Source organism: Telopea speciosissima, chromosome 3, assembly GCF_018873765.1.
Source record: "Telopea speciosissima isolate NSW1024214 ecotype Mountain lineage chromosome 3, Tspe_v1, whole genome shotgun sequence".
Classification (NCBI taxonomy): domain Eukaryota; kingdom Viridiplantae; phylum Streptophyta; class Magnoliopsida; order Proteales; family Proteaceae; genus Telopea; species Telopea speciosissima.
Genome location: NC_057918.1, coordinates 58,849,078 through 59,112,493, shown reverse-complemented (window position 1 = coordinate 59,112,493; position 263,416 = coordinate 58,849,078). Strand labels below are relative to the sequence as shown.

General features: G+C 39.7%; 5 protein-coding genes across 10 annotated transcripts; 4 read left to right on the top strand and 1 right to left on the bottom strand.

The window, feature by feature from the left end:
- Window positions 1-34,910: 34,910 nt before the first annotated feature.
- On the top strand, window positions 34,911-178,878 carry LOC122654339 (pentatricopeptide repeat-containing protein At4g04790, mitochondrial-like). Its single transcript, XM_043848396.1, has 16 exons — window positions 34,911-35,316; window positions 35,418-35,465; window positions 35,633-36,268; window positions 69,738-69,917; window positions 71,294-71,358; window positions 91,510-91,617; window positions 91,812-91,925; window positions 93,024-93,119; window positions 93,226-93,324; window positions 112,067-112,186; window positions 134,398-134,502; window positions 142,082-142,246; window positions 142,376-142,503; window positions 142,591-142,660; window positions 177,968-178,185; window positions 178,658-178,878. Exons 1-16 carry the CDS (start codon window positions 35,079-35,081, stop codon window positions 178,809-178,811), a joined length of 2,544 nt encoding a protein of 847 aa, XP_043704331.1. The 5' UTR covers window positions 34,911-35,078; the 3' UTR covers window positions 178,812-178,878.
- A 9,975-nt stretch (window positions 178,879-188,853) lies between these two features.
- LOC122654340 (zinc finger CCCH domain-containing protein 13) lies at window positions 188,854-222,434 on the top strand. 2 transcript variants are annotated; one of them, XM_043848397.1, is made up of 12 exons: window positions 188,854-188,874; window positions 189,041-189,316; window positions 192,607-192,744; window positions 192,969-193,002; window positions 202,321-202,462; window positions 202,575-202,631; window positions 220,273-220,370; window positions 220,512-220,583; window positions 220,775-220,989; window positions 221,333-221,547; window positions 221,767-221,967; window positions 222,078-222,434. In XM_043848397.1, exons 2-12 carry the CDS (start codon window positions 189,190-189,192, stop codon window positions 222,165-222,167), a joined length of 1,389 nt encoding a protein of 462 aa, XP_043704332.1. In that variant the 5' UTR covers window positions 188,854-188,874; window positions 189,041-189,189; the 3' UTR covers window positions 222,168-222,434. The 2 variants fall into 2 exon arrangements, with proteins under 2 accessions (XP_043704332.1, XP_043704333.1); XM_043848398.1 differs by lacking the exon at window positions 188,854-188,874 and adding an exon at window positions 192,055-192,492 and having other exon boundaries at window positions 189,174-189,316.
- Window positions 222,435-236,476: 14,042 nt separating this feature from the next.
- LOC122654828 lies at window positions 236,477-237,222 on the bottom strand. Its single transcript, XM_043849093.1, has one exon. It carries the CDS (start codon window positions 237,197-237,199, stop codon window positions 236,534-236,536), a length of 666 nt encoding a protein of 221 aa, XP_043705028.1. The 5' UTR covers window positions 237,200-237,222; the 3' UTR covers window positions 236,477-236,533.
- Window positions 237,223-241,166: 3,944 nt separating this feature from the next.
- Window positions 241,167-253,956, top strand: LOC122654827 (autophagy-related protein 18f-like). 5 transcript variants are annotated; one of them, XM_043849089.1, is made up of 9 exons: window positions 241,167-241,344; window positions 241,431-241,653; window positions 249,425-249,895; window positions 249,996-250,409; window positions 250,802-251,038; window positions 251,125-251,955; window positions 252,066-252,220; window positions 252,755-253,114; window positions 253,694-253,956. In XM_043849089.1, the coding sequence occupies exons 2-8, from the start codon at window positions 241,447-241,449 to the stop codon at window positions 253,002-253,004; spliced, it is 2,565 nt and encodes an 854-aa protein (XP_043705024.1). In that variant the 5' UTR covers window positions 241,167-241,344; window positions 241,431-241,446; the 3' UTR covers window positions 253,005-253,114; window positions 253,694-253,956. The 5 variants fall into 5 exon arrangements, with proteins under 5 accessions (XP_043705024.1, XP_043705027.1, XP_043705022.1 ...); XM_043849092.1 differs by lacking the exon at window positions 252,755-253,114 and having other exon boundaries at window positions 252,054-252,220; window positions 253,694-253,736; window positions 253,810-253,956; XM_043849087.1 differs by having other exon boundaries at window positions 252,054-252,220.
- A 2,855-nt stretch (window positions 253,957-256,811) lies between these two features.
- Window positions 256,812-257,562, top strand: LOC122655351 (uncharacterized mitochondrial protein AtMg00860-like). The gene is made up of 2 exons (XM_043849553.1): window positions 256,812-256,937; window positions 257,035-257,562. Exons 1-2 carry the CDS (start codon window positions 256,812-256,814, stop codon window positions 257,560-257,562), a joined length of 654 nt encoding a protein of 217 aa, XP_043705488.1.
- The last annotated feature ends 5,854 nt before the right edge of the window (window positions 257,563-263,416 follow it).

The following is a 263,416-nucleotide window of genomic DNA, read 5'->3' as shown; positions in this document are numbered from 1 at the left end:
TTATTAAATTTCATTTTACTTTGCAATCACTTTGATTTAAAAAATAAAATAAATTTTATATCTAAATAAATATATGGGCGAGAGATCTCTACTTAGTCCCATGGTCTCTATACCTGCATCTGGGCCAATGGGTGAGCATGTCTTGGTATCCACCCAGGGGGGTAAGGGCATCATTTCATGGTGCCATGTGAGATGGCATAGGGGGCGCAACCATGTAGGGATCTTTTTCCCAAAATATATTTACCAAAAAGTTTTATGTAGACTCTACAAGCACGATTACAAAACTTTTCTTTCTAATAAAGAGTGATGCACTTCCCTTTGTTTGCAACCAAATATAACCTAAGGCATGTTTAAAGAAATTACACCTAGGTGTTCCACATTTCATATATTTTTCAGGTATTTCTTTTGATATTTTTAACTTTTCCCATAAATATTATGTTTGGTGAAACTTTTTTGGTTTTTTGCTATTTCTCTGGTCGATCTGCGGTAGCACCTACCTGTGGAGGGGGGAAAAGAAATAGAGAAGTGAGAAAGAGAGAGAGAAGTAGAGTGAGGGTCTTGCGGGTCAGGTGATCATTGGGGGCGCAATAGGTAGTGGTTGTGGTGGGAGAGAGAAAGAAGAGGGAGTTAATTCTTTGGTTATTTACTGTAACTGGCTAGATCTACAAAAGCTGTTACGGAATTGAGATAGACTGGGAGTTCGAGGATCCAACCTGCGCCCCATCCAGGACTCGCTCTACGGCAGAATCCCAACCATCCATAGGCACAACACTTAAGGCAAGGGTCATGATTGGCAAAAGGCAGAGAGTGCTGTTTGGTTGAATTCAAAGCTCTCTAGTGCTAAACGAAGACAAAGATCGAAGTCTTTTATTGGAGAGAGAGAGAGAGAGAGAGAGAGAGAGGAGGAGGAGGGGAAGGGGAAATGCGGGGGGGAGCAGGATGTAATCCATACCCGAAAATGAGGATTAATTTAGACTTTTAACTATTGTTGCAGATTCTGAGCTAGTGGCCAACTGAGGATCTTGATTTTTTATGCGCAATCAGTTGATTTCAATGTGAGTTAATGATCTTATAAGATAGTTGATGCTTTTATAAGTTGGTCGATGTGATAAATGCATGATTGTAATTAGGAATTATTCAATGTATTAGCAATATAGCTAAACTTATTTAAATATTTATTCCGTGCGGGCCTAGTAAACGACTTAACAGTGTACTTATTGCTTGTGACTATATATGAGTATGAGGTCTAAGGTTCAAGTCTCTTTATATGTATAGAAGAAGATTTTATATTTAAGGACTTTATTTTGATTCCTAATCTTTCATGGGCCCCACTTTATAACTAACTATGGAGTTTTCCCTTTGAATATGAGTTACTATAAATTGCATGGAGAAGAATCAGATTTCTAGAAATAAGAATAGAAAAATTCTTAATCTAAATTTTTATGTCCTGCTTTATGTAAAGTTGCTGATTTTATTGACAACGATGATATGCGTTGGAAGAGACATCTACTTGATCTCTATTTTTTTCGGCTGATGTGGAAAAGATTTTGAAGATTAATCTTCGTCTTTTTCCTAGAGATGATAAGTTGGTGTAGGTAGCAGCAAGGAATGGTATTTATTCGCTGAAGAGTGCTTATCATCTTTTAACTAATTTTAAAGAAAATGAGGAGAGGCAACAAGCATCTACTTCTTCATTATCAACCAGAATCAGAATTCCAGATGTTGTTTGGAAGAGTGTTTGGTCTTGTAAAACACTTCCTAAAATCCAACGTTTCTTATGGAGATGTTGTGTTGATGGACTTGCTACAGGAGATGCAATAAGGCATAGGTCTTACAACTTTGATCCACTATGCAATCATTGTGGAGGTGAGGAAACCATTTTCCATATTCTTGTTGGGTGTAGTTTTGCGAAGGCGGTTTGGTTTGCTAGTGGATTGGGATATAATTCCTCTTCAACAAGAGATCATCATATATCTGGTCTTTTGTTGAATTGGAGTTCCTTTTCTTCTCTTGGCAAGGAGCGAAGGAACCAACTCACCTCTCTTTGCTCCTTTTTACCATGGTATATATGGATTGCTCGATGTGATTATATTTCTAGGCGGAAAGATTGGCATCTTGAGGATGTAATTCATGTGGCTACTACTGTTCATGGCGAATTCCTAAATGGTAATATGTTGACAACTTCCACTTCAAATTCTGTTTTGGACTGTAATGCAGTCTCACACGATTCAAAATGGACTCCATCACCACAACGCTATATCAAAGTGAATGGTGATGCTAGTTTTTGTCAAGGAGCAACCAACATTGGTCTTGGATTTATATTTCGGAATTCTACAGGGCCTTCTCTTCATGTTGTTTCTATGCCATGTTGTTTCACATCGGTGCTTGTTGGTGAAGCCATGTCTATTCATTCGGAATTTTTAGAAGGTATTTTTGAAGGATATGAGCATTTGTTGGTGGAGGCGGATCATAGAGATTTGGTATCTTATCTCCAACGTGGGTTATGTTACCCACTACTAGAAGTAAAACTTGTAGCGGATGATATTCTCCATTTGTCGTCCTATTTTTCTTGTTCGTTTACATATGTTCCAAGGGAGGTTAATAGTGTAGCTGACTCCCTGGCGAGGAAGGCACTGTTGGTAATGTGCACAACAGTCTAGCCAAATTCTGATCCATGGATCCAAGAGTTACACTCAACTTCATCCATGTGTAATTCACGTTGATCTTTATAAAGTTTCTCAATATTTCTACCAAAAAAAACAAGAATAGAAAAATTATTAATACAATCAATTGACATCTCCAGGTCGGTATGTTTAGTTTTGAATTAATATTTTATGTAAAGAGATATCAATTTTTTAGCAAGATATATTAATTTATAATTTGTTATTTCACGAGAAGTAAGTTTTCCAAATCATAAATCTGAGGTCAGAATTAGGTTGAAATAAAGTTTGCGACAAATCTGGTTTTAGAATTATTATTGTGTAAGGATAGAATGCTAGAACTCGAATACAAGAATGAGTGAATAATAGACTACGACAGCTAACCCTGTAAACACTACAAACTGACAGTGAAGTCTAGAATAAAGTTTGAGAGGGATATTGGAGATAAATCACAGTTGTAATTTAGCTTGGCTGTATAGATAAGATTAGATCACCATAGCTATAGATAAGCTTACCTTGATTAGCATTCCTTGATTCTTTCTTGTAGATAAGATTGCCTTGTTGGCTTTCCTTATTTTCTTCTACCTTGATTTGTATATCTCAAACTAATAAAATGAACATCCTTCTCCAAATACTTGATTGTCTTCTTAACATGATATCAACCTAAATCGATTCTTCAACATCTTCTGCATTATTTTTTTCAAATCTTCATCTCCTCCATGGCCAATTCTACTGCCATTGCTAGTGTTGCTACTGCCGCCAATCTAGATGGCTCTTCACCTTATTTTTTACACCACTTAGATAACTCTGGTGCTATACTTGTTACTCAGCCCCTGCGCGGTGAAAATTACCCCACTTGGAGTCGTGCAATGCGCATGGCATTTCAGGCGAAATACAAACTTGGATTCATTGACAGTTTCATTCCCAAACCCGATGTTGATTCTCCTCAACTCCTTCAATGGACTCGAAGCAACAACATGGTCATCTCATGGCTCATCAATGCCCTTGCTAGTAACATTGCTCATAGTGTCTTATATGCTTCCATGGCTCGTGATATTTGGGTCAACCTCCATGATCTTTTCTCTCAAAAGGATGCCCCACGGATTTTGGAGATCCGTCATGAAATCTCCAACCATTGTCAAGGCACTTCTTCTTTGGCATCTTATTACACCATTATCAAAGGCTTTTGGGACGAGCTTGCTTTCTATATCTCCTACCCAAACTGCACCTGTGGCGCTCTTCAACATCATTCCGATCTCCTTCAACGGGATCGATTACTCGAATTTTTGATGGGTCTCATCGACTCATACACTTTCATGCAAAGCCAGCTCCTCTGAATGGATCCTTTACCGACCATTAACCGTGCTTATTCTCTTCTTCAAGAGGAACGTCTACGGTCTGTTCTTGCCACACCGAATTCATCATTGACTCAATTTGCCCTTGCCGCAATTGGTGGTCACTCTGGCTCCAAATCTGGTAAACCAATACCATATTATTGTTGTAACTTCTGTGGACTTTATGGCCATTTGGAATCTCATTGCTTCAAGAAGCATAGCTACCCTCCAAAGAACTCTTCCAAGGTTCTTGCTCCCTCCTCATTGGTGCGCACTGGCCACTCTCTTGCAACATTTGTTATGGCTCCGCCCACTCCTCCATCTTTTACCACAAAACAATACAACCAAATTCTTTCTCTGCTCCAATTGGGTAATGTCACACCATTGGCAAACGCCGTAAGTATTGGCCGCACCTTTCCCATATGGATTACTGATTCCGGCGCCACTCATCACATGGCATCAGATCCTTCTTTCTTTATTACCGGCTCTCTTAAATCCCATTCATCTCCTATCATGCTACCTACTGGCCATCAAACCAATATCACACACATTGGCTCATGCATTCCTATTCCCACTTTACCTTTATCTGATGTTCTTTTTGTTGCTTCTTTTGATTTCAATCTTTTTTCTGTTCGATAGATTATTCAATCTCTTCGTTGTTCTATAATTTTTTTACCCCTCTCACTGTGTTTTTTAGGACCTACAAACGAAGGAGATGATTGAATTGGGTAAGGCAAATGGTGATCTCTACATCCTGGACGTATCACCTCCACCTATTGCAGCATCGACGGTCCATCCCTCCCCTGACCTTTGGCACTCCCACCTGGGTCACTCCTCTATGAATATTTTGAATCAATTTAATAAATTGGACCCTAGTATTTCTATTTCAAACAAACATATTTGTTCCATTTGTCCATTAGCTAAGCATACCTGTCTCCCTTTTTCCTCAAGTGTGATATCCACGACTACATGTTTTGATTTAATACATTGTGACATTTGGGGACCATACTTTACACTCGCTCTCTGTGGCGCTCGTTATTTCCTCACTATAATAAATGACTTTTCTCGATGCACTTGGATTTATCTGTTAAATCATAAATCTGATGCCTAGACACATCTACGCAATTTTTTCCCTATTGTTAAAATCTAGTTTGGTTTTCAAATCAATCAAATACACACCGATAATCATCGTGAATTTTTTAACCATGCTTCCAAGGATTTTTTTTAGCACCCGTGGGATTGTTCACCAATATAACTTCGTTGACACCCCACAACAAATGGGATGGTCAAACGCAAACACCGCCACCTCCTCAATGTGGCACGAGCCCTCTCCTTTCAAGCCCGACTACCACAAGAATTTTTGGGTGAGTGCATCCTTACTGCACCCCATCTCATCAATTGCCTTCCCTCCCATATGTTACACGGTCAGTCCCCTCTTCACATTCTCACCAACAAACTTGTGTTGGGAATACACTTCCCTCCTTCCATGATTGTTTTGATGATAACAAACGTATTGGCACAAATCACTGTATATTAATATATCAACAGGTTTGATGATGGAATAAAGAAGATCAAGTCAAGAATGAAAATACATAAAGCACAAGGAAGGTCAAGACTTTCAAGACTTGGACTCTCTAGCAAAGAAGATCTTAAAGAAGAGATCATTTGAAGATTGAAGAACATCACTTGAAGAAATCAAGTTAAAATTTCTTTAGACATGAAGATGTTCGAGTGCACATACATAGAAACACACTCGCATATTTGTAATTGTATTTGCATATATATTAATGAAATCGGATTTGCATCATGTATAGACTATAGGAAGTGACTTAAAGACCCTAGAAGTCCCTAGCAGAAGTTGGGAAAAGATTGGACCAAAGATCGTAGGAAACAGGCTGTCAAAATGCTCTAAAAATCCAAATGGCTGGACAATCGATCAATCGACTGCAGAGCACAAATCAACCACTTGGTCACAGTGAGCAACCGGTTTCAACCGATTCCTTAACCGCTAGCCCAACATCAATCGGTTGGACAACCGGTCGACCGACGATTGACCCGACAGTACAAATACTGCTCCAACAGCTCTTTGATGGCTATATTTCTCCAACGACTATATTATCTGGTCGACCGGATCATTCTTTGGGTCAAACGGATGGACCATAAATAGATCCATTAGAGCACATTTTGCACATGTTGTTAGAGCCTTTAATGAGCCTATAAATAGAGAACATGTCAGACCTTTTCAATCATCCATTACATTCCAAAATACCACTTTTGTGAAAGATGAAAAGTTATTTCAAAGCTCTACTACATTGAAGTCTAGTGATCTCCCACAAGTCCATTCAAGAGTGACTTCAATTCTCTGACCTTCACAAGCATTCTTTCTCAAGAGATATTATAAAGAAGGTCAAGTTCATCTACATTTATATACATATCATTCATTACTTGCAAGGAGTACATGTCACACTCATTGTCTAGGTAAATCTTATATTTTCTCATTATATTTATTATATATGCTTTTGATTTGAGAAAACATCGGTGTATTAATCTAGATTGTACTTAAATTAGTACAATGACTCTCTCATCCTTAAGAGATTAGTAGGATTCTCTTATCTTGGTAAAAAGAGTTAGGATTCTCTTATCTTGTGAAAAAGATTTAGGATCCTCCTATCTTGTGAAAAAGATTGTAAATGTGTTCTTCTTCCCATATATTGTATTGAAAAGAAGATATTAGTGAAATTCTCTCAAGATTGAGAAGAATGGATGTAGATTAGGTTAGCCGAACCGCTATAAATCTCGTGTCTTCTTATTGGAGCATTTTATTTCTATGTTGCTTTACTTTAAAGATCAAATTGAAAGATAAATAAAAAAAAGGGTATATTTCACTAGTGATAACCTATTCACCCCCCCTCTAGGTTATCTTACCGTTAGTATCAGAGCGGGAGCTCAAGACTTGAGACTATAGATTTATGGGATCACACTATCCTAATGCACTTGAGGGACTAAATGTCTCTAAACCCCCCTTGTTCAATGGAGATAATTATCCGTATTGAAAATTAGATTCAAGAACTTCACATGTGCCCACAACCTTGATGTGTGGCATATAATTAAATATGGACCATATTCTTTCACCAAAGTTGATGATGGTGAAACTATACCTAAGAACACATTTGAACTCACTCCTATTGAAAAGGAGAAAATCCAACACAACTACAAGGCTATCACTTTTCTTCAAATGCCTTAAGTGATCTTGAATTTAATAAAGTTTTTATGTGTGAAACTGCTAAAAAGATTTGGGATACACTTGTATTTCTATAAAAGAACCTCATAAATGAAGGAATCCAAAATCGATAAGCTTGTCCATGAATATGAGTTATTTGAGATGTTAGAAAATGAAAATATTGCCAATGTTTTTAAGATTTCTACGTACATCATAAACAAGTTGAAGGGCTTAGGAAAAACATATATCAAGTCCAAAAATATGCAAAAAACTCTAAGTTAACTTCAACCGAAATGGACGAGCTACTTGGATCTCTTCTCACACATAAAGTCAGGTTAAATGAAGATGATAAATGGATAGAGACTAAAAAGCCAAAGAAGAAAACAATTGCTCTCAAAACTACAAGCATATCTGATGAGGAGAGCGATGAAGAAGAGTATCTCACATTCTCGAAAAAAAGGAGATGTCTCTAATTACCAAGAAGTTTCAAAAAATCCTCAAAAAGAAAAGAGGGAAATACTTCAACAAGGGACAAGCATCAAGGGACAATAAAGGTAAAAATTTTTCTAAAAATAAATGTTATTCTTCTAAGAAAGATATTATATGCTATGAATGCAGAAAATCGACCACTTCCAGACTGAGTGCCCAAAAAGTCAAGACAAAAAGAAAGCATATGCTGCTAAAATTACATGGGACTCAAGTGAAGAAGAAGAAGAGGAATCCGATGAAGAAACCACAAATTTAGCTCTGATGACACTTGAAGATGATATGGAGGTAAGTTTAGTCTATCTCAGTTCTAATTTTAGAAATAGTGACCCACTTGATGATATAGACACTCATGATATAGGTGAAAAGGATTTAAGGCTCTCTATGTGGCAAGTTGTAAACTAGAGGCTTCAAATTCCATACTAGAAAAGGAAGTCATAGTTTACATAATAAAGTAGATGATTTACATGCCTATATTGCCAAACTTGAAGAGGAAAAAGAAAAATTGAGGTCAACTTTGATTACCTTCATTAAAGGACAAAAGTCCTTAGATGCTCTTCTTGGTACACCACAAAAGACACCACAAGACAAAGAAGGACTTGGCTATAATGGAAGAATCCCATACCATGTCAAAAGAAAATAAAATGTGGTGTACATAGAAGAGGAGAGAGCAAAACAAGGTCAAACGTCAACTTTTCATGCACCTCCCTCAAGAAACAAAGGAAGAAATAATCAAAGGTATAGAACTGAAAATCATCATGCTTTCCAATACACTTCCCAAAGGAAAAATAGACCTCAAAGGGAGTATGCACCTCAAAGGCCACAAACGCAATTCTATCAACCTGAAGCTCCATACATGATGGAAATAAAGACTAGACCTCTACAGGCTAATAGGTCATATATGAATTATTCAAGACAATATGACTCTTATAGACCTTATGCACCTCAAAGACCCCAAAGAGGTAGAAAACCCCAAAACTCTTTTGATCATCAAAGATCACAAAGAGAAGAGAGGGCACCATTGTCATTTAATAAATGTGATCCTAGGTATCAACGACTTAAGAATTATGTTCCAAATAAGAACCATAACTATAAGAAGGTTTGGATACCTAAAGGAACTTTTGATCCTAACAATGACGGACCCATGAGATTATGAGCACCACTGTATGTTTGAAACTCTATTTTGTAGGTATGCATAAACAGCAAAGGTCAAGTTGAATGATATATTGATAGTGGTTGCTCAAAGCACATGATAGCTAATGCAAAACTTTTCACAAAACTGAGAAAATATGATGGAGGATGGGTAACATTTGGAGACAACGGTAAAGGAAAGATAGTTGGCATCGAAAATATCGATGTCGGAGGTACCACTATCTCAAATGTTTGTCTTGTTAACAAACTTTCCTGCAATCTACTAAGTGTTAGTCAACTTTGTAGTGTTGGCTACAATGTAAACTTCAATGTATCTCATTGCTTAGTTGTAGATGCAAATGATAAAGTAGTGTTGAAAGGATCTAGAAGAAACAATATATACACTTGTGTTATTGATGAAGCTAGCTCTAGCAACATATGCGTGGTCTCACATGATGAATCAAATATATGGCATAGAAAACTTGGTCATATAAACATCAAATTGATTGAATCTATTGCATCTAAAGAATTAGTTTAAAATTTACCAAAACTGAAATTTGATAAGAACTATTTTTTTAATGCATGTCAAAAGGGCAAACAAACAAGAGTATCTCATAAATCCAAAAATATTATTTCTACAAATAGACCCCTTGAATTGCTTCATTTAGATCTTTTTGATCCTATATCTACTCCTAGTCTAAGTAGTAAGGTATATACTTTTGTTATTGTTGATGATTTTTCTAGATATACTTGGACTTTGTTTCTTATACATAAAAATGATGCATTTAATGAATTTATAACCCTAAGTAAGAAAATTCAAAATCAAAAGGGTTACTTAGTAACTACCATAAGAAGTGATCATGGTGATGCGTTTGATAACTCAAATCAATTTAGAAAATTTTGTGATGATGAAGGCATCATTCACAATTTCTCAACTCCTCGAACTCCTCAATCTAATGGGGTTGTAGAGAAGAAAAATAGATCCCTTCAAGAGACTGCCCGAACCATGTTTAGTGAATATTCATTACCAAAATACTTCTGGGCTGAAGCTATAAACACAGCTTGCTATGTTTTGAACCGTGTCTTGATCAGAAAAATTCTATCAAAAACACCCTATGAATTATACTTTGAAAAGAAACCAAAAGTTGATTATTTTCAGATTTTTGGGTGTAAGTGCTCTATTTTAAATACTAAAGATTCCAAAGAAAAGTTTGATGAGAAATCTGATGAAGGTATCTTTCTTGGATACTCAAGCAATAGTCATGCTTATAGAGTATTCAATAAAAGGACCTCAGTTGTGGAAGAATCTATGAATATCAGATTTGATGTATCTCCTCCCAAGGAAAAATATAATCCATTGGTTAATGATGATGAGGATGTCATATCCGAAATCATGAAAAGGATGTCATATCCAAAATCATGAAAAGGGTTGAGACCACCTCCTTAGAAGAGAACGATAATTCCATTCTAGAATCATATAAGGAAAACTCAATAGAACTGCCTAAGGAAATCAGACCTATAAGACACCACCCATTAGAACAAGTCATTGGAGACCTTGAGACAGGTGTTCAAACAAGATCCAAAATTCAAAATACCTGTAATTACGTTGCATTCTTATCATTAATAGAACCTAAGTATACCAAAGAAGCATTATCTATTAATGATTGGATTTTAGACATGCAAGAAGAATTGCATCAATTCGAAAGAAATGATGTATGGGAACTTTTGCCAAAACTCAAGAATAAATCTATCATTGGTACTAAGTGAGTTTTTTTAAATAAGTTTGATGAAAATGGGACTGTCATTAGAAAAAAAGGCAAGACTAGTTGCCCAAGGCTATAATCAGCAAGAGGAGATTGACTTTGACGAGACGTACGCCCCTGTTGCTCGATTAGAAGCCATAAGGATGCTTCTAGCCTTTGCTTGTCATAAAAATTTCAAGCTTTATCAAATGGTTGTCAAAAGTGTTTTTGAAATGGTTTTATTACTGAAGAAGTTTTTGTTTCTCAACCTCCTGGCCGGTTTTGAAAATTCTTCTTTTCCATCTTATGTTTTCAAATTCAAGAAAGTCTTGTATGGACTCAAGCAAGCTCCTAGAGCTTGGTATGATAGATTAAAGACATTTTTAATTGAAAATACTTATACCATTGGCAAGGTAAACACTACATTATTTGTGAGCATAAAGACTCAAATTTAATTATAGTTCAAATATATGTAGATGATATCATTTTTTGTGCTACAAATGAATCATCATGTATTGAATTCAGTAATTATATGAAACATGAATTTGAGATGAGTTTAATGGGTAAATTAAATTTCTTCTTCGGATTTCAAATTAAATAAACTGCAAATGGAATCTTTATATCTCAATCTAAGTACATTAAGGAACTATTGAAGAAATTTGATATAAATTCTCTAAAATTATTTAGCACACCAATGAACACTTCAATTACCTTATCAAAAGATGAAAATGGAACTCCTTTTGATCTCACTCGCTATCGAGGTATGATTGGTAGTCTATTGTATTTGACTGCAAGTAGACCTGATATCATGTTTAGTGTCTGTGCCTGTGCTAGATTTCAAGCTAGTCCTATGCAATCACATTCTAGTGCAGTTAAATGAATTTTTAAATATTTAAAAGGCACTATTAATGTAAGACTTTGGTACCCTATGCACAATGATTTTGATTTACTTAGCTTTTCTGATGATGATTTTGCTAGTTGCCCATTGATCGCAAGAGCACAAGTGGAACTTGCCACTTCCTTGGTTCTTGTCTTGTTTCATGGTTTAGTAAGAAACATAATTATGTTGCACTCTCTACTACCGAAGTTGAATACATTGCAGCAGGTAGGTGTTGTGCACAAATCCTCTGGATGTGCCAAACTCTTAGGGATTATGGTGTATCATTTGAAACTTCAAAAATCCTTTGTGATAGTACAAGTGCTATCAACCTCAACAAAAAAATCCTATTCTTCACTCAAGAGCCAAACATATTGTTATTCGTCATCATTTTCTTCGTGACACTGCTCAGAAGGGGGAAATTATCCTTGAACATATCGATACTGCTAGGCAAGACGCAGACATTTTCACGAAACCCTTGCCCGAAGAAAGATTCTGCTCACTTCGCCGGGAAATGGGCATTTGTAATCCTTTTGAATAAACTTCCTATTTCAAACATTCTTTCAAAAAGCCCAAAATCAATTTTTAGGTCAAAATCTTAGTTTTTACTCTTTCGATCGACCACTTCGATCGTGTCGGTCGACTGGTATGTGGAAATTTCATTTTTAAGTGAGTTCGAGGGCTCATTTCCTCATTCCTTTCTTTATAAAACCCGTGCTCTCCTCTCCCAAAACCCTTGTGCGAGTAAACTAGGGCAAATCCTTGCCAAAACTCCTTGATTCCTTGCCTCTCTTAGATCAAATCTCATCTCCTCTCAAATCCCTCATTTCCTTCCTCCAAATGGCTCCCAAAGAAGGTGCTTCCAACAAGAAGAGGAAGACTCTTGCCAACAAGGGCAAAACCTCCTTTAACCATGCTCTCTTTTCATCCATGGAGGCTTCAATCTTGTGGCCTAAGTACTTGGAGAGGAAAGTCATTCAAGAACGCCATGTGAGAACTTCGAAACTCTAAAGCGGTAATATTTGTTACACCCGTACCCAAAACTCTGGGCTAATTTGAACTTTCATAGTGGGTGTTGCCCCAATGATTGTTGACACTAGTGATTCATAAGATGTTTCAGTCACGAGGACAATTGAAAGTAATGGCAACTCCTCATGTACGTGCCGTGGTGTGAGGAAAGCCGTAGGAAATACCCGAAACCCTTTCGGGTGAGTGGTGGCAAGTAACTTCACCTAACCATGCACATTCAGTAATGGCATGAGGTGCATATAAATCTTAGTGTTTGTTCTTATGAGTATGTACAAATGTATTGGGGAACAAAAAATCCCAGGACAATTGGGTTGAAATGAGTACTTGATTATCATACCTTGGATACTTGAGGGCCCTCTTCGGGTGTGCGACGTGTTGTGGGGCCTGAGATATCCAGGCTACTTGTGAGGAAGTGGATTCGATATGAGATCGTATCAAGGCGGCCCAGTTGGGACAGAAGAGCTATGCCAATGTTAGATGGGAGAACCTAGAGTTTGTACTTGGTGAACATGTTTTCCTAGGGCATCACCCACCAAACGAGTGATGCGTTCCCACAATTCTTCATCCCATTCGATTAGCCAATTTTAAGGATGAAATTCTTATAAGGTGTGGGGAATGTTATACCCATGACCTAATTGTACTTATGATACTTGTGTGTGTGTGGTAGTGTAGCTTGCACAGCCCTTCGGAGTCCCGAAGGAAGACTTTGACTCAGTAAGTTTTAGACTTAGACCTTATAACTAAATCTTACATTATTGGTTCTTGACCATTGTCTTAGTTTCTATGTACTTTAATTATACTCTTTCATGCCCTCCTTTCATGTACTAACAACCCCTATTAAAACTCGTACCTAAATATCCTTGAAGTCGGTGAGATCATCGAAATCAATCCAATTCTGATTTATTGTCAATGCACTACGGCCATCTTTGAACCCAATTTCAAGGGCCTTCCTTAATGATTTAGTCAAACGTTTCTTCATGAAAAATGTAACCCTTTAAATCTAGTTTACAACGCATTTTGAATCGCATCATTATATATTGATCGAGTTACGACCAAAATAGTGGGCGGAGGTTTCTGTATTTTGCTCCTGCAAATCATGCCTGGGTATCCTGCGGACGATAGGTATCAACCGCAGCCTATCATCCGCAGCCTATGGACGATAGCCTGCGGACGATGTGCATCAACCGCAGCCTATCAACCGGACAAACCAAAAAGTGCCCAGAAATGTGATTTTGACTCTTGAAACCCTTATGCCCGAGCTTGGGACTTAACCCCAGGTTACTTTGGACCACTTATGACTTAAATGACCTAACCAAACCAAGACCACTAACCTAAGACCTATTTGGACTCTATGAGGTTTTAAACACCAATTAAACTTTAAACTAAGCCTCAACCAAACAAGCCCTTAGATCCTTAGCTAAACAATATCAAAACCCTATCTCTTCCTCATTTCTCTCATTCCCAAACCCTACAGAATAGAGAAAACGTAGAAAGAAAGAAAAGGAAGGAGAAAGGAAGAAGGAGAGAGAAGGGAGGATCCCATCCTCCATTTGAGCTACACTTGAGCTCACAACACTCCCCCAGTTGGCTGCCCTCTATCCTTAGACTTGGAGGTCATGGGAAAGAAGAGTTGCAGCCCCATTACAGCCTTGAAGCTTGCCTCCTTTGCTGTCCTAAGCTAACTCTATTGTAAGTAAGCTAAACTATGCTAGTTCTAGGTTATTTTCATTTAGGTTTGATTGGAATCCTATCCAATCCTTAGCCAAACCTTAGGGCTTCTTGCCCTACTGTACCTAGACCTCTTATTGGATGCTAGGAGCTTCACTTATGGACCTTAGATCATCCATTCCCAATCCCATGGCTTAGTTGCCACGAAACCCCTTGTATAACCTCCAATTTGAGGATTCTTGATGTTGGAATCTATTCAATCCTTACACAAATCATAGGGCTTCTTATTTTAATGTACTTAAACCTTCTATTTAGTATTATTGATGTAAATTAGTGGCCCCAATTAATGGATTCCCAACCCCATGGCCAAACCACCATGAAACCCCATTGTAGAACCCCCAAATTGAGTGATTCTTGATGTTTAGGACCCAACCCTCTTAGAGAATCTTAATTGAATCAAATACTTGTGATTATTAATATCTTAGAAGGTTAATTATAGTCCCCAATCAATAGTCAAGATTGGACTCAATCCAAGCAGTAAAAGTGTGAAGCCCGCAAAAAAAAAAAAAAAAAAAAATTGAACTTTTGGAACCTGTGTAATTTCAGGTTCTGGTTCTCGCCCTTGGTTATGGAGGATTCCAAGGAATCTTTCCATCTTGTTCTTCTGGAGTAAGAGGACCCCAATGGAACCCCGCACTTAAGCTACCTGTGTCGGATCTACTGACTGAACAGCATGTAAAACTCCTTCATCAATTAAACCCATTGTAAGTAAAATTTATTTGTATTTTATAGTGTATCGTACTGACCGATTAGAGTTATAGGGGTATTTTGGTCAATTTGCCTCTGTGGGACCTACATCTCCAGTGAAAAATCCAATTCCTAACATTTACCCGTGTTCGGATTGTCCCTGATGTCGTATGATATCATTATATAATTAAAATAATGAAATAGGTACGAAATTCTAATTAAAATATGTTTTAAGAATCTATTTTAGAATCTGATTTTTAACTTAGCTAAACAAACAGCCCATTAACTTAAGCACTATATATAAAGAACTTATTTCCAAATTCTCTATTCACATATCTAAACTAAAGGGAAATCGATTCAGCCTTGGTACCTTAGAGAAGAAGAAAGGAAAGTGGGAGAAAGAGAAGGAGAAGAAGAAAAAGAAGAATCACTTTGGAGCCTTTCATCTTGGTATTGGCATGGGAGCTTGAAGATATCCATTAGAGACCTTGGAAACTTAGAAGCAAACTGCCATCTACTAATTCTTACTGTAGAATTTGAATAAGTTAATCAAATACTGTTGTATCCATCCTCTTCTTCCTTAATTTCTTCCTTAATTTCAGTCCTAACTGATTCAGCCATTAAAGCTTTAAAAACTAAGCTTTATTAACTAAAATTCTACCTGTACCCTACTGTTTTGGTGATTGTTTAGATTCAGCTGTACCTGATTTACTGTAAATCACATCTTTGAACACAATTTCAAGTTCTATTATCCAATTGATTGAACTCTTTGAGTTTAATTATCTTTCCCCAAATTAATTGTGATTGTATTTTAAATTAACTTGAAATTTATATTGACCCACCTTAGTTTAAGTCCAAAACCTAAAATTAAACCTTTGCATGTCAATATCCAGCCCTATTTCTCCAATTTTCCATCTTAATCTTCTCAATTTCAGTCCCAATTCTGCCCTAATTTGGTTCCTGCCATTAAAGCATAAGAACCAAGCTTTAATTACTTAAGTCCAGCTTATGTAATTTCTGTATTGAACCAATTAATAGTTCAGTTGTGACTAAAACCTAATTCCCCATTTTAGGAACTCAAATCTAGGTTTAATTGTTCAAGTTATAGAACCCTAGTTTGCCAATTTGGGTTTATTTGTTAAAATCCCCAATTTTATGTTAGGTTTTAAAATTAATTTATGAATTCAGTTCAACCCACCTTAATTATGGTCTAAAATAAAAAATTAGGATCTGCCCATTTAAAGTAAAACCCCCAATTCTGAAACTTGAACCGGATGCAAAATCAGGGTTTGAACCGGTTGTCCGGTTCAGGTGCCCTGTGAATCCAGTTCAGCCAAAATGGACCAAAATACCCTTGACCCCTTGGATTGACCCTTGGCTGTATTCTGACCCCAAAACTTGGTGTTTCTTTGCTGTTTTAGGACTGTTTCAACCTGTTCTTCACTGATCTTGTCTGTGTTGCTGGGATCTTTGGTGGGTAATTGTTAATATCTGATTTACAGATTCAGGTAAGGGAATTCTGACTTTAATTTTGGAGTGTTTATCATTTTAATTTGTTATTGTTCTGATTGCCATGTCATGCATCATTAAAATTATCCTGTTCATATAGTTTATTAGCTTTTATTTACTGCATTAGAATTTACATGTGAATTAGGTTGCATTGGCATCTTGCATTTGCACTGATATTTACTTGTTACTGATGATTATTATTGGAAAAGTACTGTTCTATTTAAATTCAGCTATTCATACATGTGCTATCATGCATAGATTGCACTGGGCTAGGCTGTTATATCATAACCCAGTACTATGCCTCTTACCAACAGGAGGTAAGGTGTTGGATAACCCATGGTACAGCCAAAGGGTATGCTGGGGTACCATTCACTGTCTCATGTTAGCATGTGTACTCCGCTGTGGAAATAAATAGTAGGGTTGGTCATTGAGGGTTTGTTGGGTTAGCTGCCTGGTGATATGCTTTCCTGGCCGGTCCTCACCGTGGTAGAATGGTTTCGCTCCGGTGACCAACGTCTGGAGCTGTCTAGTGTCATGCTTTTCGATTGGTCATTAGGGGTCTGTTGGGCTAGCTGCCTTGTGTCATGCTTTCCTGGCGGGTTCTCTTCGAGGTTAGCATCTACCATAGTAGTACTTATACCACATGAGACTTAGTATCCATGTTAGGAGCATGCTAGATTAGCACATTCATCATAAATTATTGTGTTATGTTTTGCATGCATTTTCTTACTGGGCTCAGTTGAGAGCTCACCCTTGTAGATATCCTTATTTTTCAGGTGATTTAGTTACTTTAATGATGGATTTGCGGCACTGGAGTTCGAAGTGCACGATGCTTCGTGCACATGTGATGATTGCACATTCTTCTGATCTTGGCCTGACAGTCCAGGCTAGCTCCCCACTCTTTTATGTCTATAAATATTTCTATACTAATATAATATAGTTCTTATATAGTTTTACCATGTAGTACCTTTGAGAACTATATAGTAGTATCATAAGCTTTATCCTTTATATAAATGAAATATCACATAGACTTCTCTTGCTACTGATGTTACCTTTATTATTTAATTATTTCCGCTGCCTGTGATTACTGTATTTGTGAGCAATTATTATAAATAGGGTACTGTACTTGTGATCCTTGGGGATTGGTTGGATGTCACAAACATCCCGCCACACTTGGCCCTTATTAACTGGGCCGGGGTGTGACAAAAAGTCTCTACGAGCCTGCGGTCAATAGCCTGTGGATGATAGGTATCATCCGTTACTATCAAAATAGGACCGAAACTGATGAGTCTGCAGACAATAGCCTACGAACGATGTGCATCAACCGCAGCCTATCATCCGCAGAGACCAGAACAGTGTTGTATTGGGAAATTTAGCTTTGGGACTTGGTTCCAGACCCTATCTCACCTATTGTGCACCTATGGAATGATTTTTTAGGATAATCTACATCTACAGCGAAGCCGTACGTGTGCACGGGACCCAAGGATACACATGCGACTATTTGTGAGTGTATTAGATACTTTGACTTAATTTATGAAATATTTTTGTGATAACCTGCATTGAATACCCTTCATGCATGTATGTGATAAATGATATGATGATCTATGCTAATTTCAATGCATGTTACTAATGATGGATCATGGTAAGAATGGTTTAAGATTATCATGTTGACTGCTAGATGCTTAGGGATTTTCAATTATGCTTGAACTGTTATCGTAAATGCGAATAATGGATTTGTGTTGAGACATGAATATGAGATATGGTTTTGTGATGATTATGCGATGAGATGTGGATGTGAATAATGATTATGTGTTGGATATGGGATGTTTATGTGATAAGTTGTACGGGTATGTGACCGGGCAGACCGTTGTTCGGTATCACATCCGTTATACTCTCGCATGTGCATGTGTAAGCTAGAGGGGGCGAGAAGATAGCCGGGTCGACCGTAATTTCGGTGCTATGGACTCGATCTCTGGCTTATACATGAGTGTGTACCCTTCCATTAGATGCATGGTTAGGATTACATATTCCCTTGTGCTACACCCCTTACCAACAGGGGGAAAGGTGTTAGGTAACCGATGGACTGGGGCGCCATTATCAACAGACCACCATTTTTGGTTGAGAGCTTGGGTTATCTTAGGGGCTTATGGACAACCCGGTGAGGGGGTCTGGTCTTACAGGTTTCCAACCGCAATTCGGGTGTATCATCAGATTATTACCGTATTTGACTCATGGGGATACAACCTAAGGGATGTTGCAGTAGCACTTTACCTCATGGACTTAGGCATTTTGAATGTTAGGTGGATGCATACTAAAACAGAATTCATTATGCATAACCGTAAACTGAATCTGATGTGTGAATTGTCCTGGTGGTATGGGACACTATGGGATTCGTTTATTAGGTTTGGGTTGCATTCGGTAGATTGTACATTCATGATTGTTTACGTATGCTTGTATGATCTAATTGCTCACTTGGCTTAGTTGGAAGCTCATCCCTCGAGGGACCTCTCTTTTTAGATATGATTGCAGGTATGATGGAGCCAGTCGATGATGATTCGGCGTATTTGTGCATTGAAGGCTACGACGCTTGGGATGTTCCTGGCGAGGAGTATGGACCAAAGTGCACTTGTGAGCCTTGTGCTCGTGGTGTGGCTTAGTGTAGGCTTAAGGCCCATTCGGATTTTGGACTACCATTGAGGAATAATGTAATTAAGTACTGTTTAAACTTTTGAATTTTATTTAATTGTGTATATATAAAAAGCTAGTTATTGTGTTACAAACTTTAAAATGTTGGGATAAGATGCCACTTACTATATGATATCACATGTTTAGCTTTCGTACTCTGATTTAATTTGTTGTGGGATCAGTGAAAATGGTACTGCAAAGTGTAGATCATTGGGGTTAGTGTGGAATATCGGGGGTATTCCAGTCACACGTCACTAGGTGTAGGGAACAGGGTGTGACAATATCTTTGAGTATTACTCCTTTCTAGGTTGGGATACCACTTTTTATCACAATAATCTTTGCTATCCTAATCTTGTCAAGTACTTTTATTGCAATCTTCAAGTTGTTCAAGAGGATAATGATATTAGAATCAATCTTTTTTATTAAGGGAACCTCCATCTCTTTTACCATGGATGATCTTGAAGACATCCTAAATATTAGGGCTTATGGTGAAAAGAAATTCCTTAAGACCAAGCAAAATTTTGATGAATTTATGAATGAGGCTGAGGTGTATAGAAAAATCATGCTAGAATACAATGGAAACTCTCACAACCTCATGGCTGTCCAACTTCATGACACTTTTAGGATTATGTGTCTAATCAACTCCTACAACACTCTTCCCAAAGACGGTCATAGGGATGTTGTCAAGCCTTTCGAGGCCTTTCTTGCCTGGAGTCTTGTTATCGAAAACCAAATTAGTCTTCCCTATCTCATGATGCGGGTTATGGAGATTGCCTCTCGAAGGACTACCAAGGATAGCTTACCTTATGGCTGGTCTCTTTACTACCATCTTTCATGTGAAATTCCTGAGGATAAGCCTTATGATATTGATGCCACCACTATCAAGAAGATGAATCTTTCTGTGGTTCCTCCCTTTGTTGATTCCTCTCAAGCTCGAAGAAAGAGGGCTACCCAAAACAATGCTTTTAACACTAAAGATAAGGACTATGATGAAAGCGAAGATGAGGATGAGGACTACAGTCCTGAAATAGGTGAAGGATCTTCTAGTACATCTGCTGACAGGAGAATTATGATGGACTATATAGAGAAGACAACTGGGTGGCTCGATGAGATGGACAAGAAGCATAACTCCATTATTTATGATCTCTCTCGCATCACCAGCTACTTCAACATGCCTCTTAGCCCTGCTCCTTAGTTTTATTATTACTCTGATAAATTTGAACAAATTTTCATTGGGTTGTAATAACTTAATACTTTGAATTGCTTGAACTTCTTTACATTTTTAGCCGTGGCACTCTGTAGTACTTTACTTTTAATATTCTTGATTTTATGGTTGTTCTGATTTTACATTTATATGCTCTTATATGCTACTCTTCTTTGTTATTTATGGCATATTTCGAGCGGGGCACTCATTGGCTAACAGTAGCCTTTCGCTATTTTGCATTAGTTTCTTTGATGCAGGGGGAGCTTCTCTCTAATCCTTTTTTTTGTTGACAAAAGGGGGAGAAGATTTGAAAATTAAATTATGATTTGTGTTGAATATGCAAATTGAATAAGGAGTCTAATAATGATTATATATAACGCTTAACTATGAGTTTCTTGTCTTGTTTATTATATATTGCATTATATCTGTTATAGCAAAATCATAATATGTTTGTCATCATCAAAAAGGGGGAGATTGTTGGGAATATGTTTCTCTCCCTCCATGATTGTTTTGATGATAACAAACATGTTGGCACAAGCCACTGTATATTAATATGTCAACAAGTTTGATGATGGAATAAAGAAGATCAAGTCAATAATGAAAAGACATAAAACACAAGGAAGATCAAGACTTTGAAGACTTGGACTCTCTAGCAAAGAAAATCTTAAAGAAGAGATCATTTGAAGATTGAAGAACATTACTTGAAGAAATCAAGTTAAAGTTTCTTTGGACATGAAGATGTTCGAGTGCAAATACATAGACATACACTCACATATTTGTAATTGCATTTGCATATATATTAATGAAATAGCATTTGCAACATGTAAAGACTCGAGGAAATGACTTAAAGACCCTAGAAGTCCCTAGCAAAAGTTGGAAAAAGATTGGACCAAAGACCATAGGAAACAGACAGTCAAAATGCTCTAAAAACCCAAACGGTCGGACAACCGGTCGACCAGCTGCAGAGCCCAAATCGACCACTTGGTCACAATGAGCAACCAATTTCAACTGGTTCCTTAACTGGTTGCCCAACACCAACCGGTCGAACGGTGATCTATTGGCAGGACAAATACTGTTCCAACGGATTTTTAACGGCTATATTTCTCTAACGACTATATTATCTGGTCAACCGGATGGACCAAAAATAGATCCGTTAGAACACATTTTGCACATGTTTTTAGAGCCTTTAATGCACCTATAAATAGAGAACATGTCAGACCTTTTCAATCATCCATTACAGTCCAAAATACTACTTTTGTGAAAGGTGAAAAGTTATTTCAAAGCTCTACTACATTAAGTCTAGTGATCTCCCATAAGTCCATTCAAGAATGACTTCAATTCTCTGACCTTCACAAGCATTCTTTATCAAGAGATATTATAAAGAAGATTAAGTTCATCTGCATTCATATACATATCATTCATCACTTGCAAGAAGTACATGTCACACTCTTTGCTTAGGTAAACCTTATATTTTCTCATTATATATATTTATTGTTTATGCTTTTAATTTGAGAAAGCATTAGTGTATTAATCTAGACTATACTTACATTAGTACAAGGACTCTCTCATCCTTAAGAGATTAGTAGGAGTCTCTTATCTTGGTAAAAAGAATTAGAATTCTCTAATCCTAGTAAAAAGAGTTAGGATTCTCTTATCCTGTGAAAAAAATTTAGGATCCTCTTATCTTGTGAAAAAGATTGTAAAGGTGTTCTTCCCAACTATTGTATTGAAATGAAGATACTAGTGAAATTCTCTCAAGATTGAGAGGAGTGGATGTAGGCTAGGTTAGCTGAACCACTATAAATCTTGTGTCTTCTTATTTGAGAATTTTATTTCTATCTTGCTTTACTTTAAAGATCAAATTGGAAGATAAATAAAAAGGGGTATATTTCACTAGTGGTAACCTATTTACCCCCTCTAGGTTATCTCTTGTTTCGTATAAGCAGTTATGCAATTTTAGTTATCTTGTTATCGTCACAATCACCATGGCATTAAACATAAGTTTGATCCCCGTGCTTCCCCTGGGGTTTTTGATAGTTACCTGAATACTCAAAAGGGTTACAAAGTATTTGATCTTGAGTCACAGAACATTTACATTAGTCGTGAAGTCACATTTATAGAGGACTCTTTCCCTTTCTTAACCCACAACACTTCCATCGCCCCTAACCCTATTCTACCTCTTCCGATCCAAAATACCACCACCTCTCACTTCTAATTCACATATGTCCCCCCAACACCTGCTGCCATACCAACCCCACCACCCAACTGGCACACCAACCCCACTACCTACTACCCAACCACCATCACCGCCTGCCTCACCATCAGCACTACCTACATCCCCAATCTCTCCTCCCATGATGCCTCCCTAGCCCCATCGTGAATGACTTCCCCCAATACCTATCCAAGACTACTAGTGTTATGCATCCCAATCCCTTTCCTCTCCTTCCGATGTAGGTACTCTTTCCCCAATTAGTTCTTCTATATATTATCATAAACTCTCACCCTCTCAGTTTCAGTTTGCAGGTCTCTCTCTGCCATCAAAGAACCCACCAGCTTTGCGAAAGCATCTTTATCCCCAAATTGGGAGGCTATATAGGCATGCTGAAATTCAGGCTCTTAACCTTAATACTTGGATTCTCATGCCATTACCACCTAACACAAAACCCATTGGATGCAAATGGGTGTGCAAAATCAAGCAAAAAGCTGATGAAACAATCGAGCGAGACAAAACCTGTTTGGTCTCCAAGGGTTACACACAAACTAAGGGCATCGATTACCATGAAACATTTGACCCCATTTCCAAGCTTGTCATTGTTCGCGCCATACTTGGCGTTGCTGCTATTAAAAATTGGTCTCTCCATCAGCTCAACGTTCAAAATTCTTTTCTACATGGCGATCTTAATAAAGAAGTATATATGACCCCCCTTGATATCAAGGAAAGGGGGAGAATGTCATGTGTCATCTCAATAAATCTCTCTATGGTCTCAAACAAACATTACAGAACTGGTTTGCTAAATTCTTTAAAGTTCTTGTTCAACTTAGTTTCACCCAATCCAAGGCCGTTTATTCTCTATTTTTCAAAGGGCATCAAGCTTCCGCTATCTTTGTATTGGTGTATGTCGACAACATACTGATTGCATGTTACACCCGCACCCAAAATATACCCTAATGCCCCAGGGCAAATTGGACCTTACCAAAGGGTAATGCCATGGTGGCTAAGGTCGACATCTATGGCCTTGAACATAAATTACCATTATAAATGTCCCCTCAAAGTCCTGGAAGTACGGGTCAAAACCCCATAATTTTCCTCGAAGTTGGGGCCTTGACAGCAGCAACGGAGTCACGAACGGACTCACTTGAACTAATACCGCTCGTGGATCCGCCCATGCTGTTACTTACCCTTTTGATTTATTTTCCTGTGAGACCCACTTCCTTGTGTCCCGGACACCATAATTAGATCCCCAGACCAAATGGACCCCCACCCTTATCATTAATTGGTTAATTGGGCCATGAAAGTGAGCCCACAAGACTTAACTTAAATAAATAATGGGTTTTATACCCTAACTTAACTCAAACATGACCTAAATAACTAAGTAGACCTAATGGTTTATGACTTGGGCCAAACAAGACCTAAGGCCGAAATTAAAACCCATTTAAACCAAGTGACCACTAAGTATTTTAGGGACACCTAAACAAACAAGACCTAAGGTCCCATTTAACCCTTAAAAGATAAAACAAGCCTCCTATTCCCTTATCTATCCCCCTCCCAAGCAAATCGTGGAGGAGAAGAGACAAGGAAGAAGAAGAAGTAGAAGTAGGAGAGGAATGAGAGGGGAAGGGAAGAAGGTGGAAGCCATGCCAAGATTGCTGGCTGCCCCCACATCTCCTTCTCTTGTTATCCAGACAAGGCTTGAAGAGAAGAAGAAGAAGAAGACATGGAAAGGAAGGGAGGAAGGAAAAGGAGGTGGATCTTCAAGGCTGGCTAAGGCTGGAATTGGAGCTCCTCTCTCCAAGGTATGACCTAAACCCTTGGTACATCTCTCTTTCCATTTCTATTTTTATAGATTCCTTGAGCTTGAGCTAACCTAGGGTTCCATTTGGGACTTAAGGTGAAGCTCGGCCCTTAGTTGGAGCTCAAATGGTGCTGACCAAACCCTATTAAAGACCTATTACTGCATTGCAGCCATTGTTGCTGGACCCTTGGTTTTAAACCATGAAACCCTACCTTTGGACCTAATAAGACCAAATCCTTATGAGATCTTGGATCCATGAGTTGAGCCTAGGTTTCAGTAACCCTAGGGAGACCTAAGACACCCTCTTCATGACCCTGAGTGTAAGATGTACTCCAGGCTTCAAGTTGGAAGGAAAGCCCTTTGAAATCTCAAAAAAGATTTCGGACGGATTCACCAATTGTGGTACCGTTCGTCAGTCCGTCCAATATAATCCTAGTGACTGGACCTGAACGGATGAAGGAACGGATTCATTCTGTTGCCTCTGCCCCTGGGTCTGTTCCCTCTTGGGTATGTCTTAGGGATCGAACGGATGTAAGGGAGGATTAAGATGGCGCATCCGTCCGTGGATCCACTTGCTCTCGGGTGTGTCTCAAAAATTGAACGGATGCACGAATGGATCCAAGTAAGAAGTTTCGTCCGTGGATCCGCTCCTTGTGTTTTTACCTTTTGGCCTGAACGGAGTCAGGGACGGACTCACCTTGTTGTTTTCTTCCTTGAGTCCGCTTATGCCGTCTTGGTTAAAACCTAGTTTTAACCTTGAGGGCATAACATGGGACCCCTCTATACACCTTTTAATGATTACTTTCGTATTTTTAGGCTACCCAACACCCGAGTTCGGTGAGTGGGTTTTGGGTGACTTTGTTGGGTTTGAATATACATATTAAGAAACCATTATCATGCTATTATATAAATATAAGCATTGTGTACATTGCATTATTTACCTCAAATGTGAACTGTTACGAATGTGATATTATTCTCACCCTTGTATCGGGTGACGGTGCCAGGTCTGCCGATATCGGAACCTCAATTTATTAATTATGAAAACTGTTATATGTCATCCTGATCTGTATGTGCTGTGCCGTGCCGTGCTGGTACCCGGGTACTAGATGGAATGGGACATTGATGCACCCGGAATACCTCTAGGGACGATAGGACTTGCATGTAGTATATCTGTGGCTAGGATGCCTGCTCCCTTATGCTACGACCCTTGTCAACAGGGGTTTATGTGTTGGATAGTCTGAGCACTTGTTGCTTGTGGAGGTGGGAGAGGCCAGGTCAGGGGTAGTGATGGCTATCGGGGTCTGCCACTGGGTGACCTGAAGGTTTCTACCAGCGTAGGCTCCAGTGTGATAATTGAGGTTTCACTGGGGCGATAAGTTAAGTGACCCTCAGTGTCTCCCGAGTTATCACAGTAGCATATACTTGACTCATAGAATTTATGTGTTAGGTGGAAAATGAATATAGCATTAGCATGCATCATATCGCCTGAAATTGTTTGTGTGTATGTATGTGCATTCCTCTTTGCTCCTTCACTAGTTGGTGTAGCTAACCCCGTTGTGCAACCCCTTTTTAGTTAATATATAGGTAATCTCTTGATGAGCACCATTGGATGCGAATCAAGTGGAGCCAATGGCTGTGGCTTGGATGTCGATGTACACCCAAGAATGGTGCCCTAGTGGTGTCATTTATTGTTTAATTTCTGTATTCATCCGCAATCATGTATAAACTTTATGTTTAATTATAAGGAGAGAAATGAATGGTTACCAATATTGAAACTGTACTATGTGCTATCATTAGAGAACTTATACTCTATAATTCACATGATTTAATTTAATTTCGCTTCCGCTAACTCTGTAATTGGAACGATTTATTCCATTTGGTACGTTCCTTGTTGTTATCACGATTGATGATAGGGTGGACTATGGCTCAAGACACTGTATCTGTGATCCTGGTAGGTATTGGAATGACACGTGTTGTCCCAGTCACCTCCTTTATTATAAAATATCTTTCATCGGGATGGGGGCGTGACATTGCATGTCCCAATACCACAACCATTTCGGAGTTGAAAGCCACATTACACCAACAATTTCGAATCAAGGACCTTGGCCCCATAATGTATTTCCTAGGTCTAGAAGTGGCTCACTCTAAAAAGGTAATTTTGTGGAATCAACGATAATACACCCTGGACATTCTTTTTTATGTCAGCTTCACTATAGCTCGCTTGACTGCATTTCCTATGGAACAACATCTTAAATTGACAACGATAAATGGTGAATTACTTATCGATACAGCACCCTATCATCAATTGATTGGCCATCTGATTTACCTAACAATCATAAGACCCGACATTATGCACACGGTTACCTTACTGAGCCAATTCATGCACCAGCCTTATCAACCACATTTGGATGATGCTAATCGTCTCCTACAATACTTACATGGTTCCACCGGGCAAGGCATCTTATTATCCACCTCTAGCTCATTATCTCTTCGGGTTTATTGTGATTCGGATTGGGCCAGTTGTCCAATGATTCGACGTTCAACTATAGGGTACTGCAATTTCCATGGTTCTACTCCAATCTCCTAGAAATATAAGAAACAACAGATGACTTCTCGCTCCTCGAGTGAGGCTGAATATCTCACAATGGCCATGACCACCTGCGAACTCCTCTAGTTGATTGATTTGTTTTGTGATTTGGGTGTTCCAACCACTCAACCCATTCCTCTCTTTTGTGGCAACCAGACAACACTTCATATTACTGCCAATCCAGTCTTTCATAAGCGTACTAAACACATTGAGATTGATTGTCACGTTGTTTGGGAGAATATTCAGAATGAGTTTCTTCGTACACAATATATCCCTAATAATGCGCAGCTGGCGGATATCTTCACCAAATCGCTTGGCACCAAATTATTTCTTACACACAAGACCAAGTTGGGTGTTCTTGACATTCACAGCCCAACTTGAGGGGGAGTATTAGAGATAAATCACGGTTGTGATTTAGTTTGGTTGTATAGATAAGATTAGATCACTGTAGTTGTATAGGTTACCTTGATTAGCATTCCTTGATTCTTTCCTGTGATTAGCATTCCTTAATTCTTTCTTGTAGATAAGATTACCTTGTTGGCTTTCCTTATTTTCTACTCCTTTGATTTGTATATCTTAAACTAATAGAATGAACATTCTTCTCCAAATACTTTATTGTCTTCTTAATAAGGGAATAAGTTTTTAATTGATGAAGGGTCATGATAGGAATGGTACTGAGGTTGGCTATATTTAATTGATTTTGTCTCTTTTTAGGTACCGTTGCTTCTTGACTGTGTTTGGGACATAGGATTGAGTTTGATTAGGGACTTTTGAACATTGATAGATGGTGAGTGAGACTAAAAAAACCCTATGTATTATTTTATATAAATATCTTCATTGATTTACTGTTTTATTAAAACGAATGCTTTTGAAATATGTTTTGTTTTACTATGAAAATAATGCATAAATGTTTTATAGCATAACAAGACCCAATTGTTTTCATGGATTTTTGAATTGGATGAACTATTGCCATTGGACTGCGACTCTTCCAATAGGGGGTTAAGTACTAAGGTGGAATGTTGAGCACAAGAGTGAGGCATGAGCGTGACGTTTAAGGGCTTTGTCTGGTTCTAAGAGCCAAGAGTTTGATGCTCACATTTCCATTTCAGTTGGGTAAGAGGACCAGGGGTGAGGCAAGAGCATACGTTTAATGAGCATGGTTTCCCCTCCATAGGATCCCGTTACCGGTTTTGTTAGCCAAGAGCCTAAGTTCTCTTCCTAGTGATTATGTTTTATGATATGTTATGTTGATCTTTGGCAGTAGCACATTACGGACCTCACCTGAACTGAAAAATGGACCTATGTTTTTGTTAGTGCTGGCAGTGTTGTCATTGTTGGCAACAAGGTTTGGCAGCAGTGGTCATTAGCATATGGTTATGGATACAATATTCTGTTGGTCAGTAAGGTGTATCTCCATCGTAGCCGCAGGGGTTCAGGGGGCGGCAGCCCCGAGGTGAATTTTTGGGCTTGCATTTTCTTACTTTCGGTCCAGAGGACATTTATTGAAAAGTATATATATTCACTTAGAATGACCGAAAACGCACTTTTGGAGTCATAGAGAGGAAGGAAATCGAGGAGAAGTCGCATTCTATCATTCTGGCGTGGTTCAAGAGTAGAGGCGGGAAGGAAATCATCTGAAAACCTCGATTTGGTGTTGGCGATGGATTCGACTGCTTGATTCGTTCTATTGAAGATCTCATAGCATTCGCTTGGAGTTGGAGGTTTGCCTTTGAGGAGGTAAACGTGATCACAAACCATTGCTTCTCTGTTCTAGGTTTAATTCTTGTTTCTGAATGTATTGGGTAGAACCTAGAGTGTGATCTGTGTTGGGTTGGGTTTGTGATTGAATCTGTTTATTGGGTTGATTGATTGTAAGGCTGAGGCCATTATTGTACTGGGATTGAGGTCCTTGCCCTCACTGAGGTGAGAGGTTGAAGCAGGGTAAGAGGTATCCTGGCCGTAGGGGCGGCTTATTATATTTGAGTTGAGTATTAGGCATATACGAAACCCAGAGGGGTATTGCTCCGTGGACGTAGCCTTCACATACTGTGAGGTAAACCACGTATATCTTGTCTCGTTGCCTACTGTTTGTTGTTGGAGACTAATCCCTGTTTTGCAGAGTGGGTTTACAATCTTGGTAGAACTGGCCACATTCTGGTGGTGCGAGGTGGGACTGTAAGCAACCGTGTTGTTTACAGAAAATGTCAAAAAAAAGGAAGCTGATTCACCCCCCTCTCAATTTGATCCGGTGTTTACAGTTTTGAACCCCTGAAATTTATAGCATGATTTGACTGATTTGAAATATCCTATTTATGAAGCTGTATAGCGAGTATGATTTGAAATATTCACTTGATTTTGAAATGCTTATGTTTTAATCTATATTATGGTTCATGTTTCCCCTTTACTCACTAAGCTTTCCCAATCTTACCCTTTAACTAATCTTCCAAATGATTTTGAGTAATAATCTTGTCTGAGTGAGGAGTGCATTGTGGTTGTTAAAGGGAATAATTCTCAAATTGAGGTTGCTTGATCTTTTCACTTTAATTTCTTATAGTTGGAACAATTGTAGATCACTTATGATTTTGATGCAGATACATTGTTTTATTTAAGGATTAGAACAGTTGAGATGTAATTGAGATTACTTTCACTTTTAGTTGTGGTGCCACCAGCACAATTGAATTTAGACAATTGAGTTGGATAATGATTAATGTTATGCGAGTCTTCTGTTGTGTATATTAGTGATTGTGATGAGGATTAATTGAAATTAAAAGATTATGGTTCAATTTTTTGTTCACTATCTAAACCATTTTTGATCTTGTGGTTTGGTGTGATGACCCTTGTCTCGAGGCTGGAATTGGGGGCTTTACACAAAAGGTGGGGGAGGGAGAGATACAAAGGATGGCAGCCAACAATGGCGGGGACAAACAGAGAGGCCCAACGGTACTTAGCTCCTTGGACACAAAAGCAATAGTTAAATTTGACTCTATCTAGGTGAAAGACCATATAAATTCCATAGGAGGAGAAGGTTATGCTGGTGGGAAGAGTTTCAAAGGTGATGGTATGTGGAAAGTTCGAAATATGAAAGAAAGTTCTCCAAATATAATATATCAAACATGAAGTATCTAAGATAGTTTATTAAAGGTTAAGTAGTCCTGGTGGAATTTACCCTTTTTTGATTGACCAATATATTATTGGAAAAAAGAATGATGCTTGGGTGCATGGTTGTTGCGCCTAGACACAAGAGCGCATGAAATTATAGTCCAGCCCCTTCTAAATTTTTTTTTAAAAATCCCATCCGTGTTAATGCCCTTGCATTGGTGCAGGGGTTACACGATCAAGCAATGATCTCTAACCCTATATTATTATAGATAATGTAAATCCCCTATCACTGCTTTTAATCAGAGTGACATTATTGCCATTTTGGCTGCAATCAACGAGGGTTATGATCATATCATTGTTGAGTCTGATTTAGCAAAGGTGATCAAAGCAATTCAGAGTACACATTCTACGGTCCCAGCTAAGATTTCTTAGCTAGTTTGAGATTTCAAATCACCTACCTCTTATCTAGTAAAAATATTCCTTCAATTTCTGGCGACAAGATAATGTGGACTTAAGGTTAAGGGTATAAATCAATTTGGAATCGGGTATTCGGTTCAATTCCATTCAAGAGAAAGTTTGTGTGATCTGGAATTGAACCAAGAACCAAATCAGTTCTAAAAATCCATACTTGAGCCAAACATGCTCGGTTTGGTTCGATTTTGATTCTTACATGGTTCGATTTGGTTCATGTACTTGGTTCATATGTTATAATATAATAGTTGTATCAGCTTTTTTTATGACTTGGTATGTGACGACCCAGTCCCTCTATTGTCATGCTATTGTCCTCTCTGGCCCAATTGGTCTTAAGGCTTTAAAACGCGTCATGCCATGTAGAGGAGGCTACTCTTTATCAATAGCTCAGGATCTCCCTCCCTAGTCGATGTGGGACTAAGTTTGCACCCCCTTACCAATCTCCCAAACCCCTTGGTACTCAGCCGTGTCTTGGTGGGGATACCTCAACGATCTCCCAGGCGGGTTGGTACTAGGCCGTATTCTTGGGGCGTTACAATCTCCCCCCTTACGGACACTGTGGCCCCACCACCGATGTCGGGAGTTTTCTCTGATACCACTGTAACAACTTAGTCCCTCTATTGACCTGATATTGTCATCTCTGGCCCAATGGGCCTCAAGGCTTTAAAACGCGTCATGCCATGTAGAGGAGGATACTCTTTATCAATAGCTCAAGATCTCCCTCCCTAGCTGATGTGAGACTAAGTTTACACCCCTTCACCGATCTCCCAAACCCCTTGGTACTCAGCCATGTCTTGGTGGGGATACCTCAACAATCTCTCAGGTGGGCCGGTATGAGGCTGTATTCTTGGGGCGTTAGATGGTATGTCTCTTCCAAGGCGATGTATAACATTTTATCTCGATCTTGATGATTGTGCCCAATTGTTGTGATGATGTTCCTTAATTGTTGGACGATTGAAGCAAGTTCGTCCCTTTCTTGGGTCAGATCGAGTGATGTATCACTCCCAAATAGGCTGCTAGTTAGGCTATCAAGCTGATCACCGTGTTGTTCATCAACTGCTATATCAACAAAGTGGTTACCAAGGTTCTTTGCTTCTTGCAAATCTTCGGGTATGGATCCAATCAGGATCTTGTTCTCATGATCAAAGTGATCACTGTTGGAGTCGTGAGAGTCTTCATCCTCATTGATCCCTATGTTTATCATGATCACACCATCGAAGAGTGCCTCCGCTAGAGTGATGACAGTTAGGGCTTGGACCAACTCTTCAGTCCATTCTATGACAGGGGGATCTTGTTGACCCTAGATCGGTGTGATCAAGGCTTGTAAATTAATGGGCTGATCCTCCTCTTCTAGGTTGTTGATGGACTTAGAGTTCCCATCGTGTGGTGGAAGGGGATTGGTCTGTACATTTGGTTGGTTTGATTGGACTGCAAACTTTCCCTCATCAAGTAAATCCTGGATTGTATGTTTCAATTGGTAACACTCGTCAATAATGCTCATTTTGTTGATGGTACTCACAATAAAGGTTGGGCTTGTTCCATTTTGGTAATGGGTTTGGCAAGTTAGTCGGCTGAATCTTGGTCAATAGTCCCTTTTAGATCAATTTTGTAAGGACTAAGCTTAATGACATGTCTACATCTGTGAATTGCCTCTTTTGTCGGTTCGCCCCTGCCCTTGGGGCGTTGTTTTCATTCAGAATTGGGGTCTCTATGGTCGGTGCCAACACGTTTACCTCAGTGTTCTTACTTGGAAAGGTCTTTTTCCCAGCCTTAGTTCGCGGTTGGTTTAATGTAAGGCCTTGTTTGGAATTTCCCTGAATCAAATCTGGAGTGTTCAAGGCATCTTCAACTTGTTGGTCCACTTTAAACAAGGCCTTGAAAGTGGTCAAGGGTTGGGCAAACAAATGAGTCTTGTAAGCTATTTGAAGGTTCTTGATGATCATTTTGACTTGTTCTTTTTCTGTGGGCCGATCCTACGTACATCGATGCAGCTTTTGACCTAAACCTCATCAGGTATTGAGTGAACCCTTTGTTAGCCTCTTGCTTAGTGGTTTCCAGATCTCGGCGGGTCAACTCCATCTCAGTGTTGTATGAATATTGGTTCTTAAAGGACTTCACCATATCGTCCCAAGTACGGGTTTGAGAGGAATCTAAGGGCATAAGCCATCTCAAATGCCTGACTCATTTGCTGCTCGGAAAAGTTTATGATTCTCATATGGCCTACATATACCCTATGGTGGGCTCGTGGGTCACCGGTTCCATACTTTTCGGATTTCCACTTGAAACCCTCAGAGTCGATCATCTGCTCCTCTACCCCTTTGATGTTCTTCATAGCATATTCCAGTTTCTCAACCTTTTGCTTCAAAAGTTGGGTCTCAATTAAATCAACAGACGGCTGTGGTCCATAAAATTCTGACTCACTAGCCCTCGACCATAATGAGTGACAAACACCTAAGGGTATCAATTTTGGACCAGAATCAAAAGCCACACTGGAACCGGCTCGCTAGGAACAGAAATTGACCCACCCAATAGCTTATTGGTCCAGCTCCAAATCTACCAGCTATTGGTCCGGTTCAGCTCCAAATCTACCAGCTATTGGTCCGGTTCTGGATCTACCAATTAGGAACCGGTGGAATCGGAACAAATTCACATCTTAACCCTCTATAATATATAATTCTTAAGACTCAAGGTCATGAGAGCTTAGGTCAAACCATTTATTTTTTTCGTCTATCAATTTGGCTGGTACCACTTGTCTCATATATTATTTTACCATAGATTTGGTTGTAAATTTAAAGGTAAAAAAAGCAAAGCATATCTCGTGATTGAAATTATAATATTATTAAGGGTTATTTCCAAATGCCCCCTGAAAATGGCCAAGCTGACAGTTGCCCCCTTGAACTTTCACTAATTCCACGTGCACCCTTGCTTTCCAAACTAAGTACCACTATAGTCCCTCCCGTTAGACAGATCCGTTATGTTATAACGGATCCCAGTTTTTTAACATTGATGGACCATTCTGCCCCTTGATAGGGTAGAATGACAAAAATACCCTTATTTGAAAAAAAAAAAGAAAAACCCTTGCAAATCATCTTCCTCAAAATCGATTTGGGGAAGATGAGTTGCAGGTATCTTTCAACCCATTTGCAATCATCCCTACAAACCATGTAATGTCCCCACCTTCACATGATGAGAGGATCATAAGGGAGCAGAGGAAGTTCATTGAATTGCATCAATGGAGTACACATGATGCTCAAAGGGATCGCCAGAGCCGAAGCTTCGGATTTGGAAGCCGGCCAAGCACTCCAAGACTAGCGCAAGCCTTTGATTGCTTCTAATTCGGCGAAATGCATATTGAGCAACCGATCAGCTCAGGAGACCACAAATCTACAACAGAAACCTCATAAGATCATCATGGGCGTCAGAAAGAGGGGAGGGAAGGAAGAAACCCTGACCCTAACAAGAGGGAACCTAGCGAAGTTGTAAAGGAGAGGAATTGACTAGTTGAGAAGAAAAGAATAGGAAGGAAATAGAAGAAAATAGGAATCGTGGGAATAATAGCTGTGAATTAGAGGAGAGAAGCCCATGAAGAAGGTCATGGGGTTCACAATTTTCTGGAACTCCAATCATCTCAATGTGGTTTGGACTTCGGATTTGGGGTTCACATCCTTTCAATCTCTTCCCAACGTGACCTCTTCCTGTGTATGTGAAGGTGGGGACATTACATGGTTTCAAGGGATGATTGCAAATGGGTTGAAAGATACCTGCAACTCATCTTCCCCAAATCGATTTGAGGAAGATGAGTTGCAGGGTTTTTTTTTTTCTTCAAATAAGGGCATTTTTGTCATTCTACCCTATCAAGGGGCAGAATGGTCCATCAATGTTAAAAAATTGGGATCCGTTATAACCTAACGGATCTGTCTAATGGGAGGGACTATAGTGGTACTTAGTTTGGAAAGCAGGGGTGCACGTGAAATTAGTAAAAGTTCAAGGGGGCAACTGTAAGTTTGGCCATTTTCAGGGGGCATTTGGAAATAACCCTATTATTAAATATATGTAGCATCTGTTAGGGAATTTCTTTTTAAAATGTTAGACTGCTTGGAATCGTTTAGGAACTGGAACCGATCCACCCATTAGTTAATGGTCCTGGATCTCAAGTTTAGAATCGATTAACTTATTGGTCTGGTTCTGATCCTGACCCCTTAAGACTGGAACCTTTAAAGAACCGGATCGATAGCCCAAAACCGAACCAATTGACACCCCCTACTAAAACCCCTACCAGATCTTGTCAGAAGTCTGTGGGGGTGGAGACTGGAGACGGGAAATGAGAACTCGAGCCATGGTGAGGTATAGGGGGCAGTTTATAATCTACTAACGTAGCCTCCCTTGGCAGTTCGGAAAACAGTCTGTCTCTCTCTTCACTTTCTTTCATTTTCCGTTGAACTGCCAAATGAAGCCTCATGCTGCAGCATTGGTCGTCCTGACAAACGCAACAGCGGGTGACTATTTGTTCGGCTCCCGCTAACACAAAGAACCGTTTAACACTGTACGCCCACTGTCTAGAAAGGTAGAAATCGTCGGCGGCCAACGGCCAACAGCCAAGTCCGCCTGCAAATCAAATGTGCGCTTCTAAAGTGAAAACGTTAAGCTCGCTTTTCGGTTCCTCCATTAGAAAGACATCAAAGAAGTCCCGCTTGAGCTCAGGAGCACGCGATACAAACCTTAAACAATTCGTTTGCTCTTTGGACTCCTCAGCTGATAGTTCAGGAATAGTGGGCTCGAAGAAACCCGCTTTGAGAACTTCGAGGAAATTGGCGCTGGAAACTCTGTCAGCGGAGTCGCAGTCGGTTAATTCCGGTGACAATTTGTTATTATTTTCGTCGATTTCTTTCTTGTTTGTTAGTTGAGAAGTATTTAGGTGATAAAATGTCTTTTTATTTTTCTCTATTTTCTTGTAGAGGATTCCAAGAAGCAACTATCCATGGATATATCTTCTTTGTTATGTGGTACGTTTTTCTAATGAAATTCATAGCTTTGTCGATTTTCTTCACTTCATTTGGTTATATTGTCAAACATCTCATGAACATTTCTATTATTATTGTTGGTCGAAAGTCTTGACTCCCTGCATAATTACCCCCGTTGTGTTTATAAATGTATACTTTTTCATTCTTAGGAAGTACGGTTCCACAGTCACCCAACTCATCGGCTCTGTCTGCGCCTGATGACAGAGAATCCATGGAGAAAGTGTTAGACATACCATGGATTTCAAATATATCTCATGCCAGAGTGTCAATTCACCATAAGGAAATTTCACGTCAGAGGAAACAAAAATGGATTTTCAAGAACAGCCAGAGTAATCGTTTTGAGCGGTTAGTAAAAATGTCTGCACAAAAACTGGGCACGGAAGCCACACTCGAGTTTTTTGGCAAACTGGGACGAGAAACTGGTGTCAAAGAATACAAAGCATTGATGGAACATTGTATTCAGAAGGCCAGGGACAGTGAAGATGAAGAAGTTTCATTGCATGAGATTCATAAGGCTTTTCAACTCTTTCAAACAATGAGAGAACATGGTTTTCAAATAGAAGAATATATTTATGGTCCATTTCTTATGTATTTGATCGACATGGGAATGGTGGAAGAATTCCAATTTTTTAGTAGAATTATCCAAGATGAGAACCCTGGCTCAATTTCAAGACTGGGTTACTATGAAATGTCGCTTTGGATTAGGGTTGACGATGAGAGTAAAGTTCAGGAGCTATGCAATTCTATTGAACTTGATAATGAGGGAGACAGATATAGCTTAGCAGGTATGAGCTTGGTACCACAAAGGCACTTCTTCTTTACTTTATAGTGCAGGGATTGTATAGTTTCCCTTCATTTGTGTTCATTAGACTCAAAAAGTGTTACATTTACAGCTGAATGCAGTCCCAATGTTGGCCTATGTAGATTGGAAGAATAGGTTGGTATATATTGTACTTACGAGAGAAAATGAATGATTAATGTTGTGAATTCATATAGAAAATGAATGATTGATTGTTGTGAATTCTTATACCTACAGGTATTTCCCCATTTTGTGAAAATTACTCCTAATATCATTATGCTTGAATTTTGTCATTTTCATCTATTATGTGTTTGTATGCTGCACTGTTATCCGAATGACAACTTTTTTCTTGTGTTACATTTATTGTTTGAAACTTAGCGCATACAATTTTGATCCCAAAACTTTGATATTTAGTGCTTGTGCTTGCATTTGAAAACGTGAGTCCTGAACTTACGTATTACAACCTTCTTATGGGGCCCTTCTATTTTATGGTTTTATGCACGTGTTCTTTTTCACTTTATAACAGTAGCTCGGCCAATACTGCTGTAGCATGTTTATTCATACACTAAAGTTTGTGACTTGGAAAAGGGTGCTCAGGGGCATGGTTGTTTGAGCCTGCCATTCTGTAAATTCCTACTGTTTTTATCTACTAAAGGTTTCTGACTTATAATGGCCATTTTTTCTGTCAGGAACTGCCCCAGATAGGATAGTGAGGCAAACAAATTATCCAAACACTACTAGTTCTGAAAGATAAATGATCACCTATAAGAATGGTGCTGTGTTTGTGTAGGAACAGCTTTTGTCCTTGTTAAGGTTAATGATGACTCTTAAATCTCTTCATTATGTTCCTTACACGGAGTGTTGGATTCCTTTTTTGAGTCACTACGTTCCTCGGGAGCCCTTGAAAATGGATATTAAGGCTTCCATGTGATCCATAAATTCTATCCTCTTGGTACTGGTCCCGTGGTTCTTGTTGACAATTGCATCCTTTCTATAGGGTAAAGGAGTTGGAATTTCCTTCCTGTTTATATTCTTTCTTTTTGGAACCTTTTTCTTTGTTTTGTAGTAAAAATAATAACACTTACATAACTGGCCTGATGTTTCCATATTAACCAAACTTAGAGATTTTGGTTTCGATCTTGTCAAAATGTTTTGATTTTCAATCGAAATTTGCCCGAAACTTTGCATGTTTCAGCTGGCCACTTCATTTGTTTATTTCGGTGGTCAAGTGGCCTTTTTTCGACTCGAAATTCAGGGGAACCCTAATTAAGCATCTCTAAACATATTAAAACCAAGTGAACATCCCAAGGGGATAGCTTAGTTGGTAAAGACCAACACCTAACAATTAAGAGGTCATGAGTTCAACTCTCCTTGGGGCCTACCTATCCCCCCCCCAAAAAAAAATAAAAAATAAAAAATATATATATATATATATATATTAGAACCTTAAGATTGTAAAAAAACACACCCAAAATGGTAGTTTGGTTTTGTACTGTAGGTTGGTAGTTTCGTCATATGCTGCTGTATACTTTCTCAAATATAGCTTAATCTACACATAATTTAGTATTAGAACAAACAAAATTCATTGAAAACAACTAAAATCTGCATTAGGAATGAAGAAAAAAAATATTTAATAATACACAATGTGAAAGTGTTACAACTTACAAGTAAAGAAAAAGTTTATAAGTATTACAAGTAGTCAAGTACAAGCGTACAACCAATGTTAAAATATTCCTACAAAACCGTTGCTCCAACTCTATATCACTAGCACATAGAGTTCCGGGAAGGCCCAAAACCTTTTGGGGAAAATGGGTATACTTATAATTTTGAACCTTGCCCAAATCTTAATTAAATGCAGCAAATTATCGCTGTAGATGCGTTGTAGTAGTTCCCATCACTTTGTTCCACTAAGAAATGTAGGTGATTTGACAAAAAATTATCAAATATGGGGTTTGTGGGGTTTTCCTCTGTAATAGGCAAAGCCCTCCAAATGGATTGGAATTTCGACCTGTTTCAATCTGAACAGTGCTTTTATATGCACTGTTTTGAAATGATACCGAAACCGTGTCTAAACCGAAATTTTGGTTGGAATTCTGCGTACCTAGTGAGTTGACCTGCGTTTCATCTCTACCATTGTCAAAACCAAAATTTTTTCTTGAAGTCTCTGTTGTTTTGACCGAAATTTCTAAAAATAATATCAACTGCTTCTGGATAATTATATGTCTGCTGTCTGCACTTTTGTTTGCACCTTTCTTCATTAGATGATCTCAACCATTAATTATCACTAAAATCCATATTTGTATTCATTAACTTTCCAAAAAGATGTGGTGAATTCATTTTTTGCATAAGCAACATGTTTGTATGTTCCCGATCTTTACAATTCAAAAGTTAGAGCCATCTGAAACAAATACCAAAATAATTCCGATTAATTGTCAGAGAATTGCAGCAGGATTTCCAAAAAAAAATTATTAGGACTGTCTAATTCTTGTAAACTGTTGAGTTATGTAACCCGTAAGGGTATTTTGGGGGGTTTTTCTCCATAGCCAACTCATTCATTAGAGTCGGTTATGTGGGGGCTTTATTGTAATTCTGTCCTCTTCGATTTTATTATAAATTAAAGGGCTTGGTAATCACATTGATTATCCAAGCATTCAGCATTAGTACTGCTGTTAACATGGTATCAGAGCTACTAAATCTGATCTAGGTTTTCAGCTTCTCCTTCTTCTTTCTATTGCAACCCCCTCCTCTCACCTTTCTTTTTCCTTTGTCCTTGTAAACCTTAACAGGGCAGCACTAATGAGGTGATTCTTATGAATCTAGTTGCTGCCCTATATCTCACCTTGACGAGATAAAACCAACAAAACCTGTAAGAATCGATATGAGTGCTTTTCCCTTTTTGTGATTTTGATTCTTCCTTTTGGATATGGAGTCTACATCAGATATTGAAGATCAAGTACTGCACTTGTGGAAGCATCCACATTGCTTGCAAGATTAAATAACACTTTATTAATTTCAGGGGTTTTTTTTCTTTCAAAACCCTGACTTTATTGATTTCAGCTTTTCCCTTTTCTGATCAAGCTGGTTTTTTGAGGAGGTCTTCACCCTTAAAGAGGATTTCGATCCTATCTGTGGCCCTTTTTGCCAAGGCTTTATGGGTGATCTACATATTCTCCAGTTTTTCAAGTTTTCTCCTAAAATCCTGAAGGATCGATCTCACCCATCCCTTATCTGAAGCAGCTGTATTTTGGAGGAGTTTCTCACCTCACCAACAGGAGAATTCGGTCCCTGTTTGAGCTATTTCTGATGGCTGATTTTGGAGATAATGAATTTCTCCATATTTGAATTGATTCTCATTCTCCTCTGTCAACATGTCTGATGTTACTACTAAAAGTTCAGGTTATGATGGATCAGGTTGCAATGACTACTACCCTTTTGCTGCTACATCTATCAAGCTTGATGGGACCAATTATCTGATATGGTCTAGATCTACTTACTTGACCGTTGCTGGTCGTGGGTTTACAGGACACATTACTGGGATTTCTGTGAAGCCATCTGAACCAATAAGGCAGAAGTCAACCTCGAACCAGGGAAACCAGCAGGAGGTCGATTGCAGGGGGATCGATACAATGAAAGGACAGCAGCAGGGTTCAAGACTGAGGTCTAGTGGACTCCTTAGGGGCCTGAAGCAGTCCTCCAAGTATCACTCTGATTGGGAGGAAGAGTGCTGAGATCAAGACCTTCGAATCAGCAGCAGTGAATAAGGAACTGATGCAGCCGCAAGTGTGGAAAGTGGTCTTCTTTGCCTCTGGACAGCAACAGCAGATTCAGTTGTTGTTTAGGATGCTCTCTAGGTCTGCGCAGATGTAGTAGCAGGTAGCTACACTTGATTGCAGTCACACAACAGCAGGAACATTGCTTGTAATCCAAGTCCCAGCCTTTTAAGAAACTTCTAAATAAAAGCTAAGCAACTAAAATAGAAACTCTAATTGAAATAGAAACTTCGAAATAAAAGCTAAGCAACTAATATAGAAACTCTAATTTAGAAAAAAATAGTTAACAAAATAGAAACTAAATTAGTAGCAACTTCTAATAGAATATTCCACCAGCATCTAATCTTCACACCAACAGTCCATATCAATCCCAAATCACTGTTGACGTGAACAGTTTTTTTTTTTTTTGGTTGGGGAATTCTGTCCGTCTTCTTCATGCTTTGATCTACTTCAGCTCTCCTCATCTTGAAACAAAACTCGTCCTCGAGTTTGCTAGAGTTGTCGAATCTGACTTGCATGATAAATCTTCAATCGGAAGTGGAATGCAACAACCGTCGATTGTGTCTATTGCCTCTCCTTAGCTCTGATACCAAATAATGCAGAAGTCGACCTCGAACTAGGGAAACCAACGGGAGATCGATTGCAACAGGATTGTTACAATGAAAGGAACAGCAGCAGGGTTCAAGACTAAGGTCTAGTGGGCTCCTTAGGGGTCTGAAGTAGTCCGCCAAGTATCACTCTGATTGGGAGGAAGAGTGCTGAGATCAAGACCTTCGAATCAGCAGCAGTGAATAAGAAACTGATGCAGCCGCAAGTGTGGAAAGTGGTCTTCTTTGCCTCTGGACAGCAACAGCAGATTCAGTTGTTGTTTAGGATGCTCTCTAGATCTTCACAGATGTAGCTGGTAGCATCACTTGATTGGAGTCGCACAACAGCAGGAACAGTAGGGACTGGAATACCAGTCCCAAAAAACCCACAAAATTCAAATAAAGAGCAGAACCAGAATTAGAAACTTAGGGTTTATAGTCAAACCAGCCAGGTGATGGTCACCACACTTGGATCGAGTGTAGAGAACAGTAGGGGGAAGCTTGTCTCCAAAGATGGTTCAATTTTGATGGTCTGATGTAGAAATATCAAAGGCTTACCAAAATAGAAAGTTTGAAGAAACCTTCCAAAACAATGCTGTTCTGGGCTACCAGCAGTAACCGAGTGTAAGGCTTGGTATTTGTGGCTTGGTCTGCAAATTTGTGTCAATACTGATGGGTAAAATTGGAGATGGAAGGATGAGAATGAAAATAGCAAGTAAGTGGAATATGGAAGTTTCAGACTGTGGAATGGAGTGTAGAAAACAGTAACTAGACGTTGGTCCAACATCTGCAAAATTTCTTCCAGTGTCACAGACCATGTTTTGTCTTGCATCAACTGTGGCAAGCTTCCCCCTACTGTTGCAGACCAGGTTTCATTCACCAAGCTTGATACTCGGTTACTGCTGGAAGTCCAGAATTGCTTTGTTTTGGGAGGTTTCTCTAAACCTTCTATTTTGGTGATTCTTTGATATCTCTACATCAGGCCATCAGACCTGAACCAATTTTGGAGGCAAGCTTCCCCCTACTGTTCTCTACACTCGATACAAGTGTGGTGACCATCACTTGGCTGGTTTAATCATAAACCCTAAGTTTCTAATCCTGATTATGTTCCTTATTTGAAATTTTGTGGGTTTTTTGGGACCAGTTTTTCGGGTTTTGTCCTAAACTCTTTTTTATTGCTGCGTTTTTTTTCTTCTTTCTATTACATATGAATGGAGAACATAAAGGATAAGAAGAAAGGAGAAGAAGATAAAGAAGAGAAGATAGAAGAGAAGAAAGGGGGTAGGGGAATGGCTATCTCAGCCTGGGTCTCTCACCCACAGTTATCCCAGTTGTTTAACAGGGGTTTTACTCCCATAATCGAGTGGAAGAGTGCCTCAAAATTTCATTCATTAATTCTTTCTGTCTTCTTCATGCTTCGATCTACAACAGCTCTCCCCATCTTGAAACAAAACTCGTCCTCGAGTTTGCTAGAGTTGTCTAATCTGACTTGCATGATTTATCTTCAATTGGAAGTAGAATGCAACAATCGTCGATCGTGTCTACCGCCTCTCCTTAACCTGTCTCTGATACCAAATAATGCAAAAGTCGACCTCTAACTAGGGAAACCAGCGGGAGATCGATTGCAGCCAAGATTAACACGATCATGAACAAAACTCTTTTTTTTTTTAATTGCTGCTTTTTTTCTATTACATATGAATGGAGAACATAAACGATAAGAAGAAAGGAGAAGATAAAGAAGGAAAATAGAAGAGAAGAAATGGGGTAGGGGAATGGCTATCTTAGCCTGGGTCTCTCACCCACAGCTATCCCAACTGTTGAACAGGGGTTTTACTCCCATAATCGAGTGCAAGAATGCCTCAAAATTTCATTCATTAATTCTGTCTGTCTTCTTCATGCTTCGATCTACATCAACCAGGTACACCTTAAGATAAATGGGTTGCCAACAATACTCTCATTATGTCCTTTTTGATTAATTCTATGAAACCCAATATTGCTTAACGGTATTTGTTGTTGAATACTGCTACTCAGATATGGACTACTGCAAAGGATACCTATGATCAGGTTGGGAATGATGCTCAGGTGTATGAACTCCGTAAGAAAGTTCATAACACCACTCAAAAAGAATTATCTATCTCTCAATATTATGCTGAGCTCCGGAGTTTGTGGAAAGAGTTTGATCACTATGTTGACTACCAACCCACCAATGCCACTGATGTTGCTGCCTAGCGGAAACATGTCGACAAAATCCGAGTTTATGACTTTTTGGCTGGTTTGAATATTGAATACGGTCAGATTCGTGTTCAAGTCCTTAGCAGATCACCATTCCCTACACTGGAGCAGTCTTATGCCTTGGTTCATACTGAAGAAAGCCGATGGACTGCCATGCTTCATCCTCCCACTATTAATTGATCTGCATTACAGACTGGTTCAGGTTCTACTCCTATATCTGATGGGTCTTCTCGCATCGGTGATAGCTTTAAGGAGGTTATTAAGTATGAGCACTGTCATAAATTGTATCACACCAAAGCTACTTGCTGGAAACTTCATGGTAAACTTGTTGATTTTGAGGCCAAATGTGGTTGGGGAAAGTCCAAGCCCAAGGCTAGTCACACTGAGACTACTGCAACTCCTACAGACATTGGCCTTACTTTGGATGAACTTCAAGCTTTTCGTTGAATGTTAAAGGCCTCTTCCGTTGTACCTGCCACGCCATCTGCACCTGTTGCCCCTTCTGGTTCTCAATGTGCTTCAGGTATTCCAGTCGGTAGTCAATGTGCATCGGCAATCTCCAGTCCTTGGATTATAGACTCTGGTGCTACTGACCACATTACTGGTTCTTCCCGAATCTTTCATCAGTATTCTCCCTCTTTTCGGAAAGACATTGTTTGAGTAGCTAATGATTTCCTTTCTTCTGTCTCTGGGAAAGGTTATATTCGTTGCTCTCCTAGTCTTACATTATCCTTTGTCTCGCATGTTCCCTCTTTCTCCACTCATCTTCTTTCTATTAGTACTCTTACTAAGGATTTGAATAGCAAAATAACTTTCTTTCCCTCTCACTGTGTCATATAGGATCTGGTGACAGGGACGACGATTGGGGGTGGTAAGGTGCATGGTGGTCTTTGCTTGTTTGACATGGGTTTGACTTCTCCCACACTAGTTTCTTCTCTATCTCATCAGTTATACTTAACTTCTTTTGACCTCTATTAATGGCACTATCGGCTAGGTCCAAGGTTTGAAAACTTGGGTCTCGGAGGCATCTCGGCCCCTCCAAAAACCGAGACGAGTCGAGATCTTGATGCATATTTTTTTTCCGACTCGAAACCCCATCTCGGTAAATTTTAGACCTATTTTGGGTTAGAAAGTTGGTATTCAGCCTATTTTCGGCCATTTAAACATAATGGCATTATCAGATTTTGCAAAAACAAAGTCCAAATAGGACTTTTACATCGGACCCTAAGTTGGTAGGCGACGACGTACTAAAATACCCTACTCTACACATTAATGACATAATTTAGTAATAGAAAGCTAGCAAAACATTCAATTAATAGTAAAACAACTTAATAAGCATTAGAAATGTTAATGTGATACATCAAATTGTTTAAGTTTAACAATGTTACAACAATCATCACATAAAATGAGATTGAATCACGTATTCATTCCCCACTTGTTCCACATAGTCTTCCCATGACATATTGTTGCTGTACTGCCTGCACTGTTGCATATAGTGCTCCACAACATTCATATAATAGTTGTTATCCACATATACCAAGGCCCCTATCCTAGGGTATAGCTGTTGCCATGTGGCGTGAGACGGTTGCCATGAAGTGTGAGATCCACTGCTTCTGCTACTGTCATATTGAGGCATGTATGGGACTGGGAATATGGGCCCAATACCAGACCCAGTGCTTTGATTGTCAAACTCATGTGTTGATTGACCAAACTGACCATAGGTACTATATTCAGAACCGATGCTCTCTTGGCCATAATCATAGTGATGATGAGGCTGAGATGAATGCCCTGATTGATGCTCACTACCAGTATCCATACTCATGCTTTCGAAACTTGCTAGCATAATGTTCATACTCGTGTCATCATGCTGAGGTTGGTTGTGTTTGCGACCTGTCCTCTTGTACGTTTTAGTGTGGCTACCATGGTCTTCATCTTGTGTGGCATGTGTAAACTGAGACTCACCTGTGTTACGCACAGGGTCCGCCTACGTTCCCACATCATGCTGGTACTGCTCGCGCATCCCGTCATGACGATCATCATAATAACCACCACTCTGCATGCCACCTCCACCATCACCACCAGCAAGGTCATCACCACCAGCAGGGTCATCACCATCACCATCATCATCATCATCATCATCATCATCATCATCATCATCAGGAGCAGTTCCTGTTGCAGCCTCAAAAGATCTCGGTGACTCTGAATGTGCACGCCCCTCTTGCGACATATAGCTCTCAACATCTGTACCGGCTACAGATGCAATGGTGGAGTCGGGCCTACCTCCAAGCTCATCCATATCTGGTGTACCACGATCCCTCACCCACTGGAATAGGGGATCCTCATCATCATCAGAGTCTTCCTGGAATATGTTGGCTAGTTCGTTGGGATCTTTGTCATTGGTGTCAAATTCTTCACATATGTGCATCATCCTTAGTCTCATATTGTAATGCACATACACCAGCTGCTCCAGTCGTTGACTATCCAATCTGTTCCGCCTCTTTGAGTGTATCAATGCGAATGTACTCCAGATGCGCTCGCACCCAGAGGATGAACAAGTTTGTCAGAGCACTTTCATTGCTATCTTCCTCAGGTTGGGTGAACTTGTACCATAAAGCACCCACCAGTCGGCTGCATTATAAATATAGACTATTAAAAATATGTACATTCTAAATGGATAAAATTATAATTCATAAATGTAAAGCCATGCCACCTACTAGGGTTTGACTTTTGTCTACCCTCCATTGCAGATTTTCGGCTGAAACTTGCTGAGGCCTCTTTGAAGAATTTGATCTATTTTCATTTTAAATTTCAAACATTGTTAGAGGCATTAGTATTTGCTATTTAGTAATTACATTGCTTTACTTACTACCAAAGTACCAAAGTCCCATACTCTCACCTCGTCATTGCAGTCAGCTTGTGTCTTGGCATTTGGCTCCAACTTCTCAATAACAGTTTGAACTGCCACTAACAAATCTGTGTCTAGCCCAAGATTATGCGAGTACTGGTACTTTGGATTCAAATAGTATGCTAATAATGGGGAAACCACAAATCTAACTTGTTAGTGACTTAATGCTTTTAAGTTTTGAATATGTAAATGTAAAAACTCATATAAAGTGTAAAGTATGTTGAAGTGTTGAACTCATCAGCTTTATGCAATGGATGGCTCAAGTACTTCTCCCACCGCTCATCAATGATGTTAATGTATGACCTAGCACTTCGGGGTATTGCAGTTCTGACCATTTCCTTCATCTTCTCCAGGGCAACATATATGTGGGGCAAGGTAGGCTTCTTCTCCATATCAACCATCCTTAGTACTACCACCACTGGCTCTAATATGGCAGCAACTTTATGCAAGTCCTTTCAAAATTGGTCACTTGCAATGGTCTGTTATGCTGCCCTCCTTTCTTCTAAATTAGAACCATGCCAACCAAACCACTATTTACTTGCAAACATAGATCTCAGACCTATTACCTTCGTCTGAAAGCTCTTCAATGCAATGTAATTGGTGGCAAATCGAGTGACACCAGGCCTCATTAAACCCCCCTTGCATTTTTCCCTCATCATGGCTAAAGCATAACCATGGTTATATACAAAGTTGGTCACTTGCCTTGCCCTATTGACCACACCTGCCACCAAAGCTCTTTTCCCCATGTCCTTCAGCATTAAATCAATGGAATGTGCTCCTATATCTTCCTCCACCACTTGCTTCAATAGCTTATACAAGTATGATCAAGGATTTAAGTATCGGTATCGGATATCGTATTGGTCAGGCGATTTTAAGAGACGTATCGTATCATATCGTATCCGAGATACGTATCGATCGGTGCAGAAACGCATGAAAATGATTAAAGTACACATGAAAATACACTTTTGAACACAAAAAACAATATAAACAAGCAATTTGTGTCATATATCATGCATATATGCTAAGAATTGTGAATAATCAATAACCAGACAAGTGCGGCACTTTGAAATTGTTATAAAAGATTAAAAGATGAAATTCCTTACATGTAGAGTCACTCTATTGCCATGAAGAATGTCGGGGTGGATCAAAGTCCTGTCTGTAAGGGTCTTCAACAATAGGAGCGACTAGGATGACGTTGTGTACTGTTTGAACATAAGCACAATACTGAGCTCAGTCAAAATACTGATGGTAGTGACTCTCCCACTCATAGTAGAATCGTGTGTACTGCTCTAGAGTGGCTAATGTCACGAAAGCACTAGGTTGTGCTTGTGCTTGATTCTCTCCGTATCCATAACTTCTATACCCTACAGAAGCCCTATGTCCATAGCCTGAAGAAGAACCTGATGCATAATGCCCATGGCCTGATGAAGCACCAGCATAATTAGAACTAATGCTAAGTGACTCCATGCCACTCATAAGCACATCACTATCATATGGATTGTGGGAGTGCTTGGCAGACTTGCCCTTATGTGGCTTTCGCGAGTAAGTCTTATGACCAGCAGGCTCAGGACCATGATCCATATCTTGGGTAGTATGTGTGTATCCTGCCTCGCATGTGAACTGAACCCCAGCACGATGTTGTGAAGCCTCATGGCCACCACAACTACCTCCAGCACCACGGCCACCACCACCACCACCACTACCATCATCATCATCGTCATCATCATCATCATCATCATCATCATTAGCAGCAGTAGTAGTAGCAACAGAACCACCACCACCACCATCACCATCACCATCACCATCACCATCATCATCACCATCGTCGTCTTCATCCTCATCATCAACATGTTGTTGAGTTCCTCCATACGGATGACCTGACTTCGTCCTCTTGACTAAACCTTCTTCAGAGCTACTTTCATTTTCTTCAACATTAGGACAAGGATCTTGTGATGGTGGCTGTGTTGCATCCTCATCCATCTGTTGAATGATGCTCTCTATCACTGGATCAGGTTTGGTTGTCTGGCGATCCTCACTTAATTGATCCATCACCAATACCTTATCGGTATCCTCTATCCATGCTCTAACTGGATCTTCATCGTCAAGTAGGTGGTTGATGTCGATTGGGTTGACATCTACATCATCTCCTTTTCTTTCCAGCTCTAAATATTTAAGCTTCACTTCATTGTAGTGGACATACACTAGCTTCTCCAACTTTGAATAACGAGACGATTCCGGGATGCGGTGTGTATCAACCCGAATGTACTCAGATTACGTTCGCGCCTACTAGAGGATGCCGTCGGGATAACACTCAATTGCAATTCGGGTTAAGTGTGGAGCACTAGTACCCCATAATTGAGCCACCAATCACCGCACAATAATAAATGAAATATTAAAAGACAAAACCTTAAAAGAAATTTTAAATGATATAATAAATTAGGTAAACCTAACTTACCTGGGCGTTGTGTGCTCCTAGCATGGAAAGCCATTCTATCAGCAAAACCACGAGTGGCCTCCCGAAAATACTTAGCCTAGAGAGGTATTAAAAAAATTAAAATATTAGTTCCACTTCCACCAATCACTCTATTCTTGGTTTCAATCATTTATACAACTAATTTAGCTCTAACCTCATCCATGGCAAGTGTGACCTTCGCTACATCTGGCTCCATTCTGTTCACAACATTCCTTAGGGCACGCAATAGATCCGGTTTACACCCTATATCATTGGAGTATTGGATATCCGGATTCAAATAATATGCTGCACATGGTTTGTAATGGATGGTTAGAAACCTAGAAATTCTAATAATAAATAAATAAATAGTAACTTACTAACTACTAAGTGTTTAAAATGAAACCAAAGTCATATACTTATAAGATTACCTGCCCAATGAACATCTTGAACCAACATATTTTCCCATCGATCGGATATAATCTTTAAATACTTCTTATTTGATGTTGGGTTATTCTCATGTATTTTTCTCTTCACACATCCCATGGCCTCTACCATCTTACCCATGGTCTGCTCTTTATCCCCATCAACCTCTCGAAGCAGACAAAAGAGTGGCATCATAACATTATAATGTCGGCTCATCACAGCCCAAAACTTTGAGGAGGTGACAAGATCTTGAACAAATCTCCCAATTTCAGACCTTGCATAATTGCTAGTCAACCACTCAGTAGAGGTGAACATCTGTAGCAGCCCATGCTTTCGGGAAATGAGGCTATCAATTGCAATGTAATTTGTTGCAAATCTTGTTGTTGTAGGCCTCACTAAATCCCCTTGTGTGTAACTCCTCATCAATGCCAAAACCCAACTATGGTTGTAAATAAAGTTGGTGATTTTCCTTGCATTACTAACCAACTTTTGGACCTTGGGCAATTCTCCTATGTCCTTAAACATCAAATCTATGCAATGAGCTGCACATGGTGTCCAAAATAGATGTTGCCTCTTTAACATAAGCAACTGACCAGCCTTCTTGAAATTTACTGCATTGTCAGTTACTACTTGGACAACATTTTCTTCTCCTATGTCCTCCACAATTTCATCCATTAACTTGTACAAGTAATTGGCGTCTTTGATTTCACTAGATGCATTGACCGACTTGTGGAAGATCGTCCTTCCATCACAGTAGATAAGAAAATTGATGATGGATAATCTTGTTGGTCCACTCCATCCATTACACATGATGGTCACTCCATATAGTGGCCACTTCTCCTTGAACCTCTCCACATACTCATGCACCTTTTGGACAATATCATCCAAGTAAGGCCTAGCAATCTCATGAGGTGTGGGTGGCTTAACATTTTTCCCACACCGCTGAATCTCCTTTACCATGGCCTTGAAGTGGGGATCTTTGGCCTTATGTGGTGGAATCATAGAACTGTGGAACCATCTGGAGATTACTCTGCCTATCCTTTTGCTAAGTGTTTTGGGTTGAAAGCTTTCTTCAATCCTCTGTTGGCCAGCAACCCTTGGTCTATAGACATTAGGATCCATGTCTCTGATATCTGGGCTCTTCTTTCTCTTACCCTTACCACTCTTTGTAAACCGGTCAAACATCCCCTTCGCACTGGTTGCTCTACTCAGGCCAACAGGCTGCTTACCCTTACTTAGAGATGGACGACAAGAGGAGCCAACACCAATATTTACAGGGCCCTGGCTGGGTCGAGCTGATTGACTTCTAATCAATTGCTCAGCTCCATTGTTGCTCTTTTGCTTCATATCTTGATTGTTTCATCGCCAATGCCAACTCTGGGTCCTCCTCTGCTTCCATATCCGATCCTTCATAATCTTCAAAATCTTCCATCAAATTTTCCACCAATGCATCATCATCATCATGTGTTTGCTTGGATTTTTTTTTGGAATCTCTAAGGTGTTTTTGCATTGCCCTGCTTAACTCTACAGGGCACTTTGTACACTTGGAAACATTTCCATATCCTCCTGCCATGTGCTCTTTTTGCCGAGTTACCCCACCTCCAAGATGTTGGGTGTCACAGAAGTTGCACTATGTATGCAATCTATTATTGTTTATCTTGGTACAATAAGACCACCCAATGTCTTGTTGTCGTGGCATCGTCCTAAATACCAAACAAAAGTAGATAACTATATAAGATATATAACTATCAAGGCAGCATTCTTGGGTTTCCCCCTTTGTCCATTGGGCAAAACCGATTTGCAGCTCTGCGAGATGACATCCATACGGACTCTGGCCCTTACACCGTGCAGAACCTTAACTCTGCAGTCCCTCGAAGTCGCTCTCGCATGTCGCTAGCTGGAGATATTGTCTGCTACATCGATCCTCAGTGAACCTCCTCCGGCCGCCTCGTTGTCGGCTTTGCAGCCCCTGCACCCTGATCCTGGTTAGCTACCCTGTGAATTGCCTGCGGAGGATCTCGCCTCACCTCTGGTTTGCTCCCCTCCTCTCCTGCTTTCCTCTCCTCTTCCCGATGCTTCCCTTCCCAATGCTATTCCCCTTTCTCCCACTTTGATAGACTCAGATCCCCTTTTTTCCATTTCTCCTCCAACCATTACTGTTTTACCCATTTTGCTCTCCACTAAAAAAGGCAAATCCAAAAAGAAAGAAAAGAAAGAGAAAGAAGAAACGTAAAAAGTCGTCCCTCTCTGGGGCCCACCCTTCCCTCTCGCCCAACTCTTCACCTATTCTGCGGGTCGGGTAATCTGTTTACCCGACCCGGATCCTGTTGCAAACTCTTTCTCTCCTCCTTCGTCCCAACCCGAGCACATTCTTGGCTCTAACTCCTGCATCTCCCCCGCTCCTTTGATCCCAGCTAATCCTTTACCCCCTGCTCCTTCGATCTTTGCAAAATCAAAACCCCCTGCATCCTCTTATAATCAAAGGCATCGCAGCTCCTCTGCTTCTCGCAGCGCTAGTGTTTTATCCTGTTTTTCTGGGACTGAGTTGCAATCCTCAAATTCTCCTCAATGATCTTGGCATTTTGTGGAATACTCAGGGTCTCAATTTCCCTTCTAAACACGCTGCTGTTCGCTCCCACATTAGACATCTCCATGCTACTTTTTGCTACTTACTTGAGACTCATGTCAAAGAACCAAATGCTGCTCGAATCTCAAATTCCATAGTCCCTGGTTGGTCCTTCCTTTCCAACTACTCCCACCATCCTGATGGTCGTATTTGGATCATCTGGGATCCCTATAAAATCAAAATATCTCTGATCTCCTCTTCAGCCCAATTCCTCCATCTAAGCTTCTCTGATAGCTTAAACCAATTCTCCTTTTTCTTCACTGTTACCTATGCCTTCAACTGCCCTGTGCTGAGACAAGATCTTTGGACAGACCTCTGTAACCTTGTGGGTTCCATAGATTCTCTCCCTTGGGGTATTGGTGGTGACTTTAATGTCATCAGATATGGCTTTGAAAAATAGGGAGGTGACCACTTGGATCTTGAATCAATGGCTGCTTTCAATGATTGTATCGATGACTTGAGCTTGGATGATCTCAGATGGACAGGTCCCCCCTTCTCCTGGAGCAATAAAAGGGCTGGTCCTGCAAGAATAGCCTGCAAATTGGATCGGATTTTAGTAAATGAATCTTGGCTGACTTCCTTTCCTTCCTCCTCTGCAAATTTTGACCCCCCTGGTATATCTGATCACAGCCCCATAGCTTTATCCATCCAGCCTTATAACTCCTTTGGCCCAAAACCTTTTAAATACTTTGATATGTGGTCCAAACACCCCTCTTTCCTGTCCACAGTCAAGGATGCTTGGGACAAGCCTGTGCAAGCTTTCTCCTCCCCTCTTTTAGCCTTGGCTAGGAAGCTCAGGAATGTAAAAAATACTCTCAAATCCTGGAACCTCAGCACCTTTGGAAATGTCTCCCAAAATGTCAAGGACTGCCAGGATAAGCTTGCAAATATTCAGAATCAAATTCAGATGGACAACTTCAATGATCAATTGGCTACCGATGAGAAAGCTACTGCCCTTGAAGTATCTCTGCTCCTCAATCAAGAAGAAAGCTTCCTGAAGCAAAAATCCAGGATTAAGTGGCTTGAACTTGGGGATTCCAATTCAGCTTATTTTCATCATTCTCTGAAATCAAGAACCAATCATAACTCCATAATTCAGCTAGCTGCTCCTGATGGATCTCCAGTTACCACTGTGAATGGTATCAAAGATATGGCTGTGAATTACTTCAAGAATCTCTTCTCGGGTCCTTTGGATGAGACTGAACATGTCCCTGATAATGTGCTCAATAAGTTCATCCCAAATGAACTCATTCAGTCTTTTAATGCCATTCTAAATGAGGAGGAAATTATTGCTGCAATTCATTCCACCAAGCTGAATCGAGCTCCCGGGCTAGATGGATTCAGCATGGGGTTTTTCTTATCTGCTTGGGATATCATCAAGGATGATCTTATCAAAGCAATCACTAGTTTTTTCCTCAACCCCAGCCAGATCAACGAGGTGAATCACACTTTTCTTTGCCTCATTCCTAAGAAGGAAGGAGCCTCAGTGATGACTGATTTCAGGCCCATAGCCCTCTGCAACCTGATCTACAAATTTATAGCTAAGATCCTTGCTTCTAGGCTCAAGAGAGTGGTGGATCTACTAGTTAGTGAGAACCAGTCAGCCTTCATCCCGGGTAGAAGTATTTGTGATAACATCCTTCTTTGCAATGAGATTGTCAGAGGATTTGACAGGAAAAACCATTCCCCGGCTGCTCTTATGAAGATTGATATTCACAAAGCCTTTGACTCTCTGAGATGGGATTTTATAGCAAATGTCATGATCAAAATGAGATTTCCAGCAGTCTTCATTCATTGGATCCACTGCTGCATCTCCACTCCAAAGTTCTCAGTTCTTATTAATGGCAGCCCAGCAGGCTATTTTGGCTCCACTGTAGGGATTCGACAAGGCTGTCCTCTTTCTCCCTACCTCTTCACCTTAGCCCTAGAATTCCTATCCAGGGAAATTCAGCTTTGCACTGACCAGAATCTCATCTCTCCCATTCCCAAATGCAAAACCCTCAAACTCTCACATTTGGCTTTTGCTAATGATCTCATGATCTTCTCCAAGGCCTCCATCACCTCTTTTGAGTCCATCATGAACTGTTTGCAGTACTTTAAAGCTTTATCAGGGCTCCGCATCAACCCCCATAAGTTCCTTATCTTCGTAGCTGGTGTCCCGGATGATTTCAAGGCTGCTTTGAAGGATATTTGTGGCTTCAGTATTGGTCATCTCCGCTCAGACTCTATTTGGTCGGGCCAAATACATTCAGATGCTTCTTGGATCTAGCGCAAGATTCTTGAGAATGGAGTTCTGACTCTTGGATCTATATGTTCTCACATTGGTAATGGGAATACCACCTTGCTCTGGCTGGACCACTGGCATCCTATGGGCATTCTGCTTCACCAGGTTACCCCTAGAATGATTTATGACTCGGGGCTTCCTAGAAATGCTTTGGTGGCTGATATTTTAAATGAAGATGGATGGGACCCCCCTGACTCCACTTCCCCTACTCTTACTTCTATTTGGGCTCTCCTTCCTACAATCTCCAGAAGACCTTTCAACAGGGAAGACTGTCTCTTGGATGCCAAGCACTTCGGGAAAGTTCAGCACTAAATCAGCTTGGGACCTTGTCAAATCTAGCCTTCCGCTTGTCCCTTGGAGGAAACTTGTCTGGTACAAGCACCACATTCCAAGACACAGCTTCACGGTCTGGAGAGTCTTATCCAATTGCCTCCCAACGCAAGCTTTCCTCAGACACCGGCACATTATGGTCTCCCCCAACTGTGGCCTTTGTTGGAATGGGACTGAAGATACAAATCACCTCTTCTTTGGCTGCCCCTTCACTCGCTCTATCTGGAAGGGCATCCTTTCCAAATGCTGGCCGTCAAACAGGAGGATTCTTCCTTTTGATCGTGAGTGGATTTGGGTTGATATGACTTTTGGTGGCTCTACTATCTGTGATATGATTGGGAGATCGGCTTTCTCGGCGGCTATCAACCACATTTGGATGGAGAGAAATCTTAGGAAATGGACCTCCAAATCGAGATCTACCAACCAGATTTGGGATTCCATCTCTTTTGAAATCAAAACTAAAATTAGTTTAGCTGCTCCCTCTACTTGTATTGACACCCCAAGGAACAGATTCATTGTTGTATCCTGGGGTCTTTCTTCTATCACTGTTACGCCAGCGGGCTCCACTGTTTGAGCCTTTTTTGCTGGTCCTTGTCTCTTGTTTCTTCCCTTCTTTTTGAGGGCTGCTTTTAGTAATGAATTTTTTATTCACCCAAAAAAAAAAAAAAACTATAAGATATATATTAAACAATATTCAAATCCACACATCAATAATTTATTATTTATACAAGTATAGACAGACATTATGATGCATGTCATGCATTACATCATTTTCATGTATTTACTACCTAGCAAAGTTGCCCTAAACAATATTTAAACATTTTTATATTTTCTACAACTAGTTACACACTATTTAATTTTTTAAATAATGAAAAAAAAATGACATAATGTACTACATATGAATCTAAGTCTTTGATTCTATTTCAGCCAATTATACATTTTATCAAACTATAATGAAAGAGTATAGATGGAAAAATCAGATTTTTTACATTTTTTTAAGTATTTTATAAACTCAAAAAATACCCAAAAAAAAAAAAAAAAAAAAGAATTTTAGGGTAAATGTATAATCTTGTTGGGATGTCATAGATCTATACATAATGTACTACATATACTATATACATTAGCATTCGTTTTAAATTTGAGAAGAAAATAAAAAAAAATCATTTTAAAGAAGGAATTTTTCGGTTTTGGGTAAAAAATGCCAAAGAAATATGGATTTGAAGTCAAATCTTTGTAAATGTATACAAAGAATGCAATTTCTATGTTAGTTTAACATATTCCCTTTGATTCACACCAAAAAACATACAAACAATCAAAGATTTAAGCAAAAGAATCAAGTTTTTTCCAAAAAACTACCTTTTCCTTCAAGAACAGCTTTTGATTTCAAATGTGGGTTGTTAGATGCACCAAATGATGTGATTTCACTAGCTTTAGGGTCGTTTTTTGGCAAAGGATTGAAAGCCCTCAACAAATCTTACCCAAAAACCAAGTTTAAATGTGTTTTTTGAAGGGTTTCTCAAAGCTGGAAAGAGGTTGCCTGCTCAAAGTTCGACTTTCTGGTTTTCAGAAATGAAATGGACATGTGGGTTTTAAGTAACGATACGTATCGAGTCGTCTCGATATGTATCGTTATGTATCGGTCGATACATATCGATACATATCGAGAGGACTCGATACGTCTCGATACGTATCGTTTTTTAAATAGAATAAAATAACATTTTTAAAAACTCTCGGCTGTATCGATACGTATCGATACGATCGATATCGATCGTATCGTATCGTATCAGTACGTCTCGGTCGATACGTCTCGATACAGTCGAGACATTTGCATTTAAAAAAAAAAAGATACGTCTCGGCCTGTATCGTATCGACCACGACCGATACCAAGACGTAATGGCCGAGACGATACGATACGGTCCGAGACTTAAATCCTTGAGTATGATGCATCCTTTACATGCTTCAATGCATCGACAGACTTCAAGAATACTGTCTTCCCATTACAACTCACCATGAAATTGATAATGGACTGTCTAGTAGGTCCAGTCCAACCATCAGCCATAAGGGTAACCCCATATGTGTCCCACCTCAGCTTCAGACCCTCAATGTACCCTTTTAGCTCCTCTACCTCTTGAGGCAAATATACATTATATAACTCATGTGGTGAAGGCCCCTTCAATCCTGGACCAGCCCTCCCTGCAGCGTCAAGGAATGCATTATAGTATGTTCCTTGTGCTACGTTAGCTGGAATGTCATTGTATAACATGAACTTGCTTAAGGCTTTCCATGCTTCCTCTTATTTACCACCAAACACTTGTAGGATGGTTGGCTAGTAGGCATCTTGTTGCCTAAAGGTAGATGGATCCTGCTAAAAAATGGGATCTGGGGAATGTGCTCGTGGTCGGGCTGGGGGCCGTGGGATTTCTCGTGTCAGTGCTTCTCCTCCTCTCAAATTCTTGCATTGGTGCAGCTGAGCCAGATCCACCAGCTTCTCTTGCTTGCTCATATCTTCTCACATTCTCATAATGCAAACTTTGTTTACTCTCTACCAAAGTCTGCTGGTAAATTCTCTATTCAGCCTTTGATTCGTACTCACCAGGTGTAGGCCTATATTCAGTATCATCTCCTCCACGGATCTCTACACTGGGCCTCTCTAGAACAACCCCATCAAAAGCTATTTGTTGTCTTTCCCTCTCAGCTTTCTTTGTTCGTACTCCTCTCAAGTTTTGTGCCATAGCCAGTTTCACTTAGCTCGGAACATTTCGGCATGAGACAACGTCCTTACCTGTACCAGACAAATGTTGCTTTAACCTAGTTGGTCCTCCAGAATTTAGAATTTTTCCACAATAGTTACACTTCGACTTCTTTTTATCCTTGGACATCGGGACTCCATGTAGTCATGCTATATCCCCCATTGTGTAAGAAATGTCTTATTTTTTACACTGTTACATAAAAAAACATGTATTAGTAACTATTACAGACTTAAAGTAATGTATTAAAGACTTAAAGTATTGTATTCATAAATATTAAACATAATGTCAAGCTACTAGAACAATCAAATAGCTATCTCTTATTTATTCCCTAACCTTAGTATTTATTTCTTAATTAAAAATAATATTTAGAATTTTTATTAAAAATAATATTTAGAATTTTTATTAAAAATAATTATACCTTAAAGTATAAAATATTATAACATAATGATGTATTTGACACCATTTGAAGTTGGACATTATGTACATATGTTGTGCATAATTTTCCAACAAAACAGGTATTTTTCATTAATTTTATATATATTTTAAACATTTTAATAATATTTTTATTAATTCTGGAAAATAAAATATTTTTTTTAATGGGTGAAAAAATAAAATGACTCCATGAGGTTGTAGAGCATCCAAAGTTGCGCAACATATATGAAAATCACATCTAAACAATAAATATTCATCCTATTTTTTTCAATTTCTTTTTTCAAAAAATTCATTTTTTTTTGCAGAAAATATAATAAAAAAATTCGGACTCCATCAAGTGATAGATCGACCTAAGTTGTGTAACATAACTTAAAATGACATGAATCTACTACGGTTTCAACAATTTTTTTTGAAAAAAATAAATTTGGGGAAAAATAGCTTACCTTTAAAAAATCCTTCAAATACTTGGTGAATCTTGCAAAAGTGGAGTTGAATCTTCAGTTTGCCAGCTGAATCACCCTTGAAAGCTTGCAATCCATCAAATAAATCAAGTGAAAGAGAGGTTTTGGGAGAAGAAGAGTAGAATAGAGCTATTTTGAGGTTTCTGGACAGAACTCGCCGAGATATGTGAGTTCTGTCGAGTTAGGTGGATAAAAGAGAGGTTAGGTGGGTTAAAAAAATGGGTTGAAACCGAAACCATATCCGAGATCCGATATCTCGCCGAGATCTCGGCTAGATATTGGACTTTTTTCTCTCGACTTTTGTCTCGTCTCGGGATTTTGGAATACTGAGAAACTCGGCGAGATCTCGCGAGTTTTCGAACTATGGCTAGGACATCCTCCCCATCGGACTTTAGCTTTCTTTATTTCCTCAGTTAGTAAAAAATTGTAATAAGGATGAGTTTTCTATGAGGCTTGTGTTTTGCCAAACGGATTCGTTCCACTTATTCCCCTTTGAATAAAAGAAGTGTTTCTCCTTTTGCTTTAGTTTATACTGATGTGTGGGGTCTTGCTCGTCAAGCGTCCATTTCTGGTCATAGATGGTTACTTTTATTGGTTTCCATACTTGCACTACATGGGTATATATGATGCATCATAAGAGTGAGGTTTTTTGGTTGTTTTCAACTCTTTCATCGTATGGTTCAAATCCAGTTCAATGCCACTTTGAAAATTCTACGCAGTGACAATGGCAGAGAATACATGGAGGGTTAGTTCCAAACATATATGGCTGACAATGGGATACCTTATCAGACCAGCTGTGTGGATACTCCTACCGATAATGGTGTTGCAGAAAGAAAAAATCGCCACCTCCTGGAAATTGCTTGGTCACTTATGTTTGCATGGCATGTTCCTTCTCAATACTAGAGTGACACTGTTCTTACCACTGTCTACTGGATGAACCACATGCCTACTCGTGTCCTTGATGATCGTGCCCCAGCAGATATTCTCCACGGGTCCTCCTTTGTTGTTCCCTCGAAGATATTTGGTTGCGTTTGCTATGCTCGTAATCATTACCCTCATGGCAAGCTTGACCCTTGTAGTGTTCGGTGTATCTTTTGGATTACTCTGCTACTCAGAAAGGATTCAAGTGCTATCATCCTCCTACCCAGCGTACCTTGGTCACTATGGACGTTGTCTTCCATAAAACCTTGCTTATTATCCCTCGCTACCTCTTCAGGGGGAGATTGATTCTATGGGTGTTGAAGATGTGTCTGTCATACTACCTGTTCCTATGACACTACCTATACATGATCTTCCTTCTGAAGGTGTTCCAGTGGAGCTTGCCCCAGATCCTAGTCCGGTTCCTGTTCAGGGGGTGCAATCTGTCAGAAGGCCTATGAGTCAGATCATTGTTGATAAAATTTAGAGAAAATTACTTGGATACCCGCCAGACTATGGCCATTTTGCTTATTATCACCAACATTTCAAACAATTACTTGACACCCCCTGAAACCTGACGGTGTTAGTTTGCTGTTAGTGTTTAATTGGAAATGTCCATTTTACCCTTATGAGTTATTTATGTGACAAAACTCATGGCAAAGTCTGCAAACTGAAGCGGGCATTACATGGGCTGAAACAGTCTCCTCGGGCTTAGTTTGGCAGTTTTCATAAAGCCATGATTTCTGTAGGGTACAAATAGAGTAATGCTGACCACACCCAGTTCATCAAACCAAGGAACTAAAACTCGTCTCGAGTACAGGTTTCGACCTGGCCAAATAGCGAGTTGGGGTTTTTTTTTTAACTCGATGGCTGGTTTCGGTGGGTTTTAGACCTAGTTTGGGCCATTTAAACACAATTACACTATCAGATTTTGAAAAATCAAAGTCCAAATAGGAGTTTCAGGTAGTGGGAAATCAGGATAGACACTTATGCTAGAAACCAGGACAGACACTTATTTATGCCTAATATCATTTAAGTAAATGAACATTTACTTAAGATATTATTCATAAATAAGCAAATATCCCTTATTTGAATCCAATAAAAATAGTTAAAAAATAAAATTCTAAAAGGATAAAAAGTCAACCCCCCATAGTTGTCAAGGTGGCAAGGCGACCTAAGGCGGTGGAGAGGTGCCTAAGCACTTAGACAAGGCGACCTGAAGTGTTTTTTTTTTTTATTTCCCCCCTTTTCTAAAATTATTTAGTGTGCTACAATATATACCTTATATCATCAAAAACCAACATTAAGCCTCCTCAAGTCATAAAAAATCAACATTAAGTCACCTCAAGTCATAAAAAATCAACATTAAGCCACATCATGTCATAAAAAATAACATTAAGTCACATCAAGTCATAAAAAATCAATTAAGCCACAACAAGTCATAAAAAACCAGCACAAAACTAGAAGATAGCTGAATTGAAGAAGCAAGCTATTAGAAGTTTGAAACAATCAAAACATACATTTGGTTTATACTAGTCCTCACATTTGGTTTATACTGTTCTTAGAAAATATGATCTTATCTATAAGTAATTAAATTGCTCTTGATTTAGAGAGATGTTTTTGTTCTCTAAGAAGTTTGACTAGTCAAATGATTTTAGTTTTACATGAGACTTTTTTTATTAGTTAGAGCACAAAACCAGCTTTCCAACAAATCCAAAATTGCTTAAATCTGATTTATATTGAAGAAATTATGTTTCGGTCAAACCTTATTTGATCTGTGCAAATGCTGTCAAAATCGGTCTGAATGACAATATTTTTTTATATATAAAAACAAATAAATATTTTACCACACTTTTGGTTTTTAGCAATGTTTTACCATATTAAGATTTATAGAATTTTTAGATTTGAGATAAAATCCAGCATTTGAAAGTTTAAAATTTCACTTATCACTGAAAATCCAGTTTTTGTTCTTGAACTGGGGGGTTGACTTTTTTTGGAATTTTATTTTTTAACTATTTTTATTGGATTCAAATAGAGGGTATTTTCTTATTTATGAATAATATCTTAAGTAAATGAAATTACCATATAAATCTTAATATGGTAAAACATTGCTAAAAACCAAAAGTGCGGTAAAATATTAATTTGTTTTGATGTCCAAAAAAATATTTTCATTCAGAGCGATTTTGATAGCATTCGCGCACACCAAATTAAGTTTGATTGGTGCATAACTCATTCAATATAAATCAGATTTAAGCAATCTTGGATTTGTTGGAAAGCTTTCAAAACAAAGCTTTCCAACAAATCCAATTAGGCATAGATAAGTTTCTGTCCTAGTTTCTGGCATAAATAAGTATTTGTATACCAAGGTTTGCATAAATAGGTGTCTGTATACCAAGATTTCCCATCGAGATGACCAAAACCACGAGATCTCGCCGAGATGGGGTAATAAATGGTATCGCCTAAGATCTTGTCTCGAGCTCACGAAAAAGCGAGATTTTCGTTGAGATCTCGCGAGTTTTAGTTCCATGCATCAAACGTGTGGAGATAAGGTTACTGTTCTCATAGTCTATGTTGACGACATAGTGGTGACCGACAATGATGGAGATGAGATCTCCTGATTGAAAGTTCTCTTGGGACGAGAATTTGAAATAAAAGATCTAGGAAAGCTAAGGTACTTTTTCGGGATTGAAGTTGCTCGTTCTTCCAAAGGCATCTTTCTTTCTCAGAGGAAGTATGTCCTGGATCTCCTCTCTGAGACTGGTTTATTGGGTTATCATCCTTGTGATACTCCTTTGGAAGCTACTACTCGTCTAAAGGAAAAAATGGTGAACCTGTTGATAAGGGCCGTTATCAGAGATTGAGTTGAGTTTTATGTTGTAGATGTAAGTGATAGAAAGAGAGGAAGTTGAAGGAGAAAGAGGGAAGAAGGAGAAGAACAAGAAGACAAGAGAGAAGGAGGGAGAAGAGTTCGATTGTAATGCTTGTGTGTGAGATGATTCTCTCCACACCTATATTATTCAACTAACAACCCTAAACATATTACATCTAACCCCTCTGGGGAGGTAAAAGGTAAAAAGGTAAAAAAAAGAGAAATTACAATATAAGGGAACTAGATAAAGTCCAGTTCCTAAAGTACCCCTAGAACATAAATTGTAGTAAATCTAACACTCCCCCTCAAGCTGGAGAATAAATGTCATGCATTCTCACCTTGCATAGGAGAGTACCAAACTGAAGAGAGGCAAGTGCCTTGGTTAAAATGTCTGCCAGTTGATCACCAATCTTCACAAAAGGAGTGCAAATATAGCCAGAGTCTATCTTCTCCTTGATGAAGTGTCAGTCCACTTCAATGTGTTTTGTCCTGTCATGTTGCACTGGATTGTGAACAATACTGATAGTTGCCTTGTTATCACAGTAGAGCCTCATAGAATCTTCAGTGCCAAACCCCAATCTTGAATCAATCGTTTCAACCAAATGAGTTCACACACTCCATGAGCCATAACTCTAAATTCTGCCTTTGCACTAGATTTGGTCGCAACAAGTTTTTTTTTGCTCCTCCATGTGATTAAATTTCCTCCCACAAATGTACAATAACCAGAGGTAGAACTCCTATCTGTGATGGATCCAACCTAGTCAGCATCAGTGAAACCTTCCACTCTCAAGTGATTGTACCTGGCATATAACAGTCCTTTCCCAGGAGAAGACTTCAAATATCTGAGGATGCGATACATAGCATCCAAGTGACTACTCTTGGGGGCATGCATAAATTGGCTTACCACTCCCACTGCATAAGAGATATCTGGATGAGTCATAGAGAGGTAGATAAGCTTCCCTACTAGTCTCTGGTACTTTCCCGCATCAACAAGAGAAGGACCACAATCTTCTCCTATTTTGTGATTCTGCTCAATTGAAGAATTTACTGGTTTGCATCCTAACATCCCTGTCTCTGTCAACAAGTCAAGAACAAACTTCCGTTGACATATGTTGATTCCTCTCTTGGTCTTTGATACTTCAATTCCTAAGAAGTACCTCAAGGGACCCAGATCTTTGATTTCAAACTGTTGAGCCAAGTAGTTTTTCAGTTTATCTGTCTCAGTTGTATCATCTCCAGTGACCACAATATCATCAACATAGACAATGAGGGCTGTGATAGTACCATTGCCCCGCTTGGTAAAGAGGGTGTGGTCAACTTGGCTCTGGGAATATCCATTCTTCAGAATAGCCTGCCGGAAGCGCTCAAACCATGCCTTTGGTGATTGTTTGAGGCCATATAGTGCCTTCTTGAGGAGGCACATTGTCCTTTCAGCTGAAGGCAATTTGAAGCCTGGTGGGGTTTGCATGTACACTTCCTCTTTCAAGTCTCCATGAAGAAAGACATTCTTCACATCCAGCTGATATAATGGCCAATCCTTATTGGCAACCAATGATAAAATAACTCTTATAGAGTTGTGCTTAGCCACAAGAGTGTATGTCTCCTGATAGTCAATTCCATAGACTTGACTGTACCCCTTGGCCACCAACCTTTCTTTGTATCTCTCAACAATATCATCAGATTTATACTTGATTGTGTAGACCCATCTGCACCCAACTGGGACACGTCCCCTGGGAAGATCCACCAATTGCCAAGTACCATTCTTCTCAAGTGCCATCATCTCCTTAGACATAGCTTGTCTCCACTTTGGGTTAGACATAGCATCAATAACATTCTTAGGAATAGAAGCAGTAGAGAGAGCAGTAATAAAGGCAAGACCTGTTGGAGAAAGAGCATCATAGGGGACAAACTGGGCTATAGGATTAGTACAAGCTCTTTTCCCTTTTCTAACAGCAATAGGAAGGTCAAAATCAGATGGAGTAGAAGGGATGTCACCTGATGGAGAATGAATCTCAGGATGCAGATCTGGATCCAGAGAGGACTCTTGGTAGGTCTTCTTTCCTTCATTATGCAAGTCTTCACCTCTCTTGTATTTAATGTGGTAATCCTTCTCCTTACCAGAACCACTGTCAACAACCAAATCTGTATTCACATCCATATCCACAGCCCTGTGCTTTCCAATGTCAAGCATAAAGGGAGAGATAGGTAGAGGATAATGAAGGAAATCAGTAGCCTATTCACTTCCACAATTCTCCCCCTGAAGAGGATGCTGAGATGGTGCAAAGAAAGGGATAGACTCAAGGAAAGTGACATCTTTGGAGGTGAGACACTTGCGAGAAGATGGGTGATAGCACTTGTAACCTTTGGTAGTAGAAGAGTACCCAAGAAAGAGACACTTGAGAGCTTTGGGATAAAGTTTAGTACGATGTGATTTGTTAACATGCACATAGCAAACACAGCCAAAGACTTTAGGAGGAAGAGAGAAAGCAGAAACCTGTGGAGATATGATTTCTAAGGGAGATTTGAAATCAAGAAGTTTGGTAGGCATGCGATTAATGAGAAAGGAAGCAGTAAGAAGAGCTGCAGACCAGAAGGTCTTGGGAACATGCATGCCAAACAAGAGACTACGGGTAACTTCCAATAAATAGCGAATTTTCCTCTCAGCAACCCCATTTTGTTGGGGTGTGTCAACACACGCAAACTGATGGATAATGCCATTGTTAGTAAAGAAGGCTTGGAGGCCACCAAACATGTATTCTCCTCCTTTATCAGACCAAACAATTTTGATACGAGTATTAAACTGAGTAAGAATCATCTAACAAAAATTCTGAAATGCATCACAAACATCATTTTTATGTTTCATGAGAACAGTCCAAGTAGCACGAGAAAAATCATCACCAAATGGCACAAAGTAACGATAGCCAAATAGAGAGGTAGTAGGAGAAGGTCCCCAAACATCAGTATGCACAATATGGAAAGGAGCAGCAGTTCTATTACCATGATATGGATAAGAAGAACGACAATGTTTGGCAAACATACGTGGTTCACATTGAAAAACATGAGAAGAAGCAATAGAAGAAAATATGTGAGGCAACTGTTTTCTCATTACAACAAAAGATGGATGGCCAAGACGACGATGTCATAACTTAACAGACTCCACAGAACTACTATAATTACGTCCACACATATAAGACTGAGCTGTGGGCAAAAAAGGATAAAAAAGGTAAAGGCTTTGTTCCTCATGTCCACTACCAATGATCCTCTTTGTTACCAAATCCTCAAAAAGACAGTGAGAAGGAAAAAATGTGACACAACAGTTCAGAGATTTAGTCAAGTAACTCACAGATAAAAGATTAAGTGTAAGGTTAGGGATATGAAGAACGGAAGTAAGGGAAATAGATGATGTAACAGGGATACTACCCTTACCAGATATGGAGGAAAGGGAGCCGTTAGCTACCCTAATCTTATCCTTACTAGAGCAAATGGTATAGGAATCATAATAATGGGATGTACCAGTCATGTGGTCAGTGGCACCAGAGTCAATGACCCAAGATTGGGCTGCAGTAGAAGCTGAGGTGGAGACCTGCAAGGCTGAGGATGAAGAAGAGCTGGCCACTGTAGGTGCAGGAAATGTGCTCAGCTATGACATGACCCTGTGAAACACTGCATCTGCCAAAGTGGAGTCATCCTGTATAGCATCTATCTCAGTCATCACAGAGTGTGCTCTAGCTCCCCCTCTACGGCCACCACGACCTCGTGTGCTAAGAGGACGACCATGGAGAGACCAACACCTATCCTTGGTGTGCCCAGTCCTCCTATAATGATCACATTTAAACCTGTCTCTACCAACTCCACTGGCACCAACTGTCTCCACTGCTCTATCTACTTCATGGTTAGGCCCTTGGCCTTTACCACCTCCACGGGTGTCTCGGAAATAACTTGAATTGAGAGTTGACCTCTCAAGAGATGATGCTGGTGTTGGTTCGGTAGCAACACGCCGAGTCACCTCACTTTGTGAGTGACTACGGACCTCACTAAGAGATGGAAAAGGGGAATGGCCTAAAATCTGGAGCCTAATTGGCTCATAGTCAGGGTTCAGACCACTAAGTAAAGTGAAGACACGCTCCTTTTCAAGAGTCCGATACACCTTTGCTTCATCCTCTGGGTTGGTCAATTGAAGATCCCTGTAGTTGTCATACTCCTCCAAAAGACTAAGAAAAGCATTGTAGTACTCAGAAATAGTCTTGTCACCCTGCCTCATTGAGTTAATTTTTTGGTGAAGCTGATAGACCTTGGCAGAGTCACTCACTCTATCAAAGGTCTGGGAGACACTATCCCAGATTGCCTTGGCAGTTTCTTTTCTTATAAACCTTCTCCCAATCTCTGGCCTTATGGCGAAGATTAACCATGTCATAACTGTAGAATTTTCGGTCTCCCAGTTTTCATAGGTAGGTGAACCAAGCTCTAGGGCTTTAATAGCACCTGTAATGTGCCCAAGTTTCCCTTTGCTCCTAAGGGAAAGCTTCACAGAGTGTGACCAGTCCAAGTAATTAGTGCCATCAAGCTTCACAAAGGAAATTTGTAGATGGGTGCTCTCATAAACCAACTGAGGAGCTGCTAGAGTGGGCTGTGAATCAGCCGAACCAAGCCCGGAGACATCAGAATCACCCACAATGTAAGGAAAATGGCACTTGACCATACACTTAAGTATCCAAATAAGATGGGAAGTGCACACTCAACCCAAATATGCGGTCCCACACAAAGAGAATATCCAGCTGGGAAGAAAAAACAGCATAGACTAAGGTAAAATCCACCTTAGCTCTTTCCAAGAAACAATACCAACTCAAGCAAACTCAAAACATACTGCCAAGACTGTCCATAGTATGGTTTTAGTCAAGAGAGCCATATATTGCAGACCAAATGTAAGAGAAAAAGGGAAACAGGAATCGGCTTTACCCTGTTAGGTTTCACAAAACTGAGCTAAACTCAAGGGACTTCTTCAAGCAGCTAAAAAGGAACAGCAGGGGCATAACCAGCACCCTTGGGCGATTCTAATGGTCCATCCATAAGACCAAAAACATGCCGAAGGAGAGAGAACTTGGACCTGCAACTGTTGACTGGCAGAAAAGCTAGGAGCAGCTTCAAGTCTTCAAAACAGCTTCATATCTTCAAGAGAACTGCAATAGAGCTCAAAGGCTGGCTTCAAACATCTAAATAGGTTATAAGGAACCTATTCCATACTCCTACAACACCTAAATAGTTGTTTCACATAGTGATGCAGCACCAAGTAGGAAGAAGAAGAAGAATAAGAAGTCCTGACATTAGGGCTTAGTTAGGGAGCCATAGCTTAGGTTTACATTCTAGTATTTCCATTCCATAATTAGTTTATTTTCTGTTAGTTAAATTGAACCGGTTTAAATTGATTGCATCCAATTGGTTCAATTGGGTCAATTTAAGTTATTTAGCTAAGTGTCTTTAAATTTAAGTTATAAGGGGTAGATAGGTCATTTTACTGCTTTGAGTTATTAGGTTTAATTTTGATTCCTTCCCTTCCATGATTTATCAAGGGAGAGGTTATTTTGTACTAGGATTTGGCCATTGGCCCTCTATTATAAAATTAGAAAACGTGGGAGGCTCACTCACAGTTTTGAATTAAAAAAAAAACCGAGCTTTGCTTGTTGGCTGCCATTGTTGCTGCTCCTTGCTCCTTTGTGAGTGTGCATCCTTGTGGATCTCAAGGTGGAAAGGGATTGGTGGAATCCAATTGACTCCTTACGCCGTGACGGCTGGGAGGATCTTCTTCAGCTGGAAAGTGGTTCTATCACATATCTGCTGCCTCCATTGAAGACCTGCTCAATCTAGTAAGTTAATTATCAATTACAGTCATTCCCTTCTTCTCCTAGCCCTCTACAGCCCATCCCTTCATTCCTTTTATTTTATTCTACTTGAATTCCCTTAAACCCTAACTCATCTAGAACCTGTGCAGCCTTCATCCTTCATTAGTTTTCATCCAAAATTTAACCACAGATCCCTTACTGCCCTCCCTCCACTCGGCCTAACCTGCAGCCTCAACTGTCCATCAAAAACCCTAATCCCCTCACTCACATAAAACCCAAAAAAACCTAAAAATTCAGAAATCATCCTTCCAGCCATCCATTCCCCTTCAAGCTTCAGTGGCGCTTTCCCCTCACTGTTTGGGAAACTCGACCCCAAGTCCAGCCCCAAAATACCACTCTAAACCCTAATTTCAACCTAGATTCTAAAACCCAAAACCCGAAACCCTAACCCTAACCCTAGAATTTCAGAATTTTTAATTTTTTGTTTAAATCTATTTAAAACCTATACCATTAGTTTCCTTTAGACCTGCCCATCATTATCCTATTTCACATTCACTCATTCCCCTTACCTAACCCTAATTTTGAGTCAAATCAGCCTACTTTGCCCCAATCGGCTGGTCAATTTCAGAACCCTTGTACACCTGGCCTCTAGTAGGACTGCCTCCTATTTAGAGCTACATTACATAGATGTCTCTTCTTTGGAATCTTGAGGCATAATGGATTCCAAAGAGAGAGAAAAAAACAGAGCACGAAAAGGGAAATACGACTCTCAAACCTGTATGCTCTGATACCAAGTTGAGTTTTATGTTGTAGATGTAAGTGATAGAAAGAGAGGAAGTTGAAGGAGAAAGTGGGAAGGAGGAGAAGAACAAGAAGACAAGAGAGAAGGAGGGAGAAGAGTTCGGTTGTAATGCTTGTGTGTGAGATGATTCTCTCCACACCTGTATTACTCAACTAACAACCCTAAACATATTACATCCAACCCCTCTAGGGAGGTAAAAGGTAAAAAGGTAAAAAAGGAGAAATTACAATATCAGGAAACTAGATAAAGTCTAGTTCCTAAAGTATCCCTAGAACATAAGTTCTAGTAACTCTAACAGATTGGTGGGAAAGTTGATCTACCTCTCCCATACTAGACTAGATATTGCATTTGCATCGAGTCTGGTCAGTCAGTTCATCATGATCCCTACTCCACTCATATGGTTGTTCTTCGCATTCTTCATTACTTGGGTCAGCTCCAGGAAAAGGGGTTCTTTTGTCTCCACATGATCAACTTCGTATTGAGGCCTACACTGATGCTGACTCGGGTGGTTCTCCTGATCGGAAGTCTACTTCAGGTTATTGTACGTTTGTAGGAGGTAACCTTGTCACGTGGCATAGCAAGAAGCAAAATGTTGGGACAAGGTCTAGTGCTGAAGCAGAATTCCGCGCTATGGCACAAGGAATCTATGAGTTACTATGGCTTCAAAGCTTACTTCAAGACCTTGGTGTTCCTGTTTGTCTCCCTATGATGTTGTATTGCTATAACAAAGCAGCAATTAGCATTGCCCATAATCTTGTGCAGCATGACCCTACCAAGCACGTGGAGATTGACATACATTTCATCAAGGAAAAGTTAGAAAATGGACAGATTTGTATGCCTTATGAAATCAGGCGATCAGTTGGCTGATGTCTTCACTAAAGGACTGAGTGGAAAATTGTTTCATCCTAATTTTTCCAAGTTGGGCATGTGTGATATACTGGTATCTATGCACCAACTTGAGGGGGAGTGTTGAGTTATGTTACCCGCAAGGGTATTTTGGGATTTTCCCCCCCATAGCCGACTCATTCATTAGAGTCGGTTTTGTGGGGGCTTATTGTAATTTTGCCCTCTTCGATTTTATTATAAATTAAAGGGCTTGGTAATCACATTGATTATCCAAGCATTCAGCCTTAGTACTGTTGTTAACATAAACCATTTTACCACATTTTAGAAAACATTTCCCACTTAATTTAATACACTTTGGGATAATTTACTTAGTCCAAAATGAGAAATTACATTTGATCAACTCTCATTAATATTGAGGCTTCACAATGGATGTTAACTAAATGATAGATTAATTAATGTTGTTATTTCATAGCAATATTCCTTGATAATATTAATAACAATGTCTTCCAATGGTATCTTATGTGGTCAAGTCACCTTGGTGCCCATGTTCCTCCACTACCACATCAAGGTGCTTCTCAGTGCACAGAAATCAAATTTAATCTTTTGTGATGATACTTGCATAAGTTATATATGAATGCAAGTTTATCTATCGCCCAGGGCAACATAGATCTTCAAAATAGATCCCATTAAACCATTCCTCTTTTTTTTTTTTTTTTTTTTTTTTTTTTTTTGATAAGCAACAATAAGTAAATTTATTAATTTGAACAAAGAAATACATGGACCAAAAAGGAAGAACCAGAAATTTTATTAATTAATCATTCCTCTATGTACTATTTGATTCTTATGCAATATCTTCTATTTTGGTGTAAGCTGTCACAGCTTTCTCTTCAGCTATAATGAGAATTCTCACAAGATTTTGCTCATGTGACAGAAAACTATTTGTTGGCACTGTGCGAAAATGACAGATTGAAGGAGGTTTTGCAATTATCAGAAATTCTGGACATAACAAAAATTTCATCATTGCACTACATTGCTAGTTTCTTCAAGTCCCTAGGGAGGCTATTACTAGAGAACCTTGCTGAAAAGTTCATTTTGGCATTCAAAACCTGTGGTATGTTCATTTATTTATTCTTATTATGCCAGGGTCTATGTTATATTTTAAAATGCATTGAAGGCCTGTTTTGGGATGAACAAAAACCGTAGCTGTCAACTTTTTATTTTGATTGGTTGGAGGGAAACAACCTTACCCACATGATGAAACATGTAACTTACCCATTACATAGTGATGTGGACTCATATATCCTAATTAAGCTGCCATCTGACAGACAGGGCCATCAAGGAAGTCTGGGGTCTTGTTTCCTCAGTGGTCATCAAGGAGCCCTAGCAGTTGCTTTTCTTCTGCACTTCGGCTATGTTTTTTTTTCTTACATGGGGCTTCTTGCTTTAAAATTTATAGATACATTTCTTTTATCTCCCCCCACCCCAAGAAAAAAAGATAAAAATAGGGAGAATTGAATCTATAGAAATAATTCATCAACTTTTTCCTGTTTAACAATATACATTCTGAGGGCCGTCCCTTGGTGTGACGGTAAAATGCTTGAGCTGCCAGCATGAAGAGGCAAGTCTTGAGAGTTGCCACTTTGTGCAAAAATGCCAAAGGTTGGGACCATCTCCCATCCATCCCTCCTGGGACCTTGTGAAAGAGGGGCTTGCATGGTGGTACGGCCTCTTTATGGCATATGTACTGAGTTGTAAGCATAGTTGTCACGGCGTCACGGCGATCCAAGTCGGTGGAAGGGTGTCACGTCGATATATCGACATGTCGCCCGCCATGGCGTTGCCATGGCGAGCATGTCGACCATGTTTAATTTTTTATTTTCTGTATTTTTAATGTCATTTAGTATGCTATAATATATGTCCTATAACATCAAAAATCAACATGAAAGTGTACTACACTACTACTAATATACTATGCCACTATGGTTTAATTCATGAAAGTGTAACTAATATCCATTAGTGTATATGAAAGTATGAAAAATTGAAAATATAGATTAACCTGTCAAATACTCCATTTTGTATAGAAATATCCACTATGGTTTAATTCATGAAAGTATGAAAAATTGAAAATATAGGCTAACCTGTTTATTGAAGCTTGATAGGAATAGTCTTTCTTCAGTGTGTGTGATTTGGAGCAAAGCATCTAAGCTATTAAATGGTTTAAAAAAAAAAATATTTAAATCTAACTTTTATATGTACAAATATCGACCGATATGCCAACATATTGTGGTATGGCATTGCCATGGAAGCCATATCGAACGATATATTTACATCCACCATGGCGTAGCTCGATATGCCACCTCTCCCAGCGCCAGGACGCCATGGCGGCGCCATGGCGACGCCATGACAACTATGGTTGTAAGAGTGTTTTTGAAACATGTGATTCATACGAACACTGAGTAATTGATGTTGTTATTTTGGTAGACGCAGAACCTGGAGCGAAAAATATGTCAGACTTCATCTATTACTATGCTACTAGCATGCCAAATTTAGCGGTGAGGAACTTCTTATGAACATGGCTGGTAATGTCCTTAAGGCCATGGTTATGGGTGTTAAATCATTTCTGTTGGATGAAAAACTCAAGTTATTTGCTTGACTATAGTAATCTATAGTTGCATTAATTGTGATTTACTGTATATTGAGTCTTTGGAAGTTCAATACTGATGCATTATAGATCATCCCATAGCTGTTATCCTTCACCTCTGAGATGTGAGAGCTTGATTCAGGGTCCTGGTGGGATATGCAAAGATCCTGGCAACAAGACATATTGTGAATTATCTTGGGGCTTGAGCATGCTTCTTGTCTTTGGAGGGTGTACCCCATCAGGCCAAATAGTCCTGGCTCTCTCCTAACTAACCTTCCAAAGGAGATGTGCCCCCCCATCTCCCAATTAACTCGTTTGAGGGTTCCCGTCCAGCAAAAGGTACTTGGATCTTCAATAATTGTCTTTGTTTCTAGTGGTCCAAGAGTTACCAAGACTTGACATATCCGTGCAGTACTGGGAGTTCTATGTCTGAACCCAGATCTGCAACTTCTTTAAGAATTTACTCTTCAAAATGCCCTTGATATCAGACTTAAAAGATCTTCTTGCCTCTGGATCTAAATTCAGATATTTTCCTTTATTTGGTGTATTGTGTTTGCCATACTGAAATTTCGATGACTTATCTCGGCTTCAACCTTGGTTGAAATGAAATTACCCTGAACTCAGAATGTTTACAAGGTTTTTGACCGTAATTTCGGTCGAAATACCCCTCATTCGGCTCAAATAGTTACACCAAATAAAGATAAAGAAGGGGTTTTCGCTTTCAAATTTTGTTCTAGAAACTCCCAAGAACTACTCCTTAATGACTGAAATGTTTTGGCCATTTTGCCAAAACAACACAATGAGGTATATAAAATAGCCCATGTAACACACTTCGACTGCGCCTCTGTTTTGAGTGTTTCTTCATGCATGGTATGATGTGGCCAGCATTTTTCATCGAGTCCGAGTCTCGGTTCCACTGGTCCCAGAGGCAGATAGTGATTATGAGATTCCATGTAATAGTATGTGGCATTGATTTGTATTGTTGTAAAGTTATAATATATTGTACATTTGTGCTTATTGTCTATGATTACACTTTCTGGCAATTTATTGTGGATTTGTAATGTAAAATAATCTGACAGTTTGTTAATTGTGTAACGTTTTCCAATTTTATGTTTTTTGATTCCAATTGCATATTTCATTTGTTTTTATTGAATATTGTATGTTATAGGACTCAATTATGTGTAAAACAGGCTATATAAGGGAAAAGATACAATAGGCGACGTACACTAGCAACCTAGGGTCTAAAGCCAAACTATCATGTTGGTTATTTTTTGTCCTTTCAATATAATGATCTGAACTTTTGGAAACATGCTTAAATAGGCAATACAAGAAGTTTCAAGGCAAAATTCCATCATTTGGCCACCAAAATGGCCATTTCGAGTTGACATTCGAAATGGACCAAATTTAGAGCCCATTTTGCATATTTCGATGATACATTCGGTTTCTACTAGAGTTGAAATCCTGGTTCAAAACCGTAATTGGGGGAACCTTGAGTCATGACCTAGTGACCCACCTGAACCGAAAGCCAACTTGATTAATTGAGCAATTGAGCTACTTGTTGACATGATTGTCCTCCTAGGAATTGGTTGAATGATTCGACATGGCTGGGTTGAACAGTTATTAAAACATATCCACCTACTAGTATCGTAGTTGTATTGTCACATCAGCAACGCTGAAATGCTAATGAAAGTTTTGAACTATTCAAACAATTTACTAGTGTCAAAACTATAGGAATGATGAATTTGGCTTTTGGCAATTGGGTTTTCTCTACAACATGAGATCATGTTATTAATATCCACATAACAGCCCCCTCTTCCAACAATTTTCTCATTGTTCTATGTTTAACCCCAACCAAGGAAGACCTTTTCCCTATGAGACCATTTGGAGAAATATTATTTCTGCTTAAGATTACAATTTTTGTTGAAGGTATCTTGTATTCCCAAGAAAAGATTAATGCCGGATATGCATAACACAAACAAACAAACAAACAAACAACAACTCAGCCTTATCCCAACTAAATGAGGTCGGCTACATGGATCCTTGCCCTTCAATCAGTTCTATTCGAGGTCATACTTGATAGTTGATACAATGCCTAAGCTATGCATGTCTTTCCTCACCAATTTTCGTAGGGTCATTTTAGGTCTGCCTCCGGCTCTTGCAGTTCCTTCAATCTGAATCAAATCACTCCTCCGTGTTGGAGCATCCAAAGGCTTCCATTGATCTTGGGCATGCCACCTCAAACGACTTTCTTGTAACTTATCATGTATACGAGCTACTCCTAAATCAGCTCTAATATGATCATTCCTTACTTTTTTTTTTCCTAGTTTTGCCACTCATCCATCTCAACATCCTCATCGCAAGAATTTTAGAGAAGAAGAGAAGAGAGTTGGAAGAATAGAATGACTTGTCAAGATGACAAAGGCCACCACTTTATTTATAATATGAGATCATTACAAACATGGAATGATGACTCAATCCTTATCAAGCAGAATTAACATAATTAATATGTGCAAAATGAACCTAGACACTATAATGTATCTAGTTACAGAGAACCAAACCTATAACCGAACCGAACCTGGTTATGAACCGGACCAATATTCAACACCATCTCCGCTACACCGAGTTTATCTATATGATGCTTCTTAACTGCCCAACATTCCACATCATACATCGTAGCTGGTCGTATGACTGTCATATTCGAGGTCATACTTTATACATGGCCTAAGCTATGCATGTCTTTCCTCATCACTTCTCCTAGGGTCATTTTAGCCTCCGACTCTTTTATTTTTTTCAATCTGATTCAAACCACTCCTCTGTATTGGAGCATCCATAGGCTTCCATTGAACTTGGCCATGCCACCTCAAAAAACTTTCTTGTAACTTATCATGTATTGGAGCTACTCCTAAATCAGCTCTGATATGATCATTCCTTACTTTATCCTTCATAGTTTTGCCACTCATCTACCTCAACATCATCATCCACTACACTATGTTTATCTATATGATGCTTCTTAACTGCCAAATTCCACACCATATATCATAGCCGGTTGCATGACTATCCTATAAAATTTTCCTTTTAAGTTTTAAAGGAATACGTCAATTACACAACACTCCGGACACACCTCTCTACTTCATCCATCCTATTTTAATTCTCTGTGAAACATTATACTCTACGTCACCTTTATTTATGATTGAGCCCAAATACCTATGTTAGTAAAAGAAGATAAAGAGAATGGAGAGAAAGAAGAGAGAAGAAGAAGAAGAAGAAGAAGAGGAAGAAGTGAGTATGGGAGGAGGCGAGGAGCTGAACTCTCAATCGTAAGAGAGTTCAGAAAAGTATATCATATATATGAGAGCATTTACAGAGGTAGAAAGGGAAACAATAAAACAAAAAAGGGAGAAGAGAGGAAACCCTTTTTGGTATTAGCGCCAGATTGCTTGACGCTAATCCCAAGAAGGGTATTACCCTTTTTACCCTCCTAAATATCCTTTTAACACTCCCCCTTAAGCTGGAGCATATATATCAATCATGCCCAGCTTGTTACAAATATAGTCAACCCTCCCACTTCCTAGAGACTTAGTAAAAATGTCAGCAAGTTGTTCTCCAGTCTTGACATACTTTGTAGAGATTACGCCTTGTTGTAGTTTTTCTCTCACAAAGTGACAGTCCACCTCAATATGTTTAGTTCTCTCATGAAATACGGGGTTTGAGGCAATATGTATTGCTGCCTGGTTGTCACACCACAATTGCATTGGTGTAGAATTCTCAAACCCAAGTTCAGTTAACAACATCTTCAACCAAACCAGTTCACAAGTAGCATGTGCCATGGTTCGATATTCTGACTCTGTACTTGATCTAGCCACAACACTTTGTTTCTTACTATTCCATGAGACAAGGTTACCTCCAACAAATATACAGTAACCTGTAGTTGATCTCCGATAAATCGGTGATCCGGCCCAATCTGCATTAGAAAATCCCTCAACTCGTGTATGTCCCTGATCAGTATACACTAACCCACGTCCTGAAGCCTTCTTGAGATACCTTAAAATCCGAATGACAGCATCCCAATGAGGAGTCCTAGGAGATGACATGAATTGACTTAACAACACTGACCGGAAATGAGAAATCAGGTCGAGTGAATGTCAAGTAATTCAGTTTTCCAACCAACCTTTTGTATCTTTTTGGGTCATCAAGAGCATCTCCCTCATCTGCAACAAGTTTGACATTGGGATCCATTGGATTATCAAGAGGTTAGCACCCTAGCATCCCAGTCTCCATAAGCAAATCAAAGGTATACTTCCGCTGTGAGAGAGATATTCCTTTCATGGATTGAGCCACCTCAACTCCTAGAAAATAATTCAACTTTCCCAAATCTTTAGTTTGAAACCTCTGTTCTAGATGAGTTTTCAAACTATCAATTCCTGTAGAATCATCACCAGTAATCACGATGTCATCGACATATACAATCAGAAAAATCCTGCCGGTACTGGTTTGACGATAGAAAAGAGAGTAATCACTATTGCATCGTGACAAATTATCACACACCGGCCCGGTTAATAAGGGCCTAGTGTGACTGGATGCCATCCGACATCCAACCAATCCCAAGGATCGCAAGTGCAGTACCCTATTCACAACAATCGTCACAATACAGTAATTTAAACACAACGGAAGAGTTTAAATAATAAGAATAAGATCAATAATAAAGAGAACTAAGTAATAATTCATTTATATATATATATATCTGAAACTTGAGTTACATTTGTACAAATCCCACCAATAACCTAAGACAAAAGTGTAAGATCTATAACATACTAAACTATATAAAAGTGATGTATCAACACAAAAGAGTGGGGGAGATGGCCTAGACTGTCAGACCACAATCAAGAGAAAGCACAGTCGTCACATGAGCACGAGACATCGTGCTCCATGTACAGCGGAGCCTCGACTCCAGCAGGAGTAGGAGGATCTAGAATGGAGGTAGCTCCCAAAGAAACACCAGCAATTGTAGTAGAGTCATCTGAAAAATAAGGATATCCACAGGGGTGAGCTCCACTGAGCCCAGCAAGGGAAACACACAAGCAAATGCATATAGTCCATGATGAATGACTTAAATCTAAGTATGCTTCTAACATCAGTATTAAGTCTCATGAGGATATAAGTGCTACTGTAGTAGGTATGATATCTTCGGTCCCGGAAACACATAACCTGACGTTGGTCACCCGAGCGATACCACTCTACCACCGTGAGGACCCGCCAGCTCAGGTATTACGCATCTGACGCCAACGAACCCCCAAATGTTAACCCTACTGATTTACCCACTCCGGTATTACACATCAGACCTAGAACAGTGAATGGCATCTCGGTATTACTCATCGGACCTACTACGAGTTACCCAACACCTCAACCCCTGTTGGTATGGGTCGTAGCACTGGGTTCATGCCAATCCTAACCCAATGCATATTAACATGATGGCATATGAGTCAATTATAAGATAATTTAGCATATATGTCCAGCAACATCAATAATCATAATAATTCAAAGATCAAGTAATATATGCAAAATGCAATCATGAAAATGCAACCTAAAATCATGCACCATCTAATGCAAAGAAGATAAAGCTATAAAAGTACATGATCCCTATGTTCATATGATGCATGACATGGAAACAGTAACAAGTAGAAATTAAATACACAAACACTCCGAAATTAAGGTCAAATTCCCTTACCTAAGGTGGGATGAGTATCTAAACCAAAATAGGTTCCAACTCCCAACAACAAACACACCAACAGGTCTTACAGTCTTATATAAACAATTAATAACATATATATTAAACATAGAAGATGTCCAAGGTTAAACCCCTAATAAACCAGACTAAGATAGGAGTTGCAAGGCTGAACCGGATTCAGAAATGCTCAGGAACCGGTCGACTGTAGGAGTGTCTGCAACGCCATCCGGTAGTCTAAACAAAATTGGTGGTTTTAGCTGATCTTCAAGGATCTTGACATGCATGGCCATAAAACAAAAAATTGGCTAAGGGGAAAGGAAGAATACATTAATTGGGTTCTACCAAGCTAATTGCATGTCCAATTTTGGGATTATACCATCAATTACCTAATCCCCTAGGTTTGGGCTAAATTGATTTACAAACTCAAGAAGAATTCAGCAAGAAATCAGAGAAGAAAATTGAGAAATCATAGTTGGGGTTGGGTTATCTACCTGAATTTAGGGTGAAGATGATGGTATCAGCCTCAATTCCAAGCTCCAAGTGAAATCCCTCAAGTTCCAATAGACCAATATCCTAGCCTTCCTTCTCTTCTCTCTTCTTTCTCCCAAGCTGACAAGTTGAATCGTTTCTTAGCCTTAGGTAGGAAATGAAATGAAATGAGAGCTAAGTCCCATATATATAGTAAGGTCCTACTGAGGAGTGTTTGGTTTGGGTTAGGTAGAATTAGTTTTAGGAAAGTGATTTTCTAATCTGATTTAAATAGAAACAACTATCTACTTATGTATGTTTAAGTCATGAGGATGATGTCATATGACACGAACGGGAATCCGACTGAGGTGATCTACCGAAAATTGGATTCCACACCGGGATGTGGGTCCCACAAGAGGAAATTACCATCCTGCCCCCACTGAACTATTTAAGTAAAACATTATATATATAATTATAAGAATGGGTTCTCACCTACAATCCGGGCTAAGAGATTGAGAGTTTTTGCATGTGTGCGTCCAAGCATGTTTGACACATGTAGCTCAGATGCAAGGACCCGGCAGGGCCTTCGGATTCCAAGATGGCTAACTGTGTTGGCTCCTCAGAATCTTCCATAGGTGAGTCGAGGAGTTTATCCGAATCCTCCACCGATGCAGCCCACAGCTTTGAGGCAAACATGGACACTGAACCAGAACCTGAAATCACACAAGTTCCAAAGTTCAAATTTATAGTGGATTTCACACAAATCAAACTCAAGTACTACTTCTGTAAAGCGGCCAAACCAGGCCCTCGGAGACTGTTTCAGATCATATAATGATTTCTTCAATCTGCAAACCAACCCAGACTCCCCTTGAGCAACAAACCCAGGAGGTTGCTCCATATAAACCTCCTCCTATAGATCACCATGGAGGAAAGCATTTTTGACATCCAATTGATGTAAAGGCCACCGATGAGAGGCAGCAAGAGAGATCAAGGCACAAATAGAGGACAACTTGGCAACCGGGGAAAAAGTGTCCAAGTTATCAACAGCATGTACCTGTGCATAGCCTTTGGCCACCAAGCGAGCTTTCAGGCGAGCAAGAGAGCCATCGGCATTGACCTTAACAACATAGATCCATCGACAACCAATGGCAGACTTTCCAGGGGGCAATAGAACAAGATCCGAAGTATGGTTAAGCTTGTAATTCTTCTTCCATAGCTGTCCTCCAGCTAGGAATAGATAATGCCTCGACAACTGTCTTATGAACAAGATGAGATTCAATTGTGGAAAGACAGGTTTGAAAGGAAGAAGATAAACCAGAATAAGAAATATGAGAGGAGAGAGGGTGTTGAACACACCAACGTTTACCTTTCCGATGAGTAATGGGTTGATCCAAGTCAGAAAACAAAGGGGCGCGGATAGGATCAGGCTGATCAGCAGATGGAGGATCAATGGGGGCAGCAACATCTTCTTGTGGACAACCCCACGATGGCAGTAAGTACTAATAACCGGAGGCTGCAAAGGAGGTTGAGGCACAGGCGGCTACACAGGGGGCTGAACAACAATAGTCTGCAAAGTAGGCTGAACAACTTAAAGAGGAATATCCTCATCCAAGGAAGGATCCACAACAGGCTTATCCACATAGGACTGAGACTCAAAGAAAGAAACATCAGCATTAATAAAATACTTACGAAGAACAGGAGAATAACATCGATACCCCTTCTGAACACGAGAATAACCCAGAAAAATGCAGTTAAGAGCTTTGGGATCTAACTTAGATAACCCCGGAGTATGATCGCGAATGAAGCAAACACACCCAAAAACACGTGTGACAATGGAAATACAGATTCCGAAGGGAAAAGTAAAGCATGAGGAATGCCATCACCTAAAATAGAAGAAGGCATACGGTTGATAAGATGACAAGCAGTTAACATTGGTCCAGCCCAGAAAGACTTGTCCATTTTCATTTAAAAAAGAAGGAATCGAGTTTCTTCCATCAAGTGATGGTTCTTCCTCTTTGCCACACCATTTTGTTGGGGTGTGTCAGGACAGGAAGGCTGATGAAGGATCCCACGAATGGTCTTAAACTCAGAAAAAGGGTTAGGAAAATATTCCCTTGCATTATCACTATGCAAAATTTTAACATAACAACCAAATTAATTCTTAATTTCAGCAATGAAAGAGGAAAAGACGGAAAGTAATTCAGATCGACATTTCATCGATAGAACCAAGTAACACGAGAGTAGTCATCAACAAAAGTAATAAAATACTTAAAGCCCAGTTTGGACGTTAAACGATAAGGACCCCACACATCAGAATGGACTAAAGAAAAGGGATCTGTGGCTCGTTTATGGACACGAGGGGGATAACTCATGCAGTGTGCCATGCTGGGCAGCGACGTGCGGGGCAGTGGACCATGCTGGGCAGCCTTGTGCGAGGCAGTGTGCCATGCTGGGCAGCCTTGTGCGAGGCAGTGCGCCATGCTGGGCAGCCTTGTGCGAGGCAGTGCGCCATGCTGGGCAGCCTTGTGCGGGGCAGTGTGCCATGTTGGGTAGCCTTGTGCGGGGCAGTGGACAATGCTGGGCAATGATGTGCGGGGCAGTGGGCCATGGTAGGCAGCCTTGTGCGAGGCAGTGTGCCATGGTGGGCAGCCTTGTGCAAGGCAGTGTGCCATCTTAGGCAGCCTTGTGCCAGGCGATGGGCCATGCGAGCAACGATGTGCGAGCGTCGCAGCCATCTTTGTCTGGCGATGTGCAGGCAGCGCAGCCCATCTTGGCAGCGATGTGCAAGCGATCGGCTCTTGGCAACGATGTGCGGGCGGTGCAGCCATCTTTGGGCAACGATGTGCGAGGCGATCGCGATCGAGCAAGAACCTTGTGCTTGGCGTGCTCGTGGTTGCAGTTCATCGATGCTGGGCAGCAGCCTTGTGCGCGGCGTGCCTGCGTTGTGCTGTGTGTGCCTGGTGCACAGGGTAGTAGGGCTAGCTAGGGCACCACAGCAGCTTGGGCATTTAATTTTTGGCACCACACTTGGGGCCACACGTGCTTGGTCTACAACTCTGTGGCACCCCAGGTTGATCAGATCAGAACCTGGGCACGTAACGGCACACACTAAGGCAGTACAGCATAGGCACACAATAAGGCAGGCACTTGGGGGCACGTAGGGTCACGTCGTTTTGTGTGCGTGCATGTCTAGTGCAGTAGCACAGCCTCAGGTGGGTACGGGATAGGGTTGTAAAAAGGTTGGGTTGGGGAAGGTGGAGCTTCCCAAACTGACATGACTCACAATTTAAAACTGACAAGGAACGAAAACTAGGAAAAAGCTTCTGCAAACTTTATAAGGACGGATGACCAAGGCGACAGTGGATTTGATGAAGGGAGGCGGTGCTCGAACAGGCAACCGAAGGTGTATCCTCAAGAAGATATGACCCCCTAGAGACCCTGCCTCTGCCAATCGTCTTCTTCGTTTGCAAATCCTGAAAGACAAAAGAATCAGGGAAAATGGAACAGTTGTAGGCATTGGTGAGTTGACTGACAGGTAACAAATTAAAAGGAAATTTGGGCAAATATAATACAAAAGATAATGACAAGGAAGAAGTGGGCTGAACAGTACCACTGCTTCTGACTGTAGCAAAGGAACCGTCAGCAAGAGTAACACTTGAATGAGAGGTTTGTAAAGAGGAACAGATACTTGAGGTTCTAGACATATGGTCTGAGGCGCCTGAATTGATAATCCAGGGCCTACAGGTGGAGAGACACGCAGTGACATTACCTGTCTGGACAAAAGTAGCAGTGGAAGAAATATCCAGAGAGGCCTTTCCCTGGCTGTATCGAGCATACTCCTCCGTCATGGTCAAAGTCACACGACGGTCCTCCATAGGCACAAATGGGGCTGCTGGTTCAACACTAGCAGTGTTGGCAATCTTGGATTGTGGGGGCTTGCCATGTAATTTCCAACAAAAACGCTGAATATGGCCAGGTTTGCCATAATGATGGCAAGTGCTCACAGGACCAGTTTTCTCAGACTTATCAGAGGTGTCATGAGTACTAATAGGTATTGCAGCTGGGAGACTTTTAGGCTTTTAGCAGGCTAACGACCCCCACTGCGACCACTACTCACCGGGGTAGTGCTCTCACCAGAAGAGGTTCGAGTTGTGTCACGAGACACACGGAGAACTTGAGAGAATGTATCTGCAAGAGATGGAACAGTATCACCTCCAAGAATCTGAGATCGAACAGATTCGAACTCGGGGCCCAAGCTGCCCAAGAAACCCATAACCGCCAACTGCTCACATTGTTGTTGCATTTGTGTCACATCAGATGTAATGGGTAGCAAGGTTCAGTTCTTCACACATCCGTTTGAAGTTTGCAAAGTGTTGGGTCAGAGGATGACCCTTCCGATCAACCTGATAAAACTCTTGGGATAGCTCATAAATCCCGGAGAGGTTGTTGTGACCAGAATACAAAACAGATAGGTAATCCAATAGGTCTTTGACTGTATCAATGTGAGTCACAAGGTCCACATTATTGCTGTCCATAGAGTTCAACATCTGGCCCAAGGTACGGGCATCAGTAACCTCCCAAGTAGTAGCATCCATGCTATCAGGTTTCTTCCCAGTCAAGTGATGCTTCTCACCTCTACCTATGAGAACCAGGGACACAATGTTGTGCCACTGCTGAAAATTCTGACTGCCTTCCAACTTCTTAGAGGTCAGAAAATTTAGTGATGAGGATACCACCTCAGTCACAATCTTAGTATCCTTCGATGTCTCACCCAAGAGTGCCACCAAAGGGGAACGGCCTTCAAACAATAACAGCCTTCAAACAAACCAACAGAAGGCTAAACAGTCCACAAACAGTCCAATAGGCCACAAACAATCCACAATATTCACCAAAGAACCACTCGAAAGGGGTATAGGATATCAATCAAACAGTGTTCAGCCCAGAAAATTACTCCAGCAGCATATCAGTCCAATAAAAGGCATTCCAACAGCATAATAGCAGCATAACAGCCCAATAGCAATCCGATAAAAGCATTCCAGCAGTATAACAGTAGCATAACAGCCCAAAAATACCCCCAAAAATCGATTCATAGATCGATATCAACCGTAAGATCGATCCAGCAGCATAATAACCCCAAAAAAATCGATTCTCAGCAATCAAAAGTACCAAAAAACAAACCAGAAGTTCAACCCAAGTAACCAGAAACTGATAAACAAGACATCGAACCTGAGGGTAAGCCTGAATCAATGCCTCTAACTCATCGGACAGTCTGCAAGCACCTTCAAGATTCCAGAAATGAGGTAAAATACCCCTACGGCAGAGAAGAACCCTAAAGAGGCTTCAAAAGCTGAGGAAGTCTATCACACCTTCTTCGTTTGGTGGAAAATATAAGAAAGGTACTGAGATAAAGGAGTAGAAGCGTGTCCTTCTCGATCAGATGTGCTCTGATACCATGTTAGTAAAAGAAGATAAAGAGAATGGAGAGAAAGATGAGAGAAAGAAGAAGAAGAAGAGAGTATGGGAGGAGCTGAACTCGTAATTGTAAGAGAGTTCAGAAAAGTATATCATATATATGAGAGCATTTACAGGGGTAGAAAGGGAAACAATAAAACAAAAAAAGGAGAAGAGAGGGAACCCTTCTTGGTATTAGCGCTAGATTGCCTGACGCTAATCCTGAGAAAGGTATTACCCTTTCTACCCTCCTAAATATCCTTCTAACAACCTAAAATAATCACTTTGCGGAATCTCTCTCTCATCAGTTTTTGCCACCTCAGTATCCGTCCTAGTGTAGTTAAATTTACACACCATATACTCCATCTTCGTTCTACTTATCTTAAAACCTTTTGATTCCAAGGTTGATCTCCAGAAATTCTAACTTGGGGTTAATCCCTGCTTTTGTCTCATTTACCAAAACAATATCATATTATCATCAACCAAAATCATACACCAAGGAACCTCATCTTCAATGTCTCTGGCTAAATCATCCATGATAATCGCAAACAAAAAGTGCTTAAAGCTGATCCTTGATGTAACCCAATGTAATTGAAAATTCACTACCTTGACCCCCTACAGTTCTTACACTAGTCATCACACCATCATAATATCTTTAATTATGTCACATATTTACTTGAAACACTTCTCTTCTCTAGTAATTGCCAGATTAACTCTCTAGGGACTCTATCATAAGCTTTTTCTAGGTCAATAAAGACCATATAGAGATCCTTCTTGAAATCTTTAAATCTTTCCATGAGTCTTTTAAGTAAGTAAATAGCTTCTATCCTGGAACTTCCTGGAATATAACCATATTGGTTCTCCGTAATAGAAGTTTATTGTCTCAGGTGGGTTTCAATAACCTTCTACCATAATTTCATAGGATAAGTGTATGGCTCATTAGTTTTATGCCTCTACAATTATTACAAATCTAAATATCTCCTTTATTTTTGTAAATGAGAACCATAATGCTTCTCCTCCATTCATGTGGCATTTTCCTTGTGCTCATAATCTGATTACATAGCTGGTTAGCTAAGATAAACTACAAATGCCTAAGCTCTTCTACACTTCTATTGGGACCTCATTTGGACCTGATGCCTTGTCTACTTTCATCCTCCTTGAAGTTTCTTCTACTTCAAACACCCTCATTTTTCATATATACCTACGCCATGTGGTGTCATGATCGGTAATGCAGCCTTTTGGGACACTATTACTTGAAATTTTTTCATTTAGTAGGCTGTAAAATAATCTTTGTCTTCATTCCTTATTAGTACATTTGCATATTCACTTTTAATACATGTAACATGGTCGAAATCTCTATTCTTCCTTTCTCTCATTTTAGCTATCTTATTGATAGCTTTCCCCCCTTCCTTTATGCTCAGATGGTTAAAAAAATCTTCATATTTTTTTCGTCCTTTTTTGCATCACCTTCTTAGCTTCATTTCTGGTAAATTTATACCTTTTTAGATCCTCTACATCCTTGGTTATTTGCCATGTCTTAAAACTAGTTTTCTTAGTCTTAATGGCTGCTTGAACCTCATCATCTCACATAAATCTCCCTAGAAGAATGACGTTTTCCTTTTGATTCTCCTAGTACATCTTTGACAACCTTCTTAATACAAGTAGTCGTCTCGTTCTACATCGTATTAGTGTCTCGTCCAAAATCACACTTTCCTTGTTTGTCCACTTTATTTGTAAATGATTTCAATGTATCTCCTTTTAAGCTCCTCCACCTTATCCTAGGGCAAATAAGCTCACCTTTCTTACGATTCTACGTAGTGAGTCATATATCCATGACCATAATCTATATTGTGTGGTTAGGCTTTCCCCTGGTCTAACCTTACAGAGTTATAATCCTTACATAACAATCTATCATACCTTCTTGTTAGGAAGAAATCTATTTGGCTACTATGATACCCACTTTTGAAGGTAACTGAATGCTCCTCTCTCTTTTCAAAGTATTTACAATTGATAAATCACAAGTGTAACGCCCCCAATTCCACCCTAGCGGTTTGGGGACATTGACGGTCCACAAGATCGTTTATGTCAAGGAGATATGAACCGGAGTAGAACCAAAACATAAACACATGTCTAAAATGTATAGATTAAGACTTCAACTAAAGTAAGGTAGTTAAACTAAGCTATTATAATTTCCAAATTAAACTTAAAATTCTGAAATAAATGTTACAATCTCCAAAATTAAATTATACACAAACAAATTATAAGTTTTTCTAAAATTGAAAGAAAGTGTAAAGTTTCTAATATTAGTTGTCCTCTTCTAATCCAAACGCTTCGTCCTCTTGGACCTCCTCCTCTAGTACATCCTCACATCTAGGTTCGCAGTTCATCTGAAAGGTGGTGAGGGTAAGCTTCAGGAAAAACTTAGCAAGTAAATCCACAACATCTATACAGGTGTGAAAACATGCATAAGTAATACAAAATGTAAAGACATACAATAATATGTATATATAGATCTAAAACAAAACAAAGCAAAATGAGCATAACCATATTTGCTTATCACCACTACCATAATGAAAAGTAGATATGGCAACAATCAACAAAAGATGTGTCAAAAGAACGTAAAATAATAAACACATCACTCTCTGATAGACTAGTGTGAACTAGTTACCATACATTGGTCAAGGTCCTCATGATAGCGGCGTATGAACTCTAGTTATGATCAATTACAACACCACTGTCCCCTCTCAACATCAAGAAACTAATGGAGAAACTAGTGACCAAACTTACCCCGGACCGAGTCAAAGCCCCTGAAGGTTTTACCAGCAATGCCCTCTTGGAGAGTTTATGATCATCTCCCTCTTTCTAGTAGTCCATGTAGCTCCAATAAAGGTAAACTTGTAGCTAAAAAACTCGCCAACTTATCCTTACCCCAACATATTCATCAATGTCGGTAAGGTAAACAACAAAATAACAATCAAGGGTTTGCTTATAATTTAAAGCTATACATCCAAGTTCGGAACTTAGGGGTCATGACTCCCCAATTCCACCCTAACACATGCTATTGAAAAGAATGAAAATAAAGTGTGAAAACAGTAACTTTCATCAACATATCAATGCATAAAGTAAAGAACAATAATAGGGAAGATTGGGCAAAATCTTCGCAATCACTTATCCAATCAATAACATCAATGAAAATTAAAGGGTAAACCCTAAACAAAATCAGATTTTTATGCATCATCCAAAAAACATCATGCATTAGGTTATAATCATGAAGAATCATTCATAGACCTTCATCATACTATCAACAAATAAGCATTGGATTTATATACATGACATTATTAAAATTTCTGCACACACATGTGAATTAAATCATAAGGAAATCACCATTCCTTGCAAGCAATCATGTGTGAACAATTTAATTGAGTAAAAAGCATTAATGAAATATGTTTTTGGCATGGTAAATCTCAATCTAAAATTAAATTCCAGATTTAAAATAATGTTTCAAAACAAATTTTATATGAAGGGAACATATCAAATATAATGGTTAAAGATCTATTCACCTTGTGTGAAGCGACTAGGGTTTCTATAGGTGACCTCAAATCAATGCTTCAATGGTGTTGATCTACCTCTTCCTAGTTGAGAATCACTTTAATGGAGTCCTATGAGTAAGGTAGTGATGAAATCAATCTCAAGGTATTGCTTAAACTCGGATTTGGGAAACACAGATTTTTAACAGAAAGACCTACCTCCAGTAAATTAGCGATATCTCTTTGCTTAGATCTCCGATTGGGCTGATTCAAGTTGGGTTACGAAGATAAGAGATGAGGCTACGTTTTATCGTGAAATAAGATTCTCTCAATTCGGCTCCGAAAAGGGTCGAAATTGGCTTTCAAGTGACTGGTTCTACACAGTCCGAATCTCCTTCTTCTTCTTCTCTTCCTATCTATAGTCCATGAATTTTTCTCTCTCCCTCTCTCTCTCTCTCACACACATTTTTGATAAAGGGAATGGGGTTTGGGATTTGGTTATGAGAATTTTTTCCTAACAAGAGAGAAGGAGGTGGGAAGAATTCGATTTAGTCTCTAAGTAGATCTCTTTACTTTCCCTCCAATGAAAATATTTTAAAAGGAATCTTGACTTAAGGTTTTAAAAAGATTTAGATTTAGTAGTTTAATTTTAGTTAAATTTCTTCTTATTTTATTATTATTATTTTGTTCTTTTTTTTTGGGTGAATAGAAAAATTCATTACTAAAGAGAGAAAAATACAACAGCTCCCTTAGGGAGCAAAGAGGAACAAAAGAGAGGAGCCGAATCCTCAAGAGGAGGAGGATCGGAGGGAGGTTGAGGAGAGACCCCAGGAGACAATAATAAGCCTGATCCTTGGGGTGTCATTATAATAAGAGGCGGGGGCTGAAGAAAGCCGAGCATTTATCTCGAAGGAGATGGCGTCCCAAATCTGCTGATGAGTTCGCAATTTGGAGGTCCTTTTCCTTAGATTACGCTCCATCTAGATGTGATTGATCGTAGCACAAAAAACTAACTTTCCAACAGAGTCACAAATAGAGGAACCCGCAAAAGTCATGTCAATCCAGAGCCACTCTCTACTAAAGGGAAGAATTCTTCGAGATGAAGGCCAGCATTTAGCTAGAGCTCCCTTCCAGATAGCCGAAGAGAAAGGACACGCGAAGAAAAGATGCTCTGTGTCTTCAGCATTGTTCCAACAAAGGCAGCATGAAGGAGGGAACCTCCCTTGCTATCCTACGTTCTCTCCTCTCTATTTTCCTTCTTTCACTCCAACTCCTTCTCTTTCTTTCCTTTTTTTTTTTTCCTAATATTATTATATGAGATATATATATATATATATATATATTTAAACATCCAAGAGTTCCCATATCTCCACGGTTTCCTAGTTAGCTAGTTGTGATGTGGGGCCCACCATAAGGTAAATTCGTAAAAATAAAACTTCTTAAATTCATCCAAACTGTAAATAGGGGAAATTGAACCTAAGACCTAATAACTTGTTGAATTAAGGGTCCAACCAGTAGACTAGATTATTAGATATTTATTACTTCCTAAATAAAATCATATATTCTTTTAACAACCCTAATTCTACACTTAGGCAAGGAATAATTCAAATTAAGGGTGTTACAGTAGGGCACAGTACTTACCATGCATGTATGTGTACACCTCCAGCTAGTCCAAGCTCCTACATAACAGCTTGCCCTAATCCTGCAATAGATAAAAAGACCAAATTACCCCTAGTCCAAAATCAGGGTATTACAATAAGCCACAACAAAATCTAAAACTGAGATCCCCTTCTCAATTCTCTAGCCAAAACCATATCCTCCGTGTATACCTTCATAGCCTCTATGAACTCCCCCAACATGTCCATTCAGATCACCTCCTATAATAATCTTTTTCTCCTTGAGTAAAACCTTGCACTAATCCATCCATATGTTCCCAAAATTGTAACTTACCACTTCCATCCAATCCTACTTGGGATATAATCCTCTTTCTCCTACACAAGCACTCCAAATCTTTTAACATCTACCACGTAATTCTTTAAATCTTTATCCACTACCATGCCTACTCCACTTCTATAACTTTTATCCCCCGTATACTAAAGTTTAAAGTTGTCTAAGTCCTTAGCTTTTTTATTCTTCCATCTACTCTCTTGAATACATACTATAGTAATCCTTCTTCTCCTCATAACATCTATCAATTCTAGACTTTTACCCGTTAAAGATTCAATGTTCCAATATGCTAATATGATCTTACGCTTTTAGACTAGCTTCTTTACCTGCCCTCGTGCACGGTGCGAGAACCCTTGCCTACTTGTCACTGTATCCAGGCGCCGACGTGGCACGTTGCATACAAGGGGGCACCCTAGCTAACCTTGCTCATTTTTTACTACACCTGGTTCATAGTGTGGCGTGCCTCTTATTACGCGGCAAATGCGTGAGTTGCGAGATATGCACTATATATATATATATATATATATATATATATATATATATATATAGAGAGAGAGAGAGAGAGAGAGAGAGAGAGAGAGAGAGAGAGAGAGACACCTTTTTGGAGCAAAATGTGAAGTTATTTTGAGTCTCTTGCTAATAAAGGCAAGTCATTATCGATAGCATCACCATCGAGTGTTATTGTAGACTAGTAGAGCATTTACGGTCTTACAGATACAGAGTGGATGGCATGACCAATGGTTGTTGGGGTTGATTAATTTGTTAATCACCACTTGCTCAAATGTCATGAACGGTAGGTATAAGGTAAAGTCTGTATGTCGATGGCTATTGTAACACAGGTTCTTTTGGGCATTAGGGGAGATCCATTCTCTTATCCAATTATCCTAGACCACTGGGAGCTAGGAGTCCCATTAGATTCAAGCCTTCATCTCTTAGAGTCTTCAGTAGTTGGATCCAGGGTTCAAAAACTCGTCTTGAGGAGGTGTCTCAACCAGGCCGAGATTCTTGAGATCTTGCTGAGATCTCAGCGAGGCAGTGCATTTTTTTGGGTTTTGGTTTGATGTTTCGGTGGGAAAATGGCCATAGTTGGCTCTAAAACTTTAAGGAAAGCTTGTTTTAGGCTTAATAAACATATTTAAATCTTCAAATTGTAAAAAAAAAGCACCCATTTTGTGCTTTGGATTTGCACCCTTGGTTGGCAGTAAAAGGCGAATCCATATGTAATATTTGCCTATACACATAGTTTGAGTGCTATAAGACATAATGGGCAAATAAAACAAGTAAATTATGCAATAATGGATGAAGACACATAATATTGAATAATCATTTAAGAAATAATTAAGAACTTAGAGTAAAAACTACAAAGTACAGTGATGAGTGAACAATGGATATTAAATAGATACCAAGTACACTGAACAATACAATTTGGGTCTTGTAAGAGAACTCGTCTCGACCAGGTCGAGATTCTCGAGTTTTCCGAGATCTCGGCGAGTTTTAGAACTATGGTTGGATCCTTGGGATCTCAGAACTTGGACTCAACTGTTTTTGGATAGACCAAAGGATTTAAGTATCGGTATTGGGTATCGTATCAAAGGGGTGAATTTAAGAGATGTATCGTATCGTATCGTATTGGAGAGATGCAAGATACACTAAATATACACAAGGAAATGGTCAAGAAATGCGTGGATGCGCGTATGATAGTTGATACATATAAAATACAGTTTTGAAGCATAAAACACCTTATTACGCAATATGTAAAATATATATCGGCTTGATGCAAAGATTTGAGTCTTTTTACCTAATCTAATGACATTAAAAAAAAGGCTTGAGGGAAAAAAAAAAGAGATCTACAATTTTACCTCTTTTTTGCTCAAATCTGTTTTGATCCATGATTTGAGCACTGTAAATTCCCAAAACTTGTTAAAATGGTGAAGATTTAGGTCTTTTTCATTTTTATATATTAGATGATATCCCCCATCTTAGATCGAAGAGAAAAATAAGTTTCTGTGTTCGGTTGCTCTCGGTTTCATATGTCACTCACAGTTTCTGTTTTGCAGGTTTAAAGGAGGCGTATTGAGTGTATTTTAGGTGTATTGATCCATATCAAACTGTATCGGCCACATATCAGATCTTATAGGTCATGTATCAGATTGTATCGATCTGTATCGGTCGATAAAAATTGTTTCTAAAAAATAAGTATCTGATAATATCGGTATGTATCATATTGATACCCACTGATAACGATACACATCAATACTTAAAACCCTGGATGGACCAGCTCACCTTTTGTGGGCCCTTCCAGACTAGTCTATGCTACTCACGTTGTTAAGAATTGGGCTTCTAGGATGAACTCCTTGTTCAACCGCAGGCTAAGGTTTGCCAAATGACATTGCTGGTCCCCTAAAGTGGCATTGACAGGGTTTTTTTTTTTTTCCATGGAGTTTTGATTAAAAAAAAAATAACCACTGTAAGTCTTTTGCATTTTTTTCCTCGTTTTGGATGTTGGGGGTTACACCTAGCCGCTCTCTCTCTCTCTCTCTCTCTCTCTTGTACTGGGAGTTTTTGGTCTTTACATAATCTATTTTACCCAGATGCAGCAATGACTGGCATTGACATTACTTGGAGTGAGCTTGTTATAAAAATTGAAAAATCTATACTGATACAGCATCCACGTTGAAGTATTCACTTAAGGTAGTTTGTAGGTTTTGGATTTACCCTTAAGAAACTAGTTTACAAACTAGTATAAGCTACTGTAGTACTGTCTCTGTTTGCCTGCTTCTTTAATATGTTCTTTGAAATATTGGTGTATCATTCAAGCTACAAATGTGAATATATTTTGTTTCGTCTCTCCTAGTGCAAGAATTTTCACTACCGGGGATATATTTATATCATCTATTACATGCTGCATCCTTTTGAACTTACATGATGATTTTGGCTATTGAAGGTTGAGGATGTCATTTTAAAATTCAAAGTCTTGCATGAGAAGTTTGAAGTGGCTCCTTCATCCACATCATATGAAAAGCTTATTGTGTACTGTTGTGATTCACTCAAGGTATGGTTGACCTGAGCATATAAAAGTTCGCTTAACTAATGTTGGTGAAACTTTTTCCACTTCTGTTCCGCCTATTTGATGGAAGTGTAAACTTTTTTTTCTGTAATGATGATATGATGTAGACAATCTCTCTCTCTCCTGAGTTGCTGGAAGACTAGTTTTTTTGTGATTGTAGTCCTATTTTACCATTGCAGGTGCATGCAGCTCTTGATTTAGTGGATCAAATGTTTCAATTGGGTTTGACTTTATCTGTCGGAAGTCTCAATTCAATCTTACATGCAAGTGAGGAGAGCTGTGAGCTTGAATTGGTATGTCCAACTTGTTTTACATTTATTCATTTATTTTCTCTTTTATGAATGACTCTGGCTTTTTATCTACCATCACGTTGATGTATGCCATTAATTTTTATCGAGTTTCGGTAAGATACTATTCATAAACTATTTTTCTTATTTTTGTGAGCAGGAAATTTCTTTCATTGTCATCCTTTGAATTACATCATGCAGTATGGCTGTTTGTACCTGATTGATGTATTTTACTTGTTCTACAATTAGCCAAGTGTAGATACAGATATTGAGCATAGAGAGTTCCCTCTATGTGTGCCAGGATATGGGTACATGCAGAGCAGGAAATGGAGTGCACCAGATCTGATGTGGATTTGTACCCAGATCTGGATCTTGGGATGTTAAGTCTTGCCTATACCAAAAAACACTAAAAAGATGAACTGGAAGTATCCATATGTGATTCACATTTCCAGATACATCCAGGTCGTGGTTTGATGTGGATCCACAAGTATGGCTATGATTATAATCTGAATTTGTATCTGTTAATTTAAATAACAGTCGGGAATCAAGCCAATTCTTGCCCTGGGTAAATGAAAATCACTTTATTGGCTAATATAGGTTGCTATGGTTTAAGCAGGGACTGTCAGTGTCATATAATATCAATTGTAGTGAAACATAGGTTTGAACAAGCACCTTGAATATTTATACCTGTGTTTTTTTTTTTGGGTAAAAGAATATTTATACTTGTGTTGAGTTTCTCAATTTTTGCTAATAAATGATTACACACAATAGGTTTTTTTTTAGTGAATGTGTCACAGTTAAACTTCTCCCTTTTTTTCTTTTGTAAAGACGAAGAAAGATGAACTTGATTAGAATTGGCTTGACTTTTCTTCTAATCTTTTTTTCATGTCCTTCAGCGGTAACAATCATTTCTATTGTCTATTGTCTGCATTTGTCCAAAAAAAGAATGTCTATTATCTAATGTGCTGCATAGATCGCTATTATACAGGCAATGGTGCAGTTTTGTCATTTCTCTAATCACCTCCACTATTCAGCGTTAGTGAAAGACAGCTTTGTATGTGGAACTAATGATCTGATTTTACTTCCGCCATTGTCTATTTGAAGGTACATTCTATCTATTCAGTGATACGCCACCATAGCTTGAATGCAAATGCCGAGACCTTTAAGATGATGATAAATCTGTGTGCAAAAATGAAAGATGTAAGTTTTCACACTTAATCTCTTGAAAATCTTAGTTGTGGCATAAACAGTAATTTTCCTTGTATTTGTTTGAATCAGTTATGCATCACTTTTTATTTTTTTGCAGTTTCAAGGTGCATATAAAATGTTAACAGATTTAGAAGATTTAAACTTGGTCCCTACATCAAATATGTACAATTCGATAATGGCAGGATACTTTAGAGAGGTTTGAAATTGTCCTCAGTTTCTTGAGATGCTTGTGCCGTTTTGATATTTTCTTGTTAAATTCTTTAGTTCTAACATTACCACACGTATTCCTTGGTATTGTTTAAACGGGCAATGCTGTATGATGCATGGTGTATACAGGAATGGATATTTTCTACTGCTGTTCTTTTGCATTGCTTATGGTTTAACAGTTCTTTTTTTGCCTCCCCTACTGGTGGGGGGTAGGTAAGATGAATTCTAGGTTCAGATTACACACCCCATTTTACAGGATCTCAAGGAACAACCTAAAAAAAAATTTAGGTCAACAATAGGGTCAAAGTCAACCTTATCCGATGGAACTCAGATTGTGGTCAATGATCATAAACTGTATGGAATAAGCAAACCCAGAATACATGTTTTAATGGTCGGATTTGAGTCAAAAGTAAAAACAGTAAAAATCTGAAAACCGTATTTCAAATTTGAGTGATTTATTACAGCAGGTCTGATTTAGATAAAATCCAGCTCGTAAGTAAATCCAACAGAGGGGAATAACATAGTCTAATCTCAGATTAATCCATCGGTTGGATGCTGAGATTAGACGGATTCCTTGTTCAATTAAAACTCCTCAAATCAGACATGAAAACAGCAAGTTCAATCCCTAGTTTGCAGAATTTTAATGGAGTCTTGAATGTGTATATGAATGACAGTCAGATATTGGCAACAAGGATCAGATTGCATCAGAATCGAATTAACTCAAAAAACACTGTTATTGAAATCGTTGGACAAGAGTCACAAGATATGGAGTTGAAGAAAACAATGGAGCACTTACTTGAATATTGATGGAGAAGAAGAAAATATGACTGAGCATCCCTCCTAGCCTTGACTGAAGTCCCACCAACCATTAAAGGTATCCCACCGCATAACATTGCATCTCACAGGTAATCTGAATCTCTCAGAATAAAGAAAAAGCTCAAGCCAAAATCTCATTAATCAAATTCGTGTACCAGGCTGTAGCCCCTTACAAACTTATATAGAAGACTCAAAAAACAGACTCAAACATGGAAAAGGAAAGGCCTAAACCAATCCTTAACTAATAAGGTAACTAAACTGACTAAGAAAAACTAAATTAATGTAGGAAACTGGCTCAAAATAGGATTGGACTTATAGAATCCTAATCTAGCCTTACTAAAACACTTAATAACCCCCACCCCTCCACCCTCCCTCTCTTGCCACGTGCCCCCACCTTATCCCCTACTCCCTCTTCCACCCCTCAATCCCTGGCCCCACCACCTTTCAAACCCCTTCCATCCTATTTCACTTACAATTTACCCATTTTACCCCCCCTCCTCACCTCCTTAATGCCCACAACCTATTTTTGCCCCTTAACGTTAACCCCTCTCGACCCATCACCCCTCCCCAACCCTTCAACCCGTCTGCTCCTTCAACCCGACCCGATACCCTCCTGGACACCTGACCTTTGAACCATCTCTCTAACCCGTTTCCCAACCAATTGGCCCAGCTTTGTACCCCGGCTGCCGATTGCACGCTCCCCTCTCTCCTTGGTCCTTGGCAGCCTCCCCTCCCCCCTCCCCCCTCCCCCACCCTACCCCCCACCTCCCCCCCCCCCCTCTCGGGTCTGGCCAGATCCTCCTCCCCTCCCCTCTTGTTCCCACCTCAAGGATCCCTTGCCCTTTTGCTGCTCCACTTATTGCCCGCCACCGCCCCACCATCTCTTATTTTCACAAGAGGTACCGAAGTGCCCCGCCTAGGAACTCGCTGCCCCCCCCCCCCCCCCCTTTAGTTCCCCATGTCTTCTGGATTTATTTGGAATGTCCGGGGCCTTAATTCCCTGGCAAAACACCATGAAATTAAGAATCTCATCAAATCCTCCAACTCTTTTTTCTGTGCCCTCCTTGAAACCCGGGTTCTCATTGAGAATGCCCCCCGCATTGCGGCTGCAATCGCCCCATCTTGGTCTTTCCTCTCCAACTACAACCATTCGCGCAACGGCCGCATCTGGCTTCTTTGGGACCCATCCAAATCCATTTCTCCATCTCCCACTCCTCCCCCCAACTCCTTCACCTTTCCATCTCCCTCCCCAGCTCCCCTTCCTCCTTCTTCCTTTCTGTTGTCTATGCCTTTAACAGGGCTGCCGATTGCTCCCCTCTTTGGGACGATCTTCTCCTCCTCAATTCCAGGGTCGGGTCCAGCCCTTGGGGGGGGTGGGGGGAGACTTTAATGTTGTCAGATTCCAACATGAAAAAATTGGAGGCCGTCCTCTTGACTCTCTTGCTGTCTCTGCTTTTAACGATTGCATCGAGGAAGCGGGTATTGATGACCTTCGTTGGTCCGGATCCCTTCTTACTTGGCACAATCGTCGCCTAGGTCCTGACCGGATTGCCTGCAAGCTTGATCGGCTCCTCATCAATGGTGCCTGGCTCTCTTCTTTTCCCCTTTAGGGTCTTTCAGACCACTGCCCCTGCCTTCTCCACATCCAACAATACTCCTCCTTTGGCCCCAAACCTTTCAAATTCTTTAACATGTGGACCTCCCACCCCCTCTACCTCCCCACCATCCTCAATGCTTGGAGCTCTCCTGTCTTCTGTCCCTCCCTCCCTCTCATTTCCTTTGCCAAAAAACTCCGCCTCACCAAATCAGCCCTCAAAGCCTAGAACTCCTCCACTTTTGGCAACATCAATTCCCGTGTTTCTGATTGCCGAAATGAGCTCTCCTGCATCCAATCCCGCCTCCAAGCTGACCCCCTCAACCCTTTCTTGGCGGAGGAAGAGAAAAAGCTCTCTGAATCCCTTGCCTCCCTTTCCTCTCAAGAAGAAAACTTCCTCCGCCAGAAATCCCGCATTCGTTGGCTGGAGCTGGGCGACTCCAACTCGGCGTATTTTTACCGCTCTCTCAAAGCCAGACTCAGCTCCAAATCCATCACCATGCTCATTGCTAACGATGGCTCCCATCTTTCTTCTGTCTCTGACATCAAGTCTGAGGCAGTCTCCTTTTTCTCCTCCTTATTCAACCCCTCCCTCCTCCCTCCTTCTCCCATCTCCCCTGATCTCATAAATAAATTTGTCCCCCCCTCTCTCGCTAGCTCCCTTCTCGCCATTCCCTTGGACGAGGAGATCTCCAAAGCTATCCTCTCCCATAAATCCAATAAGGCCCCCGACCCTGATGGCTTTAGCATGGGATTCTTCTTGAGCTGCTGGGATCACATCAAAGCTGAGCTCATCACTGCTGTTTGCAGTTTCTTCTTCAACCCCAACCAGCTGGCTCAGATCAATCAGACTCTCCTCTGCCTCATCCCTAAAAAAGATGGTGCTTCCTCTCTCTCTGATTTCAGGCCTATCTCCCTTTGCAATCTTCTTTACAAGTTCATTGCAAAGATCCTGGCCAATAGGATCCAGCTAGTCATCCCCTCCTTAGTGACCCCAAACCGGTCAGCCTTCATCTCTGGTAGAAGCATTGCAGATAACATCATCCTCTGCTCTAAAATTGTTAGAGGTTTCGACAGGAAATCCCACTCGCCGGTTGCCCTGATGAAGATTGACCTTCACAAAGCTTTCGACTCCCTTCGCTGGGACTTTATTGATGATGTGATGTCTCTGATGGGCTTCCCTCCGCCTTTCATTAGGTGGATTCTAGCTTGCATCTCCTCCCCTTCCTTCTCGGTTATCATTAACGGTTACCCCGTGGGGTTCTTCCACGCGAAAGCTGGAATCCGTCTTTCCCCTTTCCCCTTTCCCCTTTCCTTTTCCCTGGCCCTTGAAGTCCTCTCTAGGACCCTTCAAGCCAACACTGACCTTCACCTTATCTCCCCTCTTCCCAAATGTAAGCACATCAATCTCACCCATTTGGCCTTTGCTGATGACTTGATGATCTTCTCTAAAGCCTCCCCTTCTCCATCTCTAACATCATGTCCTCCCTTCATCTCTTCGAACGCCTTTCAAGGCTTTGTATCAACCTCCTCAAATCCAAACTCTTCCTCGTGGGGATCCCTAATGATGCTAAAGCCATTCTGCTAGATTTGACTGGCTTCTCCCTCTGCACTCTTCCAGTCAAATACCTTGGTCTCCCTCTCATCCCTGTCAGGCTCTCCAGCCACCACTGCACCCCCATGCTTGACAATATCCGCAAGCGCCTCCAACTTTGGAAAGCCAAGCTTCTCTCCTATGCGGGCAGACTTGAATGCATCAGATCGGTCCTCCAATCCTCCTACATCTACTGGTGCGGAGTTTTTGCCATTCCAAAAGCCACATCTTTAGCTATGGAAAGACTCTTCTGCGTGTTCCTCTGGAAAGGAAAAGAAACTTCCAAATTCCTTCACCCTATCAGTTGGAAATCTATCTGCCTCCCCAAAGCTGAGGGAGGTCTGGGGATTAGGCGCATTCAGGACTCCAATTCTGCGGGCATCCTAAAGCTAATCTGGAAAATCTCTTCCAAGCATGATTCTATATGGGTCCAATGGGTTTACTCCCACCTTCTCAAAAATAATTCCATCTGGACCATCCCCAACCACCTTGATTCCTCCTACATCTGGCGCAAGATTCTCCACCTGCGCCACACTGCCCTGCGAGCCATCTCCTTCTCCATTGCTGATGGTTCCTCTACCTCCATTTGGCTTGATCCATGGCACCCCCTTGGAGTTCTCTACAACCATTTTGGCCCTAGAGCTATCTATTCCTCCGGCATCCCTAAGGATGCGCCCCTCTCTTCCATCATCTCCCTTGGTTCTTGGTCCCCCCTCCCCCCTATCTCCATCCTCTCCTTGATCTGGCCTTCCCTCCCCCCCCTTCCCCCCCCCCCCTCCCCCTCCATTATTGACAAAATCACTTGGCTCCCCTCCTCTACTGTCCTCTTTAGCTTCAGCTCTGCTTGGAATTTTGTCCGCCCCCAAGCCCGCCTTGTCCCCTGGCACAAACTGGTTTGGTTCAAAGGTCACATCCCCCGCCATAGTTTCCTAGTCTGGCGAACCCTCAACCATTGCCTTCTCACCCAAGCCTTTCTCATCCACCTCCAGATCCCTGGCCCCCCCAACTGTACCCTGTGCTGGTCTGGTTCTGAAGACATCGACCATCTTTTCTTTGCTTGCCCCTTCTCCCAAACCATCTGGAAAAAAGCCCTTTTGTTCATTTGGCCCCACAGCAGAAGACCCTTACCCTTTGATAGACCGTGGCTCTGGATGATCATATCCTTCCCAGGAGGCTCTTTATGCGACGCCATTGGGAAGCTAGTCTTTGGAGCTACGCTATACCATATCTGGATGGAGAGAAACCTTCGGAGATGGTCTACCAATTCTAGATCTTTTGACTTGATTTGGAAGTCCATCTCCTTTGACGTTTCTACGAAATTGAGCTTTCTTCCCCACAAGTCTTTGTTGGATTCTCCCAGGAATAGGCATATTGTTAGAGCCTGGGACCTTGATTGTACCATTTTACAGCCCCCCCTAGTGGGCTTGTGGCTTGTTTCCCCCCCCCAGCTTTCCCTTGTTTTTCTTTCTTGCCCTCCTCGGGCTTTCTTTGGTAATACATTTTTTATTCACCAAAAAAAAAAAAAGACCTAATAACTGTTAACGGATGACCCAATGACCCGTGACCCGTGACCCGGACTTGATACATTAAAGTGTCTAGGATCATTATACACATGTTGATTATGTTAGGATTTATTTCAAGATTTTAATGATCTATGATTATAAATAATACAGTGGCCTCTATTCGATAAACCAAAATCATTATTTTCTCTCGTCTTTTTCAACTTGGTATCCGAGCTCAATCCCCTTAGGGATTTTTAGAATCCGCCGCCGTTGATGCTTCGGTCTCTTCGTTCAGCATGGTTGACATAACATGTGCTAATGCATGTCGCATCACGCTAACCATTGCTGACCACTAACCACCATCATGCTACCTACCGTTGCCGTCACTGCCACCCCGTGACCCTTTTTGCCCTCCTTTAGGGCTTTTTTTTTGCGTCGATCACGTTGGCCTCCCACTGCCGCTGCCTGCCGGCCCTGCCTGCTTGCACCAGGCCTTCCAGCCCCTACCAATGCCTCTCCAGCCCCTGCCGGTGCCTCCGCCTGGATCTGCCCAGGCCACGACCTCTCTACCGCCCTGTTTAGGCTACCGCCTGCCCTCATCTGCCTCTGCCGCCTCTTCCAGGCCCTCTGTTGATCTCTTTAGGCCCTGCCAGCCCTTCTGCCAACCTGCCCAAGTGCCGCCAGCCTTTTGCTGCCTTGTGCCGACTTCCCTAGCAATTTTTATGGTCCCGTATGCTTGCTGATAGTCGCTAGATCATCTTATTTGTGACCTTTTTCGAGGTATTTCCCATCCAACTTGTGCTTATTTTTCTTGGCGCTATGATGGAAGAATCTGTTACTTCCCTTAGTACTGGGACTGGCCCCTTGAATCGCCTTGGCACTCCACACCATTCTCTTCAGCCAGGACCCACCAAGTTGAATGGACTTAATTATCTCGTGTGGTCACGTGCTTGTCTCCTTACCATTCATGGTAATCATTTCTCGGGGTACATAACTGGTGAAGCCCCTATGCCTACTGAGGCTTCTGCTAAGGAAAATTAGTTAGCAAATGATGCCTTGATTATGTCCTTGTTGAATTCTATGGAAACAACCATCAGTCAGAGCTTTGTTCTGTTGAATTCTACGAAATAACTGTGGGAAGCTGTTAAACACACTTATGGACAGACCAATAATTATGCTCAGATCTATGAGCTTCGTCGCCAGGTTCGTGATACCACACAAAAAGAATTGTTAGTGCCTGCATATTATTCTGCCCTTATTATTTTATGGCAGTAACTGGACTTCTATAACCCCGTTGCCATGACAAGCCCTATTGATGCAGCCACGTTTGCTAAAGAATGTGAAATGGAACGGTTTTACGATTTCCTTATTGGTCTCAACCCAGAATATGATCCAATTCAGCTTCAAATCTTGAGCATAAGCGACTTCCCTTCACTTCTTGAGGCTTACAATATGATCCAGCATGAGGATTGTCGCCGTTTTGTTATGATGCCTCCTGTCGTTTCCACTCGGTCTGCCCTTGTCACTACTCAACAGCCCTCTTTATCTGTGGATACTGCTGGTACAGTTTGCAAGTCTGGTGCTACTCGTGAACCTGTGAAATGTGACTATTGTGGTCGTCCTTGTCACACTCGGGTGACCTGTTGGAAACTCCATGGCCGTCCTAAAAGAGGTAAATCCGGTTTGAATCGTCCCTAGGCTCACTTGACCAAGACTACTGAGACTTCTACGGGCTCCTCCTCTATGTCTGCTGAACAGCTTGTGACCTAGCTCCAACATATGATGACTCAGTTTGGTCCTACATCTTCTACCATGACACCCTTTACCCTATCTGCCTCGCATTTAGCCCAACTAGGTATTTTTCTCGCTGCATCTGAGACTAGCCCATCTTGGCTCCTTGATTCTGGGGCATCGGACCACATGACCAGCACTTTTGATCTTTTTCATACCTATTTTCCTTGTTCTGGTAAGGACAAGGTCCGGGTTGCTGATGTCTCCCTTTCCTCTATTTCTGGTTAAGGCACTATTATCTATACTCGTACCATTTCTTTATCCTCTGTCCTCCATGTCCCTAATTTATGTGCTAATTTACTTTCTATGTCTCGTGACTCTCGTCTCACTGCTGAGCTGAATTGCAATGTTCTCTTTTATTCTACTCACTGTGTTTTTCAGGATCTAACGATGGGGGCAATGATTGGATATAGTAAAGTACAGTATGGTCTCTACTACTTGGATCAAGGCTCTCCACCTTTCTCTGTCAGTCTCCATTAATACTCTTACCTGAGCAAAGAGTGCTCTTACTCAGCTCCAGCAGTGGCATTGTCGTCTTGGACATCCCTCTTATCATGTTTTACGTCATTTATTGCCTTCCTTAGTTAAACATTATTCTTTGGATGATTTACATTGTGATGTTTGTGAGTTTGCCAAACATACCAGGTCTTCTTATTTTCCTAGTGATAATAAAAGTTTGATTCCCTTTTCTGTCATACATTCAGACTTATGGGGCCCTTCTATGGTTGTTGCTAGGGGTGAGTTTAAATGGTTTATTACCTTTATTGATAATTGTACTTGCTTGACTTGTGTTTATCTTCTTCGGACTAAATCTGAGGCTTTTTCTCATTTTCAATCATTTCACAATATGATTCGCAATGTGTTTAATGCCAAAGTCCAAGTCGTACATAGTGACAATGGCACTGAATACATTGATGGATCCTTTCTACAGTACCTTGATTCTCATGGCATTCTTTCTCAAACTTCCTGTGTTCAGACCCCTGAACAAAATGGCATCCCAAAGCGAAAAAATCGTCGCCTTCTTGATGTTACTAGGTCACTGGTGTTTACAAATCATGTCCCTAAGTTTTATTGGGGAGATGTGGTTCTTACTGCTGCCTTTCTTAAATCGGGTTCCTTCTAGTGTCCTCCACTTCAAAACTCCTGTTAGCCAGCTTCCGAATCCTTCCCTTGCTTCTCACCTTCCCCCCAAGGTATTCGGTTGTGCCTATTTTGTACACAACTCTTCCCCTTCTCGTTCCAAGCTGGATCCTCGGGTAATTCGTTGCATCTTCGTAGGGTACTCCACCGACCAAAAGGGGGTACCGGTGCTATCATCCTCCCACTCGGAAGCTGTTTGTTACTGTTAAGATTATCGTGTTTAATTGTTTGGTGTTATTTATGTCTTTTATGGTTCTTTCTAATTAGTTCTAATTAGTTTTATGTCTCAAGGGTATTTTGGGTGTTTTCTATTGTAATTCATTTAAAGTTCTTGTAAATCAAGTAGCAGAAAATAGAGAAGGAAGAAGAGGAGAAAAGGAGGAGAAGAGATGAGAGTTTGAGAGCCAAGAGCAGCTCACTCAATGAATGAGAGAGGGCTGCAATATCTTTACTAATAGGGTTAGAGATTTACAAGGGTAAAAAGGGGAAAACAAAAAGCATAAAGCAAAAAGCATAAAGTAAATGGGAGAGAGAATATCTCTCGGTATTAGCGCCAGAATGCTGACGCTAATCCCGAGAGGGATATTCCTCTCTCTTAACACTCCCCCTCAAGCTAGAGCATATATATCAATCATGCCCAGCTTGTTACATATATAATCAACCCTCCCACTTCCTAAAGACTTAGTAAAAAGATCTGCAAGTTGCTCTCCTGTCTTGATATGCTTCATAGAGATTACTCCTTGCTGAAGTTTTTCTCGAACAAAGTGACAATCTACCTCAATATGTTTGGTTCTTTCATGAAACACTGGGTTGGAAGCAATGTGTATTGCTGCTTGGTTATTACACCATAGTTGCATTGGTGAAGAATCCTCAAACCCAAGCTCCATCAATAACATTTTCAACCAAACAAGTTCAGAGGTTGCATGTGCCATGGCTCGATATTCGGACTCCGGACTTGATCGAGCCACTACACTTTGTTTCTTACTCTTCCAGGAGATAAGATTACCTCCCACAAACACACAGTAACCTGTAGTTGATCTCCTATCAATAGGTGACACAGCCCAATCTACATCTGAAAAACCTTATACTCTCCCATGTCCATGATCAGTATAGACTAATCCTCGTCCTGGAGCCTTCTTAAGATATCTCAAAATTCTGATAACAGCATCCCAATGAGAAGTGCGAGGAGATGACAAGAACTGACTTACAACGCTCACCGGAAAGGCAATGTCGGGTCTGGTGAAAGTCAAATAGTTGAGCTTTCCAACAAGTCTTCTATACTTCTCTGGGTCTACAAGGACATCTCCCTCATCAGCAACAAGTTTGACATTAGGATCCATCGGGTTATCAAGAGGTCTACACCCTAGCATCCCAGTCTCTGTAAGTAGATCAAGAGTGTAATTCCGCTGTGAGAGAGATATACCTTTCCTTGACTGAGCCACTTCAACACCCAAAAAATAATTTAATTTTCCCAAATCCTTAGTTTGAAACCTCTGTTGTATGTGAGACTTCAAACTCTTAATGCCTTCAAAGTCATCTCCAGTAATGACAATATCATCCACATACACAAGAAGGAAAATTCTGCCTGTGGTGGTCCGACGATAAAAAAGGGAATGGTCACTGTTACATCGAGATAGACCAAACTCAAGAACTACTTCTGTGAACCGACCAAACTAGGCCCTGGGAGACTGTTTCAGGCCGTACAAGGACTTCTTCAACTTACAAACCATGCCACACTCCCCCTGAGCAACAAACCCAGGAGGTTGCTCCATATAAACCTCCTCTTGGAGATCTCCATGAAGGAACGCACTCTTGACATCAAGCTGGTGTAAAGGCCACCTATGAGTGGCCGCAAGAGAGATCAAAACCCGAACAGAAGTGTGCTTAGCAACAGGAGAAAAGGTGTCGGAATAATCCACCCCATAAATCTGAGCATAGCCTTTAGCCACCAGGCGGGCTTTAAAGCGAGCAAGAGAGCCATCTGCATTAACCTTGACAACATACACCCATCGACAACCTATAGCAGACTTCCCAGGAGGCGATGGAACAAGATCCCAAGTGTGGTTATGTTCCAAAGCCTGCAATTCCTCCTCCATAGCTTTCCTTTAGCCAGAACTAGACAATGCCTCTGCAGTGGTCTTAGGAACAGGATGAGATGCAACAGTAGACAAACAAGTGCTAAAAGAAGTAGACAAACCAAAATAGGAAACATGAGCAGAAAGAGGATGGCGAACATAGCGATGCTGACCTTTGCACTGAGCAATGGGAAGGTCCAAATCGGAAAGTGGAGTAACTAGTGTAGGACCTCCAGACGGTAAAGACGTGGCAGCAGGGAGAGGAACAAGAGGGGCAGCGGCTTCTTCTCTTGAACGACGACCATAAACTTTGTGAATTTCAGGCCGAGCTTGTGTAGGGACAGTAGCAGGTGGAGGAGGTACCGGCACAGGAGTATGAATAATATAAATGGGAATATCCTCATCCAAATCAGATGAAGTAACTGGTGTGGTGGAATACGGCTGAGACTCAAAGAAAGAGACATCGGCAGTAATAAAATATTTTCGAAGAGTTGGAGAATAACACCGATACCCCTTCTGAAGACGGGAGTAGCCAACAAAAATGCACTTAAGAGATTTAGGGTCCAGCTTGGACAACCCAGGGGTGTGATCCCGAATAAAACAAACACACCCAAAGACCCGTGGAGGCAAAGGAAACAAAGAGTCAGAAGGAAAGAGCAAGGAATGAGGAATGCCCCCTTTCAACAAAGAAGAGGGCATTCGATTGATGAGATAACATGCAGTCAAAACAGCATCCGCCCAAAAGGGTTTGGTCACCTTCATTTCAAAGAGAAGGGACCGAGTAACCTCCATTAAATGGCGATTCTTCCGTTCTGCCACACCATTTTGTTGAGGTGTGTCAGGACAAAAAGACTAATGAATAATGCCATGAGTGGTCATGAAAACATTAAAGGGAGCAGAAAAATATTCGCGGGCATTGTCACTACGCAAAATCTTAATATAATAACCAAACTGATTTCTTATTTCAGCAACAAAAGTGGAAAAGATAGAAAACAATTCAGATCGACTTCTCATTAAATATAACCAGGTAACACGAGAATAGTCATCAACAAAAGCAACAAAATACTTAAATCCAAGAGTGGATGTTACAGGACAAGGACCCCATACATCAAAATGAACCAAAGAAAAAGGGGCAGTGGCCCGTTGATTGACTCTAGGAGGATAGCTCACACGGTGGAGCTTTCCAAACTGACAAGATTCACTATCTAAAACTGAAACAGAACGAAAACTAGGATAAAGTTTCTGCAAACTCTGTAAAGAAGGATGTCCCAGCCGACAATGTATCTGGTGAGGGGATGAAGTACTCGAACAAGCAACAGAAGCCGTGTCCTCAAGAAGATATAGCCCCTCTGATACCCTGCCTCTACCAATTGTCTTCTTCGTCTGGAGATCCTGAAAGACAACCATCAAGGAAAAAGGTTACAGAACAATTATAAGCCTTAGTTAGTTGGCTAACAGACAAAAGGTTAAATGGGAACTGAGGCAAATTTAGAACTGAAAATAAAGAAATGGTAGGAGTGGGTTGAACAGTACCGGTACCCTTAATTGTAGCAAAGGAACCATCAGCAAGGGTAATAGTAGAAGAGGAGTTATGTAAAGAGGAAAAGATACCTGACATCCCAGACATATGATCAGACGCCCCAGAATCAATAATCCAGGGCCTAGAGGTGGAGAAGCACATAGTGGCATTACCTGTCTGGACAAAAGTAGCAGTGGAGGAAGCCTCTTGAGAGGCCTTTCCCTGGCTGTACCGAGCATACTCCTCCTCTGTCATGGTCAAAGAGACCCGGCGCTCCTCTGTAGGTACAAATGAGGCAGCAGGGTCAACACTAGCAGTGTTGGCTGTCTTGGGCTGAGATGGTTTGCCATGTAACTTCCAACAAAACCGCTGGATATGCCCAGGTCTACCACAGTGGTAACACACCATTCTTGTAGAGCCACTCTTCTCAGATTTATCGGGCAAGCCTGGAGAATGAGCAGAAGAAGAAACAACAGAGGTGGGCTTAGGAGGACCACGTCCCCCTGCACGGCTACTGCTCACAAGGGCAGTACTATCAATAGTACTCGAGTCTCGGGTAGTGTCTCGTGACACACGAAGAACCCTAGAAAATGTGTCTGCAAGAGATGGAACCTTTTCACCACCAAGGATTTGAGAGTGAACTGAATCAAATTCGGGTCCCAAGCTACCCAAAAAGCTCATAACAGCTAACTGTTCCAGCTGGTTCTGCATATGTGTCACATCAGAAGTAATGGGCAGCAGTGCATTCAACTCCTCATACATACGCTGGAAATCAGCAAAGTGTTGGGTAAGTGGATTACCCTTCCTATCAACCCGATAAAATTCCTGAGATAACTCATAAATCCTCGAAAGGTTGTTGTGTCCAGAATACAACACAGCCAAGTAGTCCCACAGTTCCTTGACGGTGTTGATATGGGTGACTAAATCAACAACATGGCTGTCCATGGAATTCAGCATTTGTCCCAAAATTCGAGCATCAGTAATTTCCCATGAAGAGTCATCAGTACCCGCAGGCTTCACCCCGGTCAAGTGATTTTTGTCCCCCTTCCGGTCAAAACTAAGGACACAATCTTACGCCCTTGTTGGAAGTTGTGACTCCCTTCCAACCTCTTAGATGTAAGATATGTGGATGAGGAGGATACAACCTCAGTCATTAATTTAGGAGTGGCATCTTTTGGGGTTTCTCCCATTCCGATCAATATAAAGAGAAACCAGAAATATCACTTAACAAAGGCCAAAAACAGTAGCAAAGTAGGTCAAAGCACTCTAATAAAGGCCAATATGCTGCAGCCAATAAACCACCGAAACAGATCCAAACAGCAGAAAAATAATCTCCAAAAAATAGTCCAAGATGCTTCAACCAATAACACCACAAGACAGATACAAATAGCAGAATAATAATCTCAATCAAATAGACAGATATCCATAAACATAAAGCTCAATCAGCCCAACCGAGAACCAGGCAGCCATAGGAATGAATCTAAGAATATTCTTCCTTTAATATTGAATGCAAACGACTCTCAGAGTGTAAAAGAGCAGCAATTATCTACTTTGGTCTCAAGCCTTTGAGGTCTATATCACTAGTCGCCGGAAGATGAAATACCTTACCATGGAACGTCTGAAATCTACTGATGACAAATATGATGATTGGAAGGCTGAGAATGCAACCCCCCTTTGCTGGCTTTGGAATAGCATGGAACCCTCCATTGCTTCTAATGTTATGTTTCATAGAACCGCCAAGGGTGTTTGGGAAGAACTCAAGGAAAGCTACTCTCAAGATACAAATCTGTCCCGAATTTATGATCTCTATGAGAAATTCTTCTCTTTTAAACAAGATGGAAAATCCCTTGGTGAGTATTACAGTTGATTGAAGGGGATGTGGGAAGAACTTAATGTATACCAGCCTATCTCTACTGATGCTGCTGTAATTAAGTCCCAACGATCTGAATTTTTGGTTGCCAAATTTCTCTCTGGGTTAGATTCTGATCTTCAATTCGTCAAAAGTCAATTGTTGACTGGAGAGAAGATCCCCTCTATGAATTAAGCATATTGTCGGCTCCAGAGAGTTGTATCCCCTTCTGTGGTGAAGTCTGATTCAGCTCCTACCAACAAAGATAATTCTGCCCTTTTCACTTCTACTGGAGGGTGTGGCCGTGGTGGTGGTGGTACCTCTTCTCGCGGTCGTGGTTCTACTTTTGGGCGTGGTCGTGGAGCTGGTTCTGGAGGTCGTGGGACTATGTCTAGCACTGCTGGTTTTGGTTATGTTGATGCTAGTTCTCGATGGTGCACTCATTATAATCGGTCTAATCATACTGTTGATAAGTGTTGGCTCAAACATGGCAAACCACAGTGGGCTCGTGAGCAATTTGCAAACTCTGCCGTATCTGATGGAGGGGCTGATTCTGTGCACTCTTCCGACACTGCCCCGGGATCCTCTACTGATGGTGGTAACTCTTCTAATGATTTAGTCTCTCAACTCTTACAACGAGTCCAGCAACTTGAGGCTTCTTCTTCTACATCTACAACTGTCCTTGCCCACTCAGGTACTACTGCTTGTTTCGCGTTCTCATCCTCTCCGTGGGTCATTGACTCCAGAGCATCTTCTCACATGACCGGTAAGCCTAATTTGTTTTCATCTTACATACAGCCTTCTATGTCATCTCAGATTTCTATTGCAGATGGATCCTCTATACCAGTCATTGGTCATAGGAAAGTTTCCTTGTCTTCTGACATATCTTTAACTAATGTTCTCCATGTTCCCAAGCTTCCTCTTAATCTTTTGTTTGTTAGTCAATTAACTAAAACTTTGAATTGTTCTATAACCTTTCACCCTTCTTATTGTGTCTTTCAGGATCTTGCAACAAAGACGAAGATTGGTGGTGGGTATGAGAAGGGAGGCCTCTATTACTTTGATTTGGGAACTACATCCACTGCAGCGGTTGCTACTTCTCCTAGTGTATCTCCTTTACATTGGCACTATCGGCTAGGACATCCTTCTCTCTCTAAGCTGCAGCACCTTGTTCCTAGTTGCAAGTCTATCTCCCGTATCGAGTGTGAAGCTTGTAAGCTTGGTAAGCATCATCGTACTGTTTTTCCTGTAAGTCCAGAGTCTAGGAGTACTTCTTTATTTCAGTTGGTTCATTCGGATATTTGGGGTCCTTGTAGGGTCAAAAGTCGGTTAGGGTTTTCTTATTTTGTTGGTTTTATTGATGATCACTCTCGGATGACATGGCTGTACCTCTTGAAGGATCGATCTGAATTTGTGTCTGTCTTCAAATAGTTTTATAATGAAATTGGAGTTCAATTTGGTGTTCCTTTAAAAACTTTGCGTACTGACAATGCCTTTGAATTAATTCAGCGTGAGGTCTCTCATTTTTGTTCTGACAATGGCATTCTTCACCAAACTACTTGCTCTTATACACCCCAACAAAATGGTGTGGCAGAGCGCAAAAATCGCCACTTGTTACATGTCACTCGTTCTTTGATGTTTCATATGCATGTTCCCAAACTCTATTGGGCAGATGCGGTGTTGACAGCCTGTTTTCTGATTAATCGTATGCCTTCATTTGTTCTAAATAATCAAATTCCTTTCAAAATAGTGTTTCCTGATCGGGCTGTTTTCTCTCTTCCTCGTGTTTTTGGTTGTCAGTGTTTTGTTCATGTGCTTCGCCCAGGGCTTAATAAGTTATCTCCTCGGGCTGTTAAGTGTTTATTTCTTGGATATTCTCGTACCCAGAAGGGGTATCGATGTTTTGACCCTGTTACTCGCCAACAGTTTATTTCTGCTGATGTTACCTTTTTCGAGAGTTCCCCTTATTTTGCTGGTTCCTCCGTTGATGTTACTCTTGATGAAGTTGGTCAGGTTGCTGCCCCTGCTCCTCTTCCTCTGCCGATAGCTGCCCTGCCTGTATAGGTTTATGTGCGTCGTCACCAACAGCAGCCACTGCTCCCACTTCAATCTATTGCGGCCACACCTTTACCGCCACCAGCTGATTCTTTGACTGCAGATCCTACTATTGGTGTTGATGATCTCCCTATTGCTCAGAGAAAAGGTACTTGTACTTGCACTAACCGTCCTTTTTATCCTCTGGCAAATTATGTGTCTGTTTCTCATCTTCCCCTTCATTATCGTGCTTTTGCTACTGCATTACATTATACTTTTATTCCCACTTCTTATACCATTGCTATGTCTCACCCTGAGTGGAAAAATGCTATGGATGTGGAGATGGAGGCTCTCATCTCTCGTAAGACTTGGTCTTTGGTTGATCTCCCACCTGGTAAGGATCTTGTTAAGTGTCGTTGGGTGTACACGATGAAGTACAATCCCGATGGTACTGTGGAGCGGCACAAGGCCCGTTTGGTTGCCAAGGGGTTTACCCAGACCTATGGGGTCGATTATTTTGAGACTTTCTCTCCTGTTGCGAGGCTGAATTCAGTTCGTATTTTGCTTTCTTTGACTGTTAACCTTGACTGGCCCCTTTTCCAGATGGATGTAAAGAATGCTTTCTTATATGGTGACCTGCAGGAGGAGGTGTATATGGAGTAACCTCCTGGTTATGTTGCTCAGGGGGAGGATAGTGTCCGAATTTGTCGCCTTCATAAGGCAATTTATGGACTGAAACAGTCTCCCCATGCTTGGTTTGATAAATTTAGCAGTGTTGTTGCTGGTTGTGGATTTTCTCAGTGCTACTCTGATCACTCTATCTTTGTTAGACGACAGGGGTCTAATGTGGTCATCTTAGCAGTATATGTTGATGATATTATTATTACTGGTAATGATGCTTCTAGGATTGCACAGGTGAAGACATATCTACTTGACAATTTTCAGATTAAGGATTTGGGTAACCTCAGGTATTTTCTTGGCATTGAGGTTGTTCGCAGTTCTCGCGGTCTAAGTTTGTCCCAAAGGAAGTATGTTCTTGATTTACTTAATGAGACAGGTATGATGGGTTGTAAACCTATTGATACTCCTATGGATCCTCATGTCAAGTTTGGTGCTTCTGATGACACAGACTTTAGTGATCCACACCAGTATCGACGCCTGGTTGGTAGACTTATCTATCTTACAGTTACTCGTCCTGATATTTCTTTTGTTGTGGGTGTTATCAGTCAGTTCATGCAGACGCCTAAGCAAGTTCATTGGGAGGCTGCTTGTCGTATTTTACGTTACCTTAAGGGTGCTCCTGGCAAGGGGTTTGTCTATCGCCGTCATGGACACACTAGCATTGTTGGATTTTCTGATGCCGATTGGGCTGGTTCTGATGGTGATCGTAGATCTACTACAGGTTAGTGTACTTTCTTTGGTGGTAACTTGGTTACTTGGAAGAGTAAGAAACAGACTACTGTTGCTCGTTCTAGTGCAGAGGCTGAGTACAGAGATATGGCTCACATAGCTGCTGAATTGATGTGGGTTCGTTCCTTTACTCATGAGCTTGGTTATTTCAGTGATCAGCCCATGGAGATGTACTGTGATAACCAGGCTGCTAGCTATATTGCCAACAACCCTATGTTTCATGAACGAACCAAGCACATGAAGTTGACTATCATTTTGTTCGCGATGTTGTTCTAAAGAAGTTAATTACTACTCCTTTTGTTCGATCCCAGTTTCAGCTTGGAGATATGTTTACCAAAGCTTTGCTTTGACCACAGTTTGCGAGTGGCTGTTCCAAGCTGGATCTTGGTGATGTCTATGCTCCAGCTTGAGGGGGAGTGTTAAGGTTATCGTGTTTAGTTGTTGGGGGTTATTTATGTCTTTTATGGTTCTTTCTAGTTAGTTCTAATTAGTTTTATGTCTCAAGGGTATTTTGGGTGCTTTCTATTGTAATTCACTTAAAGTTCTATTATAAATAAACCTGCCTCTCACGATTTATTTATTCAACTAAATCGTGAGAAGTCTTCTCTCTCTCGGTTTTACTCTTTCTTTTCTTCTCAGATCTTCTTCTTTCTTCTTTGCTTTCTTCTTCTAGTTGTCTTGCTGCAGGTTAGTTTTTAGCTTTCGTTCTGTTACAGTTACCATGGATGTTACTTTTCATGAGACCGAACTCTATTATCAGTCATCTCTTCACGGGGAGCATCAACTGGAGGAAGAGATTCCTTCAACTACCCCTCTTGTGATTGATGCTGTTCGTCTTCAGGGGGAAAGGCCTATTCCAAGTGGCAATGACATTATCACTTATACGTGAAAGAAAGAAAAGCAGCCTGCCCGAAGCAGGTCGAAGAGGGGTGGTAGAAGGGACATGGGGTGGCTACGGAGAGTGGAAAGGGGAGGGAGCAGGAGAAGAGGTCAAGGAGACCTGGCCAAAAGGGCCGGTCATGGAGGCCGGAGAAAACAGGGGTTACATGACGGAAAGAGGGAGAGGAAGGTCAAACGATCATTGACTATCAATTTTATGTCTTCTTCATCATGAAGTTGGCAGCTACTGTCCCAATCGTATACTAATAATACATGCCAAAGTGAGAGAGAGAGAGAGGTAATACTCTTGTTTTGTTATCTGCACTTGCATGTTTTATTTAATTTTTTTTTGTCATTATATATGTTGCAAATCAATAAAAAGATTTAAAAAAAGTTATGTTTATACAAAGGGAAACCCTTGTAGTGTTGGCATCTGTCTTGTTATAGTCTTTCACTTGCATATGGTTTCTGCTCTTGATTTTTTAATGGAATTGTTATGGTTAATTACTAATTAATTACACATTACAGAAAAACATCAGTGGTGGGTTGATGGTTCTCAAGCAAATGGAACGTGCAGGTGTAAAACCAGATACTCAGACTTTCAGCTTTTTAATTGCAAACTGTGAAAGTGAAGAAGATATTAAAAAGGTATTCTATCAAAGACTTTTCAGTTGTCTGAGTTTTGATGCATTGTTGTCCGTATAAAAAATGATGGCTTTAGTAAATGTTGTCCCAAAAATATTTCCATGCATCTTTGATGCAGGACCTATGGTCAAGAAGAAAATAAAGAGGCCTTTGGTGTTCATTTTCCTTCACATGAGAGGTCTGTCTGGCTATTTCGACCACTGGGCTAGCCTACAGAACAAGTTTAGGAGGCTGTCTTAAGCCCAAATGATTTTTTGTTGGGTTTAGTGCCGTTGGGACTTTTGTTTCATGGTTAATCAATGTAATGTGCCTCATCTATAGGTCTATATCCAGGGTAGTCTTTAGGGATACAAGTCTTCAGGCATTAAAATTAAGAGTCATGGACTCCAGTGGGAAGTCCTTTTTACTTTTTTGAGTCTCAATTTGTTTCTATTAGCATGAGTATTTATTTTTATAAATAGACATAAGGTAAATAGATTGAAATGGTTCTTTTGGATTTAATTGTAAATTTGAATTGTCGAAGTCGTTTGGTGTGCTGGTGCTTTGATGCTTTTTCTCAATTCCATTTTTGTCAGATCTGCCTTATCATTTATTACATAGAGTTCTGCTGTTCTGTTCAAGTTTAACTGCGTTACATAGGTGATTTGTGAATCAAATTGAGTTTTAATACAGAAATCTAAAAATCTGGTGTTGCACAATTATTTTCTCTGTGGTCGATCAGTTTCCTTTAATTATTCTGGTTATGGTGACATCTTATCTGAGCCATCTTTCGTGTTTTTGAAATCTGACCAGAATTGATGACTGATCTATGCAGTTAAGAGGGAAACCAAGGCTTAAGTTTGGTTCAATTTGGTGTATTTTTTGAGTGCTTTCCCCATCTACTGCATATAAGCCTGAAACTTCCTATTTTCAGTGGTCTTAGCTTGTTTGAGATAAATATGGTTGGTACTTATGTTCTGCTTTTCCACATTGCATCAATGTTTTGTAGTTTTGCGATATTCTTTATTGAAACTTTTGACTTCAGCTTTAATTAGTGAAACCTTTTTTATCTGCCATCCCTTTTATCAAGCAGAATGTAGACTTATAACCTCTTTGAGGTATCAAAATAGGGAGTTAGGTAGTTTGTTTACTTGTGTTCCTTCTTTGATTCTAGTAGCTCCACTGCATGCCTTGTTAGTGAATAGTAAGTGTACCAGCGTGATATTTTAATAATCAGAACAATTTGATTTTTCTAAAAGAGGGGAAAAAGAAAGAAAAAAATTAGGGCTTGAACTGTCTCAGGTTATGAACTGTATATGCTAATATCTAGCATTGGAAACAGTGGTTTTAATAATCACTCTAAACACTTAAAATCTTAATTGAATGATCTATAGATTCAAGGATCCATGTCTAGTTCCATTGTACTTTATTAGTTTTTCTACAGTTTGAGTTTCCATCCTGAGCTTCAACTAACTGTGCTTCAGGAGGCATCTCTCCAGCATTATTTTATGAAGAGCAGGCCTCTTTCATGATTCTTTGGAATGTTTCTTGGAATTAGTAAGGCCTTAAACAGTATGTTAGCTTTTACTGATTGTAATTATTTCTTCAAGTGTCTGATAAGGTAGATTTAGCAATGTTAAATATAATGTCAGTTAAATTTATTGACTGCCCTGTGGGTGAAATCACCTTGTGGCCCCTCAAATCTTTGTGATTTTTGGTGTTGAGAATTTAAAATGTTAGTTCATTATGATGATTTTATATTTAAACTACACAAAAAAATTTCAAGACTGGCAACACTAGAGGGTATCTCTAGTCTGGAACCTAAGGTTCGAGATTTCGATTTCCAACAAGGTTTATGTGCTGTGTAATGACTGAAATTTTGATCGAAATATGTTCCATTTCTGTCAAAAACTGAAATGGACATTTCGGTGGATAAAGACTTCAGTGCAGCCCTATTTAAGCATGATTACACATATTCAAACCATTAGATTGGAACAAAACACACAAAAGATGGTAGTTTGGCTTCGGACATTCTGTTGCTAGTGTACCTTATAGCCTATTGTATCATTTCCCTTATATAACCTATTCTACACATAATTTAGTACTAGAACACAAAACATTCAATAAAAGTAATTGAAATATGTAGTAAGAATGAAGAACTATTTAATAGTACACCAATGTCAAAAAGTGTCGTCACAAATCCTTAATAAGTACGGTTGTATAAGTTACATGTTAATTTTTTTTCTTAAGGCATATTTTTCGTCATTAAAACTATTTTTTTATTATTTTTTAAAAACAATTATAATCTAATTAACAAAAATTATGGAAGAATACATTAATATTCACTTTCAGTTCAAAACAAGACAGCAATACTTCCACAAATTTTAATGAATTTTTTCAAACCGGAACAGAAAATTTTATCACTATAGTTTTAAAATTGTTTGGATTTTAAAAAAAATATATATTAAAAAAAATCTAAAATTAGAATTTAATTAAAGAACAAAAACTTATATCCAACTCCGTGAAGTCGTAGATCGGCCTACAGTATCAAAAGTAAAAAAAATTGAAGGCCAAACAATATATTTACCCTATTTTTTGCAATAATTAATTTCAAAGAAAAAGAATTTATCTTCAAATTTGAATCCTGCACAAGTCTAGCAAAAGATCATCATAGATGCTCCAAAGTGGTCCACAATGTTTTGTTCCAACAAGAGATTGATGGATTTTTGGCAAAAATCCTGTTTTCTTTTGGGGGGGGGGGGGGGGGTTAGTGGTTTTGTTCAAAACTTGTGACTTTGGAGGTCGAAATTGCGACCTCAGTTCACAGGGGAATGCAGCGTTTCGGCTATTTCGATTGAAACAATTAATTTTTGTTGAGTCGGCCCCTGTTTTGTTTTGACTTTTGTCAAAATTGGCCCAAGTTGTCAAATTTTCGGTATTTTGACCGAAATTTTGAACCTTGCTAGTGCAAAGTTTTGCCACGTGGGAGGGTGATATGTCAATTTCGATCATATGGGTTGTAGGAAATGGTCTAGATTTGCCGCATATCAAATTTCAGACCATAGTTGTTATGGCACCTTGTCAAGCCAAAGCAGGCGGATTGCAATTTGAAATTCATGTCTATCAGCAATGAGCTGAGATTGGCATAATTAGAAAATTATGGCCACCACCTCTGCATTTTTGCAATTATAGCTAAATGTAAGCCATTAAATACTTGGATTTGCATACACCTTCGAATTGTCTTAGAAATTCAACTTATGGTTGAAGCCCAAGGACATTTGTGAAATGGGAAACATATTGATTGACAGTCAAAAGATTGTGAAATATTGTTGTATCCTAGGGTCTTGATACTTCTCTTTTGCAGCCCCCCACCTCTGCGTAGGTTGGCTCTCGATTGCCCCCCTCTCTCCCCCTTTTCTCTTTGTATATCCCATAGTTATCAGGTGTCACCATAGCGTCCAGACTCCTTGTTCGCCATGGGCGCCATGGCGGTGTCGCCTTGCTCTTTTTACCCTCTAAAACGCCATGGTCACCTTCCTGCCTTGATAACTATGGTATATCCCCTTCCCCCCTTTTTCCCCTGCCCCCTCCTGGGGTTTGGTAATAGGTTCTATTCACCAAAAAAAGGTTGCTGGGAACCAGACAACATAAGATTGTTGTGAAACAAACATCAAAAGGTTGTTGTGAACCAGACAACATAAGGTTGTTGTGGATCAAGATAAACAACAACAACAACAACTTAGCATTATCCCAACTAAATGGGGTCGGCTAAATGGATCCTTGCTCTCCATTCATCTCTATTCAAAGTCATACATGAAACAAGGCCTAAGCTATACATGTCTTTCCTCACAACTTCTCCTATGGTTAATGTAGACCAGTTAAATTGCACTGTTGCTGAATACCACAAATAACTATCATCATAGATAAAATTGTTGCTAAGGACACAAGCAGATTACACGAACAAATAAATATAAATAATAATAATAATAATAATAATAATCTTCAGCTGATGACTTGAGAAGATAATAACAGTAATCTTCAATCTCCCCCTCGCGTAGCATTACACATGAACAAATTATACAAAGGATGCAATAAAGAATATTCCACCATCATATGGCAGCAATAACCAGCATTCCAAAGGATGAGCATCACAAAAACCCGTGCTGCTAATAAGATCCCAGATAGGTCAGATTTCAACAAATCTGAGCAAATACTCTCCAATAATAGCAATAACAACCATCACTCAGTGCAAGTACCAATCTTTAAAATTGAAACCCCATACTGATATGATCTAGGCCCACCAAAGCAATAAAATTACAAATATATAACCAATGAGAATTCTGTCTGGCCACACTTATGGACCCACCTAAGCAATAAGATTCCAAGTATTGAAGGTATGGTAAATAACTATAATGTTCAAGGGGCCCTTGGGTAGATAAAAGAGAAGGAATGGTAGAACTTTTAATATCTCAAAGTTAAAAAAAAGTAATGGCATGGCCGTAATTTAGTTGAAATTCAACTATACGCACAAGCCAGAGCAAAAGGGTAAACTTGGAATGGTTAAGAAAATAACGGCAATTAGTAATAAAATGAAGAAAGAAGCCTAGAATGGGGGTAGTATGGAGGGGCAATAAAGGAATTAGAAGAAAACATAAAACGATAAAAGATTAAACCCACTTTAAGAATAAAACCCTTTTTAATGTGAGAAGAGTCCTTCTTCACGAAACCAGAACAAAGAAGTGAAGAACCATAGGACTTACATGAACAGGAGAAGAGGGGCAGTAACCCAGACCAAACACCTTTCAATCTCCTTCGAATCAGAAGCCAATGATGACATTAGCAGAGACAAAGAGAAGCTTGTGACACTGGTTTGAAGATAGCAGATTTGATATGGTGAAATCAGATAGCAATAAACAGCAATCAACTCCATCAGCCGTCTTCCAGCAGTAAAGAAACCCTTAGCATCAGATTTGTTTGTCAGAAATGACAAAGATAGCAGACAAGAGAATTATCAGTTTTCGGTATCTGTTATCAGTAGTAGCAGCAAATAAAGCAGCGGATAACCCAAGTAGCAGGTCTTCTTCGATCAGTATCAATCAATTAGCAACAAACTCAAGCAATCGATTAGGGTTTCAGCAGCAGCAGAGGAGATAACAGATAATAGACATCAACGATAGCAGTAGTTCGATGATACTGGGTATGATTCATCAACGAATACATCAATTTTCATCGACACCCTAGTTCTTCTTCTTCTTCTTCTATCAACTTGGGTTTCAAAAATAGAAAGGGGCAGCTTAGGTGGCTGTACACCAAAACCAGAAATCCTGAACAACTCTCAAAATGGCTATCAAGGGTGTTGATTGGGGAATAATTGGCTTATGTCAATGTGACAACAGCCATGCTTTATTTATAATAGAATGGAATGAGTAACCAGTACAGGAATGCCATCATGGACAAGTCTACCTTATACCCATATTACAACATTCCCCCTCAAGTTGGTGCATTGACGTCACACATGCCCAACTTGCACACAATTGGATGAAAAAGTTTACTCCTTAGACCCTTGGTAAACACATCAGCTAGTTGGTCTCTAGACTTAACTAAAGGAATACAGACAAGGCCTTGATCCAACTTTTCTTTAATGAAGTGACGATCAATCTCCACATGCTTTGTTTGATCATGTTGAACTAGATTATGGGCAATATGACGGCTGATTTACTATCACAATATGGCATCATTGGTAGGGTAATAGGAACAGCCAGGTCCTTCAGAAGACTCTGAGGCCACAATAACTCACAAATACCATAGGCCATAGCCCGAAACTCTGCTTCAGCATTTAACTGGGCAACCTTAGCCTGTTTCTTGTTCCTCCAGGTAACCAAATTGCCACCCATAAATGTACCATAACCATTTGTAAATCGAAAATCATCATGAGAACCAGCCTAATCTGTGTCTATGAAGGCCATAACCGCAGGTGATCATGGGGAGAAAAGGACCCCCTTTCCTGGAGTAAAGTTTAAGTAGCGCAGGATACTAAACACAACCTCCAAGTGTATGGAGTCATGGAACAAGAACTCGGCGAGATTTCACCGAAATCTCGTTAAAAACTTGTTTTTATGAGATGGCGAGACGAGATTATGGGCGATACTAAAGGATTACAATATCTCGGTTCGAGATCTCGATCCGACTGAGATCTTGGTTCAATTAAGCATCTGGCCCTCTATAAGTAATGAATATCTCGACCGATACCAATCGATATCTCGCTAATCTCGCTGGTCTCGGTAGAGAATACACCCCCACCCAAAGTGCATGGTTTTGCTCCCATTTTCCACCGGAAATTCATCGGATTGCACGAAAAAGCTGCATCTAACCCAGCCATACATGCCGATGGTATTTCAACAGTCTGGTGGTAGTAGCAGTGGATCAATCTCATTGCAACCGCCTCTTCCATACCCTAGGATAGGGTACCTTCGATTAGTTGATGACAACACTTATATGACTTGTGTGGAAGACTACGTGCGATTCTTCAGCAGCATTATGACATGGGAATCCTATGTGGCACATTCAGAGGCTTACATGTTGCAGCAAAATGGCTTGGCATGATAGATGTATATGTTAAGATTGATGTATTTTACACTTTTACATTTGTAATGCCTATTCCCCAAGGAACATGCTCATTGTTGTCTCCAGGGGCCTTCCTCTCTCCATTTTGCGGCCTAGTTAGCTTTAGGCTTTGGCTTGTTGGCCCTCGGGCTGGTATATTCCTTCTTTTTTCTTCTTAATTTAATTATTATTCATCCAAAAAAAAGTTGTTTTATATTAATTGTATGTTTTGATTGCTTTCTATTACTAAATTAAGTGTAGAATAAGGTCTATTAGTACATCGTAGCCTACCAAACTAGGGTTTGAAGTCAAACTCCTATTTGGACTTTGATTTTGGACAATTTGGTAGTGTCATTGTGTTTAAATGGCCCAAAATAGGCTGTATACCAAGTTTCATGACCAAACTTGGTCGAAAACCCACCAGAACCAGCTACCGAATTTTAAAAAAAATGCACCAACTCGCCAAGATCTCGGCTCAACTCAGTTTTTTGGCTGGGCGAACCAATACCGAAACCGATTTCTCGAACCATGCGTGGAGTATAGATCATGCATATACTGGCTAACAAGGCTCACGACATAGGCAATGTCTGGCCGGGTATGGGAGAGATAGATTAACCTTCCCACTAACTGCTGATATCGCTCCTTATCCATAGGATCACCATCCTTACTCGAGAGATGAGCATTAGGTTCAAGGGGAGTGTAAGATGGCTTACACCCTAGCATCTCGTTCTCAGATAGGAGATCAAGAGTATATTTTTGCTGAGAGAGAAAAATACCTCTAGTGGAATGAGCAACTTCGATGCCCAGAAAGTAGTGTAATTTACCCAAATCTTTAATCTCGAATTCTTTGCCCAAGTAAGCTTTGAGACAAGATATTTCTTCTGTATCACTACCAATAATGACGATATCATCCACATATACTATAAGAATGGCAATCTTGTCACTAGACCGCTTGATGAACAAGGTGTGATCAGCATTGCTTTGTGCATATGGCCTTATGAAATCTCCCAAACCAAGCACGGGGAGATTGTTTCAGCCCATACAATGCACGTTTAAGTTTGCACACTTTCCTGTGAGTTTTCTGACATGAGAAACCTGGAGGAATCTCCATAACACTTCTTCCTCAAGCTCTCCATGAATAAATGCATTCTTGACATCAAGATGTTGTAGTTCCTATTTCATGTTAACCGCACTTGAAAGAATGACTTGAATGGTGTTCATTTTGGTGACCGGGGCAAAGATCTCTTGCTAATCGATCCCATAGATCTCCTGGCCATCGATCCCATAGGTCTGGGTAAAACATCTACTGCTTACAGCTTTGATACCATGTAACAAACCCAGAACCTGGAACCAGTACCTGCAAATTGAAGAGAGAGGACTGAGGAGAGAAGAGAGAGCTAAACCCAAGATAGGTTCAACATACCTATTGTGGTCTGCCAATGAACTATTTATAATAAAAAGCAAATCAGACTCAGACTCTTAAGTACGTTATGACACGCACAACGTACTCTAACTATACTCCAACCAGGAAGACTAAAGAAGACCAAACATATCACAATAGGGACACTCCCCTATCGTGACTGTTAGAGATCGAGAATAAGGGTCTCGGTATTAGCGCCTGGCGCAGGCGCTAATACCGAGACAAGTTTAGTAGGGGTATTTTGGGGTTTTCTCTTCTTTGTATTAGCTTTAACCTATTATTAATACATATTGGTGAAGAGGGGAGAACAATTCATTCGATTGTTCTCCTCAAAGTATTACAGTCCATCGGCTTCTTCTTGTTCCCTCTCTTCTTCCTTCTTCTTTCTCTCTTTTCTTCTTCTAATTCCTTATTATTACATGGTATCAAAGCTAGGCTCTTAGGAATCGACTTAACTTCCTAGGACCTACTCTATCACTCTCGGTGCTCATTGAAGTGGTAATCTGAAGTTTTGTTTCCAGGTTTGAAGTTTTCCGTGGATCTTGTTTGAAGGGGATGCAGCACCCTATGCTACGATTTTTGGAGGGTGTTTGAGACTAGTTCATGAAGATATAGGAAGAACTAGGTCTCCTTTTTGGTGGCTGATATTGATTTAGGGCTAGCAATTGAAGTTGATTGAAAGAGAATTCAATTTCAGGTTTCGGTTTTTTTGGCAGAATTGTTCGAACTGTTTTTTCCCCCTGGATCGATTGTTGTTGAGGCTCGGTTTTTGACTTCTTGAAGATCTGATTTTTGGAAATCAGTATTTTTCTCATTGGAAGGATGTTTGCAGCTGCATATTTCTTTTATTTGATCGAGATGGGTGATACAGGTGGAGATTCGTAGGAGGTTGTTGCCGAGGTTATCTCGGGCTCTTCCAAGTCTATCACAGAGAAGAAATTGGAGGGTGTTAGTAATTTCCAGCAATGGAAGAAAATTGTCTGGGTGGTTCTAACTGGTCGTGGTCAACATGAACATCTTACCAAGGCCAAACTAGAGGATGATGAAACTTGGGAAATTGTCGATGCACGTATTCTGGGCTAGATGCTGAACAGTATGGCTTTCCAGATTGTTGATTTAGGCTCTGTATGTTCACGTTCTTTTTTAGTGTTTTTGGTGTTTTTTCGTTTTTTGGGAACAGAAACATGCTAAAATCTGAATGGTATGTCCGGTTCGATTTTTTTTTTTTTTTAAACTAACCGGGCACTTGGCACACTTTTAGCACACATTTGCAAAACACCTAATTGGTGTTTCTCACCTGGGAGAAGCACTTCTTCAAATTTTCGGAGAAACAAGAGCTTTACTTAAGTTAATGAGGGCAAAATTGTAAAGTATCATATAACCATAACAAATAGGGGTTTTTTGTCCTCACACTTCACAATCGTCACCTGTAAGAACGGAGCATATCGATTAACCTCTGCTATTGCGAAGAGAAGCACTGCCCTGTTCGTCGCGAGAGTGAACATTGCCAGTCTCCGGCTGCAACTCTTCGTTCTTCATCTTCTTTTCCTTCGTTCTTGTCTCTTCTCGATCAAACCCTCCTCCATCGTCGAAAGATCCAAGCAATACCTGAAGATTTTGGATCCCCAATGTGATGATTTCAGTGCCCCTATAAACGAATTTGTTGACGAATTTTAAAGCAAAAGGACTTTGTTCCAAGCGGTCTATGAACTGAAGTTTGAAATTGTTTGTTTCAGTTTTTAATTTATGTGGATTCCTATAGACTTTATACCACTTCCTACTTTGACATCGATGCTGTTAAAAAAACATTAAAATTGACCATCTTGGTAGGAAGGACCTTGCAGATACAAATTCAGGGCTTACGGCGATGATTAAGGCTACATTCTATTTACCTTCTCTCTGATCTCACTTCCTCTCAGATTTTTTCTAATAAAAATCCCTTCCTGTCTGCCCTGCTTGTCTCTCGCTCTCTCTGATTTTTCTCAAAACCCCCCCTTTTCTCCACTCACTTCTAAAACCCCCTTTGTAAAATGATGATTCCCCACCCTATCAAATGGATTGTGTTTTGTGTTTCTCGTGTTTGTGATATGTGATCTGAGTGCTTGACTTCTATTATCTATTGACTACAAATGGAGATTGCAATAATCATAGTTGTCACGTCGTCACGGCGATCCAAGTCAGTGGAGGGATGTCATGTCGATATATCGACATGTCGCCCGCCATGGTGTTGCCATGGCGATTATATCGACCATGTTTTATTTTTTATTTTCTCTATGTTTAATGTCATTTAGTATGCTATAATATATACCCTATAACATAAAAAATTAACATGAAAGCATACTATTAATCTACTATGGTTTAATTCATGAAAGTGTAATATCCATTAGTGTATATGAAATCATGGATTATCAAATAATTGATAGCAATAGTCTTGCTGATAATAAAGTTGAAAAATCATGACAGTTGAGATATGATTCATATGAAAGTGACTACAAAAGTAACAAAACAAAATAACAATTACAAGAACGTAATTTATATTGAGTGAATAAAGCTAATAAACAACCCATCTAAATAAAAATAAATAAAATTTGCTGATGTGAATATGTGATTGTGTATTATTCAATAGTGTATTAGTGTTTTCTGTTTGATGTTTTTTTAATTTTTTTTATGTTAAGGAAAAAGCATTAAAATAAAAAATGGTTAAAAAAACTGATTGTTAAAAAATTAAGTTTTATAATTTGAAACAACCATGTCGCCCGATATGGCCATATGTCGTGGTATGGCGTCCTTGGCGGCGCCATGGCAACGACATGGAGGCCATATCGGTCGATATTCTTACATCATCCATATCAGTGGTCGATATGCCTACTTCTCCAGCGATATGACGCCATGGCAGCGGTGACGCCATGACAACTATGGCAATAATGAAGGATCTGAGTACTTGACTTCTGGATCACCAATTGCTATGGTGCTTTTTTCATTATAAAAATGCCTAACATGCTCTAAAGCTTCAAGCTATTTTATATCCCTATAGGATTTTTATGCTGTTGAATCCTGAAATAGCCAAAGGAAATTATAGTGTGACTCTATTTTTACTATTCTTCTGATGCTAGTGTAATCATCTACCATCATTCTTATTTTCTTGTCCTCAAAATTGCCATCCATGATACACCAATGACACCTACATTTGACTGTAACACTGTTCCGATTCTTCATTCTTGCCACTTATTTTGGGCTGTATTTGGTTAATGCATTTCCGAGTTGACTTTTGCATGCTCATATACTGATTTTCTTATAGAGGCTATGAATTTGAAGCTTCCATTCCTTATCCAACTGGAACTCTTCTGCAAGACTTGCATTTCCTCCTCTATACATCTATAGTTGAGGTGTTCGTGAATTCCTTGCAACATTAAAACAACATTTTTTTTTGTGATGTTTGTTTTTTATTTTTTTTTTGGCTAAAAAAATCATAAGTATAAAAGCCATGGTGTAGGTGGCAAATACGTAATTTTTGGTAAGCAATAGAAACGATTCTGTTAAATGCGACCCAGACAGATTTCTGTTTCTTCTAAACTTCAGAAATGTTTATTTTTCAGGGTTACCATACAGCATTTCAGGACCCAGAAACGCTCAAAAAACATAGAAACACATAAAAGTGTGCCGGACCCAAAAACACAAAAAAAACAGAAGCGTTACCATACAGAGCCTTAGTGACTCACATAGATACTGTGAAGGAGTTGTGGGATTATTTGCATATTCTGTATTCTGGACAGAATAATTTGTCTCGTATTTATGAACTATCACATGAGTTCTATCGTGCAGACAGGAAGGGTCGTCCATGGATCCAATATTTTGCTGATTATAAGAGGATGCTTGAAGTGTTAAATGCACTGCTGCGTATCAGTTCTGATGTGAAACAAATGCAGGAACAGTGGGAACAATTCGCAGTTATGGGGTTTTTAGGAGGTCTGGATTAAGAATATGACTCCGTACGCTCCACCATCCTTGGAGGTGATAGAGTTGCCTCCCTTGCTGAAACTTTTTCACGTGTTCTTCGTGTTTCTCGTGATAGTTCTCATGAACCAGCACCTGGTAATGGTGAGAGTTCAACTTTTGTTGCATCTAGCCAGGGGAGAGGCAATGGTGGTCGTGGTGGGGGCCACGGTGGTGGCATTGGTGGTCGTGGTTGTGAAAGAGGCAATAGTGGTGGTAATGGTAGTGGTCAGAGTGGTGAAGTTTCTGGTCCTATAAAGAACTGTAATCATTGTGGTCGCTCAGGAAATATCCAACATTTTTGTTGAAAGTCATGGTAAACCACCACAGCAACGATATGCCAAGTCAATAACTAATACTGAGTCTTCTGTTCCATCTTCTGAGGGTAAGGTGGTGAGGTTGTCAGATGAGGATTGTGCTCGGTTCACTCAATTTCAGATATCTCAGCCTTCTACATCCTCCACTGCTACTTTTGCCCAGGCAGGTAATGCCACTGCGTGTTTCTCATCTTCTCGCTCCTGGATCATTGATTCGGGTGCATCTGATCATATGTCTGGTGTGTCAGGTAATTTTTCTTCCTTTCAGTCTATCGAATCTAGTGTTACCTTGTCTGATGGTTCCTTTGCCAAAGTCACTAGCACTGGCACTGACACTGTTTGTCCCACTAATTCTTTGTCCCTGTCTTCTGTTCTTCATTTGCCCGACTTCCCTTGTAACTTACTTTCTGTAAATAAAATTACTAAAGCCTATAATTGTTCCGTGACATTCTTCCCTGATTCTTGTGTTTTTCAAGATCTTACGACAAAGAAGATGTTTAGTAGGGGACGTGAGAAAGGGGGGCTGTACCTTCTTGACGACTCTCCTTCCGTTGCTTGCTCTAGTGTTCTGTCTCCACACCAAGTTCATTGTCGATTAGGTCATCCATCGTTGCAGAGCTTTCGGAAGTTGGATCCTCGTTTTCGTTCTCTTTCTAGTCTAGAGTGTGAGTCATGTCAATTTAGAAAGCTCCACCGTGTGAGTTATTCCCCTAGAGTCAATAAACGGTCTGTGAACCTTTTTTCTTTAGTGCATTTTGATGTATGGGGACCTTATCCTGTAACTTCTAAGTTGAGATTTAAATATTTTGTTACCTTTGTTGATGACTAGTTTAGAGTCATATGGATTTATTTAATGAAGCATCGTTCTAAGTTATTTGCCATCTTTCATACCTTTGTTAATGAAATTCAGACTCAATTCAATACCAATATTCGTGTTTTGCATTGTGATAATGCACTAGAGTATTTTTTAGCACCTTTTAATTCCTTTATGGCTGACCGTGGTATGTTGCATCAATCTTCTTGTCGTCCAGCTACACCCCAACAAAATGGTGTGGCTGAACGGAAGAATCGACATCTTACAGAGGTGACTCGCTCCATCCTTTTTTAAATGAAAGTATCTAAAATCTTTTGGGCTGATACTGTTTTGACTGCTTGTTTTCTTATAAATCGTATGCCATCTTCTGTGTTACAAGGGGGGATTCCTCAATCTCTTTTATTTTCGATTGAACTGCTTTTTATTTTACCACCTCGTGTTTTTGGTTGTGTTTGCTTTATTCATGATCATTGTCCAGGGCTGTCCAAATTAGATCCCAAAGCCATTAAGTGTATTTTCTTGGGATATTGACGGACTCAAAAAGGTTATCGGTGTTATTCTCCTGTTCTCTAAAATATTGTCACCATAGTTGTCAAGGCGGCGCCTTGGCGACACCTAGGCGTCCAGTCGCCTTGGTCGACTTGGGGGCCTTGGACGCCTTGTTCGCCTAGTTGGTGTCGCCTTAAACTTTGGCCCTCTGCACCGCCTTGGGTCGCCTAACCGCTATGACAACTATGATTGTCACTGCCGATTTTTCCTTTTTTGAGTCCACCTCCTATAGTGATGATTCTTTTGTTCCCTCTGAGTTGGACGATGAGATACCTTTGTATGTGGTTCAGCGCTCTGTTTTACAGGTTCCACCGGCTGCAGTTTCACCTCCACCTGTTCAGCAAGCACGTCCTTTGGTTCAGTTCACTTTTGTTCGTCGTCCTCGTGTTGATGCAGCTCCTGGCCTCTACTGATCCTCCGGCACCTGCTTTGTCTACTGATCCAGCCCCTCAGTTAAGTATTCCTATTTCAGATTTGAATATTCACATTGCCCATCGTAAGGGTGTTCGTAGTTGTACTCAACATCCTTTGTCTAATTTTGTGTCTTATGCTGGTTTGTCTGCTAACTTCTCTTCTTGTCTCTCTACTATTGAATCTTATCCTACTCCCAAGTCTGTTTCAAAGACATTATCCCATTCTGGCTGGAGGACAGCTATCGAGGAGGAATTGTCGGCTTTGGCTGAAAATCACACTTGGGATTTGGTGCCTTTACTTTAGGGTGCAAAGGCCGTTGGTTGTCGGTGTGTGTATGTTGTGAAGGTGAATCCGGATGGCTCCTTGGCTCGTTTGAAGGCACAGTTGGTTGCAAAGGGTTATACCCAAGTTTACGGGGTTGACTATCTTGATACATTTTCACCGTTTGCCAAGCTTGCCTCTGTTCGTCTCTTGATTTCTCTTACAGCTTCACATCACTGGCCTCTTTTTCAGTTGGATGTGAAGAATGCATTTCTTCATGGTGATCTCCATGAGGAGGTTTATATGGAGCAACCTCCGGAGTTTGTTGCTCAGGGGGAGTCTAGTCTGGTTTGCAAACTCAAGGAATCGTTGTATGGTCTAAAGCAATCTCCTAGAGCATTGTTTGGGAAGTTTTCTGATGTGGTTTTAGAGTTTGGGCTAACTCGGTGTGGTAGTGATCATTCGGTTTTCTACCGACAAAGCAAGGCTGGCAGGATATTTTTGGTCGTATATGTTGATTATATAGTCATCACTGGTGATAATGCTGAAGGTATTAAGCAGCCGAAAATACACTTGCAGCATAAGTTTCAGACCAAGGATCTTGGTAGGTTGAAGTATTTCCTTAGAGTTGAGGTTGCTCAGTCTAGCAAAGGTATTTCTCTTTCCCAGAGAAAATATGTTCTTGACCTTCTTACAGAAATAGGTATGCTTGGGTCTAAACCTTTGGATACTTCCATTGGATTCAAATTTGAAGTTAACAGGTGATGCTCTTGATGATCCGGAAAAATATCGAAGACTTGTTGGTAAGTTGAACTATCTCACTATGACTTTACCGGACATTGCCTTTCCGGTCAGTATAGTGAGTCAGTTTCTGTCTTCTCCCAGGACGTCGCATTGGGATGCTGTGACCATAGTTCGAGAACTCGCGAGATCTCGCCAAATTTATCGGTTTTCCAAAATCCTTAGACGAGATAGAGGTCGAGAGAAAAAAATACAATATCTCGTTGAGATATCGGATCTCGGATACGGTTTCGGTTTCGACCCATGTTTTTAACCCACCTACCTCCGTTTTATCCACCTAACTCGACAGAACTCGCATATCTCGGCGAGTTTTGTCCAGAAACCTCAAAATACCTCTCTTCTAGTCTTCTTCTCCCAAAACCTCTCTTTCACTTGATTTTTTTGATGGATTGCAAGCTTTCAAGGGTGATTCAGCTGCCAAACTGAAGATTCAACTCCACTTTTGCAAGATTCATCAAGTATTTGAAGGATTTTTGAAAAGTAAGCTATTTTTCCCCAAATCTATTTTTTTTCAAAAAAATTTGTTGAATCCTTGGTAGATTCATGTCATTTTAAGTTATGTTACACAACTTTGGCCGATCTACCACTTGATGGAGTCCGAATTTTTTCTGTTATTAATTTTTTTTGTTATATTTTCTGCAAAAAAAATGAATTTTTTGAAAAAAAAAATGAATTTTTTGAAAAAAAAATGAATACTTATTGTTTGGATGTGATTTTCATATATGTTGGACAACTTTGGATGCTCTACAGCCTTATGGAGTCATTTTATTTTTTCACCCATTAAAAAAAAATATTTTATTTTTCCGAATTAATAAAAATATTATTAAAATGTTTAAAAAATATATAAAATTAAGGAAAAATACCTGTTTTTGTTGGAAAATTATGCACAACATATGTACATAATGGCCAACTTCAAATGGTATCAAATTCGTCATTATGTTATAATATTTTATACTTTAAGGTTTTTAATAAAAATTCTAAATAGTATTTTAATTAAGAAATAAATACTAGGGTTAGGGAATAAATAAGAGATAGCTATTTGATTGTTGTAGTAGCTTGACATTATGTTTAATAGTTATGAATACAATACTTTAAGTCTTTAATAGTTACTAATACATGCTTTTTTATGTAACAGTGTAAAAAATAAGACATTTCTTACACAATGGGGGATATAGCATGGCTACATGGAGTCCCGATGTTCGAGGATAAAAAGAAGTCGAAGTGTAACTATTGTGGAAAGATTCTAAATTCTGGAGGAGCAACTAGGTTAAAGCAACATTTGTCTGGTACAGGTAAGGACGTGCCTTATGCCGAAATGTTCCGAGCCAAGTGAAACTGGCTATGGCACAAAACTTGAGAGGAGTACGAACAAAGAAAGTTGAGGGGGAAAGACAACAAATAGCTTTTGATGAGGCTGTTCTAGAGAGGCCTGATGTAGAGATCCGTAGAGGAGATGATACTGAATATAGGCCTACACTTGGTGAGTTCGAATCAAAGGCTGAATGGAGAATTTACTAGTAGACTTTGGCAGAGAGTAGACAAAGTTTGCATTATGAGAATGTGAGAAGATATGAGAAGGCAAGAGGAGCTGGTGGATCTGGCTCAGCTGCACCAGTGCAAGAAGTTGAGAGGAGGAGAAGCACCGACACAAGACAAATCCCACGGCCCCCAGCCCGACCATGAGCACATTCCCCATATCCCATTTTTTAGCAGGATCCATCTACCTTTAGGCAACAAGATGCCTACCAGCCAACCATCTCGCAAGTGTTTGGTAGTAAACAAGAAGCACGGAAAGCTTTAAGCAAGTTCATGTTATACAATAGCATTCCAGCTAATGTAGCCAAAGGAACATACTATCATGCATTCCTTGATGTTGTAGGGAGGGCTGGCCCAGGATGGAAGGGGATTTCACCACATGAGTTATATAATGTATATTTGCCTAAGGAGGTAAATGAGCTGAAAGAGTACATTGAGGGTCTGAAGCCAAGGTGGGAGACGTATGGGGTTACCCTTATGGCTGATGGTTGGATTGGACCTACTAGACAGTCCATTATCAATTTCATGGTGAGTTGCAATGGGAAGACAGTATTCTTGAAGTTTGTCGATGAAGCATGTAAAGGATGCATCATACTTTTATAAGCTACTGAAGCAAGTGGTGGAGGAAGATATAGGAGCAAAGAACGTTATCCAAATTGTGACGGATTACGGTTCTAACTTTAAAAAGGCTGGAAAGAAGTTGATGAACAAGAAGAGTAAGAGGATCCGCATCATTTGGACTCCATGTGCAGTACATTCCATTGATTTAATACTGAAGGACATGGAGAAAAAAGCTTTGGTGGCAGGTGTAGTCAATAGGGCAAGGCAAGTAACCAACTTTGTATATAACCATGGTTATGCTTTAGTCATGATGAGGGAAAAATGCAAGGGGGATTTAGTGAGGCCTGCTATCACTTGATTTGCCACCAATTACATTGCATTGAAGAGCTTTCAGACGAAGGTGATAGGTCTGAGGTCTATATTTGCAAGTGAACAGTGGTCTGGCTGGCATGGTTCTAATTCAGAAGAAGGGAGGGCAGCACAACAGACCATTGTAAGTGACCAATTCTGGAAGCACTTGCATAAAGTTGTTGCCATATTATAGCCAGTGGTGGCAATACTAAGGATGGTTGATACGAAGAAGAAGCCTACCTTGCCCCACATATATGCTGCCCTGGAGCAGATGAAGGAAATAGTCAGAGCTGCAATACCCCGAAGTGCTAGGTCATACATTAACATCCTTGATGAGCGGTGGGAGAAGCACTTCAGTCATCCTTTGCGTAAAGCTGGTGAGTTCAACACTTCAACATACTTTACACTTTAAATGAGTTTTTACATTTACATATTCAAAACTCAAAAGCATTAAGTCACTAACAAGTTATATTTGTGGTTTCCCTTTTACTAGCATACTATTTGAATCCAAAGTACCAGTACTCACAAGATCTTGGGCTAGACACAGATTTGTTAGTGGTTGTTCAAACTGTTATTGAAAAGATGGAGCCCAATGCCAAGACACAAGCTGACTGCAATGACGAGATGAGAGTATGGGACTTTGGTACTTTGGTAGTAAGTAAAGGAATGTAATTACTAAATCGCAAATATTAATGCCTCTAAGAATGTTTGAAATTTAAAATGAAAATAGATCAAATTCTTCAGAGAGGCCTCGGCAAGTTTCAGTCGAAAATCTGCAGTGGAGGGTAGAGAAAAGTCAAACCTTGGTAGGTGGCATGGCTTTACATTTATGAATTATAATTTTAGCCCTTTAGAATGTACATATTTTTAATATTCTATATTTATAATGCAGCCAACTGGTGGGTGCTTTATGGTACAAGTTCACCCAACCTGAGGAAGATAGCAGTGAAAGTGCTCTCACAAACTTGTTCATCCTCTGGGTGCGAGCGCAACTGGAGTACATTCGCATTGATACACTCAAAGAGGCGGAACAGATTGGGTAGTCAACGACTGGAGCAGCTTGTATATGTGCATTACAATATGAGACTAAGGATGAGGCACATACGTGAAGGACTTGACACCAATGATAAAGATCCCATCGAACTAGCCAACATATTTCAGGAGGACTCTGATGATGATGAGGATCCCCTATTCTAGTGGGTGAGGGATCGTGGTGCACCAGATATGGATGAGCCTGGAGGTAGGCCCGACTCCACCATTGCATCCGTAGCCGGTACAGATGTTGAGGACTATATGTCGCAAGAGGGGCGTGCACATTCAGAGTCACCGAGACCTTTTGAGGCTGCAATAGGAACTGCTCCTGATGATGATGATGATGATGATGATGGTAATGGTGATGGTGCTGGTGATGATGGTGATGGTGATGACCCTGCTGGTGGTGATGGTGGTGGTGGTGGTGGTGGCATGCGGAGTGGTGGTTATTATGATGATCATGTGGACATGCGCGAGCAATACCAGCAAGATGTGGGAACGCATGCGGACCCTGTGCGTTACACAGGTGAGTCTCACTTTACACATACCACACAAGATCAAGACCATGATAGCCATACTAAAACGTACAAGAGAATGATGGGTTGGAAACGCCACCAAGCTCAGCATGATGACACGAGTATGAACACCATGCTAGCAAGTTTCGGAAGCATGAGTATGGATACTGGTAGTGAGCATCAGTTGTGGCATTCATCTCAGCCTCATCATGACTATGAGTATGGCCAGGAGAGCACCGGTTTTGAATATAGTATCTATGGTTAGTTTGGCTAGTCTACACATGAGTTTGACAATCAAAGCATTGGGTCTGGTATTGGGCCCATATTCCCAGTCCTATACATGCCTCAATATGACAGTAGTAGAAGCAGTGGATCTCACACTTCATGGCAAGCGTCTCACGCCACATGGCAACAGCTATACCCTAGGATAGGGGCCTTGGTATATGTGGATAACAACTATTATATGAATGTTGTGGAGCACTATATGCAACAGTGCAACAATAATATGTCATGGGAAGACTATGTGGAACAAGTGGGGAATGAATACGTGATTCAATCTCATTTTATGTGATGATAGTTGTAACATTGTTAAACTTAAACATTTTGATGTATCACTCTAACATTTCTAATGCTTATTAAGTTGTTTTACTATTAATTGAATGTTTTGCTAGCTTTCTATTACTAAATTATGTCATTAATGTGTAGAGTAGGATATTTTAGTACGTCGTCGCCTACCAACTTAGGGTCCGATGTAAAAGTCCTATTTGGACTTTGTTTTTGCAAAATCTGATAATGTCATTATGTTTAAATGATCTAAAATAGGTTGAATACCAACTTTCTGACCCAAAATAGGTCTAAACCTCACCGAGATGGGGTTTCGAGTCGGGAAAAAAAAAATGCATCAACTCACCGAGATCTTGGCTAGATCTCGACTCATCTCGGTTTTTGGAGGGGCCCAGACGCCTCCGAGACCCGAGTTTTGGAACCTTGGCTGTGATTTGGATTTTGAGATACCTCAAGAAGGCCCCAGGCCGTGGTCTACTCTATACTAACCATGATCATGGGCGCATAGTTGTCAAGGCGTCGCCTAGGCATCCAGGCGCCTTGGCCGACTTGGGTGCCTTGGACGCCTTGGTCGCCTAATTGGTGTCGCTTTGATTTTGGCCCCTCTCAACGCCTAGGCCCGCCTAGACACCGTGACAACTATTCATGGGCGTGTTGAGGGATTTTGTGATGCTGATTGGGCCTGTTCCCCTGTGGATAGGAGATCTACTATTGGGTATTGTGTCTTTGTGGGAGGAAATTTGGTGTCTTGGAAGAGTAAGAAACAACCAGTGGTAGCCAGATCTAGTGCAGAATCGGAGTATCGGGCTATGGCCCAAGTTACTTGTGAGTTGATGTGGATGAAGTAGTTGTTGGCTGAGTTGAAGTTTGTGGACAAGACACCTATACTGCCGTGGTGTGATAATCAAGCTGCCATCCACATTGCTTCCAACCCTATGTTCCATGAAAGAACAAAACACATAGAGGTTGATTGTCATTTTGTTCGAGAATAATTACAAGATGGTCTTATTACCCCACAACATGTTCGTACAGAGAGCAACTAGCTGATGTTTTTACAGAGTCTTTAGGGAGTGTGAGAATTGATTATATTTGTAACAAGTTGGGCATGATTAACATATATGCTCCAGCTTGAGGGGGAGTGTTAGAGATCGAGAATAAGGGTCTTAGTAGGGGTATTTTGGGGTTTTCTCTTCTTTGTATTAGCTTTGTCCTATTATTAATACATATTGGTGAAGAGGGGAGAACAATTCATTCGATTGTTCTCCCCAAAGGATTGCAGTCCATTGGCTTCTTCTTCTTCCCTCTCTTCTTCCTTCTTCTTTCTCTTCTCTTCTTCTAATTCCTTATTATTTGCAGTAATCGCAGTTCATATCTTAACAAGGAATATTGGGGAGCTGATTACAATTCAAAGTTAATCTCCCTTAGAAGAGTTATTTCTATTAATATGAGGAATATGGGGGACTTACTGAAGTTTGATTGTGGGAGGAAAGAAATGTGGACTTCCTCCCAGAGCAAAATTTTCTCTTCTTTTCTCCTCTATCCTTGGTATAGATAAATAGGCTGTGCTAAGATTGTATCAAATGTGCCTCATCCCAAACACAGCCCATTTTTAATTATGTCAGTGAATTCAAGCCCTAACAATACTTGATGATAAGTGGGTCCTGTTCTGGTGAACCTGCCAGAGCTACTTGTATCTATAGATCATTTTAGATCCTGTTAATTTTATGTCATTGGCTTCTTTTTTTGTTGGGTGTGGTTTTAGGTCAATGTCCTGTTTTTGTCATGTTAGAATCATATCATATGACCTATTTCAAATTAGTGGAGTTGAAATTTCTTTAGAAAATGACAATGATATGGGTTGACCTCCTAATCTCATGCATATAAAGAAAAAAAATGAGGGCATTTAGCTACACAACTCATTAATGGTTTTTTATATTTAAAAAAGCTAATGGGTTAAACAGGGTTGGCAGGTTACACACCCTCAACTCTATTAAGACACATTTATTAATTGTCTCGTGTTGTATCAGATTTTTAATAATTCAAACCTGCCAACTTCTTATTGTCTTTGTGTCAGGTGACAGGTTGGTGGGTTGTGTTGAGCAGGTTGACAGGACATAACCCTTTTATAAATCAAGTCATGCTGTCTTGAGTCAGATATTTGTGTCAAATTACCATCAAACCAAAACCACTCACTTTTCATGTCGTGTTACAATCGTATTAGAATTGCCACTTCTTGTTTTAAGATTGACATATAGAAAGTCTTTTTCCTGGGTATAGATGAGGTTGTATCCTACTGAAGAATTCTGTAGTACATAAGATCAACCCAATCTTTGGATTACTTTATGTAACTTACCCTGGAATATATTTATTGGGGAATTGTGCTATGCCTTTTGCTGTCAACAAATGCTACTGGCTTACTGCTGTTGTGGTACAATCAGAGAATCCATTGCTTGGGATATGCCTCAGTAAGAATCTAAACTATTCCAATTGTGAACTGCTTGCAGTATTATGAAGAAATGCAACGTGCTGGAGTTCAAGCAACAAAGCATATTTACATGGCACTCATAAATGCGTATGTTAATTGTGGACAGTATGAGAAGGCAAAACAGGTATTTCTTTCTAATAAGGTGACGATTCATTTATGTAACTGAACTTATCTTTTGATTATTTACCATGTAGAATTGTTGTTGGAATATGTAATCCAGAATACCATGGGGGTATTCTGGTCTTTTTGGGGTAATTTTATTCTTCTTATATTATTAAGTTTATGTCGGCTATGTGGGTTTTAGTCCCACATCGCCTAGTTTAGTCACTTTGTAATTTCCCTATAATAGAGGGGCTACCTATCAATTATATAACTCAAGCATTACAATCAATTCTTCTTCCATCTTCTCTTCTCTCTCAAGTTACTGGCTACAGGTCCTAGATTTTCTACATGGTATCAGAGATAGGCAATCAGTGACTGATTCCCTGCAAGATTGCCGTTTTGAGAGTCATTTTGGGTTTCCCGTTTGAAGAAGGAAACCCTAGTTCATAGAAGAAGAAGAACTAGGGTTTCATATGGGTTTTTTATGTTGGTGATCGAAAGAGGGTTGTTCTCGATCGTATGCTGCCTCTGTTTGAGAGACATGGTCTCGCTACCTCTGATTTGCTTTTTTACCTCGGCTGCTAGTAATTTCTGTTGATCGAACCAAGTTTTTTTCTGGTTTGATCAAAGAACTTTTGCTGATCGATCTATAGTCAATCATGCTCTCATTTTCGGACTTTTGATGATTTTTTTTCTGCTTGATGGTGTTTCGTTGAGTTCAGAGGTTGAAGACAACATTTCCGCCTCTGGTTATTACCTCCCTTTTTCGAATTTGGTTTCTGGCTGGTTCACGCTGGAGTCGATTAATGTTGGAGCTTTTCTGTTATTGAAACCCTTTTTGTTTGATGTTGGATGGTTCATCGGTTCTTCAATTATTGTTGTTGCTGCTCTTTGGTTTTGGCTTGAAATCCTAATTGAGGGCAATACCCCACATAGGCGATCCTAATCCAAGGGTTCATCACCCAAACCAACCTCTGTTTTGAAGATTAAGTCGAAACAGTGACCTGCTTCCCTGTTTTACCGCCAGATCTGATTTCAGGGCACTAAATATTTGAGTGGAGCTTGCTGTTTGTAGGAACTACCACCTGGGTTTAACAGGGCCTGGGAGTGCGACTCTACCACTGAAATTTTAGGCCAAACAAAGATCTGTCGTGGATTTTCTCTTGATCTGAGTTTCTTCTTTCCACTAGGTGTTTGTTCGTGACTAACGGTTGAAGACAACCTTCCTAACGTGAGTGGCTTTCTTTTCTTTTATTCTAGTTTCCTATATTACCCCTCCTTTCTCTTTTTATTTCACTTAGCCTATATTTTACATATTGCCATTAAGAGTTTGCTCCTTCCAAGTATGTCCCCCATCTATAAATCTAATTCCCTACATGACCCATTACTTTCTTATTTACCAAGGGCCCCTTGCAAAATTCTGGTTATTTACAGAACTACCATTAATTTAATACATTCCCCTATTTGACTATCCAATTGACCCTTGAAAATTCTGGTGTATTACCAGTTTGTCCTTTGGCTTGGTTTGTATTTAAAAAGTGGAATTCCACCAAATTACAGCCATGCCATCCTTTTTTTCCAACACCGTTCCCTTTCAATAATTCTAATTCCCTTCATATCCCATACCTTTGGCATATACCCATAACCCCTTTGGAAGTTCATGGTATTTTCTAATTTGGCATTTCTTCCTTTTCCATTACCCTTAGCACCTTTTGGAAAATTCTGGAATATTATGTTTTTGCCCTATCTCTTACATCATCTCTGTTATGTCCACGTGTACCACACGCGAGGGGGGGATTATGTACAATACACCTACAGACATTGCAGAACGCAGAACTTGCAGGAACATTGGTGTAAAACATAGAAGATCAGTTTTCTCCACCATTACCATTGGGTATCCTTCGTTATTGGGTTGAGTTTGCCGTAAGGGGGAGATTGAAGTATTGAAGATTATTGAAGATATTTAGTTGTTGCCTATTTGAGGACTTTCAGTTGGGTTGATACAGTTTTTTTCCGCTGCCTGATTCAGTTTGTTTTCGCGGCTTGCTGCTCTAGTTATTTCACTTCAAGATTCTATGTCACTACAATCTAAGATTCATCACTGGATAGCTATTGAAGATCGTTGAAAGCTGCCTTTTTGGAAGACATTCCAGCCCCGGTTTGCTGATCATGTCTGTCCAAGTTTTGAAAATCTATTTTTCAAGTTCTTGAAGGTTTATTTGGGAGCTGCATTCATATGTCAAGCTGGATTCTACTCCAACTTAGTTTTTTCCCATTTTGTTCAAATTTGGCATTAGTACCTTGTATGCACCAACTTGAGGGGGAATGTTAGCATTATTATGGAGTTCTTTTTTTATTTAGTTCAAGCTGGATTTTCCTTCTTCTCTTATTTGCATAATCCAGCTTGAGAGGGAGTGTTGGAATATGTAATCCAGAATACCATGGGGGGTATTCTGGTCTTTTTGGGGTAATTTTATTCTTCTTATATTATTAAGTTTATGTCGGCTATGTGGGTTTTAGTCCCACATTGCTTAGTTTAGTCACTTTGTAATTTCCCCTCTATTATTAATAGAGGGGCTTACCTATCAATTATATAACTCAAGCATTACAATCAATTCTTCTTCCATCTTCTCTTCTCTCTCAAGTTACTGGTTACAGGTCCTACATTTTCTACAATTGTATATCATGAAAAGGAGAGAAATCCCTCCATTTCAAATAATAAAGCCCAAGTAATCCGTTCAACTAGTATTCTTTGTACCTTAAATTATTTTTTTTTTAAATAAAATGCCTTTATTACCTAAAAAATTCTCATCCCAATCTTCATAAATTACCCTCACTAAAGGCATTTTCTCTTTTCTACTTTGCCACTTATCTTGGCAGTTTGTGCAATGACACACAAAGCGTGTCTCTGGGTTGCATGTTAAGGGATGCATGCCAGTGCATAGTGAGATTTTATTGCATTACAGTGGCACTGTGGTAGAAGTATGCATACAAGGACCTATGAAACATAATCCTGCACTGCTTCTGACAGTTCCCTTTTTCCTGAACATGGATATGTAAATGGTTTGTCATTGAAAATCTTATTTTAAGAAACTTTATAGACACTAGCTTCATTGAATTCAGCATATTTGAAATACTATCTCGTGACTGGGAGTGCCCTAGTATTAGTTGATTTTTTCTTGCACCACACCCTTGAGTTTGGGAAACAAAAATTCAGAAGAATTTCCACTATTAGTTTATATACATCATTACATTTGTATGTGCTATTGGGAATCTCAGCTCTATGAAGCAATCCCTGAAGCGAGGCCATTAAGAGGAATAAGAGATATTCCCTCAATATAGACCTGAAGTCATACTGCGAAGGAAATGACAAGTAATTAAAAGAAGTTGGCACAAGGAGAACAAGAAGAGAAGATGCATTAAAAAAAAAAATTGGTTCTATCATGCCCAAGGTTGAAGTAGTTGATTCAGGCAAGTAGTGGAAATGAAGAATCCTCATAAACATGTTGGCCTCCTTTGAAATTCTAAAACTTGAGGAGCTTTGTTGACACCATAGGATTTTTATGTTGCATCTATAATTTTTTAATTTTCTTGAATTATCAGTACATTTTTGTTATGGTGTCTACAAGCTTAAAAACATTGTGGAAGCCTTGGGAAACATCCATTATGATTTATAAGCAAGTTTCTATGTGCTTTTGGAGGTGGCCACAGAACATGCTTCTCCAAGAAGTGATATGTAACGCCCCCAAATCCGTCTAGGAGTTTAGGTTGTTAATGCTCCACAAGATTATTAGTCTTAGCGAAAAAGAACTGGAGTGTGAACCAAATATAAATCATCATAGCCTCAAATTACAGTAGCAGCGTATCTAATCATAACCATTCAAAATAAACGCAACGAAAGTGTTTTATTTAAACCATAAATCCTTTAATCCAAAACCCATGATCGAACCATTACATTATCTCCTAACCAAAAGTAAATTGAAATTACATCCTTCAAACCTTAAACCAAAAGTAAATCAAACTACAAGTCTATAAACCAGAATTTTTGTCTCAACAGAATTTAAAAGTAAATTAAGTGAAATAAGCATCTTCGCTGTAGTCATACGCCACGTCCTCATTATTCTCAACATAAAATTGTTCATACTCAAGAGATGCTTCATCTGAAAATATAACGAGGGGTAAGCTAGGGAAAGCTTAGTGAGGAAACGAAACAACTTCATACGAGTAGTTGGAAATCATGCAACAATCATTACATAAATGCATAAAAGTATAATCTCATACAATTAAATAACAGTAAGTAGAACCACTTAAATCCTACTTAAGTTTTATGAAACAAGAAAAAGAACAATTCTGCCCAATGACGCATCATTCAAAGTAACTTTGTTCATTAAGCTTACAAAAGAAAATAAACAATGCTATGCCCATGATATGCAACGTGCCTGCACCGTTATACAGGTCAAAAAAAATAATGTGCCTGCACCTTCTATACAGGTCACAAAAAAAAGATCCATGTACCTTCTGTACAGGTCATCGAAAATACAATGGTGACTGCACCTTCTATACAGGTGATAAAATTAAATGATGCCTGCACCTTCTATACAAGTTATCAAACTGAAGGGAAACATGAATGCAAATATACAATTCACAAGAATATCACAAATTGGAGCTTTGGGCAAACACCCTATCAAAATACAGCAAAAACAAGCTTTCTGACTTGTGCGGTCGATGGCTGGATAGACTAGTCCTAAAGTCCGCACGCTCGAAGACAGGAATTTTTCAGATTTAAATGCAATACATGCATAGTTTTGAAAATCAAACACAAAGGTTTGTAAATATGATTGAAAAGCAGAATTTTTAGAAAATCAGAAGGAGAGTTTTAATAGGAAAATTTAAGTATGAGTTGTGTAATTCCACTCACTAGTTTGTTGAAAATTTGAATTCTTAAAGAAGCTTTGAAGGTGCTCTAATGTAGGAATGAAGAACACACTGGATTTGCAGGTCCAGCAATGGAGGCGAGGTAACTCTGCTCTCTTTCTCTTTCTCTTCTTCTTCTTCTCTTTTCCTTTCCTTTCTTCCTTTCTTCTTCTCTTTTCCTTTCTTCCTTACTTCTTTTCTTAATATATATTAATCCTTCCTTGATACAACTTTTTTAAAATATTGCAGCAGCCATGGACTCTTCTAGTAAGCCATAGTGGCAATAGATCCCATCTCCCAATCTCTGTCTGAGTGCTACAGTATAAGAAACCCAGCAGTCTTTGAACTCCTCAATTAATGGATTTTAAAAATAAAAAAAAAACTCAAAAGATCTGCGGCCTTCCATCTTAGGTCTCAACATAATGAGTAATTTGATTTCTACTCTGACTCCTTACATCATATATAAGAACCTCTGTTTGATTGCAATGGACAGCAGCGACACTTGAACTGTGGCAGCAACTATATATAAATCAGCAACTTCTCATACACCATCATAGCAGCCGTCCCTCAAGATTCCAGATCAGCAACTTGATTCAGGTGTTGAAGAACAGCAGCACCTTCCTTCTATTGACGTTCTTCTTTTCCTCAAAACACCATGGCAGCACTTACTCTCTTTTCTCTCTTTTAATTCTGTTGCAGGCAAGAGAACTCAATCTTGCCCGCTGAAAGGTCTTTATATATATATATATATATATATATAATACATGAGTCAGCAGTGCAACTCCTCAAGTCATGAATAAACAAGGAATTGTATTCCTCTTGAATTCAATCACCTGGGCTGCAAGCTCTGAAATCTGCAACTCCAATTTTCAAAGTTCAAAGTTTGAATCACAAAAGCCCAGATCAAGTAAGAAATATTCTCTCAGATCAACAGCAACAACATCTTGTTCTTCAAATACAGTAAAGCACCAACATGGAAAGAAATTGCAGTAACCATCTTCAATAATCTGCAAATTTCGGCAGCAACAATGCAACAATAGTACTTTTCTCTTATATTTTTTTTATACTGCCAAGCTAGCTCTCTCTACTTTTCTATTCTGCAATCTCCATTCTCTTTTTCTTTTTTTTTCTCCAAATCTCTACATTTTCTCCAGGGTAGCGACATGCACAGCAGCACCCTCTCCCCTTTTCTACCTTCTTTCTTTCTTTCTTTCTTTTTATCTTCGCTCCTTCTTCCTCTCCTTTATCCCTTCTTTCTATTTCCTCTCTTCTCTCACGTATGGCCTCTCCTTCCTTTTCTCTTTTTCCCGATCTCTCTTTCTCTCTCCCTCCCACGGTTTTGCTGAGAAACGTGGGAGCTTCTGCCCCTTTTCCAGATTTAAACTCCTTTTAGGTGTAATTCAAATCCCCCTATGATTCCTTTCTAAAATCCTCTTCCAAATCTGATTTTCTCTCCCCCAATGAAAATATTTCAAAAGGAATCTTTAATTTGAGGTTTTTAAATTTATATTCAGATTTGGTATTTTAATCTTACTTAAATTCCTTCTTTTGCTGAGATTTTATTCCATGAAGATATATCTCTCTTTCTCTCTCCTTAGAGAAAAGATTCTCTTAGGACCTAGTCCCCAACCAATAGGAGGTTGCCACCTCACCCTAGTTCTCTCACCAAAATCAAGTATAATCCACACATGACTACTTAATTCGTCCAAGCATAAAATCCTCTAAAAAATATTATTTTAATAGGCTGGAATAAATAAATGGTAAAATTGTTAAGTCCACAAGTGTTAAGCCCGTTCACACTAGAATTAGTTCGGTTCAGGTTTAGCCCAAAATTCAGTTAGGGTCCGTTTGGTTTTTGCTAACTAGAAATTAATGTATTATTCAAGTACTAAACATTTATTGACTTATTTATCGAATTACTTATTAAATTATTAACTGTGGAAATTTTCAAAAATACCCTTCTGAGTTTCTCTCCAGAAAACCCCAAAATAGTCCTTTTTTACCCTTTTCGGTAAAAGTTCCAGAATAACTCCGGGGAACTAACCTTGACTCTTGACTATGTACTGACTTATTTCAGCCTAAAAACCAATAAAAATAATATTTTAGGCAAAAGTACTTACCCCTGATTGGCTGTCTCTAGGTTTTTCCAGAAATCAGATCATCCTTCCATCACTTCTACAGGATCTACATCACAGGTTAAGTTTTAAATTAATTCCCTCATTATGCCAGGATATTACATGATAAAAACTTGAACATTTACCTAACTCATTATAAAACCGTAACTAGCTGGTTCTCACATGTTGAAGTTAAATAGGCAAAAGTACACCTGTATAACACACGAGTTACAAGTCTTTGATCATTCATTTCTTTGATATCTTGGTTCTATTCTGGAAAGGTTCAAAATGTTTGCTCCCTGGAGTGTGCTTGATTTTCCAATGAATCAGATCCTCAATATTCTTGCTGTGTTTTCAGAATTATATGATGCTTTTTGTCCTTTTTTTTGCAAATATTGGTCCCCCACTAAAAAAAACATTGGTTCTACTTTTTTAGTCATTTGGTTTTGTTTTGTGACTGTGGGTTGCTGTATCTCCCCCCCCCCCCCCAACCCTTTTTCAATTGTCTTAATGGATAGGAATCATGCTACTCTTGGAAATTATCTAAGTTGATTTTTTCCTCTTTGGTGATAGGTGGTCTTGGAGCAAGGGATTTCAGTGAAGTACATAAATGAAGTTAAGAGTGTGTTAATATCAGCTCTTGCCTCGTCTGGGCAAACAGAAGATGCACTTAAAATTTATGAAGAAATAAAGCAAGCTGGATGTATTGTGGAGCCCAAGGCCATTTTAAACCTCATTGTAAAAAGAATATATTTTATTATTATTGTTATTATTATCATTTTATTAGTACCATTCATGCGTTTTTGTTTCTACCAACTGGCTCACTATTAATGTTTTTATATACTGCTCTTTCTCCCCTTCTGATAGGAACATATTCAAACTGAAGGGGAGTTGAGTAGAATGTTTGAGCTGCTCGGGGAGTTGAATGACCTTGTCATTTGGTTTGATGGGTGTGGCAGAGTTGTGCAATATTGTATCCGAAACAAGCATCTAAGGTTCACTGATGCCATATTCTCTTCTTTTCTGCATACTTTCTTACTTAGTATCTCATTCTCCTTACACTTATGCATCATTTGGTTTAGGTCTGCTGTAGACTTACTCAAGCAATTAAAGGATAAAGATGAATCGGCTACCGATGCTGTATTAGATCAGGTGTCTATCTCTCTTCCCTTGTTTTATCGCATATAAACTTCTCATAAGTAATCAACTGGGTTTATTGAATTCCTCAACTGGTCGATGCCCGCACTGCAATCATGAATTCGTACATTGAAGTCTATCTTAGCTGCCAGAGTTGAAAGAATTAAAAATAAGTAATTAATTGTGTATAATTCTCTCTCATTAGTCCTATTGGTGATTCTATTAGTATTTCTTACATTACAGGCGTTTTTCTTACTTGTTTGTGCATGGACTCAATTAACTGATAGTCTAGAATATGGCTACTATCCCTAAACAGAAGATATAACTTCGTATATTATTGAATGTTTATGTGTTGTGATTCTTGTTGGCAATGTAAGTTTATAGGTTCCAAAAGTGACAGAACTTCACCAGATCCTTATGATATCCTAGTTCATGATTGTTGTCAGTAAAACCAGTCTAGTGCAGTGCAGTGCAGTGTTTCCTGTATGACTGTATGAGAGTCATTTGATTCATGCATATGTCACCTATTTTAGATTATCCAATTGAAGTTAAAGCTGAGCCAGACTGGGTGTTTATCCAATTGAAGTTGCAGCTGAGAAAGATTGGGTGTTTAGATGATGAGTTAAAATGTCTCATAAATGACATATGAGGGAAAAGATGAGGATATATAAGACAAGCATGTAGTAGGCTGGTAGCTTGGGACTGACATAGGCATTCCGGAGAATAGTAAGTAATGCAATAAGTATGTAAAGTTTCCAAAGTAATAGATTTATCTTGTTATTAATCGACGATTTCTTAAATAGCTCGAACGGCCCTCACAAATTGTGGATTCTAATTTGTTAAGAATTAATCGGATTGAAGCAATAGCTTCATCATTTGCTGGAATTGAAATAAGATCTGGGTCACAATTTGTATGGATTAAACAAATTGTTGGAATTTCCAAGGTGACACATTCTCATAGAGTTGTGTATTCTTCTTGCTGATCAATGATGACCAACTTGAACAAGATGATGTGTTCTAGGGTAGGAAAGATAGAATTATTAGAACGAAAACCCACAAGGACAGAATCACAGTGAACCAAACAAACAGAATATGTGGACAGAATATAGATGAACCAAGAACTCCTATTCTGGCCGATGGATGGGGCTGTTAGCACAATTGAAGGGAGGTCCTTAAGGGTTGATTATGTGCCAAAAATCTTAAGTTCATCCACTGATTGGATTGAGAAAAACCACTAGAAACAGAAAATAAAGTGATGGAAAACTCTTGTTGAAAAGTGCTAGCATCAGATTAATCTGATAGGCAGATTATGAATAATTGAAGAAATTGATCTTAAAAAAGTAGTAAAAAACAGAGCACCGACAGGCTGAGATGGAGATTTGTGATTGCCAAGAGGCCACAGGCCAGATTGGCCCCAAACCTGGATTGAAGAAGGTGTCTCTGAAGGGCAATGATGCCACAAAATCTGAAGATAATCTGCTGGACAGATAACTGATATTTTCAGAAATTGATTTCTTGAAATCAACCTCAAAACAGAGTACCGCCAGAAGTGGAAGAGAGCTTCAATTAATTAGGATCAACAAGTCTGATGACTCTGATCTGCTTCAACCCTGATCGAGTTGGGCTCCAAGTGGGGTCAATCTTCCCCCAAAACCTGAAGAGAAACAATTGGTTGGATAAAGAAAATAATTGAAGATCTCGATTGGGAGAAAATAAGAATTCCAGAATCTTACGACAAGCTTTAATCTGCAAAATCCTTGGCTCCAATCAATTTTTCACTCCATGAACAATAATGATTAGGTAATAGAGACCCTAGTTTATCATCACCGCCATCAACTAGGTACTAAGATAGTAGGCAGCATAGAGTGCTGCAACCCTCGACAAGAAACCTTTGAGATTTTCAGAACCAGAATCGAGTCTAGATAATAATTATTGAATGTGCTCTGATACCGTTAAATAATACCAGAACTTGTGACCAGAGAAATAAGAAGAGAAGAAGACAACGATGGAGATTGAGATGGAAAGAGAGCTGTACGATAGAGATTAATTCCCTCTATGGAGACAGCCTCCAAATATATAATAACTAAAGCCGACTCTTAGTAGTTAGCCTACAAAGAGTCAAAGTCAGATTACAACCAAAGTTCAACTAGAAACAAAACAGTTAACTAGCCTAGATACCTAATTAGAAAAGGAAAAGAATAAAAAAAAATTTAACTTAGCTAAGTACATAGACATGATCCCATGCTACAAGGTCTATGGACACCCATAGACCCTCAAACCGAGACACTCTAACAGTTCCATTGAGCGAGAAAAGAGTGCAGAGTGAATTTGACAATTATCCCCTTATTAACTTCTTAGATCATATTTCCTTCACCGTCATTGAACTGACATTATGGTGAAGAAAAACAGCCACGGTAACTGAAGGGTCGAGGACCTTGTTCTTTGGGCGAATGAAGATGAAGACGAAGAAGTACAATCTGATGCAGATAGCGAAGGTGTTTGGTATATCATGGGATCATCTCCATGGGTGCCCATGGGAAACCAAAAGGAATTTAGGGTTTGGTGTCAAAAAAAAAAATTTGGGTGAATAGAATAATTCATTACCAAAGAGAACAACAATGTTTGGCAAACATACATGGTTCACATTGAAAAACATACGAAGAAGCAATAGAAGAAAATATGTGAGGCAACTGTTTTTTCATTACAACAAAAGATGGATGGCCAAGACGACGATACCATAACATAACAGACTCCACAGAACTACTATCATTACGTCCACACATATAGGACTGAGCTGTGGGCAAAAAAGGATAAAAAAGGTAAAGGCCTTGCTCCTCATGTCCACTACCAATAATCCTCTTCGTCACCAAATCCTGAAAAAGACAGTGAGAAGGAAAAAATGTGACACAACAGTTCAGAGATTTAGTCAAGTGACTCACAGATAAAAGATTAAGCGTAAGGTTAGGGACATGAAGAATGGAAGTAAGGGAAATAGATGATGTAACAGGGATACTACCCTTACCAGATATGGAGGAAAGGGAGCCGTCAGTTACCCTAACCTTATCCTTACCAGAGCAAATGGTATAGGAATCATAATAATGGGATGTACCAGTCATGTGGTCAGTGGCACCAAAGTCAATGACCCAAGATTGGGCTGCAGTAGAAGCGGAGGTGGAGACCTGCAAAGGTGAGGATGAAGAAGAGCTGGCCACTGTGGGTGCAGGAGATATGCTCCGCTGTGACATGACCCTACGAAACACTGCATCTGCCAAAGTGGAGTCATCCCGTGTAGCATCTGCCTCAATCATCACAAACTGTGCTCTAGCTCCCCCTCTACGACCACCACGACCTCGTGTGCCAGGAGGACAACCACGAAGAGACCAACACCTATCCTTGGTGTGTCCAATTCTCCCACAATGATCACATTTAAACCTATCTCTCCCAACTCCACTGACATCAACTGTCTCCACTGCTCTGTCTTCCTCACAATTAGGCCCTTGGCCTCTACCACCTCCATGGATGTCCCGGAAAGAACTAGAATTGAGAGCTGACCTCTCAAGAGATGATGCTGGTGTTGGTTCCATAGCAACACGCCGAATCTCCTCACTCTGTAAGTAACTACAGACCTTACTAAGAGATGGAAGGGGAGACCGACCTAAAATCTAGAGCCTGATTGGCTCATAGTCAGGGTTCAGACCACCAAGTAAAGTGAAGACACACTCCTTTTCTAGAGTCCGATACACCTTTGCTTCATCCTCGGGGTTGGTCAAGTGAAGATCCCTGTAGTGGTCATACTCCTCCAAAAGACTAAGAAAAGCATTGTAGTACGCAGAAATGGTCCTGCCACCTTGCCTCATTGAGTTAATTTTTTGGTGAAGCTGATAGACCTTGGCAGAGTCACCCACTCTATCAAAAGACTGGGAGACACTGTCCCAAATTGCCTTGGCAATTTCTTTTCTTATAAACCTTCTCCCAATCTTGGGTGTTATGGAGAAAATTAACCATGTCATGACTGTAGAGTTTTCGGTCTCCCATTTGTCATAGGTAGGTGAACCAGGCTCTGGAGCTTTAATAGTACCAGTAATGTACCCAAGCTTCCCTTTGCTCCTAAGGGAAAGCTTCACAGAGTGTGACCAGTCCAAGTAGTTAGAGCCATCAAGCTTCATAAAGGAAATCTGTGTATGTGTGCTCTCATAAACCAACTGTGGAGCAGCTAGAGTGGGCTGTGAATCAATCGAACCAAGTCCAGATGTAGCCGAATCAACCATATTGTATAGGAAACAACACTTAACCATAAACCAGATTACCAACAGCAAGTGGGAAGTACACACTCAACCCAAATAGAGGATTCCAATACAAAACAGAAATTCCAGCAAGGAGGAAACAGGAAAAAAATGGGCAGAACTTCACCCTAAAACTTTCCAAGGAGAAGAATCCACTTAAACAAGCTCCAAGACCTCACCTAGAGGTGTCCATAATCATTCTACAATCAAGAAGGAAGCCCATATTACACAAAAGGCAAGAACAAGCAACTAGTAGCAGTCTCGGTTTTACCTGGGCAGAAAAGGGAGCTCCACAAGAATGAGTTATGCTCACATAAGGCACTCACCCATCAAGAGAGAACACATGTGGCATAAAAGGGGGTCTTGTACGATCCTAGTAAGCTGCTCTAAGGACCAAACACAAAGCGAGATGAAGAGATATGGGGATTGCAACCTGAAGCTGGCGGAAACCCTAGAGTGAGCTTGATGGGCTTCAAAACTTCATAGAAGCTTCAATGCAGCTCAAATAACACTTTCGGACACTTGAATAGGTTGTATATAACCTATCTCATACCATTTCAGCAAGCTGTTTACATAGGAGCCTCTTCCTTGGAATCCCATGTGTTTTAGGATTCCAAAGAGAGGGAAAGAATAGGAACAAGTGAACTGATTCAACTCCCAAACCAGAATCTCTGATACCAAGGTAGATTTTAGGTTATGTAAGTAAGAAGGGGAGAAGAAGAAGAAGGAGACAAGAGGGAAGAGAGGAGAGACTAGATCGATTGTAATGTGTTGTGTTGGAGATTATTCTCTCCACGCCTATATTACTCAAATAACAAGTCTTAACATATTACATCCAACCTCCCTAGGGAGGTAAAAGGTGAAAAGAAGAAAAAGAAGAAATTACATAATATGGGAACTAGATAACGTCCAGTTCCTAAAGTACTCCTAGGACATAAATTCTAATAACTCTAACACTTTACATGTTTTAGCCATAGTACTATATCTCGCGATATATCGGTATCTCGGGCCTACCGAGATATCCGAAATATCCGAGATATCGCGAAATATTCCCGAAATATTGCATTTTTTCTGAATATTTCGGGGTCCATCTCGGGGGTATTTGGCCATATTTAGGCTCGAAACTTCATGGACAGCCTTATTTAAGCTTAATAAACACATTTAAACCATAAAATTGTAAAAATGTGAATTCAAATTGGTGTTTTGGGCTTGCACCCTTGATTGACATATCGGCGACCTTAATGTATAAATAGTTAAATACACATAGATTAATGAAATCACAACTTAAGTTACAAATTACAAGTGCTAAGCTCGCTAATAGTAGTTCTTTGTGCCTCCCTGGATCAATCCCACTCATGCCTCGCGAGTCGACGTCCATTGCTCTGTTTGAATGACATATGTGGACCACGGTATAGAATCGGAGAAGAAACGCGAGTGTAGTCATCCACAAGTGTCACGTAAATGGAATCATCAACGATCTGTAGGTAACCTATCCTAGGATATAAACTAGGGTTACCAATCGATCCATCCGTGAAGAAGATGATCCACTTGTGATATGATGTTGGCGCCGCGCAAGAGGCGATGGCATTGGCTGCGTGTATGGTGGTGAGGTTGGTATCTAGGTCCGCTAGGGTATGCAAAGATGTTATCTACAAAAGATGATCCAAGTATGTCCCGGGATCGGGTGGTAGTCATAGTCCCCTACCCCACTAAACGCCCATATGATGATGATCCATATCCATATCCACCGTAAGGTTGTGATGCACCATAATCCGATGCTAATGGAGTGGCATAAAGCGTCAAAAGATGGGGCACGCCAATGTCCAGTCGGTCCTCCTCCCTATCACCCATACTCAAACCACCACGAGCTAGATAGGTTATCAATGTCCATTTGATCAAAGTTGCACTGTGTTTGTCACCCCTACGCTTCTGTTGTATGTATGTAGGGGCCTCTCGAGGTGGGGGTGCGGGGCACGTGCTCCGTGGTCCGTATCTTGTGTGGCATGATCAAACTGTCTCTCCAGTGAATCGGAGCGGGTCTACAGTGCGAATCCTGGGCCTCCTGGCCTACCACATAACGCTCTCGCATACCGTCATATTCTTCACCAAAGATCACCACCACCAACATCACCACCACCAAGATCACCATCACCACCACCAAGATCACCATCATCACCATCATCATCATTTGAGGACTTAGACCAGTCTTCATCATCGCCAACATTGCCACCAGATGGGCCGGAATGGTATGGGTGAGGCTTCCCTTGCATGTATCAATGTCCCTTGCATGTATATTATATATAAAACCAATTTTTTATATATAATGTTAATATAAGTATTGACCTAACACAACAAAACTATGAATTAGTAAACATAATATACATGTAATGCATCTCAAAACATATAGAAATAACTTTCATATTTTTCATTATTTTTAAACTTAAAACTCATATTTTTCCTTATTTATTTCTGTTTTTAATTTTTTATATATTTTTCTTAATTTTCGAAAATTAAAAGAATTATTTAAGAGCAGAAAAATAAATCCGACCTTGTGAAGCCGTAGATCGGCCATTGGTGTCTAACATATATTTAATTCATTACCATCTAAGTCATATTACCCCTAATTATTTCCTATTTTAGTTGTAGGAAAATGAATTTTTAAAACCAGAAAAAATAAAAAAATACATATGGGAAAAAATTTACACCGTGAGGTCGTAGATCGGCCTCCGTGTCTAACATATATTAATATCATCAACATCCAACAACATTTGTACAAAGTTTTTTTAAAAAAATAGTTTTAGAGAAATATAATTTACCTTAAATAATGAAATTAGGCTTGGATGATGAGCTTAGATGACCCTCCGACGTCTTCCCGGCGACAAGGAGCTTATGAGGCTTGGAAGGGAGGAAGAAGAGAGAAAATTTCATTTTCAGCAGCTCTCGGTCGAAATATCGACCAAGAGCGCAATATGAAATTTATAAGGATTTTGAATGTGACACTATTGTCATTTACAATATCTCGCGATATATCGTGATATCTCGCGATATATCGTGAGTTCCACGATATATCGTCGAAATATCTCGATATATCGACGAGTTATTGTACTTTTTATTTCGACCTTGTTTCGTATCTCGGTCATGTCGAGATTCACGAAATATCGCGATATATCGCCGATATTTCGCGAGATTTTATACCATGGTTTTAGCTACTTTATTTCCCAGTTTAGTTAAAAGTTGTAATTCACCTACTCTTTCTTGTGATGCTTGCATTTTTTCTAAGCAAACTAGTGTTGTTTATCCCATTTATGATAGTAGAAGTTTGCACAGTTTAATTCATTTTGATTTGTGGGGCCCTGCCTGTTGTGTTTCAACTTCTGGTTTCCGATGGTTTGTTACATTTATTGATTGTTTTAGTCGCACCACCTGGGTTTATCTTATGCACCAAAAAGTGACGTTTTCTTTTGTTTCAAACTATTTCATAAATGATTGAAACTCAAAGGAAATCGGAATGTTAGGTTGTCATCCTTTAGATACACCTATGGACCCCAATGGTTGGCTCAAGGAGAAAGAGGGTGGTCCGGTTGATAAAGGCCGATATCAGCGTCTTGTGGGAAAGTTGATTTATTTATCACATACTCGTCCTGACATTGCCATAGCAGGGAGCTTAGTAAGTCAGTTTATGCACGATCCATATTCCTCTCACATGGAAGCAGTTCTTCATATTCTTCGTTACTTGAAGTCAGCTCCTAGGAAAGGAATTCTTTTGTCTACACATAATCATTTGCGGATAGAGGCATATACTGATGCTGATTGGACTGGTTCTCCTAATAGAAAGTCCATTTGTTAGCATTATTAGGAGTTCTTTTTTCTTTAGTTCAAGCTGGATCTTCTTTCTTTACTTATTTGTATAATCCAACTTGAGGAGGAGTGTTGGAATATGTAATCCGTGGGGGTATTCTGGTCCTTTTAGGGTAGTTTTATTCTTAAGTTATTAAGTTTAAGTTGGTTATGTGGGTTTTAGTCCCACATCGCCTATTTCAGTCCCTTTGTAACTTCCCCCCCTATTATAAATAGAGGGGCTTACCTATCAATGAAAATAAGTTATTCCATTCTTTCATTCTCTTTTTCTAACCCACGATTCTGCCATCATGGTATCCGAGCAGGTCTGATCTAGGTTAGAGAACAAGGAAAAACCCTCCTCCTTCTCTTCAATCGACTTCTCCCTCCTTTCTCTCTTTCTCTGCTTCTCCTTCCTCTGTTTTTTTTCTTCTTCTCATCCTTGTAAGGGGGCAGCACTAATGAGGTAATCAAAGCATCTAATGATTTAGTTGCTGCCCTCCTCCCATACTACCTTTTTTTATTAAAAAATTATGTTCGAAATCTACTAGAACCGTACCTGCGATATTGGAGCTTTCTAGAATTTTTTGGAGATCTGATTTCTATCACTAATGAGGGCTGATCCTCCATTATTGGAGACTCCTATGCACCCTTTTCCAGCACCTTTCTACCCTATTCCACTGTCCTCTTTCCGTTTTTTTTCTTTTTCCATCATTCATTAACCTTTCCAGCCCCTACCCTAATCGATCTCAACTTGTCAGGGTTTTGAAAAACCCAGACTCAAATCGATTTTAGGGTTTCCCTTTTAAAATGCAGCTGATTTTTTAGGGGTGATTCCTTACTATTACAAACCCTACTCGACTTATGTTTGGACCCTTTCTGATGGCTGGATTTGTTTCTACAGCAAAAACTTTCTTAACCTGCTAATTTGGTTACCTGCTAAAAACCCTGACAATACTTTGACTCCAATCAAAATTAGGGTTACAGGTTTAAGCTTTTGCTGATTTTTGGAGGGCTGATTACTTCCATTACTAGGACCACTCGACCTCAATCTTGCACCTATCCAAGTTTTCTAGAAGTCCCCTACCCCAATCGATCTCTACTTTCAGGGTTTTGTAAAACCCTGACACATATCGATTTTTGGGTTAGGGTTGTTTGCTACTGTTGTAATTTTTTGGAGGTGTTTCTACCATCAAGAGAAGCTATCTACTTCAACTATTCATGGATTGAAGAAGTATTTTACCTAAGATAGTTGCTGCCCTGTTTTTTCTGCACTTTTAGGTGTTTCTCCCTCTTGAAGATCAAGTCTCAAACTACAAGAAATTGTATTGGTTGAACCATGGGTCAGAGAGAGGGAATAAAATAATGGAATCACTTGTATTAATGATAGAAAGGCCCCTCTATTTATAATAGAAGCGAAGTTACAAATAATAGAAGCTAGGAGATGTGGGACTAAAACCCACATAGCCGACATAAGCTAATAACACTTAATAACAAAAAAATACCCCCAAAAGGACCAGAATACCCCCACGGTATTCTGGAGTACATTATTCTAACACTCCCCCTCAAGCTGGATTATACAAATATTAAAGAAGGAAGATCCAGCTTGGACTAAAGAAAAAAACTCTCTCCATAACAATGCTAACACTCCCCCTCAAGTTGGCGCATACTAGGTACTAATGCCCAACTTGAATAAAATGGAAAAAAATAAGTGGTAGCAGAATCCAGCTTCAAGATGAATGCAGCTCCCAAATAAACCTTCAAGAACTTTGAAAAAAAGACCTACAAAACTTGGACAGACTTGATCAGCAAAAAGGCATCTCTCACCAATCTGTGTCTAATAATGAATCTCTGAATTATAACCTTGAAGATAAGTAACTAGGGTAGCCAGCAGATGAGTCAAGCAGCAGTAAAGATCAAGCAGTGGAAAAAAACAACCCAACTGTAGAACCTCATATAGGCAGGCTATAACCAAACATCTTCAAAACTTTTAACACCAGCCTCCCCCTTACGGCAAACTTAACCCAATAACAAATTAGATACCCATTGGTAATGGTGAAACCTCTGACCTTCTATGTTTTGCACCAAGTGTCCCTGCATGTTCTGCTCTCTGCAATGGCTGCAGGTATACTGTATATAATTCCCCCCCTCACGTGTAGTGCAAGTGGACATAAGAGAGATGATTTTAGAGATAGGGCAAAACACAACATTCCAGAATTTTCAATGGCTGCCAAGTGGAACGGAAAAAGAAGAAATGGTAAAGAAGAGAATACCATTAACTTCCAAGGTGGTTATGAGGAATGCCAAAGGTATGTTTTGGGAGGTGGTGAAGGAAAACCAACAGTGGGATAATGAAGTAGAGTAAATGATGCAACATATAAAGTTCCAACCATCTTCCATCGACCAACCAAACACTTTTGATGGAAACCCCTGCAGGGGAGAAACTCCTAACTCCAATATTCAAATCTGAGAGGTATACAGATCTGATTTGAAGTAAGGAAATGCTCCATTCTTCAAGGCTCGATCAATCTTCAAACAAGGAGGAACAATTGTGCGAAAAACTCCAAGGTATAAACTCCCACATGCTAAACAGTACTAACAAAGATATCCGGACAGCAATGGATTGAAGAGCTTCAACATAAACTGGATCAGATCTGAATTAGTAACAATGCTAGGATTCAAGCTCCAGAGTGAGCCGGATATAAATCATAAAAGCTCCACATAACTGAATAGGTTCGTAGGTGCAACCAATAATCGTGGAACACACTATAGTAATCCCAAATAAGCTGATCTCCAGGGTAACAGATTTGAGTCTTCCATAACGAAAGAAATTCGATTTCCAATAAGAGGAAACTCAGTCACAATCATAGGGCAGCAGTATTCCACATGAAGGCAACAGTAACACATCAACCAGTCATGCTTACAGAAGCCAATCAATAACACCAGCCAGGTAGGTAGTGAAGCTCAAAATAACTAGCAAAATAAGATAAATAACCAGACAAATCCAAAGGCAGTTGAAGCAGCCAGCCATAGAGGAATAAGTAAGAGAAATCGGTTGAAAATTGAAGTAACCAAGCCAACAGAATGAACTGTAATTGTTTACAAAAAAACTGATGTAAGATGTTGAATAATGGGCTGAATACTCCTCTGATGTTTATAAAACTCTCCTCAAAAAATCAGCAATAGTGGACGGCCCTAACTCTGAGATCGATCATAGCCAGGGTTTTGTAAAAAACCCTGAAAGTGAATATTGATTGTAGGGAAGGGGGCTTCAACAAAAGTGAAGATGACTTGTCAAAGGTGCTGACTTATTGTAATACATGCTAACCACAACTGCTGAAATGGATCTCCAGTTCGAATGACCAATCTCCTTGGTAATTGAGACTGGATCTTCATGTGGAAGAAATACCAAAAAATCGCAGAAAAGGAGGGCAGCAGCTATCTTGTGCAGTAGACCTTCTTCAAGGCATAAATAGTTGAAGTAGAATGTCCTTCTTGATGGTAGAAACATCAACAAAAAACTCCAATAGCAGCAAACAACCCTAACCCTAAAATCGATATGGGTCAGGGTTTTGAAAAAAAACCCTGAAAAGAAGGATCGATTGGGGTTAGGGGTCTTCAAACACTTGCAAAGATGCAAATACTGAGGTCGAGTGGTCTCTGTAGGTGGAGTAATCATCCCTCAAAAAAAGGCAACAAGAATTCAAACTTGTAACCCTAATGTCGATTTGAGTTAGGGTTTTAACAGGGAACCATAAAAGGCAGGATGAGAAGTTTTTGCTGTAGGGACAGATCCAACCATCAGATTGTGTTCAAACTGAGGTCGATTAGGGCTTGGATTAGTTGGGAATTATCCCTGAAATATTGGTTGCATGACTGCATCTGACAAGGGAAACCCCAAAATCGATTGGAGTCGGGGTTTTGAAAAACCTTGACAAGGTGAAATCGATTTGGGGATTTAGGCTGGAAAACAAATAATAAAAGATGGAGATAAAGAAAAAGGGAAGTTAGGTTTAGGAATAGGGTAGAATATGGCTGGAAAAAGGCTGCATAGGGTGTTCCTAAATTAGAGGATCAGGTTCATAGAGATCTGATCTCAAAGAAGGGAAACTCCAAATCGCAGATGAGGCTCCAGTAGGTTTTTTTTAATAAAAACGATAGACGAGAAGGGGGGCCGCAACTAAATCATCAATATTATGTTTACCTCATTAGTGCTGCCCCTTTTGTTGGGCTGAAAAGAAGAAGAACAGGAGCAGGAGAAAACCGAGAAAAGGGAGAAGAAGGGAGAGATTGATTGGAGGAGAAGAAGAGAGAAATAAAGTTTTTTCTCTCTTTAACCTAGATCAGACCAGCTCTGATACCATGTTGGTTGAACCGTGGGTCAGAGAGAGGGAACAAAATAATGGAATCACTTGTATTAATGATAGAAAGGCCCCTCTATTTATAATAGAGGGGAAGTTACAAATAGTAGAAGCTAGGCGATGTGGGACTAAAACCCACATAGCCGACATAAGCTAATAACACTTAATAACATAAAAATACCCCCAAAAGGACCAGAATACCCCCACGGTATTCTGGAGTACATTATTCTAACAGATTGGTTGTTCATATTGTAGATCCATTCAAGCAGCTGAGGACAGCATTTATTAGTTGAAATCATCACACTTTGACAAGTCATCATCAGTTTTTTTAAGCCCCCTACCCTCTAATCAATCTCAAGTTTCAGGGTTTTTTACAAAACCCTAACTATACTCGATCTAAGGGTTAGGGCAGTCCTCTCTTGCTGATTTTTTTAGGAGTGTTTTATCACCATCGGAGGAGTACTCGACCCAAGTTTCAGCATTATTCATGGAATTTTTTGACAAAACTCAGGTTTCATCCTTATGGTCACTTTCTACATCAACCAACCTATTTATTTTCTAGTTCCTATGTGGTTGGCTGCTTCAGCTACCTATGGGTCTGTCGGATTATTTATCTTAAATTTGCTAGTTCTATTGAAAACTACATACCTTGCTGGTTCTATTAATTAGCTTCTGTAAGCATGACTGGTTGACATGTTACTGCTACCTTTATGTGGACCATGGATCGAGAACTCGCGAGATTTCGCCGAGTTTCTCGGTTTTTCAAAAACTCGAGTTGAGATGCCATACGCATTATAAAATTACATTTTCTCCACAAGATCACGGTATCGTCTCGACCCATGCATCTGAGACCAATTTTGAAGTTTTTTTCTCGATTTTTTACGTTATAAAAATGCAATTTCTCGCCGAGATCTCGGCTATCGGGTCTGGATATGGGTTTTGACCCATTTTTTCTCCCCATTTCACCCATCTAACCCATTTTATAAACTAAGCTACATGGACAGAACTCGAAAATCTTGCTGAGTTCTGTCCATAGCTCTAAAGAAAGGAAAACAGCCCATTTTGCTCCATTTTCTTCCTCTTTCCTTCAAATCTTGGGTGGATTGCATGGTTTCAAGTGAGATTCAAGTGCTAAATTGAAGATTCAACTCCAACAGTCCAAGAATCATCACCTATTTCAAGAATTTTCAAAGGTATTTTCTAGTTTTCCCAAATCAATTTTTTCCAACAAAATTTGTGTAATCCTTGATAAATTCATGTGGTTTTGATATATGTTAAACATCCTTGGCCAATCTATCACTTGATGGAGTCGGATTTATTTTTCAGTTATTAAATTTTTTATTATAATTTCTGGAAAAATAAATAATTTATTTGAAAAAAAAATTGAAAAAAATAGGATGAATAGTGATTGTTTGAAAATGATTTTCATATATGTTGAACAACTTGGGATGCTCTACCGCCCCATGGATCAGTTTTTTATTTTCACCCATTAAAAAATTTATTTTATTTTTCAGATTTCATAAAAATATTATAAAAATTAAAAATATATATATAATATTAAGGAAAAATACTTGTTGTTTATGGAAAATTATGTTCAACATATATACATAATGTTCAACTTCAAATGGTGTCAAATACATCATTACATTATATTTTTCTTATACTTTAAGGTATAAATATTTTTAATAAAAATTTTAAATATTATTTTTAATTAAGAAATAAATACTAGAGTGAGGAGATAAATAAGAGATAGTTATTTCATAGTTCTAGTAGTTTGACATTATATTTAACAGTTATGAATAGCATACTTTAAGTCTTGAATACCTTACTTTAAGTGAACCATGGTTATTAATACATGCTTTGTTATGTAACAGTGTAAAATATAAGACATTTTGTACACAATGTCTGATATAGCATGGCAACATGGAGTCCCGATGTCCGCAGACAAAAAGAAGTCCAAATGCAATTATTGTGGGAAGTTGCTATCTGGAGGAGCCACCAGGTTAAAGCAACATTTGTCTGGTACAGGCAAGGATGTTGCCTCATGCCCAAATGCTCCTACCCAAGTGACAGTGGCAATGGCACAACACTTGAAAGGAGGAAGAATAAAGAAAGCTGAAGGGGAAAGAATGCAACAACAGTTTGATGAGGCAGTACTAGAGAGGTCTGGTGTAGAGGTCCGTGGAGGAGATGATACTGACTTTAGGCCTCAACCTGGTGAGTTTCAATCAGAGGCTGAATGGAGAATTTACCAGTAGACTTTGGCTGAGAGTAGACAAAGTTTTCATTTTGAGAATATAAGAGCATATGAGCAAGCAAGAGGAGCGGGTGGATCTGGCTCAGCTGCACCAGTGTAAGAAGATGAGAGGAGGAAAAGCACTGGGACAAGATATATACCACGACCCCCAACCCGACCACGAGCACATTCTCCAGATCCCATTTTTGAGTAGGATCCAACAATTCTTAGGCAACAAGATGCCTACCAGCCAACCATCCCGCAAATGTTTGGTGGTAAACAAGAGGAAGCACAAAAAGCCTTCAGCAAGTTCATGCTTTACCATGGCATTCCAACCAATGTAGCACAGGGAACATACTATAATGCATTCCTTGATGATGCAGGGAGGGCTGGCACAGGATGGAAGGGGCCTTCACCACATGAATTATACAATATATATTTGCCTCAGGAGGTACAGGAGCTGAAAGATTACATTGATGGTTTGAAGCCAATGTGGGAGACATGGGATTATTCTTATGGTTAATGGTTGGACTGGACCTACTAGACTGTCCATCATAAATTTCATGGTGAGTTGCAATGGGAAGACTGTCTTCTTAAAGTCTATCGATGCATCAAAGCATGTAAATGATGCATCATACTTGTATAAGGAGTTGAAGCAAGTGGTGGAGGAGGTAGGACTAAAGAACGTTATCCAAATTGTGACGGATAACGGTTCCAACTTTAAAAAGGCTGGAGAGAAGTTGATGAATAAGAAGAGTAAGAGGATCCGGCTCTTTTGGACTCCATGTGCAGCCCATTTTATTGATTTAATGCTGAAGGACATGGGGAAAAAGACTTTGGTGGCGGGTGTGGTAAACAGGGCAAGACAAGTAACAAATTTTGTGTATAACCATGGTTATGCTTTAGCCTTGTTGAGGGACAAATGCAATGGAGATTTAGTGAGGCCTGGTGTCACTCGATTTGTCACCAATTACATTGCATTGAAGAGCTTTCAGACGAAGGTGATAGGTCTGAGGTCTATGTTTACAAGTAAACAATGGTTTGGTTAGCAAGGTTCTAAGTCAGAAGAAGGGAAGGTAGCACAACAGACCATTGCAAGTGATGGATTTTGGAAGGACTTGCAAAAAGTGGTTGCCATATTAGAGCCATTGGTGGCAATACTGAGGATGGCTGATACAAAGAAGAAGCCTACCTTGGCCCACATTTATGCTGCCATTCAAAAAATGAAAGAAATGGTTAGAGCTGCTATACCTCAAAGTGTAAAGTCCTACATTAACATCATTGATGAGCGGTAGGAGAAGCACTTGAGGCATTCATTGCATAAAACTGGTGAGTTCAACATACTTTACACTTTAAATGTTAAAACTTTTTTACATTTACATATTCAAAACCCAAAGGCATTAAGTCACTAACAAATTATATTTGTGGTGTCTACTTTACCAGCATACTATTTAAATCCAAAGTATCAGTACTCCCATGATCTTGGGCTAGACATAGATTTGTTAGAGGCAGTTCAAGCTGTTATAGAGAAGTTGGAGTCCAATCCAAAGATACAAGCTACCTGCAATGATGAGGTGAGAGTATGGGACTTTGGTACTCCATTTGTTAGTGTTGGAATATGTAATCCAGAATACCGTGGGGGTATTCTGGTCTTTTGGGGTAGTTTTATTCTTCTTATGTTATGAAGTGTAAGTGGGCTATGTGGGTTTTAGTCCCACATCGCCTAGTTTAGTCTCTTTGTAATTTCCCCTCTATTATAAATAGAGGGGCTTACCTATCAATGAATACAACACATTATTTTCTCTCATTCTCTCTTTCTAACCCATGATTCTGCCAACATGGTATCAGAGCTGGTCTGATCTAGGTTAGAAAAAGAGAAAGAAAACCCTAATCCATCTCTTCAATCGACTTCTCCCTTCTTCTCCCTTTCTCGGCTTCTCTTTCTTCTGTTTTTCTTCCTCTCAACCTTGTAAAGGGGCAGCACTAATGAGGTAAATACAACATACCAATGATTTAGTTTCTGCCCCCCTCCCTTTCTACCTTTTTTTATTAAAAAATTCTGTTCGAAATCTATTGAAGCCATACCTGCGATATTGGAGCTGTCCAGAATTTTTTGGAGATCTGATTTCTACCTAATGAAGACTGATCCTTCATTGTTGGAGCCTCCTGTGCACCCTTTTCCAGCACCCTTCTATCCGATTCCATTGTCTTCCTTCCCTTTTTTCTCTCTCCATCTTTTATTAACTTTTCCAGCCCCCATACCCAAATCGATCTCAACTTATCAGGGTTTTTTCAAAACCCTGACTCCAATCGATTTTAGGGTTTCCTTTTTCAGATGCAGCTGATTTTTTGGGGGTGATTCCCTATTACTACAAGCCCTACTCGACCTAAGATTGGATCCATTCTAATGGCTGGATTTGTTTCTACAGCAAAATTTCCTTAACCTGCTAATTTGGTTACCTGCTAAAAACCCTGACTTTCAGGCTTCAGTTTTTGCTAATTTTTGGAAGGCTGATTACTCCAACTACAAGGACCACTCAACCTCACATTAGCCTCTTTCCAAGTGTTTGAAGACTCCTAACCCCAATCGATCCTCCTTTTCAAGGTTTTACAAAACCCCGACACATCGATTTTAGGGTTAGGGTTGCTTGCTGCTGCTGCTAGAGTTTTTTGGAGGTGTTCTTACTATCAAGAGAGGAAATTTACTTCAATTATTCATGGCTTGAAGAAGTTATTTTACACAAGATAGTTGCTGCCCTATTTTTTCTGCACTTTTTGGTGTTTCTCCCGCTTGAAGATCAAGTCTCAATCACCAAGGAGATTGGTTATTCTAATTGGAGATCCATTCCCGCAGTTGAGGTCAGCATCTATTACCAGAAGACATCACCTTTCACAAGTCATCATCACTTTTGTTGAAGCCCCCTTCCCTACAATCGATTTTCACTTTCAGGGTTTTTTACAAAACCCTGCCTATGATCGATCTAAGGGTTAGGGCAGTCCTCTCTTGCTGATTTTTTTGAGGAGAGTTTTATAACCATCAGAGGAGTATTCAACCCATATTACAGCATCATTCATCAGTTATTTTTTAGAAAAAATTCAGGTTCATTCTTATGGCTCGGTTTCTCCAATTATCAACCTATTTTTTTACTTGTTCCTATTGGCTGGCTGCTTCAACTACCTATGGATCTGTTGGGTTATTTAATCTATACTTGCTGGTTCTATTGAGCTTTACTGCATATATTGCTGGTTTTATTGATTGGCTTCTGTAAGCATGACCGGTTGACATGTTACTGCTACCTTTATGAGGACTACTGCTACCCTGTTATTGAGACTGAGTATCCTACTATTGGAAATCGAATTTCTTTCATTATTGAAGACTCGAATCTACTACCCTGGAGATCAGCTTATTTGGGATTACAACAGTATGTTCCAAGGTTATTGGTTGCAACTACGAACTTATTCAGTTATGTGAAGCTTTTTTGGTTCATATCCAGCTTACTTTGAGAGCTTGATCCTAGCCTTATTCACTAATTCAGATCTAATCCAAGTTTTTTGTTGAAGCTTCTTACATCCATTGTTGTCCAGATATCTTCGTCAATTCTATTTAGCATGTGGGAGTTTATAGTTTGGAATTTTGCCTACTGGTTCTTCCTTGTGTGAAGATCGATCAAGTTTTTGAAGAATGGTGCCTTCTCCTTCTAAAAATCAGACCTGTTTTTTTATAATTCAGATCTGATCATTGGAGATTGGTGTTTTGGAATTAGTTTGATTGATTGAAAAAGGTTGAAGATTACTGTGTTGCATTGTTTTTCTCCATGGTTCATTATTCCATTGCTCTTTTCACTTCACCACCTCCCAAAACATACCTTTGGCATATACCCATAACCCCTTTGGAAGTTCGTGGTGTTCTCTAATTAGCCATTTCTTCCTTTTCCATTATCCTTAGCACCTCTTGGTAAATTCTGGAATATTATGTTTTTGCCCTATCTCTTACATCTCTGTTATGTCCACGTGTACTACACGTGAGGGGGGGATTATGTACAGTACACCTGCAGACATTGTAGAAGCAGAACTTGCAGGAACACTTGGTGCAAAACCTCGAAGATCAGAGTTTTCACCATTGCCAATGGATATCTACTTTGTTATTGGGTTGAGTTTGCCATAAGGGGGAGATTGAAGTATTAAAGTATTGAAGATGTTTGGTTATTGCCTGCCTATATGAGGTTCTACAGTTGGGTTGATTTTTTCCGCTGCTTGATCTTTTCTGCTGCTTAATTTATCTGCGTGTTGCCCTAATTGCTTATCTTCAAGATTATCAGCCAGAGATTCATCACTGGACAGCTCTTAAAGATTGGTGAAAGTTTGCTGCTCAAGTCTGCCCATGTTTTGAAGACCTATTTTTTTCAAGTTCTTGAAGGTTTATTTGGGAGCTGCATTCATCTGTCAAGCTGGATTCTGCTACAACTTAGTTTTTTCCCTTTTTTTGTTCAAGTTGGGCATTAGTACCTTGTATGCGCCAACTTGAGGGGGAGTGTTAGCATTATTAGGAGTTATTTTTTCTTTAATTCAAGCTGAATCTTCTTTCTTTGCTTATTTGTATAATCCAGCTTGAGGGGGAGTGTTGCTTATTTCTTTTGGGGTAGTTTTATTCTTCTTATGTTATTAAGTGTAAGTGGGCTATCTGGGTTTTAGTCCCACATCGCCTAGTTTAGTCTCTTTGTAATTTCCCCTCTATTTATAATAGAGGGGCTTACCTATCAATGAATACAACACATTATTTTCTCTCATTCTCTCTTTCTAACCCACGATTCTACCAACAGTTAGTTTATGAATGTAATTACTAAATAGCAAATACTAATGCCTCTAACAATGTTTGAAATTTAAAATGAAAATAGATCAAATACTTCAGAGAGGCCTCAGCAAGTCTCGGTCGACAAGCTGCAGTGGAGGGTAGACAAAAGTCAGACCCTGGTAAGTGGCATGATATTACATTTATGAATTATAATTTTATCCATTTAGAATGTACATATTCTTAATATTCTATATTTGTAAAGCAGCCGACTGGTGGGTGCTTTATGGTACAAGTTCACCCAACCTGAGGAAGGTAGTAGTAAGAGTGCTCTCACAAACTTATTCATCCTCCGGATGTGAGCGCAACTGGAGTACATTCTCATTGATACATTCAAAGAGGCAGAACAGGTTGGGTAGCGAACGACTGGAGCAGCTTGTGTATGTATACTACAATATGAGATTAAGGATGAGGCACATACGTGAAGGAATTGAAGCCAATGATAAAGAACCCATTGAACTGTCCAACATTTTCCAAGAGGACTCTGATGAGGATGAGGATCCCCTATTCCAGTGGGTGAGAGATCGTGGTGCACCCGATATGGATCAGCCTGGGGTAGGCCCGACCCCACCATTGCGTCTGTAACCGATACTGATGTTGACGAATATATGTCGTCGCAAGAGGGGTGTGCACATTCAGACTCACCGAGACCTTTTGAGCCTACTGTAGGAAGTCCTGCTGATGATGATGGTGGTGGTGATGATGACAGTGGTGATGGTGGTGATGGTGATGGTGGTGGTGGTGGCGTGCAGAGTGGTGGTTATTATGATGATCATCATGAGGGGATGCGCGAGCAGTACCAGTGTGAAGTGGGAACGCAGGAGGACCCTGTGCGTTTCACAGGTGAGTCTCAATTTACGCATGCCACTCAAGATCAAGACCATGGTGGTCACTCTAAAACATACAACAGAAAGAAGGGTCGCAAACACTCACATGCTCAAGATGATGACAGCTGTATGAACACCATGCTTGCAAGTTTCGGAAGCATGAATATAGATACTAATAGTGAGCATCAGTCATGGCATTCATCTCAGCATCATCATGGCTATGACTATGGCCAGGAGAGCATCGGTTCTGAATATAGTAGCTATGGTCAGTATGGGCAGTCAGCAGTTGTGTTTGACAATCAAAGCTCTGGGTCAGGTTTTGGGTACATATTCCCAGTCCCAAACCAGCCATACATGTCTTAAACTCAATATGACAGTAGCAGTGGATCTTACACCTCATACCAACAGCCTCCCATGTACCCTAAGATAGGGAGGTTGGTATATGTTGATGACAACACTTATATGGAGGCTGTGTCATACTATGCGCAACACTTCAGCAATTCTATGACATGGGAATTCTTTGTGGATCAATATGGGGATAAATTTATTACTCGATCACATGTTATGTAACAAATTCAGAGAACATTGATGTAATGTACTTTTTATTTGAATGTTTTGATTGATATGTACTAATTTGGATGCTTTGATTGCTAATTTGCTATGTATTACTAAATTATGTGTAGAGTAGGTTGTTTTAGTACGACTCGTTGCCTACCAACCTATGGTCCAAAGTGAAACTCATATTTGGACTTGTTTTTTGGGAAATCTGGGCATGCCATTGTGTTTAAATGGCCTGAAATAGGCTAAATACCAAGTTTCAGACCCAAAATATGTGTAAAACCCACCAAGCTGGGGGTCCGAGTCAAAAAAAAAAAAAATGCAGCAACTCGCCCTCGGCGAGATCTCGACTCGTCTCGGTTTCTAGCTGGGCCGAGATGCCACCGAGACCCAAGTTTTAGAACCTTGATGTGGACTACTGCTGCCCTATTATTGAGATTGAGTATCCTACTATTGGAGATTGAATTTCTTTCATTATTGAAGACTCGAATCTACTACCCAGGAGATCAGCTTATTTGGGATTACAACAGTGTGTTCCAAGGTTATTAGTTGCAAGTTGCAACTACGTGTTAGGTTTTAGAATGGAAGGAGAAGAGGAGAGAAGAGCAAACACGATGTTGGGGATTATGTGTTATGTCTCAAACTAGAGACTAACAGGTTTATATTCAAAAGAATGAATAATTACAGAGAGGCCCCTGGCTTTATACAAATAACATAAAAAACATAAAAACATGTGGATATGTACAAATATACCCCTGAAACTACTATTCTTAACACTCCCCCTCAAGCTGGGTGGTATATGTCATACATGCCCAGCTTGTTCAACAAACTATCAAAATGATGACAGCTAAGGCCTTTGGTGAAGATGTCTGCCACTTGGTCATTTGTCTTTACAAAAGGAGTGCAGATTGTCTTTGATTCAATCTTTTCTTTGATAAAATGTCTATCAACCTCAACATGCTTTGTCGTGTCATGTTGCACTGGGTTGTGGGGAATACTTATGGCTGCCTTGTTATCACAATATAAACTCATAGGTTTAACAGTCTCAAATCCCAACTCTTGAACAAGTTTCTTCAACCACAAGATTTCACACACTCCATGAGCCATGGCTCTAAATTCTGCCTCAACACTGGATCTAGCCACCACAGGTTGCTTCTTACTTTTCCAAGTAACCAAATTTCCACTAACAAATGTACAATATCCTGAAGTAGATCTTCGATCAGAAATAGATCCAGCCCAGTCAGCATCAGTGTATGCTTCTATCCTCAAGTGACCATTCCTAGAGAAGAGAAGACCTTTTCCAGGGCATGACTTTAAATATCTGAGAATTCTGTAAACTGCATCAAGATGTCCCATTTTGGGTGCATGCATAAACTGACTTACCACTCCAACAGCATAGGCTATATCAGGCCGGGTAAGGGAAAGATAGATTAGCTTGCCTACTAATCTCTGATATTTCTCAGCATCTATAAGAGGTTCACCACAATCTTCCCCTAGTTTTTTATTCTGTTCAATAGGGGAGGAGACTGGTTTACATCCTCAGTATCCTGTCTCTGTCAGCAGATCAAGGACAAACTTCCTTTGACAAACATTGATCCCTTGCTTGGATCTTAAAACTTCAATCCCCAGGAAGTACTTCAAAGGACCCAGATATTTGATCTCAAACTGCCGAGCCAAGTAAAGTTTAAGCTTTGAGATTTCAGCCTCACTGTTTCCCGTGACCACAATGTCATCAACATATACAATGAGAGCTGTAATAGTGTTGTCCTTCCTTTGTATAAACAAAGTGTGATCGGCTTGACTTTGGGTTTATACATTCTGTAGGATAACTTGTCTAAACCTCTCAAACCAAGCCTTAGGAGATTGTTTAAGGCCATAAAGAGCCTTCCTAAGACGACACACCTTTCCATTGCCACTAGGATGCTTGAACCCAGGAGGAGAGTGCATGTAGACCTCTTCTTCTAAGTTACCATGTAAGAATGCATTCTTTACATCAAGCTGGTACAATGGCCAATCAAGATTTGTAGCCATTGAGAGAAGTACCCGAATGGAGTTATGCTTGGCCACTGGAGCAAAGGTTTCCTGATAATCAATGCCATACACCTGTGTATATCCCTTGGCAACCAGTCTTACCTTATACCTCTCCGCAGTACCATCAGACTTGAACTTGACTGTGAATACCCATCTGCAACCAACAGGAATTCTCCCCTGTGGGAGTTCAACAAGATCCCAAGTGTGATTCTTCTCAAGAGCCACCATCTCTGTATTCATTGCTTCTCTCCATTTCGGATCAGCCATAGCCTCTGCTACATTCTTAAGAATAGGTATGGAGGAAATAGCCACAGTGAAGGCAACACCTGTAGGGGAGATAGAATCATAGGAGACAAACTTGGCAATGGGATTAGTACATGCCCGTGTTCCCTTGCGATGAGCAATGGGGAGATCTAAGTCTGAGGATGTGGAAGTAGAGGAAGGTATACCTATCTCAATGGATGTAGATCCGGGATGAGGAGACGAAAGGGGGTTTTGGCAGGTCTTCTTTATAGGAAGCCATGAGGAAGGATTTTGGCTGCCATCCTTCTTTGTATACACCAGTAGCTCCCCCTGTTCTCTGTTCACCTGTGCACAAGGCGGCTCCTTCTCAACAATAGCATCTATAGAACTCTCCCCCTCAACAAGAGTATCCACTGAACTTTTTTTTCCTTTGTCAATTTGAAAAGGGGGAATAGGAACAAGAGAGAAGAAGGGAAAGGAAACAAACTCAGGAACCTCTTCAACCGCAACACCAAGGGATGAACTCTTCCCCTGAAGAGGTGACAAAAAATACGGAATGGTTTCAAAAAAATGGACATCTTTGGAGAGAAGCCACCGATGGGTAGGAGGGTGATAACATTTGTATCCTTTGGAGGTAGAGGAATACCCAAGAAAGAGGCACTTCAAGGCCTTAGGGTCCAATTTAGTACGGACAGAGTTGCTAATATGGACATAGCAAATACAACCAAACACTTTTGGAGGAAGAGAAAAGGAAGAAGAAAGTGAGGGTAAGACATCAAGAGGGACTCTGAAGTTCAAGACACTGGAGGGCATATGATTAATAAGAAAGACAGCAGTGAGTAAGGCATCGGACCAAAAATTTTTTGGAACACACATTGTAAACCAAAGAGACCGAGCTACTTCCAACAAGTGGCGATTTTTTCGCTCAACAACCCCATTTTGTTGGGGGGTATCAACACAAGCCACCTGATGGACAATGCCATGGTCAGAAAAAAAGGTTTCCAAACCACCATGCATATACTCTCCACCTTTATCGGAACGGACAATCTGAATACGAGTTTGAAACTGAGTAAACACCGACTCATAAAAATTTTTAAACGCGGCAAAGACATCACTTTTTTGTTTTAAGAGATAAACCCAAGTAACCCGAGAGAAATCATCAATGAAAGAGACAAAGTAGCGGAAGCCACGTAAAGAAGTAACTGGGGAAGGACCCAAAACATCAGTATGAACAATGTGAAAAGGTGAAGTAGATCTATTGCTAGTAGATGGATAAATTGTCTTACAACTTTTTGCAAAAAAACAAGGTTCACAATGGAAAACATGATTGACAGGAAAAGAGGTAAATAAATGTGGCAACAGTTTCCTCATAACAGAAAAAGAGGGGTGTTCCAAACGACGATGCCAAAGCAAAATATCCTCCTGTGTACGTCCGCCATCTTGCCCACAAACGTAAGATTGAGCTTTCGCAACAGGGGAAGTACAAGTGTCCAAAACATATAAGCCATCTGCTTCACCTCCACTGCCAATCACCCTTTTCGTCACCAAATCCTGAAAGAGACAATAGGTAGGAAAGAATGTGACAAAACAGTTTAAAGATTTAGTCAATTAGCTAACTGAAAGAAGATTAGTAACAAAGTTGGGAACATGAAAGACAGATTTCAAAGGGATAAGTGGAGTGACTTGGACATCTCCCTTACCTGAAATGGAAGAAAGGGAACCATCAGCAATTTTTACCTTGTCTTTCCCAGAGCAAACAGAGTAAGAATTATAAAGTTAAGACCTACCAATCATATGATTTGTGGCTCCGGAGTCAATGACCCAGGGAGTGGTGCCAGAAGAGGTAGAGACCTGTAGAGCAATGGAAGTAGTGGTAGCAGTAGAGGAGGAACCATCCAAGTGGGCTACAATCCGGCGAAATGCAGCTATGTCTTCCTTGGAGAGAGAGGATGGATCAGGCACATGAACTCCAACGTGGGCCCTAGGCCCATTCTTCTTCTGTCCTTTCTGTCCCCCTGATGAAGTAGAGGATGGTTTCCCATGAAGATCCCAACAAAACTCCTTATGTCCAAACTTGCCACAATAGTCACAGGAGAATCGACCCCTACCAGACCCCTTGGTGAGGGGAGTATGATCCTGAGGAGTGGAAGAAATAAGGGCAAAGCGCTCAATAGTGGGAGTGGTCTCCATAGCACCCATACGGGTCTCCTCACTCTGTAGATAACCACACACTTCCTCCAGGGAGGGGAGACTTGGTCGGCTAAGGATTTAGACCCGTAAAGGTTCAATTTCAGGATTAAGACCTCCAAGGAGGAACAGGACCCTCTCCTTCTCAAACAGTCGATGCACTTTAGGCTCATCAACAGGGCACAGCTGGAGATCTCTATAATGATCATACTCCTCCCACAGTCCTACGACCAGACTATAGTATTCAAAGATACTTTTGTCACCCTGGCACAGGCTAACAATCTGTTGGAGAAGTTGATAAACCTTGGTAGAGTCTCCCACTCTATCAAAAATACGAGCAACACTATCCCAAATGTCTTTGGCAGTCTCCTTGCTCATAAACCTTCTTCCAATCTCCGGCTTCATTGAAAAAATAAGCCAAGTCATCACAAGGGAGTTCTCTGTTTCCCATTTGGAGTAACTTGGATCAATGGAGGGGGGAGCCTTAAAGCTCCTAGATATGTATCCCAACTTTCCTCTACTCCGAAGAATGAGTTTCATAGACCGTGACCAATCCAAGTAATTATAATTGTCAAGCTTGACAATGGGGAGCTGAACATTGGGATTCTCATATGAAGGTGAAGGGATTAAAGGCCATAATTCGAAAACTCGTTTCGTTTCGGTGTTTCGGGCTGACCGAAATATTCGAAATTTTGGATATTTCAGTCGAAATTTTGCATTTTTCTGTTATGTTTCGGTAGGTCATTTCAGTGGGTTTTAGGCCAAGTTAAGGCCTGAAACTTCATGGAAACCCTATTTTAGGCTATATAAACACATTTAAATGTTCGAATTGCAAAAATAGTCACCCAAAGTGGTGTTTTCGATTTGCACCATTGATTGGCAATGTGCGGTCGAATCCTAATGTATAACTTAGTTTATTACACATACTCATAGTTTAAGACTTTAAGTACTGGAGGACATAATAAATTAATGATTAATAAGCAATTTAAACAAGTAAATTGACTTGGAAGTTGGAAACATAAAGTGAATGACTCATAAGTCATAACTTAAGTCATAATATTAAGTACAATAAGTAAAAAAGAAGTTAAGAAGATGATATCAATATGACAATATCCCCAATAGTCCAATACAAGTCAAGTAGTCATCTAGTGACTCAAATGTTTACCAATATTCTAATAATAATTACTCCGACATCCAGGATCGACCCCACTCATAGTCCGATGGAGCCGATGTGCATTATTCTCTGACTGTAGGACAAATGAATGCCACGTCATAGTATAGGAGAAGAAACAACCGAGACTAACGAGGAGAAAAAAACCCAAAAAAACCAGAGCTTGTTAAGTCTCGGTCGAATTGGTATTTATAAAGCTACTTTTGAAAAAAGAATCTCGATATCTCGCGAGATTTTGATTTTGTCTCGAGATATCACGAGATGGTTGAAATTTCGACCGAGTTTTTGCATTTTTTTTATTCGAGCTTGTGTTTCGTTTCGGTCAGGTCGAGATACTCGAAATATTCGAGATCTCGACCTAGATTTCGCGAGATTTAGGATTATGTTAAAGGCAAAGCTGCTGCAACAGTGGGAAACTCAGATCTCTCAGATATTTCAGATGGAGGTATGACTGTGTCTCCATTTTTTTCACCCATTGTGACTTCAAAGCAAACAGTTAGGAACCAAACAACAGCACCACAAGTAACCACAGTGGGTTCTCAAGAGACGGCAGCAAAAAACAGATACAAACCAAGACAGAAAACCTTGAAATAGCTTGTAGAACTTTAAACAAACATCAAACAGCAGTGGAGCAAAGAAGAACCTTCCTTACCAAAAAACGACAGGGTATAGCCCAAAAAAACTCCCAAACCAAGCTCTATTAAAGAGCTCTTTCGAATCAGTCCCTCTGGCTGGCGAAAAAAGTTGCAGAAATGGCCTGGCCAAGATGTAGTTCTGATCCTTAGGAGCTTCCAAGATGCTTGAGAGGATACAAGGGAAAGAAAGAGCACCTCCAAACGAAACTAGAGCACCTGGTCACTCATCATTCAGGTTGCAAACAAGAGAGAAATCGATCTGAGAAGGAAGGCTAGGTTTTGCTTCAAAGGAACTGTTCTTCACCTTCCAAACAGCCTTCTACCACCTTCAAACTGCAGGAGCAAGATGCTCTGATACCATGTTAGGTTTTAGAATGGAAGGAGAAGAGGAGAGAAGAGAGAAGAAGGTCTAGGAGAGCAAACACGATGTTGAGGATTATGTGTTATGTCTCAAACTAGAGACTAACAGGTTTATATTCAAAAGAATGAATAATTACAGAGAGGCCCCTGGCCTTATACAAATAACATAAAAAACATAAAAACATGTGGATATGTACAAATATACCCCTGAAACTACTATTCTTAACACTACGAACCTATGCAGTTATGTGAAGCTTTTCTGGTTTATATCCAGCTTACTTTGAGAGCTTGATCCTAGCGTTGTTCACTAATTCAAATCTGATCCAAGTTTTTTTGAAGATTATTATATCAATTGCTGTCCAGATATCTTCGTCAGTCCTATTTACTTATTTAGTATGTGGGAGTTTACAAATTGGAGTTTAGCACACTGGTTCTTTCTTGTGTGAAGATCGATCAAGTTTTGAAGAATGGTGTGTTCTCCTTATAACAAATCAGACCTGTTTTTTTATTTAATTCAGATCTGATCATTGGAGATTGGTGTTTCAGACTTAGTTTGATCGATTGAAGAAGGTTGAAGATTACTGAGTGTTGTTTTTATCCATGGTTCTTTATCCCACTGCCTTTTTCCTTACCCATCTCCTATACCATACCTTTGGCATTTACCAATAACCCCTTTGGGAGTTTATTGTATAATCTACTTTGCCATTACTTCCTCTTTTCCATTACCCATAGCACCTTTGTAGAACTTTGGAAGGTTATCCTTTTGCACTATCTCATTCATCATCTCTGTTATGTCCACGTGTACTACTACACGTGGGGGAGATATGTCAGTACACTACGGAGACATTGTAGAAGCGAGAACTTGCGGGAACACTTGGTGCAAAACATAGAAGATCGAGTTTCCACCATTGCCATTGTGTATCTCCTTTGTTATTGGGTTGAGTTTGTCGTAAGGGGAGATTGAAGTATTAAAGTATTGAAGATGTTTGAGTTCTTGCCTGCCTATATGAGATTCTGATTGGGTTGATCATTTCTTTGCCTGATTTATTTGTTTCCGCTTGCTGCCCTAGTTGCTTATCTTCAAGATTATCGATCAGAGATTCATCATTGGACAGCTATTAAAGATTGGTGAAAGTTTGCTGATCAAGTCTGCCCAGGTTTTGAAGACCTATTTTTTTTTTTCAAGTTCTTGAAGGTTTATTTGGGAGCCGCATTCGTCTTGAAGCTGGATTCTGCTACAACTTCGTTTTTTCTCATTTTGTTCAAGTTGGGCATTAGTACCTTGTATGCGCCAACTTGAGGGGGAGTGTTAACATTATTAGGAGTTCTTTTTTTTTTAGTTCAAGATGGATCTTCTTTCTTTACTTATTTGTATAATTCAGCTTGAGGGGGAGTGTTGGAATATATAATCCAGAATACCATGGGGGTATTCTGGTCCTTTTGGAGTAGTTTTATTATTAAGTTATTAAGTTTAAGTCGGCTATGTGGGTTTTAGTCCCACATCGCCTATTTCAGCCCCTTTGTAACTATCCCCCCTATTATAAATAGAGGGGCTTACCTATCAACGAAAATAAGTTATTCCATTCTCTCATTCTCTCTTTCTAACCCACGATTCTGCCAACACCATCTCTGGGTATTGTACTTTTGTAGGAGGAAACCTTGTTACCTGGCGAAGCAAGAAGAAAAATGTAGTAGCTTGTTCCAGTGCTGAAACAGAGTTTCGTGCTATGGCACAAGGTATTTTTGAGTTGTTATGGCTTAAAGGGTTATTGCAAGACCTTGGTGTTTCTTTTCGTCTTCCCATGATGTTGTACTGCGACAACAAGGCAGCAATCAGCATTACACATAATCCGGTGCAACATGACCGTACCAAACATGTTGAGGTTGATAGGCCTTTCATCAAAGAGAAACTGGAAGAAGGTTTGATTTGTGTTCCTTTTGTGAAGTCTGTAGAACAGATAGCTGGTATTTTCACTAAAGGACATCCAAGCAGAACATTTCATCCTAACTTGGTCAAGTTGGACATGTTTGACATATATGCGCCAACTTGAGGAGGAGTATTGGATTGTATACCAATACGATCATTTTCTCTTTATTACTTTAATTTATATTTTCCTGTGTAAACCAAAATACCGTGGGGGTATTCTAGTATGGGTAGAATTATGTAACTAGTAGACTCCAACTAGGAATCCTAGTTAGAGTCTACTGGGATTAGGATTTCTTCTTTCCAAGTAATATTATAACTCAAGTTATTTCAATATAAGTATGAGGCTTGAGATGGGAATCGATCCATCCAATCAGTGTGTTCTCTTAATTCAGGGGATTAGGATTTCTTCTTTCCAAGTAATATTATAACTCAAGTTATTTCAATATAAGTATGAGGCTTGAGATGGGAATCGATCCATCCAATCAGTGTGTTCTCTTAATTCAGCTAACAACTTACCATGTCGGAATCATTATACATACCTTAATTGTGTGGACTATTCTGTCCGTCTCTTAGGCTTCCAATATTTTCAGTCACCTGAGTGTCATGTCCAAATTCTGTTAGCTGACACACTCAAGTCATGTATATACCTATTGCATTGGTTGGAATTACATAATCATAAAGGATGGCCCACTGTAGTAGTGCCCCCTTACTATCTGTACTCTAAACTTATCTAAACAGAGAAAAATATCGATAGTTAAGTGATAAAAGCCTCACATTATCCTGTCGGCATATGCGGGGCCATATCACAAAACCTCTACACCTACCTTCAATAGGACGCCATGGATTTGTCTACTAACCTAGACTAATCCATATCATACATGTATTAAATCAAAAAAGGATAATGAAATATTCTCACAACATTAAATACGAATGGCATTTCAAATTAAACAACTTTAATTTTATTTGTACGCCTCTTAGGCTTCCAATATTTTCAGCCATCACGAAGTGCCCACCAATAATGGTATAGTCTCTACCAACAAGGGAAGTTGAGTATATTGTAGCTAAGCACCGGATGCAAGTTGTACCCAACAAGCCTTCGCAGATGGAATATTTAGTCAAGTGAAAGGGCCTACCCAAGTTGGAAGCAAGCTGGGAACCAACATCATCCTTACTGTCCTTCCCTGACAAGATTGAAGAGTACCTCCAAGAGGGCGTCAACAGTATAAGTGGGGGAGAATGTCACTGCTATTTCGTCCAGCGCTGTTTGCATGGCCTATGGTTGTGGCATAGATGGGGCCTGAGAGCTAGCCATGGCATGGCTTGTGCCTAGTGATGTTTTTTAATTAAAGTGAACTGTGTTTAGTATGACTTTTCAGGGGGAGGGTCATGTCTCCTTCTGGAAATCCATAAAAAGCATAAAAGAAACCTTGTGGGGGAGTGAGAGGTTGTCAAGGAGTGTAGCCCTCAGTTGGCAGCCCCTACACTTTGGCCTGAGGCCTGTCGTTAATACACACTTCTTTTATATCCCTTGTTATCATTCGATTTACATACTTCTTCTGCTGCTACCGGATCACTAGGCTGAGAGGGGTTTGATCGATCTCCCTCATCCCTAGTTCTTTGATCCTCAAAATTGGTGTTCTTTGGAGTAATAAAACTATTCCAATTACGATACTCATAGAGAAAGAATCGAGTATGGTATTTGAAACGTCTTCCTAGTTATATCACGAATCTTTTAGATTTGATGCACATCCCAGGGTACCCTTCCTGCAAAGCCCCAGCCTGAAACCTTGCTGGAACTGAAAGTTTCGAACTGAAACTCAGACCTGGTTCACCCTCTTCCGGCAGTTTCAGTCTGAAAATTTTCTTTCATGACCTATTGTTTTGAAAGTTCATTGGCTGGGTTTTAGAGGGTAGTGAGCTACGATTCTCCTACTGAGTTCTCAGAACGTTTGGACTCCATATTGATGAGATCATCGCATGCAACAAAGTAGAATCTCCACAGGTTCTGTTTTGGTGGTGAGTTGAAGAAGAAGACTATTATTCTTATATGCCAAGGAGGACAGTTCTTGGTTATTACCATTGAGCCCCTCCTTTTCAGATTTTGTTCTGATTTATCCCCCCACTCGTTTGATTGCAGAACAGTCTTTCTTTTTAGATTTATTTACAGTTTGATCCTGTTACTTGATTACTTCACTTTTAAGGATCTGAATGGGTCTGTGCTGTTCCAGAAATTATGAAATTGCCACTTGTTCTTCTATTTGAGAATTTCATCACTTTAGTGAGCCCTTAGCAACCCAAAAACAGGTTTTGTGACCTGGGGTTGCATCTCTCTCTCTCTCTCTCCTCTAGCAGTGGCAGTGATGACGGTCGCTGCTGCTCCTCTCTCTCTCTCTCCAGCAGCAGCAGTGATGGCGGTCCCTGCGTACAATTTCTATGCTATACCTAAATACAAGTATGTACTGGTGGTTTTGTGAATTAAAATGGGTGGGAATCTGGCCGATGTCTGAGATAATAAGATTACCAACCTTGTGAGCATTGGCTATGCAGGATTGAGGAATAGAAAATAAAATAAATAGATATAAGAAATAAATATTGAAAAAGAAATTTTGAATTCAGATAATAAAATCAAGTCTGAGATAGTAGGGCTTCAAGGGATAAATTAAACAAATCTTGATGATGCCTACATTACAGGGCACCCTAATAATTGAAGATTGGGACAACCGGACAAAAATATAGATAGAAATCAGGGATGAAAATTGGGATAGGATAGGGTTTGTTGGATTGGGAAAAAAATATTTTGGAACTTTTAAGGCAAAAAACAAGAATAGTAGGGTTAATAAATTAAGGGAAAAAGAACTCTGTCCAGAAGTGTGGCCTACGCCAGCACTCCCATGTGTCTATCTCTCTCCTCCCCATATGAAAAGGCACCTCTGCCCCCCTGTTTTGAGGAGGAGAGAGATAGACACATGGGAGTGCTGTGTAGGCCACACTCCCGGACAGAGAACTGCTTCCCATAAATTAATTGTGAATTACAGATACCCTAATCATAGCAAAGTGTAATAGAAGAGAGAGGGGGTGATAAAGATAATTTTCCACAAGAGCAGGGAATCTACCATGAATGATGGAAGGAACCGAATTTCACTAAAGAATTATGTTAAAGAAACAAATATGGTGGCTGACCGGAGGGTGCCATGAAAAAGAGTGAGACGTGGCAGCCTTCCTGTTGGTTTTTGGGAATTGTGACTTCCGTCAATGAGACACCAGCCCACCTTTATTTATAATAATGAGATCTGAGATACAAAGACAATAGAGCCCCTAGGGCAACACCAAATAAACCCTAAGGACAATTCTTCCCTTATACCCCATATTGCAACACTCCCCCTCAAGTTGGTGCCCAGTTAGTTTCTTGCTCTGCCAAGTAACTAGATTAACTCCAACAAAAGTGCAGTAACCAGATGTAGACCGTCGATCATCAAGAGAGCTGGCCTAGTCAAGGTCGGTAAAGGCTTCCACCCGTAAGTGATCATTAAGGGAGAAAAGAATTCCCTTTCCTGTGGCCGACTTTAAGTACCGTAATATATGGGTCACAGCTTCCCAATGTAATGTGTAAAGGTCATGCATGTATTAGCTAACTATGTTGACAGCAAAGGCGATGTTTGGCGGAGTATGGGAGAGATAGATCAACTTTCCAACCAACCATTGATACTACCCTTTATCCACAGGGTCACCAGTCTTGCTAGAGTGACGAACATTTGCTTCAAGAGGAGTGTCTGAAGGTTTACACCCTAACATGCTAGTTTCGTATAACAAATCCAAAGTGCATTTCCGTTGAGAGAGAAACACCCCTTTGGTAGAACGGACAACCTCAATACCTAGAAAGTACCTCAATTGGCCAAGGTCTTCGATCTCAAATTCCTTCCCAAAATATGATTTGAGACAAGAAATTTCCTCAGTGTCGCTGCCAGTGACAACAATATCGTCCACATAGGCGATAAGAACCGCAATCTTGGATCCAAATCGCTTGATGAAGAGGGTGTGATCAGCATTGCTCTGTGTGTAACCAAAAGAGACCATCGCACCATGAAATCTCCCAAACCAAGCTCGTGGGGACTGCTTTAATCCAAACAAAACACATTTCAGCTTTCATACTTTCCCATGAGTCTTCTGAGTAGCAAAACCAAGAGGAACATCCAGGTATACCTCTTCTTCCAGTTCACCATGGAGGAATGCATTTTTCACATCCGTCTAGTTATTGCAAGTTCCATCCAAGGTTAACTGCACATGACAAAATCACACGGATAGTGTTCTCCTTCGTAATCGGAGCAAATTTCTCCTGGTAGTCAAGCCCATAGGTCTGCGTAAACCCCCTAGAAACCAACTTGGCCTTGTATCGATTCACAATACCATCCACATTTTGTTTGACTGCAAATACCCACTTGCAACTTATTGTCTTCTTCTAAGGAGGAAGATGTACTAAGTCCCAATTACCATTTTTTTTCAGAGCCTGCATCTCTTCAATCATAGCTGCCTTCCACCGTGGGTCTTGAAGAGCCTCCTGCCAATTCTTAGGAAGAGACATAGGGGACAGAGAAGATACAAAAGCATGGTATGATGGGGAAAGAGACTCAAACGAAACCACCTGAGAAATAGGGTGTTGCGTACAAGTTCTAATCCCTTTACGTAAAGCAATGGGAAGATCTAGAGAAGGATCTGAAATAATAGGAATACGAGACTAAGGAGAGAAATTATTAGGAGATGGCGGATCTGATGCAGGAGGATCTGGTTTACTGGGTAGGGTCGGTGCAGCTGTGTTGGTATCTATTTGCTTCCCACGAGCTCGACGGGTATAAACAATAGGAGCTGGAACCATTGCAATAGATTGGGGCTCCCCCTGGACAGGAGAGTGATCATCACCAACAAGAGAAGGCATATCAGGCTCATCGTCGCCAAACCACAGAAAATCTCCCCCCTTGACGATATGCCAGAGAAAAATAGGCACAGCTTCATTAAAAATTACATCCATAGGCACATACATGCGGTGGGACGGAGGATGGCAATAGCTTCATTAAAAATAGGGCACAGCTTCTTTTAGTAGCGCTTAGTTACAAAAGGATAATGAATGGTTTGCAATGGTTTCATGATGTCAAGAAAGGAACCTCTTGGGCATGTTAGAATGTGTGCTTACGCTAGCATGATTGGGAGGATCTGATGAATGATCAGCACCGTGTCTTAAGTCTCAGTTATTTGACTCCTTAATTTGTCTATCCACTTTGGCTTTGTTGGTTTCTTAGTTGGAACCTCGCTGTAACATGTTCCCCATAACACATTCTATGATGTGATAGCTTTTCAATAGTAACTCAGAAAGCTCAGCAAAGTATTGAGGCCGATCAAACAATCCAACTCCATTGCCACTGCTAGGCCTTTGAAAGAAGAGCAAGGCACATGTACTCTTGTTTTTTTCCCCCCCTATTTTCAAGATCCAAATTCAATAGCTTCATTTTATCAATCTAACGCCTAAAAAATAAAGCTAGATATCCTTTTAAGTTTCAACTCAGTTGATAATTATAACCTGTCCTGCTGCATCTTTCTTGTGGCAAATTCAAATGGGACTCTAGGTTTAATTAGATTTTATTCAAGAATCTTTTTTTAAGATACTGATTTGGAAAACTCATTTAATTAGTATTATTGTCTTTATGTGCCAATTTTTTGTTAATAAAATAGTTCAATTTAGATCTTTGTATCTTCGCTAGACTAAACTAAATAAATAAGTTTTTGTTTGCATTTGACCTATATTCTCGTTATTTTTCTCATCACTAGGCATTCTGTAAAATTTCGGAGATGGAATCCACAGATCTGCAGATAGGATTGGATTTGCTCCGAGCTATCAAGGATGAACTTGGCCTACTTCCATCTCGAACAAGCCTAGATTTCCTTCTCAGTAGCTGTGTAAATGCCAAAGATGCGCAAAGCGCTCGGTTGATTTATGATGAGTATAAGAAAGTCGGCCTTCCTTACAATGTCTTAACTTTCTTAAGGTGAATATGCCCTTGTTATTACTGCTTATATACTGTTTTGTCGCATCTGAAACTTTGGGTCTGGGTGATTAGAATTCAATTCTGGTGGTATAAATTTCCTTTAGTTTTTACAACTTTTGTAGTGTTAAGACTTGGTGTTTTTTGGTCATAGAATATTCAGGATTTCGTCTTTTTAACGGTTGTTTATATTACCGTGAATGGTAATAGTTTATAGGAGAAAGCTTTCCCAACTGTGGGTGAAGGAAAAGTACACCCATCTAAACTCTTAAATGCTCTGGCCCCCTATAGTACGAAGTTGATAATATCCCTTGACTGTTCCCTGATACCCTCTGCACACCATCCGAACCCCTCCGTCTCCCTTGACCGTGGGAGAAGGAAAACTGCCTCCTAGTTTATATCTCAGTTTCTTTTTTTGTTTTTTCAAAGAATCTCTTTTGTACTCACTGAAGTTTCATTCTTAAATGTTATGCAGGATGTATCAAGTCCTTTTGGCTTCAGGGGAACATACATCTACAAAGAACATGCTGAAAAAGATACCTCAAGATGATCCCCATGTTCGTCATGTCATCAATGCATGTCAAAAAATTTATGGTAATTCCAAATCCGTAAAGAAAAAGAAGAAATGACCTTACGCCTGTATGTGTTTTGTATAAAAATTGTCCCCTCCCCCCCCCCCCCCTTCTCTGGAGGTGTAAATTTCCTTTTATTTATGGAGAAACTTTTCCTCCACTGTGGGTAAAGGAAAAGTACATCCATTTAGGGTCATTATTACTCTGCTTCTTTACTTAAAGAAGTCGAAAATACCCCACCCCTCGCGTAATGACTCACGGTGAAGGGAAACTGGGTCTTTTACATATTTAGGAGGCTTAAAGGGCCCAAGACAAGTAATTATCGTAGTTCTTAGGCAAAAGAGCAGCTCAAAAATTTACAAATGAGACTTGTAATACTTTCATATCTTTCCTTCCAAGGAGAAAAAACATTCATATTTTAACAAAATAATAATCCAAGAGCCTCACACCTATGGTAGGAACCTTTCCTACAGGGCCATTTTGAATGTCAATACAATTACTGCTATGTGACAGATCAGATAAGAGCCATATTTTGTGGACATGTAAACACCTAGATCCCTGCTTACATATCAAGTTTTAAACTGTGTAAAAAGGCCATTCTATTTGCGAATGAGAAGTACCTTTTTGGCCTTTTCCCAGTCTAGCCTTCTTATGGGCTACCTCTATTAGATGGCAAACACTCTCTTTAGAGTAAGCGTATCAAGACCTTTTTCCATTGTATAGCTTAATATTGTAAAGCTTTTTATCATTGTATTTTCAAAGGACAAATTGAAGTTGCCTTAATTTTTTTTATTTTTTTTTCAGAAGTCGAATTCTCAATCAACTTTCAAAAACTTAGTCACTATGTGGGTTTAATCGAATAGTAATTTTTTGACTTAATAGATGACAACATGGACAACACAGTTGACTTTTGTGAATAATTTTCCATTTGTTATTTCTCTTTTTGGTGAAATAAAAAGAAATGCAATAGCTACTTTGCCAAGCCTGCCAAAACGTGCATCTACAATTGAGCCACCAGGGTTCATGTGCCCCATTTCAAAACCATTGATTTCATAGTCGAGGTTCACAATCTAAGTTGATCATATGTCCCACATTGTATTAGATTTTTCTCATGTATTTTGCTCACTCTTGGTTTCTATTTCCCGCCTTGTGCCTATGCCTTTGTGATGACTAGTGCAATAGAAGTTGCGTCACAAAAGCGCCTTTGTGATGACTAGTGCAATAGAAGTTGCATCACAAAAGCATGGATAAGGGCGTTTTTTTCTTTCGGTGGGGTAGGGGGTGGAGGAAGGCACTAAGAGCATCTTTGTCTTAAGGCTTTTCGTCTGCAGCTTATGAGAGAAGTTGCTATCAAAAAGTAATAGAACTAATTTATTTAGAAAAGCGAGATACATTGCTGAGATCTTGATGAAAATGCTCACATAAATAGGAATCGGAAATAGGCCATGATGTCCTTCTCGTGACGAACAAAGCCATCCTTGCAAGAGCATCTGCTACAGCATTAGTAGTTCTTGGAAAAAACTGAAAAATACATGACTCAAAGTAACTAGCCAAGTAACTAATGTCAGATACAATAGAATAGAGAATAAATCTAGAATTGACGGATCTAGACCGGAGATACGATGTCAACTCCTGATCATCACTCTCCACAATCAAGTTATCGACGCGTTTCGAAATAGTTTCCAAATGACTTTGCTGAATTGCTATGGCATCTCCCACCAGAACATTATCAAAAGAACAGGGTTCAAAAACTATAGAGAAACATCTCCCCAAATAATCTCTAAATAAAAAACTCAGTCCCCCTCGATTCTCCTTTATAAGAAAAGAAGCATCACAATTCAACTTTACAAAAGGTTGAGAAGGAGATTCTCATGTCAAGGTTGGTGGTGCTTGAGTGACCACCAATACCTACCCCTGAATGGGAGGAGCATTCATGAATTTCAACCAAGCCGATCGGGCCGAATCTATAATCTCATTTGGCATCTACTTCCAACGAGCAAAGAGCTACTCGTTACGAAAAATCCACAAGAACCAACAAATAACAGCACAGAGAGATGTCGTTTCTTTAAAAAATTTCTTCCCATGAATAGAGAGAACTCCAATCGTCAATCCATTGGGACACCGAAAAAGTAATGCATGTTAGAATAGGACTTTTAGAACGGCTGCAATTTTGGGATTTGAGAATCTAATTCATAGTGCTCTAATAAGATCATTACTTTGGAATTCTCTCTGCTAGAAATTGGAAAAGTTTGAGAAAACTTTTCCCCACGTTATGGTGTTTCTAACGGTATGGATTTCAAACAAAATAACTTTAGGGAGAATTGCTTAGATCTGCTACATAGTAAAAAGATTTGCAAAATTAGTAAATATAAATTGGGTAATTTACACATACCACCCCTGAGGTTTGACGAAAGGATAATTTTACCCCTTAATTTTGAAAAATTCTACGTATCCCCCTGAGGTTTGCAAACAGTAACAAATAAGTCCATTCCGTCAGTTCATGACTAACAGTGTTAAAAATAAGAGATGAACTAACAAAATTACCCTTGCAAAAAAAGAAAAAAAAAACACCTGCAACTCATCTTCCTCAAATCGATTGGAGAAGATGAGTTGCAGGTTTCAAAACCCTTTCACCCCTTAAGGAATTTAGGGTTTCAAATTGGGAAAAAATCCCAAATCAAAACCCTTTTGCGCACCTGAGATACTCCAGGAGAAAGAAATATTACATTTTAATCAAAGATCAGCCAACGACAGAGAGTGGAAAGCGATCAATTTGGTGTTTGTGAGTCCACCATGTTTATTCCATCCATAGTCCTTTTTCCTCAAGAAGAAGAAGAAGTCCATTCATTGTCCATTATTACGGTTAATACAAGCCTTAGCAAAGCAAGCCAATCCCTTCAAAACCCGAATTAACTTAGAAATTCGAAACAACTCCTCTAATGCCCTATAATTAACTCCTCTGTTTTCAGGTGTTCCTTCCATAGTAAATGTCTTCCCAGTTCCTATCTGCCCATAAGCAAAAATGCAGACATTGAACCCATCCAGAACTGAAGTCACCACAGGTGATGTCTGTGCAAAAATTGCCTCTGCACATTTATGAAAAACAAGGCTTAAACACAGGTACATACATCAATAAAGGCAATTTCAAGAATTGGATTGGATCGGCCTATTTTGACTGGCCACCGGGGCCAATCCCAGTTCCAGAATGGCCGATTCCCATCTAAATCGGTAGGGTTAGGGATCTACAGGTCGATTCAAAGGTTTTCCAGGTGTATTTGAAACCTTGATAAAGAGTTCTCAAACTTTTTTGTTAAAGTAGAGCTTCAATAAATGGAACATGTGGATGGCAAATTCACTGCATTGGTATTTCTTTCCCAGGTAGACGATATTTACCAATAAAGACGGAAACCTAAGGTTACCTTGGTTTTCATGAGGACCAAAGACATGGTCGAACTTGAATTGTTTTCTGGATGAATCAGAGCAATTAATCTGTAGCTCAGAATCTTGACATGGGTTAAAATCTACCATGGAAGACAAACCACTTTCAATCTCATCTTGATTTAGAGGTCTGCATCTATAGAAGACTCTTGTGTTTCCTTTAAGCTCAATTACTTCATTGTAGAGTCGCTTGCCCTCAGAGTACTCCTCAAGATATTTCTTCTTCAGAGTTTCATGTTTAGTACCTGGCAGACCAATAACAGTAAATCACCTTAAGCAATGGTGAGTTGTAGCTGCGGAGAACAAAACGGAAGGACAATTATGGATCCAAGAAAACATACCTAGAGACTGAAGAGCAGACAAAACCTCGGAGCCAGGAAAGGATTCTATCACAATGCCCTTTAATGAAGAGCAGACAAAATTACCCTTGCAAAAGGGTTTTGATTTGGGATTTTTTCCCAATTTGAAACCCTAAATTCCTTAAAGGTTGAAAGGGTTTTGAAACCTACAACTCATCTTCCCCAATCGATTTGGGGAAGATGAGTTGCAGATTTTTTTCTTTTTCTTTTTTTGCAAGGGTAATTTTGTCAGTTCACCTCTTATTTTTAACACTGTTAGTCATGAACTGACGGAATGAGCTTATTTGTTACTGTTTGCAAACCTCAGGGGGGTATGCAGAATTTTTCAAAACTGGGGGGTAAAATTATCCTTTCGTCAAACCTCAGGGGTGGTATGTGTAAATTACCCATGTAAATTATAATTTACCAAGTTATATTGTTCAAAAGATTTACCAAATTCTCATATGAGTGAAAAAAGTTGAAGGAATAACCCAAAATACACCCACCGTCAGTCTCTTCTTCTTCTTCTTTCTTCTCCTCCTCCTTCCATGGACGACGCCTCCACAACCACTCCCTCCCTGCAACCCTGCCCCACCCTCCTTGCAAACCCGCCCAACACCAGCACCTCCAACAACATTGCCACCCACCCTCTCCCTCCCTTTCCCGCTCTCTCCCCCCTACCCCTCCCTCCCCTCCAAACTTGCCCTTGCCCCACCATGCTCCCCTGCCCCCTACCCCCTCCCTCCCCTGCAAACCCATCCCAATGTTTATTACCATGATCTGGACTGAAATCTTCTAATTTTATGACAACGAAAGACGAAAATGATTGACTTGGTTGTTTAACATAGAATTATGTTGGAGACTTTTCACTACTCTTCTCTGTCTCCCGATGTTAAAAATGCCAGTTGATCCTATGGAGAAACTTAGGAGGTCACAGTAAACTCCTCAACCATAAGTGATTTTATTAAAAAGGGCCCTTTGCCTATTTAGGAGTGGGGCAATCACTACTAAAATTTAAACTTCTTTCTGCTTCGAGAAATTCAGGGAAGTGTAAAGGAGTGAGGAGAGTAACTCCGAACTCAGGAGTGAAGAAGGGAAAGGACAAATGGACAATGGCTCTCCACAAGATCATATTGAAATGCATTGACAGAGAAAGTTTATCTGAACAAATAGCAAGTGAAACAAGTAAAATTAAAAAAAAAGGGTAAATTACAGATCACTCCCTAGTTTTCTATCGAAACTCAGATCACCCCCTGATTTTTGAAAAACTCAAACCACCCCCTGATTTTGACCCCAAAATGACAAATTAGTCCCTATCGTTAGTTTTATGTTGTTAAGTGATGATGTCAGCCCGTTAAATAAATTTAAATCCCTAAACTACCCTTGATCAGTGTTGATTTACGATTTTACTATTGAAACTAAAATCCTCAAATTCCATCCTCTTCCTCACACCTGCAACTCAATCTCAAGCTTTCACCTGATAGAGAGGAAAGAGAAAAAATTACAAGGATGCACTTCTTCCTCCAACTCCATCGCCGTCTCCACCCTCAAAAACTCCATTCCCAGATGCGAAAAATAAGAATTGATATAGGGTTTCAAAATTGAAGGTAGAAACCTGCAAATCGCAGTTAACCAGAGTGCCCACCTGCTCTACAACTCCCGACGAAGGGATAAACTCATACGGCGACCAGTATACCGGCAAAGGATATCGGAAAAAATAACCGCTATCGCTGTAATCTGAAAACCCTTGTGGGTTAGAGGGGTTTCAAAAAAAAATGCCATTGTTCTCAGCCAACAATGGGGAGATTGTGTCTGATCTCATGCTACTACCCAATTCCCAGGGACTGTGTCTGATTTAATTTTTCTTAAGCTTTCTATTTCCCTTCTCTGTTTTCTTTTTCTTTTTCCTTGTTGGAGTAAACACTCAAGAGTCAAAACCTATTTTTTGTACATTCTTCTGCCTCATCAGTTGTTTTCAATTCACTTAGATTATGCATTCGGTATATCTATACCTATCCATCAACACTCTCACTCTGCGGGGGGCGAGGGGGTGGTTGAGGTCTATACATGTAGTTCATCGACAAATTCACAACAAGAACATCGCTGTTACTTCCTCTCTCCTCCCACAATTTGTGCTTGTGGTTGCATATTTCAGGGAGTCGCCGGAGGTCTCTTTCCTTACCTTTTTTTCCCACTTCAATTTTTTCTATTTATGCTTTAAATTTCTCTATGTTTTATTTCCTGTTTTTGTTTCTAATTTCCTCCACGGATCCAACTATTAAAAATCTAATCTTTTGCAAAAGTTATGTAGAATTCCTACTAAACATAACCTTCTTGCTTTCATCTTAGGGTTTCACGAATCACTTCGCCCCTTCTCCGTCCATTCATCAAGTTTTAAACTTGCATCCTACAGAGATTTTTTTATTTTATTTTAAAGAACCGCCATTACAGATGGCGGAAAGCTTTGATTTTAACCCAAAAGAAGCTGTCCATTTAGGTTGAAGTTGAAGGAAGGGTAGTATTGTAAATTTAATTCTAATGTTTTAGTACAAGGATAAAATAGTCCTTTCACACCAACAACTAACAGCAAACTAACACCATTACTGTAGAGGAGCTGATTTGAGTTTTTTCAAAAACCAGGGGGTGATCTGAGTTTCGTTTGAAAACCAGGGGTGATTTGTAATTTACCCAAAAATATTGGGTAAAAAAGAGTAAAATAATTCATGAAATATATCTCCTTTTCTTTTCCTTCGTTTTTTACATTAATAAATCATCCACAAAAGAATATGTGAATGCAAAAACGGCTTATAAGATGGAAGAAACATCAATTAACTCCTTGAGCCTTCACCCGAGACTTGAATCGAAAATTACAGGGTGGTGAAGGGGAGAATTCAAAAAGCAGGTGGGAAGGCTCAGACTCACCGGAAGTTAAGCTTTGGATTTCAATGTGCTTCAATCACTATCTCGTGATGAGCACTCAGGTTTATATATATATATGAAGACTTTACATAGAGTTATGCTTCTCTAGAAGAGTTTACAGATTGTACAACATTACATATGATAACGTAAAGATAGAGCCAAAGCAGATCCAAAACTGTCGAGATCAGGAGACTTTAGAATCCTGAGCTTGATAGACTTTATCTCCAGGGACGATAGAGTCCTGAACTGAGTGAACCTTATCACTCTCTCCTGGGACAATAGAGTCCTGAACCGAGTGAACCTTATCACGCCCCCACAAGCGAAGAAGGGATGGAAGAACTGTGAGCTTGGATCGAAGCATAGAGAGCCGTTGTGGAGGCAATGGTTTGGTAAAAATGTCAGCTACTTGATCAAAGGTGGAGATGAAGCGAACCTCAAGTTCTTTATTAGCAACCTTCTCACGAATGAAATGAAAGTCAAGTTCAATAAATACCCTAAGTTCTTATTCCCATTTTTGTTTCCAAGCATGAAAGATATATTTTTTAAATTTACATTGAAATTCTTGCTAATCTTCCTACATCTCAATCTACAATTCTTTCAATCAGTAATCCTTCTTCTCGCTATTGTTATCCTTTAAGAAGAACTTGGTTCAAACTCCTAAATCTATGACACCCACAACTCTGAGTATGTATAAATCCGAACCACAAGAGGCATGTTCATGCTCTTACACCTTCCATTATTCTATTGTATCGTCTTCTTCATCATCGTAGGTTGTGGGTGAAAGTGGGATCTTGGAATGGCTCAATCAAATCAAAGCTCTCGAGAATTAATGGAATGTTTGAACAAATTGAGCCGTGCCAATATTGTGTTTTTTTATTCTAAATAAAAACTGTTTTTGATACCAAATACAAAATATTGTTAATACCAAATACAAAACGTATCGAGTCGGTACGGTATTGGTATTGGAAATACAATTTGTATTTGATCCTGTATAGTTTTGGTTGTTAGGATTTCTATGGGCTTAATTAATTATGCCATACCTATTGGTGTGGGTCCACAACATAAACCCTATTTAGGAACAATTTTAAGGATAGTGGGGGGTGGATTGGATTAGGGTTTGTATTTATTATAAATACATGGTTAGGGTCCCTGTAGCCTCTAAGAGTGCGTTTGGTAACGTTCAGAACACGTTCTGAACAGTTCTTTTGTTTAAAAAGAACAGAAAAACATGAAGAAGTGTTTGGCTTTGCGGTTCGTTTTTTCTTTCTTTTACAACGAACCGGAGGTCTTGAGCACCAAAAGAACAAAGAACGAACGAGCGACGGACTAAAGTCACAAACCCGTGATTTTTTGAGAGAAATCACGAAACTCATATCTCATTCTCTACTCTTCTCACAAGAAAGAGAGGCAAGGTGGGAGGAGAAGGTTGTGGAAGATCCAAACCGTGGAAGGCTTTTTGAAGGAGGTTGCTATTATCAAAAGGAAGATTATTGTTTGAGGGGTGATCAAGCTTTGGAGCTTTCTTTATTATTGTTCTTCTCCAACATACTAGGTGAAAGTTACATCACTATATCTCTCCCATGGTTATTGGTAGGGCTGCAATAGGGGCGGGTTGGCCCGGGCTTTATAGAACCCTAGCCCAACCCTAAGTCCCCTTAGTTGGGCCCAAGCCCGACTCAACCTTGACTCAAGGCTAGGAAAATCCAACCCTGACCCGTCCGCAGGGTCGGGTCGGGCTGACCCTGATTGGCCCTGATCATGGGGAGAGGAAGGAAATGCATGGGCTGGAATGGGTCGGGGAGAAAATTATCAATTCTACGTAAAATAACACTGTAATAAAAATGTATTATATCACTTATTGTCTTCATATATAATATATTCTATAAAAAAATGTGGGTGGCGTTTAAAGTTTATAATATATATATATATTATATCAATATATATTTTATAGTATAACTTAAAACAGGGTCAGGCCGGGCTGGGCTAGTCCTAGCCTGAGGCCTCAACCCTAACCCATATAAATGCTAGTCTTAGCCTGAGGCCTCAACCCTGTTCGGGCTCAAGGCGGGCCAGGGCAGGTTTGGGCTGACAGGGCCAAACTTGCACCCATAGTTTTTGGTTGTGTTCTAGGCATTTATATGGGCAAATCGATTGGAATTTTCTCGATAAACTCAAGTTTTTTTTTTTTTTTTTTTTTCTAACATTAGTATCTGCTTTCTATCTTCTGTACTATACTGTATCGAAACCATACCGAATTTCCAATACCGTACCAAATGACACCCTTACATCCAATAGGGGTGGGATTTTTCTTTTAATGAGGCCAGGGCAGCCATTTCACCCTTGTGTCTTGGCATAGGTGCCTTGTAGACTAGTAGCATTCTTTTTCGCTCAAAAGAGACAAAAATGGGGTGTGTAAACATACATGGGAGGGTTACATTATGATAAGAGAGAATTAATGAATTGAATCCGTTCAAGAATTGACATGTGACTGATCTATATCATTTCCTAATAGGGGTGTCAATGGGTAGGGTTGGGCTGGGCTTACCCTAAACTCTAGCCCAACCATAAGGTCTTTTGCCTCAGCATAGGCCTAGCCTGGCCCTACCAAGGCCTAGCAAACCCTTGACTCGGCCCTGCTTGACCTTGATAAGGTGGGCCGATCTTGATTGACCCTGAATATTGTATATATTCGGTACCCTAATTGACCTTGAATATTGATTGACCTTAATAGTGCCGAGCTGGGCAGGACCAGGCTCAGCCTGACGTCCAATTGAGTGTTAAAACCAGCCGACCCTATGTTAAACCTAGGCCCAACCCATCCCTGTCCAGGCTCAGGTCGGCTCGGGTTGGTTGAGTTTTTTCCGACACCCCTATTTCCTAAATTAACATGCGATTGTTGGAATTTTTTTTTTTAAAACCAACATAATCCTTATGCGTGAATGCATGATAAGATGGTGAGGTGGATAGAATTTTTATCCTCTTAGGTTCACTGTATGGTACAGTCGGGCATCCGGATCAGCTACCAACATGGGGACGGGTGGGGACAGATCTGAACCTTCAATGGGGGTGTGGGACCCCCCCCACCCGTTCCCATGTGGGTAGCAGATCTGAACTCGTTGTCCGGTGCCTCTAATAAGAGGTGATGGACCCCACTAAGATAGTGTGTTCGGGTAGAGGGTTAGGTTGTCATTTCCGCCTCCTACGAGAAGAGCTGGACCGGACAACTGTACCGGCGGGAACCTGAGAGGATAAAGATCCGGGTGAGGGCGTGTTGGATATTTTCCCTCTTATCGCAAGTTCGTAACCCTCGTAAGCTCTGAAGAAAAGATGCTCCCGCCCTTAGTGGATTTCTAGGGTTTTAATATAACATTTGTAAATTTCTCAAGGGTTTCTTCACAGTGGCGGTCTACTGGGTTCTTCTCGAGGTACTATCATCAGTATGCTATTCTGCGCATTAGTTCATGGTCGAATTAAAGCAGTTTAAATGATATTCCGTCATTCACTGAATAGCGGCAAAACCATTGTTTCCGCTGTATAAGTTAAGTCTCTATTAAGCGTCGAACTCACAATTACGATTTCTTGAACTTGCAGGATTTGGTTCATGATTACGCTTCGATCAATCCTGGAATTCATTATATGTCTCTGTGACCTCAATCGATTGCGTATAATTTAGGCTGTGTTTATGTATCTGCTTCGAGATTGTTGATTTCTAAATCAAGGACTTGTTTTCATATCCTACGATGCTTGAACGGAAGCTCTACAAAACCAAGCTTTGCATACTTTATCAGAGAGGCCGTTGTCCCCGTGAAAGCTGCTCATTTGCCCATGGCGATTCGGAGCTTAGGCGGCTCTCTGGTTCCTTTAATGGTAAGTGCGTTTGTTTCCTTCTGCTATTGTTTTCCTACCCTAACAAGTATGATTTAGGGTCCACATTTTGCCGCAGAAAATTTATCGAAATTGTTAATTTATGTTTGTGTTGATCTTTTCCAGACATGGATGTATCTTTTGTTCCCTCAATGGGTGTTTACGGTTATGGTCTATACTCTATAGTTCTTATATTTCCAATATTCATGCTTATTCTGAGATGGATGACTTTCTACAAGAACGTGTGAATGCTGATCTGATCTGATGAAATTTTTGATCTTGAATTTGTTGAAAAATGATATTCATCATAAGCTTGTTTTGTGACGGCTGAGTACTTTGAAAGAGATCGTCAATCAAGGGAAAGATGTTATTAACGAAGAGCCTACCTGGATACTGTGAATATGCTTCGATTTAACAAATTGGCAACAGTGAGGCAAACCACCCCCCTAAAAAAAAAAAAAAAAAAAAAGAAAAAAAAAGGAAGAAAAAAGAAAAGAAAAGAAAAGAAAAGAAAAGAGAAGAGAAGAGAAGAGTAAGGCTGGAAATGGCAACTGACAAAGTGGAAGCTCGTACACAGCCTTGTAATGGAGACTCAGATGAACACACATGTTCCCATCAAAGAACCATGATTAAACAAATAATGGGTAAATATTTTGATACTTCATAGTAACATATATTTGTTTGTATTGTCATCTAATAAATGACTGCATTGCTCGGAATTCGGATAGCTTGGATAGTTGGCAGTGGTGTGGGTAAAATCCTTCTATAGTGTTCTGTTTAATGTTTTGTTGGTAGACCCACAGCTATGTCTTTGCATGCTGTATCAGTCATTACACTCCACTTCCACATGACATTCAACTCACCATCAATAAAAGAAATGTGTCTGTGGCATAGTTGTCACGGTGGTTAGGCGGCCCGAGGCATTGGAGAGGCTAAAAAAGCAAGGCGACACCAAGTAGGCAACCAAGGCGCCCAAGTCTACCAAAGCGCCTGGACGCCTAGGCGGTGCCTTGACAACTATAGTCTGTGGTAGACATATATCTATAGACTGCCAGTTGGTACTGGTGTGGGTCAAATCCTTCTGTATAGTTTCTGATTAATATTTGTTGGTAGACCCACAGCCGTGACTTTGCATGCCGTATCCATCATTAAACACCACTTCCACAGGACATTCAACTTACCATCAACAAAAGACCTGTCTGTGGTAGACATATATATAGACTACCAGATGTAATGAAACTGAGGAGGTACTGTAACAATCATCCCAACTATGACAGTAAATTGCTAAGAAAGAGTAGCTTCTGACATTTGAGTTACCTTCAATTTTTTTTTTATGACAGTTAATGCTCAAACTGAGCAAATAGTTTCAATAAGATTTTATGACTAAAAAATTGTTATAAGTTTTTGAGGATACATTTTTTGTGACATTTTATAAAAAGATTATAGTCTGGCTGTAATATTTTAACAGCAAGTGTAGAAGTGGTGTGGAAAATATGGATAGCTTTGGATTACCAACAAATATGACTTGGAGTTGAATGGGGAAACAGGAATGCAGGATTTGTATAGTTGACCGCATTTAGTCAGCTAAGTAAGGCTTAGTTGAGTTGAGGTCTGTAATATGTCTTATTTTCTTTATTTATATTTTAATTTTAAATTTATAAAAAGACTTCTCAGTGCATATGATATTAATTATTTGTTGTAGAGAAGAAAAATAATTGAGAGCGTGTTACCATTATACATTGTAGTCGTGTATGCATGCGTCGATATGAACATGCTTGTGGCAGGTAACATCTCGAAGTTGAGGTGTTCTTGTGTGTCCTAAACCTTTTCCCACATGTGACATCATCTTGCCAGTTAATCATGTGCCACATGCAATTTGTACTGCAGAAGATTTTGAATATTGGTTTGTGAATGGTGCTGAGATTTCTATTCAAGTTCCGAATTTGCATGTAAAACTATAGAGTCCTATAAGCAGTTGCAGAAATGAATATATAGATTAAATTTAGTCAAATTTGCATGTGTTTCTCAGGCTCTCCCATCAAAATTTTAGTTCATTCAAGATCTAGCCACTTCCTAGAGATTTTGAACCATTTAATTATCATTTTCATGAGGCCATAATTTATCCTCTTTTCAAACTTGTGGCTCACTGTTATATCACCTTTGATTTGGTTTCGTCTTTTAGATCATTTTAATGCATACTAAGTTGGAGTAATTCGCTTACAAGTTGACTATCTCACCAGTGGACTGGTGTATTATCAGTCTCTTTCCTTGATCTTGTTGAGAATAATGAGGGAACGTGCGCCAATATATTCAAATAGGTTTGTAATTTACTATTTCTCAGTCTGTTCTATCCAGATCAGATGGCAGAAATGTGGACATGCAAGGATTATATAATAATTTGAAAAGTACTTGTTTCTTGACTTGACGATTTCCCATTTCAGTATGTATCTGGTTAATGTGATATTTAGTATTTTTTCAATGATTTGATCATTACTTTACTGAATGGGTTCCTATTTTTTTTGCATCTCAAACAACAATCTGGTTTATTGGTGTTTCTTAATGCAGTTCATGACATTACTTAATGGCAAACCTTCTAATTCCAGTTGTTTGGCAGTGCTTCTCTGAAACAGTGAAGGCCTATTAGAAGAAAAATAGATATTAGGTTTTCACAAATATATTTAATCTTCCATGATATTTTAAATCATAATCAGGTTTAGTGAATATCCAAATGTTTTTTGTAGTAAGTTCTGCAGTACATGTTATGGTGGAGCACATGGTATTGACATCATCTGACTCCTCAGTCCACCTTGAGTAATATGGGAAAGAATTTCTTTGATGGTGATATAGCACAGATTACTATTGGAAGATGTGGTCATGGAAGGCCAAATTTTATTGGATGGGAGATGCTTTTATATATTGTATGTAATTTATGGCGCTGGGAAGAAATCTGTATGGTTCAGGTTTTCATTGTTTTTCTTATTGCTCAAGAAGGCAGGCGTATCATCCATCCTTATTATATGCTTCTTTGATATTCAAAGGGTTTTCTCAATGGTATGCTCAAACACGGTTATAGACATATCAATGTATTTTTATGAGAGCGTTTATTTCCATGGCCCCTTTGGAACTGGCAAGGAGACACTGTTACTGTTCATTATTTTCTCATATTGCTCCATGTAATGGTAAGCTTAGTCTTTTATATCACCTGTGGGTTATCCACTTGGCCTTCAACTTTGAAAAACAGATGGAAGCTGTCATGTATACAACATAAAATAATTTTCTTTTCATCATTGCAGGTCGGAGGGACTATGTAAGTAGTGATTTGAGGGATAAGCTTGACAGAGGGCATTCTCCCCAGCAAAGATACTCCCCAAGGAGAGATGCCAGAGGCCATCAAACATTTCGCAGTCAGAAACGTGCCCCCTATAATAGGGGTAAATTTGACTACATTAGGGCTCAACATTCCTTTTCAATTCCCTTTCTTATTCTTTTTTATTGGTTTAGGAGTGACTGATTCAAAGTTTTTACAAAATATCTTTGCGTCTCATCCTTGTAAAAATTCATCTTATATTTTCAGTCTTACTTTCTTTCACTTTTGAGCAAAATGAACACCCCTAACATCATTTGGTTTTTTTGTTTCATTGTGCATTTGTTGCAGGATACAGTCGGTCAAGGTCCCCCTCTGAAAGGAGGTAAACAACTTGAAGTCTTGTCTAGTCTTTCCATTATACATTCATGTAAAATAGATGATATTTTGTCCATTGTTACCCCAAACAACCCCATGGGAAAGATACCTATGGCTGTACTTCAGTATTTTTTTTTTTTTTTGGGGGGGGGGGGGGGAATGGTTGGGTGGTTCTTGAAAGATGAAACATGGTTGACTCAAATCTCAATCTTCACTTTTTTCATGGTAATCTATGGCACTTTTTTTTGTCACTTATCTAGAGTGATTCCGAGGAAATTTTGATTCCCTGGAGTGATTCTGCCTAAACTTGGGTTTGGCACAAATTCTATTCTTTTTTTTTTAACCTGAACATTCTCTGGGACCCGGGCTGGCCCCTAGAATTTTACTAAAAATAAAAAAGAATCAGCAAAGAGAATACAAGGGGGGGACATACCCACCTTACCCCAGCCCGAAAAAACAATGGCACACTCAAGCTCTCTCTGACCAATCTCCCTCCCATACAAATAAAACCCCAGCAAAAGAAAAAGAAATTTCCTCTGGACTGGGAGACCAATTGAATCCTCACTGATGATACGACGAAGTCCTGATGGGAGATTACTTTCCAGCCTAAACAGCGTGCTAGTTGCCGATGTGCAAGCATAATTAGCTAGCCAATGGCACAAATTCTATTCTTTGGAGTGGTTTAGTTCAAACAAAGAATTTTCTCATCCAAGGGATCATCCGTCATTTTTCCTGGGATTATTTATTGCAAGTACTTGTTTTCTACAACAGTCACTTGTAAGGAACGAATTTAATGTTTCCTGGGAAAGCCACGATGAAAAATCAGATGTGATACTGATTGCAGGGTACAGTTACCAATGACTATCAGTGTTTTCTTGTAAGACTCTGGATGAGTTTGGAAAGGAAACTAGACTGGTTCTTTGCTTGTTTGCATTTAGTGATTGATATGTTTGTAAGTGTTCGTGTGGTAACTCATTTGAATCCAATTTTCTTGAGGTTTCTTATTTATATAATAAATAATGTCTTAAAAAGGGCAAGTAGGTTATTATCACATATACAAAAAAAGGATGCACCACTAAGAAAAAGCAAATTCACAAGGCCATTTTTTCCATTGGTGCTATGCAAGTAATTCTTCATGGCTTTGCAGCAGACATGGGGACAAGGAGTTTGATATTCCCTCGTCCTGACCTGGTCAATACCTAGCTGGGTCCTCTTTTTTTTTTGTTCCTATGAATCATAGATCAAATGATTTGATTTATCTGATTTCAAAACAAAAATACTTGTTATGAGAACAACTGGAATATAAAAATTAAAAAGAAAAAACACCATATACATATTCTACCCTTTTTTTTCCTTGGACGTAGTTTGGGACGCAAATACAATAACTTTTCCATCATGGTGTAAGGTTTGTTATGATAAATTATGTTGCATTAATAAAGACAATTTATGCCGGAAACAAAATGGAAAGATCTAGAGGCTGAAAAGAAAAAAAAACGTAAAAGTTTTGAGACAATCTGTAGTTGAGTTCTGATTAGGATTTAGGTTTCATCTGAAAAATGCAGAAAATTGATCCCAAGAATATGAAAAAATTTACGGTTTAGTGGAATTTCTTAATCAGAAGGTCGTGCATGGCGCGTTGGTCAAGTGCTCACTTGCTGAACGCTTGGTCACGGGTTCAAGTCCTGGAAACAGCCTCTTTGGAAACAGAGGTAAGGCTGCGTACATTTGACCCTCCCCAGACCCTGCTAAATGCGGGAGCCTTGTGCGCACTGCATACAGCCTTTTTGGAATTTCTTAATCGATGGACAATTTAATTTAGGTTAGTTGGTCAGATGGATAGGGTTGGAAAATAAGAATTTGATGCTTTCATGGTTCCCACTGTAAAATATCCCCTTTTCTCAAATCCTGAATCAATCTTGCTTACAGAATCATAAATGCTAATGAAAAACTTGGAGCCTCAAATGAAAATGACAAGTCCTTCCATCATGGTGGTTGTAATTGGAAAATTAGTATACTTTCATGTTCTATTCATAGTTTTGATGATGGCAATGCGTCTCCCTGTGGTTGAATATCTTGAAAATCCCACATTTATTGGTGTCTTAACAAGAATAGGAATTGTTTCCCTTCTGTTTCATGATGTGGTGTGTGGGGCTCCAACTCTTTTTACATTACTTGCCAGAACTAAATTTCATATCCATTTTATACGGTGGTCCTATATGAATTTTTAGGCCCATCTGATGTTGATGTCAGAAAAAACTGAGATACTTTCAGTTCTGTCTGTCATCTGTCATTGTTCTTGTTTTAATGCCTTACAGGAAATTTCATTGAGGTACTACGGTCCATTTATGTTGTACTGTGTTGCCAATCAGGGAATGGAATCCAGACGATACCATGTCATTTTTTTCGGGTTGAAATGTGTCCTTGGAAGTTTATTTCTCAGGGTTTAATTCATTAATGGGTAGTTGTCAGACTAACTATCATCCTTTGAGCAGTGGTGTTTTGCATATAATCTGTTTTACATAGTAACATATATGGTTCTAAAGGTGTGCTTATGGATCAGGACAGAGTTGAAGCTAGAGTGACTTTTGCTCTTTCTACTTTGGAAGCTGAATAAAGCAATTGCACTTTTTTTTTTACATATTTTATTTGATGTAACCCCTTACAGTTTTAGAATTTTAGTGGATAATGGGAAAAAAACTGAGTGTTTATATTCATGGTTGAACTGGCTTGACCAGTCTGGCCATCCAGATCAAGATGAACTGGCTCACAACCTTATTCTGTTTCAGTGGGATATTAGAAATTTATTTATTTATTTTGAATTACCTTGTAATCTTTTATTGGGGAATTTTAGATAGGATAGGTAGATACGTAGGAGATTAGATTATATTTTCCAGTTTCCTTATTTTGAGTTTGTTTACTATTTAAATAGGTTTCTTTTGTTAGTTGGGTTTTCTTCTTTTATAGAGCTTGTACCTACGATGGATTTCAGAATAGAGGTTGAGATTGAGTTTTGGTAGTGTGTGTGTAGCTTCGTGGCTTGGCAGCTTGGCTGTCATTCCCTTCTCCCCTTTGTCTCATCTCGTTTCTTTCTCTCCCCTTCCCCTGGTAGACCTTCTTTCTTTCCTTCCTTTATTCTTTGCTGTTATATCTTGTTAGTTATTACTGTTTTCCTACTGTGTTTCAGACAGTGGTAACAGTACCTTTCTTCTTGGCTTTGATCTCCCATACCTCTTTTCTTTTCTTCTTCATACTTAAGGTTAATATCATCATCTCAGGACTATTTAAATTTCAAACCCTAGGTGCTGGTTCCCAAAACCCCGCCCCAGTTGTGAGAATCATAGCCTGCAACTAGGCTGGTTTCACTCCTACCGCCAGTTTCAGATTCAACGCTCTTGTCTCTTTGACTTTTGGTTGTTTGGATAAGATTTTCGGTTGTATTCCATAGATTTCAGGGTTAACTACCTTCTCCCAAAATATTTGTTGGTTGGATCAGTATTGAGAGAGTTCTCTCTCTTGGAATAGTTCGGCATTACCGCTGGTTGGGTGGTCATTCGTGGGTTAAGGAAGAAGATGTAGTGGTGACAGGATTGTAAACATCACCATAAGTAGAAGAAGAAGCCTGCAGTTCCAGCATAGTCTGGCCAGAATAGTCCCAGACCTGGCAAGAATATGTTCCAGAATTTCCAGATCTAGTCTAGTCCAATCGTGGGGTTTTGTTTGGGTTTATTTTTCTTTATTTATTTGTTATTAGTTTACTGGAATAGGATTGATTAAATTCAAGTCCTTATTTGGGTCTGTTTCTTTAATTTTCTCAAAGTCCTAGTCAAGATAGGACTCTCCCTTACAGCCTGCGATTTGAGAGTTTTAGAGCTATTGCAACCATTAGGTTGCGGGTTCAAAACATGGAAACAGCTTCCTCGTGAAGTGGGGGTAAGGCTGCGTATATTTGCCCCTCCCAGACCCTGCAGTGCGGGAGTCTCGTGCACTGGGACACTCTCTTGGTTCTGTTTGTTTTATTCCTTTTCTGGTCAGGATTGGCTCTAGCCTCTCACTTAAGGTGTCTGAAGGGGTTTAAACACAAGGTTATAAATATTATGTAGGGCTGCAGCCCATTTCCCATGCTTTCTATGAGTGAAGAAGCTCTTTTGCTCTGTTGGTCTGTTTCAGGCTCTCTCTTAGTCTCTTGTTGATTCAAGAGGAATTACTCAGTGGATTCTGAGTGTGCTGCTGTGCATTCAGTAGCAAGGTTACAGGGTATTCTAGGCCTGCAATCAGGTGGATTCCTGGTTGGCTATCTCTATCTTCTCTATTCCTATTTTCCATCGAAATCAGATTCCTGGTTGGTTATCTCTATCTTCTCTATACTTATTCTCCATCGAAATCAGGTCAGTTCTTGAACTTTGTCAAATCCTGCTATGTCTGTTTCTGCTTGTATTTCTTTATTTCATGATTGTTCCTAATTATGATCTAATTTATCAGGTGATTCATTTAACATTCTCAAGAATGCTGCCATCCCCTTGCTTGTTCTTCTCTTATATTTTAAGTTCTGTTTTAAGTCTGAAAACCCAAATCGGTTTAGGTTTCCTAGTCTAATTCTGTTTCTCCTAAATCTGTTATTTGTTTTTCCTGAACTGAATTATCCTACTTACTGATCTGACTGCTGTTTAATGCTTAATCATCAATATCTGTTCATCATTGATTCCTGTTTTGAACCCAGGAAGCTCCTATATCGATTTTGTTAAGTTATATGTTTGTAATATAGGGTATTATTGTCCAGTCCTTGCGGTAGTCAATAGTTAGTCATTAGTTAGAGTTATGTTAGTAGGTAGTTAGTAGTTTGATTCTATTATGTTTCTGGTTGTTATAGTTGATATGTTAGTAAGTCTCCTAGTAGTTCTCTACTTTTACAGTCCTTGCTATACTGTATTAGTGCTTGACATATATATACAAGGAGGACTGCCGGTAGATATAGACTGTGCTCTCTACCCTCGGCAGTTTCTTTTCACTCTCCTCCTCTTCATCTTCTTCTCTCGTATTCACTGTTATTGTTACTGGTTATCTTCTACAGATTTAATGTTCATCAGGTTTGCATCACTCCTGGCCTCAGTAGGATTCCGGCATATTTTTTAATTTTTCCATCAGATTTAGACCCAAACTTTGCAGGATTGTTCATCCTTCTAAAATAAACCTTCGACCTAATTTTCAGGCAGATCAGAGTTGGTTTCATTTACTTATTAATTTTCCCTTTTGAACTTGGTTCCTAATTCCTGCGGTTCTGGAATTCTTGATGTTTTCTAACCCTAAACCCTTAGGTGACCAGAAACCACATTAGTGTGATGGGTGTTTCTTCGCTACTCTTTCTTTATGATCCTTATTTTTCTCTTCTCCTCCTAATTAATTTTTTCTTCTTGTATTTCATATTTTCTTCCATTTCATTATCACTCCTCTTTTCTGGTCTCTTTCTTCTTTACTATGCTGCTTCCTTGATTTTTCTTCAGTCAATTATTTTTTCTTATTCTTGCTTCTTGTGTACTCTTTCTGGTGCTCTTTTATAACACTAATGCAACCCTATGTTATGGAACCCTAAATTTTGGGTAGCTGTGGGGCCACAAGTGACAAATAGTTCGAATTGAATAATTAGTTGCAATTTTGTAATTATTCTGAACAGTTGAGGACCCTTTGGGTATGGCAAGGTATGGCAAACAGGAATAGGGACAGAGTAGTAAATAATTTCTAAAAGGACTAAGCTGGAATTTTAGAAAAGAATGGATAAGTTTGGAAACAAAACTCAGAATGAGAGGGCTTTTATGTAATATCAAGGGGCAGGATAAGAAGAATCAGTCTTCTTCCTTTGATAGAAAACTGATTCACGAATCACGATAGAACCAGCCTCCTGCAAACAGATAGAATTCCCTCCCTAAACGGCCAAATCTGATTAAAGTCTAGGTATAGTTCCTAGCCCCTAGACCTATTAGGAATGGCCAGTAACAATTTCAGAATCAAATGTTTTAATAGTAGTAATCTGCTGAAATGGATCTTTTGGAAACCTCTAGACCAGATCTTAACTCTCCAACACAACTCACAACAGAGAGTTTCCAACCTCAGAGTTTGCAATCTGGGTTGCCCAAGGGTGTAGAAGCATATCCCAAATCTCAGCCTTATCCGTTAGGATTCAACTGAGTTCCAACAGTTTTTCCCAACCCGGAACTACCATCAACAGGAAGGGGGGAAAAACAGTAATAAACAAGGAAGAAACAATGGATAGAATCAGAGAAGAATGAGACAGAAATATAACAGAAACTTAAAGGAAGATAGATAGATAGTTAGATAGATAGGAGCCAATCGACTAGCAACAGACCATCACCAGTCCATGGCAGCAGTAAATTTTCATTTGTTCCACTCTGAGAATCTATGGTTACATGCATAGTTGTCAAGACACCTTGGTCGCCTTGCGTCTAGGCCCCTACAATGCTTTGGGTCGCCTAGACACCGTGACAACTTGGTTACATGCATCCAAATATGAAGGACTCAAAACAGTCCTAATTGTATCTTGAAACAAAAATTGAATTGAGCTCAAACTCTATTTCCTACAACAATGCCTTGGGTCGCCTAGACGCCGTGACAACTATGGTTACATGCATCCAAATATGAAGACTCAAAACAGTCCTAATTGTATCTTGAAACAAAAATTGAATTGAGCTCAAACTCTATTTCCTACAACTCCTATTGTTTTCTAAATAGGAATAAAGTTTTAATAAATATCAAATGACAAAAATAACTTCTGAACAATTAAAAAAACCTCTATATATCCCTAGGGAACCAAAACTAAGGTGTGATCCTAGTTCTTCATTGTCTGGGTCTCTGGACTGGGTCAAGCCAGTCCAGCCATGGAAGTGGAACTGCATCAAACACATTCTGGAGTGCAGTTACAAGATAGTGATCGAGTACTGTTATTCTTTTTCTTATATCAGACTCCTCCTTGGATATTTATTTTGTTGCATTCATAATGGATATGGTTGCACACTGTCTAGCCTGGTCGGTTACTATCAATATCGCTGTTCTCTCTATTGAATTCTGTTTAGCCATCTGGTGTTGATCAAAATTCTATTTCACTTTCTTGATACACAGGACAGCATCAATTCATCGTATCAGCAACTGTTCATCTCTATCCTTCCTTTCTTAATTGTCATCTTAAGTTTGTTCTAATTTTGCTTTCAATGATCTGCTACCAAGGGGCTGTATTGCTACGTTTCTATTCCAAATTAGTATTTCTGAGTTAGAAGTACCTTTTTTTTTTGTTTCTGTTAATTTGGAATACTTGTACGAAAAAGATGATGATGGTAAAACTGCAAAAAATATTTCTGCCTCTAAAAAAGAACAGAAACACATGGAAATATGGAATGCATATTAATAAAATATATATTCCAATTTGATGTTGGTCTATTCTTCACATCAGCACTGTGGAATGGACTTTCTGCTCAACAGATCACTTCAACCAGTTCAAAGCCTTCAGGATTTTGATACATTTCTGGTTATTGGTTAATGGTGATATGTATTCCCACATTTCATTTACAGAGCTGTAGTTCTTATTTTTTTAAGCATTGTATTTAGAAACCCCCAAATTGGAGAAGAATAAACTAGTTAACTGCTGAGATTTATTTTATTCTCATTTACAGTGGCACAATTGTATTTTCTTCTTCTCCAATTGGGGGATTAACTGGTGAGATGTATTCCATCAAGGCACCAACCATTTCTGATCCTCCGAAATGGCAGCAGACTTTCTCCGTAGTTCATCTCCCAGTTGCCAAAAGCTTCGCTGACTACCCATCATAGAAGCTTTCTTCACACAGATCAAATATCAATGTCTCAAAGAGAGAATTTTTGAAGAAAGACAATTGAAAGAGTCGCAAACATTTAAAATACAAAAAAATGTTTGATCAATTCCATTCAAAGACAAGATTCAGAAAAAAAAACCACAAATGGAACAATTGCGCAATGATCGTAAACTCTGCGCCAGAGCATGGTGCATTGGAGTGATGACTACCCACAGTGTCTGTGGTTGGCAGATAAAACCTCTCGGAAGGTGAGACGACACGGGTGACTGGTGGAGCCAGTTTCCAGTATGAGTTTCACTAATTTGGATTTCTATTGCCTGATCCAGCCAGAATCTGATTGTTATTTTGAGAACAGATTTGAGTAGTGCATGTCCATCTCTTGTCATGGCATTGTATCAGGACTCCAATCCTGTAGGTTCGAAATCTTGCGTCTACTGATGTAATAAAGTTTGGCCAATCCTGGTCTTGATCACTTGATCCAAATTTGATCTGCTGAGGTCCATAAGAGTTTCATAAGGCTGGATCGCTTTTAACAATCTAGCCTGGATCCAATTGAGATCTGGAGGGACCAGCCGTGTCCCAATCCTTGGTGTCTGCCAAATTTACCTTCCACACAAGTTTTCCAGTTTCCGTCCTTCAATATATGGACAAAATATCTTGGATAGGTCAGTGCTCAGTTATTGTCGTGTTTTAGTATTATCGTTTAATAAATTTAATTATAAAAAAGCTCTGTGCTATTTTTTATTTTAATGAGGTGTGCAGGTTTCTCATGTAAAAGTAATGGTGTGAAGAGAATCATTCCCATCCTCCTGAGTTCTATTGCCTTCCTTTTTACTTTGTCTGAACTTTTAATTCTTTTTGAGATTTGAGTGTCAATTTCATACGCAATAATTATTATGAGTGTCAATTTCATACTCAAAAATTATTATGAGTGCTCATGACAACTTTTGGGAATTTCAACCTTGGTGTTTGAATTCTTTGACATCTGCATAAATTGTTTCTGTCATTTTCTCAAATAAAACATTTATCAGAAGAAGATATCAGGTCTAGATACTCTTTAGTAGATATTTCATAGACACTATTAATGAAGATCCTCGTACATCATAGTATTGGTTACTCCAATGGAAGTCTTTCTAGATGAATGAGCAAAACATTATGCATGTCATGCTGTAAGTAGTTGTCGTAAAAACTTTCAACATAGTAAGAATTCTGTCCAACTTAAGGAATTAAATTTTATATTGACCAAGTTTTAGAGACTAATTGTGCTCATTGATTGGTAAAATAAATAGTTAACAATTTTGTATTATTCTGTAAAACTTGATACTTCAGATTTTATAATTGTGACTTGACATTTTGTGGGCTCTGTAAATCCTTCATTTGTATTTATAATTTGGAGATGTGGTTGGAAATGCTGCTAGTGTTTTTAGGATCTTTTAATTCACTTCTGCATAGTTGTTGTTCCTGAAATTGAATTTTATCTGGTTTTACAGCAAGAAAAGAAATGCGAAGAGGCAACATTTAGATGGCCGAAGTGATATTTCTGGAAGTCTTGAGGTTTCTGATGGTGCAGAAGATCGAGTTAAAGAAGGGAGGCGGACTTTTTACAATTCTAAATATGTCCTTGAAGAGAAAGTAAGGTTCTTAAATGTCATGAAAATGCAAATTATTTTCATTTGGGGGGGATTTCCTTAAGAAATATGGCTTTGAGTTACTTATTATTATCGTGCAATGTTTGGGTATGCAGTTAAAGCAAGTACAGTCGGATATTGATTTGCTTAATGACAGTAAATCTCAACTGGAGGTGAGTTACACACTTCTTCGTAGTAACTGAAGATGACTGAATTGCTAACTTTATAAGTGTTTTCTGAAGCACAAATCACGCAGTTAATGTGCATTGTGATTTGTAAGAATTTGAACTTTTGGTCCTTGTTCTGTATTTGTGTTGTGTTTTTTCTTGGATCTGTTTTGAACTGTTACATCTAGAAAATTTATCCTGAAGAAAGTGTTTGTTACCGATTACTTATCTACACTATTTGATGCTGCTGATGTGGTCATTACTCTGTGTAGCAATCAAGAGTGGTTACTTGATTGGAGTTCCTTTAGTGTTGCTTTTGTTCCATACGCTCATTGTGCATACATTTCCCTGTACTTCACTTGTAGTTTCTGATTTGTTATTAAACTGAGTTCCAAATGTGACCTAGGATCTTGCTTACACGAAGTAATTTGTATGTTAAGATGCTTCTATAGGAAAAATATCAGGCTCTTTGTATCTCTCGTGTTCTTTTATTATAATTAAATGTGTTCATGGTAATGGTTAAATATAAATGTATCATAAGAAATTTTATAAATCATGCAATCGAATCCCTTACTGTATCAGTTCACATAGGCTCCCGGTATTAGTTGTATTGGTATCAGCTCGATTCCTGCTTCTATCTCTCCCATTATTAGCAAACCATTGTTTCATTTCACATTTAGCTGACCGTGAGGCTAACTTGGGTTTTAGGCTGCAGTCTTGTAGTCAATGGATGGGAGGTTTTCCATTCCTGAAGAGATTGTACTTTCACTCTTTCCCCACATCTCATCTGTCTGTGGGACTTGTTCCCTCTTCTTACAGTGCTTTATAGACAAGCATTTTCAAAATTCGGTTTAAGGTCCCACCTTACCTTTTAAAAAAAAAGTAGTCAGGAGGTCTCACAGATATAGTTTGAGTATGAAGGATAAAATCTAGCTGGATAAACAAGAACAAATAATCTCTCATGGATTTATAGGTGCTGCACTTTTTTTTTCTTGGCAGGAACTAGTTATGATAGAATCACAACAACGCCAACAAACTCAGCCTTATCCCAACTAAATGGGGTTGGTTACATGTATCCTGGCAAAGCAAAATATTAATAATAATAGTAAAAAGTAAAGGGCACAACAACGTCAACAGCAACACAGTATTATTCCGCCTTGCCCTCCAAGGCTCCAATCAGCTCAACTCGAGGTCATACTTTAGACAAAGCCTAAACTATGCATGTATTTCCTCACTACTTCTCCTAGGGTCATTTTAGGTCTGCCCCTTGCTCTTTTAGTTCCTTCAATCTGAAACAAATCGTTCCTCCGTTCTGGTGCATCCTAAGGCCGCTATTGAACATGGCCATGCCACCTCAAATGACTTTCATGGAGCTTATCAAGTATCATTGCAACTCTCAAATAAGCTCTAATATGAGCATTCCTTACTTTATCCTTCCTAGTTTTGCTCCAAATCCATCTCAACAGCCTCATCTCTGCTACACTTAGTTTATCTATTTGACACTTCTTAATTGCCCAACATTCTTCCCCATACATCATAGCTGTTCGTACGCATAGATCAAGAACTCGTCTCGAGTACAAGTTTCGACCTGGCCAAAAAGCGAGTTGGGTCGAGATCGACATTTCGACCGATGAGTTGGGGTAAAAACTTTTTTTTTTTTGGAACTCGATGGCTTGTTTCGATGGGTTTTAGACCTAGTTTGGTCATCAAAATTGAAATTCAGCCTATTTTGGGCCATTTAAATACAATGGCACTACCAGATTTTGAAAAATTAAAGTCCAAATAGGAGTTTCACTTAGTGGGAAACTAGGACAGACACTTATACCAGACCAGGAGAAACACTTATTTATGCCTAATATCATTTAAGTAAATGATTCATTTACTTGAGATATTATTCATAAATAAGCAAATATCTCCTATTTGAATCTAATAAAAATAGTTAAAAAATAAAATTCCAAAAGGATAAAAAGTCAATCCCCCAATTCAAGAACAAAAACTAGATTTTTGGCGGTAGGTTCAATCTTCAACTTTTGAATGTATGGGGTTTTTTTGTCTTCTCAAGTTAAAAAATTCTATAAATCTTGATATGGTAAAACATTGCTAAAAACCAGAAGTATGGTAAAATGTTGATTTGTTTTGATGTCCAAAAAAATATTTTCATTCAGAGCGATTTTGACAGCATTTGCGCATACTAAATTAAGTTTGACCGGTACATAACTCCTTCAATATAAATCAGATTTAAGAAATCTTGGATTTGTTGGAGTTGGGGAAAAATGGGATTTTGACCTTCATCTCGTCTCGTGCTTTTGAAATAGCGAGATATTTGTGAGATCTTGCGAGTTCTTGCTCCATGTTTGTACTGTTCTATAGAATTTTCTTGTAAGCTTTAAAGGAATACGTTGATCACACAATACTCCGGACGCACCTCTCCACTTCATCCATCCCATTGAGGTTTGTTGAGCTATCATGTAGACCCCACGATTTTTAAAACCTTAATTACAGACCCCTAAGACTAGCGGAATACCTATTCCGTTAGAGTGAACATGTTAAGTAATGATGTCAGCAGGCCATAAATCTGTAAATGGCCAAAATACTCTTATCTCCTAAATCGATCCTCTTCTTTCCTCATCCTCTTCTAGGGTAGAGCCATATCACTATGAAGGTAGCCATGGCCGTGTCTCTCTCTCTCTCTCTCGCAATTCTTCTTCTCCTTTTTTGTTTGCAGTTTTTTGTTTTTGGTACTAAAAATATCAGTGGATTAGGGGTTTATTATGATCCGATATTGATGATTGTGCAAAGAAGAGATTTAGGAGCTTGTTTTGGAGGATCCAAGCGGAATTCGAAGGCAAGTGAACAGGATATTGAACCAGAAATTTATCTTCCAGTATGACCCTTTTCAGTTATGCTCTAAGTTTCAATCATAATGATTTCAGGTTTTTTTTGCTAAATCTGAAGCAAATAACAACATGCACAAAGGTCCTCAGTCCATCAATTTTTTGTTTCTTCTTCTCTGTCATACGCCTTTTTACTAAAAGTATTTAAAAACATTTTAAAACCCACTTCGGTAATGGAGAACTGGAGTTGGTTTTAAGCTTAGTCCCATCTTTTTCTCTATTTTCAAGTTGAGAGATGGTATTCCAAGGTTAGAAGTCATCGGACCCAACAGAGAAACCCACTTCAGTAATGGAGAACCGGAGATGGGTTTCAAAATTTTCTCATCTTTTGCTCTGCTTTCGGGTTAAGGAGAGTAAAGAGGAAAGAAGAGGATCGATTTAGGATATAAGGGTATTTTGGTCATTTATAGATTTATGGCCTGCTGACATCATCACTTAACCTGTTCACTCTAACGGAATAGGTATTTTGTCAGCCTTAGGGGTCTGTAAGTAAGGTTTTAAAAATCGTGGGGTCTACATGATAGCTCAACAAACCTCAGGGGGTGTACAAGATGTTTACCTTTAATTTTATGAGCAACATCATCCTCTATATTGCCTTCTTTATTTATGATTGACCTCAGATTTCTATAATAATCACTTTGCAGTATCTCTCACTTTTCACCACTTCGTTGTCAGTCTTAGTGTAACTAAAGTTACAGACCATATACTCCGTCTTCATTCCACTTATCCTAAAACCTCTTTATTCCAATGTCGATCTCCATAACTCCAATTTAGCATTAATCCCTGCCTTTGTCTCATCCACCAAAGCAATATCATGAGCAAAAATCATACACAAAGGAACCTCATCTTGAATGTTCTTGGTTAAATCATCCATGATAAGTACAAACAAGGGCTTAAAGCTGATCCTTGATGTAACCCAATTGTAATTGGGAATTCACTACCTTGACCTCCCACGATTCTCACACTAGTCACCACACCATCATACATATCTTTTATTATTTCCACAAACTTACTTGACATCCTTCTCTTCTCTAGTGCATGCTAGATAAACTCTCTAGGGACTCTATCACAAGATTTTTCTAGGTCAATAAAGACCATATAAAGACCCTTCTTACAAACTCTAAATCTTTCCATAGGCCTCCTAAATAAGTAAATAGCTTTTGTCGTGGATCTACTTGGCATAAAATCAAATTGGTTATCTGAGATGGTAGTTTCTCTTCTTAGGTGGGCTTCAATAACCCTCTCTCATAATTTCATAGTACGACTCATTAGTTTTATGTCTCTATAGTTATTGCAGCTCTAAATATCACCTTTATTTTTGCTCATAATCTTGTTAAATAGTTCGGTTATTCTAGATAACCCACATAAGCCTAAGCTCTTCCACATTTCTATTAGGACCCCATCTGGGCCATGCCTACTTTCATCTTTCTTAAGGCTTCTTTAACTTCAGACACCTTTCGTATGTACCTATGGTGTGTGGTGTCTTGATGAGTAATGCATACGTCTTGTTTATCTCGACAAAATGACAGAAATAGCTATCCAATGCCAAAAAAAATTTACGGTTCAGTAGCTTCTCCATGGCTTCTCTTGCATTGTTGGGAATGAGTGGGTTTGTTGTGAAATCTACTCGAATCAAGATTGTCAGGTTAACTTGGGTGTTAGGCTATATTCTTGTAGTCAATGGATGGGAGGTCTTCCATTCCTGATGAGATTGTAATTTCACTCTTTCCTGCTGTTGAAGTATATCGAGCACATAGCAAGAAGGGCAATCTCGATTAAAATATTCCATTATTCTGATCGAGATTCCCTCCTATGTGTCTCTTCTATTTGTGATTTATAATTAGGATTACCTTGTCCTAGTTTCTAATTTCTGTTTAGTTTCTATTTTTCTATTGTAATTATGATTGGTAATAGGATTACTTTCTATTTTCCTATTGTAACTAGGATTCCTAATCATCTTTGGCTGTAATCTTTTTATATAAATAAAGGCTGGGTGAGCTAGGTTGTCAAGTTCTATCATTCTTGACAGCACTCCTTTCTTCTTTGATGCAGTTGCCTTAGCCTGGCTGGACCAACATGACCTGCTTTGGAGGCCCAAACCTCCTAGACCTGTTTTCTGGTCTGGCATGGGCTGGTAGTTCACTTAGGCTGCAATATTTAGTTTATTTTATTTTATTTCATGGGTAGATTACGTAGGAGCTTCTTAGGTAGTTTCCTTTCTTTAGCTATGGTCTATTTTGTTAGTTTCCTTTTTGAGTCATTTCTATTTTAGTTAGGTTTCTATTCCTATGCAAGGTTATTTTCTATTTATTCATTGTTATCGTAGGAGAGCGACAAATTTGAAGATTTGATTAATGAGATTTTATTAGTGAAGTTCTGCGTGAGTGTGTGATGTGGTGGGGTGAAGTTGGAAGAATCCTCAGAGAGCATGGGACTCTTTCCTTTCTCAAAAGCCACCAGTCGGTCAATCAAAGCTTGCATAGATTCCATCATTTTTTGAATTGAATTAACGGTAGTGGTGAGAGTGTCCAATTTGGCATTGGTTTCAGCCTTATAGGAGTTTAGCTGCTGAAGAACCTCACTATTGGCTACCATGGTGAAGGTAAAACAAGAGAACACTCAAGGATAATGGTAAAACTGTGAATAATAAGAAGTTTATGACACTAATGGCAAAACTGTAATTATGGGAAGTGCAACCAACACAAAAGGGAACGGAGTATCACTTATAAGGAAAGGACAAACTGGGCACTGGGTGAAAAAAAGAGGATAAAACAAAATTTAATATAAAACTGAGGGGTTGTTTAGGAAAAAAAAGGTAAAGAAAAGGGACAAAACTCAAAAGGAGGATTGTGGGGTGGTGTTTACTGTTGGGATTTGGACTTTTGTTACTTCAACAGTGCAAAAATGGCGGAAGCAAGGAACTTTTGACAGAATCAAAGAGAGCCAGTGTGCGACTTCGACTCCAAGGGGAAGATGGTGACTGCGATTGAGGGTTTCGAATCGCAGTGGGAAGTCGGGACACCAGAAGCCAGGTAAGTAAATTTTTTTGGTTCTGTACTTTGTCTCTGCCCTCTCTTCTCTTCTTCTCGCTCCTCTTATTATTATTATTTTTTGTCACTGCTGTTGGTCGCAGAACAGTAATGGAAGAGAGGGTATAGAGAAGAAGAATGGGATGAGAGAGATTGACAGGGATGTAGGAACTTTGGCTTTGATGCCAAATAATGCAGACCCAGGGGTGATCTGCTATGGTGGGCTTCACAGAGAACAATAGAAGAATTAGAAGAAGAGGGGGGGGGGGGGGGAAGAGGGAACTCACGTTCACACACACTCACGCAGAGCTTCACTAATAAAATTTCATTAATCAAATCTTCAAATCTGTTGCTTTCTTACGATTACAATGAATAAATAGAAAATAGCCTTGCATAGGATAGAAACCTAACTAAAATAGAAATGACTCAAAAAGGAAATTACCAAAATAGACCATAGCTAAAGAAAGGAAGCTACCTTAGAAGCTTCTACGTAATCTACCCATGAAATAAAATAAACTAAACTAAATATTGCACAGCCTAAGTGAACTACCAGCCCTTGCCAGACCAGAAAACAGGTTTAGGACCAGTCTTTGGTTTGGGCCTCCAAAGCGGGTCATGTTGGTCCAGCCAGGCTAAGGCAACTGCATCATTCTTCCACTTCTTTTCTTCTCTTCCTTTCTCGGTTATGGTTTCTAGAAGTGCATTCTGTTACATGGTATTACAGCACAATCATTAATTAATTGTTACTCTTGGATTCTGGTTTGAAGGTCTTTTCAAGTTATTCTTAAAGGGGTGCAGCACCCTATTCTGCATATATATTTTTTTGGATGAATAATAATTTAAATTACGAAGAAAAGAGAGGGAATATACAAGCCCGAGGGAAAAAAGCTAGAGCTAAGAGCTAACTCGGCTGCAAAATGGAAAGAGGAAGGTCCAGGAGACAACAATGAGCCTGTTCCTTGGGGTATCCTTAACAACAGTGAGGGGAAGGGAATTAATTCTAGAAGAAACATCAAAGGAGATGGCTTTCCGAATCTTGTCAAGAGAGCGAGAGTTGGACGTCCATCTTCTGAGATTACGCTCCATCCAAATGTGGGAGATAGCGGCACAAAAGGCAAGCTTGCCATCAGAATCACAAATCGAGTTCCCTCTGAACGTCATATCAATCCAAACCCATTCCTGGCTAAGAGGGAGGGGACTTCTACGACCTGGCCAGCAATGACAAACACATGTCCAATGGAAGAAGCAAAGGGGCAAGAGAAGAACAAGTGATCTGTATCCTGAAGCTCATTTCAACAAAGACAGCAGTTGGAGGGGACCTGCATGTGGCGGTGAGTGAGGAAGGCCTGAGTGGGGAGGCAATTGGCTAGGGCGCGCCAAGTGGTGAGACTGTGACGAGGGATATGCCCTTTGAACTAGACTACTTTGTGCCAATGACAGTGGGTCCCTCTGTGTCTAACCATATTCCAAGTAGAGTGAGAACTCAATCTGCCGGAGGGGGAAGGGAGCCATAGAATGGTGTCGCCTCTACCTCGGTGACCGGGGGGGATAGGAGGGGGAGGGAGCTCCAGAGGTTAGCAAGGGGAGGGGGAGAAGGGGGGACCAAGAGCCTCTGCTAATGATGGAGGCAACCAAGGAAGATCTGTCCAATCCAGAGGAGTAGATGTCACGGGAACTCACGACCGAAGAGAGGACACCAGAGGGAAGGCGACTGGAGGGGGGAACCCTATGCTGCATATTACTACACATTAAACCGTAGATGGAGTTTTCAATTGAAAACTAGGGTTCTATTTACTTATCTACTATACAAGATCAATTGGAGGCTATTCTTTTCATCCTGCGCTTCTTCTTGAAGACTCAATCTGGAATTTCTTCTTGAAGATTATCTTTATATCCTAATTTGGATCTAGTCAGTGGCTCATTCCTGTAGTTGGAAGGTATTTTTACAAGGTATTTCTGCTTCTTCTCTAGTACCCTAGTCAGGGTTTTCTTTCTCCAACCGATTCCTATTTTCTGGTGAGAGATTGGTATCTGTTTCCCCTATCCCAGAACAATACTCGGTTGTGTACTTTTGATGCTTTTGGGTTGATAAACTCCTGGAAGAATTATTCTCCATTGCCGGTTGTCAAATTTGGGTTCCTTGCTGTTTTAGGGTTTTAAAACCCTCATATTGGCTGTGTCGATAATACTATTGCTTGTTTCAGTTATTAAAACCTGTCATTGCTACTTCCGAATATATTGCTGGTATTTTTGGGTTATTTCAAACTCTAATCTGGTTCTATCTAAGAGCCGATTGACATATTGCTATTGCTGCTACTTATGGCTGATCCTAAGCCACCTACGGACAATGTTAAGTTAAGATCACTACTATCAAACTCTCCAGTGTTTCAAATTACCGATTATGGGCCCAGGCAGTGCAAGCTTATGTTCATGCTAAGGGCAAACTCAAATACATTACAGAAGATCCTCTTCATCGTGATCCTAAGGATCCTACCACAATCACTGCTGATGATAAGTGGATGTGTGAAAATTCTATTATCAAGATATGGTTATGGAACAGTGTTGAACCTGCTATTGCTTCCAATGTGATGTTTCACTCACTTGCTAAGGATGTTTGGAGTGACTTACGTGAAAGCTTTTCTCAAGTAAGGAATATCTCTCACATGTATGATCTCTATGAGAAACTCTTTACCTTCCAATGGGGATAAAACCTTGAATGAATATTTTGTCAGCTATAAGGGCATGGTTGAAGAACTCCAGATACATCAACCTCTGACTACTAATCTAGAACAATTGAAACATCAAAGAGCTGAGTTCCATGTTGCAAAATTTCTAGCTGGACTACATCCTTACCATAGTTCAAGATCTTGTCTCGTCTCGCCATTTCGGGCAGGTCGAGATTTCTAAAATATCTGAAATTTTGCCGAAATATGGTATTTTTTTCTGCCATATTTCGGCAGTCCATCTCGGTGGGTTTTTTGTCATATTAAGGCCTCATACTTCATGTACACCCTTATTTAAGCTAAATTAACACATTTTAACCTTCATATTGCAAAAAAAAAAAAAAAAAGGAACTCAAAGGGGTGTTTTGGGGTTTGCACCCTTGATTGACAGTATACGGTCGGACCCTGATGTATAAATAGTTAAATACATTGTTTAAGTAATATACCGAAATTTCATAATTTCATGAAATTTCGACGAAATATACCGAAATTTCATGAGATATACCGAAATTTTACGAAATATACCGAAATTTCACGAAATATATCGAAATTTCACGAAATATACCGAAATTTGGATTTTTTTCATTTCGTATGGTCATCTCGTCTCGGCAGTGTCGAGATATCCGAAATATGCCGAAATATCGTGAGATTTTGAACTATGATCCTGACTACCAATCTGTGAAGAGTCAGTTACTCACAAGGGAGAAGGTTCCTTCTCTCAATGAAGTTTTTTCTCGTATTAATTGTCTGGCTAATCCACCCAAACCTAACAATACTTTCAAGGACAACTCAGCTTTTGTTGCCAATCATGGTCGAGGATGTGGTCGTTACCAATTTAGAGGACGTGGTTGTGGCACTGGTGGTCAAGGTATAAATTCTCAAACCATTGACAAGTCTTTCCGCCACTGTTCTTATTGTGGCAAACCTAGTCATACAATGGATACCTATTGGGCCAAGCATGGAAAACCTTAGTGGGCTAATGAATTCAGTTTGTATACTCTAACTTATGGTGTTGATTACTTTGAGACTTTCTCGCCTGTTGCCCGCCTGAATTCAGTTTGTATCCTTATTTCTCTGGCTGTTAATTTCGACTGGCCCTTGTATCAGATGGATATCAAAAATGTTTTTCTCTATGGTGATCTTTAAGAGGAGGTTTATATGAAGCAACCTCCAAGGTATGTTGCTCAGGGGGAGAATTCTACTAGGGTTTGCAAGCTTCGTAAGGCAATTTATGGGTTGAAACATTCTCCAAGAACATGGTTTGATAAATTCAGTTCCAATGTTACTCAGGTTGGGTTCTCACAGTGCTACTCTGATAATTCCGTTTTTGTTCGTCGTCAGGGTTCAAAGGTGGTGGTGATGGTAGTCTATGTGGATGATATTATTATATCTGGTAAATGATGTTTCTGGTATTGCTCAAGTTAAATCATACCTTCATTAACATTGCCAGATGAAAGACTTGGGTGTGTTCAAGTATTTCCTTGGTATTGAAGTTTTGCGAAGCAAGAAAGGTGTTAGCTTTTCTCAAAGGAAATATGTCCTCGACCTTCTGACTGATACTGGATGCTTGCTTCCAAACCAGTAGATACTCCCATGGACCCCCATCAAAAGCTTGGGTCCATTGAGAGTGAGGATTTTTTAGATGTTCATCAGTATAGATTTGTTGGAAAACTCATTTATTAGATGTTCATCAGTATGGACCCATCAAAAGCTTGGGTCCACCCAGATATATCATTTGTTGTTGGAGAGATTAGTCAGTTCATGCAACATCCAGAGAAAATTCATTGGGATGCTACTTGTCGTGTGTTACAATACCTAAAAGGTGCTCCTGGTAAGGGTCTTTATTTACCAACCTAATCGACATGCTAATCTGGTTGTGTTTTTTAACGCTGATTGGGCTGGTGCTGATGATGATAGACATTCTACTATTGGTTATTGTACCTTTGTGGGTGGTAATTTAGTCACTTGGAAAAGCAAGAAACAAACTATTGTTGCTCGATCAAGCGCTGAGGTTGGATATCGGGCAATGACACATACTACTGTTGAGTTGATGTGGGTAAAGTCATTGCTCCAAGAGTTGGGATTTCTTATCGCTCAATCTATGAAGATGTTTTGTGATAAACAAGTTGCTATTTATATTGCAAGCAATCCAGTGTTTCATGAGAGGACTAAGCACATTGATGTTGATTGTCACTTTGTTCGGGATGTTGTTATGAAGAAGTTGATTTCTACTCCGTTTGTTTCTACTACCAATCAACTTGGTCATATGTTTACTAAGCCGTTGTTTGGACCTGCCTTTCGTTGGAGTTGTTCCATGCTGGGTCTAGGTGATTTGTACGCTCTAGCTTGAGGGGGAGTGTTGAAGTATATCGAGCATATAGCAAGAAGGGCAATCTCGATTAGAATATTCCATTATTCTGATAGAGATTCCCTCCTATGTGTCTCTTCTATTTGTGATTCATAATTAGGATTATCTTGTCTTAGTTTCTATTTTCCTACTGTAACTAGGATTGCTAATAGGATTAGTGTCTATTTTCCTATTGTAACTAGGATTCCTAATATGATTGGGAATCCCCCTTTGGCTGTAAACTTTTTATATAAATAAAGGCGGGGTAAGGGAGGCTGTCAAGTTGGATCATTCTTGACAGCACTCCTCTCTTCTCTTCCTTTCTCAATTCTGTTTTCTAGAAGTGCATTCTGTTACACCTGCATTTCTCATCTCTTTTTGGGACTTGTTCCCTCTTCTTATCAGCGCTTTATAGATAGGCATTTTCAAAATTCGGTTTAAGGACCCACTTTACCTGTAGAAAAACAAAAAGTAGCCAGGAGCTCTCACAAATATAATTATAGTATATTGATAACATCTAGCTGGATAAACAAAGGCAAATAATTCATGGATTTATTGGTGCTGCACTTTTTTTTCCTTGGCAGAAACTAGTTATGATACAATACGTCTTGTTTATCTTGATGGCTTCTCTTGCATTGCTGGGAACGAGTGGTTTTGTTGCGGAATCTACACTAATCAAGATTGAGGAAAAGAAATCGTCACTCAAATCCATTGTCAAATTCTACTCGGCGGAATATGGAAGTACTTATAGCAGAATGGGCTCATCTAGGGTCTTTCACAATAAAGCGATAGATGAACTGCCATGAAACGACTTATTAGCAGATTAATAGATCACTTCGGACTACACTACTTTTCTCACGTCACTCACTCTCTGGTGAGTGAAGTGTCCTAATATCTCACGGATAGTGCTAGTGTAGCTGGGCTATTGATCCTGGTGGAGGAGGCTGTGCTGGGCATTAAGGCTGTACACAATTTATCAAACTGGGCCCAAGAAGGTTGCATTAAACCATAGATAGCCTTCCATAATCTGCATACTTTCCATGACTCTCTCTGAGGCCTTTTACTAGTTAATACTGGTAAAACACCCAGATGACATTTTTTTGAAACGCTAATGTAAGACTAACCTGAATAGGTCCTACCTGTTGGAGCTGCAATTTTAGTTGAATAATCCGTTGAAGAATTAAGTTGAACTCCCCAACAGAAGAAACCAATTAGAACAAGAGAACTGAGATTGAGCAGCAATCAAGATTCTCCAAAAGTTGAATAATCTCTTGAAGAATTAAGTTGAACTCCCCAACAGAAGAAGCCAATTAGAACAAGAGAACTGAGATTGAGCAGCAATCAAGATTCTCCTAGATCGATGTTTGGATTGCTCTTGCTTATTCGGTTGATGGAGATGTACCCTGGCTGCAATAATCTTAATGTAGTAATCTTCAAGAAATCGATGTGACAATCAGTTGAAAAAAATCCCAGAAATTCTTGTAGCACTCTTTAAGTCAATTGGACTGAAATTAGGGTTTGGAATCAAGAACCCATGGAAGGGGATGGGGGAAAGGAATGGGCATCTCACCCTAGTTCTCTCACTTATCCTATCTCAGGATTTTCACAAAGGCTCAAGCCCATATTTCATTAATTAAATTCGTGTACAATGCTGGCCTCCCTCACAAACTTATCTAGAAGACTCAAAAATAGACTTAGACACTAAAAAGGAAAGGCCTAACCCAATCCTTAATTAATAAGTCATCCTAAATTGACTAGGAAAGTGAAATAATAAACAAAACAGATTCAAAATAGGAATCTAACTAAACTAATGAAGTAAATCGCGTTTTTCGACTTTGTACCCATATTTTAGGCTTATTAAATTGGCCAATTACAAAATAAACACATAGAATCAAAGGCCCAATACATACATAACCCATCCCAAGGCTTATTTCCACTAAAATAAGCCCTCTAAGTGACTTATCTGCATCAAACGCTCTTACTCATATCTTACAATTTCTTCGGGATTGTCCACTCATAGCACAATGTAATTGTCCGACTGTAGAGATTTTTATTACTTTCTTTATCTACAAAATAACAAAGATTATGATTAGATTAGTGTTGGTGGACCTTTTGCAATCATTTATTGAATGATAAATCACTACAAGTGATCTTCCTCTACTGAACGGTCAGTTGATGATCCGGGGTCAGTGACAAGGATTGCAAACGATGTGCAGACCATGGCAAACTTCTTTAGTTTAGGTATATTCCTGTTTATAAAGTGTACGTTTCGACCGGTGCCCAAGTTTAATTTCTTTTAGCTCCTGATTTCTATCACAGCTTGGTTTTTGCTCTTAAGTACTCCTAAGCCCAGTCTCTTCTTTCCCATTCATATGAAAAAGACCAGCTATGCCCCCTGAAGAATTCCACAATCGCCTCGCCTTGTGAAGGTCTTCTCAGGAAAATTTCTTCAGGAACATACTGAGTTTGAATTATGTATCAAGCTTATTTTCCATAAAACCCTTTCCTCACATGAATGGGCATTTCTAAGAAAATCTGCTTTTTGGATAGTTCTTGTTCCCATTTTGAGGCCATTCCTCCCTAAATGAGCTCTGAGTCATCTAAAAGAGGAGGTTCTTGTTACCACAATACCACTTCTCATGTTATTTGCTCACTTGTTTATTCTCTGGTAACCATGGAATCGAACTGCAGAAGTGAAGAGAGAACAGTAGTGCAGACTGCAGAGCTTATGGAAAGAGCTGATGTTGCAGATGACAATATTACACAATTACTCTCAGTAAAGGCCTATCTATCCATGCCACCCAGATTGGCACCTCACATCCCTGCTGAATCATTTGTCTCCATATCTGTGGACATGTTTTGGCCACAGCTGTGGCATTGATTTGGCTGGGATTCTATTTTTCTGTGTTTCATTTTCAAGGAAGAAAAAAAAACCCGAAAAAAGAAAAAACCAGCAACAGAGAGAGGGATTGCTGAAGGGGGAAGAAGGAGAAGAAATGGAGAAGAAATGGAGGCAGAGGAAGGCCAGGAACAATAGAAGAAGCAGCAGGAGAGGAGGGAGGAGGAAAAGGAGGCAGGAGTTTGGGGCATACCAGGTTTCGGGCTTTCAGCACTCCACTGGCTTCGAGATGCTCTAACAAGCCTGCTCCTCTCTTACTCCCTCACTTCTGTAAAACAACGAGACAAAGCTAGGGACTACCAAAGTGATTAAAGGCTCTAGCTCTGCAGCTAAAGCTGTGGACTGTAAGTGTTTTAAACCGAGGACAAGTAGATATATGGTCCATATCTGAAGTATATAGCCCTATTAAGCATAGTTGTCATGGCGTATCGGCGACACAAGGCGGTGGAGAGGGTCCAAGTTCAAGGCGACACCAATTAGGCGTCCAAAGTGCCCGCTTAGGCGACCAAGGTGCCCAAGTCGGCCAAGACGCCTAGTCGACGCCTTGACAACATGCTATCAAGAACCTCTATTTTGTAATATTCTTCTCCATACATGGGAATTGATAATATATGTTAGATTTTGGGGTCAATCATGTTTATTTTTAATTTGAACCCTCTAATATTAGTTATAGAATATTACAAAGAAAACTGATTATATTTAAAAATATGGGTAGTTATCCATGTGACAATGGAATGTGATGTTTCCGAAAATCACAAGACAAATCTGAGCCATTCATTTTTATGTTTTTTAAAAAAAAAAAAAAATCTAAACTATCTATTTCCACCCAGAGTTGGTGAGTGATGCAGATTCATCAACAAATAGGGCTTGTTTGCTTAGGAATAAGTCTAGGGTTGTGTTATATACATGTTGTGTCTTTGATCCCATGGGTTTTCTATGTAATAGGGCACTTTTATGGGCCTAAATATGGATATTTAGGATGCATACAAGATTCCTTAGTTTTATTTTTATGTAATTAGTGGTCATGTGATCACTTAAGTGATCATGTGACTTGGTTAAGTGGTCATGTGACTATTTAAATTGGGCTGGATTAGGACTCTATAAGTCCAGCCATGTTTTGGGCCTATTTCCTCTGTTATTTCACTTTCCTAATCAGTTTAGGTTACCTAATAGGTTAAGGATTGGGTTAGGCCTTCCCTTTTTAGTGTAGGAGTCTATTTTTGAGTCTTTTATATAAGGTTGTAAGGGGGGCAAGTATTGAACACGAATTTTGATATTAATGAAAAGCTTTTGATTCTCTTCTTCTCTAGTGAAGATTTTTGTCTTGTGTTTGATCAAGGCTGGTGGGATCGGTGTTTGATCCGATCGACACCTTGCGGTGTAAAGCCCGGGTGGTTCGTTGGTGGGATTGGTGTTTGATCCAATCGTCACCTTGTGGTGTGAATCCCGGGTAGTTCTTTTGAAGCTTTCTTTTAGTTCTTTGAAGATCTCCTTCGAGTTCATGATCAAGATTCAATCTTTATTCAAGAACATCAACCAAACAAGCCGTTGCCAAGATTTCTCTGCAACGACAGTAAGTTTGATCCATCTCATCAATACCCATTCTTCTCCTAAACCTCCAAACCACCCCATAACCCTAATTTTTCCACCCATCTCTTGAAACCATCCCATCTCCCAAAATTCTTAACAAACCATTCAGCTAACAACACATTCCCATAATTGGATCGAGTATTCTCCTGCCCAATTGGAATACTCGAACCAAGCTGTTTTCCCATTACCCCATTCAAACCTCTACATCCCACCTAGTTTTGGAGATCATCCCATTACCCAAATTCTTCACAGACCAATCCAACCATCAAAACCACACCAAACCAGAGCCGAATTACCCTCTATGCCCCTATAGCACTTGATCCAAACTGTAGCCCCATCCTCCCACTCTAAACCCTAGATTCCCCTATTTTACTCTTTTAAAAAACCCGAAACCCTAACCTTATATTGCTGTTAATTCAAATCAGCTTTCTTCCCTCCATCAAAACATCTCATGACCTCACGACCTTCACTATTAGACTCCCCCTACCTTGATTTGACATAACCCTAACACCCAACCCTAACCCTAATTTCACCAAAAACCTATTTTTGACCTAGCTAATTCACCTGTTTATAACAGATTCTTTCTGGCTCCTAGTTGGTCTCCTACCAATCTAGGACTACATTAGGGAGTGCACAGGAATGTCTAGAGTACTGGTACAAATGCATAGACATACACCTGATGCATGCTAATACAAAAGGGGGTATTTGTTTGTATTAAACTCTAAAATTTGGCACGTGGCTAATCTTTACCATGTTCTCTCTGTCCAACGGTCGTAATGGACACATTAATGCAATCTGAAAATCCAAATTAAGGATCTTAGTTGCAAGTAGTCCCAATAATCAAATTCTTAATCAAATCTGATATAAAGGAATCAACTGCGTTGTCAAGGGAAGAAATAAGATAGATGGAAGTGGAGGGAAGAGGGATGAGATTGATCTTCTTGGGAGAAAGAAGACGAGAACAGAAGAGAAGAGAAGAAATCAGATTTGGGACACCAATCCCGTATGCATTGCTCAACAGCACCAAAACTTTTTAAAAAACTCATTCTTTATTCAAGTCATCTCTGATGGAAATGTGTTACATAAATATAGACCACCTACAATTTCTAATTTTACTCAAAAAGGACTCCTAATCACTCTAATACACTCAATAAAGTAAATAAACTTAAAACATAATTCTATCTAGCTGTTAAGTATCCTAATCAAACTCAAACACTCAATTTAACTACTAATCCCGTATACTAACACTATCCCCACCTTATAGGCTTATAAATGAGGCCCATTACATCAATTAACCCAAAAATGAGAAGCCTAAGGTCTATAGAACACAACCATGGGCCAAACTAAAGTCTTCTAAGGTCCAATTGACCCAATTGGACAATCTTAACGGCATCACACATCATCTGTCAATGTGGCAGAATAGATATGTTGTGACGTTTGGAAATATAACAGACGATTGTGACAAAAATAATATGCCTAAAAATATTTTAAAAAGCGTATTTTGGGATTTGCAAAGTCTGACACATCATTTCCGTGTCAGAATCCAATACCCGCTCCTGCATCCCTGTAACATAGTTATTTATGGATTTGCTTTCTTGACTATAGTAGTTGGGTGAACGTGTGACATCTGGGCTTGTCATATACTCATATGGGATGCATTGCTGGGGATTACCCTTCTCTGTTGGTTGAATATTGTGGGCCTGGTGCTTTATAACTTTTTATGTTTTTCCTTGAAACTTTGTGTGAAGGTTCCTATACTTCTAATGTTAATTTTTGTGGCATATGTTTCTATCTTATTGTTTGGAATTTGGTTAAAGAATACAATAGGTTTTCATTACTAATGCTAATGCCTTTAGTTCTATGCTTTAGTTATTTCGTATAGGCATAAAATTAGTTGTGTCATATTTACAATAAAAATTTTCCTGTTTTCTTGTAGGAAAAAAATGCTTATATTGAGCTGTTGTAGCTCCAATAGTTGATGATGAAAATAAATCCTCTGATCCAACCCAAAACCTGTCTATTTTATACGATTCTTCCCACTTTTTATGTGTTAGTCTTTAAGCATGGTGTGCTCCATTATTATGCATTTATGAAATCTTAGTTTATTGGAGGGAAAAAAACGAAGGGACATTAAAATTTATTTGAGCTGCCTTCTTGTTTCCAAGATCCACCTGGAGGAGAAGGTTCAAGAAGCTGACAGTCTTACTTCTAAAATTGATGAGCTGGAGACCCAGTTGTCCAGGGAGCAAGAAGATTGTAAGAGGTATTTGTAAATGCTGCTATAGGATTATGCTATTTGTTTTCCTTACCAAAAAAGAACTGTGCTTTGTGAATGTTAACATTATGAAAATGGCATTCCTTTTTCTTTTCCTTCAATTCTTTTTGAGTGAATATATATATTCAGGACTACTTCAAAAATTAAGAAGTTCATTAAAGCACATAATCGTCTTTCGCGGGCACAAGAGGAATTAAAGAGGTGAGTCTCTGATTTTTACTAAGCATTTGTCTAGAAAAGAGGTATATTAGCTCTCCTCCTTTTTGCAGATGTGGTTTTCTTTTCCTTGCACCCTCTTTTTTCTTTTTTATTGTTATTCTGGAACCGCTGTGGTTTTCCTTTGGATAATTGTAAGTTCTCTCCTGATTTGATAATGTGTACTCTGTTAAAAGGTCTCAAGCTCGACTCCAGAGGTTGGGCGATCAGCTTGGTTCTGATGCTTCAGGACCAGGTGCCAGTGAAGAGGATTTAAGCATCAATATTATCAGTGAAGGAGAGCCTACTGAAAATAATGGAATGAGCCCGAGGAATGAGGTGCAGAATCATGCTACTCTGAGCAGGAAAATGTTAAGGATCCACCAAGGAGCTAGTGAAGATTCAAAACAAGGTAGTGTACTAGTATTTATGAAACATACACTAAATTAGCTTGTTCCCTGTATGTAGAGTTTATTACATGCGAATGTGTGATGGTTTATCTTTATAGAAGGCTAAGAACTAAGGATTAGAAATTTTAAGTATTCCCCGTGTTACTAAAATATATCATCCAATATATCATTTACAATGCATATTTCTCTCGACGATTTGTCTGTGTATTTCAACTTTTCGGTTTCTTTACCTTACCAATTCTAAAATATTTAGCTCTGGAAGACAGATATAGGATGGTGCTCTTATATTTTGGTCCACTATTTAATGATTTTTCAGATCTTTGCTAACATTTTGTATTTTCCCAGCTAATTCAACAAAAGAAGGAATATTTCTGGCAAGAAAGGCCAGATTAGAGAGATTCACTCGGTTGGATGGGTCAATAACCCAATCTAATAATGGCAAAGAGGCTGACTCTGTGAGAAAAATTTCAGCAGGAAACAATGGTTACAGATCTGTTACGAATGATAACAAGCAGAAGCGAGGAAAAATTGGTTCTCCAAGTATTGCTTCTGCCGATAAGGTATTTGTATCGTGTTGTTAGTGTTCTCTCTTCATAAAATAGCCAACTTTTTTTTTCTTTCAAATATTCTTTTAATAATTATTCTCTTCAGAGAGAAATGGATGCCCACCCTTTTCTAGGGCAGTTTATAATTGGTTTCTAGGACTGTTTATAATTGGTTTCTAGGACTGTTTATAATCGGTTTGGTAATGTTTTGCATGCTCTCACTGGAACATACAGGTGAAGGGTTCTGAATTAGAGCATATGTTACCTTCAACTGGCATGGCTGCTCATGCAGTCGATGACATCATGGAAGCAAGTGAATTGGAGGAGAAAATTGAGGTGGTGGAAGCTGCTGTTATTCCCTTGGAGAAAGGAACTGCAGGTTTGCCATTACTGCCACCCCCACCTCCAATAGCCTCTATAAACACTTACAAGCAGGTTTGTTCATTCTGTTATTGCCCGTTGATTGGTTGACTTCCCCTTTCCAATGGCTAATGGAACCTTGTTCAGTTTTGCTGGCTTCTGAGCTGTTTTTTATGGTGTTGCAGTATGAGGGTGATGATGAGACTGTCGATGTAGAAGCACTGGATGTGGATACGAGGGATGTTGATGTCAATAGTGAAGTCGACATTGATTAGCTATAGTCTTGTAGCTTCAATTGCTCGCTTGGAAGTTGAAGAGGATAATCTGTTGATACGTTTACAGTCGTTAGTGTTCCGTCTGAGGAGATTGTCTGATAGTCTTCATAGAATTCAGGGAAATTTCTGTAGTTTCTTAAGTTTATGGTCTGGAAAAAATTTGAATGAGATTGATCAGGACAAATCTGTTTTATATGTATATAAAATTTAGATGGAACTGGTATGCTCGAGGGAACGACTGGTGAGGGTTGGCTATATAGATTTTTAAGTAATGCCCTTTAGGAGCCTTCATGGTCAATCAAAATAAAGGCTGTGTTTGGTATGCATTCTTGGAATGCATTTTAGGTCGCTTTCACATTCTTGGGCGATAAAAACAATTATTTTTATCATCCGAGAATGTGAAATTGTCTTAGAATGCATACCAAATGTTGCCAAAATTTTCCCAAATCCAAGTGGTGTCCATTTTTTAATTTCTTCCTGTAAGTGATGTCCATTTCGGTAGGAATTGTTTCGGAAGTGAGAAAAAATAGTTGCAGGATTTGCTCGGTAAAAAAGACTATCTTGTTGAGGAGGCACCTGATCGATTTGTATAAAAGACTACCTACGCTTTTCCACTCCATTCATGATGAAGTCTCTTGTCGACCTTGCTTGAGTTGCTGGGTTTAGGGAAGATGGTGGATCTAGGTGTTGGTTTTCGGCCATGGTCCATGCGTGCTTTTATATCAGCATCTGATGTATTCTCCTCTCCCTCCTAACTTCTTAGTTTGGAACCCTCCGTAGAGGTTTTCTTATGGACATGAGCTTCAAATCTTTAGTTTTGAGATTCAATCTACTCTTTCATTATGAAATCGTATTTTGCATGGCCTCAGCACGTCTCTTTGTGTAGGTGTTATCTGGGACTTTCTTGCCGGTATTGTGAATGTGGTTCTATTATCTCTCATGGACCCTTCTGCTCTTTCTTCAGTTGCTCCAACTTCCCCTACGGAGGTGGATTCTTCATACCCTGGTCTTAGCTGAGTGTCTTGCATCCGACTTCAATACCAAGCTTGATCTTCCCATTAGTCCTGTTAGTGCTGTCACTATTTCTAAACAGAAAATCCTTGTTAAACATCAGCTCCGTTTTAGCCTTGTGGGATGGGTTAGTGATCACACACCAGTTAATCTCTTGGACTTACGAGACATGTTTTCCAAAGCCTGGAACCCTCAATCTGTGAAAGTTCAGGAAATTCATCTTGTTGAGGCACCTGATCGATTTATGGTAAAATTCACTAATGCTCGTGACATGAACGTAGTGCTCTTTTCTCAGCCATGGATCTACCATGGTCATTTGGTCATTCTCAAACCATGGGATCCTTCTATCCCAACTAATAAAGTTCTATTTCACTTTGTTATCATATGGGTTTAGATCCTAAAGCTACATTGGATGCTTCATGGATATGATATCTTAGCTGCCATTTTTGCAAGGCGGGGAGATGGATAAATATTGAATGCCCCTCTGGGTCGGTGAGTCCGTCCGTTTCTCCTGCTGCTCGCATTTTAGTGCCTCTAACTCATGAGTTAGTGTCCTCTGTCCGGGTTGAGGTGGGAGCATCTGCTTCTCAAGATGTTTTGTTAGCCTATGAGCATCGTCCTGAACTTATTTGCCCCAATTGTATCCGCATTGGACATAGAGGTTTGTACTGTCCCTTCAAGCCGGAGACTGAGTTCATTCAAGCTCTAGCTTCCAAAGGTGATTCGGCTGAAGAACTAATCTTTTGACATTAGTATGCAAGGTGTATGATAAGGGTTTTCTTGGTGTTCGTCGTGATGCTTTGTTTGAATCCCAATCTACGATGATGAATACTAATCAATCCTCTGTTGTACCATATTCTCAGAGGCGAAAAATTGACTCCTACAAGCTTTTTGCCATATGGCTGTTGCTTATGAGCTTGAGCTGCTTCGACAACATCATGGATTGCAAGCTATTATATATTCCTTCAGCAGTGATCCGACCCTTCCCTCATAGGCCAATCTAGGTGTTGTATGGTCAGAATCAAGTAGTTGCCATCCCTAGGCCTATTCGACCACAACACATAGAGGATATGAATTTGCAATGGCCACAGAACCCCACTATCTTGTCAGGGGTTGGTTTATCTCAGTCCATGCAAAACACTGAGGTTCTGCAAGGGGGGACGCTAGATTAATCCTAGTGTCGAACCCAATGCTGATGTAACTCAAGGACCCATATATACCAGTATCTATGGTTCATGCTACAGTAGTGACTGGGAGATCTTCTCCTGCCTTTTTGGTATATCCAACTGTACATCCTATGGATTCCCAAGAACTTTGGCATGTTCCCTCCCCTATTTAACGTAGAACTAGATATGATAAGATGAAACTTGGTGATACACCTCCTACCTTACTACTTATAAAAGGCGCATTTTAGTTCGAGATATTGAGGGCGAAGTGGGAGAATGCTCTGAAGGTGGGAGTGATCGCAAAAGGGTTCGTGTGGACCTTTGTGACAATCAATCTGTTGAGGCTGAGATGACTGGCCGGACTTAGTCACCAAGGCAGCCATGATCCTTATTTCACTTAATTGTTGGGGTCTTGGTGGAGCCTCGGCAAGAAGGGAACTCCATGACCTGGTTATGCGTCACCGACCTCTTTTACTCGTTTTGTCTGAAACCACCAAGAATGGTAGTTCTAACTAGGATTCTTAATTTGTGTAGGTTTCTTTCTTTTGATTACTATCTGTGCATGCCTGCAGTGAATGGAGTGAGTGGTCTTTTGTTATTTTGGGTGGAACCAGTTCAAGTTCAAGTGGTTTGGCAGATAACCTACTGTATTCACACTGTAATCTCTATTCCACCAACTAATAGTATTTGGTTTATGTCCTTTGTGTATCTGAGTAGCCACCTTGCAACTCGTGGTTTACAATGGAATTCTATATCTCAGCTAGCTGCTCTTAATCAGCCGCAATGGTTTCTTATTGGGGATTGGAATGCTTACCTTGATCAACATGATAAACGAGGAGGATGTCTTGTTAATCTTAGTCATACAAGAGACTTCTTGGATTTTGTTGATAATAATGCTTTGATGCAGATCCCTACAAATGGGTATCCTTTTACATGGTGCAACAAGAGGAGGGAAATTTCTAGAATTGAGGCACAGTTGGATAGAGCATTGGGTAATTCAGAATGGTTTGAATCTCATCCCCACACACAAGTGTCTCATGTTCTTTTTTCAACATTTGACCATCGCGCTTTCTTGTTAAACACTAATGCCCCGCTTCCATGGATTCCTGGTCCATTTCGTTTTGAAGCTTGCTAGTTAATGGAACCTCGTTTTTTGGATGTTGTTAAGGAGTCTGGGCAAGCTCTAACTTGTGGGACTCCTTCTCATAAACTTTTAACAAATATTTACTCTCTTCAGAAAGCTCTTAAAAAGTGAAATTGTGAGGAAGTGGGTAATGTATTTCAGTTAGAGCAATCCACCAGAAATTCTATTAACTTTTTATACGAGGTTGATTGAAGGGAGAAAAATGAGGATTGGTGTGTGATGCAGGCCTAACCCACATCTTGAAGACCCTATCACAAAATTAGCCTAAACAAGGTCGGTTCTTAGCTAAGACCAACTCAAGTCCAAGAACACTGGACCAAAAGAGAACCATTCTAAGATTAGCCTTGCTAGTGGAGAATCTCTACAACGCCTCTTGAGGTACTTTAGTGGATTGATGATGTAGAAAGTATCTTAGTAGATGATGATGTGGTACCCACTATCAAAATAGCTTTGACTAAGTTCTTCTCCTCTTTAATCTTCTCTTGAAGATAGCATCAAGACTCCTCAAAACAATAACTAAGGCACTTTGATACAAGAACCAAGACATTGTACTTATTGTTTGGAGCAACCAACAAGAAAGTGGAGAAGAAGTTCTGGAGTGTTCATAAATCAAGATGTAATCTCAAGCATTGGAACCTCATTTGAATCAATGGGTTGAGATGTTGTAGGAGCTCTTAGGTTTACTTTTATTTTGCCTATAAAAGGCCTACCTATATTATTTGTAACAGAGACTAGAGATTTGTGAATGAAAGTTGCTATAAGCATTTCCTTGAACCAAGATGTGTTCTTGAACCTTGAAGAGTTTATCCTTTTTGAATCCTTGAAGAGCTTCTCACCATCCTTGAAGAGTTGGTGCTTTCCATTGTGTTAATTGCATCCTAGAAGAGCTGCAACAACACTCTTGGTACTGTTACACATTCTAGAAGAGAAGTGTTTCTGTCCCATATTTATCCCTTTACAAAAACCCACAAAAAAATACTTTGTTTTTAATTTTAAGATTTATATTTGCAGAAGGTTTGTGTTCTCAGCTTCTTTTCACTAATCTAAAGTTCGAATCAAAGTAAACTTTCTTCACTAAAGTTTTAACCCCATGAGTCTTCTTTCAGTAGGATTTGGAATCAAGTAGATACGATTTATATTGAGCAAGTTGTGCTTATTTTACCAAGCTTGCACGTTTCTGAAAATTTCTGTCCGAATTTTACTTTCTTTGTTGTTTGTTCTATCACTCTCCCAATACTTTGTTCAAGTAGCCTAGTTGAGGCTGCATTAGTATGTTCTTGAAAAACTCATCTTCTTGGAACTCTTAATTGAGTTATAAACCAGAAGGAGGCAATATGGCAGCAGAAGTCTTGGTCGAATTGAATTATCTTTGGTGATAGGGATTCTCACTTTTTTCACTTATCAACTCTGAACCGAAGAGCACGTAACATGGTAAGAGGATTACATCATCAGGGGCTATATTTCACAGATCGATCTCATATGGCTGACATCAACTCTCACTTCAAAAATATTTATGCCACTTCTATGCCTGTTGTTGAACATAATTATTTTCGGCATGTTTGTGGGAGGGTTACGACAGCTGATAATGAAACTTTGTTGTCTTCTGTCACAGCAGATTTAATCATCAGAACAGTATGAAAATGCTAGCTTCCAAAGCCCCAGGTCCGGATAGGTACTCTGGTATGTTTTATCATAAATCATGGGATGTTGTTGGGCCTAATATTATTAATACAGTTCAGAGCTTTTTTACAGGAGGAACATTTGCACGTCCCATCAATAGAATCTTCATTACTCTCATTCCCAAAGTAGCTTTACCTCATTCTATTGGGGATTTTCGTCCAATCTGTTCATGCAACTTTATTTATAAAATTATTTCAAGAATTATTGTTGATAGACTACGGCCATTATTGCACAAAATCATTTCTTTCAATCAAAATGGTTTTATTAAAGTACGACTCATCCAGGACAATGTCCTAATATGCCATGAGCTGATGCATAGAATCAAGAAACAGAGAAGAGGCAGGGTGGGCATGATGTCTGTCAAACTAGATATGAGTAAGGCATATAATAGACTGGAGTGGTCATTTCTTCGTAAGGCAATGCTAAACTATGGATTTCACCCTCTTTGAATTGATCATGTGTGTTGAATCTGCTCAGCTGTTTGTCCTTCTCAATGGTTCCCCCCTTGATTTTTTCTCTCCCAAAAGGGGACTCCGACAGGGAGACCCTCTTTCGCCTTACCTATTTGTTTTTTATGCGGAGATCCTCTCTACTCATCTTGACAATATGATGGCTCAAAAAATCATTCACGATATTAAGATATTTAGATCAAGAGGGAGAGCATTTCTCATATGTTCTTTGCGGATGATCTTATTCTGTTTGGCCATGCAACAAGGAGTGAGGTACGGGCTTTAACTTCCATCTTAGATACTTATTGTAATAAATCTGGACAGAGCATAAATATAAGTAAGACAAGAGTTCATTATAGTCCCAATGTTAGTTCATCGGTGACGAGAGACCTTTCTAGCAGCTTCAATATCACTCCAACTTCTGAGTTAGACATATATCTTGGGATCCCTCTAATTTCAGGTAAACTCCGCAAGCCGCACTGCATCAATCTCATCCAGCGGATTAATACCAAGCTACAATCTTGAAAAACTAAATATTTGAACCCTCCTGGGAAACACATAATGATTCAATTAACCCTTTCCATGATGTCGACTTATTATATGTCCTGCTGCTTTCTTTCCTGGAGAAGTACATAAGCAATTAGATGCAACAAACTGAAAATTCTTTTGGGCGAATGGAGAGAAGTCTTTAATTCCAACTATTAATTGGATGTGACTTAATCTGCTAACCAAAGCATTGTGGGGTTTAAACCTGAAATGCTTTGAACCTATGAACATGGATCTTTTGGCGAAGAAGGTTTGGCAACTTCTCAACCCAAGTAGCTCCTTTTGAGGTAGGGAAATCAATTTCCTTCAACAAATTTTCTGCATGCAACGAGTTGTGCCACTGTATCTTGGGGATGGAAATCTATTATTGGAGCTCGGTCTTTACTTCAATAGGGCCTTTTTATCCAAGTTGGAAATGGTATGAGTATCAATCCTTGGTCCCGACTATTGGATTCCAAATCATAGGCCTGTGGTATTTCCTTTTCCATTACCCCTTGAAGCCCCAACTCTTGTTTATCATAGTATTGATCACACTCATAGAAGATGGAAGGAAGAGATTATTGAGATGGTGACCTTTGGACATTTTTCGTGCATATTTTATCTATTTCTATACCAATGGTCCCAAAACATGATTGATATGTATGGTTACCAACATCGAGTGGGATATTTACTGTGTCATCAACTTATAAATTAGCTATCAGGGATGATTTTCTCCCTCCAAAACAAAACTTGGTTGAAGATGTGGCACATGCAAACTTCACCAAAACCCAGTTTTTCATTTGGAAACTGTTACATGGTCGATTACCAACGGTAGATTTGCTCAATAGAACACATGCTCAGCTTCCATCAACTGTCAAAGGTGTGGTACTCAAAATCTGGAGTGTAATGCTCTTTGGCCTTGTTTTGACTTCGTCGAATTCTCACATACTCTAAGAGAAGGAAACTTCTGTGTGGAATGTCTTGTTTTGTTTGCGGCCACCGCTCAATGTGATCTCATTTGGGACTTCACCTCTCTCCCGTTTCTTTGTTCTACTTTGTACTCTGATTCCTGTGGGGTTGTTTTTCCCCATGGGTTTTGCTAATAAATTTCAGTATTAAAAAAAATCTTTATCTGATCATAGACCAAATGCATGGGGCTTCATCTCTTCCCAACATCTTGGAAAGCTAAGATTTTTGCAGAATTTGATTAATTGAATGAACCTTAGGTTATATGATTCGAACGACTCTTTGATGACCCAGGCTGGTTTGAAGGATCCACTAATAAACTTGTGTCTTAGGTCTTGAGAGCCAATCTGTCTTTCTCAAAATGTTCAGGAGGATTAGGATTTAGAATAATCCTTGTCCACAATTAGGCGTTGCCATTGAAGCTTGCTTGGCGATTTAGTGGATAACCATTATTGTCTATAAGGAAAATGTCTTACATGCTAGATACTTTAGGGGTCACTTGTTCCTTGACAACTACCTGCTTAAAACAGGTTTCTAGATCGAAACACCATTCTATCACCGAGGCAAGATCATTTGAAATTCTATGTACAAGATGTGCTTTAGATTTAATTTCTTATATATTTTCATTGTTGGCCTAATAGGGTCATTTTAGTAATTTTATATTTATCATCATTTTATTGTTCGAATTTTTTAAAATATTTTTCTTAGGTTATTTTCATGATTTGATGTTATTAAAACACGTTTTATCAAGTTTTTGTATTTCATTGCGGTTTTATGTATTTATATTGTGTTTTGGCCCCTGGGCAATTTTGTCATTTTGAGTTGTTAATATTTAAGTTTGTTGTAACCTAGATGTTGCTATATTTTGCAGTGTATTAAACTTAGTTTAGTAGTTTGTAAAGTTAGTCTTAGAAAATTGGCCTTAGAATTAGCGTTGTTAAATTATGGTAAAAGTGTTAATTAGATTAATTAGAGCTCATAATGCATATAAATACCTAATCTAGAGTTAGTACCAAGAATTAAAATATTTATTTTAACTAGTGTAATTAGGTTTATAAATTTTAACAAAGATAGGTTAAATTTCTCAAGTTAGATTAAGAGTTTGGTATAGGAAGACCGGTTTCGGCCTAGTATCTTGGGGGTGTGCCTAACATTTTACCTGCCATCAGGTCGGAATTAATTTAGTCTCCCTCCTGCAAAGGAGGGACATCATTTGTGGGTCTTAAACCTAATCTAGGTGATGATTCTCTTTCACCTTTTTTATTTTGTTTTTTTTATTTTATTTTTAAAGATCAGCAAAAAGATATTATAAATAGGATGTACACAATTTAACATCTAGGCATACCTAGACATGAAGAATACATAACAAGAGACCACTTTCGGCATTGCCATCAGTGGAACCCAAGAGACAATAATACACCTATGGAATTGCTATCAGTAGATATAAATACGTTACTATTATCTCAAGGGACCACCTTCTAGTGTAGACTTTTGTTACTCGTTCTATTAATAAGAGGGGTAGTTCATCTTGTTGCTAGAGCCTTCAAATTTTAGATTTTTCAGATTTGGTAGCCTTTCTCTCCAATTTTTCTTGTTCCTTTTCCTCAATTCCTGTTGTTTCTTCTTTTATCGGTGCAATTGTTCGGTTGCAGATTTTAATTAATAGACAATTTTAATCTTATGACCCCTCTAAAAGGCAAAAGGTTTCATACACGACCGTGCATGATGCACAATCATGCTTTCAACAATTGGATAGATAGGATTGTATGTAGTGCATCGTTGGATGTCTGAACTATCAGGTGTCAACATCTCCACTTGGCACTGTCGCACTGCACATGATATGACTAGTCTTATTCACTTAGATCATCAGCAAGTTATTGATTCTATCAATAAAGAATTGGAAGATAAAGAGAAGCTGGAACCTTCTCCCTCAGCCTCTGTTACTAAGTCCACCAAAACAGGAAGAGTACCAGAATTACAAGAAAGCCAAGCTGGACAAAGGACTACAAGTTGAGTTAAGTCTGTTTGTCCGTTGGGTTGTTTTTTTACATGGTTAGAATAGTTGTTACACATGGTTAGGGAAGGGAATTTACTGTTGTTAAGAAGTATAAATAATGACAATGTAAAAGGAACGATTATGGAAGTAATAAAAATATTCTTTTCCTTTCTCTCTCTCTTAGGAGTCCCCTGAAACTCGAATTCAGTTTTGGTTCTTTCTTTCGTCTCTGTTCTTAACAAATTGGTGCTTTCATTTTTTTCTACCACCATGGCCGAGGGTACCCGTTCGAAGGTTGATGAACAAATCCAAAATCTGCAGGCCAGCCATAATCAGTACAAGAAAGACAACGAAGCTTGATGAGGTTACTCAGTGTTTGATGAGCTTGTAGACATTGCTTATGGAGGTGATTTCTCAAAAGGATACTTCAATTCCAGGTGATTCATCCCATTCTCTTCTAAGCCATGGAGGGGTTTCAGCCAATTCATGATTCATGCGCTTGAAAGTTTCACGATTTGATGGAACAGATGTTACTGGTTGGATTTTCAAAATACAGAAATTCTTTGATTTCCATAGTACCCCTGAAGAACAACGCCTGCTGATTTTCTCTTTTCATCTTGATGGGGTAGCCCTAAATTGGTACCAGTGGATGCAATCCAATGGATTGATTCATGGTTGGAAAGAGTTTTTATAGGTTGTAGCTATTCAATTTGGTCCTTCTCTTTTTGAGGATCATCGAGGGGCATTAGTGCGATTGCAGCAAACTTCTACAGTCGCCTTGTACCAGGATCAATTGGAGGAATTGTCTACTAAAGTTTCTGGGTTATCTGAGACATTCTTGATCAACATTTTTGTTTCTGGGTTGAAACTAGAGTTGCGCATAGAACTCTTGGTTGCTCAACCAGTTTCTCTCCTTCATGCGATGAGTTTGGCCAAGCTTCATGAGCAAAAGTACTTGGATCATCGGCAATCTTGGAAGCCAGCCTAGTTGAAACAATCTGAGCACAATTCTGGGGTCTTGGGACCTCCACATGCTGTGTCTAAACACTTACCAGTTTTACCCAGTTCAACAATGGCTAAGCAACTCCCTATCAAGCACCTATCTTCTGCGGAACTTACTGCTAGAAGGGAGAAGGGTCTTTGCTATAATTGTGAGGAAAAGTATTCTCCAGGTCACAAATGCAAGCAGCGTTTCTTATTGTTAATAGGTGACTCTATGGAAGAAGAAACTGATGCAGATTGTATGGCACTTACAGATGAAACCTATGAGGATACTTCCTTGCATGAGATCAGTATGCATGCTTTTGCAGGGCAACTTAACCCCAGAACAATCAGATTGACAGGTAATCTTGCCGAACATCTCCTCCAAATTCTGATTGATAGTGGTAGTACACACAACTTTATTAAAGAAAGTGTTGCTACCAGATTGGGTTTAACAATTACCCCATGTAAGTTGTTCAAGGTTTGTATGGGGAATGGGGAATTTTTTGTCTGCAAACACCGGTGGAAGACCGTGACAATTATCCTTCAAGGAAATGCTTTTACTGTGGATTTGTTTGTTTTACCCATAGAGGGTGCCGAGATAGTGTTTGGAATTCAATGGCTGGAGTTGCTAGGACCGGTGGTCACGGATTATAAGCTGTTAACAATGGATTTTATGTGGAATGGTAATAAAGTTCATTTAGTTGGTGAACCTTTTCTTCAAGGAGAACTTTGCACTTGAAGCATTTAAAGAAATTAGTTTCTCTGGAGGGCATTGCTTCTATGTTCCATCTGCAGGTGTTTCATGAGCTTGATTCCGAACCAACATCAGTTCATCCGGCTATTCAACATTTAATGGATGAGTTCCAGCAGGTGTTCAGCATTCCCAGCATTCTACCTCCTCCAAGGGCCCTTGATCACCACATTCATCCATTACCAAATTTGAAACTAGTCAATGTCCGACCTTACAAGTACCCACACTTTCAGAAGTATGAGATTGAAAGACTGGTTGCAGAAATGTTAGAGCAAGGAATCATTTGGCTCAACACAAGCCCATTTTCATCCCCTGTTCTACTTGTCAAAAAGAAGGATGGCACATGGCGTTTCTGCATTGATTATAGGGCCTTAAATGCCATTACAGTGCGGGATAGGTTTCCCATTCCAACCATTGAGGAGCTCATGGATGAGTTACATGGTGCTAGTATATTCACTAAACTAGATTTACGTGCAGGATATCATTAGATTCGAGTTCATGATGGTGATGTTCATAAGACTGCATTTTGTACTCATGAAGGGCACTACGAGTTTGTTGTCATGCCCTTTGGTTTGACAAATGCTCCTTCAACATTCCAGTCCATTATGAATATTGTTTTTAGACCTTACCTCCGCAAGTTTGTGATTGTCTTCTTCGATGATATATTGATTTATAGTGCTTCTATTGTTGCGCATGTTTCCCATTTGAAGATTGTGCTTCAATGTTTGCTTGATAATCACCTATTTGCTAAGCTGAGTAAATGCCTTTTTTGCCAAGAATCTATGGAGTATTTAGGCCATATTGTTTCTCGTTGGGGTGTTAAAGTTGACAACGATAAGATCAATGCTATGTTACAATGGCCAATACCACAGAATTTAAAGCAAATCAAAGGATTTTTGGGCTTCACTGGATACTACAAGAAGTTTATTCGACTTTATGCTAGTATTGCGGCCCCTCTAACTGATTTGCTTAAGAAGGATGCATTCCAGTGGTCTGAGCCTGCGCAACAAGCCTTTGAGGATTTTAAGGCAAAGATGACTTCAGCCCCTGTTTTGGCTTTACCTAACTTTGCGTTGGATTTTGAGGTGGAAACTGATGCCTCAGGGGTAGGGATTGGGGCTGTACTCAGCCAAGATGGACATCCATTAGTTTTTTTTCAGTAAAAAACTTTCTCCAAGGATGCGTGCTGCCTCCAATTATGTACGAGAGCTCTATGCTATTTTGGCAACAGTTTTGAAGTGGCGTCATTATTTGTTAGGAAGGAGATTCATTATTAAAACTGACCATAGAAGTTTAAAGGAGTTGATGAACCAGGTCATCCAGACCCCTGAGCAACCTCACTATCTTAGCAAATTAATGGGCTAGGCTTGTACAATTGTGTATTGTCCAGGGAAAGATAATATTGCTGTCGATGCTGTATCGAGAGTCCCTGACTTATTGGAGGAGGCTTCTCAGTTGACTCTCTCAGTCCCTCATTTTGACATTATCGATGCCTTATTGGAGGCCAATGTGCAGGATCCCGAGTTGTAGCATCTACATCAACAATGGCATGCTGGTTTATTGACTGATTCTGGGTATGAGGTCAAGGGGGGATTGCTTTACTTTAAAAACAGAGTGGTACTCAGCTCCACTTCCAATTTAAAGGCTCCCATTCTTACGGAGTTTCATTCCAGTCCTTTGGGAGGTCATGCTGGTTCTTTAAAGACCTATAAGAGGGTTGCAGCCAGTTTTTTTTGGCCATCCATGCGCAAGGATGTACTCAGTTTTGTGCAAGAGTGTCCAGTTTGTCAACAGACTAAGTTTCTTACTACGAGGCCTGCATGTCTGTTGCAGCCATTATCAGTACCTCAGCAGGTGTGGGAGGACATTTCATTAGATTTTATAACAGGTTTACCTGTTTCCCAAGGCTCTACGGTAATTTTGGTAGTGGTGGATAGCCTATCCAAGTATGCACATTTCGGAGGTTTACCGTCTACGTATAATGCTGTGAAGGTTGCTCATTTATTCGCTCAGATGGTGGTCCGATTGCATGGTTTTCCCCGAACAATTGTATCAGATGGGATGCCATATTTCTCAGCAGTTTTGGCGAGAATTGTTTAAGCTCAGTGGCACCACCCTTAGTTCAAACTGATGGGCAGACTGAAGTCCTCAACAGATGCTTGGAGCAGTATTTACGTTGTTTTGTCCATGAGAACCCGACTCAATGGTCCAAGTTTCTGAGCTGGGCTGAGTTATGGTATAATACTTCTCATCACACTGTCATTGATATGTCCCCTTTTCAAGCTCTTTATGGCAGGTTACCCCCTCCTACTCCCGATTACATTGCCGGTACTACTCGCGTCGAGGCTGTGGAACATGAACTCCGTGATAGAACTACACTACTTTATCGCCTCATGGCAAATCTGTTGAAAGCTCAGGAAAGAATGAAACCTGTTGCTGATGGCCAGAGACGTGAATTGCATTTCAATGAGGGCGATTGGGTTCTACTCAAGCTTCAACCTTATAGGCAGCAAACTGTAGCTTATCGCTCTAGTCACAAGCTTAGCTGACACACTTTTATGGTCCATTTTAGGTCATCAAGAGGGTGGGCGTGGTTGAATACCATCTTCAGTTACCACCTGGGAGTAGAATCCACCTTGTCTTCCATGTTTCTCTGCTCCGGCCATTTCGTGGATATCCGCACTCTGTTTCAAATAGTCCTCTCCCTGTTTTAAGTCTTCACCAACAGCCAGTTCATAGTCCATTGGCTATACTGGCCACACGGACTGTTATCTTTCAAGGCCACATTGTTCATCAGATTCTAGTTCAATGGGAAGGCCTCGATGTGGAAGACGCTGCCTGGGAAGACTTTCATCCTTTTTGTTGACAGATTTCCGGACCTTCACTTTGAGGACAAGGTCATTTTTTATGGGGAAGGAAATGATATGACTAGTCCTATCCACTTAGATCTTCAGCAAGTTATTGATTCTATCAATAAAGAATTGGAAGATAAAGAGAAGTTGGAACCTTCTCCCTCAGCCTCAAGAAGAGGAGTACCAGAATTACAAGAAGGCCAAGCTGGACAAATGACTACAAGTTGACATAAGTCTGTTTGTCTGTTGGGTTGTTTGTTACATGATTAGAATAGTTGTTACACGTGGTTAGGGAAGGGAATTGTTGTTAAGAAGTATAAACAGTGACAATGTAAAAGGAACGATTATGGAAGTAATAAAGATATTCTTTTCCTTTCTCTCTCTGTTAGGAGTCTCCTGAAACTCGAATTCAGTCTTGTTCTTTCTTTCTTCTCTGTTCTTAACATCACACTTTTAGGGAATTGGAGAGGATTATTTTCCATGGAGATTTGGAGATTTGATTCATGCGATGCCGGAAAATAAAATGCTTCCTTCTGAGTTATATAAGTAATTTTCTCTCCAGAAAATCAATTCATTTAATTTGTCTCATCATCGATTCATCATATTTTTAGTTCGCTTACCACCATTATGGTATTCGATCGAACTTAAGAAATTTATCACCCAGGAGTGGTGGTGAATGGTGACTGATGAGCGAAGAAGACTCACTGAATACTGTCATGAAGAGACTAAAATTCAATTAAATGAGATGAAACTACTGATTTTTTTTTTGGTTTTTAGTAACAAAATTGAATCATTTTCAGGCTTAGATTCTTCACCAAACACTACTCCATTAATTTTCAAAATCAAAACGAAAAGGCGACGAGAATCGCTTGCCTGCATCGGGCTTTGGCTTGCTCGAGCCTCTCCTTCAGTGTCTCTTCCTTCACCGCTGCCTTCACCATTGCCAAATCCATTTCCATCAACTTGAGAACCCTGAACAACTCTGTAATCAATCTCTCCTCCACCGCTCCTTCCTCTCTCAGTATCTCCGCCTCTTCTCGAGCTCTCTCCGCCACAATTTCCCCTGTTTTCGCCAGAAGCTCCTCTGAACCATACTCTGTCCCCATCAGAAACTCTAACTTCTCCAAGACGTCGGCGATCACGTATCCTTTCGGCTTCTCCGTTTGTATCTCTTTCGTTCTCTTCCAACCAATCTCGAAATTAGGGGGCTCGGGCTTTACCAGTCCCACTCGGGATTTTCTGTCTTGAAGTATCACAGATTTTCTTCGCTTTTCTATCTGAAAGCCTTCAGCTTCTCTATCCTCGTTCGAATCTGAGTTCGGGTTGGGCGAATCGATCTGAGGCACTGAATTTGAATTCCAAGCACATTGGGTGAAGAAGGTTTTTTGACGGACGACGTTATGGAAAGTTAGCAGCGAAGGATTCACGGTCTGAGGGATCTGATGGTTCAAACTAAGATGAAGAGGCTTTGTGCGAGAGAGGAGGAACTGAAGAGCATGGGAAGCCATGGGCACAACAACAGATAAGGTTCTGAGTTTTTTATTTTTCAGCTTCTGCTTTTCTTGGAATCTGGATCGATAAAATCTTCATAAAATATCTTAATTAAAGTAAGGAATGTATGACTAGATGCCACCTGGCTTGTCACCAGCTGCCATGTGGAATATGATTTACTTTGAAGAAAAGAAGGAAACTTTCGTTGATGAATAGTGGAGTACCTTCCAAATTACAAGTTGGTTTTCGTCTTTTTAGTAGTTTTGTGTGTACGTCTGTAGGAGTAATTGTTAGGATTTTTGGCGCAGAAATCAGAATAGCGAACCTAGGGACAACATTGGGGTGCGAACCAGTGGTAGGATTGCTAACCCCTCGAGAAAGAGAGAGTATGACAATGAAGTATCGTATACGAAGAGACAAGAGAAGTCATTACAAACAACGATATTTGTTTCACGTACAAATCTCTTGAATTATAAAAGGAAAACCCCCACATTTCCATTTTTTTGATCATCTCCTAACTAAGTAGGTGATAATTCACTCTCAAGTTCTTGTTTAATTTGCATTGCTTTTATTGTCCGAATTAGTGACGAACAGACTCCAGGATGGCAAGCTCTACTGCAACATCTTGGGCACTGTTAGAGGCAATCACTTACTATTTCTGCTTTCTTTTCATTATTTTCCCCTTTTCCCCTCCTCTTTCTCTCCTCTGGTGTTGATATCTAGTGTTCCACTTCAAAGTTGGCTTCTTCCTTTCTTTCCAAAATGTATTTTTAATGTTTCCTGGATTGGTTGACGAATCCCCAATTAGGTTGGTATTGATGGACGAAAGTTATTTTAGGGTTTCCCAAAATTCATTGGTTTTATCCCCCAAAAAGGTGAGAGGAAAAGAATTTTGGAGGGAGGGGGGCAAAAAAGAAAAAGAAAATATAAAAATACAATGAAAGATGCACAGCCCAAATCAAAGAGTAGATCTAGGCATCAAACCGATATCTTGCTCACCCAACACAATCATACGAGGTCAAAGTTCATCCAATACAATCATCCAAGGTGAACAAGAATTGGGGATCGGATGATGATTCCACGTGGAAGAGATACCTTGCAAGATGGATATTTTGGAGTGCACATCAAAAGTGATGAAGGCCAGGATTTGAACTTGGGATCTAGAGTTTCCTGTCTAAAGCCTAATATTGTGCTCTTTCCATATATGATAAATCAAAGCATCAAAAGCAAGCTTTTCAAGAGAGTCAATGCAAGTCTTCCCATTAAAGTGGTCAAGAATCCACTTCCATTTGAGGGTTGAGAATTTGGGTGAAGAGATGCAGACATGGACCCAAGTTATAAAGAGATGCGGAAATTTCATTTCAGACATGAAATCTCTGATGTATTACCATCTGATAGAGTCAAAAGCTTTGTGGATGTCAAGCTTCATTAGAGTAGTAGGGGGTGGTTCTTTTGATTAAAATCTTTAACTAGTTCCGTGCACAATGGAATGTTATCACCAATGCTTTTGCCAGAAATGAAAGCAGTTTGAGAGTCGCTAACAAGGCTATCAATTACAAGCTTGAGTCTATTAGCAAAGATTTTGACAAAGATTTTGCAAACGATGTTACCGAGAGAGATAGGCCTAAAATCGACGTCAAATTCCAGACCAAGAACCTTGGGAATGAAACAGATAACGTTCTGGTTGACTAACTTAATTAGACTAGGGTGAATGAAAAAACTCTAAATAGCTTTAAATAGATCATCTTTAACAATGTCTCAGGGAGAAAGGAAAAATTCAATAGCGAACCTATTAGGGCCAGCCGACTTGTTTGGCTTCCAAGACTTGATGGCAGTAGTGATCTCCTTAATGGAGGAGGGTCAATATTTCTTATTAAACAAGGAAATGATGCTCTTGCCCTTCGATTTTGAGAACTATGAGCATGTGCTCATTAAAGTCCCCGCATAAATGGGCAAAAGTGATTTTCAACGAAAAACCATAAACGGCTTTCGATCTATTTTTTGTTCTTGGGTTTTGGGGTTTTTCAATCTTTTTTAAATAGAAACATGCTCCATAAACGATACCAAACTAGGGGTGTCAATTTTGGACCGAAATCGGTAATCGGACTGAAACCGTCCTGTTAGGAACCGGAACCGACCCACGCAATAGCTTATTGGTCCGGATTTGGTCTGGTCCCCGGAACCGTTAAAGAACTGTTGGAACCGGAAGAAATGCATACACTTGAACTTGTCTTGCATCATTTTTTCTATTTTAAAATGTTAAAAGATGATCTTTGCAATTTTAACATATAGTTAAAGTGACTTTATTATACAGTTTTTGTCCAGTTGTTATTAGAATATGACCCAAGACTAAGCAAGACACTTGGCCGCCTCAAATTCTAGTATTCTACCCCTCTCATATTTGTTGCACATAGAGGACACATACACCAGTAGTTAATGAATTGCTTTTGAAAGATTTTAGCTTGCTGGAGATTTCTAGTTCCAATGGAAAAAATATTTTACATTTGGCTACTCAACAAGGGCATGTTTGGACCCAATTAGGAGCCGGAACCGGACCACTCATTAGTTAATGGTCCTGGATCTCAGATTTGGAACCAGTGAGCTTATTGGTCCGGATCTGGTCTTAATACCTTAGAACCAAAACCGCTAAAGAACCAAACCGATAGCCCAGAACCGGACCAGTTGACACTCCTATACTAAACACAACCAAAAACATTTTTAAAGACAAAAATAAAAAATAAAAACTATATCAAAGACTCCCTTATAGTTTTTAATGATTTTCGTTTCTCACATATGGGAAAAGTTTTCTGTACGCGAGTGTGGCCTACGCCAACACTCCCATGATTCTATCTCTCTCCTCCCCATGTGAAAAGACACTTCTTCCCTCTTATGTTAAGGAGGAGAGAGATAGACACATGGGAGTGTGGCCTACTGCTGGCATAGGCCACAACCCCGTACAAAAAACTGCTTCCCCTCATATATTTAGTACGGCAATAGGCCACATTCCCATTCAGAAAACTGCTTCCCCTTATATATTTAGTGCCATTGAAATTTTAAAATCTTGTTCTACCCAAAAAAAAAAAAAAAAAAAAATTTTAAATATTGAATTTATATTAGACGAGAAAAGAATTCACTGTCCAAGTACGGTTGAGTTCCCAACGATAGATTCCGATCCAACAACAGCACCGACAGTCCAACTCGCCGCCGTATTCTAATACCAATCGCCTATTTTCTTGCCGGATAAAAAACTACTTTTGAACGCTTTGCATTTTGATCATTTCGAAAAACCTTACAAGACCGTTGGGTAGGAAATGTTACTGTGCTTACTAGGCGTGATCAGGTAGGTGCTAGTTTAGCTGACGTGCATAACAAGCCATGGCTTTGAAGCCTTTGATGGCCCAGTCAATAAAAAAGTAAAAACCTCTTTTTATCCAGCAACTGAACCTGAACTCCTTTGCTGCGGTTTTACCCTTTTCGGTAGTAGTGTATGATAGTGTTCTTCATTGACCAGTGCGACTAACAAGAACGCAGGAAAGTGATGAAGGAAGGTAAAGGAGGAAAATGAAGGAGAAGAAAAAAAATTAACAAAACGAAAAGTGGGGGAGTGAGAGAGACGTAGAGTCTTTAACATTTAATTATCCGCTCATAAGCGAAAATTTTGTTTTTTCTCTCTTCCCCAGATTTTACAATCCCCTCAAAACTCCCTCTGTTTGCCTGCGAATTTGAAACAGCTCAATCAAAAATTCCATGGCGGCTGTTGTTGGACTGCCATAGTTATCTCTTTTGAATCCGTTCTTAAGTCGATTCTGGACTCTGGAGTTCTGATTGAACTGAAATATTTTTTTTTTCCTGAATTGTTTTTAATTGTTGAAATTCTTTTTTATTTTTCAAAAAAAAATATAGAGGTTGAATCGTTCTTTTGTTGATATTGAAAGCAAGGATGAAAAAAATATCTGATCTTTTAAAGGTTTGGCGATGAATTACCTTTTTTTTTTGGCTGAATTGAGGAAAGAAGGAGAGGAAGATCGAAAGTGTTTGTTTTGTTTTGGGTATTTTTGGATATTTCCGACTTCTGGATTATCCGGAATCAAAAGGAAATGGAGAGGGCGGTAACCTGAAATTGGGAAGTTGGGGGCTGTTTCTTCTGATGCTGAAAGAAACAGCCTGTTGTTATGATTAGGGCAGAGTTTGGAGAAAAAGAGTTTCCTTTTTTTTGCAGTTTTTATTTTTATTTTTATTCTTTTTCTTTCTTTGGGTGTTGGGAATGAGGAATGATGGCCAGAAATCGAAGGGTGTAGTTCCGAGGTCAGGGCGGAGCACTGGGTTTATTCCGAGCTCTTTCCGCACCATCTCGAGTTACTGGAGGATTGTGTCCTCGGGAGCCTCGACTGCTGCTTCCACAGTTCGATCAGCTGGTGCTTCGGTTGCGTCTTCAATTGTGGATAGAGATGGCGATGCCAACCGTGATCAGGTAGGTACCATTTTAATTAATTAATTTATCAAAATTAAGGCTTCCTTCAATGTGCTTTTGCAGTTATGCTCGTTTGGTTTGAACTTAATGGAGTTATTCTTTATTATAAGTCCCTTTATAAGTGGAAGCTTTGACATTTTCTTATTAATTAATGACATAATATGGATATTTATTACATGGGCATTTTTTATAAAAGTTAAACGAAAGCTGGCTGATTAATGGTTATTTTCTTTGTATCGTGTTAAGACAACTTAGTGCACTGGGTTAGAAAATGCGTCTGCGGAACAAATGGCTAAGCCTTTCTGATAGTGGTTGGGGTTGTCCTGTGCATTAGTTCTGTTTGCTATATCTGTAGTCAACAGTAAAGATTAGTTTACGGATGCAAGTAGTATTAAGACCATTTATATTTTCCATTGTCTTCATTCTTTTCTGCAGTTCCTTTTTATTTTTATTTTTTATGGGAACCACAGTTCCCTTCTATTTTCTGATTTATGACAGGCATTTGGAGTTGTGGAATAGCTATAGAAACACTGTGAGTTAACAACCTTTCTTGATGATGGGCCTGCTGAACCGGGCTTCACTACTGAGAGGGGGAGGGGTGAATTAGTAGAGTATAATTTTTTTTTTCAAAAGTCAAACCAAGCAGACCACTGTCACTTTTACTAACAATGATCAAACACCACTGCTGGGGTTCCCAAATTTTGGTCAGCTATAGTTCGTGTGTGCTCCCGCCTACACCTAAGATTGGTGAAGTCTACTAGGAGTGACACACCCACTCAGCAAACAAATACACTTCTATCCAATCCACACAATCACAAGAAGCAATTTTTACGTGGTTCGGTGAATTGCCTACATCCACTGTACAATTCCCACAATGGGTTTCGTATTTGCACTATACTATCCAATTATTGCTCCTACAGTGATTGCTTCTATCCTTGCTGATACAAGAACATAGGGCTTCAGCCCCAACTCAACATAACCACAACTATGCAACCTAGATCTATACTAGGTATTTTATCAAACACTTATTGAGCACCCACTCAACAGCCCATTCAAGTTAAGATTTCAAAGCAAGATTTCAAATCCCAACCCAAGCAACATGTAACTAGTGCAATACATCAACAATCTTCCAACACTAATTACCAAATAAAGAGATTTGTGTTTAGAGATCACCAAAGTGGTTTAGCCACTTGAAGAACCGACTCCACAACTCAGGCTCAACTCCAAGCACACCTCCAAGAGTCTAGGAATGAAGACTCAAGCAATAAACATCGTCCCCAATGCTCACAATGAACACCTCCTCACAAAATTGCAAATCTGGGCGATTTCTTGCATTCTTGAGCTCCCACAAGCACTTCCAATAGGTAGGTCTCATTTTCCTAGAAATTTTGCAAGTTGAATCATCAAAATCCGTTGAAATGACCAAGTTATGGCCTTCTAAAGTTCAGGGGCATTTTTGTCCTTTTAGGACTTTTTTTTGTTACATGGGGAACATCACAGGGTGTTCCGGGTGTTGGTCCGTGCGTCACTTCATGTCAGTAATGATATGAGCCGTTAGATTAAAAAGTTTCTGCACGCGTCAGTTTTGAATTGTCAGATTTGATGTTGTTCGTTTCGTGAAAAGCGACAGATCTCGGCCTATAGAATGGAATCTGGATCGGTCTATCCATGCACCAGCGCTGTATCGAAACACGGTGCCTTGCAGCCAATTGGAACAATACACCACCATGCAAATTTGAATCTCTATGCATCCAATCCATTGAGAAGGTTCAATTGTCCGAAATGAATTTCTAGATCATGGATTTTTCAACATCAAGTTGGTAAAAAGAGCGAAATTCTTGTTGATTGGTGCAATTCTGTAACAGAATGCACAAGTCATTAGAAGGAGTTCTAATAAACATATACATAAAATATACCAGCGAATCACCTTATTTCCTTTATGAGGAAGAAAGAAAATTAAAGAACCCGCGGATATCGGAAAAATTACAATTATTGTTAAAAACCAGCATCATGTGTAGGGGGCCTTCGTACATCGCGCAACACCGGAGTGACCCCATGCTTACCTATTGCGTCGCATACAGACGTGCTTTTGCATGCACCACTCCGATGCCTCGCAAGAGAATATTCGCCGCCGGCGACATTTGTCTCAAGTGTGCCTTCTCTTGAGCCCATCGACTAGGATCTGGGTTACGTGGCTCACCTTGGATTGTTAAATGAGTTGGTTTTTAGGTTAAGAATGTAAGTAGAAAAAGGAGAATAGGTTGAAGGATAGAAAAGAAGAGAGGAGAGGAAGAAGGAGACAAGAGAGAAGAAGAGAGAGTATTTCGATTCTAATGGCTTGTGCATGAAAGGGATCTCTCCACACCTATATACTTCATTAATAGAAATGAGAATATTACATACACCTCCCTAGGGAGGTAAAAGGTAAGAAAGGTAAAAAATAGAAAATACACAATAGGGCAACTAGACAAAAGGCTAGTTCCCAAACTACCCTTATCACATAACTTCTAACAACTCTAACACTCCCCCTCAAGCTAGAGAATAAATATCATGCATTCCCATCTAGCATAGGAGAGTACCGAACTGAATAGAGGTAAGAGCCTTGGTGAAGATATCTGCCAGTTGATCACCAGTCTTCATAAAAGGAGTACAAATGCAACCAGGGTCTATCTTTTCCTTGATAAAGTGTCGATCCACTTCAGTGTGCTTGGTCCTGTCATGTTGCATAAGATTGTGGGTAATACTGATGGTTGCCGTGTTATCACAGTAGAGTCTCATAGGGCCTTCAGTGTCAAATCCTAGTTCCTGAACAAGTCTTCTCAACTATATGAGTTCACACACTCCATGAGCCATAGCTCTAGATTCTGCCTCTGCACTGGATCTGGCTACAACACGCTATTTTTTGCTTCTCCAAATAACCAAATTACCTCCCACAAAGGTACAATAGTCAGAGGTAGATCTCCTGTCTGTAATGGATCTAGCTTAATCGGCATCAGTGAAACCTTCCACTCTCAAGTGATTGTGCAGTGCATACAACAGTCCTTTCCTCAGAGAAGACTTCAAATATCTGAGAGTGCGATACACAACATCCAAGTGGTCACTCTTGGGGGCATGCATGAATTGACTCATCACTCCCACTGCATAAGAGATATCTGGGCGTATTATAGAGAGATAGATAAGCTTCCCCACTAGCCTTTGGTACTTTCCTGCATCAACAAGAGAAGGGCCACAATCTTCTCCTAGCTTGTGATTCTGCTCAATAGGAGAATTTGCTGGTTTGCAGCCTAGCATCCCTATCTCTATCAACAAATCAAGAACAAACTTTCGTTGACATATGTTGATTCCTCTCTTGGTCCTTGATACTTTAATTCCTAAGAAATGTTTCAAGGGACCCAGATCTTTGATTTCAAACTGTTGAGCCAAGTAGATTTTCAGTTTATCTATCTCAGTTATATCTTCTCCAGTGACCACAATATCATCAACATAGACAATGAGGGCTGTGATGGTACCATTGCCCCGCTTGGTAAAAAGAGTGTGGTTAGCTTGGTTCTGGGAATATCCATTGTTCATAATAGCCTGCCGGAAGCGCTCAAACTATGTTTTTGGTGACTGTTTGAGGCCATACAGTGCCTTCTTGAGGAGGCATACTTTCCCTTCAGCTGAAGGTATTTTGAAGCCTGGTGGGGTTTGCATGTACACTTCCTCTTCCAAGTCTCCATAAAGAAAAGCATTCTTCACATCTAACTGATATATGTCCAATCTTTATTGGCAGCCAATGATAAAAGAACTCTTATAGAGTTGTCCTTAGCCACAGGAGCAAATGTCTCCTGATAGTCAATTCCATAGACTTGACTGTACCCCTTGGCCATCAACCTTGCTTTGTATCTCTCAACAGTACCATCAGATTTATACTTGATTGTGTAGACCCATCTGCATCCAACTGGGACACGTCCCCTGGCAAAATCCACCAATTGCCAAGTACCATCTCCTCAGCCATAGCTTGTCTCCACTTTGGGTCAGATATAGCATCAGTAATATTCTTGGGAGTAGAACCATTAGAGAGAGCAGCAATAAATGCAAGACCTGTAGGAGAAAGAGCATCATAGGAACAAACTGGGCTATAGGATTAGCATAAGCTCTTTTCCCTTTTCTAACAGCAATAGGAAGGTCTAAATCAGATGGAGGGGAATGGATGTCACCTGATTGAGGAGAATGAATCTCAGGATGTGGATCTAAAGAGGACTCTTGATAGGTCTTCTCCCTTACTCTTCAAGCTTTCACCTTTTTTGTACTGAATGTGGTAATCCTTCTCATTACCAGAACCATTTTCAACAACCAATTTAGTATTCACACCTGATTGATCATCAGTATCAACCACATCCGCAGTCCTATGTTTGCCAATGTCAAGCATAACACGAGAGATAGGTAGAGGAAAATGAAGGAAATCAGCAGCCTGTTCACTTCCACAATTCTCCCCTTGAAGAAGATGCTGAGAAGGGACAAAGAAAGGGATAGATTCAAGGAAGGTGATATCTTTGGAGATAAGGCACCTTCGAAAAGAGGGTTGATAGCACTTGTAACCCTTGGTAGTAGAAGAGTACCCAATAAAGAGACACTTGAGAGCTTTGGGGATCAAGTTTAGTGCGATTGGATTTGTTAACATGCACATAACAAACACAACCAAAGACTTTAGGAGGGAGAGAGAAAGCAGAAGCCTGTGAACATAAGATTTCTAAGGGAGATTTGAAATCAAGAAGTTTGGTAGGCATGCGACTGATTAGAAAGGAAGCAGTGAGAAGAGCTGCAGACCAGAAGGTCTTGGGAACATGCATGCTAAACAGGTGACTACAGGTGACCTCCAATAAATGGCGATTTTTCCTCTCAGCAACCCCATTTTGTTGGGGGTGTGTCAACACCCGCTAGCTAATGGATAATGCCATTATTAGTAAAGAAGGTTTGGAGGCCATTAAACATTTATTCTCCCCCTTTATCAAACCGAACAATTTTGATGCGAGTATCAAACTGAGTAAGGATCATCTGATAAAAATTCTTAAATGCATCACAAACATCACTTTTATGTTTCATAAGAACAGTCCAAGTAGCTCGAGAAAAATCATCAACAAATGACACAAAGTAACGATAGCCAAATAAAGAAGTAGTAGGGGAAGGTCCCCAAACATCGGTATGCACAATATGAAAAGGAGCAGAAGTTTTATTACCATGATATGGATAAGAAGAACGACAGTGTTTGGCAAACATATATGGTTCACATTGAAAAACATGAGAAGAAGCAATAGAGGAAAATAAGTGAGGTAATTGTTTCCTCATTACAACAAAAGATGGATGGCCAAGACGATGATGCCATAATATAACAAACTCCAAGAACTGCTATCATTATGTCCACACACATAGGATTGAGCTGTGGGAAAAAAAGGTTAAAAAAGGTAAAGGCCTTGCTCCTTACATCCACTACCAATAATCCTCTTCTTCACCAAATCCTGAAAAAGACAATGAGAAGGAAAAAAAGTGACACAACAGTTCAGAGATTTAGTCAAATGACTCACAGATAGAAGATTAAGGGTAAGGTTAGGGACATGAAGAACAGAAGTAAGAGAAATAGATGATGTAACAGGTATACTGCCCTTACCAGAGATGGAGGAAAGGGAGCCATCGGCTACCCTAACCTTATTGTTACCAGAGCAAATGGTATAGAAATCATAATAATGGGATGTACCAGTCATGTGGTCAGTGGCACCAGAGTCAATGACCCAAGACTGGGCTGCAGTAGAAGCTGAGGTGGAGACCTGCAAAGCTGAGGATGAAGAGGAGCTGGCCACTGTAGAAGAAGAGAGGAGAAGAAATCAGGTTTGGGACACCAATCCCGTTTGTACTACTCAACAATACCAAAATAAAACAAATAAAAAAAAAAAAAACTCACATTCTTTACTCAAGTCATCTCTAATTTATGTGGGGTGGTGGTGGTGGTTGTAATACATGTATAAAGACCTTTTAAAATTCCTAAATTGACTCATAAAAAGACTCCTAATCACACTCACACACTCAAAATAAATAAACTCAAAACATAACTTGATCTAGCTATTATGTATTCTAATCTAACTCAAACACTTAACCTTTACCCCCACTTTTTAGGTTTATAAATTAGGCCTATTACTATGAAACCCAAAAAAATAAAAAAAAAATCCCCAACCTATAATATAACTATCCAAAGGTCGATTTCAGTCCATTAGGCTGCCAAGAGCACTTTATGGTCTTCCCAAGCTTGCGCATAGGCCTCCATACGGGAGTAATGTCGAATGCAACTGCATCACAATGTCTGAGGCTTGCCTCAGCATATCTGCATGTTTGGTATTTTTTCTTAGGTTTTTTCTTTCTCTGGGTCCTTTGCCTGTGTTTGTTTCGGAGTTGAGATTTGGTGAAGGATTAAATTTTTACTGAGAGGCAGAATATCTCTTTCGATATGATTCATTAAGGAGACTGGATCATTCGTGTGGGATTTTTATATTTGGATTTATTGATGATTTCTCTGATGAAGGGATCCTTTGGGTTTCAAAATTTATATCAAAGTATCGTAGACTACAGGAAAATTTGAAAAAGGCTCTTCCTTCTTAGGTATGTAGCTCTGTGGACTTAGTCTAATTATAAGATTTTAAATGCCCGATTGTGACTCAAGTATTTGTTCCATTCGTGGTAATCTCACAAGACTAGTTACTCTAAGATTCTGAAAATAGATGCCCCTAGTAATTTTGGTGGGAAAAGGGATGCAACTTGGTCAGTTTGAATTATGCTGTTGGCCAACCTGAGCACAACCCTAGGAATTGAATGATCAACTCATAAGATTTTATTCAACCCAACCTGGAATGATTATGATCCTTTCCGAGTGCATTTTACTGCTCCCTGGTTGGATCAGGTCATGATTGGGTCAGAATATAATGTGACTACTTTTTGGATTGCACTGGAAATGACAGAGGGGTAACTGTGTGTCTTAAACACGTCTTCATGTACAGAGCAATTGCTTGCCCACAGGTTGACTTAGTTGGGTTTGGGTTGAGCTTAGTTCAATTTGTGCCCTAAGCTGGGAAGCAAGCATCCTCCATAAAGGGCATGCATGCTTGAAAATTTTCTTTGTTTAAGCACCTTAATGAATTTCTTCTCTAAGAACTCAGAATTTTGCTTTTTCTTTGAGCTTTAGTGATCTTAATACCTCTACAACTGTCTGTTTGAAGTTACTCATTTAGGACAATCTTTTGGCAATACGCTACTACAAGCTACATTAGTATTCAGTAATTCCTATTTCTTTGCTTTAAATGGTAAGAACTGAGTACGGGGCAGTGTTGCCTTTATCATCTGAGCTTTGGATATCTTAGGGTTATCTGGCTATGGATACTGTTGATTTCTTGCATTAGTATGACAATTGTGGGAATGCCTGATATTCTGTTGGTGTCTTGAATTTTATACTTTGTTCATTACCTTCTGTTTGTTGCTGAGAATATTTCCAGTAAATTTTTGGACTTTATCTTACACACAAACACACACACACACACACGCATGCATGCACGCGAGTGCGCACACACATACACAACAAAAAGAAAAAAAAATGTTGGGCTTCGTCTTTCATGCACAATAGTTGTCATGTGGTTTCCTTATTAAATTCTGTATTTTTTTTAACTATATATTTTCTCTCAGTTAGAACTTAAATATAGTTGAATCTGAAGTTCTATCAGTAATTTTTCCTGCCATATGTATGAAAAAGGTGCAGTGGGCTGGATTTGACAAGATAGAATGTGATGGTGGCATCATCCGTCAAGTTCTCTTGTTGGGTTATCGATCTGGTTTCCAGGTTTGGGATGTTGAGGAAGCTAATAATGTGCATGAGCTAGTATCCAGGCATGATGGACCTGTTTCTTTTTTGCAATTGCAACCAAATCCAATTGCATCAAAGAAATCAGAAGACAAGTTTGTTGATGTCCGTCCATTGCTGGTTGTTGCTGGAGCTGGATCCCTTTCTGGAGGTGGTAATAACCAGAATGGTTTGGCCTACCACTGCAATGGAAATAGAAATATTAATAATTTCCATGAATCTGGAACTGGAAACTCTGTTCCCACAGTTGTTCAGTTTTATTCCTTGAGATCTCAATCTTATGTACATATTCTGAAGTTCAGATCCGCTGTTTACTCAGTAAGGTGCAGTCCTCGAGTTGTGGCTATTTCTCAGGCAGCTCAGGTATGTTACTTGTATGTGCTTCTCATTCAGTGATATCTTTGCGCAAACAAAGATTGAAAATAGGATTCCATTTTCCCTTTTTTGTTTTGTATTATTGCAGATACACTGTTTTGATGCTGTAACATTGGAGAGAGAATATACTATTGTTACGTGTCCAATAGTTTCAAGTAGTATTGGCTATGGACCACTTGCAGTGGGTCCCAGATGGTTGGCTTATAGTGGAAGTCCTGTTGTAGTTTCAAATACAGGTCGTGTCAGTCCACAAGATCTTACACCTGCTGCAAGTATTTCTGGTTCTTCAAATAGTGGCCTTGTCGCACATTACGTAAAAGAATCGAGCAAGCAACTTGCTTCTGGTATAGTAACCCTTGGAGATATGGGCTATAAGAAACTCTCAAGGTACTACTCTGAACTTCTACCTGATTGCAATAATTCTCTGAGACCTGGAAGTCCGGGCAGGAAAAACAACGGCACTGTCAACGGCCATTTGCTAGATGCAGATAATGTTGGAATGGTATGCTTTGTCCTCATTGTTATTACTTTGTGTTATTGCTAATATTTCTTGTAAGTTGTGTTAATGTACATTCGTCTTCTTGTTTTTATTCACTTGATTTGTCCCACTTTTTTTTTTGGGGGGGTGAATAATTTGTCCCACTTTATCCACTTCGTTAATGTTAAATTTTAATGTTTGGGTGTTTTACCATATTTCCCATCATTTGAAGCAAATCCAACCTTGTTGAGGCCTGTTTTATCCCAAAACTGGTTCAGATCTTCTCAATCCAAATCATAAGTTTTGCTTTCCCTAGCCTACATATTTCTGTGAAGAAACAAGTGTTGTTGCTACAAATCCTCTGTTTAACTTTATGTGTTCTCTGTTGACAGTATTGCTTAGCTTGATTCTTGCAGGTAATTGTGCGGGACATTGTCTCTAAATCAGTTATTACTCAGTTTAGAGCACATAGGAGTCCTATTTCTGCGTTATGCTTTGATCCCAGTGGAACCTTGTTGGTGACTGCTTCAGTTCAAGGGCACAACATCAATGTTTTCCAAATAATGCTCCCAATTGCAGGAAATTCATCTGGATCTTATGCTGGTGGGTCTCATGTGCATCTTTACCGGCTGCAACGGGGATTGACAAATGCGGTAATAGCATCCTATCGTTTTATCTCTGGATCCTATAGTGATTGGCTGTTCTCTGATACGATTTCATTCTTTCATTTTGTTATCAGGTTATACAGGACATCAGTTTCAGTGAGGACAGCCAGTGGATTATGATAAGTTCCTCAAGGGGAACGAGTCACTTGTTTGCAATATCTCCTTCAGGAGGATCTGTAAACATTCAACCTACTGGTTCTGGACTTACGAGTGGTGACACTGGGCTGGGTGTGATGGCTAAGACTGCAGTTCGTTGGGCACCAAATGCAAGTTCGTCAAAGCTCAATCAACAGAGCTTCTGTGCATCTGGTCCCCCTGTTACATTGTCAGTTGTTAGCAGAATAAAGAATGGGAATAATGGGTGGAGGGGCACTGTAAGTGGTGCTGCAGCAGTTGCGACTGGCAGGGTCAGTTCCCTTTCTGGGGCTATTGCTTCTGCCTTCCACAACTGCAAAGGAAATTATTTGTATGTAGACAACAGCTCATTGAGTGCAAAGTACCATCTTCTGGTGTTCTCTCCTTCGGGTTGTGTGATACAATATGTGTTGCATCTATCTAATGTACCAGAATCTGGGACCGTTGTGTCAAGGTTGAGCACTAGTTGTGAAACATCTCCAGACAGTGATGCAAGGTTGGTCGTGGAAGCACTCCAGAAGTGGGATATATGTCAGAGACAAACTCGAAGAGATCGAGAAGATAATCTTGACATTTATGGTGAACTGGTTAATGGTGATAGCAGTAAAATTTTCCCCGAGGGAATAAAAAAGATAGATCCTATTTATCTTTCTGATGGGCATGCACTTACAAAAGTGAGAATAAATGCCGAGGAAAGAAATTATTTGTATATCTCAGAAGCTGAATTGCAGATGCATCGAGCTTGGATCCCATTGTGGACAAAATCTGAGGTATTTTCTTATGATGCAGAAAAAAAAGAAACTCTTTCTCCTTCATCTTTGCTGGTCCTTTGACCTTACGGAACTCTGCATTTATAATTGTTTGTCAGACATACTTTCAGCTAATGGTGATGGATGGCATGAAGACAGTAGGGGAAAATGCCTCAGGAGGGGAAATTGAGATTGAAAGGATCCCAACTCGCATGATTGAAGCAAGATCAAAAGATTTTGTTCCGGTGTTTGACTATCTTCAGACTCCAAAAATTCAACAGACAAGGTGCACTGCTATCCTCTTATGTTTGTTATATGTGTATGATGTATTCTTTTCCTGTCAACCTAGTTATATAGTTCTTCTTTGTTCTTGAGTTTTGGAGATGCTATGTATTGCCCATAATCCAAACAATGACAGTGATGCTTCTTGTTATTCAATCTGACAAGAATTTTGTGCCATGTTGAAACAAACAGAAGACCAGGCAGGGTTCTGCCATAATTCTTGCGAACACCCAGCAACTTACCTTTTGCTTCCAGTGCTTATATAAATCCCATATTTGTGATTGCCTTGACCTCGTGGTTGACTGCATCCAAACTTCCAACTCAGCTTTAACTACCAGTTAGAGAGCAGTTAAATTTGATTTGTTTCATAGATATCAACAACTGACATAGTTCAAAGGTTTGCTCCTGCTCCTTTATTTCTTGAGGGGACTGATCATCTTGGTGTATCAGCCATTTTTAGCTTTGACAGCAAAAACTTATTGAAGTATGTTTACTGTCTAGTTTAACAGATGTAAACTGTTTATTCTACATAATTCAGGGTGCCAGCTTTAGATAGCAATCAGAACTGTTCACTTCATCGAAGGTCTGGGCTGTCTGAAGATGGGAGGCTTTCATGCAGAAGCAGCTGTAGCTCTCTTGACCGTATGTCTGAAGTTGGCGCTGTGGTGGGGGAACCTTACAATGGCATTGAAGAAAATGGTTGGGGTGGTCTTCAAACTTCGTCGGAATCAACTGAGGGCTTTGTAAATAACAATGCCAGCCTCAAGATGAAGACTCTGCTTGAGTAAATAACACAGAGAGCCCAAATACGAAGACTGACCTAAGAGTTTGTAAATAACAACAAAGAGAGACTGAAGATGGAGAACCACTAAGAGTAGAGCGGCAGATTTGGCTAAAGGTAACATGAATCCCAATTGAATTGTAAGCCATGGTTGCTTATGCATGTGAGCATTTGTCAGTTCAGTGGGTTTCATAATCAAGTAATCAGTTGATAGAGTCATACAAGTGTATGTTGGGTTGACTGATGCTGTCAGACTGATTGCATCAAGCCAGGCATAATTGAGTTGCCGGTTGTTTATCACATGTTGTGAATGTGCATGTGCTTTCAACTGAAATTTTTTTTTTTTGTGTGGGGGGGGTGGTGGTGGGGGAATTGGCTTGAACCTTGGATCCATGTGCTGGAATTCTTCAGGAAGCTTGGCCTGAACTCCCATGTTTTGGATTCAGCTATGATTGTTTTGTTTAAACGATTGTCTATTGTGCCATAGATGAATTTGGTTGCATGTTGATTCACTACTTTGTTACAAAATCCAATTTGCTTACTAAGGTATCATAATAGATGTCCGGCAACTCATCTCTTATGGATCCAAAGTCCAATTTGCTCATGCCGCTGATGGTTCTGATTGGTGTAGCAGTTGCTAGTTCATTAGACCATAACTTGGAAAAGATGTTGATCTCGTTGTCTGTGGACATGCAGGAAGTCATGGTTGGACTTTTACAAAGTGTTTCATCTTCATCAGGTGTGAAACTATTCTTTCGTATTCTCCTATGAGGTTTATTAACTAGTGTTAATATTTGTGGGTGAAAATGTATTGAAGACGGGAGCAAGGATTGACTGCCAGGGAACTGTGGATATTGTGGGTTGGTAGTCCATTATGTTTACATTGTAAATAACAGATTCTTGAATATATTTTTCAATAATCAGTTGTAATAATATGTAAATAACAGCAGCATGATAAATGGTTTCAGAATATGAGTATATAGACTGCCTACACCCATGTCTGGGTAGGGTTTGGTAGATATTACTCCTTGCTTTCATCAGAAAACAAGACAAACTACAAGCTGTTAGGAAATTCACAAATGGCACTTAAAACCACTATTGAAACTTATTCCCAATGGGTCAACACAGGAAACTGCTACCTGCAATCCCCCATTGATGCAGGCATAGAGGCAGCAGTGGAGGGCGTGGAAGCCTAGCTCAACTACCCAAAGATCCTTAGAAGATCTGAGAGAATAAGAGCCCAACATGGCTAATTGGATGTTGTTTTGTTATTGGTTGCAATCAAGGATTACTTGACTGATTTACAGTTGATTGCAATCAAGGATTGGTTAGTTGATTTACAATTGATTGTCTTCTATAATCTTATCCTTAATTAGTTTTTACCTAATATGCAATTTTTTTTATTTAGTATGTTCTATTTTAGAAAAACTTAATCTTAGGATTGGGGATTGAGATTGGGCTTTAGGAATCCTATAAAAGGATCTACTGTAATAAGGAAAGGCAAATTATTGAGTAATTATTACATTTGACCTCCATTGGAGTGTTTCCAAGGAACTTGCGAGTTCCATTTTCTGTGAGTTCAAGTGTTATTCTCCTCCCTTCCCCTGCTCGATCCTACCCTTGGCACAAGGTTGCTCCATTTCTGATATCAAAGCCGACACAGGGCACAACGAGTATGGCTCCCAAGTGTAGAGGAGGTCACACTGGGAACAACAAAGACTTTATGTTGAGAAACAAGAATGCTCAACTGCGTCAACAACTTGCTGCTTTGACCGTCGAGATAGAGTGTTATCGTAATGCATCTCCACAGTCTAGCAGGTTGGGTGACGTAATGGACAGTCAATCCCCTTGTTCGAAGGATGATAGGCGTGCAGTTGGAAGGAGACCATTGTGACGGCCTGCTCGGGAGGAGCGAGTAGTCGACTGGTTCCGTAAATTGAAGGGTGACATTCTAGAGTTCACAGGAAACGAATCCCCTAATGAACTAGTAGACTGGTTAGCATTGGTAAATGAAGTCTTCGATGCTAGATCAGTACTGGAGAACTAGCGTGTCAGCATCATCGTCATGAGGCTGAAAGGGAAGGCTATCGCGTGGTGGTGCCGTAAGAAGCATACCCGTCATCATGATGGCTGACACCAGTTACCAAATGGCGCAAGATGGAGGAGTGCATACGCAAATACTTCCTGCGCAGAGCGTATAAGTGTGAACTATACCACCATTACCAACACTTGAAGCAAGGTGTGAAGATTGTCGACCAGTACATAACCGAGTTTAATGAATTGTTGATTCGCAACAACATCAGTGACTCGAAGGAAATGCTAGTAAACAAATATATTGGGGGATTGCTACCCTTTATCCAAGAAGTGATCGAAGTTTTGGAGATTTGGGACTTGAATGAAGCCCAACAACGTGTTGTGAAGATTGAACAATCTCAACAGTGAGGACAACAATGCCCTTTCCCCATCATTCGCACCCAAAATGGAGTGAACCCAGCTACCAAAGGCGGCCGTTCACCTACACCTGTTGTTGGTGCGCCTCCCTCCAACCGTCCCATTTCAACAATCAACAGGCCAACAAACCATGGCCCATGTTCGGTGCTATGTGTGCAGAGAACTTGGGCATCACGCTGATTCTTGTTGTAGTGTCACGGGAAGACCCAGGGGCAAGGGGCTTCTCATTGAAAATGATGTGGAAGCCGAAGTGGAAGGACTTATTGATGCTGATTTGGTCAGAGAACCAATGTATGACAGCTCCAATGCCGATGAGTATGGACAAACACTACACACCGACATTGGCGAATTTCTTATGATGCATCGGGTCTTCCTTAGCCCATGCATTGAGTTGGGAGATTGCTGGCTGCGACATAATATCTTCCACTCAGGTTGCACCGTGTCCAAGAAAGTATGCCAACTCATCAATGATTCGGGGTGCAAGAACATGGTGTCCAAAGAAGCGACTTGCAAATTGAAGCTCGAACTGAAGAATCACCCCTCGTCATACAAAATGACATGGCTTAAAAAAGGGGCTGAGGTAACCGTATCCAAACGTTGTTTAGTTTCTCTGTCCATCGCTGCCACTTATTTTGACACTGTTTGGTGCGATGTCCTACCTATGGTTGCCAGTCATATCATTCTTGGAAGACCTTGGCAGTTTGATAGACGAACCAAACATGATAGGTACCATAATATGTACACCTTCACTCATAAGGGCAAGAAAATCACTTTGGCTGCTTCTAAAGAGCCCCTTCCTATTTCCAACCCGTCCTCTCCTGTTTTGCTCACATTTAGAGACCTAAAAGGTGCTCTAGAAAATGTCGATGTGGTGTATGTATTATTGAACAAAGCCGAAAATTCTGATCTTGCAATGATAGAAGTTCCCACATTAATCCAACCCTTATTGCATGAATTTCAAGACATTTTTCTAGTTGACCTTCCATAGGGACTTCCACCGATGCGAGAAATCCAACACCAGATTGACTTGGTGCCTGGGTGCCACACTACCAAATCTCCCTCATTACAAGATGAACCCTGTAGAACATGAGGAACTGCAATGACAAGTTATCGACCTGATGGACAAGGGATTTGTCAGGGAAAACCTAAGTCCTTGTGGTGTTCCTGCACTACTTGTGCCAAAGAAAAATGAAAAGTGGCGGATGTGAATTGACAGCAGGGTCATTAATAAAATAATGGTGAAATACTGTTTCCCCATTCCAAGGCTAGATGACTTGTTAGATCAACTTGTCGGTGCCAGAATGTTTTTAAAGTTGGATCTAAAGAGTGGATATCACCAACTCCGAATCTATCCGGGTGACAAATGGAAGACTGCGGTCAAAACATGCGACGGGCTGTTCGAATGGTTGGTAATGCCGTTCGGCCTATCCAACGTGCCATCTACTTTCATGAGCTTCATGATACAGGTGCTTCGTCCCTTCTTGGGCAGGTTTCCAGTCATCTATTTTGATGACATTTTAATTTATAGTAAGACTACTAACAAACATCTGCAGAATGTCTGAGCGGTGTTCTCTGTGTTGCGACAGGAATGTCTTTTTGCAGCTCCAGAAAAATGCTCTTTTATGATGGCCAAAATCCTTTTCTTAGGATTCTATATTTCAAGAGAGGGGATAGCAGTTGACGATTCTAAAATTGAAGTGATCAAGAACTGGCCGACCACCGGAAACATTCACGAAGTGCGCAACTTTCACGGGCTAGCGTCCTTTTATAGGCGATTTATCTCACATTTTAGCACTATTATCGCTCCTCTCACCGCTTGTATGAAGAACGGAATCTTCGATTGGACGAGTGATGCTCAATCAAGCTTCGACCAGCTCAAGAGAAAGCTTAGCACCGCCCCAGTCCTTGCCTTGCCAGACTTCACCGTACTCTTCGAGGTTCACTGTGATGCCTCGTGCTCGGGCATTGGTGCTATCCTCAGTCAAGCAGGCCGACCAGTGGCATACTTTAGTGAAAAAATCAGTGGTGCTCGGACTCGTTACAACACCTATGACCTGGAGTTCTACGCTCTGTTTCGCACTTTGGAACATTGGAGGCAATATCTTATACATTGAGAGTTTGCTCTTTATACAGACCATGAATCTCTTAAATACATCTCCAGCCAATAGAAGTTTAGTTTGCGGTGTGCCAAATGGGCAGAATTTTTACAAGAATTTGATTTTATCCTCAAGCACAAAGCCATTCCCAAAATCAGGTGGCAGATGCTCTCAGCTGCAAGCACACACTATTATACACCATACGCACCACGGTATTGGGCTTTCATTCATTTCGAGAATTATACGTTGATGACCCATATTTCTCCCCTATACTCACCGATGTGGGCAACCACCAAGAGTCTAAGTTTACCATTTGTGATGGTTTCTTGTTTCATGAGAATCGCTTGTGCATCCCTGATTGTTCGCTTTGCCAAAAGATTATCTCTGAGGTGTATAACGAAGGCCGTTTTGGGCGAGATAAGACATTTCAACTGATCTCAGCTAGGTACTATTGGCCACATTTGAAGCGAGACGTGCATCAGTTTGTAATGCGCTGCCGGATCTATCAAGAGAGCAAGGGCCATGCCACCAATGCTAGTCTTTATTTGCCTTTACCTTTTCCACAGGCCCCGTGGGAAGATATTTCCATGGATTTTGTTTTAGGCTTGTCCCATACACAAAGGAGCATGGACTCTATATTCATGGTCGTGGATTGTTTTTCAAAAATGTCCCATTTCATTCCGTGCCGCACAACTATAGATGCCTTCAGCATAGCTGAGTTATTTTTTTGGGAAGTGGTTAAGCCTCACGGGTTACCCAAGACTATTACATCAGACCGGGACACAAAATTCTTCAGTCATTTCTGGCTTCAATTGTGGAAATGCTTGGGCACATTGTTATAGTTCAGCACTGTCTTCCACCCTCAAATGGACGGTCAAACTGAGGTGGTTAATCGATCGTTGGGTAATCTGTTGTGTAGCCTGATCGGTGACAACCAACGTTCTTGGGAAGGTCGCTTCTCTAAGGGTGAGTTCTCTTTCAACTGCTCTATGGACTAATCAATGGGTCACAACCCCTTTATGGTCGTCTATGGTCGCCAACCCACGACAGCCCTTGATTTGGTTCCCATTCCCTTTCCAGGCAAGTCACTTGCATCGGTCACTGACTTGGTCTCTCAGCTGCAACTTATTCATGATGATGTGCGATGCCACTTAGCATCCACCACCACTACATATAAGCAGGCTGTTGATAAGCGTCAGTGCGAAGTTCTGTTTGAACCGGTGATTTTGTGTGGGTGCACCTACCATCGGAGCGACAACCCGCTGGATCCTATCACAAACTCAATGACCACAAGGTGGGGCCTGTTGAAGTGCTCAAATGTATCAATCCCAATGCTTATCGCATCAAGCTTCCATCTCACCTCCGCACCCATGATGTTTTCAATGTGCGCCACTTGACACTCTATTTGGGTGATTCCTTGGATGATGGTGACTCCAATTCGGGGTCGAATTGTTCTAAATCCGGAGGGAATGATGCAGGCATAGAGGTAGCAGTGGAGGGCCTGTAAGCCTAGCTCAACCACCCAAAGATCCTCAGAAGATCTGAGAGAATAAGAGCCCAACATGGCTAATTAGATGTTGATTTGGTGTTGATTGTAATCAAGGATTGATTGACTGATTTACAGTTGATTGCAATCAAGGATCCTTGCTTGGCTGATTTGGAGTGATTGCAATCAAGGATTGATTGGCCAATTTACAGTTGATTGCAATCAAGGATCCTTGCTTGACTGATTTGGTGTGATTGCAATCAAGGATTGGTTGGCTGATTTATAGTTGATTGCCTTCTAATCTTATCCTTAATTAGTTTTTACCTAATATACTATGTTTTTATTTAGTATGTTCTTATTTTAGAAAAACTCAATCTTAGGCTTGGGGATTGAGATTGGGCTTTAGGAATCCTATAAAAGGATCTACTGTAACAAGGAAAGGCCGATTCTTGAGTAATTATTACATTTGACCTCTATTGGAGTGTTTCCAAGGAACTTGCGAGTTCCATTTTATGTGAGTTCAAGTGTTATTCTCCTCCCTTCCCCTGCATGATCCTACCCTTGGCACAAGGCTGCTCCACCCATGAAGAAAATAACATGTTTCAGAGGAGAGACCTTGCCAAAAATCCCACTAGACTAATTGATAGATCAATGGCTAAATTCCTCAATGGTGCAATACAAAGACTGGCATGCAAGGTAAAGAGTTTTCAAGTAAGAATTTACCAAGGCATCCTACAATGCTACATGGGAGGTGACCTAAGAATCCAAATTTATTTCAACCTCCATGATATTTAAAAAGACACAAAATATGTTTACAAACATATGAAAGTTCTATACAAGCAACTCATCAAGCACAAAAGGCATCAACAAAACAAACTAAGTGGAATAGGCCTGAATTATACGAGATTCGAGTGGGTGCCCTGTTCTGGCAAAATCTGAGCCTTTGGGTTTGGATGATATTTTAATTGGTGAAGCCCTGGCGCTGTGGCTTGGTCTTCTTGAAGCTATAGCCCATGGCTTCAAGCATTTACTAGTTGAGTCAGACTCAAAAATGATCATTAACATTACCAATCAGTCGAAGCTGGCCCCCACTGCAATGCAGCCCATTGCAGAGGACATTAAGCACTTAGCTTCCTTTCTTGTTGCTTGTAATTGTAGTCATATTCCTAGGGAGGCAAACTTGATTGCCGATTCTCTACTTCGGAAGGCCTTGTCAACAACGTGTACTACAATTTGGTTAAATTCCACTTCGTGGTTTAGGGAGACTTGTATCTTCCCACTGACGTGTCTTATATGTTCGTATCAATAAAGCTTTGTTTACCAAAACCTTAGGTGTGTCCCAGGCATGCTTGCAGGTGTGGGATTTAGTGTTCTAGAGAAGGTTGTTGTGATACCAATCATTTCAGGAACACTCCTCATAGTCACTCAAACGATTGTCATCCAAAAGCCTCTGCTCCCATGGGACATTTGGTGGCTTCATTGCCATCCCTAATCATTATGTTGGAGCTCCTAGGCCACTTAGGGGCTTCACCCAATGCCTCCATCACCCTATTCCCCTTAAATATTCTCGACATTTTGGGAAAAAAATGAACACAAAAAATCAAAAGGGAGAAGAAAAAAATCCTAAACTTAGGGTTTAGTTGGGAGGATGAAGAAGAGAAAGGAGAAATGAGGAAGACGAACAAAAAATAAAGTTCCCACGCCTCCAAATATACTCCACCCAAGTCACTAGAGGGGTTGAGAACTTCAGAAAATTGTCAAAGCTCAAAGGGCGCGAATGCAAAGAGATCTACAAAATGAAACCCTTCACATTCTTATTCTTGGGTACAACCTAGGTCGATAACGATGAATCCCAAGTTTCCAATTGGCCATCATCGATCGACAACCTGTTGTTGTTGACCAACCCCTGGGCCATTGGCGAGCCAGGCTCCCATAGTTGAGCCAAATCGCTAAATCCCACATGTCAGTCCACGTCGCAAACCAACGTCTACAGCGCGAACGTTCAACAACATAAATTGATTCTCCAACTCACTCATAGGGTTCCCCTACAGGTAAGAACATTTAACCCTACTTCTTGCATCACCTAGATTTCAAAAACATCATTTTGATCGGTTGCTCAAAATATCACATCATTTTGGATTTTATCATTTTCCGATTTTGTGTCCTTGTTTTCTTTGTTTTGTGTGCCATACTCCGATACCCTTAACAAGGTGTCAGTGGATTCCATTCATTGCCCGACGAATTGCGGTCTCAAACAGATTACTTGTTTAACTTTCAATTGTTTCACAACCTTAGTTAAAGAGGGGCATTCTATAGACATCCCATTTTTGTCACTCCTGGAGACCATTAGGACAATGATGAGTATCCCTTGAGGCTGAGAGTCATGTTATTTACTGACCAAGAAAGTTGCCCACCCTCCCAGGTTTGTCCACAAATCATTCATGAAATTACCAAAATACCATTGAACCTTTTTTACTTAAAGGGCAAGATTTCATTTTCAAGGACAAGGACATACATTGGAGATAGATCAGTCACCCAATCCATTTTAAAGAAAAAAAAAAGGCTTTCGAATCGCCTTAATTGGATGAACAGATCCAAAGATATGGACATTTGATCATTTCTAGTCAACTCCCGGACAGACCCAATCTAGTCCTGATCAGCCTAGAACTGACTTGGTTCAGAAGCGAACCAGCCTTGATAAACAAACCCCAGAATTGACACCCTTAAGGGAGCTTGAAAACCAGAGAACCTAAGTCAACAACAAGTCACATCATACTTGAGAGCATCGACATCGTGCAACCCCTTTAATCTGTCGAACAAATTGTTCCTAATGTTGTCTAAACCAAAAAATATGGATTGACAACTAGAAAATACTGGTCAACAAAAGAAGTCCCCTAGTCGTCAATAGGCCCTGTTCTTCAACAATACCTCATTATAAATCCGGCCCCCTTCGTTGTCAAGTTCTGCAAATTGCTAGAATTTTTACTTTCCTTTCTTGGAATATTACGATTTCAAACTAGCATGGGATCCTATTTGGAAGATTTTGGGTTCATATGGGATCCTATTTGGAAGCTTTGGGTTATCTTTAGACATTCGTTAGCCCCTAAGTTGCATTTACATGGCTACACCTCAGAACAAAATTGTTATCCAAACACCCATCATTGACAAAAACTAACTTGGTAGGTTCCCATTGAACGATGCGAATCAAAACTATGATCCATGGGCATACCTATGAGTGTTTGTGTAATGGCCCCACCCAAAATTCAAGCAAAAAATATGGGTGCAGGCCCTCATGGGCTTTCGTGTGATAATGGCTGATCTTCCATTCTATATACATTCTAATAGCGAAAACAAAAATCTTTATATCAAAATCATGTGGCGGAAGAACTATAACATTTGTATCTCTGATGACATCTAATATTTATACAGATTTGCTGTAAGTTAATACATCTCTAAACTTCCTTATTTACTCCAAAATTACATATTTCAATCTATTATATTTCCTATCACATCTCTGACATCATCTCTTTAATTACATCAACAATAAGTACTATACATTTACATTTGCCTCAAAATCTCTGAAAAAATATCAAGAGTGTATTTGTTTCAAGGTCTCCTACTCGGGAGGCCTACGCCTTTCCCCTGTCTCTCTTGGCGCACTTGACATAGTGGTACTCCATATGGGTATGTCCAGAATTTGTAAAAGAATCATAAATACTGGGGTGAGCTCAACTAGCTAAGTGAGAAGAATAAGACCATATCAATACAGTAAAACATGCATACATGAGGTAAACATATCAAATCCATGCTTCATTTTCATAAAACAATCAATGTGTACTGATAATCAGTACTGATAATCAATCTTTGATAATTTATGTGAAAACATAATCAATAAAAAAATATATATCTGGTTATTTGGTCATCTTTGTGAATGACTACTTGCGTTGTATAAGGATGAGGATACAATCATGGGATCTATTCTTGATTCTAGTTACTATAGCATAGGGGATGATACATCTCAATGTATATATAAGGGAGAGTCTACACCTGGTTCTAGTAACCGTAGGACTAGGGATGGCAGAGGAATTCCTTCAACCTCCCAAAGGAAGCAAGCAATTAATGGAGGATGTAGGCAATGAATATTTCAATGTCTTGTCATGCAATTCTTTCTTTCAAGATGTGGAGAAGGACAAATACGGAGATATAAAGAAATGCAAGATGCATGATCTTGTACATGATCTTACACAAATTGTTGGAAAGCTTAAATATTCCACCATGGAGGAGGCCAATACTATGGAAGACGACATTTCTAATGAACTTCGTGGTTTATCATTTTTTCCAAGTAATAAGGGAAGATTTCAAACTTGAGAAGCCTTGGAGAAGGTA

Bases quoted from the DNA above. Each gene is read 5' to 3' on its own strand.
- LOC122654340 (XM_043848397.1), top strand. From the start codon at position 189,190: ATGCTTGAACGGAAGCTCTACAAAACCAAGCTTTGCATACTTTATCAG. The intron at 202,463-202,574 runs GTAAGGTTCTTA...TTGGGTATGCAG, and splicing joins AATATGTCCTTGAAGAGAAA to TTAAAGCAAGTACAGTCGGA. The intron at 220,990-221,332 runs GTAGTGTACTAG...GTATTTTCCCAG, and splicing joins TAGTGAAGATTCAAAACAAG to CTAATTCAACAAAAGAAGGA.
- LOC122655351 (XM_043849553.1), top strand. From the start codon at position 256,812: ATGGAAGACTGCGGTCAAAACATGCGACGGGCTGTTCGAATGGTTGGT. The intron at 256,938-257,034 runs GTTTCCAGTCAT...GTGTTGCGACAG, and splicing joins CTTCGTCCCTTCTTGGGCAG to GAATGTCTTTTTGCAGCTCC.
- LOC122654339 (XM_043848396.1), top strand. From the start codon at position 35,079: ATGTGCGCTTCTAAAGTGAAAACGTTAAGCTCGCTTTTCGGTTCCTCC. The intron at 93,325-112,066 runs GTTTGAAATTGT...TACACATTACAG, and splicing joins TGGCAGGATACTTTAGAGAG to AAAAACATCAGTGGTGGGTT. The intron at 142,247-142,375 runs GTAAAAAGAATA...CCCTTCTGATAG, and splicing joins AGGCCATTTTAAACCTCATT to GAACATATTCAAACTGAAGG.
- LOC122654828 (XM_043849093.1), bottom strand. From the start codon at position 237,199: ATGGCTTCCCATGCTCTTCAGTTCCTCCTCTCTCGCACAAAGCCTCTT.
- LOC122654827 (XM_043849087.1), top strand. From the start codon at position 241,447: ATGAGGAATGATGGCCAGAAATCGAAGGGTGTAGTTCCGAGGTCAGGG. The intron at 250,410-250,801 runs GTATGCTTTGTC...TGATTCTTGCAG, and splicing joins ATGCAGATAATGTTGGAATG to GTAATTGTGCGGGACATTGT. The intron at 251,956-252,053 runs GTATTTTCTTAT...ATTGTTTGTCAG, and splicing joins CATTGTGGACAAAATCTGAG to ACATACTTTCAGCTAATGGT.